The 288,358-nt window shown below is 32.9% G+C and overlaps 2 protein-coding genes across 10 annotated transcripts; one reads left to right on the forward strand and one right to left on the reverse strand.

Moving 5' to 3' along the window:
- The first annotated feature begins 58,815 nt into the window (after nt 1-58,815).
- Nucleotides 58,816-63,225, forward strand: LOC128237965 (uncharacterized). Of its 3 annotated transcripts, none has more exons than XM_052953548.1 (7): nt 58,816-58,905; nt 59,688-59,776; nt 60,720-60,795; nt 61,079-61,147; nt 61,454-61,530; nt 61,735-61,849; nt 63,053-63,225. In XM_052953548.1, the coding sequence occupies exons 4-7, from the start codon at nt 61,084-61,086 to the stop codon at nt 63,166-63,168; spliced, it is 372 nt and encodes a 123-aa protein (XP_052809508.1). In that variant the 5' UTR covers nt 58,816-58,905; nt 59,688-59,776; nt 60,720-60,795; nt 61,079-61,083; the 3' UTR covers nt 63,169-63,225. The 3 variants fall into 3 exon arrangements, with proteins under 3 accessions (XP_052809508.1, XP_052809502.1, XP_052809515.1); XM_052953542.1 differs by having other exon boundaries at nt 61,067-61,147; nt 63,053-63,219; XM_052953555.1 differs by lacking the exons at nt 58,816-58,905; nt 59,688-59,776; nt 60,720-60,795 and having other exon boundaries at nt 60,808-61,147; nt 63,053-63,222.
- An 11,536-nt stretch (nt 63,226-74,761) lies between these two features.
- Nucleotides 74,762-184,159, reverse strand: LOC128244897 (ligand-gated ion channel 4-like). Of its 7 annotated transcripts, none has more exons than XM_052963217.1 (9): nt 184,068-184,159; nt 93,292-93,407; nt 92,848-92,993; nt 89,623-89,777; nt 88,308-88,717; nt 87,690-87,818; nt 77,267-77,457; nt 76,689-76,946; nt 74,762-76,349 (listed from the first exon to the last, which is right to left on the reverse strand). In XM_052963217.1, exons 2-9 carry the CDS (start codon nt 93,326-93,328, stop codon nt 76,212-76,214), a joined length of 1,464 nt encoding a protein of 487 aa, XP_052819177.1. In that variant the 5' UTR covers nt 93,329-93,407; nt 184,068-184,159; the 3' UTR covers nt 74,762-76,211. The 7 variants fall into 7 exon arrangements, with proteins under 7 accessions (XP_052819177.1, XP_052819250.1, XP_052819379.1 ...); XM_052963290.1 differs by lacking the exon at nt 184,068-184,159 and adding an exon at nt 164,231-164,358; XM_052963419.1 differs by lacking the exon at nt 184,068-184,159 and adding an exon at nt 155,849-156,016.
- Between the last annotated feature and the right edge of the window lie 104,199 nt (nt 184,160-288,358).

Consider the following 288,358-nt stretch of genomic DNA (forward strand, 5'->3'; position numbering starts at 1 on the left):
AACCTTCATGATTTGTTATTCCAAAAAAAAGGTTCGCTAAAATAAGATTAAACCATAACACAGAGAACTAACACGACGCATGGTATTTAGACAGTAGATTCAACAAACCTTTGAATAATTTTCAGAATTGTTTATTGCCGTGCAATATAGAGCTTTTGGAAAACAAAATAACAAGAAAGGTCTGACGAGAAGCAGGCTAATTAGTTTATTTGAAGTCCGTCATAGTTAAATGCTTTAACCACATCTGAATAAACAACCATGGTCTGTCTAATACATCAGGCCCGTCTGCATAAACATTGACTTTAAACTCATGATTCTCATTGCGTAAGTGCAACTTTGACGTTAACGTGACCACGTTTTACAGATCTGGATAAAGCGAACCAGTAGAGAAATGCTAATACAATAGTACTAGTTGTAACAACAATATAAAATACATGTATTTTTAAACTTTTATGGATTTTCAAATATTCCACCTGTTATAAAGCTAACAATCTCATCGCGTCGTTATGTTGTTTATTCATATCTGATGACTATCTAACTATTTGAACGGTAAATTAGGAAAAGATGTCGAATTCTAAGGTAAAATTCTTTGTTCGAATTTTTCCTATTTTATTATTTCTTAATAATATTTTAACACATTTTTGACTTAATATGATATATGAAACTAAATCAAGTCAGCCAAGACGTACATTATGCTTATTGTGTAGTGTTCGGGAACATCAATCAGTTACATTACTTTTTCTAGATAAGGGAGTACTTAAATTACCAATTCTAAATTAAGCAGAACTCAAAGTACCATTTATAGATTAGGCAGTAGTTATACTACAATTTCTAGATAAGGCAGTACTTAATTGACCAATTCTAGATTAAGCAAAACTTATACTACCATTTATAAATTAGGCAGTAGTTATACTACAATTTCTAGAGTACTTCAATTACCAATTCTAGATTAAGCAGAACTCAAAGTAACATTTATAGCTTAGGCAGTAGTTATACTACAATTTCTAGATAAGGGAGTACTTCAATTACCAATTCTAGATTAAGCAGAACTCAAAGTAATTTATAGATTAGGCAGTAGTTATACTACTATTTCTAGATAAGGGAATACTTCAATTACCAATTCTAGACAAGCAGAACTCAAAGTAATGTATAGATTAGGCAGTAGTTATACTACTATTTCTAGATAAGGGAATACTTCAATTACCAATTCTAGACAAGCAGAACTCAAAGTAATTTATAGATTAGGCAGTAGTTATACTACTATTTCTAGATAAGGGAATACTTCAATTACCAATTCTAGATTAAGCTGAACTCAAAGTAACATTTATAGATTAGGCAGTAGTTATACTACAATTTCTAGATAAGGGAGTACTTCAATTACCAATTCTGGATTAAGCAGAACTCAAAGTAATTTATAGTTTAGGCAGTAGTTATACTACAATTTCTAGATAAGGGAGTACTTCAATTACCAATTCTAGATTAAGCAGAACTCAAAGTAATTTATAGATTAGGCAGTAGTTATACTACTATTTCTAGATAAGGGAGTACTTCAATTACCAATTCTAGATTAAGCAGAACTCAAAGTAATTTATAGATTAGGCAGTAGTTATACTACAATTTCTAGATATGGGAATACTTCAATTACCAATTCTAGATTAAGCAGAACTCAAAGTAATTTATAGACTAGGCAGTAGTTATACTACAATTTCTAGATAAGGGAGTACTTCAATTACCAATTCTAGATTAAGCTGAACTCAAAGTAATTTATAGATTAGGCAGTAGTTATACTACTATTTCTAGATAAGGGAATACTTCAATTACCAATTCTAGATTAAGCTGAACTCAAAGTAATTTATAGATTAGGCAGTAGTTATACTACAATTTCTAGATAAGGCAGAACTTCAATTACCAATTCTAGATTAAGCAGAACTCAAAGTACTTTATAGACTAGGCAGTAGTTATACTACAATTTCTAGATAAGGGTGTACTTCAATTACCAATTCTGTATTAAGCAGAACACAAAGTAATTTATAGATTAGGCAGTAGTTATACTACAATTTCTAGATAAGGGTGTACTTCAATTACCAATTCTATATTAAGCAGAACACAAAGTAATTTATAGATTAGGCAGTAGTTATACTACAATTTCTAGATAAGGCAGTACTTATATTACCATTTCGAGAAATGGCAGTATTATTGATACTTATTTTAGATATGGTAGTTTTATCTTACTAATATCAGATAAAGCAGGTCTTATATCACAAATTCTAAATAAGGCAACGAGTGATCAAGGTACGATGTTATTTAATGACGACTTCGCAGGTCATCTTAAATCTTTCCGTGAAACATTTAAGAAGCTGATTTTATCGGTCTGAGAAAATTATACAATCATATTGTATTAACGTAGTTGATATGCAGAATAAGACATACCTTCTTTGCTGATGTGAGGCAAATTTTTTCAACCATAACTCGTATCTGCCGATAGATAGGTGTATGACAATATAATGAATTCAGCAGTAAGAAAATAGCCAATGTCAGTGGGAAAGCATTCATCTTCGATATTTGAGGATTGGCAAGAATAATGAGAAATTTTATCGAAAGATTTATTGTCAGCAGGGACGCCTTTTGAAAAGAATTTATCGTTGCATTTACGTCGTCATTGGTTATGACAAGACAAAATGCCCAGAATGGTTTGCGATATTGTCAAATACATTTTGCGCAATTCATGTACATGTAGCGGATTTCATAATAGCAAATGTTATGTTGGTATATGTTTTATGTTTCGATTTGTATTATTGTTTGTTTGATGCATATAGATGTATGTCATGTTTACACATATCTATTCAGTAAAATAAGGTACGTAATAAATGCATTGTACAAAATAAATGTAAATATGTGTGTCTGACAAGCATTCTAAATGTTTTTATGAGCTTATATGCATGTTCAGTTGACTGTTCTGTGTGTGTCTTGGTAATTGTGTTTTGATCGTCGTGTTAGACAGTATAAAACAATTACAGGGTACGACACACTTGCCAAAACCTAGCATGTTACAAGGGTGGAAAATCACGTAATTGCATAGGGGGCCTCACATTGGTCACCACGGGTCACATCCGATGAAAACAAACAAGTTAGTGACGTCAATTTCTACATAACTGATCTGACAGATAAGATATTTCTAATGCTGTAAGAGACTATGCTTTTTTTGGCTTTTATACTTATGAAATTTTATAGATTTGCTTGTGTTTTGATGATGCTATCCCTGGCTAAAATTTTAGCGTTGCATCAATTATCAAAATCCGTCAAGTTATAATTTTGGCGAAAAATTGCATCATTAAAATTCATGGTTAAGCATTGCAAGCACGAAATAATGTCAGCGATGCGGCATGACCGGAAAAATATGCCGATTGCAAGTCAAACATATAAGATATACAGTTGCTTTGCAACTGACGCATTCCATTGGATAAAACGTGTATTAGGTATCCATAAACATATTCATCATCTATCTTAAGTATTCCACACAGGACCTGTTAGGTATTTATTAAGTTAGTCCTTTCAGTATTCTTTCAATACCCTTGCATATTTAGAATTTAAATTCCCAATTTGCTAAAAACCTTTAGATAGTATAAAAATAGGCACATTCTAGAACACAAATCTGCAAAAATAGTTGAATAAATCCTGCTTTTTTACAAGTTATTCTGATTATATTACATTTCAAGCTCTATGATATTCTAAAATGTGTTTGTGACAACAAAAGTCAAAATTATAACATGAATAAACTGCATAGTTCAGTATGTTTTCACAAACAATTTAACTAGCTGTGTTTTAAATGTATCCTTCATGAAATCTGTATTTCTACCAACACATTGATAGAACATAGGGTTGGTTAATTGAAAAAGTATATTAATAAGATTCGAAGGAGTGATCCTTTGAAGCAAATATATAAGTATGAAGTATCACGTGGCGGTTTGATAGGGACTGATATCACTTACAGTTTAGGTAAAAGTACAATACTTTTAACGCCCCTAACGTTAATAAACGGTTTTCTTTTTTAAACAATCACTGTGTTATTTATAAACATTTCGAATAACTAAAAGCAACATATGCAAAACGATTTTGCAACATTTACCGCATATGTATTGACTTACAAAGTAAGAAAATAGAAAAGAAAATACGAGATGCTAATTGACCAGTTGACTGGATGTCAAATAAATAAAATGCTCATATTAATATATCCATAGTTTATCCGATATAAAACCAGGTTTATAGTTCAAATTGTTAATGAACTGTGCATGTTTTCTCTTTGTCTGATGCTGATATCATAGTGATTACATGCAATGATCTTGAAAGCACACACTAATTATTAGATATGTTTCATAACAAAACGTATCATAGTATCGTTGTTTACAGCGCATTGAATCTTACTTACTGATGCTTCACATTACTTACGACACATTAATATTCGCAGTCATAGCGTATTTCTCCAATCTGAAATGAAATGGGTATGTATACCAAATGTACACAGTATAAAATATCTTTAAACGGATCAACTCAGTTGAGACAGCGACAAAATGTTATATTAATTATGTAAAGTGGTGTATAATCGGCCTCATACTAGCTCGTATGTACAGTAATGACAATTTCAGCCATGTTTTGTGGAAATAATGTATTTACCGATTTTGGGACCATCTGGTTCCTTGCCCCTTTAATAAGAATAATATAATAAACACAGTCCTTGCTCATTCAATTATTCAACAGCACTAACGTATGTGTTGCTATTCTCTGACAATTATTAGAGACATAATATAATCACTATGATAGTTTTGAGCTCAAAAGGACGATGCATTACGATAAAAGTAATAGCATGTCTAGACACTGAATGAGAAATGCTATACAAAAGTTCGAATTGCATTAATGAATTTAGCACATTAGTTTAAAACATGTGATAGTAAATAGAAGAAAAAACAATTATTTGCTCGATTGAGTAAAAAAATTATGAAATGTTTGATTGATTGTGAATGTTCATTGATAGCAATATTAAGTCCAACACTGTCAGCATCCAAGGCCCATCTAGCGTCTAAAGCGATAATCGTGTCAAATCCCACCTGCACCTACCTTGCTTTTTAATCGATGATGGTCTTCCAGCTACTCTGTCATTTCAAATGAATTACTTCTACAATCAAAATACAAATGCATGAAGGAGTCATATGAACTACAGTATTTCAAGTTTCACAAACTGTTTTCTTTTACAGTCTTAATGCAATCATTTTGATGCCATTGAATAAATTATTCCTTACAATGACATATCATAACGTTATGTCTGCAGAAAGACGTTTATATCAAAATGAAGCTATTCTATCGGTATGTAAAGCTCATATCCAGATATCGGCGGGAAAGCATCTGAACGAAATAAACATTTCTGTAAGTTGTATTCCAATTAAGACGTTATACCACATATATGCAATGAAAACATAAGTGTATTGTATTAATCTTAATCAAGAAATGGAGTCCTAATCAAAAATGAAGAATACTTACAACTGAAATACTGACAAGTGATTTTACAAAAGGGGCCTTTACGCAGACGTCTCAGGCAAAAGCATGAACGTGTTTCAGTAGCCAACTTAACGATCACGAACTTAAATACCAGAATCATCAAACATAGGTCTTTCACAATATTATCATAAACAATGAGGGTCTGCCCAAGAACTACCACTGATTTGCGAGGTTATGAAATATACATGCATTCTTTTTCGCAACACGGATATTTAGCCAACACTGTTTTCTTAAGAATTTGCTAAATGTCATTCCAAACAGTAAATATTGACAGGTAGCTAGTCGGAAACAATGCCGATTTGGGTAACTGTCACACTTTGTGAGATAAAACATAGACTTGGTATTGTATCAATATACACCACGTGTCATCTACCCACAACATCTCCAAAGCCTTCGTACAGTAAATATGTATGTTTGTGCATGGTAAGTGAGTGAAATAGATGTTTCTAGCAACGATTTACCTTCATGAGAAGACCTAAAAGTATATTATGCACTTTAATTGTATAGTACAGAAAGGTAAATAAAGGTCTGCATTCATCTGTCAAGGCTGGCTCGGGTGTAAAATGGAAATTCCCAACACCCTAAGTAAAGTACCTGTTATATAGTGGATGTATACTATTAAGAGACTGATTTCCAGTCCTTGAACTATGCCATTACAACGATTGAAAACATTGACTGGAGATGTCATAATTATCTTCAACTAATATCTTAGGTATTCCAATGGTTGGTAAAAAGAAATCACTGTTATAAACATTATAAAACACTGTTTTCCCTTTTTGAGACAAAAGCAAATTGCGGATCGATTCTCAAGGTACCATTTTTCTCCCTCAGACAAGTAGATCCAAAAAACTGGCCATGCTGAAAATTCTTAACTTGCCCACGGGCAAAGATATAATAAGTACCGTATGGAACTTCTTTTAATTGTCTTGTGGCAATATTTTAAATTCAAACTAATTATGTCTCGCTTCAAATGGCATTATGAAAACGATTTTTTGCTGCATTCAAGAAATAATGCTGCACTTTCCTCAGAACTATTTAAAGGATTTAACAAGTTACATAATCTGAATCACTGCGCGCATTTCCACTACAACCACGAATAATAACATATCTATACGCCAATTATTTTCACTTCTCACAAAATAGTTCCAGCAAAAAAACAAAACTTTTTTACTTTATTTAGTTTAAATGAGGTGGGAGAAAATTCACCTACCATTGCCGCTCGTGTTTCCGTGGAAACACGGTAAACCGCGTTTCCAAAAAACACCCTACGATTCGGTTGCGATGAACTATCAGCCATGGAAGAGACATAAAATATTACAGCGCAATTATCCTGAGTTTTAAAGTTTGTAATAAGCAATGGAACAGCCCTGAAAACCCGTAGCCTTACGCATTGAATACATCAATACATTCCGATCACTTAATAATAGCAGCATGTTATTCTTCTGTGGATATTTTTTTTCCTTTACACAGCGAATAAAAACAAGATGCCTGTGGTACATGTTCCATTTAACTAGTTTTCTTCCCAGAAGATATAGATTATTATTATCGCATTGATAATAAAATGATGACTGAAACAACGGTTGACTGATGGACCATTGCTCATGCACAAAACAATGATTTTAACAGCATGTACAAGAGCAAATTTTAATATGACAACACGAAATTGTGTATGAAAATTACTCCTTTAGCGTCATCGAATGTTACTGTACTAATTGAATGATATGCGATATCTTACATAAATGAATGTAGTCACATTCTGGTATTCTGGTGGATCTTCTTTACACTTACAATAAACGTTATACATCAGCAGTGTATCTTTGATAAAAAGGGACAGACTTTAAGGGTGTTTTTTATGTTTGACGCTTAAACGTAAGCGAGTACTAGACAGTTCATTAAAATAGCAACTGCAACACAGTACCACAAAGAAACGTCTTGTCAAGAGATATTTCGTTTTTCAATTATCATTGTCAATTTCGATGATTCTGACGGACCAGACAATACATCAATCAATAATCCATGAATGTGCAACTTTTTCTCTTTTGCAATCTTCATTTCGAATAAATCATTCATTTTTGCTGGCATGAAAATCTTCATTGCCATCAATCAAAAATCATATCGCTCTGTCTGCCTATAGATATTGGGATCAAAATGGAATTATTTTAAAGGCGAGAAAATCTCCTGTCAGCTTGAAAGCATTTTGCTTCGACACTGGATGATTTATAAACATTAAGAACAATTGTATGAAAAGATGGAGTATCAGCAGGGATTTCGATTGCTTTTAAAGATTTATATATTATAACTTTATATTTCTATCCTCGATTTCGTAGGGAAATGATCGTGTGGCAATTATGGTCTCATATCGAGTTAAGAATACTTTAGCCATTTTAACATTCATAAATGCGTTTATTACAATATAAGCTATGACGCAGGATATCATTTAAATCTAAAGCTATCTCACGGGCACCATATATGTTATGTTTTGCCTAATGATATAGGCATAGTTACATTTTGCTATCGATATTACGACAGAAATTAGGCAATGTAATTTATGATGAAAGTAATATCTGCAAGTTGCCTATCCCAACGGAGCTTCCTTTATGCAGACTTGCTGCTAATGACATACATTGGTACGTTGTATATGATTTGATTTGTTCATCTTACGAACATATCTTCACAAGCATTTTAACAAAACGTTCGAAACAATTATGCAATTAGCCCTGTCAATCTTCTAGGAAAATATAAATGCATTTTAGTTACCAAAACGTTTTTGTAATAATATCAATACAATCATGGAAACAGTATGTATAAAATAGCAGTCTCGGTTAGATTTAAACAGTTCAAAACATATCTTTGTTATAAAAGAAAATAATGAATCGAGTTGTTGTTATCCTTATAATTAATCTGGAAGCTGATTTGAAATACTCTCGAGTCTGTTATCTGGGAAGAAGACAATGCTTAAGTCCTTCACGAGAGATCATGAGAACGGATCTTCTGGTGGGGACCAAACCCACAACCTCGTCGAAGAGAAACGCACATCTATGCAACTAGAATACTCTAACCCGCCAATACTAATTACGCTTATGAAATAATTGATAAATTTATTTTTAAAATGGAATTACAGCCTTTATTGAATTTCGTCACAAAAAAAGTTCAATATAGTTACAAAATATCAATTGCCAGCCAAAGTTAAGCATGAGTTCATAATACGTTTGGCAGACAATATTATTTTTTATAAATCAATCGTTTTGTTCAAAAAATATTTTATTCTAATGCATGAGGAAACAAAAGGTTGAAAGCATGACACGCAACATAATCATGCAATAAGCTGACAGACACCGATTAAGTTTTTCAAAAACTCGATTTAAATGACAAAATTATTTTCTGTCCGAAGCTTAACGAATTATTGCTTTACAATTTTGCTATGACAATGAAAAATTGACATAATTTGTCTCTTACTAGAGATGCCAGTTTATGTAAACTTATGCAACTTTTCCCCTATTGCAATCTTATTCATAATAAGACATAAATTATTGCAGGCGTGAACATATTCAATGTCATGCTTCCAAATACCGAGGATAACACAGTAATGAATCAACTCTGTAAATTTGGTTGATTATTTAAATGATTTTAAAACGTTATGAAATCTCATTTACCCGATCAGTCAAATAAGAATTCATCGTGACATAAAAGCGCTTGGATAAACAAGCATAGAGAAAGACAGATTTATACTCATATAATGTTGTTATGAATTGTGCTAATGTACTTGAATTATCTCAAGTACTCTCCACACTTATCCATCACGACAAAACTTCTTGCCTTGTCAATTAGCTTCAAGTTTAGAACAGTTGTGAATGCTGAAAAAAAAAAACGTCAGTCAGACCATCCACCGTTTTGACATAGCATAGCACTTGGATCAACGAACATCCCCTCACATTGGCATTCATTCCCGCAGTAAAAACCGACGATCTTTTTAATTTACAGTTGTGATTTTCCCGTCACAGCGGAGAACAACATAATTACAAGGAACAAATCGTACGTCAATACAGCCTGTCTCCATAATATATTAGCAGTAAACTATTTATCATTTGTCTGTTCACAAAACAATTTCAATTAAAACTGATGAAACGAAGAGAAAATAGTAGATGTCTACCGCAAAGAGATTAACATTTACACCAAAAAAGCTGGATTAGTGCGGAAAGCTCAATATAAACAAAACAAAAGAATTCGAAAGGACACGACAAGACGAGCGTTAATAAGTTAAATAGCTTTCGAATAATTTATTTATTTCATTATCATATTTAAATTATTATTTAGTACGTCCTATCAATTATTCCTGTTTAAAAAAAATCAATTTTAAAAGATTAATAGTTTTTAATCACAAATGTGTTTATGTTTGCTTTAAAAAGACCTACAAAAAGGCATGCTTACGATAAGTTGAATAATCAGTATCTTTCTGTTCTGTGTTTTCTTAAGTAACATGATTGATTAATTAACCACTGTTTTGTTCTGGTTTTGGTTTCACGACTTAAAAAACAAATTTAATAACGTTATATAAATTGATTGTCAGGCCAAAGCACGTTCATATACTTCATATGTTATTTCTATTTTAAGAAATAGATAATTCATTCTCATCACTAAAAAAAATAATAATGTTAACAGCGGGGTTATAAGCTCTAATTCATTCACAAAACTGATGATATTTGCAGCATTAACACAGCATTGTTGATTGCCGTTAAATGTCTTCTACTTATCAAAGAAAACACCAGATAGTTGGCTGGCTAATTTGATTTCTAGATTTTTGACATAGAAAATTAATGTTTATAATCCTTCTACATTTAATGCTTTAACCATCTCCTAATTAACATTCATCAGACCATTTTTGTAATGGATTAAGCATGTTTTCTCCACTTTCACGTTATTGATCCGAAAATAATTTAATGCCGAACTGTATGAAAGGAAAACAAAGATTAGTAGCTGTTACTTGAAATGTCCGTAAAGGAAATCAGCATTTACATTACCTTAGACTTTTCAGGAGAAGAACATTGACTTTCACACGCTGATTGATCAAACACGGCGTCATTTACCCAGTGGTAAGCTACGTTTCAAATATCTGCCTCTCTTTTTCACATACGCTTAATGCTGATACCAAATGACACTGCTTATTTGACCTAAAATGCGTTTGAAAACAATTAGACATAGACAAATGTTAATAAACGAGAGCGATTCCTATTTTTATGCATTCCTGCAGTTTGAAATACCAAACTTCCGAAGTATTTATAGCGTGTTTCACTTCCAAGCAAGATCTCGCATGAGCTTATATACATACTGTATAGCTTACGAAAGAGCATAAGTAATTATACTACAAAACGAAACAAGTAGAGGTTATTGCCTGAATTCTCGTAAAATGACAGGAAAGATCATAACCTAAACAATATCCGATCACATTTATATGCATGTCATGTCATTGTCGATAATCAAATAATTCATTGCTAGCATGTAGTAACAAATTTGATTCGCAGAGAGAGAGAGAGAGAGAGAGAGAGAGAGAGAGAGAGAGAGAGAGAGGGAAAAAAAGAACAACACTCTGATCAATACGTTTTTTTCTGGACATTCAATTAAACTGTTTACCGCCAATGACGTATTAGACATTATTGCATTCCATTTGATACGTATTAGACATGATTGCATTGCATTTTTTATTGCTCTACAGGTTGTCTGAGCTATATAACAAGAGAAGTAATAAACGGAGTCTGCCTCCGGGTGTTTTTATATAAGGAGGCTCCATTCAGAGCAAGAAAAATAATTTGAGACATATCCCTCGGTCGAATGACTGAGGATATTTAGTTGGTCTACACAGAACGATTACAATGCGAATCACATGTCACAGTAATGAACGGCAGAGGTATCTGACGGCAATCGGGCAAAAAAGTATAGATGGTCAGAAAATAGTTTTTGTTCGATTTTCTAAATCATAAATATTTCAATCGATACCAGTGACAGTGGCAGTTTAAGTAGTAGTAACAGCAAATGGCAGTAGCGTAAAATCTTGCTGGCATGAAATAAGTCAATATAGTCTACCACCAATTGTAGAGTTATATATTTTGGCAACTTTACAGCTGCAATGACGAATTTACGATGCATTCAAATCCTCGAATATACAGCCACAGTTTGGGGCATGTTGGAACTTGCAAGTGAAGTGTGGTATAGTTTATCAAAGGACATTATTATACAAAAACATAGTCAAATCCATGCTTAAAACCTTTACTGGCCGCCATCAGAGACAGGGACACATCTATGCTTCACACAACTACATAAATACAAACATTTATATTGAATTCAGAACATTTAATGTAAACTAGCTTGCTCCTGCGCACCATTTCTAACTGGAGTGCCCTCCTACCAAATGTGATGGATATAACGTATTTTGGCGACTCTAGCCATCGTCTGCAGTATAATAATACAGTATAAGCTCACATCGAGGTTTATACGTTTTCCACTGTATATATCATTCCGAAAATACGATTTAATATTTCATGATAACGTACTGTTTTTCGTTATTACAATTGTTATAACTTCAGATCATTTTGTAATTAAGAAATATCCTTATACTTTTTTTAACTCCTATAGACTAGATATTAGACTTTGTTAGCACCTTGGTCATGATCAGTAAATGACAGTCATTGATTTTGGGGTCTATAGGGTTTGCCATTAAACCGGGTTTATGTTTAAACATTTTGCTACTGAGCATGTTTCTGTAGCTTTTCGCATAAATATTGGGGCAATGTCATGCTGATATGCACCTCGTGCTTCTTGTTTGATACATGTGATTTTCTAACACAACGTCTCTCGGAAGCAAATTCAAATAAAAAAGATAGCTTTGGTATTGCTAGACATGTTGAAGTACATACAAAAATAATGTCGATGAAACAATCCACCTGTTATACGTTGAAACCGGAAACTAATAATCCATTAAATGCCGGATGTCTATTTACTTCCGTTTTAAAATATAAATGCCGGATAATGATAAACTTAAACAGTTTTCGGCCTGGGATTTTCCTGACACTGACACGTATTTACCAATTTTCAGTCGATTCACAGTCAAATTGAGATTGCTGTTTTTATGAATGAGTATATATTGAGCACCCCAATTATGACTTTACTAAGGGACCATATTATATTTAGCTTACGTATATAGAGACCTGGTATTGTCTGGTACCTCATTTTAGAGCATTACGTATGCCTTAATCCACAGTCCTCTCTTGTTTCGATAACCGTTATTTATTCAGAGATATATTTCCGTGTTTGTATGACCTGTCTGGGTTGTTTTGTGTAGTGTTCATCCTCTGTGTAGGGCCTTTACATTGTGCCTTGAACAAGGGCCTTTGTAAACTTTGGCTACTGGGAATGTCCATGTAGTTTTCATTGTATTATTTATAAAATAAGGTTGAGTGGTTGCTAGTCTTTAAACCCTAATATTTTCTTACTTATTTTACACTCTCCGTGTCAAAGCGTTAACCGCAACATTTTTTGATAAGTTTATGGCGATATTTTGATATTTATGTAATGTGTGTCGTTTTGTGACTTTGTAATTTGCCATTTTAATGCATGTTACACTCCTTGTTCTTTTAATCATGATAGTGTATTTTTAAGGCTGCTGGTGCTAGGGATCATTGAAATTGTTAGACATAACGTTACTTTGGATTGAATCGAACCATGGCCATTTTCAATACTTCTTTGACGCAATAATGTGACATCGACGATTTCACAAGCTTTCGTATATGTATATTATATGCATTCTGTGCTTCAGAAGGATTTCCCGTAACCTGTTGGGCGCCAAAGGACCACAATGAGAAAAAGAGTTGGGTCTTTCTTGTGTTATCCTAGGTATTTGAAAGCATGTCATAGAAGTTCATGCATTCAATGAGTAATGCCTTATTCTGTATTAGATGACGATAAAATAATAGTTGCTTAAGTGTATATAGACTGACGCCCTCAGAGAGAGACAAATGTTGTCAGTTTTCCGTTGTCATATCAAGAATTGGAACGCATTAATTCGCTAAGCTTCAGACAGAAAACGTTTAGTTATATAAATCGAGTTTTGAAAAACTTAATCGGTGTCTGTCAACTTATTGTATGTTTATGTTGCGTGTTATGCTTGCCAGTGTAACTATAAATAATTACTTCATATAATTATGAACTAAGTAAAAATTTTAACACGCACACAATTCTGGCCAAAAACAATGGTTTGGTTAGGATTACATCCTTTTCAAAAATAGGTAGCGTAATCACTCTTTTTATCAGGCTTTATGTTAGAACGTTATTGTCATTATTGGAGAATTATGGGAAAGTAGTATTCTGTAAAAAAGCTTTAAAGGTTTTAAACTATATATTACACACAATTAGAAATACAAAAATGAAACAAACGTATTTTAGGCCCTATATAGGAAGGTTGCACACAGACATATCACATATGAGCTTTCCTTCCTATTCGCAGTGACATGTTTTATGCTGTCATTCAACACCATTAATCATAACGTAAATGCTGAAATATTCATCATGGGTGTTTGTGAAAAGCTTAGTTCTTAATAAACAAATATCTACCAATGCATTTTATATTCTCAATAAAAGATATGTTCGTTTTTGACTTTTTATATTGTTTGAAAGCTATACTGATTCTGTCGAAAATATATTAGAAAAACTGCTGTTATAATATTTAAAAGTACAAATTATCCAACGGTTGTACTTGAACTCCTTTTGCATGCAATAAATTATCCAACGTTGAAACATTTTGTGCCGTTTATTAATTCATCAAAGTCATTTCAATTTTTTTTTTTAGAATTCAGACAGGGGTATTAAAATGACCGAATTACCCGGCTACGAAGGCAATAATATCCGGCTTCTTTTCCAATTACCAATTTCTATTCCCGATAAACAAATGCAATTGCATTCAGGTATTTATGTTTACAATGTATAAAATGGACAACATTTTAATTCAAATCAGCTTTTAGCTGAATTAACAAACGAACCAAAATAAATCAGTAAATATCTGTTTCTATTAAAATTATTCTATTTAATCATGCCTTTTTTCAATCAATACATATGTTTGAACTGTATAAATCTAACTGACACTTCTGTGTCAAACATAATGCTGCCTAGAATGTATTGGTATTAAGCAAATAATGTAGCTTGAGTAAATGATTTCCGTAAAGATTGACGGAACTTATTGAATATATATCTGAATGGTTTGTATGAGATATCTAAATACGTGTTAGGATAAAAATAATAAAACGTAAGCAAGACAAATCTTATACAATATAACAACGTGTGTCATAAGCAGCATAACTGCATATAAAAATGTGAAAGTGTCGAAAGAATATTAACACATGTATGGGATAAAAGTAAATAATTTGCCCACGATATTCATTTTCCAATGATATCCAGGACAGACATGTATATATAATAAAAGAAAAAAACATTTCTACAAAAGATAAATCGAAATCACTCTAACAGTAGTCAAAATAGTATCATTCTCTAATTCTAAATTTTTAACAACACTTTTCTGTGCATACACTTACAATCGAAAGGCTAAAATCAATCAATTCCGTCTCCAGTACGATCTCATAAACCAATCACTAAAATAGCTTAAAAATCTTGAAATGCAATCGAAATCCCTGCTGACACAACATATTTCTATATATAGTTTTTCCTATTTTTGGTAAATCATATATGTCGAAGCAAAATTCTTACCCGCTGTCAAGAGATTTCCTCACTTTTGAAATATGAGGTAATTCTATTTTGATACCAATTAATAAGCAGACAGAGAGATATGATTTGTGATTGATGGCAATGAATAATTTCACGCAAGCAAAAAGTGGATATACATCCAATATAAAGATTGTGGAAGAGAAAATGGTACTGCAACGTCAATTGATGTATTTTCGCTTCCGTTGTAAACAAACCCGCTTTTTTGCACCTGAGAAAAAATATGTAAAACATCTATCTACACTGTGTTCCCGAGAAAATTTTAAAGCAGCGTTTATCAATTGGGTAAGAGCGTCAAAGCCAACCACAAATCCCAACCGAACTCTGACTTAGAAAGTACCCAAAGGCCTACGAGGAGAAATAGAAGTCAAAAGAGAAAAGTTATCTCCCCTGTTGTCGAATCCAAAGACAAGAAATCTAGACACTCCTCGGGTTCTGACATTGAAAGTGTCTACAATCGATGCAGTAATTGGGTTGAAAAAAGTATGAATCCCGATCCATTAAAAGACATGTCAAATACAAACGAGTACAGGAATGGTTCAATGGAAAACGAAGCATTCTTTAGCTCAAATACCACCCCAGTCAATACAAGAAATGTATCTGGCAACTGTACACCTCAGTAACAACAGCAGTATGTATATACCCCTACACAAATGCCCCATGTTCCAGTTTTCATGCAATCTCCAATTCAAATGGGCTCTCAGATGCAACCCCAAGGCCCCACCCACATTCAGCAACCCTCCATGCTATCAGATAATGACATTCAAAGAATAGCCTCTTCTTTGAGGGTGGCTTTAAGAGAGGACATGGCTGCCATGGTGAACTCTGCCATCCATGAGCAGATAAAACCCCTTCAAGAAGAGGTGTCACAGCTCAAGACCCAGGTCAATAACCTCAAAATTGAAATGGATGCTGCTAATCAATATAGTAAGAGGAACTGTGTTCTCATTAGCAACATCAAGGAGGAGCCTGGTGAGAACACTGACAACATTGCCCTGCAGGTGGCAAAAGAAGGTGGCCTGGAAATATCATCCACTGACATTGACAAGTCCCACAGGAATGGCAGGCCAAAGGACAAACCTATGGACATCATTGTCAAGTTTGTGTCATATAAGACAAAAAGTGCTTTCATGAAAATTAGAAAGGAGCTGAGACAAAAGAAAAGCAAGGTATTTATAAATGAACACAGTACAGAAGTAAACTTGCCTACCAGTGTAGGCAGTTAAAAAAGAACCCACACTCCCCGGTTACTGACAGCTGGTCATTTGATGGCAACATTTTCATAAAAACAGATGGCAACAGTCCCATAATCAAGATAAACAGTCACATGGACCTTGTACGGTTTGGATTTAAATCTCCTTCTTCATGATCTATGAACTTTCAGTGATGTGGAGCAAGCCTAATACTTACTCACTTATAACTCTTTAAATTCTCTTACCAGTGAATACATTATTGGATGTTTAAATTATTGTACATGTATTGTTGCCTAAGTATCTCACCAATTGCTACTTATAATGTTGACACAATGAACTTAACTGAAATATGGTTAATATCATGTTGTTTTTTTCTTACCTATCTTTCTTTTATTTTATGTTTTGATTTTTTTTGTGCAGTCTCCAAGCAATGTTCCAAAGTTGTCAAAATATGTATTTCTGACATTTGTTCTCATGTATGTATGGTTTAAGACAAGTTTCATAGTTGTGCCCTGTATGGAATTATTATTCACATTGATGGTAAGCTAGTAAATGCAATTTAAACTGTTTGATCTTGTTGCTTACCCTAATATTTTTTCAAACACATATTTCTATATGTGTTTGTACGTGTATATGTGTGTGTGTATGCATGAACGTGTATGTATATGTATGTCTATGTATATATGTGTATGCATGTGTTTTTTTTTTCTTGTACTGCACCAGCTTAATCCTGTCAAAAAATGCAATCTTACTGATGGCAAGCCTATGTACCATGCATGTTATGGAATCATAATTAACCACTGTTTGTGTGTGTTTTTTATTATCAACATATATAAATACTTTCTCTATATTTTAATATATACATATATTTACTGGATTAATTTCAACTATTTTCTTAATTGTGAATTTATCTAGTCCAAAACTTCAAATATAGCTGAATAATAGTTTAATCTCAAATACCAACTAATAAGATGAACACATAACTAATTACTTCATACACTCAGCTATAAATTATCTGGGGTTGATGTTGTTGTTTTCTACATGCTAAATATTTTAAGTCTGTCTGAACGTATGCCTTGTTACGTTTTAACCTCATATATGTGCTTTAGTCTGTTCAGGTACTTAATGTCACCTGTTAAAGATAGCTAAGAATTTTATTTTATAGCCAGTGTTTATTGGACAAATTTCTTCCTTACATTGAGATGAAAATGCTTTTTTTAATCTGAAATCAACTTAACACCATAATGTTCCATGATCCTGTCAAACTAATTATCTTGGGTTTCTCATATGTCTTTGATCGTTCTGTCATGGTATTATTGACATAATATGTTAATAACATCATGACAGAATAATCAAATATTATAATTAAATATTATGTTAATAGGATTAATCATGCCGTGAAATTAAAACTTAGTATTATAAATACCTGATTTAGCTAACACTGTCATTATACTGCTATGCTTCCAAACTGCTGCTATATCATGTTCATACCACCAAATCATTGTTTGTTCTCTCCATGAATGAACGTACTATCACTTTGACACTCATTCATTCATACGATAAATAACTATACAAATAAATCCGCATAGTTGCCACATTAGCACCAATATCCGCTTACAGGAATGAAGTACATCCTTACTTTATCGTTTGCCACTGGACATAATAAATATTTCTTACAAACTTACATATTTAAAAAATCAAATCACTTATATTCCATAATTGATCACATATTCCACATTAATAATAGATTTATATAATCGTAGTGTCACACTAAGAATTAAATCCCATAAATTAATCCGTATACACTGCCAGCGAACACCTTCATTGATAAAATGAGATGTAGGCCGATCTGACGTAATTTTAATCCTCGTCTGTCTGGAGAAAAGCGTGCGCACCTATTGACACATTAAAGGCACATACTCAGTCGAACTTAAATTCAGTAATATTCGGTTAAAATATTTCTTTACATATTTCGTTATCACGCGGCACTAGTTTTCACAAAGTTTCGAGTATCTGTCAAAGTATATCCTTTCCCATATGCTGCACGAGCAACTTTTAAAATTATTTGCATAATTTTTATGTTCTCACATAAGATCTGAAACACAACAATCTCAGATTTCTGCGGTAGCTGCCTTTTAAAAAATATAACGTATACACTGGTAGGAAAAGTCGTTTCATTGCTATCATGTCCGCAAGCACATTACATACATGAGATATACTTATGAAGAAGTCGTTTCTCTAACACTACTGTGTATATAGCTTTTCAAACGCTACTCGCATTTTATAATAACACATCCTGTAACAATTTCTGCACAAAAGTGCGTAATATGATTTTCCCACTCGCGCAATTTATTGACAAAATGTACCCAAACCCTACTTATTTAAGGGAACTACCTACTTACAAGTACTTGTTATGTTACTCAGGTACTTCCTCCATACATTCTTTCCTCTTACTTTCTCTCCCCTTTCCCTTTATCTCCATAGTACAGGTCAGTCAGTTGGTAGATATCCCTCATTCATACAGCTTTATGACCCCGGTTAACACTATTATAAATGTCTATTGAAATAGGCACATATCGAATGAGGGTCGGTTTGTTCTGCTATTTTCAAGCTCAATGCAAAGGTTTTAAACATTTAACACATTTTGAATTAATTTGTTGGTTGTCTATGCTTCTAATTCTTTCTGGTGATGTTCATGAAAATCCTGGTCCTTCATCATCACGGTCTACCTCCTCTTCTGAAGCTTTTACTGACATTAATGGTAGCTTAAGTATAGTTCATTACAATGTGCAGAGCTTTTAAGGTAAAAATGACATTTTATATGCTGACCTACGTAACTTTGATATCCTAGCCTTTACTGAAACATGGTTCACGCCTAACATTGAAACATCTGAGATCATATTTGCTGCCTTCCATACTCCTTTTAGAAGAGATAGATCAACTGACCCCCATGGAGGTGTCTTAGTTTATATTAGATCCGACATATTTGTGTTAGAGCGACGTGATCTAGAAGTAAACGATTTTGAGTGTCTTTGGCTTGAATTACGCATAAAAACAAAGCGTCTCTTGCTTGGTACTTTTCATAGACCTCCTAATTCCACTTCATATGTTCTGGAATCCATTACCAACTCAATGTCAATGGCGGTTGATACTGGTATAAAAGATATAGTCATTACGGGAGATTTTAACTTTGATATGAATAAATCAGTATCTGGACAAAAGATTGAGTCATTATGTCAGCAATTGAATCTGTCACAAGTCATCCGCGACGCTACTCATTTTACTGAAACGTCGGAATCCCTTCTCGACTTATTCTTAATTTCATCACCAGATATTGTACTAAAATGTGGTGTAGGTGAACCTTTTTTGGACCAGCTAGTTCGTTACCACTGTCCTATTTTTTGCATATTAAAATTAACCCCCCCCCCCGGTCGGATCAACATTTAAACGAAAAGTATGGAAATTTTCACAAGGGGACTACGCAAAACTCAGAACGCTTGTGTCATCTTTTGACTGGAATACATGTTTTCACACGAATATTGATATTTACGCAAACAAATTTACCAATCAACTTATGGTATTTTGTGAACTATGTATACCGTCAAAGTCTATAACGATCCGCACTCAGGACCCCCCGTGGATTCATAATGAAATTCGTAAATTACTCCGCCAGAGACGAAGAGCATACAAAAGGGCCAGACGCTCAAACTATGAAAACCACTGGCAAGCTTACAGGACTATTCGCAATCACGCTAACCATATCATAAAAACTGCCAAACAATCACATTATGAAAAGCTTGCCTCAAAACTTCCTCGTCAGATTTTTGGAAAACTATCAAACATTTTACTAGTGCTACGCCCGCTTCTAAACACATCCCCCCTCTCATCCACGACGGCATCGTATACGAATCTAACATTGACAAGGCAAATCTTTTGAATAACTTTTTCCAATCTCAGAGCCTTCTGAATGTTTCTAACAGACCTCTTCCTATTGTCTCTGATGTCCCATTCTTGCAAGATTTTGATATTTCCCATCAAGATGTTATAGATTCAATTAAGGTACTAAAAACTGGAAAGGCAACAGGACCTGACTCTGTTTATAGCTTTGTACTAAGGGAAATAGCCACCGAAATTTCACAGCCCCTTCGAGATCTTTTTAATTACTCTCTTCGTTCTGGTAAAGTACCCAACTAGTGGAAACTGGCTCATGTCTGTGCGATTTTTAAGAAATCAGAACCCCAAGCTGTTGGTAAGTATCGTCCAATATCCCTCTTGAGTGTTATTAGTAAGGTCCTAGAAAGGATTTTGCATAAATACATGTTTAACTTCTTCCGTCAAAATGACTTCTTAACCCCATTTCAGTCAGGGTTTGTTCCAAATGACTCCACTGTAAATCAGCTTGTATCTATCTATCACTCCTTCTGTCTTGCACTAGACGAGGGTAAAGAAGTAAGGGCAGTTTTCTGTGATATCTCAAAAGCCTTTGATCGTGTATTTCATGAAGGTCTACTTTTCAAGTTTCGTGAAAGTGGTATTTCCGGTTCCCTCTTATTATGGCTTACTGATTATCTCAGTGAAGGAAAACAGAGGGTTGTCCTATCTGGTACTATGTCAGATACGGTTTCAACATCTGCTGGAGTACCACAGGGTTCAATTCTTGGACCCCTACTTTTTATTGTCTTTATAAATGATATCGTACGGGAAATAAAATCACCCATACGTCTTTTCGCAGATGATACTACCTTGTATATTATTGTCGATGACCCTTTGTCTGCAGCTCAGCAAATAATGATGACACGAACAAAATCCATTTGTGGGCAGAAAGGTGGCTTGTAAACCGAATCATTTTTAATATCTCGAAAGACAAACAGAAAAGCACATCCACCTATTTATATGGATAATGTTCAAATAGCGGAAGTTACTACTCATAAACATCTCGGCGTGACACTCGCCAATAACTGCTCATGGCATGGGCATATCAACTCCGTCAAAACCAAGGCATGGCAACGGATTTACATCATGCGATCATTTAAATTCGTCCTTCATCGCAAATCGCTAGAAGTCCTACCTATACAAAACATTTCTTCGGCCACTGTTGGAATACGCAGACGTAGTTTGGGATAATTTAACGCAAGCTGAAGCAGAGGACCTAGAAAAGGTTCAGCATGAGGCAGGGCGAATAATTTCCGGAGCAACGCGACTTGTCTCCATTTCAAATCTTTATATAGAAACAGGACTGGAATCTCTGAAGGAGAGAAGACGTAAACACAAAATCACTCTTTTTCACAAGATGTTTCATTCTCTTACTCCAGCCTATCTCACTACACTTATTCCATCACGAGTTGGTGATACAAGCTCGTACAATCTTCGGAATTCTGTGAACCTTCGTAATATTCCTTGTAAAACTCAGGTGTTATTCAATTCGTTTCTTCCAACCACAATATCCTTATGGAATGCACTTCCGGAAACTGTTCGTTCTTCGACATCCCTGCCCTCCTTTAAATACAATCTTAACAAGAATAAAAAACTGTTCCAAATTTCTATTATGAAGGCGATCGCTAATGGAGTGTCATACATGCAAGGCTGCGGATGCATTGTAGTAATCTTAATGAACATTTGTTCTCAAAAACATTATCAATAGTCCAAATTGTCAATGTGGTGAAATCGAGGACACCTATCATTTCTTTCTCACCTGTCCCCTTTATCGTGCACAAAGGCATCATCTACTCGAACATTTGTTTACTATTGTGCCTATGTCACTTCAAGTACTACTGTTCGGTTCAAAAATGCCACAGACTTGAACAACTCAACAATATTCAATCACGTTCAACACTACATTCGCCAAACTAAACGCTTTTGATCTACTTAGGATAATAAGAACAAACTAGATTCTACAACTGAACTGACCTGTACATGCCCTGTCCCGTCTTCCCGCTTCTTGACGCTTCTCTCTCTCTTTCTTCTATCCAACTACCAACGCATTTTCCTAATTCCTTCATTTGTCATTCACCTTTCATCTTATTTAATAAATTATAACGGTACCGAAAATATTAACATCATAACAACATTTACACCATAACAAGCAGCTTTAAAGTGTGACAGAAACGAGTCACAGTATAAGCTTATAAGCTTCCTTCTCAATTCTGTCGTGAATATTTTGTTATGTGCATATATCACTTGCTCACTTTGCCTGTATTACTATGTTAGAAAACCTTTTATTATTGATTATGCTCTAACCTTGTGTATTCCTCAAAATGTACTTTATGAAATAAATATTGTTTAAACCAATTGATGTATTTTATTCTCAGGTCCGTTTAGTTCATCGGAAATGGCAATGGCATTTGAATTTTTTTTATATACAAGACGGTGCTATGTAGTAATTACTGTGTTACAATTACCATGAACGGTTTTAATTGTATTACCTTAAAAACGGACAAACATTGGAAACAGTCTTTTTGCATGTAAGGTGAACAAAATGCACCATACAAGAGATCTAAATTGTTTAATACAATGACAAAAAATGTTCTATTTTACTAATAGGTTTCCCTTTAGCATATATTTTTAGAAACTGGCTTTACATGTGTTAATCGTTTAAACATTCTATCTATTTTCGTACTGCAATGTATAAAAGACACCTTTCGAAAGCTGAAATCTTTCGGTATATTCACTTAAAAAACGCTCGTTAGGTTTTTTTTCAGAGCTTTCCAAAATGCGCTATTCTAAATAGCAAAAGCACTCTAGATTTTGAATCAAACTATGTTCATGCATTTGGTAAAGGAGACCAAATTCATTTTATTTACTGTATTGAGCCGAACAAAGCAGGCTAGCGAGCGTATCAGAACTAATTGTTTTTTCAACTTCGCTTCGAACAGGAGCAGGCAAAGACGAAACATGTCTTTGTACATAATTATTCATTCACAATGATCATCCTGAATAATTATAACATTGTTTTTCTTTCTATATTTTAAGCAAATACACATTGTATATAAAGGTTCTTTCGGGTGTTGTCAGAGACACATACTAGCATGTTTGTGCGTTGTTTGGTGCGACATTGCGATATACATGTTTGTTGTTTTTCGTAAAAGACAACTGTGAAAAAAGGAGCATTCTTTCCCTTTTCTGAAAAAGATGCCTTAAATTCGTCGACAGAAACGTCATCTAAATGAAAACTAATGAAGATCGAATCAATATAATGCGAGTTATTCAAAAGCCCTGAGCAGTGAACCCTATCGCAGCAGACAATCACCGTGTTAAATCTAACGAAGTGCATTTTTTTTTATAATTCGTTGAATAAAAATGGTCTTAATTAATGTCTGAACAGAATGTATTCCTGCTTGTATGTGCTTTGCATGCAATTTGCATACGAACTTCTATTAGTTCACAAAATAGTGGTACGTTATAAGAATTTAATTCCAGCGGGAATGAATTCTGTCTTATTAATGTTTATGTATAATAAGTTATTATACATAAATATTGCAATGGAACAAATGTTTTGCACAAATCAGTTTGGGAGTAATAAAACATAAAAATACCATACCTTCACAGACACTTAGGTATGTGTTATCTAAAATGCGGTTGCCCCTTGTCAGGTTCTTTGGTACATGCATCATACACTACACGTTGATCAAACTTCAATTAGGAAACAAGCGCAATACAGATAAAACAGATTTTTATAAATATATATTAGCCGGAACAATTAGGAACAAAAACATAACATAAATTATCAAATCGGCTCATGATTTAATTGCATTAAATGTATCGACATGACGAGCGTTTCAATGCAGATTATATAAAGATAGGTACGCACATATATGTATTAGTGATGTTATTACAACTATTACATTCATTATCCTCCCCTAATTCTTTTCCCCAAGGTCTGTACTACGCGTCCTTAAAGTCTTGTTTCTCTGAAAGTCAGAATATGATGTCACAAACCACGTGGTACTGCCAGTCTGTTGAAACATGAGCCACAAAATGATTACCAGCATTGATTTATTATGACAGAATTCAACTTAACAACTCAACAAACTATTCCTGGTGCCTTTATAATGTTTTCTTTTTCCAGACGTTTGACATTGCACAGCCATTAATAAGTCTCTAGATGCTTTAAGAATGTGGCTAAGCTACTTCCTTGGAGCCAAGCGTCGTGTATATTATCGGTGGCTTTTTCTAACTGTAGGAAACACATCTTTCTGGAATGACAAATTAATTATATGTGTTTGTTAATATTTCGTTAGAACATGTTTTTTAGATTTAATATATACCTTAAAATGTCTTAATAATCGAACAGTATAGATCTATCTAATAGTATGTTGATGCGCGTGTAGATTGTCTGTGTAAGTACCTTATCTCATTATGTGTCAAGAGGGGCCTAATATATCCCTCTAAGCATTTTTATATTTCGAATGTTGACTTCTGGTTTTGTCCGTATAAGGTGCATTGTATTGTTTGTAGTATTTTGGGACAAATATATATACCATTGTTAAATGGGTCATTCAGAGACCAAACATTGGAATTTTACTCATAGTACTTCCTTCCAAACGTAATTGTTATTTGGACTATATGTCTTAAACCATGTGAATTTATTATATTTGTAAGACACCTGGTTGAAGCCAAACCAAGGCCACTCAAACTTAATTTATGTTTCATATACGAATTTAAACGCTTGTATTGTTTCACTATTTCCCAAAAGGTTAGGTACATCTGTCGAACTAATCATCATTTTTGTAAACTCAGAGCAATCCGAGAGAGTAAATGTCAAACCGTGAGCAAAGTTCGTCTTCGTCGCAAACAATCACTGTAATAAAGAGACAAAAATATTGTTTCATTTTAGAAAATGCACTCAATCCTTGTCAATGAATCTATGCATTATGTGGGTTTTTTTTCGGGGGGGGGGGGGGGAAATCATCACTTATTAAAGTGACACTCTTATTCAAAATCAATACATACACATGAATAACAAACATCAATATTTCACTACTTACTGAATAATGCATTTATGGAAAGTATGAATTTCTGCTAACAGGAGGGTAACTGTGTATTAAATAGCCGAATGCGCAAAAATACTAAATGATTGGTGAATGCTAAAAAAGTTTTATCTGCTATCGTCTCATAAGGTAGAAATACCGTTTTTTATGCTGATTTCTTTCAAATTAAACTCGGTACCCTTCATACAAACCATTGTTTTCGACATGCATTCATCCTTTTTGGAATATTAAAACAATACTATTATTAATTGTGGTAAATCTTACTTGGGAGTGAGAGTGCATCTTTAACAAAGTAAAACCGAAATGATTTTCCACTGACATTAGCTTTCTAGATGTTAACTTCCATTCTATATGAACATCTTTTGAAAGACAAAACATTCATGATAATTTATTGACAGCAAATCAGTGGAAATAAATTGATGTATTGTTTTGAATAAATGTCATTAAAGAAAAAAAATCATTATGTACAAATGTCCTCGATTTCGGAGGACCAATTTATAAAAGCTGTGTACCTTCACAGTTTTGTAGACAATTCACAATGTTTTCGTAAATTTCTTTAATAAGTTCGCACTCTTAGTTACCTATTTACTTATCTTAATTTGTTAATTTGCATCCATCATGCACTGGAACACGAATCGTCAATACTAGTATTACCATAATAAATGTCTAGAATAACTTTGAAAAGTCCATTGTAAGCAGTAAGACTCGTGCAAATGTATTTTCTTAGACTTCTTTTAATTCTTTGTCTTTTTTATATACTTGGATACCTTTTACATTGGAAATACCATAAATATTAAGAAACTTTATTTTCTCTAAGTAGTCAAGAATGTGATAAGTATTACTTCCGCGACGGTATAACACGGGTCACGTTCTTGCAACTTGAAAAAGTGAGTAGGAATCTTGTGTTACTAGTCACTTGTAATAACACGGTTTTTACCTTAATCATGGCAACAATCTGTATCCTTGGTCTTTGCCGGCTTTTGACTGAAGCAAAAACTTTATTAATCTTTGATCTTTTTCAACAAAATCCTAGTACAATGAAATTTTAATTTAAGGCTGTGACACACGGACACTCGGATAAGTTATCTGGTCTTAAAAGAGAAACAGCGGAGAAAAAATACATACGCAATGAAGACATTTGAAATTGTCTTGGCATATTAGAGCTTGGAGTTTACCTATACCTTTATTATTATTTGGTGTATTGATAAGTTTCCTCAAGTTAATGCATACTTTGATAAGATTTACCTTTTGCGTTTTATCTTTATTAAGGATTGTTGGGATAAGATTGAGGTTTGTGCACATAAACTGGTTTAAACCCCCAGTAAATTTACATTTTACTGACCGTTCCAAGGCGGTACCTAACAATTGTTGATAAACATACCTATTTTTATATATAATATGTATGCACTGTGCTGTTTGTGGAGTTTGGTGCTGTTCTTCTATGTTTCTTATTTGTGATTTTGTGTTCTATGTCTTTGGCGTTTGCCCAGTGCCACTAAACCGGGTTTATGTTTAAACTTTTTGCTACTGAGCTTGTTTCTGTAGCTTTTTTTTTTATAAATATTGGTTTCTTAAAATAGGACGGTGCTTTTGAAACAAATATGACAATGTAGTCTGATTTGGAAATGTTTGTGTTTTAACATGCCTAGTAGTTTGACATTATTTGGGCACAGAAAATACCGGTGATGCATCAACCTGGAAAAAGAGGGGATAATTTTTATGTCCAGTTTGATCGCATGGTGCTTTTATGGTGCTTTGTGAAAGAAGACAGTATTGCAGCTTTGACGGATATGTCGCTTGTGCATTATTTAGTGAGGCAGATTAAACTCAAAATGCTGAATATGAAAATGTCACCGCTAATAAAAATCTATGGTGTTTATCATTTGCCGAAAGAGATAAAAATTCTGATTCACGCCATTTTAAATTCACAGTGCCTCTTATGACTAAATAATTAAATAAAAAAAATAGAAGTGCGTTTAAAACTATTCTAAAGTCTCAGATAATGTTTAATTAAAGGTTTACACGACGCTCTACTGAACAAAAAATGATGGAAAATACCAAGGAAATCCCTAACTCAATCATCACCTTACTATATGCTTATGAGATATATAATGAACAGAGCATAGCGCTTTGCAAAAAGTACCTAAGTTGTTTCCGGATTCTTTTAGACTAGAGAAATACTGAACAATTTAATAAAAGTCACTTAAAGAAAACAAAGCTTCTTTTTATATAAAACATATCGATGCTGTTAAGTGAAAAACCGTATGTGTCAATACTTGTTGTCTTATTTACCTCATGTTTTTCAGTTGAATATAATTTAGCCTACAATCAAAATATTTAATGAAATAAACAGTGTAAGTATGGTTACTTTGTTAAAAAATAACTTCTTAGTTACAAAATGGAAATTATTAGTATATTAAGCAACGTAGAATTATTGGCATAAAGAAAGTCACGTGATATGCGAATTTCGTAATGCCATTGTGTGCGCTCAATTTAGATTATACTTTTTTGCATTTGGTAATTGCCATAAATGTATTGTTTTTATACTCCAAAAATGTCAAAAAAGGTTAAGAGAAGTCATTTCGATTGAGTAATACATACCAAAAATGTTTACTTTACTAAAACATGCTGGAACTTTAATAATTTCATATCTTCTTTTATAAAACAACAGTATTTTATCCGTTTATTGTTATTTATATGTATTTGTGTCAGAACGACAGACTGCGACTCAATTATAAAATGCATAATAATATTCTAATTGTAAATTTTTCACCAGTTTCTTGTTGTTATTATTTTTATCATAATACTATGGTGAGTCACCTATTTCATTTTTGTTTATCATTTTAAAATATGAATACATGTTGCTATACGTTTCTTTTGTATTGCTTTCGAAAGAATATCAATGAGCCATCAAAGTTTCAGACAACGATAGTTAGAAAAATTACTTCACGGAAAATCTCAAGCTTTATCAATTAAGTTGGAAAACGGTAATAACTGATTTGGAATGTGTGTTGGCATTTAAATATTATGGAGAAAAGTCTTGAAATACTTAAAATACAGATTAATTTCGCTACCACATTCAAGTAGCCTAAACTGATTTATTTTCCTAATCCGCCTTCCTTGCTCTGTTAAAGGAATTAAGCTATCTAAGAATAACTCATGACAAATAGGTTTACCAAGTCTTAACATTCTTCACCAAGTTGTTCAAAAAGTGAAATATTTGATACGAACGTAGTTTCAGTAGGAAATATCATCATATTAACCTTAAACGTTGACCTATTGACCAGACATTAATAAGGGGCCATCTATTTAACGTTTCCAAAATCTTCCAATTTTGAAGACTTGACGCTTAGGTGTTCAAAAGTCATTGATCGGAAACGAAAGTGTGACGCCGACCACGACGGCGGACAAAGTAATTCATACGTCTCAGATATTCGTCGCACATACACTCTTTCACGTGTATTTATGCTACTCTCAGATGCGTTTTTTTCAGATGATATCAAGGTAGCATATTCTTTTTTTACTGTAATATTAGGATCGTTTTTGATTTCACAAAGACATGGAAATAGAATCATTTGAAAGAAAGGTAAACGTTAAAGCAGTTAAAATAGAATTGTTAATATTTATTATATACATACGTATTTTATTTCAATATCAGTTTTTAAAAAGATGTTGTTCTTTTGAAAATAGGCATTGTACATCATCTAAGCGAAAAAGTGAATAATCTTGAAAACTGGGCACATTTAAAAAAACGTATCAACCGTTGTTAAATATAGGAAAAGAAAAAAAATGTTGTCATTATTTTCCTATAACTAGCTTCATTTATATTGAGAATTGGAAATCATTGATACATGACGCTCTGCACAAAAAAAAAACTTTAGTCATATAAATCGAGTTTTGAAAAACATGGTCGGTGTCTGTTCTGTCAACTTCAAGCCTGTTTTGGTTGCGTATTCATTTCTTAGTTGCCGGTTTAACTTAATGCTTAATACACATGTTACTATTAATAGTATCATTTTAGTTAAGACATTCGTTCCCGCAATAATAATAATTGTCTCCGCCCGTGAGACGTCAGGACGATTATGGAACAACTGCCTGCCGAAGAAGAGAGAAATGTTGATTATTCCAGCGAAATGGCAAGGGTTCTTTAAGCCGAGATTCTTATGAAACTGCTTAGGCTTGATCGACCCTAGCTGTGCTCACCTGAAATGAACATCACCATCAACCGATGTAAAACAGGAAATATTCGAAGAATGGAAAAATTGTAGGCTTATTCTGAAAACGCGTACGAAAATGTTTGATTTCCAGTCACTCGTTATTTTTTGCAGCTAATGTCATTTAAAACGATTTTGTTATATCTCATTTTAAGACATTTTCGAATTCATGCTAATTATATTGCATATCGTTCATTAATCATGTTTTTAAAACAATTTGAAATCATTGACAAATGACAAAAATATGTATTATGCAGGATAAAACATGGTTGACCGTGGCTTTTGGTTGATAATTGCCCAAGTGAAAATAAAAGCCATTTAAACATGCTGACTTATAAGCACCCTGTTATCAGTTTTAGGCAGATCGCAAGCATGCAAAGCACATTACAAAAAAGGTTGATCTGAAGCTTGTTCATATTTTCAGCTGGGTTAACAATATACAAACATGGTTAGCATTTACTAACTATGCAAAAAATCTCGTAAACTTATTAATGACCTTCTTCCTTTTCTCTTTCATGTTTTCGTCCAAACAGCGTTTATCATTGAACGACAATTAACAAAAATGCAAATGCTTTAGTAAAATTATTTAGTGCATGATAGTCTCTATGGGCAAACCGTTGTGTAACTTGTCGTCTTGACATTCTATTATTGTTTTTCAACGAATTATATATTATGGAAAGAATCATTTATAGTTCAAATCTTAAATTAAAATCCGGCTGGGATTATTGATACACGTGCGTAGTGGCTTCTTTTCCAAACTTCCGATATATATTTTGAACGTTGATAACTTATTCTTAAAGAATTTGTGAGGATCCTTTTTTAAGATGAACAAATCAAATCTAATACAACGTACCAATGTGAGTCATTAGCCAGTCATTAGCAGAATATCTGCATAAAGACAGCACCTTTGGGATAGGCAGATTGCAGACATTACTTTCATCCCATTAGAAAATATATTGCCTAATTTCTGTCGGAATGTCCTTATCAAAATGTAACTGTACCGATACCATCAGGCAAAACATCATATATATGGTGCCCAAGAGAAAGCTTTAGATTTAAATGATATCCTGCGCCATAGCTTGGTTTATTGTAAAAAGGGAATATCTTAATGTCAAAATGCCTAAAGTATTCCTAATTCGAAATGAGATATACGTAATTTGCTCAGAATAATTATTTTCCCAGGTTATTGGGGAAAGAAATGTAAAGTAAAACTAAAAATCTTTAATGGAATCGAAATCCCTGCTGACACTCCTTTCAGACAAAACATCTTAATGTTTGTTAATCATCACGTGTCGAAGAAAGCAGATTTTCTGGCTTTTGAAATAATTCCATTATGATACCAATACTTATAGGCCGACGAGCGATATGATTTATGATTGATGCAATGAATAATTTCACGCCAACAAAATGCATGATTTATTCGATATGAAGATTGTAAAAGGGAACGTGTTGCACATGTATGGATTATTTATTTTTGTTTGTTTGGTCCGCTGTATTATCGAAATTGTTGACGATGACATTTGTAAAAAGAAGTATCTCTTGACCAGACGGTTCTTTGTGGTATGGACTGTTTGTGACGTAATACCGTAATACGTTAATTTACGTTATATTTAAGATATAATTAAGATTTAATTGAATGTATATGTGTTTACATATTGTATGTTTAGTAATGTAGGGCATATTTGATTGTCATTTGAATATGGAGGTGGTTGACAGCCGACCTGGTACAAATATACAAAATGGTCATGTTAATTACAAAAACGTGTATTCCTTGGGTTGTAAAGCTGTCATATTTATAAAACAAAGTAGTATAAGAGAGATGATTTTGGATGTAAAAACAGAAGGGTTATACCTTAAATATCATGCTGTATTTAGAACTTATTATTATACTTAGAAAGAAAGTGGAACAATAAAGAACTGACATTTGAACGGTTGTTGTTTAATAGCTTAAAGACTTCCAACAAGTTAAGTGAACAGTAGCATTACGTGACATGTTGCAGTTACTATTGATAATGAACAGTCTGGTACTTGCTTAAGTTCATTTGCGCAAAACATCGAACACAGTTCTCTCTCGTAAAATAAAATGCTTCACAGTTTGTGGTTAATAGTTACTCAAAATGTGACAATAAATGCTCTATTTTAACAAAAGGGTACTATGGGGAACCGGTACCAAAGTAAAGTATACGGAAGATAAGGTATATATAGATGTCAGAGTGCCGAAAGCATTTAATCTCTAAATAGTACTCTTAATTCGATATGAGACCATAATTTATCCAAAACGATCATATCTCCAGGAAATCGAGAATAAAAATGTATAAAATATATACATTTATAAAAGCATGATGAATCTCAAATGACACTACATCATTCCATATAATTGTTCTTGTTTGTTTAATAATCATCCCTATTTTCAAAACAATTTCTTTCCCTCTGTCATGAGATTTTATCGCCGTTAATATAATTGCATTTTGATACCAATACCTAGAGGAAGACGGATTTGTGATTGATAGCTATATAAAAATGATGATATGATGATATGAAGGTAAAAATTATAAAGGAAAACAATTTGCACCAACGTCAATGGGTGTTTTTATTTATTTCCTGGCTCTTCTAGAGCATCGGAAATGAAAATTGCATTCATTAAAAAAGAAATAAATACAGTTATCGTGACGATGCTATGTAGTAGTGAATGGGTTTAAGTAACCATTGCGTATGATTCACTTGGGACTTGTTTACGTTTCATAGAGACAAACATCATAAACATAAAAAGAAGGAGTAATTTGAAGTCTTTAAAGATGCAGGTCAAATTGGAACCACTATAATGCCTGTTCAGTGTAATTGATTGAGGTTTGTATTTGTATTTGGTGAAACAATGAAAACATATTGTATGGTAGTACTTTACTTATCGCAAGTACTGTATAACACATATTCGACACGAAACATCCAAAACCAACAATATGTCAATTTGGTTGCACGTTTAGAAGTGTCGAGAATGCCGTCTTGACATAGCATAGCACTTGGATCAACAAACATGTCATCAATATGATATTCACAAAGTCTATAACAAAAACCGAAGCTCTTTTTATTTTCAGGTGCTATTTAAGACACCACAGCGGCGAACAAACTAATTACAAGGTAACATATTTATGTTCAGATGCATGTTTTATAATATATGAGAAATACATACTTATTCAATTGTCTTTCCAGAAAACCCTTTCCCTATAAATACATACAACAAAGAAAATACACAAGATGTATATCTCAGAAAAATATCACTTATACGTAAAAACTGCTGTTGTTTAAGGTTGCGGAATGGCAAACATTAAAAAAGCGCTCGAATTTACCTTATGGAAGCTGTTAAATAAGGCTATTGGATTTCTATATAAACCATTTATCGCATAATCCTTTTTTGACCCATCGTCCTAACCCACAGTCCGCATTCCGTTAACAAAACACACTCGTCTGAGGTCAATCTAATACCGGTGTATCTGACGAAGTCATCAGCATACAAATGACCAAATCTGGTCCGCAAGTCCAACGATTGTGGTAAAATATTGTGATTGTTTGTTCTTTGCAAAAAGCACATTTGGAATTAATTTTTAGACAAATGGTTTGAACAGAAAGCCCGAATGTCCGATGTTCAATATTATAGATTGTTTTATTTGCCTTAGGTACAAATCAGTACAATCCAAGCATCGATTTGATGCCAACGATGCGGACACATCCGGGTTAAACTTTATATACCAAGTTGCATGACCAAATGTGTTTTGAAAATGACGATGTAACCGTGCTTCAATGGATGCGTTTTGTAAGTAACAGTGAGGATATTCATTGGCGAGAATGTACTCATCTCAAGTACTGTATGTACGCTCTCAACACGCAACATCCCAACACTCTAACAATCCCTATCAATAACCTTCAAGTTTCGAGAATAGTTGTAGATGCCGAAATTAACAACCAGTCAAACCTTAATATAAAATATCGCTGAGTAAACAAAAAACAATGATTTTCATTTTCGTGTTTTCTTAACAAATGTGCAGGACACTATTTAAAGTGACACTCTTATTCAAAATCAATACATATATATATGTATAACAAACTTTAATTTTGAGAGATAAACCTTAAACTATTTACTAAATAATGCATTTATGGAAAATATTAAATACTGATAACAAGTTTGTAGCCTTGTATTTAATAGATGAAAACGCAAAAATATTAAATGAATGGTGCATGCTAAAATATTTACTTTGATCTTCTATCGCCTCATATGGTAGAAATATAGTGTTTTCTGCACCTTTCTGTAATTTAATGCAGTATCCTTCATGAGAACCATTGTTTTCGACATTTATTAACACCTTTTTTGGTAAATTAAATCAATTGTGTTAAATATGGTAAATCTTTTTCTTTTTGGAACTGCTAAAGTATAACAATCCGTTTATTAGATCATAAAAGCAACAATGCCACAGGTAGTAAAGTAATACATAGACAAAGATTTAAAAAATATATATACACTCAAAGTATCTATTGAATGTACTTAAGGTTTTTTATAAAGTCATTCAGGAATCGATAATTGACATTTTTTTATTCGTAGGTATGTTTCTAAAGCAATCAGATCGTAATATAAATAAGCCAATATGTTTATGGACTTCATTCTCCGGTCGCATATGAAGTATGTTTTATAAATACAGTAACATATTTGACTTAAAACAATATTAACACAGTTGTATTCTTTTTGGTGTATCTTATGTCCTATTACAATATATTTGATGTCATTAAATATTTTCTTTATACAACATTTTTTAAATAAGGCATTTATCGTCGACCAAAAATTGGATAATGAAGAACAATGGATAAAAAAATGTTGATAATCTTCAACTTCCTTGCAACACATACACAGGAGACTGTCTCTCAATTTCCATGTAAATAAATTTAAGTTAGTCGCCACTAAATTATTTAACAATTTAATTTTAAATTGTTTAACTTTGTTGTCAACGATAGATTCATCAACTATATAATACCATGATTTCCACTCGATACTTTCTTGTACACGTTTATTCCAGTATCTATGGATATACGGTTTTTCGAAAATTTGCCGGACAAAGAGCTGATATATTTCCTTGTTTGTCATTCCGTTAATTAGTTTGTTCCCAAACCTTATTAAAAGTTTTGAATTGACATTAGTATTTATTGATTCGTTTGATATCACAGATAGTTTCCTTTGGATCGGAATGGCTTTTTTAACTATATTTTTTCCGCTATCCAATTAGTTTTGTTTTTAAGTTTATTTAGAATCAGATTGGTGTCTATAGTGCCAGTATTTGAAAGTATGTCGTTTACGAATATTATGGTAAATATGGTAAATCTTATTTGGGAGTAATAGTGCATCTTATTTGTCTATGTAGAAAATCAGTTCACTAAATATTGAACAGGGTATACAATATATAAACGCAGAGATACGCACATTGACACACACAAATGCTGTTATTAGTTGTTGCGGAACGTCAAACATTACAAAACAAAAGTACTAGGACACGAAAAGAGGTGCGTAAATTAGTCAAATTAGCTTTCAAAATAAGCTTTTTATTTCATTATTCTTCTTTGATATATCAGAAGGTAATTGAGTACTCGAGATATCAAACAATGTTTTTAAACATGCAAATAGCAAAGTCTGTTTCGCTAATCCAACGTGACGTGGCATGTTCTTTCTTTGAAAATGACACATTTTAAGGTGTAGTTTAGACACTAAGTTTAAAGAATTTCGGAGCGCATTTTTGTATTTCTTTTGGTCTCTTAGAGTGATATCAAGACTGGAAATATCTGCAATATGCATGTCCAAATGTCAATTGAACATGCCTCTGTAATCCTGCTGCAACTGAAACATTTAATACCATTTCACAAAAGCAATCGACTCACGCAGGCTTAATATTTCTATTTCTATTCCAATAAAATATCGATTGATGTATTTAATACGTCTTGTCAATTGTCCTTATAATTAGAATATGCAGTCTTTATGCGTAATGAATAAGCTAAACGGATTCAATCATGAATGTGTTAATTTTTGTTCTAAAAAGGCACAAACAAACCCATATAAATACGATGAGATGAATATTCAGTATATTCTGTTTTTAGTTTCGACATTCAAAAACGCAAATGGATTATGTTGTATGAAAATATTATAAAGCCAAAGAACGATTTGAAATTTCTTTATAAATATTTCATTTTCTGTTTTTGTCTAAATAAATATATATTTCATTCTTCTCCGCATTCATGATAAAAACAATGTCATATAAACAGCGGTAATAAGCAATAGGTCATGCGCAAACTAATTGTTTTGCAACATTAACACAGCATAAGTGATTGCCGTTAAATGTCAAATACTGATAAAAGAAAACACCAGAGAGTATAACGAGAAGATGCTGATTGGTTTACTAGATTAATGACCTAGAAAATTAATGTGCATAATCGATCTACCTTTTATGCTTTAGCCATCTGCAAATGGTGTATTCATTAAACCAATTTCCCTATAATGGAATATGCATATTTTCTCGTCGTTCGTGTTATTGATTCGTAAAAAAAGAGATTAATATTCCAACTGGTATGAAAAGAAAACAAAGATAAATAGATGTTTCTTTCAACGTGCCGTATAAGAAACCAAAAAATACATTAAACCTGACTTTAAATAGTCTAATTATTGACGTTCATAGACAGTTTAGTTTACTTCTGCTGTCTAATGCATTTAAACTAATATTGAAAAATAGACGTAGACAAAAAGTATAGATTCCCAATTTGCATGCGTTCATGCAGTTTGAAAGCCCCGAAATTCCCAATGAAATGCTAGCGTGCTTAACAAATATGCAACATTTCGCTAGAGCTTACATAAAGCAGGGGATGCGAAATATCGGAATTAATTTTACAATGAAACGAAGCAGGGAGAGGTCATTGCCTGAATTCTCTTTAAATTGCAAGAATGGTTAGGACAAGACACTTTCACAGCTTTTCGATCATATCATACGCATGTCATGTCACTGTTGATCATTTGGTCATTTATTACCAGCATCACTAAAGTAATAAATATGATGCAATTCAAAAAGAAGAAGAACATAGGCGAAACTCATATAATCACTGATTAATACAAATACTTGGACATGCAGTAATTATTTGACCGGCAACAAAGCGGCAAGTAAACAGCTGCTCAGTTTTTTTTTATATATATTAAACCACGGGTTCTTAGAGTGACTACATTCACTGACGCAATAATATAATATAAGTACGAAACTGCCAAAAAATATGTATATACTTATTGTACTTTTTATTAAATTTTAAACAACAAGAACAGTTCCAAAGTTAAAACACTTCCAGCACGTACCTAGTTGTTATCTCAAAATTTCATGTTGTTATTTATAACTGATCAATAGTGTGAATGATTTCAATGATGTTTGACCCTAATATTAACTTAAGTTGCATATTGAATGCCTTCCCAGATTTTGAATTAAAAATGTTCAAGTTTTAAAAAATAAGTGGACGTATAAGAAAAAAGTAATATAGCAAGAAACAGATGACAAAGAATACACGCCATATGTTATTATTTGCGGTATCACTTTCAATCATGTTAAGAATGAGATATAAAGCATGAGCGATCTATCTGTCAAAGGATCACTTTAATAATGTCTTCAAATTGTAAAGCACCATACATGCAAATTGTACACTTTATACATATTTATGCACCCTTTACCTGTATGTTATTTGTACATAAATATATCTGAGATGTATATGAATCACCGGTTTTCCGCGTTGCCATATATGCTTAAATACCATAGAAATTATGATCAGTTATCAATGTTAAAACATAAACCACTTTCAAATCAAATTGTTTGTAAACTTCATATTTTTGTATGTCCACGTACTAGGGAGTTTAAAGAAACCTGAAATGATCTTATTAATCAATTCCATTGTTGCTAGAAATATGTTCCCGATTCATTCGAGAGTCAAAACAAAACAAACAACAGAACATTCAATGCTTGGGCCAAGGACCGAGTTAGTGACAAGTAAACCCATATTCCTACACCACTTTACAAATGATTTTTTCCCAGGGGCCAAGACTGTGCCCGCTAAGCCTGGTGTCCCGTGAGGATAAATCCATTGCAGTATTTATATTATTTCCATGCATCAGACACAAAATATCCTAAAGCTGAAAATCTAAATCCAACGAATCCGTGATACGTTTGGTAACGAGATCCAGAATAAGAACCCATAATTCCTGGGTCTGTGAAAAATCACGCATTTGCTCGTTATAATTACCCACCGAGCTAGTGGTCAGTTTTTGTACTTTATCGCTGAGGGACGAATACAAATATCGTGTAGGTAACATTGCGACAATTAGAGCGAGCGGTCGACTTAGAAAGGTCAATATGCTCGAGGTTAAGGTCTCATCTTGCACAGGGGTCAGGTGTCCGTACGTTAGGTAAAACCTAGCCGTGGGTGGTAGGGCTTGTTGTATTCCTGCGAAACGAGAAGTACGACAGTTACAGTGACGGTGACGGCAATGAAGCCCAGCAGCAGGAGTTGGTCAATAACAAGGGCCAGCTGTTGCCATTCCTGGCGTAACAGATCCCGCCGGTCCTGGAAAAATGAAAAATGGAAATGGTACAAACCTGAATATGAGGCTTACGGAATTGGATCCGTCTCATCCCCGATTTTCAGCGAATACACTGGACTAAATATCATTTCATTAACCAGCGTACCAATTTTCAGAACGTGGGAAGTCGGAATACCGAATACTGCGAAATCTTTTCGAACAAAGTTGTAATTCGGAAGTCATATTTCGTTATTTTGGTAAGTTTGCAAATTAAACACATGCATACATGCTTGAGTCTTTATTATTTGGTTGCTGTTTGCCATTTTACAATAATCCGCTTGAGCACAAGCTTCTACTGTCCCTACCCCAATACTCACTAGGGCGGGTCCCGGTGGCTTCCCCTCGGGCAATAATTCCTTCCATTGGGGGCAATTATCAACCAAAACATGGTCAACCATGTTTTATTCTATAAGTAATAAATTTAGCGCAATATCAACGTGTTCCATTCTGCTAGCATCATCTGATATCTCCATATTTTCATTAACTGTAATGTAATACTTTATCAACTGTATCCAATCAATTTTCTTGTAATAATTTCAGGAAAAGAAAACATAAAAGTACAATGTATATTAAACAAAGTCTTGACTAAGAATAAAAAGAAGTCTAATGGAAATACATCCGCACAAATCCGAGTCCAAATGCTTTCAGTGGACATAAGTTATTACAGACTTTCATCATGGGTATAACGGTATTTAATGTTTCGTGTTCCAAAACATGAATTATTCAAATAAACAAATTTCGAATAAGTTTATATTACATTTAAAGTACGAGATTATAAACGACTACTTAAAATAACGCGAATCCATCAACCTGATAAGGTGCACAGCTGTCTGAAGAAATATTTCCCCCAAAATGCGAAGATTTGTGCAACACGTTTTATCCTTTACATTTTCTATGAACAATAATACATCGATCTAATTCCGCTGATAAAAGATTAATTATTTATCCTTTAACGTTTTGTTTATCAGTAGATTACTCGTATAAAAATTGAATTGAACATATTGTAACCTCATGCTAGTGGGAAATCATTTTGTATCGACATGCTTTTTATTTTGAAGATTTGCCAAGACAAAGAACTAATGTATCGATAAAATAACAATGTTTCAAGCGCTTTTTTGAAAACAGATCGATCTTTTGCATTTATCTCAGCAAGTGCTTCCTCTTTAATAAGCTAAAAATAAAACAAAGTTACTGTCGTTCCAGAAATATGTGTTTCTTAACACACGGAAATGCCAAAGATAATTTAAACGACGCATTGTTTTTATAAACTAGCTTAGACTCATTAATGAAGCATCTACATATTCTTTTTATGTTTGTGAAACTGCTTGGATTGTGCTGTCATATTTGTGCTTTTCCCATAAGCATAGGAATTAAGACCTTTAAAGCAATTTATTTTCTATCTTTTCAACGAACTGTCTGATGGGACGAGTAACAACAATGAATTATCACCACGGATTTGAAACGACTTTCCAGACTGAATTATTGTTGCCATTCCGACTGCAAAAGTGCAATTTCAGTGAATACTTCTCTCAATATAAGCTGCATGCTACTGCTCGTTATGACGATACTTTTTTCATAAAGTTCGTATAAATTAAGGGGATTTGATAATGAATGTTTCGGCCTATTATTGGTTTGTTTAGCACGTGTCTTGTTGGTTAATAATCGATCGACGTGTAATTTGTCTCGTTTAATATTTAGCTAGAATGTCATTTCAAAATAATAAAATATCCATAAAATGAGGCAATCTATGGTGCTGTCTCATCGTAAATGTAAGAGAAATACTACTATTCATGTTTCAAAAGAACTTGCGATTGGCAAACGTTTTGTTAGTTTAACACATCTAAGTGAGTATTTAACAATTACTTTTTTATGAAAAATGGCTAAAACTCGTGTAGTGCGATGGTGCACTCCGTTCGAAACGAAACGGAAAAACATAAATATTTTATACGCTCGCTCGCTCGTTCCATTAAATCGGCCGAAGTGTGGCTGAGTCAATTCTCTTAACTAATCTCAACTCACTTACCAAATATATAAGCGTAGTTTGATTCAAAGTCCCATGTGTTTTTACTCGTTTTAACACACTTATATGGAATATATTCTAAGGTAAAAAGTGTACAGCATTTTATAAACTGAACATGAAGAAAACAATAAGCGTTGAGACTTTGCCTTAGATACTTTGCAATACGAAAAAAAGATTACTGTTCACACAATTCACGCGTATGGCAAGCATGTTCATCCAAATTGTGATACAAATGGTAGAATATTGCATTTTGGTCATTTTTTTAAAAATATTTGTTAATGAATTGAAGCACTTTTTTCACATTTCACACACGAGAATTGTTTTTAAACTTTTGGCGCTATTAAACGTAAACAGTTCCCCGACAATTCATTAGCAATTGTACATGTAGCTTCAGTATTTCTTACTTTCAAATGACGTTGCCCTTTGTGATGCTCTCGACGGACCGGGAAATAATTGAATACACTTTACGTTGGTGCAAAATTTTCTCTTCCACAATCTTTATACTTAATGTATCATCACTTTTTTCTGGAGTGAAATGATTCATTACCATCAATCACAAATCCAATCTCTTTGTTTGCCTTTAGGTATTGGTATAAAAATTGAATTATTTTAACAGTCAGAAACCTCCTGTCAGCAGGAAGGTATTTGCTTCAACACGGGATGGCCTACAATCAATACGATCTATTGTATGGAAAGATGTAGTGTCAACAGGGCTTTTCGTTTCAAGATTTATATATTTATACATTTCTATGAAAAATGAACAGTGTGTTCTGGGAACATTATGGTCAAATATTCAGAATAAGTGGTTGCACGCTTTCGGCACTTTAACATTTATATTTGCATTTTCATCAATTTACCTATGTTCGCCAGAGGATGTCATTTAAATCTGCTGCCTTGGCACAGAATAGTTAATGTTTTGCTTCAAGATATAGTTTAAGTTACATTTTGACTACGACGTAGTGACTGAAATGAGGCATTTTTCTGATTAGGATGCTTAGACCCAAATATCTACCTGACCCGGCATTCTCGTTATCAAAAAATGCTGCTAATAACACAAAGTGCTACAGCTGTCCAAGATTTGTTTTATCTTTTTTTAAGATACTCATACTAACACGTTCTCAAGTATTCAAGATGTTTATCCAATAAGATTTGTCTATCATTTCGGAAAACATTTACAGCTTCAGTCACATAAACTTCCAATTATCCATACAATTGGGTAATAGTATATATGAATTGAAGAATGTTACTGCTAATTAGTTAATAACTTTATTTTATCTCGATTGTGAAGACAGTTGCAATATGACAAGAATAACGCTCTAGATCGTTTCCTAGTTGCAAATCAGCACTGGCGTCCTTCTTAAGAGGCGACAAAAGGAAACCTTGTTGGGTACAAACACACAATCTCATTGGTGAGATTCGGTGGACACCTATACCTATAGCACACTATTTAATAAATTTATTATAAGTGCAACCTTTATAACATGTACAGTATAATTTCGTCAAAACGAAGTACATCATAAATACAAAATATAAATGGCCTGTCAAAGCTAAGCATGTGTCCTAAATTTATTTGGCAGTGAAAACTATATTTTATTAATAACTTTCTGTGCAAAAAATAGTTTTCGTAGACCTTGAGGAAACAGATTGTAAAAAGCCCTTGTAGTTGTTTAAATGAGTTAACGATTGCTGTTTTTTATTTTGTATATCATTGAAATGTTACTGTCATCCAATATCAGATGTTCGGAATAAAAGCCACTTAACACGTATTAAGCATCCTAGCACGGTCTTCCTTTTAGTGTTAGATTATGAATACTTTTTTTAATTTATGCATTTCTAAGGAATCATTTTGGACTAGGATTTTTTATGCTTGATTTATGCCGTGAATGTAATCATGATGACCACAATGATATTTAGATTTTAACGACCTTTTTTATCCTGAAGATAACATTGTAATTATAGGATCTTATTTTCAACTTTCGTCCAGCGAAACAAAGACGTGCTTAAATAACAAATAATTTATGAGCTGATTTTCATATTCATCAATTTTTATAATCTGCCGACCTTAATTTCTTTACAATGAAATAACATCTAACAGGTTGTATTTATAGTTTATTCGCCGACCTGGAATTTTATGAAAATAAAACAGAAAGTCGACATCCCTAATAAAGATCGCATTTTGTAAGTTTTTTCCCCTGCAATACGCCGGTGAATTGAAAATGTTTTTGCCATATTGGAAATGGTATCCCGGAAAACGTTTTATAATCATGAACTGTAGGGTTAATTGAGAATAATGGAACGAGGTGCAATCCCGTTGCGACTGCGCAACATTTGGATAGAAATTGACCGGTTCGAAGGCGCGAAAATGAGCGTGGGCTTTCTCTGATTGAGGTCGAACATTATATCTAAATAACTTATCATTTCATTATATTTGATCATACAATCGTATGAAAATCGTCGTCACCCGTCGAGTCTATTTGAAATGAAAATGTATGTAGTCGGAAATCAGGAAAAGATCTATACTAACCGGAGGGAAAGACATTTCAGTGGATTACGCAAAACGAGAAAATAACATTTCGTAAAAAAACGTAGCCGCGCATAGGTGCCGTCGTAGCCGTGTAACTGTTCACTTGTTTGACTTATAAATATTGATTAAAATGACCATGCTTGAAAAATGTACAAACATGGAAAGGGCCATGGGCGGCTGTTTTCTATATATGTTTTTTTCCGCATTTTTATAAAGGTGATTTTTACTGTGCTTATAAATATAATAATTACAACGATTTATGAAAAAAAAATGTTATACATATTATGTCGACTGAATTCGTATTCAAAGGTAAAATATTAAACAGCTATAATATAGCATTTTGCGGTAGTTTTTTTTTCATGATAATGATAAAACAGGAAATGTCTAAAATCTGAAAATCTTATCGGATATTTAAAGCATGCGGACTTGCTGTAACTGGCGCATACTGTTAGATAAACAGAGATTGAGTTAATGAATGTTTACGAATATCTCACGCGTTCCACACTCATCAGCCAAATCAATATTGAATTAAAAAAATATAAATAATTTACACTTTTACTTTTGCAAATACAAAAAGATAAATAAAAAGCACAGAACGTTTGAGTCCTTGAAACAAATTTGACTGTCAAAGAATTGACGAACAGGCTTGTTCAATTTGTGCATTGTTTTTATAATATATTACAGCCGATTTTCTAATACATTTTGGGCGGAATTCATATAACTTGACTACCATATAAAAGCCTGTTAAAACAGACCGTTGTTGGGAATTTTTTATACATCATTAATTTTCTAAACATTTATTTTCACTAAAAGATTTCCTAAAGTCATTTATAATTAATTTGTGTGTCAATATCAGAGAAGGAAGTAATATTAAATGCTTAAAATACATCATTTTGGACTTGTCCCCCCTGCCAACAATTTAGACCATTTAAATTTCGGGCCTAAGGAATAGGCAAACGTCAAAAGGTTGTACCTCTGACTTACGCCCTCTCTAACGTCAAATTCTGGATCTGCCTCTTGTTTTTAATTGGCAAGAAAATAATATGTTACTTTTCATGGTTATATGTTACAAGAGCCTGAATAATTCATGCGTTTACCTATTTTTCATTACTGTTCTACGTCAACTTTTGATAAAGACAAAATGGCACTTCTAAATGACAAGTAAGGTAAGACTTGCTGTAACTGACACATACTGTTAAATAAGTAAATGACAAGTAAGGTCATATTTCATATATCTAGGTGTCATTTTTCTAAATAGAATTATCCTCGAGTAAAAATTCAATAGGGATCATTATTTTTGAAAAAGTGGTTTTATTTTGTGTGCGGGATAAATATCTTTACAAGGATCATAATTCCACAGAGTCATTATTGTTTTACACAAAGTGACACGCAATATACACATGGTTGAAGTTGGCAGACACCGCAAATAAGCTTTTCAAAACTATATGCATATGACTAAACGTTTTCTGCCCAAAATAATATGTTTATGCGTTCCAATTCTAGATATGTCAATAAAAAATTGGCAACATTTCTTTCTAAACGTGCTTGAATACACTAATGCAACTTTTCCCCTATTTCAATCTTATGCAATATAAGAAATAAATTCTTGCTGGCGTTAAATTATTCCATTTAATCAATCACGCGCCGTATTGTTATAATGATTAGCTCATTTATTTGTATCAATATTAAAAAAAAAATCAAGCGCAAAAACTCTTGCGTATTCGGGAGGTTTACCCTGCGATTACTTGAAGGAATATGATAATTAAATATTCATATCTTTATTGTCAGTGGTGATTTTAGATTAAAAAATCAAATATACTGGAGAGCGATGATACATCTTTGTTTGTTTTTCAATATCGAATTATTCTTTAGACCTTACGGCACCAACAAGATAATTTTAAGTCTATACTATTTTATCCGAAGTTGTGACAATACGACATCGAGGGTTAAAACATATTACATGCTCAGGAATAAGGAATCTGAAAATAAATAACGTTTCTCTACAAAGCGGCTCAATAAATTATGCTTCCGTGTACAATTCATTATTGGGGTATTCAATGTACGCTTATTTATAAACACTGTTTAGACAATTTGAAAAGTATTCTTGAATATCCGATGTGCAATAAATTTAATATTTCCCTGAGTTAAAATCAAAATAACAATTTAAACATCGCAATAAGACAAAGATGCGGAGACATCTGGGCTATGATTGAGCTTTCACGCTGCATGTTCAGAATCTCTCTTCAAATGGCTGTGTAATCGTGCTGCAATTAAAGCATTGTGTTAGACAAAGCAAAGCTATTTATATGTGCGAATCAAGTACTTTATCAGTATATTCACATATTCATCACAAAAACATCCAAAGATTGTAACAAGCCCTGCCAGTTAGCTGCAAGTTTAGAATAGTTGTGAATGCCGAAATAAACGATCAGTCAGACCAACACCCGTCTTGACATAACATAGCGCTTGGATCAACAAATATTCCGTCAAGATGGCATTCAATAATCCCATATAAACAAAAACCTTGGCTCTTTTTATTTTCAAAATTTGTTTTCCCGTCATAGCTTAAAACAAAATAATTACATGGTAGAAATGGTATGCCAAAAGAGATTGTTTTTAAAATATATTAGCAGTGGAAAAAACATATACATTCAAAATGATAACACCTAGAGGATAAAGAATATTTTGATCGATGTCTGTTTAGAGAGAGTAACTGCTGTTCTTTATTGTTGCGGAATGGCAAATCTTGAGAAAAAAAACAAAAGCACTAGAAGGACACGAACAGAAGCTCGTTAATTAGTGAACTTGATTTCTGAATAAATAATTAATTTCATAATCCTTTTCTTACTGATCGTCGGCATCCGCAGTACTCATTCCGCTTACAAGAAACACAGGGGGTAATCTTGTATCGGGTGTATGTGACCATGCACGTCTGATATGTTTATCCAACGTGGTGGTAATAAATTGTGCAAGTTCTGTTCTTGCAAAACACACTTAAAGGTGCATTTTTGAATTAGACATATGGTTTAAATAGTAATCTCGGATGTCCAAAGTGCAATGTATTTGATATTTCCTTAAATGTTAGCCAAAAGTACATTCCAAACATCATAAAATTGCCATCGATGCGTAAACATTTTATCTCGATTGTGATATTAAGACAGGAATTATCTGCAAAACACTTATCCAAATGTGCATTGAAATGCGTAAACTTTTTGCAATTAAAGCATTTTGTCAGATACAAATAAGAACATTTCTTACGCAGTCTTATGTATTTTACACAAAACTTCGCGATGTTATTTGGTACCCAGTTTTAGTACAATGATGCTTTTTATTATGAAACTCTATAATCACACAGTTTTAAACCTTTTATTTTATAAGGCAGACTGTGTGTGATGTTTTTGGTTTCTAACGATGACTGCATTTACCTTTTGCGTTTTATCTTTATTAAGAATTGTTGGGATAAGAGTGAGGTTTGTGCACATAAACTGGTTTAAACCCCGAGTAAATTTACATTTTACTGACTGTTCCAAGGCGGTACCTAACAGTTCTTGATAAACATACCAATTATTTATATATATATATATATATATATATATATATATATATATATATATATATATATATATATATATATATATATATATATATATATAGAGAGAGAGAGAGAGAGAGAGAGAGAGAGAGAGAGAGAGAGAGAGAGAGAGAGAGAGAGAGAGAGAGAGAATTTATGCACTGTGCTGTTTGTAGAGTTTTGTGCTGTTCTATGTTTCTTGTTTGTGAATTTGTGTTCTATATCTTTGGCGTTTGCCCATTGCCACTAAACCGGGTTTATGTTTAAACTTTCTGCAGTGCATTGTACTTCATACTCATATTCAGAAATATGTAATTCATTCCCATTATCATAAAATATAGGAATATCATAATGATGAGCACTAACTCAACCGCAAGCTGATGATTTTTACAGCATTAACAAAGTATTATTGATTGCCGTTAAATGTCAAACACATACAAAAGAAAACACTAGAGAGTATAAAGAGAAGACGCTAATTGGTTTATTAGATTTATGACCTAGAAAATTAATGTTCATAATCGATCTACGTCTAATGCTTTCACCATCAGCAAATAAACAATCATTGTCTGTGAATTAGACCAGTTTTCTTGTAATGAATTATGCATGTGTTCACCTTGTGCACGTTATTGGTTCAATAATGAATTTTATGTCAACACATAGTTTAGTTTAAGCTTATTATTTTAAAACGATAGTGAAATAAGCTACTGCAACTTATAATAATCACTCTTGTTGGCGCGATGTTGCGCGGGTGTGTGGTCTTGTGTTGTGAGGGGAACCGGAGTACCCGGATGGAACCCGATTGTCCGACTTGATAACCATAAATCAAACTCAGTTGCGCTCAGGTTGGTAATTGAACACAGGTCGACTAGGTCAGAAGCGAGTGCAATAACCGTTTTCTAACCGGACAACACATATAAAAGGAAAAACCAAAAGAGGAATAGAATTACATTGAAACAAATTTTTACATTACTCTTGTCACATAACTGGCATTCAGCTGAAATTCTGAATACCAACTTTAAAAATCAATCTTTATTAGATGATACCGGCCACATTGTTCCGCCAGCTAGTAATCATAACAGTAACCGCAAAATTGACAATATCAGTGCTACCAAATGAGATAACAGACATTATACCATCATTGTCTGTAAATAAAGTTTCAGGACCAGATGGCATAAGCAATCGAATCCTAAAAGAATGTTCTCACTCGTTAGCTCGCCCGTTGTGCTCCCTATTTAATATGTCTCTCTCAATCGATAGATTTCCAAAACCGTGGAAATATGCTTATGTGTGTGTAGTTTTCAAAAAGGGTGATTTCGTACTTCCTGTTTACTATCGTCCTATCCCCCTACTTAATACAATGGAAAAGGTGTTTGAAAGGGCAATATATAAACACTTCTTTAACCACCTTTGTGACATAAACTTTTTTACCCCATTCCAGCCAGGCTTTCGACCAGGCGATTTTACTGTTAATCAGCTTGCATACCTTTACAACACATTTTGTAAGGCCTTAGATGATGACCTTGAGGTAAGAGCAGTATTCTTTGATATCAGTAAGGCATTTGATAAAGTTTGGCACAAGGGCTTGATTGTGAAGCTACAAGAAACTGGTGTCGATTGCAACTTACTTTCGTGGTTTAGTGACTATCTTAGCAAACGTAGGCAACGTGTAGTTCTCCCTGGCTCCATATCTAGTTGGGTCTTTCTTAAGGCTGGTGTACCCCAAGGTTCTATTCTAGGTCCCCTCTTATTTTTGATATTTATAAAGGACATTGTTGTCAACATTGGAAGTAATGTTAGGCTATTTGCCGACGATACTAGTCTTTATATTCTCGTTGACGAGCCCTTAAGGGTCACTGAAATAATCCAGAGAGATATTGATAGCATCAGTACATGGGCTGATAAATGGCTAGTCACCTTTAATCCTGCAAAAACTAAGTCAATCCTGTTCACCAGAAAACGCCTACCGAGTATTTATCCAGATTTGTCTATGTATGGTCAACAATTCTCAGAAATCAATTCGCATAAACATCTTGGTTTGGTTTTTTCCAGTGACTGTACATGGCATGACGACTTTGAGTACACCAGAAGTAAAGCCCTTAAAAGAATATACATCATGCGAAGGCTTAAGTTCCGTCTGGACAGAAAATGTCTAGACACTATTTATGTTTCGTACATCCGTCCGATTCTTGAATATGCGGATATTGTATGGGATATTTGTACGGACTACGAAAAAAACGAAGTGCAAAAGATACAAAATGAAGCCGGTAGAATAGTTTGTGGGTCAACTAAGTTAATTTCGATTGATGTAATCAATCATACGGAGCTATGTTGGCCTACTCTATCAGAAAGACGCATTAATCACAAACTATGTCTCTTCTATAAAATGAAAAACGGCCTTGCCCCAGAATATCTATCATCCCTTGCACCTTTAAATGTCAGTACACAGAATTATCCACTACGGAATGCATCTAACACAAGAACGGTTATGTCACGCACAGACTCTTACTTTTCTTCATTCTTACCTTCATCTATACTTGCATGGAATGAACTTCCACAGAATATGCGGGATTGTCGTTCAATTGCATCCTTTAAATATGCACTTTGTAGTCGATTGCCAGTCTGCCCGCCTTACTATTATAACGGTAACCGCCGATTACAAGATTTCACACTCGACTGCGTACTAGTTGCAGTGGTCTTAACTTTCACCTTTATTGTAAAAATATTATCAGCACTCCTCTTTGCGAGTGTGGTAAAGTTGAAAGTAGTACTCACTATTTTATGCATTGTCCTTTATATACCGACTCTAAACAAACTTTCTTTCGTGATATGTCAATTATCACAGAAATTAACATTGGTTTCATTCTCTATGGCAATCCAACCCTAAACAACGAGAACAACTCCAAAATATTTGATACTGTTCATAAATTCATACAAGACTTAAAACGTTTCTGATCATTACCTGACTTACAGTGTTTCCCCAATATGGTATGTACCCAACTTCTATTCTTCCTTCATATCTGTCCACATCCTACTTATATATCCTTTATACTGTCACTTGTGCTTATTTTGTATCTATTATGTATTGTGTTTGAACTATTGAACACATATCTAAACTAACAAAAACCTTTTTCCTATTTTTTTAGCACTAGAAACAACTTTTCCCGCATAAGAGAATTTTTCTGGTAAATGAGTAATTTAGTTCCCATGGAGAAGAACTCTATAAGCTATGCTTTCGTTCCAATCCATTTCAATATTATAGACAACTTGTATGTGTGTATATTCTGTGTAGTTTGTTTGGATATGTTGAATAAAATATGTTTAAATCAACTGACATTCACGTTCATTCACGGTTTGTTATACTTCTGCACTCTGGTTGTACTAGCAAGGGCGTCATTTACTCAATATCAAACGACGTTCCAAACATATGCCGTAAAATGCCGATGACAAATTCATATTATTATAAAATTGTACGTCAAATACCTTTAAACTTACATTTAATGGCCCGGAATTCTACAATAAGTAATAGCGTGCTTCACGAAAATGCAAGATCTCGCAATAGCTTTCATACTGCAGAGACTAAGAAAAATCGGAAACACGGAACAAGAAGAGGTCATTGCCCGACTTCTCTTTTATGAGAAGAATGGTTAAGACAAAACATTCCTAACAAGTTTTCTATCATATCCGTATCCATGTCATGTCAGTTTTGATCGTCTGCTTATTTATTACCAGCAACCCTGAAGTAATAATTTTTACGCGAAGAAATTAAAAAGAAGGATTTCTCAGGCGAAACTCATATAATCTCTGATTAACACATATTTTCGGACATGCATTAGATTGCCGACCAGTATTAGAGTGGTGAAAAACATTCCAGGTTTATTTCATTTTTATTAAACTACGGGTGCTCTGAGAGTTGATAACGCTTTATTACAATAGAAGACAAGAACAATATGTTTATTATGATAATTTACTATTAGATTTTGAACAACAAAACAACGATTTGCAAGGTTACACCATTTTGGGAACTTAGAAGCAAATCTAATCGTTGAATATATATTTTATATAAACTATATATTTAGTTTAATTTCACAACTCTACAAAAGTAACAAATTGACACTTTATTGGACGTTCCTGATTTCTTACTGTGTTATCAGCTCTAATGGTTGAACGAAAATCGAATAACACATAAGGTGTACAAATATGAAAAACAGGGAAATGGTAAACAGCGTTCAGAAAGGGACAAACTTTAAGGCTTGCCCTTTTATTCAGAATTGAATAGCTGCATTTTATTTTACAAAGTATGAGCGGGGCACAACTTGTCGATATTGTAGCAATGACGGTGTATATGTACGTATAATTCTTGCAGGCAGACAAAGAACAAAATAAAAGCGCCGAAGGACAAACGCCAACGTTACGGATAATTGTTTTGTCAAACAATTAGCCTCACACAATATGTATAAAAATCAGGGTTTAGGGCCATGCTACACATGAGCGTATTGTCTCTGGCAATGAAAATCTCGTTTGAATGTCTTTCAAAGTATAGCAAAGGTTGAAGTTTTTACACAACGAAGACACCGACACCAGAAACGAAACTAAGGCTATCACAATATCTCGTGTGTTTTTCTTCAAGAAACAAACGATCTGAAAATGAACATGAACTGGAACTTCTTGTGAAACTTACTTGCATGGGTGTTTTCCAATGCATCGCAGAATCTTAAACGAGGTACATAAAACAGTAAATTATGTATTTGAAAGGTATATAAAACGCATTTGAGGTAACATGAAACGCAACTTCAGGTGACATAAAATCGCTTGAAACAGTTTACGGGTCGCCTGTAAGGAATGGCTGACATAAAGGTATGACGTCGTCCGTCGTTATGATCGTCGTCATCGTTTGCAATAAAAATCTTTGGAGCGACTTAGTGTCAAGTATTCAAACTTGGTAGACACATGAGCCATGGTAAATAAATGACCTCTAATTGTTTTGGTCGATATGCAAATGTTGCACGTTATTGTTTTCTTTACTTAATAAAATAAGGGGGTTTCGGATACGTCTTGGTGTAGATTATTCAAACTTGGTTTATGTTGAAACTTTTGGCTACATAGCTTGTTTCTGTAGTTTCCACATTAAGTATTGGTCATTTGTAAATATCCCATGATGATTGTGAGGTCAATATATTGAAATGTCATGGTGACTTTTACAATAAACATTATGAGTGCTCCGAACAGACGAAACATCCGATTCGGTGAATTCTATTTTTTCTTTAATCGGAAATTGTCGTCCATTTTTCATCGAAAACAACACAGAACGTATATGGACGGTTAACACTGTTAGAACTCTTTACATTTAACTACACTGAAAGTAGTTTGCGTAGTAAGTTCAAATTATCCGTTAAACTGTATGACTTTACTCTTGGGAATCTTAATCATTTATGCAATAGTTTACTTCACTGCCAATTAATTTAAGCATTCTTATACAGCATACTCGAAACAAACACCACAAATAATAAATACTAGTATTTAAATTTTACAAACTACTTTTTCTAATGTACCGACATTCTTTAGAGGTTGTTTTCAATGGGGAATGGCCGAGGTGTTCCCAATGAAAAAAGCTTAATTCCTTTCGCAGAGCAATGGGGTTGGGTACTTTGAGCCTATAAAGATTTTCTTTTATAGTGTTTAAATGCACAAATACTTCAAGAAAATTGCAAATCAGTTTTTGCCATGTTATTACCTAATGACTATAATTGAGACTTTCTGATTATTATCTTAATATTAATAACTATTATCTGAAACCTTGATGGCACAATGATATTGTTTCGAAAAAAAAATAGACAAGAAAGAACATTAGTAAGCGTATGGTAAATGTTATTCACATTTCAAGAATTAGTGTAGTATTTGTACCTATATACATTATACGAGGTATGTTCGGAAAGTTCCCGGATTGAACGCATTCCTTTTGAAAGGCTCATTGTATTATAATGAAATTAAGTACGGATTTACTACATCTTTTATTCCATTTCACTCTAAAATTTCTATTCCATACATATAACAGTAAAAAGGTTACAATAAATTTAAAACATGTACCAACGATATGGCGGAGCAACCCGACGTTAAAATTTATAACGTCAACGTCAATTCAGTTTACTCTTTCTCGTAATAGCGGCCATGTGCTTGCACGCAACGTTCATGTCTCCTGACCCATGATGTGTAAACAGTTTGAAACCATCGTTTATCAAATTAAGACATAATTGTCTGCACGTGACAACGTAGGCTCTCGAGATCGTCGAATCGGATTCCGCGAAGCTGGGCTTTGACGGCCGGGAAAAGCGCAAAATCAAGTGGCGCAAGGTCTGGGCTGTAGGGGGCGTGCTCCAACCTGCCGATCCCGAGAACATCCAGCTCCAACTCTGTGTACCGGGCCCTGTGCGCTGGGGCATTGTCCTGAAACCACGTTTCATCCGTTGTGATTATTTTTTGAAGAAATCTGTCCCCTTCACGTCGATAGGACCTCAAAATGTTCAATGATTTATTCACCCTATCAATCACCTGATTGTCATCAAACAACCTTGGTATCCAACGTGCGCACACATTTGTCATCTTAAACTCTTCAGTAATTAACTTATACGCTGTTGCTAACCCAATGTCACATTCCTCGGCCACTTCCCGTGTAGACACTCGACGGTCCCTATCAAGCATGGACTTTACCATTTCGCGCTTTTTCGCCACAAGTGCCGGCCTCCCACATCTCTCGTCGTCGGATGTTGACTCGCGCCCCTCCTTAAAGCGCCTGTGCCACTCAAAAACAGCTGTGCGACTCAAAGTTTGGTCTCCAAACGATTTCTTTAACGATTTATCAATGTTTTCGACGGTGAAACATCTAAACTCTGGAGAAACTGTATCACGACACGCTGTTTTTCAATAATTTCGCGTTGCATGTTTGCTTTGAGCACCTGTTTTAGAGTTTGTTTTGCGAGGCGGTGTCTGTTCAAATGACGTCATGCGTATTTTACTAATGACGTCATGTTGTGGTTCGACGTCAAGATGACGTTTCCCGCGTTTTTTAACGTTACAAAATGCGGTTAATGTAAACAATATAGGAAAATATATGGCTTGCTCCACAACAGCAAATATTATGTTGCTATGGATACAATATTTTAAGAATGTATTGACTTAGGCGAATGTCCGCTTATTATCAAAATGAATATATATGTGTCTCAACTTGGCCGAAGTTTCAAAGCTCTACGTTGAAAAATAACAAAGTTATTAGTACAGTCCGGGAACTGTCCGAACATATCTCGTATATACAAATTTGCATGCACATTGATGAGAAATTTGACGCACCCAATTACAATTGAAAACAATAATATTAGAATAAAAGTGGTGAAAAACTGTAACCGTATAGATAATTATTTTATGTGAAATTATATAGCATACCGTTTTTCATTTTATGATTGAGTTGCAATATTCCGTACATTAACACATAAATAACAGAAAACTAAATGAGATAAAATACTGAAATTTATGAAAATGATATGAAATGAAAATAGAAGGAGAAACAATTACATTTACATTTGAAATAATAAATTGCTTTATGTTTTAAGGTATACTATTTATCATAAACACGTAAGCGTCTTTATATGGTCCCATTAGCTGTAATCACCGAGTGTGTTGCAAGTAATAGTCTTGGGGTAATCATGCAATAATTATGTGAAAAACGTCACATAATCTTTATGAAAACAGACTAATAAATGCTCCAAAACATGAATAATTAAAATAAACAAATTTCGATTTAGTAGATGTTATTGTTACATTAAGAGTACGAAATTATTAACGACTTCGTAAAATAACATGAATCTATCAAACTGTAATGGTGCACAGCTGTCTGATGAATTATTTGTGCAACACATATTTCCTTTTACATTTTTTATGCACACTACTACATCAATTCAAGTCCGCTGATATTAGATCAATGATTTATCTTATAACCTTTTGTCTATCAGTAGATTGCTCGCATAACAATGGAATGAATTGAATATCTTGTAACCTCATGTCAGTGAGAAATCATTCTGTGTCGACATGCTTTTTTACTTTTGAAGATTTGCCAAGACAAAAAACAATTTAATGCAACGATTCATTGACAAAGTTTCAAGTGATTTTTGTTATGATAAACTCGATCTATTACATTTATCTCAGCAAGTATTTCCTTTTTAACAAGCTATAGATAAAAAAGTAGTCATTTGTCGTTCCAGAAAAATATGTTTTTTAAGACACGAAAACGCCAAAGATAATTTAAACGACGCATTGTTTGTATAAACTAGCTTAGAAACATTAATGAAACATCTACATACATTTTTTATGTTTGTGCTAAGTCAACTGCTTAGTATGTGACGTCATATATTTGCTTTTCCCATAAGCATTGAATTTAAGTCCCTTAATTTTTTTTTATTTTCAACGAAAAGTCTGATGGGAAGGGTAACAATGATGAATTATCACCAGGGATTTGAAAAGACTTTCTATCTGAATTATCATTGCCATTCAGTCGGCAAAAGTGCAATTTAAGTAAATACTTCTCTCAATATAAGCTGCATGTTACTGCTCGTTATAACGACACTTTTTATAAAGTTCACATAAATTCAGGGGATTTGATCCTAAATATTATGATATCATTCATACTGTTTCGGCTTTATTATTGGTTTGTTTAGCATGTGTATTTCTCTGACTTGCACGTGTCTTTTTGATTAACGTTTGGTCGACGTGTGATTTGTCTCGTTTAATATTTGGTCAGAATGTCATTATAAAAGATAAAATATCCTTAAAATGAGGCATTTTATAGTGCTGTTTCATCCTGATTATTAGACAGAAAACTTTTCATGGTTCAAAGGAACTGGCTATTGCCAAACGTTGTGCTAGATAAACACCTGTAAAAACTCGTAAAAGGCGATGGTGTACTACGTTCGAAACAAAATGGAAAAAAATAATAATTTACATTTGATAGGCTCTCTCACTCTATTTTCTCGGCCGAAGTGTTGCTTAGTCAAGTCTGAATCCCAATCTCAACTCATTTACCAAATATACGAGCGTAGTTTGATTCAAAATCTATTGTGTTTTCACTCCTTTTAACACACTTATAATGGAATATATTCTAAAGAAAAAAGATTCAGCTTTTTTAAGACTGAACATGAAGAAAACAATTAGCGTTCATACTTTGCCTTTGATTCTTTGCAATACGAAAGAAAGAATAACTGTTCACACAATTCATACGTATGGTAAACAAGTTCATCCAAATTGTGAAACAAATGGTAGAATATTGCAATTTGGTCATTTTTAAATATTTGTTAATGAATTGAAGCCATTTCTACGCATTACACACAATATTATTATTTTCGAACTTTTGGTGCTATAAAACATAAACAGTTCCCAGACAACTCATTAGCAATTGAACATGTAACTTCAGTATTTCTTATTTTCAAATGACTTTGCCCTTTGCGATGCTCTAGACGGACAGGAAAATAACTGAATACACCACATTACGTTGGTGCAAATTTTTCTCTTTCACAATCTTTATACTAAATGTATCATCACTTTTGCTGGAGTGAAATGATTCATTACCATCAATCACAAATCCAATTTCTTTGTCTGCCTTTAGGTATTGGTATCAAAATGGAATTATTTTAACAGCCAAAACATCTCCTATCAGCAGGAAGTATTTGCATCGACACGGGATGGCCTACAAAAAACAAGAACTATTGTATGGAAAGATGTAGTGTCAGCAGTGATTTTCGTTTCAAGATTGATATAATTTTAACTTTATACATTTCTATGTAAAATGATCAGTGTGTTTTGAGAACATTATGTTCAAATATTCAGAATAAGTGGTTGCACACTTTCGTCACTTTGACATTTATATTTACATTTTCTTCAATATACCTATGTTCGCCAGAGGATATCATTTAAATCTAACGCTATCTCCTTGGCACCGCATATTTGATATTTGCATCAAGATATAGTTTAAGTTACATTTTGATTACGACGTAGGGACAGAAATGAGACAATTTTCTGATTAGGATACTTAGACACAAATATCTACCTGACCCAGTTTTATTTTCGTTATGCAGAAATGCTGCTTATGACACAAATTGTTACAGCTGTCTTAGATTTGTTTTATCTATTTTAAGAAATAAATACACGGTCTCAAGTATTTAAGATGTTTATTCAAAAAGTGTTGTCGATCATTTTGGAAAACATTTACACCTAGTCGCATAAACTTCCAATTATCCAAACAATTGAATAAAAGTATGGACAGTATTTTCAGTGTAAGAACGGTCAACCCAAACCTAGTACGATCATGGCAAAGCAAATTTGAAATTACAGTGATGTGAACATAATTCTGACTTCTGACAATATAAATTAAACATACAAACGAATGCTTTGAACTTGCGTTTTATTGTACGTCGTAATATTAACTTGTAAGCGGCAAAGTAAAGTCATTATCATGAAAAATCTTGAGTGTTTTCGTTGAATAGTTCCATACAGGCAGCTTCGTCTTAGGATTGCTGGTTGTCTATTTGAGATTTCAAGTGCAAAACTTCGTCTTCCAATGCCGTGTTATTTTTCTTAAGCTGATTGTTTTCCGCAGTCAGCTGTGATAGATTCAATGTCAAGCGTGTTACTTCTTCCTGCAATAGTTGACTATCGTCCGTATTTAAGTTGTGCAAATGAGTTTGCTTATGCCGATAGTTCTCTCTGGTCAAACTAAATACCTTTTGTTGTAGTGCGCCACATTTCTTACGATACTCGGTCGTTGCTAGTTTGTTTTGCAGATTTTTTTTCGATATTGTCAAGTATCGAGACGATGTCTTTGAACGTAGACTCGTGCTTGTTATCACCCATACATAGTCTCGCTACGAAGCCGGTTATTTGTAAATTGTGAGCGAGTTCACTGTCAGTTTTTTCCGATTTATATTATGGAATGCGATTTACTAGTGAATTATTTTTTTCATATTATAAGGGCTGAAAATTTGGTACTTTTCATCCACAATCACAAACAATTATGTCCAGTCAAGCATCGACACAGCAAACAACGCCTTGTGAAAACACCAGTGAAAACGAGCAAAAAAGCGAATCTTGTTCTCAGCAACCCATGGATGATATCAATGAAAATGAAAAAAATGATAGAAATGGCAGAAGATTATTTGCGAGATGTTGAAATCGAGTCAATGCAAGATGATAACCCAGACAACGCAGTTTGTAATATGAGAAATTGCTACGTTTGTGACGGTTACTGTTATGATAGCGATAATTTTGAAGACATTGAGACCGTAGACGAGACAGTTAAAATTGACGAATTTGAACCAAGCATTTTTGTGAACGAAAAAAAGAATTGACATTAGTTTTCAATTCGCTCAAACATTTATGATGTATGAAAGTCCTTTCCGAATGACAAGTTTCATACAATTGTTTTGATGTTTTAACTTTGAATAAATGAATTGAAATGTAATTTGATTGTTTATTAAATCTCGATTGAAAAATAGTAGCATAGTAACATAGTAGCAAGCACAGCAGTACCTAGCACTGTAGATTCCATGGTTCATGGCTTAAAACAATGCAATGAGTTGAACGAATATAGTTCATATAAAAAGCTTATCTTTTATTCTCATGTCATACTTGTCAAAATCTTCTGACCAAGTAATTACATTACACATTATGGGATTAGAGAGAATCATCAGATGTTTGAGGAAGCTACGCAAAAGGTCTTTGCGTGACAGAACACCGAAAGAACTTGACAGTGTGGAAAGTCACACGTGTCCGAGACTGTATCCGTGTCCAATATGTTTCAACAAGGGGGAGGCTGAGAAAGCAGAACAGAAAGCTCCAAGTCATTTGTGTCCCGAACTGTACCCCTGTTTGGTGTGTTTGTTACAAGACTCAAGTGATGACAAAACGTGCTGTAACAGACTTAGCAAAGACCAGGCACTTCGCCAGTTCTTCGCCAGGCGTGGGAGACAATTTGTGCCAAAACAGTGTTAACAATAAATTGAGTGATGAATAGACAATGAATAGTAACAAAATAAAATGTATGAACTGTTCGTGTTTTATTGTGTTTATCTATAGTAATCTATTTGGAATCACTTAAGCTTTAAGAACAACTATGCTTGTTCATAGTTATCAAACGAGTAATGGTCATATAGTCATATATATGTGCAAATCGCTATGCATAACTCCTACACAGAATGTATCGTAAAATGCTACAAAGTACGATACTTAAGCAAAATAAAATATGAAATAAAGTAAAACAATCGCAGACTAATGTTACGATTTTCGGTACAAGCTATACTGAGCTGATTATTATTAGGGAAAGTGTTGTCTGCCGTATTCACTTTGATACGGTTGAACCCATGTAAACAATACTCCTTGTGTGTAAAATTTTCGGATATTTTCTGTGTTTGAAGGTACGACTTTGGTAGTTATAGTTTCTATAATGTTTTCGCGATTGAATCAAGCCGGGTTTATGCATATACAAGAGATATAAATGATTTTACGAGGTTTTAAACATTTCCAATTTCAGAAAATATTTCTACTTTCGATTTCGTTTTTCTGAAAATGAACAAACATTTTATTTTTTCGTAATGTTTAATTTCATAAAACGATACATAATACATAATTAAGATAATTTCAATTATTTTTAATGAGTGTATTTTCTTTATGTTCGTAAAAGTTAAAAAAATAAATAAATAATGCAATTCATGGAATGATATGACGTGATATGTATGGCGTCATATTGCAGAGTTCAGAGACTGTGCGCTGGTCGGCCATCTTGATTTTTTTTTGTTAAGGTCGTATTTCCAGCTTTCCTGCGGTAATTATGACATGCATGTTTAAAAGTTTTATGCGAAATTGTGTCTAAATATATGATGTATCATATTACCAGCAAGTTTTGTCGATGTATCTATTAAATTACATAAAAACTTCTGTCAAAAGAAATGGTCCCAGCTCGTTTTAGAATGTTTCGAACATTCTCGAAGCCGATTTTAAAAACTTTAATTTTCGGCTTGATATGTTGAAAAACAAAGTAAGCAGTGTTAATTCATATCTTTTGTCTTGTTTATGTCACATTTTGAGAGATTTTAACCAAACTGGCAGAAATAAGAATTGGCAAATCATGCAAGATTGATAAATATCTTCTTCTATTTCTTTGTTTGAAAAATATGTTGAAAATTATTTTTTAAACCAGAGACGGCAGTTCAGATGCAGTCGTCCTGTGTGTAAGAAACCTGGTGATCAAAATGGTTGAAGGCAGTACCCAAGAAAGTACATTTACAAGTAAGTAAAAAACACTCAAAGTTCATTCCATGAATTGAACTTTCATATCATAATTTATCGATGTAATCCGAAACATGCCGAATAACGATCACGTGAACGGGTACCTGCACTTCGGATTGTTATATTCATTCGAGAGAACTGTCAACTACAAACATTTGAAGACCATGTCGTTTCTACGCGTAAGAATTCCCCAGAAATTAAAACATATACGTAATTACATTTTTTTCTTTATTCTAATTCAACTTTCTAAATGTAAGCCATTGCTATTGCTAGAATCTCGCAAAACCCATATCGGATTTTCCCGATTTCATCTATTTATATAGCTGATGACGTCACTGAAAGGTACTTCTTAACAATGTGCATATTCGCGGTCACGTTACCTCCATGTTTGGTATTGTTATCTACTGAAAATGTCATATACACCGATTGAATGTACATACGTCACAAAACAAAATGGCCGACACCTATGTCAACAAATAGGTCAGGTGTCGGACATATACTATAGAAATACTTTTTATGGCCACATAATTTGAAAGATAATTAAATCCCCAACATATATGTATTAAAAATTATACTTTTATATGAACTTCGATTTAACAGTAAGCAACGGAAGCCTTAGTACACCGATAGATGATACACACAGGCAACATTGAACTGCTATTAGATAAATTTTCAATTTGTGTTTGACATCTACCAATGCCATAAATGCACAATTTCGTTCCTGTTGTGTATGATTATTGATAAGAAAAATGTTGGAAACATTATACCCCCGCATGTAAACAGTTTATCTGTTTCTGTTTGTATGTACGAAGTACTTTGTTTTTAGGATTATTTCAACATAGATGATGTGAATGAAATGCACTTGGCAATGCTTTTAAGAGAATGATTTTTTTAAACTAACAAGCAATATGTGCAGTTTTGTTGATAAAATGTTTTGTTTCAGAATTATGAGGAGTAACCTAGCCTATATTACCTGAAGCTCACTCAATATGCAGTGTGTTCTGCTCTGTCAATAGCAAGTAAGTAATTTCACCAAATTTCACCAGGAACAAATCTCAAAGTTGCAATGAATAGTAAAGTTAACTCAGCTTGGTACTTTGATATATTTTAACACTGAACCAACATGATTTGATTTTGCTCTTTACATGAGTACTCATTTCACATTATGGTATCAAAATTACAGATTTGTAACATTCAAATTGTGCTTCCTTATGTGTTGCTAGAATGCTGTTTTTCAGATTGTGGATAAATCGCATTTGCTTTGTTTTGTTGTTGTTGATGCTTTTTCAGAGCTGTCTGCAGTAACCATGGCCAAGCTCAAGCTGCATGCAGTGTTATTTTCTCTGGTGGTCAAAGAAAATGGAAAGTATTGTAAGATTTCTAGTTTTTTAACTCTGTTAATATTCTCAAGTTTCTTATAAGATGTTACTACCATCAAAAATAAACTGTTCATTCTAAATGTTTATCATCTTGAAATTTTGTTTAACATATTTTGTAAAAGAGAATTAGTGAGGTGAAGCTTATATTGTTAAGTTTTATTGTATCTCATCTGGCAGGGAAAACAAGACCAGTAACTGTTAAGATTCATGTTTTTGGTGGTAAACAAATTGAACAAGTATTGTTCTTATTTTACTCATTGAGGTGTTCATTTTTCAACAGAAATGTTTTGTTTTTTAGCTCTGTATGGCTGGTCTGACCTCAGTGGAAGTTGTTCGTTTAAATGGTTTCGGGACATTGAAGTAAAACAATACAAGGTAAAATACAAAGTGCTTATTTATTTTTGAACTTGTTCATCCAGTATTATATGGTAAAAAGTTTTTGAACTTGTTATAATGATGTACAATAATCACTGAGTTGCGGCTTCTTTGAACAAACATCTGTTCACTTTATGTCCACAGTTTTTTGAGAAACAAACAGGGCATCTGTTTTCCCAGTTTGTAGATTTTCTCGTTTTGCAGAATGTCCCACCAAGAGTGAAGGGCTGCCTGTTTGCTTCAGATTCCCAGTCCTCCTCGCTGATGATTTCTGAAGTCCTTATGCAGTCACCCCAGTCTTCAACCTCGGTTTGTTCAGGTGATGCTGTTTTTGAACTACAGTTCATAGTCATGTCATTGAAATTGTTCAGCTGCTCAAGTTCTGACTGCAACTCCGTTTTGAGAACAGCAAGTCTAGCCTCAAGAATGGCAATTCTTTTAATTTTGCAGTTAATTCTCTCCATTTTGCTGAACATAAATTGCTGTAGGTTTACAAGTTTTTTAATGATATTAAATATGCATTACTATATATATGCACAAATATAATGCATTCTCTTAATATTCAGATCTTGATTTCACAGGTGTTAAACATCACAAATGAATGGTATTTCAATCTACTTTTTTGTCAAAGCATATGACATTATTTGTTCATGACATTTAAAAATAGTCATAATTCTTCTAGTACACAATCGCAAATAAATAATTCTTTCAGTTGTCAAACCAAATGCTAAGTGTCAAATCGATTCATGACATTTGTCATTTGTCATACATTTCACTCTATTATTTGTCAAACCAAAAGACGAATGTCAAATTATTTACACGTGCTAAGCAGTTTATCATAAATTTTACTCATTTTATTTGTCAGACCAAAAGATGAATGTCAAATTATTGGAAGATGCTAAGCATTTATCATACATTTTACTCTTTAATTTGTTAAACCAAATGATAAATGACAAATCGACTCACAAATTTAAGCAAACAAAGTGACGATGTACAAATATTTTAGGGTGACAAGCTTTTTGGTTACCTCGCCCAAACAAAAAATTTATAGACTAACCTTCAAATTTTCAATTTGGCTGGGCGAGCTAGCCAAAACCTCGTCACCCCGAAATATTTGTACATCGTCACTTTGTGGTGCTTAATTTTGTGATTCAACTAAATCGTTCTAAAATCAAAATAAAAAAAAGTTTCATAAGGGTATTCAGCGTGAAAAAACTACATCGCTTAAACGCAAATGCGCTTTGGTAGGTATATAGCCAAAAAAGCGAATGCGCTATGGTATAAATCCAAAGTCAAAAATTTTGAAAATTTTGAAAAGTTGTCACACAAATCATGATTTTAAGCAATTTTTTAGTGTACTGTTCTGTCATTTGTAAATCAAAACTGAGAGATTGCTAAATCTGTTCTGAAATTAAGCATTTATCATTTTTGTAAAAAAATCCAATGTTATTAATGACACCAAAACTTACCAGAGTAAACACATAGATTTGCTATGAAACACTGTTCCATTTCATTTTTTCAGATGAGATGCCAAACATAGGGGATCCGACAGAAGACAGCAGACAGAATTCGTCGATCTATTTGAAATGTCATTGTTTATTTGAAAAAAAGTTACCTGTCCACACCTGTTCGTTTTAAAAACTGTTTGTATTATATGTTCTTTGTACCGTTGCTTTTTGTTTTATCGGTAAATCTCCAACACTTGTATTTCGTGTCTAACATGATCATTGAAATTTTAACATACAGTAAATAATTTCAAAAAAATCAAAATCAAATGGAGAAATACTGATTTATCTGTTTGCTTTTATGTTTGTGCTGTCTTGCTTACCCCAGTAACGCGGGTCTTGTTTGCAATTGTGAGTACTGTTGTTTGTTTTTTTGGCCATTCAAAGTATTGTTCACTAAAGATAAACCATTTTTTTCATAAAATTGGTTACATTTTGGTCTTGATTTTTTTAACTGAAACCACAGTCAAACGGTTTTTCACCATATTTTTTATGAGAAACAGCCAGACTTGGTCATGGCTGAGACCGAGGAACTTTTGTGATTGAACAAAATATTAGCAGTGATGCTGCTTGTAATTCATAAATTTATTAAGCTTTGGTCTTGTCATATTGATTACGATATTGGTTGGAGCATAACTTGGTAAATGGTAAACATTTTGATAAGTGTGCACATGTTACAAAACGAGCCGAGAAGTTTGATCTTCGACGGAGCTTGTTCTCCCGGCTTGGTAACAAGAGCAAAATGTGCACTGCATTTTAAAATGTTAATTTTTGCGAAAAGTTTAACTTGAATGAAAATTGAAATCAATATTGCAAGATCAAGCACTTTTTAAAAAACCTGTTAGTCAAAAGTGTTAGAATGTAGATACGTAGTGAAATACCAGTGAAATGTACTAGGTTCATTGCATTCTTAGTTTGGTTTCGAAGTGCAAAACTTCATTCATCACAAACATTCCTCTTGAACGACCGAACATTGATATGTGGCAATGTTTTCGATCAGCAAAATGATTTGGCAAAAGTAATTTAAAGGCTAGCATGAGTATGGAGGTGTTGTTAGATCAGCTTTATAGTATTGGTGTAAGGTGGTGTACAGTGCCAATACTAGGAACCGCTCATGTTCACCATGTCACGCTACAGGCAATAAAAGATAGGGAGTGGCAACCTCTTTGTATCGCCGTGGTCCGACACTCCACACAGTCTTTACAATGAGAGGGGAAACATGGGCAATCGGATGCTTCTTCCTAAGTGTGCCTTGTCCAGTAACTGCCTTTGGCGTTGCCTCAGTTTTTCAAAATTTGTGAACAAATAAAACTAGGTTAGGACCACATAATAGGGTTACGATGAAAATTAGGTTTCCCTTTTATTGTTTGAAGATAACAGCCACTGGCGTTATACTTCAAAAAATGGCTCGCAATACATCACACGAACATTCAACATTTTGTCAGCAGCATTTTTCATTTTTAAAAAAAATACTCAGATGTACAAAAATAATGCCAAAACATGAACAGCAAATTCACAAATTCTGCTGTGTTGAAATTTAAAAATCAAACATGAGATTGTATGAAAAGCCTGTCAAACATGTTAAATCTGACGATCATAAGCCATATGTACAAAAATAATGCAACTCTGAATTGTAATTTCATGCTCTCAACAAAAAATATGCATCGAAAAATGTGAAAATCTAGAAGTTGACGAGGGATCTCAAGATTTCAAAAAACGAACTATAGACTTTATTTCACACAATATTTCATGAAAAAAAAAAATAATGTTCAAAATCTAGAAGTTAACGAGGGATCTCAAGATTTCATAAAAAATTATAGGCTCCATTTATTCAAAATTATAGGCTTAAAACTCCTTCAAAAAATAACATATTTTAATAATGCGGACTCACGTCCATGTAGCACGAAGATAATGTTCTTGCTTCAAAATACTGAAACTAGCTCCGACATGAAATTTTCATATTCAATCTTTTTTTCCAAACAATTGAGATATCACAATCATAAGCCATATGTACAAAAATAATGCGGCACAAAGTCCATGAAACCTGAAAAATTGATAATTTACTGAAACTGGCGTTCACACAAGATTTCACAAAAAAGTTAAAATCTTCATGATGTCAACAATCATACATCACAAGAGCTCTGAATGACAATTTTATGGAATGAACATTCGAATATTTTGAAAATCTAGAAATTAACGTGGGATCTCAAGATTTCAAAAAAAAAAACTTTAGGCTTCATTCTTCAAAAATTATAGGCTTCATAAAACTCACTCAAACACTCAGATTTCAAAACCTTCAACATTTGTACTCTGAAACTAGTGTTCAAACCAGTTTTCATGAAAAAAATATATCATATCTTCCTAATGTTGAAAAACTAGAAGTTAACGAGGGATCTCAAGATTTCATAAAAAAATTATAGGCACAATTTATCAAAAAATTATAAGCTCATGCAAATCTCTCAAAAAATTACAAATTTCACAATCATAAGCAATATGTACAAAAAAATGCAGCTAAGTCCATGAAACATGAAAAATTGATATCTTACTGAAACTGGCGTTCACACAAGATCTCATGAAAAAATATAATCTTCATAATGTTGAAAATCTAGAAGTTAACGAGAGATCTCAAGATTTAAAAAAAAAATATAGGCTATATTTATTCAAAAAATTATAGGCTCATGCAAATCTCTCAAAAAATACAGATCTCACAATCATAAGCCATATGCACAAAAAAGCGGCATCAAGTCTATGAGACTTGAAAAATTGATATCTTACTTAAACTGGCGTTCACACAAGATTTCATGAAAAAAAATAAGATCTTCATAATGTTCAAATTAAACAAATCGACATTTTCAGCAAATCTCACAGATCTCACAATCTTAAGCCATATGCACAAAAAAATGCACCAAGTCCATGAAACATGAAAACTTGATATCTTTACTGAAACTGGCGTTCACACAAGATTTCATGAAAAAAATAATATCTTCAAAATGTTCAAATTCAACAAATCAACATTTGCAGCACATCTCACAGATCTCACAATCATAAGCTATATGCACAAAAAACACCAAGTCCAAGAAACATGAAAAATTGATAACTTACTGAAACTGGCGTTCACATAAGATTTCATGAAAAAATTAATATCTTCAAAATGTTCAAATTCCACCAAGTCCATGAAACTGAAAATGATATTTTGCTGAAACTGATTTCACATTATCTTCATAGAAAAACTACTTCATTCACAGATTTCAAAATCTCGAGCCATTTGTACAAAAATAATGCGGAATCAAGTGATAATTCTGGAACTACTTCATATGAGCGTATAAATAAAAGGGGTTAAAAATAGTCCTAACAATTTATGCACACTTATAATGCGATGTTACATTATAGGTGTAACAAATTGTAGAAGGTCGCCTGGGAGGCCTCTAATGGGTGCTGATTTTGCGTAGTGTATAACACTAGGTAAATAGGTTTCTGGCTCAGAGTTACCGTTTTCCGATCTCGCTCTTACTAAAACAATCGCTTCTTTGCTCATAAGGTGCGATACAAAAATGGAAATGCTTTCTGAGATCATAGTCAGCATTTCCTACCTGCAAGTAAAGCAAGCAAACTTGCCTCTATGTGATTAAGAGGTGTGTTTGAAAGTGAACTCTGTAGCCTTCTCTTAGCTTAAAAGAGAAATAAGTCTACAGAGTTTTCAAGCCTTACTTATGTTTGAGAGTACTTGAAGTTGATCGCAGAAATCCCTTCTTTGATCGGACTATGCGGCTGAGGCACTCGATTCTTGCCCCAGTACAGGCCTTCTTGTATCTGAGATCACTAGTTCGGCGTTTTGCCTACAACGAGTCAGCAGTACCACGTTTGTTACACCCGAGTAGCCCAGCACTCTACATTATAGGTGTAACAAATTGTAGAATGTCGCCTCGGCGGCCTCTAATGGGTGCTGATTTTGCGTAGTGAATGACACTAGGAAAATAGGTTTCTGGCTCAGAGTTACCATTTTCCGATCTTGCTGGTGCGGTGGGTAACCTGACCAATGCCAGTCACAAGTCTGGATGAAAAACAGGGAATGACCACATTACATAACAAAAATACTTCTCACATTGAATGTTTGACATTATAACAATTGTAAACTTTGCTTGTGTTTGATTTCATGAAAACAATTGTGTATAATTATGTATATTGATATGGTATGTACGCTATGCATGCTTGTACTTTGTTATCTGCTTACATTTTGAATAAAACTTAAACTGAAATTAAAAGCATTAGTTGCGTTATTTGTCACTTCTTATATCTTGAGAAATGATCAGTTGTTATTCAAACGGGAGTGATCACTTCACGTTAACGAAAAAGCAATTTTTGATTTCATCTCATGTTCTCAAAAATAAATAAATTTAAAAAATGGTATGATTTTTTTTTTCAAAATTGTAATCCTTTGCATATTGGTAGAAACAAAATAGTTCAGTGTTATTATTGCATTATAATTGTAAGCTGTTATAACTCGAGTATCATTCATTTATTCATTTATTCAGTTGATGTCAACCATGTCAGACGCAACTTTTAACTTGGGAAAACAGTTGGCAGATCGTATGCAACACAGTGAAACTCAATTGTTGCACATGAAGACTATCGTAATTAACAACAGCAGACACGTATCTGGCGTCTTGAGAAAACTTTCGCCACTAATTCGTAAAATTGTAAAATCACTTCACAAAATAGTTTCATAAAAAAAAACTCCTAGCAAGATGAGCCAACCAGACATTAGATCTGGAGATGTGTTACAACTGGCAAGGAAAATGAAACGTGACTTAAAAAACTACAGAATTGAGTTGAACACAATATCAGAACGTTGTGACAGGGAGAAGGCTATTGACATTTTATCCGAAATCCAATCGGTATCCAAGATATTTCGAAAAGTATCAACGCTCGGAGATCTTCTTTGCAATCATCTTAGCAGAGAGACAAACATCCAAAAGGAGTTGCAACTACAAAACGATGAAAAAAAACATTTGTCAATTTTGAGTTATGGACAAAAAGTGTATTGTGTTTACGCCTTGTGGCCATTTGACTTGTCATGCATGTTCAACCAAAACTAGTAAATGCTATTTTTGCTGAACTGTTGTTATTGGAAAATATCAAATTTATGAATAAATCGTAAACAATTATTTGTATTTTTGCTTTCTAAATATTTCATTTTCCGGTAAGGTGAGCTGTGCTAATCACTCATAGCAATTAAGTGATTTTTACGTATACACAAACAAACACACATTATGAATATTTATTATTTATTTTTCATGTCTGTGATATCAGCACGGACCTCAAAGAAGAAGATATGTGTCTAGTATATAAAGCAAATAGCTCATTTATTCATCATTCACTGTATGTTGAAGATAAAGTATACATACCTCGAAGCTCTAAAAATATCAAATGAAAGCGTCAAACTGTTGTTATTGGAAAATATCAAATTTATGAATAAATCGTAAACAATTATTTGTATTTTTGCTTCCTGTTTATTTCATTTACATGGAAATGTGAACTGTGTTAATCACTCAAACACTACCCTTTTTGATTCACACAGTTATGCTGTAGACAACCGCAATACGCTAGTAAGCTCAAATTTCTAACATTGGTTAGCAAAGTTGACGAATGCAAGATCGAGAAATAATGTATACGCTTTTTTGAGCACTGCAAACTATATACAGTGGTGACTGTACTATTCACATTTCACTTACTATTGCAAAACGATATACTGACATCGTTGGGTTTGCTGGACTACAGTACAATGATTATTTCAAAAGGTTCTGTTGGGAATGTCAATTGTGTTGTGCTGGAGTCTTTACCGTAGAACCTTGTGAACGACATGAGCTTTTGGACGTTTTCCCTCCACCTGGCTACTGCCAAAACTGTTTTAAATATGTGTGGTACTGTAATGATTGTAAGGCGGATGGAACGCCACCAAAAATGCGAATGAGAAACTATTGTTTGTCATGCTTCTTCCACCGATATGACAATCTTGCAATCTTGGCCGGCTAACCAAACGTGGTTGAAATCAGCAAGATATTTCAATTTCGTTCAAACTTGTCATGATCAACGAATTTGTTTCATTTCATTTCGACTGAAGCAAATAATGCACGAATTAGTATTTTCTTTATAAATGACAAATTGACATTTACACGCTACAACATACATGCGAGAAATGTCAAATCAAAAGCATGATGTTGATGGATTTGCTGGTTTATCGCACAATTATTATGAAAAACATTCTGTTGGGAATGTCAACTATGCTGTACTGCATGCAAACGTATTTCTACTCCGCCTGAATTCCTGATGAAAAACAATTTCTTTGAAATGTTACTTCAACAATACAAATCTTGGCCTGCTCACCTGACGTGGATGAAGAAAGTTTTCGATTGATTGTATACACATGACAATTATCTTGTTTCACAAAATAAAAAATAAAAACTTGAAATAAATTACTTTGTTTTTGTATCTGACACCAAGACGCTCATTTTTTTCTGATGATTTGTGATGTTGTTTTGACCTTGTGTACGAGCTAGGGTTAGCGATTTTAATTTTCATTTTCAATTTTCATTTTCAATTTCAAATTTACAATACCCTCGTGGGACTAAACACACTCACCGCCAATATCGGGTTGCAATTTTTACACAGAGTGGCACGCAACATACACATGCTAGAAATTGTCAGACACCGCAATTTAGTTTTTTAAAACTAGATGTATATGTCTTAACGTTTTCTGCCCCAAATGTTATTTATTAATACGTTCCAATTTTTGATAATAAAAATTATGACAATTGAAAATTGGCAACATTATTCTCACTCTGAACGTGCTTGAACACACTACTGCAACTTTTCCCTTTCCCCATCTTATGCAAAATAAGACACAAATTCTTGCTGGCATGAACTAATTTAATTTAATTTATCACGCGCCGTACAGTTTTAATGATTAGCAATACACTCGTACACAAAATTATAAAATTAAAGCGCGAGTTGCGTTATCGGGAGGTTTTCCATTCGAATACTTGAAAGAATCGTCGTGGATGGGGCCGGAGAACAATAATATATCTTTGTTTGCTTTTCAATATCAAATTATTTTTTAAACCTTATGACACCACAAAAAATATTTGTACTTTAATAGTATTTTATCCAAAGTTGAAATAATACGACATCGAAGGTTAAGACATATTAATGCTCCTGAATGAGGAACTACAAAATAAATATTTTTTCTGTACAAAGAAGCTCAATAAGTTATGCTTCCAAATATAATTCATAATTGGAGTGTTCAAGGTACGCTTATTCATGAACACAACGTGCAATAAATTTGATATTTCCCTAAGATATAAAAAAACAACAATTTAAACATCATAACTATTACAAAGACGAGAAGACATCTGGGCTATGATTGAGCTTTCACGCTGCATGTTCAGAATCTTTCTTCAAATGGCGGTGTAATCATGCTGCAATTGAATCATTGTGTCAGACAAAGCAAAGCTATTTATATGAGCGAATCAAGAACTATATCAGTTTATTCAAATGTTCATCACGAAAACATCCAAAGATTGTAACATGCCCTGTCAATTAGCTGCCAGTTCAGAATAGTTAAAAATGCAGAAATAAACGATCAGTTAGACCATCCACCAGCTTAATATAACATAACGTTTGGATCAACAAACATTTCGTCAAAAATGGCATTCAAATATCCCATCACAAAAACCGTGGCTCTTTTTTATTTTCAGATTTTTTTCCCATCATAGCTTTAAACAAAATAATAACATGGTAGAAATGATATGCCAAAAGAGCTTGTTTTCAGAATAAAATGGCAGTAGAAACAATATTTACATTCATTCAAATTGTTAAGTCGTAGAGGATAAAGATTATGTTAATCGATGTCTGTTCAGGGAGACTAACTGCTGTTATTTATTGCGAAATGGCAAATCTTGAGAAAAAAAAACAAAAGCACTAGAATGACACGAAAAGAAGCTCGTTAAATAGTTTACTTGATTTCTGAATAGATAATGAGTTTCATAATCCTTGTCTGACCAATCGACGGCATCCGCAACAAGAGACAAAGAGGGTAAACCATGAACGTCTGGTCCGTTAATCCAACGTGGTGGTAATAGGTAGTGCATGTTCTGTCATTACAAAATACATATTTGAAGGTGCATTTGTAAATTAATGTAAACATATAGTTTCAATAGTAATCTCATTCTAATAAAATCTAATATTCCAAACATAAAATGCCATCGATGCATAAACAGTTGGTGTCTGATTGTGATATAAAGACGGAAAACATCTGTAAGATGCATGTCCAAATGTGCATTGAAAATGACTTTGTAATCTTGCTGCAACTGAATTATTTTTTAAGATAATAACAAGAGAATATTTTACGCAGTCTCAAGTATTTCACAAAAAAAACATTCGCGATTTTTATTTGGTACGTCCTATCAGGTGTCCATATAATTTAAAATTCCAGTTTTAAAACTTTCGAATGTCACATATTGAATTATCTATACGGATGCCTCGAATGTTTGTTGTTGTTCTGGAAAGACCCATGGAAAGCCATACGTTATAAGTTAATAAATAACATTTTCTTTTTTGTTCATCGTTTCGCCACTTACATAACAAGTTAATGCAAATGTTCTGTCCTGTTTATGCTTTCGTCACACAAATAACAAGGTGTATACGTTGTACAATTTTTTTTTCAAGCCAATGCACGTTCGCATTTTCATACTTGAAATACTTCATACTCTATTTGTATTTTCAGAAATGTGAACTTCATTCCTATCCACAAAAATATAGGAAGATTATAATGTAAACAGCGGTGATAAGCTCAAATGCATGCTCAAACTGGTAGCTTTTGCAGCATTAACATAACATGCTATTGATTGCCGTAAAATGTTAAATACTGACAAAAGAAAACACTAGAGAGTATAAAAAGAAGCCGCTAATTAGTTAACTAGATTTATAACATAGCAAATTAATGTTCATAATCGATCTACGTTTTATGCTTTAACCATCTGAAAATAAACAATTATGGTATGTCAGTGAGACCAATTTTCTTGTAATGAATTATGCATGTTTTTTCCCTGTGCACGTTATTGGTTCGAAAATGAGTTTTAAGCCAACACATATGTTAGAAAAACAAAGATGAATAGAGGTTTCTTTAAGTGTAAGAAAGAAAATTGTACATAACCCAAGACTTGCACAAAGGTAATAGTGACGTTCATGAATGGTTCATTTTACTTTTGCACTCTGATTGTACTAGCACGTGCGTCATTTACTCAATGACAAACGACGTTCCAAGCATCTGCCGTTGATTTTCACAAACGCAATATGCCGGTAACAAATTAATACCCTTAATTATACGTCAAAAGCGTTTTAACTCACTTTAAATATCTCGTGATTCGAAGAGGTTGTGTTAGCGTGTCTCTAGAATATGAAAGATCTCGCAATAGCTTTCATATTGCAAAGCCTATTACAAATTGGAAACACGGAACAAGGAGAGGTCATTGCCCGATTTCTCTTTAAATGACAATAACATCAAGAGACAAAACATCACAAACTAGTTTTCGATCATATTCATATCCATGTCTTGTCATTATTGATCCTCTGTTCATTTATTACCAGCATATCCGAAGTAATAATTTTTACGCGAAGAAATTAAAAAGAAGAATTACTCAGGCGAAACTTAGATAATCTCTGATTAACACATATTTTCGGACATGCATTTGATTGCTGACCGATAATGGAGTTGTGAAGAACCTACCAGGTTTACTACGGGTGCTCTGAGAGACCATAGGCAATGAAGAATCATTACGATAAAATACCAGAACCATGTGTTTGTAATGATCATGTACTATTAGATTTTGACCAAAAAAGATTTACAAGGTTACTACATTTTGGGAACATAAACGCAAATTTCATAGTTGAATATATATTTATTATATAAACACTATATTTAGTTTAATTTTCAACACAATAAAGGTGAAAATATGATAAGAGATGAAAGTGACTATTCAATACTTCATGTGAAGTTTTGGAGATCTTACTGTCTCATTAGCTTCATTGGTTAAAATGATAATCGAGAGAAAGTAAAAGGTGTCCGAATATGAAGCAGTATAACAGTGAAATGGTGAACAACGTTCAGAATGGGATAAACTTTTAAGCTTGTTCATTTATTTAGAATTGAATACTGCATTTTACTTTACAAAGTATGAGCGGGCACGGATTTGTCGATAGTTTATTTATGTCGGTGTATATGTACGTATAGTTCTCTCGAGCAGACATAGAACAAAACAATAGCGCCGCAGAACAAACGCAAAAAGTTAACGAATATTTTTCAAACCAGGAGCCTCACTTAACAAGTATAAGCCTCAGGGTCAAGTGCCATGTAACACATGCGTGCATTGTATCTGGCAATTGACATACCCTTTGAATGTCCTACAAAGGTTAAAGAAACAAAACTAAACTATCACAATATTTCGTTTGTGTTTCTCTTCATAAAACAGACAATCTAAAAAATGAACGTGAACTGAAATGTCACTGGTGAAACTTACTTTTATTTTTCTTCCTCCAATTCATCGCATAATCTTAAACAATATACATGTACCAGTTAATCATGCATTTGAAAGTTATATAAATCGCATTTGGGTTACATGAAATGCATCTTCAGGTGACATAAAATCGCTTGAAACCGTTTATGGGTTGCCTGTAAGGAATGGCGACTTGTAAAGTATTCACACTTAGTAGACACATTAGCCATGATAAGTGGATACCCCTAAATGTTTTTGTCTCACGTTATCATTATCTTTACTTCATAAAATAAGGGCGTTTCGGATTCGTCTTGGTGTAGATTATTTAGACTTGGTTTATGTTGAAACTTTTGGCTACTGAGCTTGTTTGTGTAGTTTTCACATCAGTATTGGACATAGTCAGTTAATCACCCATGATGATTGTGAGGTCAATATATTGAAATGTAATGGTGACTTTTACAATAAACATTATGAGTGCTCCGAACAGGCGAAACATCCGATTCGGTGAATTCTAGTATTTCTTCAATCGGAAATCGTCGTCATTATTTCATCGAAACAACTTCGGATGTACATGGACGGTTAACACTGTCAGAAATCTTTACATTTTACTACACTGAAAGTATATCGCGTAGTAATTTCAATTTATCAGTTAAACTTCATGACTTCACACTTGGGAATCTTAATCATATGCGATAGTTTACTTCACTGCCATTTAATTTAATTTAAACATTATAATACAGCATACTCGAAAAAACACACTACAATTAATAAAAACTATTATTTTAAATTTTACAAACTACTTCTTCTGATGTACCGACATTCTTTAGGGGTTGTTTTCAATGGGGAATGGCCGAGGTGTTCCCAATGAAAAAGCTTAATTCCTTTAGCAGAGCAATGAAGGCGGGTTCTAAAAAATAATCTGTTTAAATAACTTGAACATTGTAAAACTGTAGGCTAACTCATTTGTACTTTAAGCATATAAAGATTTCCGTTCATAGTGTTGAAATACACAAATACTTCAAGAAAATTTCAAATCTGTTTCTGCCATTTTCTTACCTAATGATTATAATTGAGACTTTCTGCTTATTATCTTAATATTAAATAACTATCATTGTCTGAAACCTTGATGGCACAATGATATTGTTTCGAAAGAACTACACAAGAAAAAAACAATAGTAAGCGTATGGTAAATTTTAATCACATTTCAAAACTTATTGTAGTTTTTGTACCTATATACATTATATATACAAATGTGCATGCAAATTGATGAAAAAATGATGCACCCAATTACAGATAAAAACAATGATATTAGGAAAAAAAACGGTGAAAACCGATAACCGTATAGATAATTAGTATATGAAAAATTATATAGCATACCGTTTTTCATTTTATAATTGAGTTGGAGTATAACATCCCTCAGCACGCACACTTAAAATAACATTAAATGTGATAAAATACTGTTAATTTATGAAAATGATATGAAAATAAAATAGCAAGAAACATATGACAAAAGATACTAGCCATATATTATTATCTGTGGTGACATTTTTATCCATGTTTAGAATGAGAACTTTAACTACCAGACTCATTAACTAATGCACGAGGGATCTATCTGTCGCAGAAACACTTTAATACTTTCTTCAGCTTGAAAAGCAGCATGCATGGAACACGAACAACACACCACCTATCCGAACATATTTATGCACCTTATACATGTATGTAGTGTGTAGTGGGATGTGTATGTATCACCGGTTTTCCGCGTTGCCATCTATGTCTAAAACTTTAAATAATGTAAATCAGGTATCAAAAAAACGTAAACACTTTCAAATCAAATTGCAGCTTCATTTTAGTTTCAACACGGCTGTCTTCTTTGCAGACTTGCAGACAAGAAAACGTAACGACAAACGATATGTATGCATAAGGTTCTCCGATATTTCTCTAGTTATGTCAGACAGCTTATCCGTGTTCAACATTCAAGTATTTGAAAGTCCACGTACTAAGGAGATATTAAAAGAAACCTATGATTTCATTATTTAATTCCATTGTTGCTGGAGTGGTGTTCCCGGTTCATTCGAAAGTCACACAACGACAAAGAGCAAAATACAACTATTTAATGCTTGGGCTCGGGACTGAGAATCCGACCAGTTAACCAAACTTTCTACACCATATTTTAGTTGAAAAAATATTTTGCCAGGGACCAAGGCTGTGCTTACAAAGCCTTGTTTCCCATGGGTATAAAATAATTGCAATATTTATATAAATTCCGTGTATCATACACAATTTATATACTCAAGCAGAAACCATAAATCCAACGAATCTGTGACGCGTTTGGTTACGAGATCCAGAATAAGAATCCGTTATACCTGTGAAAAAGCCCGCCTTTGCACATGCTTTATTTCTGGGTCTGTAAAACATCCCGCATTAGCTAGTTATAATGACCGACCAAGTATTTAGTTTTTGTACCATATCGCTGATCGACAAGGACATCTATCGTGTAGGGAACAGTGCAAAAATAAGAATGAGCGATCGACTACGTAAAGTCAACATGCTCGAGGATTAGGTCCCATCTTGCACAGGGGTCAGGTTTCAAATAACCCGGGTGTTCGGTCCAACCTAGTCGCAGGTGTCAGGGCTTGTTGTACTCCTGCGGAACGAGAACTACGAGCGTAACAGTGACGGTAACGGCAATGAATCCCAGCAGCAGGAGCCGGTCAATAACGAGGGCCAGCTGCTGCCATTCCTGACGTAACAGATCCCGCCGGTCCTGGAAAATGAACGGTGGGTATTGTAAAAACCTGCATATGAGGCGAAACGGATTGGACCCGTCTCATATCACATTTTACCTGAATACACACTATAAATTATGTCATAAACCAGCGTACCAATTTTCCGAACGTATTGGAGAGTCTGAATACTGCGAAGTATTTAGAACAATGTTGCGATTCGAAAGTTACATCTTTCGTTATTTTTAGGAAGTTTTAGTAAAGGAATGTATTGATGCTTAAGGCTTTATTATGTTTTGATGCTTGCTATAATACAATATTTAATTGCGATGTGGGAACAACACATATTTTTTATTTTACTGGCAAAGTTAAATGAGTACCTGTTCTGCTAATCTAATCTCATTTTTTTCAATCGTCTGATAAACCTTCCTGAGCACACGAACTAGCTGCTCTTCATAACCACCCGATGGCGCACCGATCCCACTCTCCCCCATTCCCATTCCCATAGTAACGCCCCCAGGCATGAAGCGACCGGAAATGCCGCCATTTTGGGAGGGTTTCTCTTGTTCAAGGTCCGGAGGACGCTCGTAAGAGGAACGCTCGTTGTATAGACAGTGCTCGTGTGAGGGGATCCGGGTCTGCAAGAGGATTTAATAAATACAAATTCATTAGTGTAACTAATAGACTTCTATTGTTTGAGTACATGCTTTCGTTTGAGTACAAATTATCATCGTAGAAAACATTTTTGTACATATTTATTATCTCGGATTTTTATCGCTAGAACACCAGAGACAGCAAGCGGTAGTATTGCTAATCACTTGAATGTCCATTTAAAGAGCGAGCAAGTTTTACAAACTAAAGAGCATTCCAGAACTGGTCCAGGAGGCTCCGGATGGTCAAGCTTGATACACTGACTTCGAGCTACATAACATAATATTGTTCCTACCCCAATACTCACCAAGCCGGGTCCCGGTGGCTCTGGAAGGTCTAGTTTGATACATAAAAGCCGAGCAACTATCCCAAAGAACACCCGTTTCACCGTTGGTGGTATCTCGATACCCCGGGCGCCCTTGTGGTGAATGTTGAGCGTCAACACCGTCATCGCCGTAGCCGAGGAAACGATCGCGATAGTTATCCCGTAGTATAGACCTGATGAAAGAGAAACAGTTATATTAACCTTTGAAATAATAAAAGATGAACTGTTTAAATCGTATGGTAGTCCATGCATCATAATAATCAAGTAAGCACTTTTCCGTTTGCTTTAATCGGTGATTGTGTTGTCTTGTGACCCTATAAATGTATCACAAAGTACAAGTATGGGGTGAAGAAGTCATGCTTGATCGAAGAATCCTTCTTGAAGCAAAGTAATGAATATGGCGTAATATAAAGGTATTCCATTCTGCAAGCATCGTCTGGCATCTCCATATTTTCATTAACTGTAATTTAATATTTTATAATCTGTATCCCATTTTTTTGTTATTATTTCGGGAAAATGAGAAAAGACCGACATAAAAGTTAAATGTATTTAAACAAAGTTTTGGCTAAGAATAAAAAGAAGTCTAAGAAAAAAACATTCGCACACAGAGAGTCAAATTGCTTTCAGAGGACTAAAGTTATTGCAGACTTGCATAATGGGTATAATGGTATTTAATGTGTCGTGTTACAGAACATAATCAAATACACAAAGTTTGATAAGTTAATGGCAATTTAGGAGCGCGAAATTATTAACGACTTTGTAAAATAACGCGAATTATTATCCATATATATGTAAAAGAACACAGCTGTCTGATGAATTATTTCCCCCAAAACGCAAAGATTTGTGCAACATGTTTTTTACTTTTTACATTTTTTGTATGCAAAATTATGCATCAATTCATTTTAGCTGATATAAAATCAATTATTCATCCACTCGCTTTTTCGTAGATCGCTCATATAAAAATGAAATGATTTGAACCTCTTGTAACCTCACGTCTGTGGGAAATCAGTTTGTTTCGACATGCTTTTTTATTTTTGAAGATTTGCCAAGACAAAAAAGCATTTTATGCAACGATTAATTGACAAGGATTCAAGTGTGTTTTTGTAATGAAAATACATAGTTCTATTGCATTTATCTTAGCAATTATTTCCTCTTTTACAAGCTAGAAACAAAAGAATATATATTCGTCGTTCCAGAACTATATGTTTTCTAACACAAGAAAACGCCATAGATAATTTACACGACGCCTGGTTTGTAGAAACTAGCTTAGACACATTATTATCTTTTGGCGCTATCAAACGCAAACTGGTCACAGACTGTTAATTAACTATTGTATCAGTATTTCAAATTTCAATTTTCAAATGCCATATATAGAATGACCAGTAAATAAATAAATACACCAATTCAGGTTGGTACAACATTTTCTCTTGCACAATATTTATACTTAATTTATCATCATTTTCGCTGGAGTGATGTGAATCATCACAATCAATTACAAATCCAATCTCTTTGTCTGCCTTTAGGTATTGATATCAAAATGGAATAATTTTAACATTCAGAAAATCTCCTGTCAGTAGGAAGGTATTTGCTTCGATACGGGATGGTTTACAAAAAAGAAAGATTTATTGTATTGAAAGATGTAGTGTCAGCAGGGATTTACGTTTCAAGATTGATATATTTTAACTTTTATATTATACATTTCTATGGAAAATGATAAGCGAGTTCTGGGAAAAATATGGTCTCATATTGAATTCAGAATAAGTGGTTGCACACTAACCTTAACATTTATATATATACATTTCCTTCAATTTACCTATGTTCGCCAGAGGATTTCATTTAAATCTGCTTGGCACAGCATGTTTGATGTTTTGCATAAACATATAGTTTAAGTTGCATTTTGATTACGACGAAGTGACAGAAATAAGGCATATTCTTTTGTTTCTAATTGAGATGCTTGGACAGAAATTTCTACCTGTCCCAGCATAATATTCCGTATGCATATTTGCTAGGTTACCATATTAGCGCAGTGGTTAGTGCACTCGCTTCTCACCTAGGCAACCAGGGTTTGAATCCCGGCCTGTGCGAATGAAAGTTTGGTTTGTGTTTACCAAGCCGGGCAAGAGGGCATTCTCCGGGTACTCTGGTTTCTCCCACAACACAAGACCACAATCTCATCTTATAAAACGCAAATGATTTATATAATGTTGTATTAACTCGTTTCACAATCGTTGTAAAATAAATAAGTTTTAATTAATCAATATACAGATATGCTGCTTATGACACAATATGTTACAGCTGTCTAAGATTTGTCTTGTTTATTTTTAGAAAAAAATACTCATACGTTCTCAAGTATTCGAGCTTTTCATTTGAAACGTTTCGTCGATTATTTCGGAAAACATTTACGCCTCAGTCACATAAACTACCATTTATCCATACATTCTATGACAAAGAATGTATAACACAGCAGTCTCGGTTGGATATATAATGACTGAAATGACTTTGCTTGTAACTTGTGCAAACATGTAAAGGGCCATGAGGAGCTGTTTCCCATGTATGTTTTCCCCACAAATTTTGATTTGTTTTATCGAAGTGATACTAATTGCTTTAACTATAATGATAACTTTTTGTAAAAAATGAATATACACACGAGTTTTCTATCGACAAAATTCATTTCTATAGGTTGGATATTAAACACCGATAGGCATTTCGGGGTAGTTTTTTCATAAAATTTATAAGACAAGAATTGTCTAAAATCTAAAAAATCTAAGCGGATATTTAAACTATGTGGACTTGCTGAAACTACCGCATACTGTTGGATAAACAGACATTGATTTACTTTATATCTACGAATATCTCACGCGTTCGACACTTATCAGCCAAATTAATGTTTAGTTATTTAAAAAAAAAAATAGTTTGCACTTTTTAGTTCGCAGATAAAAACAAAAAATAAAAAGCACAAAATGTTTGAGTAATGAAACAATTTGTACATGTCCAAGAATTGACGAACATACATTGTACAATTTGTTCATGTTTTATGTTAAATAACAGGAAATTTTCCAGTATATTTAGGGCGGAATCTTAATAGCTTGAGTACCATATAAGCGCCTGTAAAAACAGAACATGTTATTATACAATGATGAAAATAATTTATATATCATTGATTTTCTAAACATATATATTCAATAGTCAATTCCATAAAGTTGTCGAAAATTAATTTTTATGTCAATATCGGAGAAAAAAGTAATAATAAATGCTCATATTGCACCATTTCGGACTTGAAATTACACCCCTGCCAACAATTTAAACCATTTGAATGTCGGGTCAAAGAGATGGGCGAATGTCAAAAGGTTATGCCTCTAACTTACGCCCCTTTTTAAGTAAATTATTTAATCTTCCCCTGTTATTCACACACACACACACTCACACACACACACACGCCCACATGTACGCACGCACGCACACACACACACTCCCTCATGAAGAGTATTTCAGCATTAACAGTATTCGTAATTGCTGTTGAATGTCATTGAGTAAAGACAACATGGCACTGCAAAAAGAAAGGTGAGTTCATATTTCATATGTCTAGAGCCATGTTCTTTTTTAAATAGAATTATGATCCCTGAGACAAAATTCAACATATCATGGAGTCATTAATCATTTTACACCATGACGCATAGAGTAGACACGCAAGATAAACATGCTAGAAGTTGACAGACACCGACTTTAATATATTAATGCGTTCCAATTCTGGATATAACAATAAGAGATTGAAAACATATTTCTTTCTCTAAAAGTGCTTGTACACACATATGCAACTTTTCCTCTATTGACATCTTATGCAAAATAAGAAATTGTTGCTTGCGTAAAATTATTCCATTAAATCAATCACGCGTCGAACCGTTATAATTATCAGCAATACTCGTATATCTGTATCAGTTTTAATTAAATTCAAGAGCGAGAAAAGCTTGCATTATTGGGAGGTTTTCCGCGCGATTACTTGAAGGAAAATAATAATATGGTGATTTCAGATTAAAAAATCAAATATACCGGAGAAAGATGATATATCTTTGTTTGTTCTTCAAAATTAAATACATGTACTTCTTTACACCTAACGGCAAGAAAAAATAGTTAACAGTATATAAGTAATAATACGACATAGCAGGTTAAGCTCCAGAATGAGGAACCAAAATATAAAGAACTTCTTTGTACATAGAAGCTCAATAAATTATGCTTCCATATTTCATTCATAATTTGAGTGATCAAGGTACACAAATTCATGCACCCAGCAATATTTCATTTTCATCATACGTTGTAGACAAATAGTGGTTCGGAGAGCATTCTTGAATGTCCGACGTGCAATAAATTTAATATTTCCTCAAGATATAAGCAAAATAACAATTTAAACATCATAATAATATCAGAGATGCGAATACATCTGGGCTTTGATTGAGCTTTCAAGCTGCATGTCCAGAATCTCTCTTAAAATGGCGGTGTAATCATGCTGCAATTGAAGCATTGTGTAAAACGAAACAAAATAATATATATGTGCCAATTAAACACTATATCAGGATATTCACATATTCATCACGAAAACATCCAAAAATCGTTACAAGGCCTGTCAATTAGCTGCAAGTTTAGAAGAGTTGTGAATGCCTATAAAAACGTTCTGTAAAACCACCTGCCGTCTTGATATAGCATAGCACTTGGATGAACAAATATTTCGACACTAAGGCATTCAAATGTCCCATAACAAAAACCGTGGCTCTCTTTTTATTTTATTTTTTATCAGAGCTGAAAACAGAATAATGACATGATAGGAATTGTGTGCCAAAGCAGCTTGTTTTCGTAATATATTAGCAGTAGAAATTCATTCAAATTGATAACACGTAGAGGATACAGAATATGTTGATCGATGTTTATCTGAGAGTGACTAACTGCTGTTTTTTTGTTGCTGAATTGCAAACCTCAAAACCCAAAAGCACTAGAAAGACACAAAAAAGCACCTTTATTAGGTTACTTGATTTCTGAATAAACTATGCATTTCATAATTCCTTCTTTGACCAATCGTCGGCATCTGCACTACTCTTTCCGTTTACCAGAGACAGAGGGAAATTGAGTATCGGGTGTATCGGGCAATGTCTTTAAACATGCAAGTACGAAAGTCTGGTTCGTTAATCCAATATGGTGGTGCTTGTTCATTCCTTGCAAAATACGCATTCGAAGTTGCTTTTGAGACATAGAGTTAAAATAGTGATCCTGAATGTCCAAAATGCAAACTATATCCTTAAGGTTAAGCCCAAAGTGCATTCCAAAATCATTATAATGCCATCGATCCGTTAACAGTTGATCTCTAATTGTTATATCAAGACAGGAAATATCTGCACGATTCTAGTCCAAATGTGAATTAAAAGTGATTGTGTAATTGTGATGCAAGAGAAGCATTTTGAAAGATAATAATAAAAAATATCAAAAGCAGTCTAAAGTATTTCACACAAAATATTCGCGATATTTATTTTGTATGTCCTTTCAAGTATCCATATAATTTGGAATTCCAGTTCAACAAACTTTTGAATTTCACATTTTAAATTATCTATTTGGGTCCAATCTCGAAGGTATTTTTCCAATAAAAAGCCTCATGCTTCTTAGAAGTATAATAAATAGCATCTTCTCTTCAGTTCATCCTTTCGTCACGCACATTACAAATCAAAACAAATGTTCTGTTCTGTTTTTCCTTTCGTCACACATATAAGAAAGTGAATACGCTGTATTAATTGATTGTCAAGCAAAATTAGCACGTTCTAATTTAATATTTGAAATACATTGTTCTTCACACTCAGTCTCATATTCTATTTTCATATATATGTGATTAATTTCCATCCTCGTAAATATAGGAAAATCATACTGGGGAGCACTAATTCAATCTCAAACTAATGATTTTTACAGCATAAACACAGTATTATTGATTGCTGTTAAATGTCAAACACATACAAAAGAAAACACGAGAGAGTTTCAAGAGATACTTTCGGCTAATTGGTTTACTAGATTTATGACATAGAGAATTAATGTTCATAATCGATCTACGTTTAATGCTTAAACCATCTGCAAATAAACAATTATGGTCTGCATGTTTTCTCCTTGAGCAAGTTATTGGTTCAATAATGAGTTTTATGCTAACACATATGAAAGCAAAGCAGAGATAAATATAAGTTACATGACATGTACCGTACGAGAAACACTTTTCGCAGTAACTTATCATTTAACATAATTGATATTCACGATCAAACACGTTTATTATACTTTTGCACCCTGATTGTACAAGCCCAATGGCAAATGACGTTCCAAATATCTGCCGTTGATTTTGCACAAAGAGAAAATGCCGAAAACAAATTAATATTCTTATTTTTACGTCAGGTACGTTTGAACTCACATTTTATGGCCCGGAATTCTAAAAAAGTGCTAGCGTGTTACACGAATATGCAAGAGCACGCAAGCGCTGACATGCATTCTGTAGATTGTACTAAAAATCGGAATTAATTATACTTCAAATCGGAACAAGGAGAGGTCATTGCCCGACTTCTCTTTAATGACAAGAATAATAATATCTGTCATGTGTTTCCGTTCCGGATAAAAGATCCGACCCGAAGGCACCTTCGTTACAAGGTAACGCGACTTGCCGAGTTACCGACAACGCAGCGTGCCCGAGGGTCGATTTATTCTATCCGGAATGGACACACATGAAAGATATTTTTCTAGCGTACCTTAAATCAATTTGTTTTGTGAATGAAATACATAAAAAGCGCATTTTTGTTCATTTCACCAAAAAGCGCGTGCGATGATGTTTACTGACGTCATTGCGCGTTGTAATTTGTATTCACTGCATACGTCAATAAGTTCCTACGACATCACGTTTTTAAGGGTTATTTTGTTTTGTTTTGAAGATATATTTTTGTCAAGTTAATGTTTATGGAACTTATCTATTGAAATCGCACATTTATGGTTACATAAAGTGTATAATAAAATAAATAAAAAGTATTACGTCACAGCGCGTGACTCATCTGGCATAGGGGGTGCCAGATGGAATTTTCCAGCACGGCTGAATTCACCGGATATGCCTTTCCGGTGAGCTAAAATGAATAAGATGAGACAACCTCAACAGTTTTTCGATCATATCCTTATCCATGTCTTGTCACTATTGATACTCTGTTCATTTATTACCAGCATCCCGGAAGTAATAATTTTACACGAAGAAATTAAAAAGAAGGATTACTCAGGCGAAACTCATATAATCTCTGATTAACACATATTTTCGGACATGCATTTGATTGTCGGCCGGTAATTGAGTGGTGAAGATCATTCAAGGTTTATTTTGTTTTTATTGAACTACGGCCGCCCTGAGAGTTGATAACGTATTATTACAATTGCAGACCAGAACGATATGTTTATAATGATCATGTACTTTTAGATTTTGATCAAAATAAGATTTGCAAGGTAACACAAATTTGGGAACTTAAAAACAAATGTTAGCGTTGAATATATATATTATTTAACCTATAAATATAGCTTAATCTACAACACTATGAAGGTGAAAATATAATAAGAGATAAATGTAACAAATCGACACTTCCGGGTTTCCTACTGTCTCATCAGCTCTGCGGCCAATTGTATAAACATATTTACCCAGGGTAATATTTAACCGGCGGTTTTTTTTCTGGTAAATTGGCGGTAAGCACTTGTATAATCATAGGTTAAGATTTTACCGCGGTAATATCTACCCTCCTCCAAGAGATGGGTAAGTTGATTTACCCTCTCAGTTACCGGAATCAAGATGACCGACTAGACATAAACAAACGCTCGATTCACACCTCATTTTGTCGATTTTAAAGAAAAATTGAAACTTCATGAATAGAAAACTGTTCCATTACATCCATATCAATAAAAGACAGGAATACAGAGGAAAGAAATCACCAATAACCAATGTGTGAAGAAATGTATGCTTTAAAAATATTCCAAGGAACCAATTTCATAAACATAAACAGTGACACAAGAAATCTCAGTTTAAGAATGTATTTACCTTGTTTCGCGTTAAAATAATTCCAACATCTTTCTAAATTCAATGCAATGGTTGGAGACCAACACTTGAATGCAGGTCTCGACCTTATTGTGAACAAATGCATCCCACTTCGGACATATTTTGAGTATTTTGCACATAAATATTTAAAATTAATTTTAACCGCCTGTAATCATTGAACAACAAATGACAGCTATGACGTCATTTTCTATAAAGGAGCCTCAGTCTATTTCTACAGTTTTCTTTTGTATAGAGGCACCCAATGGGGTGATTGCTAACCAAATACTGTACAGAGCCTTGATAATATAAAAGTATACTGAATATTTGATAAAAACAACAGCTGTGGTAAGACCTAAGGACTCAAACAAAAACAACATACCCAAGTATGATCTTTTGTGTTCGTTAAAATTTATATATACTGTTACATATACAGAACAGTTCTGTGTTTAACATGTCACGTTTAGGTTCAATTGTACACAACCATTTCATAATTGTGATAACGAATATAAATAATCATTTCAGGCTTTTTATCAGCGAAAGCCACCGGAGCTAGTGTGATGTTAGAACATATTACAGGCACCAGATTAAAGACACCAAGAGCAGTGAGGAAATAATAAGGTGTTGCTTTTTCTTCTGTAAATTATCAGTAAACAAAGTAGTATACTGGCATTTGAGCGAAAGCAAAATATTTATAACTGGTGTGTTTATTGTGAAAGCCATCATCTCTTACCGACGCTCTTGTTAACTTACCTTTCAAATTTATAGAATTACTATGGCCCTTAGGGAACGCTCCCCCCCAAAGAAAATGATTCAATATCATTTGGTCATTATTAATAAACTTAACTGATATATATTCAATGTCTCATGTAGATTAAACATCTGATGAATTTGTTAAATGGTTGGATGCAGCATCTTATAAATGGAATTCTTGGAACAAATATATGAAATACTGAAACAATGGTACATATTATATTAAAGATATAAATCTATTGATCACTTAAAGGGAATCAGTGCATCATTTCTATGACAAGTGGAAACTGACTATAAATTCCTTAAGTGTCAGCGTGAGAAAAACGGACGATGCCATTATATTTTTTTCAAAGATATTGTTTTTTTTGGAATTTCGTTTAAGCAAGTATGTTTTCTTGTCAGTTTATTTTTGTTTTTAAATTATTCAGATATATTGTGCCATCATTACTTGCATCTCATTGCAATAATGTTCGCATTTTCCTGCGGTATGCGTTGACCGTTTTGTATGAAGTAAAGAGTAACACCTCAAGAATGAACCTACCCCTTGAAGGTTTGCATGATTTTATTGATCAGCCACAGAAGTGGCTTATAAATATTCTGTACTATATTGTTTGGTAACTTGTTTGACCGATTTAATTAAGTTTGTCATTAAATCTGCCTTTTAAAAGAAATACAAAGAATTTTATAAAAATGAAATGTGGAAGATTTTATTATAAAAATGATACCTCCAAGCTGTTAAGAAAATGACGTCACTCTATAGCATTATGGGACAGTTTGGTAAAATTTACCTGGTTAAACTTTCACCCTAACCTGGTAAATTTACCGCCTTTGTAATCACTTTTATACAAACGCATTTACCGGCTTTGTAATATTACCACGGAATTTACCGGTGGTTTTACTTACCGAGGTAATTATTTACCATTGTTTATACAATTGGCTGGTTAAAATGAAAACCGAGAAAAGTATAAAGTGTCCGAATATGAAACAGTTTAACAGAGAAACGGTGAACAGCGATGAAAACGGGATTAACTGGAAGGCCTGTCCTTTTTTCAATATTGAATAGCTGCATTTTACTTAACATGAGTATGAGAGGGACAAGATTCGTCGAAGTGTCCGAATATGAAACATATTGACTGGGAAATGGTGAACAGCGTTTAGAACGGGATACGCAAACAGGCTTGTTCTTAAATTAAATATTGAGAATATGCAGTTTTCTTTACAAGGTTTGAGCGGGGCGCGGATTTGTCGATATTTTATTAATGACGGTGTTTATGTTAGTATAATTCTCGTGTTCAGACATATAATAAAATAAGAGGGCCGCAGAGCGAACGCCAAAACTCATGAAATATTTGTTTTGTCAAACAAGGAACCTCACTTAACACTTAAAAGGTCAGGTTTAAGGCCAATGTTACACATGTCTCGCGTAGATTATCTGGCAACATGTTCACCGTTTTAAAACCTTGCAAATGTTGAAGATTTAGCACAACTATGCCGGCGACGACACTTAGGCTTTCACAATAGCTCGTGTTTCGTCTTCAAGAAACAGAAAACCCAAAGAATAAATGTATCAACCGGAAATGGACTCACCTATGAGCGGTACGACGTCCGATGTCGGCGGGAGACTCTCTGAGACTATCATGAGGAAGACGACGATGGACAGGAGTGTTGTAATTCCCATTGAAACCTTCTCACCACTCTCTGGGGGCATGTAGAAACCTACATGGTTACAGAACGAATTAGAAGACATTTATTATTATTATTATTATTATTATTATTATTATTATTATTATTATTATCATTATTATTATTATTATTATTATTATTATTATTATTATTATTATTATTTTCATCATTATTATAATAATAACAATAATTGACATAAAGATTTTGATTTAAAGATAACGTTTATTTGCGAGTTTTCTTAACCTTTACTCACTGTCCTCATTAAAACATATACACGTGCAATATACCTTAAAAGTAAAACGGTATTACAAACTTCATAATATCATACATTAAAACTTTTACCAAATGTGGATATCCTAGGCTTTATTGACAATTAAAAAAGCGAGCGTCTCAAAAGACAATCCAGCAACATTCATATTACAACTATACGTATAACAGCATAATGCAACAGCAAAAATAATGGCACAACTAACGTTTTATCGTTTAACTAAACTTTAAGAAAATTAATGTCATCATCATTACCCAACAACGCCACCAGGGTGATCAGGATACACGGCATAACCATGTTAAACAGGTAGAAAAGCGGTCGCCGCTTTATCACAATGTCATACTTCATAAAAGGCACATCATCCGGGCAACACGAGAATTTCTCCAGCTGCCTCCGGGGTGTATACTCAAGGAGACTCCATTCAGAGCTATGAACGTAGTTTGAGACATCACCCTCAGTGGAATGACTGAGAATGTTCAGTTGGTCTATCCCGAACGACCACGACGCGAATGACATTGTACAGTTTTGAACGTCGTATGGGAAATATTTGACGTCAATTGAGCAAGAACTACGGAAGATTGACATGGAAAGCCACGTCACGTTACCGGAGTAGTGAATTATCACGTTGGAGCTTATAGATGTCACGGTAGAACTGGAATCGGCGCTGAAATCGTAAATGGTGAGAAAAAAATCATTTGATTGTTTTAATTTAACAATTGATAACCTGTTTAAACCCCAACTGAACATTTGTTTTAATGTGGCAGTTTAAATGAGATCATCCTACTGAATACCGACTCATCACCGAATCCCTCAGTGATTGAGACGTATTTCTCACTGATCAGGCCAAGTACTGCTGTGTACTCTGTTCAAATGAATTTAGTTATGAATACACAATGCCCTTCGATAAGAGGCATGCATTTTAACAAAGTGTGATATGTCAGGGTTTAATGGCAAAGAAGTACTGGGGACCGCTTCTCACGCGACAGGTCAACGATTCATTCTTACAGAAATGCCCTTTTCAACGCCTTTCATATCGGAGATAGACTAGTTATATAATGAAAACTAAACGGACAAGCCCATAAGTCAAATATTAAATATTCACTCTTACTCCCAAATAAGATTTACCACATTTAATACAATTGTTTTAATTTACCAAAAGGATTAATAAATGTCGAAAACAATGATTCTTATAAAGGATACTGCGTTTAATTTGAAAGAAAGGTGCAGAAACCACGGTATTTCTACCTTATGAGACGATAGTAGATCACAGTAAATCTTTTAGCATTCACCAATCATTTATTTTTTTGCATTTTGAGCTACTAAATACACGGTTATAAACTTGTTATCAGTAATTAATATTTTCCTTAAAAACATTATTTAGTAAGTAGTTAAATGTTTATCACTCAAAATTTATGTTTGTTATACATGTGTATGTATTCATTTGAATAACAGTGTCACTTTAAAAAAGACAGTGCTTTGAGCCACAAGGCATAATGTTATAATCATTGTCTTATATAGATCACCTGTTAAGCTTAACACTGCCATTCACAGTCTGTGTAATCTACTTACTTGTTATATAAAACAACATCTGGTTTCCAAATATCCGTGTAAGGTACCCCTATGACTGTAATGTTGCCGTATTTTTGTGGTTCCCAGCGTAGTTTCGGATCCAGCCAGTTTTGATTGAGCCAGCAGTTTGTTGTGATGATCTGATTCTTCTCGTCCTGACATAGAGAAAGCAACCCCTTTAACTACCAAGTGCAAAGAATGGAATACGTTAGCGTCATTTAAGTTCGTGTAAGAAAATTAAAATCTGGTGTACTGTATTTTAAAGGGAAGCGTTCAGAAAACAGTTGTCAAGAAGTACTTTTTTCCATTTTTCAATTTCAAAATCAAGTATCTTAAGTCGTTTAAAGTGTTAAAACTAAGTAATTGAAAATGGAGTTCGCCTGTTCAACACACAATACGTATATTTCAATATCGGCCTACACTAACAACCACGCTTTATTTTTGAAAAAGGATGCGTTGCCACCGCGGGAGCCAACGCGGTGGTGCGCGTCATAGCCGCCTCCATCTGTGGCTATCGGGTAGGACTTCCGAAAAACATGCACGCGGCGTATTGCCGCGATGCGGCTAACCGCTATATGCAGGTATTTTAACAGGTAAAGGTGGTACAAGTAGTAGATTGTACATGTAAATTGAACGATTGCGAGGGTGAACAAATTCATCCCCCAAACTTGAAAATTATGTCGCTGGAATATTGAGTGTTTCCTAAAGTACTTTCAATAAGTTAATTGACTCAATATAGTATTTATTATTCACAATCACACGTTAAACGAGGGCATTTGAACTTTATAATTTTTCGAACAAGGCGGCATTAGCGTCTGGATACTTACACAGTTGCAAAGCATAATTTTCAGTGATCAAACTACGTTTTGAGTACGAACCAAGATTTGTAGATTACGGGTCGAGTTTGTATGAGTTTAATAAAACTTACTAGAATTATATGTATAGGACGGGAACAAAGAATTTTTCAAAAGCCTTCAGTCTGCCAGTAATTTCCATTTGTTAATAATTTTGACTACCATTTCAACGATTTATTTAAAACAGAAACCAATGTATTTCTGAGTCGGATGCAATCATGACGTTAATTCGCCGAACAATGTAAAACTCAACTAATAAAACCAGGAGACTGAAAACCGAAACCTTTTAAGGATTTGACAGATTTCGATCTTGAACATGAGAAATACGCAACATATGGTAAGAGCATTTGCTCATTTACAGGATACTGAACTATTATTCTTATCAATGTTAATCTGCGCAAAACTTTTTCCTTTATAGCATCGCGGAAATGTATTTGATATTTATTGTTTTTCAATGATATTACGAGTAAGACAAAACGTCATAGATAGAAAAAGAATGACATCTGTTTCCTCAGGCGTAATCTCTTCATCTGAAGCCCACGACGCCGACAATGAGTGACAATTGACAGCCGACGTCCACGGCTCTACAGCTGGGACGGCTTTTGTCCGTGTGTCATGGGGGCCAATAGAGGCGGACTGATACTATCAGTTAACAAGAGTTATTAAAATCTTAAATAAAAAAAGGTCGGTCAGGCGCTGTGTCCTGCAACTCCTGGCTACAATATCACGATCAAACTTAAGTCAAATCTCAATATTAGTCTCAATTCATTTTATCATAAAGCATCAAAAGTTATTAAAGACAACTTATGTATTAACACATTTTAAAAGCATATTTCACCAACGAATATGTTGATAAAAGCCTTTGGTCACGATTTGAAGGAAACGTATTCTACAGCCAATAATGTATTTGAGTAAAATTAAATGTTTTTTAATAATTGCTCAAGTAAACATTTTTGCTCTAGAATAGGGTTTTCTTTGAAATTTTGACAACATCTTTTTATTAACACGCTCTATGATAAAATACGTTTTCAACAAGTATAAAAAGCATAAAAAGCATGCAATATGTTAAGTCATATTACGAAAAGAGCATAACAGAATAGAACGGACAGTTAATACGACTTATACAAGTGAACATCGTCGTAATACATATAGTTATATATACACATGTCACGAATCTAAACTTAGATATACTATATAATAGAATTAAGTGGGGGGAAAATAGTTTATGTAAATTGAATACAAGACGAGTGTTAGATTAACACTGGCAGTGAGGGAAATTAACATACTTTGTTTTTATGTCAGTTTATCATGCTTGCTCAATTCACCAATAAACTCATAGTGATGTACCTGTTTACACATTGAATTAAAGAGACTGTACACCAGATTGGCACCAAAAAAGTTTTTTTCTGTTACGAATCTCAAGACAATTATCTAATAGAATGTGTTACGCTTTGATATCATAATTGTAAAAAAGTACCTGCTTGCTCGTTTAGTGCGCTTATGACCATTCCAATCTAGGATCAGATGTTAGACGTTAGCATCCAATCTAGAAAACTCCAGACGCTACTGATGTGACCCAACGAGGATTAAGTCAGAGATCCTATTCATTTATCTTACAATGCAAAACTTGTTGCCAATAACAAGCCTTATTCCTAGTATTGTCTTGTTGTGTAATGCTTGTGTCTTAAGCAATTTTAATGAGTGAATAATTGCTTTACTCACGAGAACAACCTGAGTACAGTTTGTGTTATTTATACCGATTCCACGCTGTTCACTTGTGCAAAGAAATTCTCACACCTGTACAAGTAGTGCTCGGCTCCCTCTCCATTATCAAACATCATACACAATTAACGACCAAGGATAAGCCGAGGATATAACTTAAAACTGAGTTGATTTTTTGGCAAAGGATTCCATCTTTAAAATACAAGCAAATCCAAAATAATTCAACTGGTAAAAGTAGAAAACAGCATAATCTTTTACAGGCTAAGAAATATTTTCTTATCTTTTCTCTCATAAAGTTATTTAGAAATTACTGTCAGTTTCTTGTTTGTTTACATCAGTTTCTTGACAAACGTGAGAACCCCGCTGAAGTCACGTGATTCCTCACCCTGTTTACGTTCGACGCTAAAAAATGCGAAGTGTATTTTCAGCCGGAACGAACACGTATTTGCGTGGTGAATGTGCGATTTGCAGAATCATATTCCTGTTAATTAAGAATTACTACTGGTCGTTTTTCTTCGATTTATCTTCACAAAAAAGTATCTCAAAACACTTTTGTTTCACATACAAAATGAATTTGGTAAACGCAACTATGACATGAAATATGTAATAAAGTTACGTAAAGAGCATACGTAAACCCTCGTATACGTACGACGTCGATGATCTGTGCAAGGGCTACGCCGTAGGTAGTATTGACCGGCTTGCTCCAGTGTGTTGCGGGTCGTACCCGCTTGTCGTATGCCACAAATAGGTCCCGGACCAGCCGGTATTCGTTCTCATCTGCCATCACCAACATCGCTACAACAACAACAACAACAACATCATTAACCATTATATAAGTATATAGAATTTAAATACATATATTTTTAAGTTTATATTTTCACCAAATTATTTTGTATTATTTTACAGTATACAGAGAGTTCCCAACAACTAGATGTGAATGCCCAAGCCTCCTCAACGTTAAACCCCCCAACGATCAATCCACTTGTCATGCGAAATTTAACCAGTAAATAGGATCTATTTAATACGGCGCTTAATTGATGGGTTAAATCCAGTTTTTGGGGAGAACTCAATTTATTTCTGCGAATTTTATTACCTTTTATTGCAAGGCAGGCCATTAGCAACCAGTCCATTTCTCCGCCGCGTTAAACCAGTCTGCTAATTTCCTCGGTAGACATGTCATTTACGTCTCATGTCACGCATGCTTGCATTCTGAAATGACACACGGGTAATTTTGCAATTCAACACTAAAAGTACTTTCACGCATCGTTCTATAACAGAATACCAACGCTGATGTAATAAAAATACTAACACTTCTTTTATATTTTAAGAAGTCTAAAAGCTTTTTGACGGTGCCGCGCTTCTCAATTCCTTCGTGATATTTTTTGCAGCACAACTTAACATTTGCTGTTTTTCTCCATGCTCCTTTTTGGGGTTGACGCTAACAGTTTAATTGCACAAGGGATTTTTTTATCTAAGGAGTAAATATTCTCACCATTTACGAAAAACATTATTAAATGCGCAACATTCTACAAGTCTTCGTAAAACCCGTCACAAAGAAACACCTCCATAACACGCTTTTTTAAAAAAAAGTTCACACCATAATATCTAAATTAAATGTCAGACGTCTTCACGGTCTTTTAACTAGAAACCGTTCGAATCTTTTTCACACAATACAGTAATATGGGAACATCGAAAAACCTAGAGATTGCTTTTACACAATTATTTACTCCGTTGTCCAAACACGATTCTTTAAATAACATGGCTTAAAACAATACAAAACACCTAAAGTTAGCTTTTACACAATTATTTAGTCCGTTGTCCAAACACGATTCTTTAAATAACTTGGCTTAAAACAATACAAAACACTTAAGTTGGCTTTTACACAATTATTTAGTCCGTTGTCCAAACAAGATTCTTTAAATAGCATGGCTTAAAACAATACAAAACACCTAAAGTTGGCTTTTACACATTTATTTAGTCCGTTTGACCAAACAAGAATCGTTCATGTCCATCTGAATGTACACTTTATTTTGAAGACCATGTTTACACTGTAAACTCTTGCAAATAGTTATAGAATGTTAGCTAATGGAATCTCTAAGCCCAAGACCGCAAGTATATCGGAAAACGGAAAAGGACTTAAGTCGACATTGTATCCAGTCTGTCGAACATATAATAAGTATCAGTTCTGGAAATCGCATTATTTACTTAAAAGAAGCTTTATAATTATAATAAGCATTATACGAAGGGGATACGTAGGTGTTGGTGTTTCTACGGACTACTTGTGCCGCCCGCGCCTATTAGAACCATTATGGCATAATCCCAACGCACGCCTCGTGCAGTTTATTAGGAATTTAAAAGCATCAAAGGGAAAATGAATCCCACCATTTAATGAGTTTAAAAGAAAAGCCAATAATTTATTCAGCACAAAGTGGTTTTAAAACAACGATGAATGTCATCTTAACGTTACATAACCGAGAGACGAGAAGACAGATGGGTCAGCCACTACGACTAAACTACGGTTACATGGAGAGCGACAACTATAGTAACATGGGGGCCGACAAAACTACGGTAACATGAGGCCGACATAACTACGGTAACATAGGGGTCGACTAAACTACGGTAACATGGAGTCGACTAAACTACGATTACATGGGTTCTGACTAAACAACGGTAACATTGGGGCCGACATAACTACGGTAACATTTGGGCCGACTTAACTATGGTAACATGGGGCCGACTTAACTATGGTAACATGGGCCGACCTAACTACGGTAACATGGGGGCCGACATAACTACGGTAACATGGGGCCGACTTAACTAAGGTAACATGGGGCCGACTTAACTACGGTAACATGGGGGCCGACCAAACTACGATAACATGGGGCCGACTTAACCACGGTAACATTTGGGCCGACATAACTATGGTAACATGGGGCCGACTTAACTATGGTAACATGGGGCCGACATAACTAAGGTAACATGGGGCCGACATAACTAAGGTAACATGGGGCCGACTTAACTAAGGTAACATGGGGCCGACATAACTACGGTAACATGGGGGCCGACTTAACTACGATAACATGGGGCCGACTTAACTACGGTAACATGAGGGCCGACCAAGCTCTGCGGGTCACCTTGGTGCGGTTGCAATAAATCACGTCCAAGGAAGGCTTAATAGCCAGCTTAAAACTATAATCCTATCCGCTAATAATCGCTGCCTTTTGGTCACAAGCGCTATATGAGATTACACCTACACATGGCTCTATTACAGCTCATATTCCATGGCAGAAAATGTTATAAGACAACGGCTTTAATGCAAAAATAGTTACGGTTACTCGATGTTTATTATCATGTTTCTCGGAAGAAACATAAATATAGACTTAAATCATTATTTAATTAGATATTGTGTGAAAACAGAGGACAATTTATGTTTTTACGAAGAAAATACTTACTTTAATGAAAACAACACACCATTTAATAGAGACTTTTAGAATTATACATTTCTCTTTCGTGCACTGAATAATCATTTGTTTTCTAATTTACTGTCAATACATCTAGACATTTTGAAAGAATTAAAATTTAGTACTTCCTTTTTATTCCATTTAAAAGGAGGTCATGTTATTAAAGTCAACTTTGACCACCATCATGGACATCTTACACAGTTTTTTTGTTTTTCTTTATTTGTGTTTTTTTGCACACAAAAGGCTCTAGCAAATCAGAAACAAGGATATGATCGTTATATTATTATAGGTTAACTAATCAATCTATTGACTGATTATTGTTGGAATTTCTCTTGAGTGAAACGGGGGTTGCTACCCGGCTATTCACAACAGGCAGCTGGCAAAGTTTTTTGCGAAAAAGAGGGAATAACCTCTCAGATAATTTAATTCGAAAAAGGGATCGTACCATACTTGCGTTAAAAATATGTCCTAATATCCCTAACTTAAGCCACGTTATTTATGACAAAGAAAGACAATAACACCATCTACCACAACTGAAAGCATGGCCAATATGAAATGTCTGCGACAACCCGTAATTGTCCACGAAATGGCAATTATCTGATCCCAGAGATTGTAATTGTTTCGGTGCCCTTGTGTCCACAAAATAGAGACAAAACAAGAACACTCAATACTGTTCCAGATAGGGTCATGGCAATTTATATTCAATGTGTATTTAAATGAATGCAATGTCCTTCAATGCAGGAAAAATAAGCCGAGAAAACAAAGCAAACAGAAAACATATTTACAATGGAAACGCCTTGTATCATTTCTAAAAAAAGCACAATTACGTTAGAAAAATTAGGTATTAGGTCAAACAATATTCTACTAGAAATATATTGAATACTAAACTGCATTGATATAATGTTATAGTCAACACGCTACAAGTTTATTTTTTGAAATATTTAATTATTTCTATATATACAATATAAGATCAGACTAATGACAATGCTGGTATATGCGACGGATTGAGATGTCATTCAGTGCTATTTTCACACAAATAAGGTAATTTGCCTCCATGCGTACACAAACAGTAAAGCATGAATGCTATATTTCGCAGTCAATGGTCATCCACACTTCAAATGATACAATAAATATACAAAAAGAAAGCATGAGGAGGGTACATCTATGTTTCCGTAACAATCTTAATGTTTTCTTCAATTTAATTAATGCTTTCAATTTATACATCGATATGTTTTTATTTACAAAGATATTTTGAGAGGAGATAATTCTACAAACTGCACGTACTAAATAGAGATAAACTGAAAGTAAGATTTTATGGTGTGGCATCAGGAATCATGGAGAATAAGGAGGAACTAAATACATTAAAAAAGTACATAGGGCTAACGTAAACCGACAAATAGCAGGCCTTAATGTAAATAGCACATTTTCATCTGACAGAAGTGTCGGTGATCTTGGAGTTTGGCTTTATGGCGAATTGTCAGGCAATGCATTCGTTTGTCATAGCTATATGCGAGCTCGAAAGAAAAATCACAACACATTTTTTAACTGTTAGTTAAATTAGAAAAAAATGTATTGAAGCTACATCTAAATCATTTTGCTATATCGAAGTGTATGTTGCATAATCCGTTACCAAACGTACGATTGAGAGTCATACAGAATGCGGGTCAAAAAGGCCCACTTCCAGAAAGGCCCAGTAACAAAAAGGACCAGTACCAGAAAGGCCCAGTTTGATGTCTTATCTTTGATAACTTTCGTTCTCTTTGATAACTGTCGTTCTCTTAGATATATAGAAGTTAATATTTATAAAAATAGCATAATGTCTTAAATAATCTTTTAAATCATTTCAGGAATTCGGAATTGCACCATTTACAGTGGTGACAGAAAAAATCAAAAGGCGTTTCATTAACATTTTTTATTGACAGGCATAATAATACATTTTTCTCAAGGTTAATTTTAAAAGTAGGCCTCTCTGGACCGGGTCTTTCTGGTACTGGGCCTTTTTGACCCGACTCCGTCATACACCTATTTATTTAACAATATATTCGATAGTATATGAAGAAGCCAAAACATGATTCATACAATGAAAATCACTAAGACAATATTTAAAGACATAAAATACATAAATATCATTTTTATAAAGAGGTATTTAATGCAATTATTTCAATAAACTATAAATTTGCGAATATATTTCAATCAAGGCATACGACAGGCACTCTGAATAAACATCTTGTATGATAATGAACATTTAGACATAGTCTCCTTAAATCCTTCCATGGAAGCGATGTTTCTGACATAAAGAGCGATAATTTCGATTGCAACATATGAGAGAGCTTTAGTACCATATTTTGTATTCGACTGCACTTGAGACTTAGCCTTATTCAGTTTGTGTATACCACGTGATAAATTGCGTCACATAATGCTAAGTCGGAAGGCAATACTTTGCTCTGAATGAAGACTTTAAACATAGATAACTTTACTACGTCTTCACCCTTTTAGATAAAAAATAGCGCAGTCTACGCCGCTTACGCAGCCCCGCCTTCGGTCTTTTACCAGAATTTGATTGAGAATTTAGTTTCTTAAAACACTTCGACAAACCTTTTTACAATATGGCCGTCTGACGGAGCACCGTAAAATAATTATTTTGGAAACAGGTTTGTCGAAGCGCTTTTTTGAAATTAATTACCTTTTCAAACTCCGGTAATAAAAGGAAGGTGTGGCTCTTAAAGCGGCATAGACTTTGTTTTATTTAAAATGGTGTAGTAAAAGGAAAGTTATCTTTGATTTAAGTCTCCAATTAAAGCAAAATGTTGCCTTCCGACGTAGCATATATGACGTAATTTATCACGTGGTATATACACACACTGCTTATTGGTTGTTGATATCAATGTGTTTTCAACGAAGTGCAAACTATTTTGTGTTTGTGAATCAGAATGACTGTGCTCCTGTTAGCACTTGTCAACACCGATTATAGCCAAGCTGATATCGATTTTCAAATGACATTCCAACTCCAGGAAAAGTGCAGAGGAAGGTATCCGAATCAGGTTGTAACACAACACTAGTCATTTGCTGATACTATTTTTGAAATTGAGAGTTGCTTCATATCACGTAATAAAATGGTGGCCGAAATCAGTATTGCTCTGCTAGTAGTTATTAGGTGAGAATATAATGATATTTTTTCTGGTACTGGGCAATGTATATAAAATTATCAACGTATTTAACACTGGTCTTAATCCACCTTTAGCTTTACTCTCGAATGGTCTTAAGTTCCTTATTAAATGATTAAGCAAAGCGCTCTGTTGTTTTCATTAAATAATTCATGTAATATTTACTTCCATAAGACTATTTATACTTTAAGTTGAAAGTATCTCTATGATAATCAGAAACAAACATTGTTCTTTTATCAAATTTAAGTACGTATTTTGGCTAATTTATTAAGCCTTCTGAGCAGAAGAAGTTTCGAGAAATTTATGTCAGGAAAAGATTACTTCAATGTTGTTTATTAACACAAAGCAAGTATCGCTTTACAAAAGTACAGTAGTACTGTTTTAATAGTGGATAAATACGCAACTAATGATCGTAAATAAACAAGTGCAGTAGTACTGTTTTAATAGTGGATAAATACGCAACTAATGATCGTAAATAAACAAGTGCAGTAGTACTGTTTTAATAGTGGATAAATACGCAACTAATGATCGTAAATAAACAAGTGCAGTAGTACTGTTTTAATAGTGGATAAATACGCAACTAATGATCGTAAATAAACAAGTGCAGTAGTACTGTTTTAATAGTGGATAAATACGCAACTAATGATCGTAAATAAACAAGTGCAGTAGTACTGTTTTAATAGTGGATAAATACGCAACTAATGATCGTAAATAAACAAGTGCAGTAGTACTGTTTTAATAGTGGATAAATACGCAACTAATGATCGTAAATAAACAAGTGCAGTAGTACTGTTTTAATAGTGGATAAATACGCAACTAATGATCGTAAATAAACAAGTGCAGTAGTACTGTTTTAATAGTGGATAAATACGCAACTAATGATCGTAAATAAGCCAGAGAGTTGTCGGAGCTCAGCAGATATATATAACAACGCAGATTTTGTCGTGAAACTTATAGCAGATCTATACAGCAGAAGTATAAAGCCACTTGCAGACTTTTATATAAGTATGTATATCATTTGTCCATAAACATATACTACAGAAGCAATGTTGCGAAGACGCCATACAATTACCCTTATGACTTCAAGAAATGTTATATAAAATAATAATTTTATCAAGATTGATCCTGGTATGAATAATGTGTGCATTTGTTATGTTTAAAATGTTTTGATGTGACCGCGAATGATCATAATGACTTACTAATGTCCATTAGAACGTACAACATCTATCGATGTCCACTTTAACACTGTAAATACTCAGATGTTCAGTGCAAATAGTTATCCAAATGTCAGCTAATGGCATCCATAAGCGCAATACCACAGTTCTATTTGCGAAGCGGAAACACGAGTTCACGCGATCAGTATATCTGGTTCTTGAACATATATCAGTTCTGGATATCGTATTATTTACTTAGTAGAAGGCAATATTTATTTCCTTACAAAGTCTCTTGTGTATAGATCTATCACGTTCAAACATTCGTGTAGACTGTAATAGTAATAATGCAGCTTCCTCCAGTGTATGGTATATTCCTACTTTTTGTGCATCTGCGTAATCTAATTATCTTATATCTATATTTATGCCCCCCCCCCCCCCCCCCAAAAAAAAAAAGAAAAGAAAAAAAAGAAGAAATTCGTCCAAAAACGTTAATTTCAGTCTGGTGTATAATATTCATACTTTTTCTTTGGTATTGACATAAATAAGAACATAAAAGCCATTTTACGGGGGCGGGCACTTGGTGCGCCCCCTTTACACAAATTCGTAAATTAGCTAATGAAATATGAAACCGACCTTTTCATAGTTTTTTTATGTTGAAAAGGTATACTAGTATATGGAATATGGATAATCTGATGCTGATATTTTATGGCGTAATATCAGGAAGCAGATTTGTGCCTAGGCCTAAAATATACTTTAGAAAGAGCAGGTAGTACGTTTTATACTCACATTCACTATGGTTAGAAACTGCCGAATTATTAAAGGATTGACATTCATTTCTTTTATATTGCCATTAGGAAACTAGCTATCTACCCATGAAACGATCTTTGGACTCAAAAGGAGGCACTAATGTCTGTCTGAGTTTCAATATCTGCTGGAGTCCATGTTTTCACTACAATTACTCGGACATGAACTGCAAATACTCGAAGATCAAAAATAAGCTTTTATTGTTTTTGGAAATATATGATCGCGATCGTCCGATACTAATAGCGACCCAGAGTTAAGGAATCGTATGAGTATGGTACTGGTCTTTGTGTAAATAACATTATTTTCTTAACAGGAGGCTGTATTTTGCCATAATTGACCTAAATTGACCTTCACATAGTCTCTCTCTCTCTCTCTCTCTCTCTCTCTCTCTCTCTCTCTCTCTCTCTCTATATATATATATATATATATATATATATAAATGTAAATTCGACTATCGCAGTGGTAAATATTCAGATTTGTTGACCTTAAGTTGCATTCGCCTGTAGTCTATGTACTTTATCACACACAGACGCTGTTGACGTCATAACTTTTTTGCAGTGTACGGCACTGTTTTTGCTATAACTTACGTTATAAACAACGTAAAACGTTAAAACTCAACGGAAACGACGTAATGACATCGTGCGTGAGCGTGATATTTTAGCACAATTCTACTATTACAGAATATATACATAACATTTAATACTGGTAAACATTTTTAAAAATTGGCGTGCTCCGGATGGTTGTTTCCATGGCTGCAATAGAAGCCTCGTGTATGCGTGTATGCTTATAAACGACGCTTTATCCTAAGTGTTTTTTATAATATTACTTGGAACATTTATATTTGTAATGTGTAGCATTTTCATAACTAAACGATTGAAACCAAGAATATCGCACTACTTGTCCGCGAACTCTTCATACAGCCCTCGTATATGGAACGTACTTTTAAAATCAAAATACAGTAACCACGAAGAAAGAAATTCTGAAAGGGTAAAGGCTTAGCTTTAAAAATGGATTGATATAGAATCACCTTGTTCGGTCTATGCTGTGGTAATTCTAATGAAACTAAATGCCCATAAAATATCGAGTTTTGCGAAACATATGTTATTTATGGATAACACACATTACAAACTCATCATAAGTTGTAAGACTGTATACTGCAGAAAATAATGAGTTTCCATGAAATCTATTTTCGTATGTAAACATTGATCTTCGTCATTCAACATATGTCTTATTCAAGACAGATATCCTTTGAGCCATGTTATTTAAGACAAAACAAGACAATAAAACCATTTCCCGCAAAGTAATCCAAGCCAATAGGAAATGCCAACGACAACTAATGATAATTATCCAAGAAATATGGCAAATGGTTGATCCGAGCGATATCCATTGCTCTAGTCGTGTCCGGCAAATGAAGAACAAATAATGATTATATTTTTTTTCACTCGCACGAAGTGCATAACTCCATTATTATAGCAACCAGGCATTTGGGCCTTGTAATAAATTTTCATCTGTAGAATATCTGGTAACATGTTTAGAACGCTACAAACCTTTAACAAATTCTGAGTTATAGCCAAGGTCATAGTTTATTGTTTTGGCACAACGAAGCCGACGACGCTGCCGCCACGTAAAAAGACAAAAAGGCTGATTAAACAGCGGATTTTTTTTTAAATAAAATGATGCGAGCTAAAAAGAAAGCAGGATATCTAAAATATATTCGGACTCACCAAAAGCGGTTTATTTTATGCCACAAATGGTACGAAACACAGAGTGTGATTGTATGACGTGATAGAATGAATCAGTTGTGCGGATATATTTCCGTTCCGTTCCTTTACAATATCTGCGCCAAACTTATGTTTTCTCCAATCCGGTGGCCAATTTTATAATATGATTGTCTATAATAATAATAATAATAATAATAATAATAATAATAATAATAATAATAATAATTATAATACTAATAATAATGATAATAATAATAATAATAATAATAATAATAATAATAATAATAATAATAATAATAATAATGATGATGATGATGATAATAATAATAATAATAATAATAATAATAATAATAATAATAATAATTATAATAATAATAATAATAATAATAATAATAATAATAATAATAATAATAATAATAATAATGATAATAATAATAATAATAATAATAATAATAATAATAATAATAATAATAACATCTTTATTTAACAAAGGTTATATACTAAGTGTACAATCATTACAGACATACTACTTATTTCCAGCATGGCCTTCACACAAAAAGTATTACAAAAACACATGTATTAAGTTACATATTAAGCAACATACAAAATATACAATTACACTATCACTATCGTACATTTCTTCGACAAACACAACTCAGTTTAATATGATGATTATAAATTACAATAATTTCATACTGTAAATAATGTAGATATATTCAGTATGTCTACGATATACAGAGAACAGATTGTGTTCATCCAGGGGTATGTTTCAAAATGCCAGAAAATGTCAACTCTAAATGGTTGTGTTTGTTGGGCGATAAGAATTATTTGTCAGAAAAACGATGTCATATTAAGTTATTATATTACCATAAATATTCACAACAAATTACACTTTGTAAAGCACCGAACAAGGCATTATTCTAATTTAAGTCTAGACAATAGTAATAAATGAATGACTTACATCAAGCAAGCCATTAATAACAATCACATCAATTTGCAATTGATCCTATTACACTATTTCGTCATATATGGGTTGGCAAAAGTATACTTCAACGTTCTTATCTGGTGTAAGCCATCGTTTAAATTCTAATATTTCAGTGCCAATAGACTACAAAACGCCTATATATAAAGATAGATTGTTGACGTGGTAAACTATTTGCGATATGTTTTGAATTTATGATCTAACCTATGTGCATGCGATAACTTCAAGAGGTGTATAATCACTACAGAAAACCCAATTGCTAGAACCATTGTCAGTTTAGATATTAAGTAAGTATGCCATGATATACCGGGTTATCATCAGATGAAACTAAACACGGGTTGCGGTCGCCCACAGCTTAAAGGGGCTAGACACCAGATGGTCATTAAATCGGATCATTTTCACAAAACAAGCCTAGAATTGTCAACGCGAGCTAATATGAGGCCGGTAATACATAATTTTACATGATTTAAATACTAAAATTTGACGCTGTATCACCTGAATTTTCACGTTGAAAATAGCAAAATATTTCTTAGTTCAAGCACGGCAAACGTGATCAGTACAGATAATTCACCAGTCAATTGTAACCAGGGCCCACCCAGGTCCGAAATATAGCGGGGAATGGGCCTTACCTAGGGTCCCTGGGGTGCGGGGGCATTTGACGGGGATTTGACCATCAATTCGTTCCCGCAGGGCGGGGATTTTACCCGGGGTTGGCTGGACCGAAATTCAACCTCCCCGCTATTCCCCGGACCTGTGGTGGGGGGGGGGGGGGGCGTGGTTACAATTGACTGGTGCATAAATATATACCGACGCTATTTTTAAATTAACCGGGAGTAACATGGAACAGACAACCCCAGTAAATTTCAAATTGGATAAATACGCAAAAAAAAGCAAAAGGTGCATGTGTAGTAAGCATTATAATAAATCAATTCAATGCGCTGCACACAACGATATCAATTCTATGTAAGACAAATCATTTTGAATTTTGTTTTTGTTTATTGCTATGTATCATCTGACGTCTATTCCATTTCAATGATAAACAAGGATTACGATTGTTTAATGTAAAAAGGAACATGTAATACAGTCTACGCTATTGACGTGTTGCTGTCATTTGATATAAAGAAACGATTTCAATACATATTCTAATTCAGTGAACATTGGTGTTTTATGACAAGAGCGCTATACAATAGCTGCTAGATCGTATGTCTTTTGATATTTCCTTGTAGCTTAGCTTTTTGTAAGACGAATATTCCTTAAGACATTTTATTCATGAATTAGCTAGAAAAACTTTAAGATAAGTAAATTTCATTTTTTTTTTTCAATATTAAAATACGAACATGCTGATTTTCAATATTGAAATAAAAACGCTGGAAGGCATGGGAGTAATTCAGTGCCTACCATTCAAACAAGATCAAGGGGAATCATAACAAAAACAAAACATGATACAAATCCCAAAAATAGAACAAACAATACAAAAGTATCAAACTATTTTCATTGGTGAATGTTTGAGTAACGGGTTGTAGTGCGACACCTGGTTGTGAGGGCCCAACCTCACACTTAAAAATAATTGTCGATGGAGGCATGTGCCTGATCAAGACATATGCATAGTTTCAATGGAGCAAACTAAGCGCGATATTTATGCAAGCCTGTTTACTAAAGAATTAGGGTTTATTTGGTGTAAAAGATAACATGTCACGTCAATATATTATGAGTACCGAGAATTAACGTTACTGTAAACGCATAATAACTCATAACCGACAAAATGTATTTTATAATGTTAATAACTTATATTTAAAGCATTGTTTTCGTATAAGATGCTACAATATACTATCCTAAGGGCGGAGCCAGAATACACATTACTGATTAAGAACCCCAAAAATGGTGATATTTCTTGAACAGCTCGAGTAATACTGGATAGTTTTGAAGGACATTTTACAGTGAAAATGTTAAGTTCCAGATCCCTTAATCAGTGGGTTAATTAAGCTTAACATATGCTTAGTTTAAAAACAAATTCACGTACCAAACATACCCCTTTAAATCCACCAAAACGAAAGTGTACTGTTCCAATAAATCGCCCATTTTAGATATCTCGACTAACAAAAATGTTCCATATCATTCTAAATTCTATCAATCAAAGCAAGTTTAAAGTCGTATTTTGGGATGAAATAATTTCCATTTTGTTGAGAGGTAAAACATCGATAGTCCCCCGCTGGTAGAAATAGGGCGAAACCTGGTTTAATTTCAATATAAAAGATAATTATAATAATAATTTGTCAAAGCGAAAAAGTGGTTCCTTACCTGTAGCGAATATACATGAATATTGATAAACGACACAATATATTATATAATGTTAACACCTTATATATATATAGCATGGATTTAATATTTATAATACGCTACACTATTCGATTCTTACTGCGAACTACACATTAGCATTAATTTATTAACACAACTATTCGATACCGACCCAGTTCCTTTTTTCATATCTACCAGGGGACGATACTCCTTAGTGTCAATTAGAAGTTTCAGAAATCGTGTAGTAGTGTACATGTAAACAGTTATATTATTTTAGACCTTTCATAGCTACACAATTCCTTTCTGCATATCTACCAGGGGACGTTAGTCCTTAGTGTCAATAAGAAGATTCAGATAGCGTGTAGCAATGTACATGTTCAGGGTGATACGGTTTTAGACCTATCATAGATAAATTGTTATTAACCACACTATTACAGTGAAAGTTAACGGCCAAAGGCTATTAATATTTGGAAACCGCCTCACTCCGCCGCTGATTAAGAGGATTTATCCTACAGACGAAAGTCTGGTGGGCATTTTTTTGCAGTTTTAAAATGTGTGCGAATTTCAAGACAATGGACAAATAATACTGCCAATAAATTGCATTAGATTTTGAACTTGAAGAAAAAACCTGATATTTGCATACCATACAGGATTAGTACCCATAGATATTGTGGACATTTCGTAACAATCATTTCAAAATATGTTGGACATTTCGTACCCGTTGCGTTTATGTTTTACCTTAACCACTGTGATATTGTTCTTAACAAAAACTTCCCAACTGCTCTTAAATACATTGTGGTTGCATTTTCACTGAGCGTGTTGAATGTTTAAGCAATATTTTCGATCTTTGCATATGTTGACAAGATAATTCAATGGAACTTGGTACACCTTTTGCCAGAGACAAACTCACATAAAGAGCAATTACTCTGGAATAGATAATTATTGCAAATGCCTCGACCGACTGAAAACCCCCCACACAACGCAACAACAGCAGGCGAGCGTTTGCATTCGCTCTGTGGCATTTTTAATAGCTTAGTATGTTACTGGGTAAATGTAGTCCATGTTCTGCAATTATCCTTATTGTAATCATAATAATAATAATTGTTTCCGTCGAAACTGATGTAGAGAGCGTTTGTGCATTTTTCTTATTTGGTCGTTTTGTGCCAGACTCCTGGATATTCATATTATATCTTAAGTACCTGCTTACATCATCTAACATGGCCATAAAGCAAATCATTATCGCGAAATAATAACGAAGGCTTTGTTGTTATGTAGGCAATATTTCATTAAGTTAACCATTACCGTGTCTGTTCTGAAATATGTTTTTCTGTTCCAATACGTTGTCCTACAGTATCAAATGTTCTGTTTACGATAAATAATAGGACATTCTTTAGGTTAAAAGAACGTTTTTATCTCGGGTACTGTTTTACATAAATGACATTCTAAACGATTGTAGAATATGGTTATAAATCCTTTTATAAAAAGGCCATGGATTTTTATCATTTTTGGCGGCCATGTTGGACGCAATTTTGAATTTTCGTAGACTCCAGTACTTACATCTAAAATGACAGCTCCATATACTACAGAACCTTACGAAATGTTTAATATATAAAACTCTTTGTTATTTTACGTAGATCGGGTGAGTTCCCCAATCCGCACTCGACCCGTTTGCCCCACTGTGAGACCTAACACTAATGTTCGTCTTGAAAACGCTAAAGACTGATTAGATCTGAAAAAATATATTCTATTCATCGTTTACATTTTAAGGAATGAATTTTGATTTCCCAGTTAAAGCACTGCCTGATTAATCCATTTACAATATCTGATATTTGAAGCTCATTTATAGTTTGATGAGATTAAAGTGATATTTGATAACATTTCTTGATGCCTGCTCTGACGAAGCTTTTATCTTTAGTCTTGATCATATTGAAGACTTTAGAGAAACGCATGAGGTTCTAAGCTTATGGACCTATCTGAAGCAGTCATCAGTCTATTGTTAATGTTCTGTTCTGTTATGTAAGCTTGTTTAAATATCAGAGTTTAGCTCACTGAGCTAATGATTCTTGATATCATACACACGATAATATATAAAGTTTCTTGTGTCTCGTTGTGTGTCTCGTTGAGTGTCTAGTTGGATGTCTCGTTGTATGTCTCGTTTTGTGTCTCGTTCTGAGTCTCGTTGTGTATCTCGTTGTTTGTCTCGTGGTTTTACTCGTTATGTATCTGTGTATGTTTTGTTGAGTGTCTCGTCGTTTGTCTCTTTGTGTGTCTCTTTGTGTGTCTAGTTGAGTGTTCAAAGTCATGGTTTTGTCTATTAGCCCACCCTTTGTTTAAATCATCATATATCTCTTATTCAATAAATAACGGCTGAATGCTGATTTTCCAAACTAAATGTATAGCGTCCACTGGACAACCATCGTCGAATAGCCCCGATTTACTACTACACTATGCTTCCTTCTATTCCATGGGCGATTTGGCTAGAAACATCTCGTAATCACGATTAATCAATGACGCAGTTTCATTGATTCCGCTAGGTAACAGATGCTTTCCCGTTAAAAGATACTCTTGATACTCGGATTTGAACCGAGTCTGCCTTTTTAATACAATTATATTTAACAGCCATGGGAGCTACTGAAACTACAGGGTTATTAAATAATATCTTATTTTTACTTGCAATTTAGTTGGAATAATAATAATGATTCTTACATAATGGTATGTGATTATGGTGTTGCTCATTATTCAAGCATTATGTAACCATTGTTTATTTTAAAATCATTGATTACGTAGTTTGAGGTACCTTAAAGCTGCACTCCCACAAGTATACCATATTTAAACTTTTTTATTTTTTGTCTTGGAAAGAGCAAGTTTTTGCGTAAATATCTGTAAACCAATGATAAAAGATTGCTGACAAAAGATTTGATCGCAGATTTTCATGTTTCCGTTCGAAAATTAATGTTTTATGGCTAACGGTTTAAAGAAAATCCATAAAACATCAATTTTTGAACTTAAATATAAAAATCTGCTACCATATTTTTTGTCAGCAGTCTTATAGAACTGGTTTCCATGGAGTCGCAAAAATTGACTCGTTCTAGGACAATATTCAGTGAATATAATAAGAATCGATTATTATTCCACAGAACCACTATAAAACTGTGTTATACACATTAAACATGATGCTTTTCGGTATTGAATTATTCATTCCGTATAAGTACTTATGATATAATGAGGTCATTTAAGGTTACGTGATGCTAATAACATATGTGACCAAGAAGCAAAATTGCTTCCTGATACCACGCATCAAAATCTCACTTTCAGTTTATCCACATTAAGTACGTATCACAAATGACATTAAACCGCCATGAAATTGTCCACAAATACATTATCGGTATCCAGTTTTCTTGTTTGTTCTTCATTTATGGGACACTGTGGCACCAAAACAAGGATATCTCAGTGATCAGAAAATTGCCATTACGTGGGCAACTACGGGTTGTCATAGACGTTTCATATTGGCCGGGAATAATTTGGCAGAAGATTATTTTATTGCTCTCTCCTTCATATATAACATTCATGTTTAAGATAAGATATAGGAGTTTCCCTGGGAGAAGTCATATGGAAGTTCTAAAGATGCACTATTACTCCCAGATAAGGTTTGCCACAACTAATGCGCTTGTGTTAATATATAAAAAGAATTAATAGACGTCGAAAACAATGGTTCTTATGAAGGATACCGAGATAGTTTGAAAGAAAGGTGCAGAAAACATAGTAGTTTTACCTCATCAGACGATAGCAGATCACAGTACATATTTAAGCACTCACATTTCTTTTTGCGTTTTCAGCCGTTAAATACACGGTAACAATTCTGTTATCAGTGATTATTATTTTCCATTATTGCACTATTAAGTTGGTAAAGGATTATTGATAAAAAAATATGTATGTTATACATGTGTATGTATTGATGTTAAATGTAAGTGTCACTTAATTAGTATTCTGAAAACAGTTCATCTTTAAAATATTTATATAAGCTATATCGATACCACTATTTTAAAACTTAAACAATTTCTTAAATCTTCGGACATTCCGTAATCATCAAAGAATAGGTGCATGTCAGTGATGCATAATCCAGCCTTTATTATAGCATCTACGAACCGCTTCACTTTTATATTCATAAGTCGTTAAATGATGACCGATCCAAGCCGCGGTACTCCCACAACATATTGAATAAACTATTGGGATGCATGTTTAGTATGCTTGTATTGTTTGCACGTTTTTGCGTTTCTCGTTCCATGGCATTTTGGGCTTATGTCTCTAAACCGGGTGTATGCTTAAATATTTGAATAGTCTGTACTGGGATATGGATTATACAAAATACTATATCCTAATTAACAGTCAATTTGGAAACGTTTATTTTAATACGTCAATGCATCGATAATTTGCCGTAGTTTTTTTTACCGAATGGTATTTGGTCTCAAAATGCAAGAATTAACATTAATGACATAATTATTCATCAGCGACATGTGCCATGTTATTATGTTTATAACTCATTTTCATGGGATCACGTTGGCATAACATGACATGCTTTTCACATTTTCATCGCAGTGTTTTAGAATAAGATGCCATACTATTCTGTTTATATAATATTTACTTTAGCAATTTTTGGCATTAGACGACAAGTTATAATGTTTATTGGATGGTAGTATTTCAACATAAAATGCTTAAGGAGGCTTTTAATTTTCATATGAACCAGTCAGTAATTATGCATAATTACTGCAGACAAGTTGTATTGGTATGCAGCATGCTGTGATATGTGTTCAAATTTGTTGATGAAATATTTGTACATGTTCTGTGGAGAAGCTGAATTATTTTGATACACAAGTATTTGTCAAAACATATTTAACGTCTCAACCAGAGTACACTTATATAACTTTTAAAGTCAATCTTTCTGTCATCAAAAGCACAATTATTATATAATTTTCCACTTTTTTTAAAGTTTTTCGGACTAATTGACATTAAAATATCTTTCATCCAATAATACATCGACGACCCTAAAACTATAACCATTTCGAAACAATGAAATAAAATGCATTTATGGAATTTATTTTAGTTACTGCTAACAAACTGAAATTTCATTTTCATATTTAATCAACGATTTTTAATGTCAACGAAACCATATGTACAGTTGAATTTGTGCAAGTTCTTCCAGAGTTTGAACTATGCTTTGTCTGTTATTAAGCACGTATCTGATGTTTTATTCAACTTTTTCGTATGATATATACGGATAAGGGATTTGAGGCAATGCTATTTGTTGGAGCGGTATCATATTATTTTCCTAACATAATGTACGCAATTGATCGAGGCATAGACTATTACAAAAAGTATATAATATAGTGTCAATGCATTATCTATACCAACTTAGCGTCAGGTTTAAATAACCTATACGGCAGGAAAAAGGACTGTAGAAAAAATTGCATTATTTTTATAACAGTCAATGTCCTTGATTATTTTCACCAAATAAAATGATTTAAATGACATTGATTTTTTTTTTCATTGTGAGATCGTATTTTAATTGGCAAGTGTCGTTGAAATACAATTTTTCACGAGCCGCAAACTTCTAAGCTTGTTACTATAGTTTCCATTGCCAATTTGTTTTTTGGCTCTATAACATCACAAATGTTTGCTAAATTTGTTTCATTTAGATTTTCGTAAATGTTAATTTTTCATAAATAATGAGATATGATTAAGCTCACCATGAACTCAATTTCTCTACCCTAGCCAACAGCGATATCCTCCTTTGTATAGGAAAAACAACAACAAGTGATATGTTATCGGAAACATGCACGTGTCAGACAGTATTTGTCTTAATTGTCCCATGTATGCCAAGTTTTAGACGCATTATTTTTGGACAAAACTCTTAATGATATTTCCTAATATCTGGTCCTATCGAAATATCTGCTAGCATTAGTCACAGACAAAAGGCAGGCATAATGTAAAACGTTATCGCAAAATATAGACGAACGCTTTATTGTTTTGTAGTCAGGAATTCATTAAATTAGCCATTACAGTGTCTGTTTGGAAATCTGTTTCTTGTTCCGATCTTTTATCATACAATACCAATTGCTTTGTTTACGATAAAGATGCTAGTATGTGATGAAAACGAAATAATTGTCTGGGGACATATTTTACGTAAATGTCGTAATCAAGACTTTAGGGTCGGGTAATAAATCATTTTGTCAGAAAACATTTTGTCGTGTATGAGGAAATATCTTAAAACGCCATAGTTTAATGATCTTTGCATTGTATTGTCGTAAAATTTCATAGTTTGTTAAGTGCATTTAATCCCGAAACAATTGATGTATTCATCGTGTGACATGTACATTAATCTACCTACATGTGGGATCGTGCCTGCCTAAGTATATGTTAAAACTATTCAGTAATAGGCGCAATGGTTATTAAAAAGTATTGAGGCGTGATAAAAGTGACGACAGTTTAGATGTTCTCTGATACCATACCGTTAAATCTCATTTTAAAAAGAATATATTTTACATTTGCAAAAGCATTTACCCATTTTGCAATAACACCACTTAAATGAGTTACATTACCAGTTACACTTGTAAGTTATCGGTAATACACACTCTTTACGATATAGTCTAGTTAAGTTGTATTCCTTGGACAAATAATCTAAACATAAAAATGCTTTCTCAGTACCAAGCCATAAAATCTCGCTTCCAGTTTATCCATATTAAGTACGTATCATTTAGGATATAAAGCTGCTATAAAACTGTCCGAAATACATTTACATCATCCAGTGTTCTTGTTTGCTCATCATTAACGGGACGCTGTGGCACCAAAAGAATATATCTCTTAGATCTGGTAATTGCCATATCGTGGGTAATTATGGGTTGTCGCAGATATTTCATATAGGCCGGGTAAAAGTATGTAGAATATGGTTTTAATGCTTTGACTCCTCATAAATAACATGGTTTAAGGAAATGGCGAGTGGAGCAAATTTTACGCTAAATCATTTACTAAATATACACAATACTGAAGTAGGGACAACAATCTGATTAAATACTGAACTTTTTGCATATATAAAATATGTATGTACTTGTGTACAATCATGTACTATTTACTTTATAAATGCCAAAAGTATGTCAACAATAAGAATTTTATAATTTGCTTGTCCAGAGATTCACCTTAGTTCTTCTATTCATGAAACATGCGTGTACCTGTCGTCTCCATTGTATTATCAATAGAATGATCATATTTTACCTTCAAGGCACGTGTACAATTATTTTTCTCTGAAACGTTAAGTCAATCGGAGTGTTAATACAGATGACTATTAAATCTAGTTAGTGTTATGAACTTTGTAGTTTGTTTGAAAGTTTATACTTAAAGTTTACAAACATGTTGATTCAGAATAAATTGAATTTCGCTATTCACCATCCCTATTGAACTTTACATGTTGGTAGAATGACCCCTTCATTTCGACTCAGAGTATTTCGAATATGTTGTATAATACATTAAAATAATGTTATACTTTTAGGTAAAGCAATTTTCTTCGATCATCAATAAATATCGTTGAAATGAAACTTGCTAGTAAGAGACTGTTCGGATATAACAATAAACGATGACGTTACCGCATTTGAACGGTAAAATTTCGACCAGTTTTTTTTAAAATAAATATGGACTTTGTACTTATGTCAAAAGAATACGAAATATGTATGAACGAATTTAAAAATAATTAAAAATTATTTAGCTTCAACAAAGCGCCATAACTAATTTTGAAATTACTGGAAAAAATATTACTCACCCTCTTCCCTCCCAATTTTCAGCATTATGATAATAACCACTTTTAAAAGTATTTGACATGCTGCAGACTAAAATGAAATATATTTTCTTAATCATACCTCCTTTTAAATTTAGTCGAATCAGCTAGCATTCGAATATATGGGTATCCTAAACTGTCAAATCCGCTTACCTCGCTCAATAAAATTATTGAGAATGCCAACCTTTGTTGAAAACAGTATATGACGAAAGACGGAAAAAGACTCGTAAATTAAATCGATATATACATTATCCTAAGAGTTTGAAACAACTTCACCACTTTAACTGTTCTTGAAATTAACAAAACACTGTAACAGATAAAATATATGATAGTTTACTATGTTATCCTGTTACACCATCCTTTGTTCGCTCTTTTTATGTTAGTTAAATTTGTTGGTTGACTTCTGCTTTCCCATGACCACCAGCGGTTATAGAGTAAGAGAATAAAGCCGATACCATGGGTGTTGACAGTGTTAGCTGAAACAGTATTTATAAAACAACGATTTAGAAGAATGTTATATAACGTATGTTAATTGACACTCATTGACACAATATTTTGGGAGATAATGGTTCCCTGTTCATGTGGGAACCGGAATAGCCATATTTGATAAAACATGTGTAACCTGATTTCAATGAAACAATACAAAAGTATAGGGAAAAGACCAGTAACCTGAAATATAACAAAGCTACTGTTGGAAGGAAAAAGGATGAAGGCCAAATAACGGTAAAAACAATAAATATTTATCCGGAAAAGGACACTAAATATAAAAACATATTTAAAACATAACCTCTACTGGTAGTTGTGGGGTCAGGGACTAAATTAGAACTCACTTTAGATGGAAATCTATTGCTATTCTCACGACATCTAGACTATCATTGTATTGTTATGTTGCCAAGTTTCCATTACACATATAGGACTGATAATGTTCCAAATTTTGTAGATCTTTTCATTTTATGTCTTCCTTAGCTAAATTGCTCTGTCTGAGAGGGGGCTTAAATGTTTTGAGAAAATGTTGAGAAACAAATTTTGGTATCGACAAATCTTAGAAATACTATCTGTAAATGTCGTTATAAAACAGTTTATGACATAAACCGATTGTTCATAACAGAAAATTATCCCCCAAATGATACACAAATATAAGACATCGGCTCGCTGCGTTGGTTTCAAATAAATGATCATGCAAAGTAAATTGCGCATTTAAATGAACAAGAACGTATATAATTTTTCATAAAATACATTTAACCTCCTGACTTGAACTTGAGCATTTAAAGGGACACAACCTCTAACTATCTTACTACCACCATGTAACCTGATATATTTTTATATTTAGAAAACCTTAAGAACGGTTTTAAGATTTTAGAACGCATACCACGATAAAATTCGGCAAAGTTGGCTGACAATTTTGTGTACAAAAATGTTTAAAAATAGATTAATGATAATAGGTCTTACACAATATGACATGGATCTACGACTTTTCATTTATCTATTTATAACACATGTTTGTTCAAAAAATTGCAAGCGAATTTCGATCTCTTTTATTTATCAATAAAAATCTAATTTGTCTTTAAAACATAATACATTAACTTGCACATAAACAAGAAATCTATCAAATGTATTGGCTCCTTTACTTTGTTTTATTTGTTTTTCTTTCGATCGTTTCGCACATTGAAAGGGAGTCTATGAAACATGCAAAAACATTAGATAGAAGACGTTATTTCTAGACAGTTATATTTTTACTCAGTGTATTTTTAAAATAATCATTCATCATTAACTATTGTTAATACAAAGTTGCATCAGACTTCTTAGAATTTGGATATAATCAAAACCAAAGTTCAAATATAAAATAGCATAAGGTAATGGTAATAAACAAACAATATATAGATATATATATATATATATATAAGGTTAAATATTTGCTATCCTTGTAACTATTACCATAAATATTTAAATATCGATTGGAAGAGTAACTGAAATATAACAGAAAACTTCACCATTTAAGTATCGAGCTAAATTATATCACAGCAATGAAGTAAAGTAAAGCAATGCGAAACAAAGTTAACTTACCACATTGAACCATACACCTAGCTGAGCAATTCATACATTTAAAACTTCAAGACTCATTTCCTGATAAACTGTACATCTAAATAAATGGCACATTGTTAATAACAAATATTGCATAATGCTAGTTCCACATTGAACTCTGTGTCAGTACTACGCAACGAATAAGCACACTTATATAAACACGTTTAATGGAAGACCAAATGTAGAAATATCTAAACATTACTACCTTCATTAGCTTCACTTCATCTGTAATGAAAATTGTAGTGTGTGCAAGTAAATTATATTTGGCATTTACTGGATTTGTTGGTCGAGGTAAAATTGTTTCTGCCGTCTGGCCGACAAACATGTCACTCATGTTGCTCCGGAAAAAGCCGACATGCTGAAGGCTTATGTTAATGCTAGGCGGTACTGACAGTATATAACTTTTCTATGATGTACAAATTGGTTCGCTCAGCGCTCGCTCAGTTAATTTAAACAGTGACTTGTCCCATATAGCTTAACTTGTTTTGTAATACTATAGTTTATATTTAGTATTAAGGATACAGCTAAAACATACTATAGCTCTACCGCTAACACATAGCGAAAACTATTTTTAAAGTTCGTCACAGGTTTTCACAGGTAAGTCAATAGTAACATCAAGAGCCATAGCTGATGGTTGATGAATTGAATATTTTTAGTGAAAAATACAATAATAATAACAATACTTATATGAAGAACAACAGAAACAAGTCCCGAATACCAACCACTTCAATGGCACAGTGCCAAAACCCAAATTACAGACCAACAACACAAATATATCATCCAGGTCAAACTAATCATACTATTTGGTTTGTACACGTTTTTTTATTCGGATTCAATTGAATGCAATTCAAGTAAATACAATAATATAATGAAAACTACAGGGACAACCCAACTAATCGAAAATTCAAAAAAATACCTATAAAAGATGGGATTACTGCATTGGAGCCAGTGAAACACGAGTTCACACAAACATGAGTCTACTGAGGCTCAAACTAGTTCACAATGGGAATACGAGGTAGATAGTTAAATGTATGCAGTAGTAAGTATCAACAATGAGTTATTCTAAGATGAATGTATCAGAAACAAACTTAGTTTTACAAAACCAAATGTGGTCCAGGCTAATGCCAGAAACATTTGTGTTTGTTCTCGAACAAATGAAGCATGTGAGATAGGAGAGCCGATTTTCAATCAAGATATTACCGCACCTGTAAAGCCTAGATCTGCCTATCAAATATTGCGTCGTTTGTTGAGAACTTTGTTAAAGATAACAACGTGATTTACGACATCGTTGTTAACATTTGAGCGTTAACTATTTGATCATGTGCTCACATGCTTGAATGTAAACAAGTGCAGCTTAAGAACTTGTGAAAATTCGTGATTGAAATACAGCAGATCACTAGTGTATCCTTTAACTTTCCAGAGTAAAAACTTCTTGAAAGCTAACAGCCATTACGTAAACAAGGTGGTCACAAAACGAAAACTCTAAACCGAAATTGTTACATGATATGGCAATGGACGTAAACAGCCGCACATTGGTGTCCATTTCGATGCAAATTCTCCCTTGATGGTATGGTTCCGTTTTACACCGACTTATTCAACTAGAAACGTTACACTACGATGATTCATGTTTTCAAATAAATGTTCGGACATCTACATACACAATGCGATTTATTTAACTTTACACTGATCTTACCAAATCAAAAAGCAATCAGATACAAAATTCACATTTTTTTTATATTATTAATATTAAGGATATAATCCTATAATTTTATATTTAACAATTATTCAACACAGATGTCAAGCAAAAAAATATTTTCGCGAAATCTGTATTGACAATTTATTGTTATCCTGCCAAATTTCCATTAAAACAACAATTATAGAGTCTGTTCTGAATCACAGTTTTCTTTAACTTCGTACAGTATTTCTTTTGCGAAATTGCTCTGTCTGAAAGGATCAAACATAATTTGCTGAACACAAACCTTTTTCTCTGTACGACTATTAGATATTCTGTAAATTTCGTACGTTTTAGCCGCGAATGTAGGAAATTATTTTTCCAGATCACCTTTTGTCTGAAGATTTTCCCCCGAATGCCATGCAAGACATTTTTCTAAAATTAATTATTTGTCTCATGATAATAGAGATCAAACGATGTGCTTCTAATTCAAACAGGAATGCCGTCTTCAATATTTTCCGTTCTTCACGATAAATTGAAAACTCTCATGAAAACGGGAAAAATCACTTCAGAAAAATATTTTGTTTTTGCTTTTAAATTTAAAATATAAAAAAATGTAACATACTGATGTTAAAACTATTTCAAATCTATCGATGTACAATCAAATCTGTCTATGTAGTTTATACATCATAATAAAATGTCATTAACTTACAGTACAAAGTATAACTGATTCAATTACATAACGGCTGTAGTAATTGTATTCCAATGTTGTCTTCCTTATGGGCGTTATGTTGTTTAAAAGACACTATTCATTTAATCAGGAAAATTACAAAAAACGGCATTTTCTCGAATTTAAGAGAATTTAGTGTTGATCAAACATAAGGAAATTATATAGTCGTAATACACCTTCTTAAAGCACGGCCCAAATTTGAGACTTATACTCAAAATTGCGAATATTTACATGTGAGAACATATTTTTAATGTACAAAAGATGGGAAAATAAATGTAGAAAAAGTATTTGTAACACCTACAGTCATTTTCAACACGTATATTCCTTTTATAAGAGTTTTGCAATGAGTGATTTTTTTCCATTTTGTCTTAAGTCTCAAACACAATCCCAAAACGTTTGTAATTATAATCCCAAGGGTCCTGGTTTGATTAGCATTCGTCTGTTGATCGATAATCATCAAAGTTGATAGCAAAGCTGTCTACGCCCTTCTTCCAAAACTGGCTTTAGTGGTATTTTATTTTAAATCTAACATTTTGTAAGAGTTTTCTCTATTTAATGGTAGTCTGGTTGTCAATCTTATAGTATAGTGCTGAAAATGGCTGAAAATCATATTTGAGACAACAATTGTTCGAAAAAAAACCTTCGGCGTTGTTCTTTGCATTTCGTCAAAGAGAGTCTTCAAGATCTTCTGTCATATGCAGTCAGAATACTTGTTCTTTACCTGCACAAACAAGCTGATTTTATCGTTATAAAACCATTAAGACATGTTATCGACTAAATGTAAAATGCAAAGTGCAACGTTGTCATGAAGACTTTTGTACTTTCGGTCTTATCTTTTAAACCGATTTATTATTTTCAAAGCGCTGTGTGCAGCTGTCGTTGAATTCAGAATTTCACGTTCTTTATTGAGTGTTAACTGATGATGCTCGTAAGACTTCAATTGCTCATGTGAATGGCTGAAAATGTTTATATGACCGACCCGTTTGAAATATTTATTGCTTCTTTGCTAGTACTTTTGTACGTATGTATATACCGAGGAATCCAAATTGTATCCAGTTGATATTGATGGTCACTTTATACCAATCAGACGATTAATATCGTTGTTACGCTATATTGATTGATAACTTTACACCAATAAGACGATTTATATCGTTGTTACGCTATATTGATTGATCACTTTACACCAATAAGACGATTTATTTCGTTGTTACGCTATATTGATTGATCACTTTACACCAATAAGACGATTTATTTCGTTGTTACGCTATATTGATTGATCACTTTACACCAATAAGACGATTTATTTCGTTGTTACGCTATATTGATTGATCACTTTACACCAATAAGACGATTTATATCGTTGCTATGCTATATTGATTGATCACTTTACACCAATAAGACGATTTATATCGTTGTTACGCTATATTGATTGATCACTTTATACCAATAAGACGATTTATATCGTTGCTATGCTATATTGATTGGTCACGTTACACAAATAAGACGATTTATATCGTTGCTATTCTAAATAAGAAAATATTTTCTTACCTGGAATATATGTGACGCATTCTTTATTGAAGCAATAGACAGCATAAAAGGCAATGATATAGATAATATACCGAAAAATTATAGTAACACGATACCATGATAATTCCCTTTATATTTCTGTGTAAAATAGTTCAGTTTGTCCAACAAAAGAGTGACCTAATGGTGAAAATCTTTCCAAAATATTACAAAAACCGATAACAAAACTATACTTAAGTTCGAATCAATTTGGACGTATCTTGTGTAATAGCTAATGGAAGTATGTAAAATTATGCCTGTTCCTTGATCTTCCTATCTGTGATCATATTGAAGATATACACACTACACGCTGCTATCCTGGAGAAGAAATATCTTGACATTTGAATTACCGTTAATGCGTTAGAATCGTGTAAAACAGACACCGTTATCATACGGCGCTTTTCTGATAATTTGCCCTAGCACACGATGCCAATTGGTGAGGAACTTACTAAGAAACAATGATTCACCAGGTTTATATTACGTTGGATTTATATGCTTTCGTGCAAAGCGGAAACATATGCCACAGAGTCACAAAAATACTTTAAGTAATTTATCACTCTCAACCTTAGTTAAATCATTTTAAAACCGGATATATTTATGATCCAGGGGCATGATCAGACACAACTGCATAGCGCGGGTTAACATAAAGTTGATTTTTTGTCTTCTTTAGAGGAAATCTTGTTATCGTAAGTGAATATGAGAATAACGATAAAACAAATATAACCATGATACAAGCAAAGATATCGACGTCGCAACGTTATTATACGAGTGTTTATTTAAGCTTTCTCCTGTAATAAGTATTACCAACATTCTGTTCGACCCGTCAATGTTGGGATAAACCTTTTGAATGAGGTTATGTCTCTTATATAAGAGCTCATTTTTCTGAGACTGACAATTGACATTTGACGTTAATTAATTATATTTTACACAAGATTAGTGCAGCAAAAGTGGTAACATAAAAACTTGATTTTTCCGATAATTTCGAAAATTGGTAAAAGCATACAAATAAAGAATAAACTTGTGCATTTTGGATGAGACTTTAGTTATAGTAACTTAAGCATGATAAAACATGCTCAAATAAGGAACTGATACGTCAAATGTTATTAATAATTTATGTTCGTCAATTTAGTTTGAAAATTAGTATTCAGAAATCAATAGCCTTTCAAATGATTCCAAAATTATCTGTTGTCAGAAGGCAACAAAATTTATCATCAGATACCCTAAAAATGCAATAAAACTAAACAAAATTTTGATCAAATCCCTTGTTTAGAGGCAATAGGCTAGGGGTTCATACAAGACTTGAAACGTTTCTGATCATAACCTGACTGGCAAAGTTTTCTCAATATGGTATGCACCCAACTTTTATTCTTCCTAAATATCTTTCCACATATTTATATATCCTTTATACACTTATTTGTGCTTATTTTGTATCTAACCGTCAATCATACGCATTTATTGGTAAATGAGTTATTTAATTCCTACGGAGAACTCTATAAGCTTTGCTTTCGTTCCAATCCATTTCAATACTATATACAATTTGTTTATGTGCATATTTTGTGTAGTTTGTGTTTGTATATATGTTGAATAAAATATGTTAGGTTATGGCCCAACAGACATTGAACAAGAGACAACAATCATTCATACACCACGTTTCTCTCTGTTCCGTCTTCTTTCTATATATCTTATCTCATATTGTTCTCTATATTTCTTTTTCTTCATGTCCTTTTATAACAATACAAATTTATATTGATATAAAAACTAACTTTGTTAATACAACACCTTTGCTTGGTATTTAATTTGACTTTTTGGGAAAGGGCCGTAACTGATGTTGGTATAACTCGTGGCCCGATCCCTTTGCATGTCAGATGATCACTCATTTGCTTTAAATAAGGTATATGTATATGATATATTTGTATTGATTTATTGTCAACATACATGCAATAAACTATTATTAAACAATACACCACGGTTTATTTTTGGTTTAAACTAGCCCACAACCACACACTTGCCACTGATAACTACCATCTTATACGTCTTTTGGTATATAGGGCCGAAAATTAAACCCGGGATTTTCCGCATCATGGACCATTTAGATCAATTTATTATAGGTTAAAAAATATAAATACTCAGCCATACATGTTTTTATATTTTACTATGTCGGTGCAAAAGTCATCTACGGAAACATATCCGTTCAATACTTGTTTGACTACGTGTATTTCAATCGTTGCGTCCCAGAAACATATAACAGAAGTTGCTAACTAAAAAACTTATCTCTCTTTGTTTGCAATGTAATCAGGAGACAAAACACATTTTCATTAAATTGCCTCTTTAATATCTGTTCTTCTTCTCAAAATATCATGTTCTGTTTTATTCACGATTGACTCGCCATTCGAATCTGTCCTGATTATTAATCAGACAATTTTCTTCTGTTTTCTTTTCCATACAAATCGTGTGCATGGTTTGTCGGAGTTGTTAGCCAATTCAAGGGACTCTATCAGAACAAAGTCTGGAAATACACCATCAGAATTTCATCTGTTTAGGACAGAAAGTAAGGATTCACTCTAAGGGACTTGCATCAATAGCAGCGATGAAACAATGATCAAATAGTGTCGAAAACTGATCGTTTACGATTGAGGTCGCCGATAATCGATTGCATAATCTCAGAAGCGACAATCGCTTAATGGCTTATTAGCTTAAGAGAAAAAAATATAAGAGAAGTACTTGGTAAATGATTTGAATGAATAAAATGCAATATAAGAGCCAGCCAAACACATAAATCTTTGTGATTGAAAATACAGCTAACAAGGATACATAATTAGAGTTGGCTTTCGTTTTCATTCATTGTATACGTTTTTAAACCATTAAATACAGATGATCAATTGCGCTTTTGAAAATATGTTTTTATTCACGTTTATAATATAATGCAAGTAACAAGAACAGGCCAAGCAGTCAAACGTTCTAAACAGGCAGAAGAACGGGCCAAAACGGCAATGGTCTAGAGACACAAACGTATATATACCAAGTACTTAAATTTAAACACCACAAACTGACCATACTCGCATCAAAATTTAATCGATAAACAATGGGTTTAAGGTTTGAATATGATCAATGTAACACAATATAAGCCAAGGAAAGGGTGTGTCGTAGTCAATGAATGCTAAATGAGAAATAAAAAAACCCATATATATTCCAAATAAGTATACGTTTCTGTTATTTAAAATGTGAATATAAATTGTTAAGAAATTCCTTTTAATCTTCCTTTTTCTGTTGGGTATTGGTACGTACCATCTTATCGATATAAAACATTTCCAAATGTTTCATAAGTTATACTTGAAGTTATAATGAAGTTCAAGACACCGCAAACTAATAATGTTTGTTTCCATAAATGTCCTTACTGACTTTATTCTAAGTTTCATTTGTCCACTGACAGTGACTGTGTCATATTTTGTATTGTAAATGCATTGCCTTTTGAGGTGTGTTTTAGTGTATCGATATTTATCATTTGAAATCATTGTTGAGTAAAGGCATTAGTTTCATTAATACAGATGTTATTACAAAACAACGGAATGTCTAGTGTATATGCATACAAATTAACAATAAGAAAATCTTTTCTTTTGTAAATCAGTCGTATTCCGTATTACTGGTATTTAAACTTTCGTCTTTCATTTATATTTCAGTAAATTATTTTCTCCAATGGTTACATTTGTTTGGATTCATATAATACAAACATGTTCTTGAAACCTTTTTAGAATTGTGACAGTTCTAAATTAAAGATTTGAGTTTCCTTAAAAGGAGTTAAAATTTCATAGGAAAGAATTGCTCAATATGTCTTAATGGACAAATCCTGGTCGAAGTAGGCCGGAAAGCGATATGTTTGTACATTAGTTAAACAAACATATCGAAAACCAAGCAAACATTGTAAATATAGACCAAGTCTAGATTCTTTAAATGTTATTGTTAATTAGAAGTGTGACAAAGTAAGTCCTGTTATCTAGTCAGTATATCATCCGCGTTACCCATCAAAGCAAAAAGTAAGACTTGAATATAATTTGATTGTACTAATTATTCGTTGCTTCATAATTCATTATTATAATTTTACTCTTTAGTTATTACAAGAATCAGAATCAACACAGATATGCCCATCGGCCGTAATTAAACAGTATGATCTTATCATCCTGTAAATATGAAATAAATATCCAGTATTTTACAACCTATATTAATAATTTAGTTATGTCTTTAAGGACCGTGTTAACAGTTTATTTCCCAAATTACACGAGACAAATATCTAAATAGTACAATTGTCTGTATATATCTAAAGCATTCTAGTCTAAATAAGCTGTTCTCTACAAAAAATAGTTGTTTTATTGTATACTTGCACTAGGAATTGCCTGGTCGAAATAACTAAACATTATGTATACATGCACGACTTTTATGTGCACAACGGGTGAATAAAAAACAAAAGGTTAAAGCGCATTGTGCACTGACTAAATGAAGTAGAAAATATTCAAAGGCACTTTTAAGATCTCAGATTAAACAAGCCATTTACCTCAACAGTCACAAAACGTAAAGTGTTTACTTACTTAATTATGTGTCATCAACAACATTGAACACCCATTGAGAATAAATCGTTGCTCAATTAAATTCCAAGAAAATGTTCAAATATCACGTACACATACAATACTCCTATAAGAACAAGGTGTAATTGTGATGAAAAGCTCGAATGTCCCTAGCGTACGAACTCGTTTTGTGCGCCGAACGCGGTATTGAAGCAAATGCGATGGTCCAAGGGATTTGAGGCAACAAGTCTGCTATATAGTTATATTGCCTATCTAGTATTTAGGTAGGGTCTTAAATAAAAAGTATTCAAAATGGTATGTTTTTAAGGATAATTGGTCATTTGGGAACTTTGATTAATGGCGTTGTTACATTGTCTGCATAACATAACATAACATAACATATAGTTTATTGTAATCTTAGGCCTCCGGCCCGTAATACAGTTATTCATACATATACTTTTAACAACATAGATATAATACAATAATGAACAAGACATATTTTAAAGCAATGATATATCAATTATATTCTTGAAAACTGTTTTAAACAAATGTTTCAAAGTGCAAAGAATCAACATGCTTGTACATCAATATTGCATTCATGAGCTTCCGGTATAAGAATAAGATGCATATATTATAATAAGGCGTAGGTGAATAACACTATAACGAGTTATCATTACGTTTAAGAAATGTTTCTCTTGTAATAAATGCATACATTGTTTATATTAATAAAAATATTTCTCATTCGTCAGAGGTTTGGTAACGATAAAATGTGGTATGCATAGCATCATCACTCCGGTGAACGAAAATGATAAGAATAAATGCTTATAAAATCATAATTTTAAACAGTAAATGCTTTGTTATATTAAAATATGTGTTCAAATATGTGCTTTCGATAACGAAAGTATTATCTTTCATAGTAATTGTTTTTCTATAGATATTCTAGCACACTCGAGAAACTGCGATGGCAAAATCATCTGATTCTGAATGATTCCAAACATTCGAACTGTTATGAAAATCAATCTGAAAACATCATATTTTGTTAAGTACTATGGTGTAAGAATACCTTTTCAGAGTTTAAATTAAATTTTGAAAAGTTGGGAGTAACCGCCATGAAATGACCAGACTGATCTAAGAACCATTAGACGAATGTTATGCAATATGCATATACTTTTTACTTCTACTATTTATAATGTTGAACATTTCACACCAAATAAAACAACATAAACACTATTATTAACACTTTTCTCCAAATGTTATATATAAAGTTGTACATGGTATGATATGGGTATTTCACAATTCCGTGAATATTATTCAATGGAGAAAACACTTACGCTTGTCATATTATTGTTGAAAATAGTATATTCCGTTGAGAGACTGTGTCACAAATTGGCACCAAAATAAGTTGTTTTTTTCTGTAACGAATCTCAGGACAATTATCTAATAGAATATGTTACGCTTTTATATCATAATTGTAAATAAAAGTACCAGAATGTAATAAAAATGTGTCGGTGACCGGGTTCGAACCCGCGTCGCCAAAATTGAAGTCCAACGTCTTACTAACTGAGGCTTACCCTAATAGGGTGACATAATTAAGCTATACACATACCAAGGTAATATCACGTGATAACACCGACTAGCCAATCATGCACAAGGAATGAATTCTACCTGGTAGACATACCCAGTAATATTTTTTTTAATGGAAAAATACGAAATAACTGCTGAACTTAAATAAATTGTAAACTATGTGGTACTTCAGTTAGTAAGTTTCAATGCATTGCACACATCGATGACAAGTTTATGTCATTTTTCGACAATTTTCTTATTTTCTCGCTAGTTTATCATCTGTTTGACAGCCCTTTAATGATCATGGGGGCAATCCTATATTGTTGGAAAGTAACGCATCAGATTATTCACATGTAGATATAAATCAACTCATTAAAATGACGCATTGAACTTAAACATTAATAATGCATGCAAATCAGAATAAATAAAAAAAAATACTAAAACGAATTAAATACATTCTATTAACAGAGCAAAAGAAAAATAATAAATAAAATATAAAACCCCTAAAATCAATCATGTTTATGGATTGCAATAACGGTCAAACGGCGACAAAAAGTATAACATATAGAGCGAAAATAAGCCAAGCAGTCCCTGTTATTATTATGATAACACAACACGCGCTTGGACTAGGGGGACTTGAGGAAGCAAAAAAAAAAAAAACATTATTTTTTACTGCATGTAGAACTAACCTTCTCGACACCAGAAATCAACAGCAGGTGCAATAAACAAAGTAGGAGGTATACTTTTAATACCTCTTTGATATGTTTTTTTTTTAAATAGTAATCCCCAAACAGGGCTTTAGCTATGACCGACAGATTAACTTATGGTCGACAACACAACATGAGTAAGAACTAAATGTTTCCTTTTTCATTCATTGAAGTAGCATCTCAGTTTAAAGGTGAAACGATGACGTGGTGATAATTTTCCAATGAGTGTTATATTATCACAAAAACAAACATTCTACATGTTACCTCAGATAGAAAACGTGTTTAGATACTTCTATCAGATGGGGTAATTATGTTAATCATGTTGATTCACCAAATGGGAGTTCATGCGGTGTAATCTGACTATTTCACTAGGCAGTTCAGAACATTTTTCGCAGAGTTATTTCAAACGATATATTATAATTCCATGTATATCCTAAAGTTACATTATTAAAATGTAAGTAAGGTTAACTTTTTTCTGACCTTTTTCATTTAGTTGTGCCGTGCTTTTCATGTTGCCATATTTTCACCTAAATTCCATTGAAAAGTAAATATTCATATATCAAGACTATCTGCAGGTGAAGTAAAACATTTGAATGAAAGGAGTTTGAAGCTATTCACATTAAGACGATTTGCCAACTGATTAATATGTAAAACACAACAACAAATTCTTTGACTGAATTACTTTGAGTTTATTTGTATGTTTCTCTTACCCTTTAAATTTAATATTTGTTTTCTTATCTCTTCAATTCCCACTGTGCCTTGAGCACATTTTCTGTATATATATATGCAGATAGTCTTGATATATGAATATTTACTTTTCATATATATATATATATATATATGTTTCATGCTTTATTCCATCTTAAACAGTTAATGCAAATTGATTCTTTAAATGTCAATGACATTGCAGTACAATGGTCCATGAACTACATCCATGAAATACATACGGAAATTGGACTGATCGGTCGTTAGGTCATGAATATGTTTCCAAAGGAGGGGATTATTCACTTTTACTTGAGCGACACTTCCATGGTGTCCGATTTGAATAGCGGTAAGTGATTTAACTGATCGTATTGGATGAACACATTATTTTGCAGGTCCATATTCCAAGGAACATTTGCTCACGATAATACTTTTTAGACTCTTGTCATTCTCAAACTACTCGCGAGCCTTACATTTTTGTTTTAAAAAGGCAGTTATTCATTTGTTACTATTGAATTGAAGGCGTAATCATACTGGTTGTTTAATATTTTGCTCAATTGAACTATTTTTTGTTGATTATGAACAATCTGTGAAATGGTTATATCTGGTCGTTGAAAACAAGGCAATTTTTTTTTGTATTAAGGCTGCACTTTGTGTCCATTCATCGTATGTCAAATGCGGAGGAGGAAGCATTATTATCGATATTAACTTTATGTATTTACAATCTGGAGTGTTGATTAAGAATAATTCTTAATGAAGAGTGTCAGAAAAAGAGAAATACACCTTTTTTCAAGAAACTGTTTAAGCGTTTTGTATTGATTAACGGACTTGAGCATGCAATTTCCAAATTTATGCATTTCTTCAATATGTTTACAAGATCAAACTTATTGCGTCGAAACAAACTACTTTAAGGTTAAAATATTTACTGATAAAAAACCTCTACCGAAGTACGCCGGAAATGCGCATATTGCCATATTAGTTTTACAAATTAATCATTTTCTGTAACAACAAAACAATGGAATGTAACAAATGTTATTTTCATGAAGAAGCTAAGAACGATTTTAAAATAGTAAATCAAAAATGGACAATCACATTTTGAAGATCAGGCAAACGTTGTTTCGACAGAATCTGTTAGATCACTACATTTGATTGATTTCCAAACTCACTTCCCTGATCTTGGGTTGCTGTCATTAGTTTAAGTAAAAAGAAATAGTGTAATTTGTTTTTTGTATATTGGATTATCAATTCATTTATTTCTCATGAAGTGTACATAAATGATGTCATAATTTCGAATGTTATATATTTGTGTTGCACAAACATCATACGTAAACTTAATAACTAATGTATAGTGTATGGTATCAGGTCAGTATTAATAAAAAAAAGATCTTAATATTATTATAAATTATTTTTAACATTTAGTCATTAAAATTGTCATAACCAGATTTAATACCAATCAGTGTAGTATTTACATCCAGAAGTTAGCCAATGAATAGCGCATTTTTCGCTGTTTATTTAGAAAGTTAAACACACAATCCATGCACTTATAATCAAGTCCTATCAATTGAATTCAAAATAAGGGGTATGATGCAAATCGATTGATCGTATGCGTTTGCAAAACAAGGGGTTGTATTACTTCAAGTTTCTTGCATAAAATCCATCTCTCACAAGACGAAACGTTTTTATCTGACAGCAACAAGAATGAATACAATATAGCACAGATGAACTGACAACATAATAGAAATTATGTTAATTTATTCATTGAGGTTATTGTTTATTTGTTTTAAAAAATAATGTCATTTAAAAACATGTTCTTTTGCATAATTAGTTTGCGCATATATGTTTAAATTAATTTAAGTTTTAGAAGGAAGCTTAACAGGTATAGCCTTTCAGTATATTTGGCGATAGGTACTTCCGTCAGTTCTGTTCATTAGGAATAATTGATTTTAAAATTTTGATTCTTGAGGGAACTATTAAATCATGTGCGGCCCCAAACAAAACAAACCTACTAAGGTTATCATTCCGAGAGCTCTCTTGCGGGAAAATATCGTCTCGTTACTTGATTTTGTCAACGGAAACCTCACCGTATAGAAATAGAGTAACGGCATAATCCGTTCTTAGAACGAAGGTTAATAAAACAGGTCCTAAGCCCTAATAACTTGAATAATTTGCATTGTTCGATGGCGTCTCTATTACGGATATACTGATCGAATTGCCAAAACTTCTACCGAAGTAGTTCTTTATTGTAGGCAAAACCGGTATGGAAATGATTAGTTATTTAAGTAAATGTGCACTTTCAAAAACATGAACATTACGACGTAGTTATAACTAAAACCCATGGCAGATGGTATTCTTTGATAAATAACACTTGATAAAATAATCACACCTGCCACAAACTGTAAAACCCTATATTTGAGCAGAATATGATTATAAACTTATACAAGAAATGGGTCCCATATTACACGTTAAAACTTGCATTCTGTTAAAAAACGTTGCGCTTGCATTAAACTATGGTATGGTTATTCATTAAGTTAAATAGATAAAGAATGAAATTACGTGTGGTGACGATAAATAATTTGTTCGTAGTTGATATTGCGTTCATGTGGTTATTCTAAATATGAATGCTCAGGCGCGATTTTGCAAGTCCTCTTGGATCCCAACCAAATCGCACTCGAGCGTTTAATTTGTATGAAAGAATAGTTCACTATAAATAAATCCTTATATTTTCACTTTCGAGTGTTTGCTTTAATATAATATGTAAACAATATCAGGCAAAATCATGATGATCCATCTATCATTGACTTAATACGTCTGCGAAAAGGAACAGCAGATATTCGGAACGTCGTTTTACATTGGAAGCCGACCTTATCCAATCAGAGTGCAGCAATGAAAAAAATAATGACGTCATGACGTCGATCGGTTCATGCAAACGACATTCTATTCTTTCTCCAGATAAATAGCTAGAACAATGTAAATAGAACGCTATGTACACGCATATGCATACACGGTAATTGTCTCAAATCCTAGTCGTATTTGTCTTATTTTATATCTCAAATTGTTCAAAAAAAAATATTGTTCAATGCGATATTTCCTGTTCTTAAAAACATAAACAAACATATCACAATTTTACTTATATGAATGTTTGTAAAGATATATTAAATATAATCCACAATATACATGTTAGATCAATCATCAGTACCGTATTAACTTACTCAATTAAGTGACATCAACGACATTGAGAATCCGATGAAGTAAATTCCAAGATAATATCGTCAGTTCACGCACACATAAAACATTCTTCTAGCATCAGGAAAAGCCGATAGTGAAAATAACAAACTAATTTCAAACGTTTAAACTTATTCGATGCAAGGCAAGCGGTATCGGGGACAAGACTGTGATCCCATGGATATAGGCCTTAACGTTTGCCTGGTTTGATAGTTCAGCTGTATTGGCTTTACGTCTCAGGGAGTAAGCACGTCCAATAGTTTGCCTACAAAGTGTGTTATTGCGTGTTTAAACGCCAATTTCGAGTGTATAGCAAAATTAAATAATCCTGTTTCATCTATTTTAGTGTAACATAAAGTACCTATTGTGTATAACTCATATTTGCCATTTAAAAAAAGTATTTTTGAATGATACACGGAGTACAAATCCGCGTAATAAATCTTACTTTTTATTGTTTTGATCACTTCATTCACATTCACATAACATAAATATTATATATTTAACTTAGTGAGTTTGTGTTAAACATCTGCGCTCGTTCTAGCACACAGAATAATGCACTCTTGACGTCGCAACAGTATCACATAACTACTGCATATTTTTGTCATATTAATTCAATGACCTATTCATATATTATAGCAGTAACATTGCGACCCGTCTTTGCAGCCAAAATTAGAACGTCTGTTGTATTAAATTTTCGCAAACAATTTCAACTGTTTGAGTTGATATAAGTTTTATTATCAAGCAAACATCTCTGTTACATTAAACAAAAATTAAGTACGTCCACAAGTTGAGAATAGTTATTACTTGTTATATTTAGTTGGCCTCTTATACATATTAAATAACGCTTGTCGTACATTTACAGTAAATTTTACTTACGTATACTGTTTTTATTCATGAATTTATATATGTATATTTCACCAAATTGATGTTTGTTTGTAGATCGGCGTAACAAGTCTACAGAGAAAGTTACTTTTCCTGATCTTTTGAGATTCTTGCATGTGACAAAGTGATTCTTGAAAATGAAATATCGCTTAACACGCTGTTGTCAATTGGCAATCTGAATGGTAACGAGACTGCGTTTCTAATAATGTGGGCAAGTTTGTCCTTTCGAAAGATCTTTCCTTCAAGATATATGGCCCCATATATTTGAATTGTTGTTGGCAAGATTGCCTTATTTGATGGAGAATGAATTACGGCTATCTGGATTAATCCTGCATTGTTGAAGAAACCAGCAAGTTAATTAAGATTTAATAAAGTAGGCGTGCAATTTCAAATTCAGGGAATATATGCAGGAAAACAACGCCTTGGTAACAACTACAACCATTAGTATTTGAAGAGTTCTTTTTGAACGATAACTTAATGAATAATTAACTGTCATTATATTTCTCTACCGCTAATGCATTTGATTTATGCTATTTCTTGACTCCGTATGTTTACCCTATACTCATAACTGTTAGCAATAACATATTCCATATCTTTGGAACTATCGCAAATATAATCTGCTTGCTTAATACTTTTGCAATCACCTTTTTGCATGTTTAAGTTTCATTTGGAAACATTTTGCTATAGCGATACTGCTGGTACCAATGGTACACAAATGGTCCTGACAGATTTGTTTATTGTCAACAAATCATCAAGGTAAGGAACAAAACGTTCCCATACAACAAGACAGTTTTTCAGTTTAAAGGTTGTGTGATGCCACGGTGTTAATTTACCTTAATTCCATTGAATAATATATGTCCATACATACATGCATACACTACAGGTTACATAAAAAGAACATAATGTTTCAAACACTTCTACGAGACAGATATCAAGATTGATATTATTTTCTAAATCCTCAAATATTATTTCGGAGGTTGTGATCTGACTGAGACTATTTTAAAGCATAATGTTATTCGCAGAGTTATTTCCAACTATAAATAATTTCTGGTATAACTATGATATACAGTGATGAAATGGTCCGTTCAATGGAACATATGATAAGGCTAATACGACGAAACACTTGTCTGCATGCTATTGCGTCTACTATGTTATATATCCAAATTATGTAGGTTTGATTTAGGCTAACATTCTTTAGTGATCAGTGCCCGCTTAAACGCGCATTAGAGGACAGTATTAGCTTGCAAAATAAATAGTAATAGTGGCAACAACTTTAATTTACGAACAATTAATGAAATAATGCATAAATATTTCTTAATGGCGCACACCTTGCGGTGGATGATACTTTTAAGTTTATCTTTGTTCGAGTTAAACGTTTTCTACGAGTATCTGTAATTTTTTAAAACATGTGAGACTATTTTTTTGCACGCAAATACTATGGTGTTGATTTATAATGTCATTGTTTTAATACGTAAAATAGGGTCCATCTAATCTCCCATATTTTTTATTTTATTTTTTTATTGTCGAACAATACGCAATTAACACAAAAGCGTTCAATTATGTACTTTACACGAACAAGAATTCTGTCAACGTCCCTTCCTAGCACAGACGTAAGTGGTTTCCTAGTTTTAAACTAACAGTTTGTGAGAACTTTTTATATTCAATTGTAGTTTGGTTATCAATTTGATAGTATAGCGCTGCGATTTGCCGAAACACATAATATAGACAACAATTGTTGATAAAAATTATTGCAGTGTGTCTTTGAAATCAGCGTTGTACTCTACTCTCCATAGCTGTAAATGAAAGTCATAAATATGCCGGTTTGCAAAAAGAATACCTGTTCATAACATGAACAAACAAGCTGATTTTATCATTGTATTATTAGCCATGAGGATATGCTATCGACAAGATGCAGAATACAGAGTACAACGAACTCGAGAGTACCTCAACGACCTTTGAAATTTGTACCTTCAGTTTAATCTTTTAAGTTGTTTTGCTATTTTCAAACCGATATGTGCAGTTGTCGTTTAAATTAGATTTTAATGTTTTTATGTTGAGTGATTACATATAAGGCTCGTAAGCCTTCAATTGATGTTGTGAATAGTTGGAAATGTTTATTTGAATTACCGTTAATCCGTTATAATCGTGTAAAACAGACACCATAATCATACAGTACTTTTCTGATAATTTGCCTCAGCACACGATGCCAATTGGGGAGGAACTTACTACGAAACAATGATTTACCAGGTTTATATTTCGTTGGAATAATAAGCTTTCGTGCAAAGCAAAAACACAAGCCACAGTGTCACAAAAGGTAATTTATCTCTCTAAATTTCAATTCATTTTTCCACGGGATATATTTATGATTCTGTGGCAGGATCAGACACAACTTCATACTGCGGGTTTCATGAAGTTTGATTTTTTTCTTTATAGTTAAATAATGCACTGATACCTCAACTGTTTGGATTTTTATCGTTCACCGAGAAAAACAGCTATTCTCAAAATTCAACCGAGCAAATTGAACATACATTTTGCTGTATGTCAAGCCTAGGCCCTTTTCATTATCTAAATGACATAATGCCCATTCTGAACTTTTTGACCGCTATCTGAATGTGGAACAACTATGTTTATTAGACTCCATTGGCAAGGTAAAAAATAAGAACACAGCGTAAGTTCCCGCCTCAAATAACATTATCTGAAAAAACGGTGTAAATAATAATTTCGATTAGAATATTGCAAACACGTTGATTTTAGCTTCAATTATTGAATAATCGATCATTTCAATATCGATTTAATTTGAAAAAATACATATTGCCCTACCGTGATAAATTATGTATGATCGTACATTTATTTTAAATATTAGTATTCAGTAATCAATAGCCTTTCAAATGATTTTGTTGTCAACAGGCATAAAAAATACCATCAGATACCTTAATAATGTAATAAAACAAAACTAAATTTGATCAAATCCGCTGTTAAGAGGCAAAAAGCTAAGGCCCAACGGTCATTGAACAAGAGACAAAATTTCAAACAGCACGGTTTATTTGCGGTTTAAACTAGCCCACAGCCACACACTTTCCCAAATATTTAATTCGTAACTACAAATGTACGGGTATTGTGGTACAACACGGCCGGGAATTGAACTCGAGACTTGGTCACCGATGGAAATATATTCGTTGTATACTCGTTTGACTAGACTCTACTTGGATTGCAAATGTTGCATCCCGGAATTATATCATTTTAACAAATGTTACTAACTGAAAAACATCTTCCTTCTTTATCTACAGTGAAATCAAAAGACAAAACACAGTTTTTATTACTTTAAAATGCCTCATTATTACCTGATCTGCATCTCACAATATAATGATCTGATTTATTCACGATTGACTTGCCATTGGAATCTGTCCTGGTTATCAATCAGACATTTTACTTCTGGAATTTCATAAATAGCGTATGCAACGATTGTCGGAGTTGTAGGCCGTCTCAAGGGACACTATCAGAAAAAGTCTGAAAATGCTCTATCGGAATTTCATCTGTTTAGAACAGTAAGTAAGGTTTTAGTGTTGGAAAATCTCATCCGTAAAAAGCGATGAAACAATGATCGAATAATGTCGAAAATAGATCGTTACGATTGAAGTCGCTGATAATCGATTGCATTGTCTCAGAAGCGACTATCACTTTATGTATATTCTAAGATCAAAAATATAAAAGAAGAACAGAATGAATAATGTCAATAAAACACAATCAATATACAATCGTAACATCTCAAGGTTTTTGATTGAAAATACAAATGACAAGGAAACATAATTACAGTTTGCTTTCGTGCTCATTTATTGTGTACGTTTATGCAACATTAAATGAAGATTTTATTATACTCTACGACTTACATTTTAATAGTTTCTTGAACCTTTGATTTCGATTAGTTGCGATGAACAACATCTTCAGATTTTAATGTAGTATTTTTTATTCGTCCTACATCTGTAGGATAATGGTGTGTTTCATCTATTGACTATAAAACGTCTCCAAATATTTCATAATTGTGCGTCAATATTAAGTTCGAGACATCACAAAAAAATTGGGTTTGTAAATAATGTTGTTTGTTTCCAAACTATTCTTAATTACTTTGTTATTGCATTTCCTTTTGAAGTGTGTTTTTATTTTACGATGTTTATTATTAGAAATCAGTGTTGAGTATAGGCATTAGTTTCATATACGCATATATTATAAGAAACCTGTAACAACGGAATGGCCAATGTATATGCATAACAGTTAGCATTAAGAAGATCATTTAAATCATTGTATTTCGTATTTCGTAATGTTACTAGTATTTAAAAGATAATCTTTCATTTATATTTCAGTAAATTATACTCTCTAATGCCTACATTTGGTTGGATTTATATGATAAAAATGTTCTTAAAACTTTTTAAGAAATGTGACAGTTCTACATTAAAGAGTTGAATCTCCTAAAAAGGAGTTAAAATTTCACAGGAAACAATACCTCATCATGTCTTAATGGACAAATCCCGGTCGAAGTAGGCCGGAACGCACTTATATGTACATTAGTTATACAAACATATCGAGCACCAGGCAAACAATGTAAATAAAGATCATTTCAAGATTATTAAACGTTATTGTAAATCAGAAGTTTGAAATAAGCCCTGTAATCTAGACATTCTATCAACAGCGTTGCTCATCAAAGTCAAGAATAAGTTATGTTTTTTTCCTGATTTAAATCGGTGCTACAATGTTTTCTTCTTTTTTTATATCGACTTTTGCATTTAATATTTTAACACATTAAGTAATAAATACAAATACATCAAAATCATCACAGATATGCCCAACGGCTGCTATTAAACAGTATGATCTTAATTGAAGAGACAGATATCATCCAGTAGGTATGATAATCTCCATAATTCTTTCTCTACACTATATTAAGGTCGTTGTTAACAGATTATTTCCAAATTTCACGAGATTTATATCTAAATAGAACCATTGTCTGGATGATTCCAGCATTGTAATCAAAATTATTTCATCTCCACCGAACATAGTTGTTCTATTGTATTATTTATCTAGGAATTGCCTGGTTCAAATAATAAGACATTATATGTACACGCACGCATTTTATGTGCACGACGAAAGATCCATACATAAATTTATACAGTGCATTGTATTTTGACTAAATGAGGTAAAAAAATCAAAGGAGACTCTATGGACATTTTAGGTATCGTATATAGCCATTAACGTCAACAGTAACAACACGTAATGTTTTACTTACTTGTCTTCAACAGCATTGAAAATCCACTGAGATTAAATCGTTGCTCAATTGAAATCCAAGAAACCAAATTCCAAATTCACGAACACAGACAATATTCCTATAAGACCTAAGTGTAATGTTGATAAAAATCACGAAAGTCCCCAGCGTATAAGCTCGTTCGGTGCACGGAACGTGGTCTTGAAGTAAATGCGATGGTTCAAGGGATTTGAGACAACAAGTTTCCTATATTGGTTGTATTGGCGTTGAATACGTAGTTATTATTTCTGCCAATAATGTAAAATGCAAAAAAAAAATGAGTTACGGAATCCATTTATGTTGTTTATATTGCTTATCTAATTATGGTTAAAAAGGTATTTTTTGACTGATAATTTTGTAATTGGGTACTTTATTAATGGCGTTCTTACAATTGCCTGCAAATAAACAATTAAGTGATAAGACATTGCTTATGCTAAAAAGAATAACTGCGTACGAATCATATTTTTGAACAGTAAAGTGCTTTCTGTTGTGAAATGAAATTATGTGCTTTCGATAACGAAAGTATTTATCTAGTAGATGCAGTTACGTTTTGAACACCATGGTAGTAAACACCATGGTATTACCAAAATGATCTTAATACCATTTAGACGAACGTTGTGCCATATGCAGTTACTTTTTACCCCTAATTTATATATTCTGTCATTTAATAACACTTTTCTCAAAATATGACATGAAACGTTAAGCTAATATGATATGGATATTTTAAAAGTTCTTGAATAAGGCAATTTTAAATACATCTAGAGTTAATCTTCTCGACATGAATAATCAACAGCAGGCACAATAAACAAGGAATAAGGTATACTCCCTGCTAAGTTTTTTATAATAATTAAGCCCCAATCAAGACTAAAGCCTTGACTGATTAATTTACTAAGCGTTTCTTTTCCATTCAAACTTTGAAACAATAATTGAAAGTATGTATCGCACTTAGCATATAGGAACCAGAACACACTTTCTTCATAACTAAAAGTTCTTGCATACATTGATACACAAGTCTCCAAATCCCGACAAACAATTCTTTCGGAATCGTATCAACATATCCACGGCACTGTAGTAGCACCTCAGTTTAAAGGTGAAAGGATGACAAAGTAATAGTTTCCTAAATTCCTCTGAGTGTTACATTTTCACGAATACAACACTATATAGGTTACATTTGAAAGGAAGCACGTTTTGGATACTTCTATCAGATGGAGTGTCAAGGATTACGTTTAAAATGTTGATCTGCAAAATTATAGTGCATGCGATTTAATCTGACTAAGACTTAACCACTGTTTGGAACATTATTAGCAGAATTGTTTCAAACGATATATCGTTCAAGATATTTTTGAATTATAATGAAAAATGTATATAAGGTTAGCAAAGTGGAAACAAACGTTAAAATAATGGTTCTGCATAATTGTATTTCTTTAACCTCGTCAAGTTGTGCTTCGTTTTTTATATTAGCATACCTGAATTCCCTTAACTTATAGACAATCATATATCAAGACAATCTGCAGGAGAAATAAAACAATTTGAAGAGAAAGAGCTGAATATAACTCACCTTAAGGCGATTTGCGAACTGATCAATATGTAAAAAACAACAACAAACAAACAAACTCTAGGACTAAATAACTTTGAGTTCTTTTATATCTTCCTTAAACACTCAATCTGTTTTCTCATCTCTAGTGTGCGAATAGTGCCTTGAATTTTATTCCTATAAATGTGTGTTCCATGCTTAATTCTGCCTTTAACATTCAATGTAAATAGATTCAGTAAGTGTCACTGAAATTGCAGTACAATTTTCAAGGAACGACATCCATAAAATACATCTGGAAATTGAACTGATCTGTCATTAGTTCGTGAATATGTTTTCCAAAGGAGGAGATTATTCACTTCTACTTGAGCGACACTTCCATGCTGTCCAATTTGCATAACGGTAAGTGATTTTACTGATCGTATTGGATGAACAAATTACATCCAAGGTCAATATGAAACATTTGTTAAAGCTTATACCTTTTAGATTATTGTCATTCTCAAACTATTCGCGAACCTCACATGTATTTATTCTTTTCCTAAGTATTAAATTTAAGGCGTACTCATACTGGTTGTTTGATAATTTTGCTCAATTGAACTATTTTTGTTGATTCTGAACAATCTGTCGAAAGATTATACTATCTGATCGCTGAAAACAAGTTGGAAAAAATCAACAAGTCTGCACGTTGTGTCCATCTATCGTATGTCAAAAGCGGAGGAGGAAGCATTATTATCAATATTGACTTTATATGATTACAATCTGGAGTTTTGACTAAGAATAATTCTTACTGAAGAGTGCCAGAAACAGAGCAATACACGTTTTTTAAGATTTTTGGGTTTTACAAATTTGTCATTTTCTGCAACAACAAAACAATGGAATGTAACAAATTTTATTTTCAAGAAGAAGCTAAGAACATTATTAAAATGGTAAATCAAAAATTGACAATTACATTATGAAGATTAGACAAACTTTGGTTCGACAGGACCTGTTATCTACAGATATCTACATTTGATTGATTTCTGAATTCACTTCCCTGCTCTTGGGTTGAAGTCATTAGTATCAGTGAAAAGAAAATAGTGAGAAAGTCCATTTTTGCTTTTATTTAAAATTCATTTATTTACCATGAAATGTACGTATATGATGTCATAATTAAGAAAGTTATATAATTGTGTTGCGCAAACATCGTAAATGTTAATTCAGATTAGAAAACGGCAAGTCTCTAAACAGTTGAAATACAATCTAAGTTGGATGATGAATGTGGTGTCAGACCAGTATCTATAAAAGATCTCAATATTTTTTTTTTCAATATTGAGTCATATTCTTAAAATTGTCATAGTCAAATTAAATACCAATTATCGTGATAGTTAAATACATGTACATCTACTTGTCAGCAAAGGTATAACGCTTTTTGTTGTTTATTCTGGAAAGGTAAACACACAATCCATGAAGTTATATTCAAGTTCAATCAACTGAATTCAAAATAAAGGTTTGATGTAAAACGATTGATTTTAGGGGTTTGTTGATCTAGGGGTTGTATTACGTCAAGTGGCTTGCATGAAGTCCATTTCGCATGAGACGCAACGTTTTTACCTTCCATCATCGAGAAGTAATACAATAGTTCAGAACAACTGACACTCATAGAAATTCTGTTCATTTATTCCATGAATTTGTTTTAAATTTGTTTTAAACAATAATGTTCCTTAAAAATGACAAACAAACGTCCATATTCTTTCGCGAAAGAAGTTTGCGCGTATATGTTTAAATCCTACACAGTTTTAGAAGTAAGCTTATGAGGTATAACCTTTTAGTATAATTGGCGATAGGAATACTTGACTTTAACATTCCGGTAAAATATTATCTAGTCATTTTGTTTTGTTAACACCCCACCCCAGTCGTTTAGGAAAAGAGTTACGAATACTTGACTTTAATTCTGATTCTTAAGAGTACCATTGAATCATGTGCGGCCCCAAACAAATCAAACCTACCAATGTTATCATTCCGAAAGCTCTCTTGCGCGAAAATATCGTCTCGTTACTTATTTTAGTCAACGTAAACCTCCCAATATAGTAATAGAGTAATGGCATACTCCGCTCTTAGGACGAAGGTTAATAAAACGGGTCCTAAGCCCTAATAGAATGTATGATGGCGTCTCTATTACGGACATATTGATCGAATTGCCAAAACTTCTACCGAAAGTTGCTTATTATTGTTGGCTAAACCGGTATAGAAATATCTGAGTAAATGTGCACTTTCAAAAACATGTTTGTAAAGATGTATTTAATATAATTAACATGATATATGTTAGATCAATCATAAAAACAGTACCGTATTTACTTACTTATCAACGAGATAGGGAATCCGATGTAGTAAATTCCAAGATATTATCGTCAATTCACGCACAAATTCAACACTCCTCTAGAATCAGAAAAAAATGATAATGAAGATAACAAACTTATTTCAAACGTTTGAACTAGTTCGATGCAAGGCAAACGGAATCGGGGACAAGACTGTGATCACAGGGATATAGGCCTTAACGTTTGCCTTGGTTGATTGTTCAGCTGTATTGGTTTTACGTCTGAGCAAGTAAGCTCGTCCAATAGTTTGCCTACAAGCTGTTTTATTGCGTGTTTAAGCGCCAATATCGTGTGTAAAAAAAGCAATATTAGATAATCCTGTTTTATCTATTTTAATGAAACATAAAGTCTTTGTTGTGTATTACTCATATTTGCCATTTAAAAGTGTATTTTTGAATGATATATGGAGTACGAATCCACATAATAGATCTTTTTTTATTGTTCTGATCACTTCATTCACACTCGCATAACTAAAATATTATATATTAAACTTAGTGAGTTTATGTTGAGCATCTGCTCTCGTTCCGGTATAGAAAATAATGCTCTTTTAACGTCGCCCAATATCACTGCTGGATATTTTTGTTTATACATTTGTATTAGTAAAATGACCTATTCATATATTATAGCAGTAAGACTGCGACATGTATTTGCCGCTTAAACTAGAACGTTTAGTGTATTAAATTTTCGCAAACAATTTTAGCTGGTTTGAGTTGATATATTTTTTATTATTAAGCAAACATCTCGGTTACATTAAATAAAAAAAAAATACGTATGTCTCAAGGAGTATGCGAGTGTTCATGCAATCGTGTTAATGTTATCATTATAACTAACATTGATTTCGCCCTGTCAAATATGAATATATCCACAGATTCAATAAAATAATGAGATGCCCCTGTTATCAGCGTCCATCTCTACTATGACTGTCTTACGAATTCGGTGGTTAATATTTGATTTATGGTTTACTTACAGTAGTGAGACACGCATTACAGATTATTTCGGTCAAAAAGAGAGCGAATGGATACATTCGGATTTTTCTTGTAAATGAAAGGTTAAAAAGATCAAGTTTAATTATATCACTTATCATTAAATGAACAAAAATTAGACATGTGCGTTTCGACCCCAGGAGTCAGTAATTCATACAACAAAAGTACTGATTTTAAATAAAGTATTATCAAATTGTTGTTAAAATTATATTCAGAAAGAAAAGAAAGTTCGACAATATCAGCAATACATTATACTATGCGAAAAGAAATGATAAACTTCAAATAAAACATATAATACAAGTTTAGCAGTCATTTTCCCTTGAGCCAGAGCAAACCAAGTCATCATATTATAATCCTTGCACCAGAGTAAACCAGGTCATCTTATTATAAAACCACTATTGTCTTAAATAACCATCATGTTTCATATTATTAAATATGTGATGTAGTAGTTACCTATCCGTGCACCTTCGGAAATATAATCTTACAAGAGCACAAAATGCATTTCGGAAAGCGTTTCAGATGGTGTTCGCGTTCTTCCACTGGTTATTAGCTGTCTGGTCGAAAAATAGCTGTTACCTATGAAATATTATGCTATACGAAAATAGTTTATACAGAAATATCCCTATGCTGTCGGAAGTCCTGTTGGTTAAATTAATCGCATGTCAGATATGAAGGAAACAGTAAATCAACGGTACCGTTCTGTTAACATCGACTGAACGTGATGATAATACTACAATGGAACATAATGGCGAGGCCCTCATCCATAACATTGACTATAAACTTGTTTGAAGGCACATATATGCAAACTTAACCGAAGCACAGCAAACCACATCGCTACAAAACAACAAGAACAGAGTTTAATTATTAAAACAAAAACAATCAATCAATTAATTATTGTTTAAGTCACACGCAGTGAATGGGGGTGACCCGTTTGCGTCATCACAATATCACCTTTAGTTCATACATTTATCAAGAAGCATAAGACAGGGTATAATTAATTCTATCAAACACTACAAGATAATTATCAGTACAAATTTGATGTACAAAACGCGAAAGAATGAAGGCAACTGCATTTAATGCCCATTCAGATGTTTGTTCTGATCTTAAACATTGGACAAAGAGGTCCACAAGTTGAGGATAGTTATTACTTGATACATTTAGTATTCAAAGAAAAACTTTGGCCTCTAGGCATTCATTCATATTGAAAAACGCTTGTTGCACATTTACAGTAAATTTAACATACTGTTTTTATTCATTAAGTTATTTATGTATATTTCACCAAGCTGATGTTTATTGTAGATCGGCGCAACTGATCCACAGTGAAATTTTCCTTTCCTGATCTTTTGAGATTATTGCATGTTATAAAGTGATTCTTGAAAATGAAATATCGCTTAACACGCTGTTGTCAATGGGCAATCTGAATGGTACCGATACTGCATTTCTAATAATGTGGGCAATTTTGTCCTTTCGAAAGATCTTGCCTTCAGAATATATTGCCCCGTATATTTAAATTGTTGTTGGCAAGATTGCCTTATTCGATGGAAAATGAATTACGGCTATCTTGATTAATCTGTCCTTCATTGTTGAAGAAACCAGCAAGATAATTAAGAGTTAATCAAGCAATTTCTAATGCAGGGAATATATGCAGGAAAACAACGGCTTGGTGACAACTACAAAAATTGACAAACTAGTATTGTATAGGCCTTTTTTAACGATCACTTAATGAATAATTAATTGTCATTATATTTCTCGACCCCGAACGCATTTGTTTTTTAAACTTTTGTAGAGTCCGTGTGTATACCGTATACTCAGAAATGTGAGCAATAAAATATTCTATATATTTGGAACTATCGCAAATATAACCTGCTTGCTTAAAACTTTCGCAAGCACCTTTTGGCATGTTAATGTTTGATTCGGAAATTTTGCTATAGCGCTACCATTGGTACCAATGTTACACATAACAATATCTATATGAAAAAAATGCAGATCAAGCAGAGTAGTCGGAAGTTTGTCTATTTCTTCTTAACAATCGACACTTGACAGGTTGTTAGTACAGAAAGTCGATGTATGTTGAAGTACTTTTGCAATTAAATTAAAATATTAATACGTAAGGACAGGATTGTTTTGATTTTGTTTCCGAGCTCCTGAAAACAAAAGCCTTCTTTAACCTTTGAAATTGCATGAATTCACACATCTACTATTCACCACTTATCAACAACAGGCACAATATATAAGATATCGGCTGGGTTAAAAAGAAAAGCACTCCTTGTTATTTTCTCAATACATTGAGCCCCAATCATGATTAAAGTTCTGTCAGGTTTGCTTATTGTCAATTACTTAACAAGGTAAGGAACAAACCGTTCCACAGTTTCTCAGTTTAAAGGTGGTGTGATGCCACGGTGATCATTTATCTTAATTCCATTGAGTAATTCATTTCCATACATACATCAATTACATGTCACATAAAAAGAACAATATTTCTTAGATACCTCTGTCAGATAGATATTAAGATTAATATTACTGTTTTAAATAATCAAATATTATTTCAGATGATCTGAATATTTTAAAGAATAATGTTATTCGCAGAGATGTTTCCACGTTATATAATTTCAGGTATATCTTTGAGATACATCAATGAAATGTTCAATTAAATGTGAAAATGTCATGAGGCTAATTCAATCGAAACTTTCTGCATTTCATTGCGTCTGCTATAATATTTAAAGAAAGCAGTAAAATAATTAATAACAAGCAAATTCAAAACAACAAATAAATACTAAACTTATATAAAAACCAAGAAAAGAACAAAATTGATGGCTTCCTAAAGCCGTTCAAAACAGCACTTGCTAAGAACGATTATATTATTTATCCAGAATATGCAGGCTAGGTTTAAGCAGTCTGTAGCGTTCAGTGTCCGCTAAAAACTCGCAATTGGGGACATGATTAGCTTGCAAAATATATATAAATAGTGGCAACGACTTAATTTTACGAACAATTAATGAATTAATGCATAAATATTTTTAAAGTGCACAATATGCGAAGGATGATACTTTTAAGTTTATCTTTGTTCAAGTTGAAACGTTTTCTACTTGTATTTGAAATTTGAAAACCATTTGCAACTATTCTTTTTGCGGAAATGATAAATACTATGGTGGCGAATTATAGTGCCATTGTTTAAATAAGAAAACTAGAGGTCCATTTAGTCTGCCATGTTTTTAAAATAAACAATCCGCAATTAACCCAAGAGTGTTCAGGTTTGTCTTATACTCTAACAAGAATTTTGTCAACGTCCCCTCCTAGGCCTGGCTTAAATGTTTTTCTATTTTTAACTTACAGTATGTAAGATTTTGTATGGTAGTTTGGTTAACAATATTAAAGTATAGCGCTGCGATTGGCCAACACACATAATAAAGACAACAATTGTTGAAGACACCTTAATCAAGTGCTACTTTTGAAATCAGCGTTGTACTCTCCATTATTGTTAAAGAAAATCATAAATATACTGGTATGCAAAAAGAATACCTATTTACTACCTGTTCATTCAAGCTGAATTTGACGTTATATAACCATAAGGTCATGTTATCGACTAAATGCAAAATGCAGAGTGCAACGTAGTGGTGAATAACTTTGTACTTTCAGTTTTATCTTTTGATTTGATTTATTATATTCAAACCGCTGTGTGAAGATGTCGTTTAATCAGATTATAACGTGTTTTTTTAGTTATAACTGATAACGCTTATAAGCGTTCAATTGCTCTTGTTCTGAAAATACTTCAATGAATAACACGTTAAAACAGTTTGCTCCTGGTAGTAATTATGCATTTAGCTTTATATTGAGATAATTTTAGTGAACGCAATTTGAATAATTTTAATTGATTGGTCACTTTAAGCCATTGCGGCGATTTATACCGTTGCTTTGCTTGGAAAAAATATATATTTAATTGGAATGTATTGGATGCTTCTGAATTGAAGCAATAGACAGCCCACGAAGAAATGATATATAAATTAACAAATATATACCCAAAAAAATCATGGTTACGCGATACGATAATCATTCCCTGAAATATTTCTGTTATCTTCCAAAAGAGATTGACATAATGGTGAAGTCATTCCAAAACATTACAAAACCGGATAACAAAACTATACTTGAGTTCGAATCAATTTGGAGGTATATTTGTGTAATAGCTAATGGAAGTATGTAAAATTATGTCTGTTCCATGAACTTCCTATCTGTGATCATATTGATGATATACACACTACACGCTGTTATCCTGGAGAAGAAATATCTTGACATTTGGATTAACGTTAATGCGGTAAGATCGTGTAACACAGACACCGTTATCATACAGCGTTGTTCTAATAAATTGATTCAGCAAATGATGCCATTTTGAGATAAATTTATAAACAAACAATGATAAACCTCGTATATACTTCGTAGGAATAATATGCAAAACGGACACACACGCCACAGTGTCACAAACTAATTTAATAATCAATCACTCACAATCTAAAATCATTTTACCACCGGATATGTTTATGATACTTGGGCAGGATCAGACACAACTGCAATGCGTGGGTGTTTATAAAGATTTAGTTTTTCTTCTTTAGAAGACATAGTGATAGCATTGGTTAATATGAGCACACTTGACGACAAAAACAAATATAACCAAGATACAAGCAAAGATATCGACGTCGCTACGTTATTATGCGAGTGTTTATTTAAGCTTGCTCCTGTAATCAGTATTGCCAACATTTTTTTCGACCTGTCAATGTTGGAATTGATCTATGGAATGAGGTTATGTCCCTGATTTCAGCGTTCATCTTTTCTGAGACTGAACATCGACGTATGATGTCAGTAGATAGTTTTTTGCACATGATGAGTGCAATAAAGCAGTATACTTAAACATAAACAAAATCTGTTGTTTTTTTTAAGTTGTTAAACAAATAAAAACAGAATAAACGTGTGAATTTTGGATGAGACTTTAGTGATAGTACCTTAAGCATAATAAAACATGCTCAAGTAAAGGCACTGATACGTCAAGTATTTTGATCTTTATCGTTTACAAAGAAATAAAGAATTTCTCGAAATTTAAACTACCCCTCATGTACAACAACACACTTGCCCAAAAGATCATTACTACCATCTTATACGTCTTTTGGCATGACACGGCTGGGAATTGAATCCGGGACTTTCCGCATCATGGCCCCTTTAAATTAATTTATCATAGCGGAAGGAAACAATAATACTCAGCAACAGTGAATTTATATTTTACGGATAGAGTTCGACCAGACACTAAGTGTATTGCAATCGTAACATATCACTTTAACAAAAGTTGCTAAATGAGAACTATCTTTCTTTTTAAACTACAGTGTAATCAAAAGACAAAACACATTTTCATTCTTTAAAAATTTCCCCTTTAATACATTATCTGCTTCTCACAATATCGTGTACTGATTAATTCATGATTGACTTACCATTGGAGTCTGTCCTGGTTATCAATCAGACATTTTACTTCTTGAGTTTCATAAATAGCGTATGCATGGTTTGCCGGAATTGGCAGCCATCTCAAGGGACAGTGTCAGAAAAAGTCTGGAAATAATCCGTCAGAACTTCATCTGTTTAGGGCAGCAAGTACGGAATCACTCGAATAGACTCGCATCACGTAACAGCGATGAAGGGATGATCGAATAATAACAGATAGTTTACAATTGTAGTCGCCGATTATCGATTGCATAACAATCGCTGTATAGTTGTATTTTCCTCAATTAAAAATATAAGAGAAGAACATGATAATTGATATAAATCAATAACAATAAATATTTGGGCCTAAAACCTGAAGCTTTGTGATTGAAAAATACAAATATTCATCATTATAGTTTGCTTTTGTGTCCTTTCATTGTATACGTATATTAACCATTACATGCAGTTTTTCATTATATTCTTCGACTTAAATTTTAACAGTTTCATGAACTTATGATTTCGATCAGTTCCGATGATCAATTACGATTTTAAACTACGTATATTTTTTTATTAACGTTTATTATACGTATACAGTGTTAAGTACGGGAACAATCCAAGCCGTCGAAAATTCTAAATAAGCCCTGCTAAGAGGCACAAGGCAGGGGCCGAAACGTCAATGAACTAGAGACACAAACGTGTTATCATCACGTACTTAAATTCAAACATCACAAACTGACCACACTCGCATTGAAATAGTTTAACAGATTAAAACGGTAGAACGGTCAGTGTACGCGATAAAGCCAAGGACAAAGACCATCATAGTCCATAAAAGTTTTTAGTCGAGTTTCTTATTCTTTGACTTCAAATGTTTATTAGTGGTATGTACCATCTAATGACAATTAAACTTACAAAATCGTTCATCAATTGTGCTTAGATATTCAATGTGTTACGATGTTTATTATTTGAGCATCAGATATGAGTTAAGGCATTAGTTTCATATGTTTTTTACAAAACTGTAGCAGCTAAATGTCTAGTATATATGCATAACAGTAAGGAATAAGATTTATTTTTAAATTTCAACCTCTCATTCCGTCTTCCGAAATTTTTCTTATATTCAAAAGTTCATCTTTCATTTATTTTTTAGTAAATTATGTTTTCAGATAGCTACATTTGTTTGGATTCATTTAATAAAAATGCTCTTAAAGCCTTTTAAGAACTATGACAGTTGTACATTAAAGAGTGGAATCTTCTTAAAAGAGTTAAAATTTTATAAGAAACAATACATCAACATGTCTTAATGGATAAATCCCGGACGACTCGACCCCGGAACACTCTTATTTGTACATTAGTTATACAAACATCAAGCAAATAATGTTTAATAAAGATCATTTAGGGAATCTTTGAACGTTATTGTTAATCAGAAACGTAAAACACAAGCCCTGTTATCTAGGTTGTCAGTATTCCATCCGGATTGCTTATCAAAGCAAGTGATAATTTATTGAATATATTTTGATTTTAATATTTCTACGGTGCTAAAAAAATCAATATAATATTGTTATCAATTTATTTTATCTTTATTCGTGAAACGAATTAGTAATTATACAAGAATCAGAATCAACACAGATATGCCAAACGGCCGTAAAGAAACAGTATGATCTGAAGTAGAGATACAAAAATCATCCAGTAAGTATAAAAATATTCATTACTTCGCAGTACATATTAAATATTTGGTTATGTTTTTAAGGACGATGTTAACATTTTATTTCCAAATTACACAATATTTATATCCTAATAGTATCATTGTCTGTATCCTTCGAAAGCATTGAAGTCAAAATTAGCTGTTTTTCACAGAAAAAAGTTGTTCCATGGTATAATTTCCTTTAGAGTTGCCTTGTTGAAGTACACACACGCATTTTATGTGCACGACGGACGATCCATAAGTAAATTGATACAGCACATTGTGTTCTGACTACATGAAGTAAGAAATATTTGAAGGAGAATCTTTGAACTTTTTGGGTCTTGTATATAACATAATATACAAGCGATTCAGGTCAGATTTAACACAACGTAAAGTGATTACTTACTTAATTATTTGTCTTCAACAACATTGATATCCACTGATATTTAATCGTTGCTAGTAAATAAAATTCCAAGAAGATGTTCAAAAATAACACATTCCTATAAGAACAAGGTGTAATTGTGATGAAAATTACGAATGTCTCCAGCGTGTGAACTCGTTCAGTGCACGGAACGCGGTATTGAAGCAAATGTGATGGTCCAAGAGATTTGAGACAAGTATATGGGTGGTATTGGCGTCAAGTACGCAGATGTTTTTCTTTCTATAATGATACGTACATAGTCTTTGAAATACGGAATCCATTACTGTTGTTTAAAATGCAAAAAAATTAAGGGTTGAAAATAAAACACGATGCTAAGGGTATGTTTTGAAAGATAATTGGCAATTAAGTATTTAATAAATGTCTTTGTTGCAATTGTTTGCAAACATACAATTAAGTGGTTAAGTGGGTAGACATTGTTTATGTTAATAAGAATCATTCTCATTTATCAGAGGTTTGATAACGATAGATTGTGGTAAGCATAGCATCATCACTGTGGTGAACGAAAATGATAAGAATAAATGCGTATACAATCATAAAAAGTCATAATTTTAAACAGTAAATGCTTCCTGTTGAATTAAACTATGTGTTCAAATATGTGTTTTCGATAACGAAAGTATTATCTTTCAAAGTAATTGGTTTTCTTTAGATATTCTAGGGGAATCGAGAAACTGCGATGGCAAATTCATTTGATTCTGAATGATTTTAAAATACGAACCTTTAAAGATATTTAATCTGGAAACCATCATTTGTTGTTAAGTAGTATGATAGTAAAGATCTGATTCAGATTTGCAATTACATTTTGAAATGTTGGGAGTGAGCACCATGTATTTATCGAAATGATCAAACGTTGTCACATATGCAGTTACTTTTTACCCCTATATTATATAATGTTGCACGTTCTTACCAAATCAAACAACATAAGTATATACTTGTATTAACACCTTTCTCCTTAAATGACATGAAAAGTTATAGATGATATGATATGAATATTTAAAAATGTATTGAATAAGACAGTTCTATAATAAATTGTTATTCAAATGAATAAACTTTTTCGCTTGTCATTTAATTGTTGGAAATATTATATTCCGTTAGTAATTGTATTGGATTGCATCTTCTCACATTAAAATCATAATCGTTTAACAATATATTTGTCTGATCAATGAAATATTAAGGGGACATGAGGAAGCAAAGCAACAACATTTTATTTTTTTCTAAATACATCTAGAGATATTTTTCACGACATAAGTAATCGACAGCAGGCACAATAATCAACGTATGTGGTATACTCAACATAGCTCCTTGATTTGTTTTTAAAACAATTAAGCCCCAATCAGTACTAAAGCCTTTAATGACTAATTTACTTATAGAAGACCACACCACATGGTTAAAAACAAAACGTTTCTTGTTCGTTCAAACTTGGAAACAACAATTGAAAGTATAATTTATGTTTATCACATGCTTACCCTTGTTTTCCGTGTAATATACCCATTACGAATATTTTTATCTTACACATGTGTAAGATAACATATCAGACATTTCTATTGGCTAGACTAATCACACGCGACCTAGATATCCCTCCGCATTGTTTGTAAACAAAATGGTTTAAACGCCAACAAGTACTTACCCCAATAATGGGTCCAACAGCTGTAGGACTTCGGGAGGCAAATGTCTAACGAATCATATTGTTAGAAAGCATCTTGTTCAAAAACTGTCTGATAACAATGTTCCGCCAACCAGATAATGCCGATCACTAGTCACGGAAATATCCAGTCAGTCAACAAATACAGCCACATTAGTGACAAACAACACGAGAACATTTCAAACATCTCCATCTTGACAAACACAGTCAATATACAATCAATTCCATTTGTTTGCCATTTTAATCAGCTGTCGGTTACCAAAAACACAAATAAGAATTCCGCAGCACAGGATTCTCCGTATTATACATGTATACCAAGACGGCTAGAACATCATGTTCTCTGGAAACATTCTTGGTGGAACTTTTTCAACATCAACATCCGTGCAGTACAGAGTAAGGCTTCGCCGTAATCATCTGCATGTTGTGAAACTCCATGTACACTCCATGAAAACGCTGCAAAATCATCGTAGAAAGCGACAGCGAATAACTTTTAAAACCATGCACACAGTAAAACTTGACAGACCAATGTAGGTCACATAAACCTCGTAGATGCTCTCAGTGTGACGTCATCAATTTGTGTACTTATTGGGGTTTTTTGGTTAAAATTGTTCGTTATTCATGTTGTTGAACATTTTACTACACATTGTTATATTTGTGACTTGTTAAGCGCTTTATCAGAAATAAAACTTGATAACTGATAGCTATTTGTGTCATTTTTATTTGGAATTTATATGGCGCATCGTTGACATTACACTCTGAGTACTTTGGCTGTCAAACAATGGGTTCAGATATTGGAACTAAATTGGTAATAAAAACACCGTTTTAAGCATGTGATAAAAAAAGATCTGACACGAGTTGTCATTTTATACAAGACTTGTATTAAACTCTTCCATGAAAGTTGTTAGTAGGCTCGCCAGAGGCTCGCTTACTAACAAATTTCATGAACTCGTTTAATAACATTTTGTATTAAATGACAACTCGTATCAGATCCTATATATCCCACTTTGTATTAAGAAACCAGAACACACTTTCTTCAAAACTAAGGGTTCCAAATACAGCACCTGCGTACAATTGCAAATCCAGTATGATGTCTCCAAATCCCATTGCTGACCATAACTGATGGATTTCTGATGGAATGTTTTCAAACGTTCATGGATACCATCCCTCAGATGGTTGAAACAGTCAGCACTGCATGCATGTCTATTAATCAAACTGTAGCGCTTAACATACCTAGTCAACACTGAATTAATCACAACATAAGGCGCAAACAAATAGCTTTGCTAATTTTCACATTCAACAGTCAAAATAATGTCACTTGTTCTATTTTCAACTTGTTTTTGCTTGTTTAATATTTTCTGATAAACTTCCTTTTTTAGTGTCTCAAAATTTACTGCTTTGAACGCATTTTTCAGAGTTGAATCTTTACTCTATGAGGACCGAAATCAATAACAAGTGCTGAAACGCTTGTTTTCATGGTAATTCTGAAATGTATACTAAATGATTGCTTACAAATATAACACCTGTACTTCCATGTTTTATGTCGCAAAAGTTAAACGTCGTTAATGCTTCAAGTGTAAAATATTTTCGACAGGATGATGTGAGAATGTTGTATTATGTTTAAAGTAAGCAACATAGGAGAAACATGGAAATGATCGTCATGTTAGCGTTGTATAAAAAAATGTTTTCATTTCTTATTAACATTTTACTATCGTACAGTAATGGTATGCAAATGAAAAAAGGACATGTTAAGATAATTATGCCATCCCTATCATCAATTTCTCTTGTGTTTTCACCCTCCCGACTGACCCTTCTTTCGGAATCGTATTAACATATCTACAACTAATCACCACGAAATTGCAATAGTATTTCAGTTTAAAGGTGAAACGATGCCATGGTGATAGTTTTCCTAAATTCCTATGAGTGTTATATTTTCACAAATACAAACACTCTACAGGTTACATTGGAAAGTAAACACCTTTCAGATACTTCCATCAGATGGAGTGTCTAGGATTATGTCTAAAATGTTCAATCACCTGGTTTCAGTTCATGAATCGGACTAAAACTATTTCAATGCTAAAACATATTCACAGAGTAAGTTCATTCAATATATTGTTAGATGTTTTTCTTCGAATAATAATTATGAATTGTATGTAAGTTAACATAAGTTAACGTGTCTATTAAAACTACCATTCTGCATCAATACTTATGTGAAAAAGTACAGGAACAAGCTCAGTTGCCAAAAGTTTAAACATAAACCCCGTTTAACGGCACAGAGAAAAACAATAAAGACATAGAACACAAAAACTAAAAAATCACAAACAAGAATTTTGTAACAACAGCACAAAACTCCACAAACAGCACAGTGCATATATACTATGTACATAAACTAGGTATGTTTATCAAGGATTGTTAGGTACTACCTTGGAAAGGTAATCAAAATGTAAATTTAGTGGGGGTTTAAACCAGTTTACGTGCACAAATTCACTCTTATCAGTCAATTTCTCTGCCCTCGTCATGCTGTGCCGTGCTTTTCATGTTGCCATATTTTCACCTTGATTTCCTTGAAAAGTATACATTCATATATCAAGACAATCTACAGGTGTGATAAAACGTTTGAATAAAAAGAGCTTGATATTATTCACATTAAGACGATTTGCCAACTGATTAATATGAAAAAACACAACACACAATCTCTTGGACTGAATCCCTAAATTTGATACTTGTTTTCTTATCTCTTCAATTTCCATTGAGCCTTTAAAACATGTTTGTATATATGTGTTTCATGCTTTTTCCGCCTTTAACAGTTAATGCAAATTGATTCATTAAATGTTAATGACATTGCATACGGAAATTGGACTGATCGGTCTTCCACTCGTGAATATGTCTTTCAAAGGAGGAGATTATTCACTTCTAATTGAGCGCCACTTCCATGATCAGCCTGGTAATTTTGCATAGCAGTAAGTGATTTGACTGGTCATATTGGATGAACAAATAACATCCAGATCCATCAAACATTTGTTAACGATAATACATTCTGTATTTGTGACACTATCTCAAAAAATGCTTGAGCCTAATATTTGTTTGCAGTTTTATATTCGTTTCAATTGGATTAAAGGCGTTATCATACTAGTTATTTGATTATGTGATAATTAGAACTCCTTCTGTTGATTATGAACAATCTGGCGAAAGATTATACTATTGCAAATTGGAAAAGAATGGTATCAAGGCTGTTGAAAAAAGTAAAATTGTGTCCCACCACCGTATGTCAAAAGCGGAGAATGAAGCAATTTTATCGATATTGACGTTATGTGATAACAATAATAATTCTTACAGAAGAGTTCCGGAATTAGAGAAAACACAATATTTTCACCGAAACTGTTCAGGTTTTTTGTATTGTTTCACGCACTTTGACCATGCGATATTGCAAATTTTTGCATGTCTTCCATGTCTTTACGAGCTAAACATTATTGCTTCGAAACATAGTTTAACGTCATTTACTAATTTGAAACCTCTACCGAAATACGCCGGAAACGCGCATATTGCCATATTAAAAACACACAATAGAATGTAACAAATTATATTTTCAAAACGAAGCTGAAAGCGTTATTAAAATGGTTAATCAGAAATTAAACATTATAAAAAAGAGAGTATATATACCTCCAGTAAAGTCAACCAAGGAATAGCGCGTCTTTCTCTCTTTGTTTAGAAAGTTAGACACACAATCCATGCAGTTATATTCAAGTTCCATAAGTAAAAATAAAAATAGGGGGTATGATGATATTTAATAAATCTTACTGGGTTATACTTCCTGAGGTTGTAAAACTTCAAGTTGCTTGAATACATTCTATCCGCCAGTAACAAGATTAAGTACAATAAAAGATATCCACCGACTATCATAGACATTCTTTAATTTTCTACCTTTCATTTAGTTTTGATCTTTTTTAACGATGTTTGTCTTCATTTTGTTTTAATTTGACAAACATACGTCAGTACCCTTTTGCTTTCTGTGTAATACAAACCAGTAAAATACATTATTTTATTCGGAAATTATGTCCTTGTGTTTATATTTGTTTTTATCAGTAAACCTGGCGAAAGGTACTTGTGTCTGCTCAATAAATACAATCTGCTCTTATTACGAAAGAATATAAACGGTAACAAACCCTCATAGACTGAGCATTGTTTATTCATACTTAATGCCATGCAGTTAGAATAACGGATGTCTTGATCAGTTCTCAATTATTTTATCGAAAGTAGTCCTTTCTTGTTGGCTGATCCGGCACTGATGATACATGAACACATCGACATGGTTAAACCTAAACCTAATGGCAGATGGCTTTTATAGGGTTCTTTGAGAAAGAACTTACAACTATCGCATTTGCTGCATATTGTTAAACTCGGTGTTTATACCGAATATACACTTATACAAGACAAATGTCTCATATTACTTGTTAAGACTTGCATACTGTTAAAATACGTTGTCCTGCATTAAACTACGTTTTTTTTTCATGTCGTTACTCTAAATATAAATGTTCAGGTGTGAGTTTGGAAGTCCTCTGGGATCCTAGCCAAATCGCACTCGAGCGTTCATTTTGAATGAAAGAATAGTAAACTATGAATAAATTCTTAAATTTGTTCTTTTGCCTGTTTGTTTTTAATCGTTTCAATATCAAATGTAAACACAATTAGGGATAATCAGGCTTACCCATCTATTATCGGCAATATTCGTCTGCGAAAAGGAACGGCAGATATTCGAAACGTCGTTTACCATTGATTAAATGACGCCAACATTGCAGCAATGAATAAGTTAGTGAAATCATAACGACGATCGTTTCATGCAAAACGAATTTCAATTATTTCTCCAGAGAAAATAAAAAAATAAATATAACGCCATATACACGCATATGCATACAATTTTATTTTCTCAAATCTAATTCGTACATGCTTGATTCCATATCTACAATAAAATAAGAAATATTAATTGAATGGCTGTGTTAGAAGGGACTTTGTAGTTCCTTGTTCAAAGTTTAGATCCATAAATTCAAAAATTAAAACAATGAAATGGTTCCATGCAATATTTTCTTATCTTAAAATATTGAATTTACATAAAGCATTTTATGCATGTTCCAAAAGTGATAATATATAAATTCACAAGCCATCCATGTAAGATCAATTATAAAAACAGTACAATACTTACTTACTGAAGTGACATCAACGACATAGCGAAGTAAAATCCAAGATAATATTGTCAGTTCACGCACACATACAACATTCCTCTAGCATCAGGAAAACATGTTAATGAAAATAACAAACTAATTTCAAAAGTTTGAACTAGTTCGGTGCTAGGCAAACTTTATCGGCGACAAGACTGTGATCCGAGGGATATACAGGCATTAATATTTGCCTTGGTTGAAGTTCAGCTGTATTGGTTTTGCATCTGAGGGAGTAAGCACGTCCAATAGTTTGCATACAAAGTGTTTTATTGCGTGTCTAAACGCCAATATCGTGTGTAAAGAAGCAATATTAAATAATCATGTTATCTATTTGAAGAAATATAAAGTATTTATTGTGAATTACTCATATTTGCCATTTAAAAGATACACGGAGTACAACTCCACGTACTATATCGTTCAGTTTATTGTTTTTATTACTTCATTCCCACTCGCATAACAAAATGATTATATTAAACAATATTAAACGTTTTGAGTTAATGTTGAACATCTGCGCTCGTTCCGGCACTGAAAATAATGCTCTCTTGACGTCGCACAATGTCACTCCATTGCTGCATATTTTTATACTAGTTCAATGACCTATTCAATATATTATGGCAGTAACACTGCGATACGTTTTTGTAGCATAATCTAGAACGTTAGGTTTTTCTATCTTGTCGCAAACATTTTGAGCCGGCTTGAGTAGGATATTTTATCTAAAAATTATCTCTGTAAAAGACTCTGATGATATTGGAAAATAGAAGGGGCACCTTAACGCATTTAATAAACTAGAAATAGAAAAGGACGTCACAAGAGAATTACGCGATTGTTAACTAAATCTAGTTCATGTAAGCATCATTGCTTATATTCATTTTATCCTGTCAAAATAGGGATAGATCTATAGAATTAGATGATGCTCTCGATTTAAGCATCCATCTTTTCTGAGATTTCTATCGAGTTTTGCGGTCAATATTTGATTTCTGGTTTACTAACAACAGTCAGACACTGATTGCAAAATACTTATGTCAAAAGCGTGTGAAATGCTAATAAATGTATGTTTTAGAGAACCAGTGTGAAATTACACCTTATCATTAAATGAACAAAACCGAGACGAGATGCGTTTCGAACACAAGGGTCAGTAACTCACTTAACAAAGTACTGATGTCAAATGAATGTATATAAAACTATTGTTTATATAATATTCCAAAAGAAAGTCCGACAATGTCGAAAATAAACAATTGTTTGCGAATGCATATAATAAACTTCAATTATAACATCTGGTTCATATTCAGAAGTCGTTTTCTCTTGGGACAAGGACAACACATGCCATTAATAACCACGACAGCATGTTCTAAAACATTGATATAAATATGTATGTAGAAGTTACATATTTATGCAATTTCGAAAATAAAATCCAACCAGAGCACAAGATACATTTCGGAAAGCGATGTTACTGACGAGGTTCACGTTCCTCCCCTCGTTATTAGCTGTCTTGTCGAAAGATAGCTGTTATCTATGAACTATTGTGCTATACGAAAATAGTTGAATACAGAAAGAAACAAATGCCGTTGAAAAGAAGTCCCGTTGGTTAAATAAATTGTCCGTCAATGGTAAAGAATGCAGCAGTAAATGAACAGTACTATTCAGTTTAATATCGACTCAACGTGATGAAAATACTACAATGGAACTACAATGACGAGTCCCGCATCCACAACATTGACATTGAACTTGTTTGAAGGCACAACTATACAAACTTAACCGACACATAGCGAGCTTACGTGATCCCATTCTCACCTTTATTCATACATTGATCAATAAGAAAAATAAATGATATATAATGAACCTAATTAATTCAATGATACACTGAAACCTAATAATCAATACAACTTTACTGTACACATTTTTATGCGAAAGAATTAAGGCAACAACATTTAATGCACATCCACATGTTTGTTATTATCATATACATTGGACAAAGAGGTCAACATGTTGAGGCATGTTATTCCTGTTGCATACATTTAGTATTTAAAGATATAATTTGCCCTAACTGAAATTTATTAAAAAATGATTATCGAATAAGGCATTGTCGCACATTTAAAATAAATTTAACTTAATACGTATGCTGTTTTATTCATTAAGTTATATAATTATGTATATTTCAACGAGCTGATGTTGATTGTAGTTCGACGTAACAAGTCCCCAGTGAAATATTCTTATCCTACTATTTTGAGATGTTTGCAAGTAGCAAAGTGATTCTTGAAAATGAAATATAGTTTAACACGTTGTTGCCAATGGACACTCTCAATTGTACAGCGACATCTAATAAGGAAGGCCATTTTGTCCTTTCGAAAGATAATTTCTTCAGAATATATTGCCCCATATATTTGAATTGTTGTTGGCAAGATTGCCTTATTTGATGGAGAATCAATTACGGCTATCTTGATTAATCTGTTTCGGCTTCAACCAAAACTTGTTCTGCATTGTTGAAGAAACCAGCAAGATAATTAAAAGTTAATAGAGAAGGCGTGCAATTTCTAATGCAAGGACAATTTGCAGGAAATAAACGCCTTGGTAACAACTACACTTGACAAATTAGTATTATACAGTTCGATTTGAACGATCACTTAATGAATAATCAACTCACATTATTTTTCTCTACCGCTAACACATTTGTTTTATGCTATATCTAGACCCCTTATACATACTCATAACTGTTAGAAGCAGCATATTCCATGTCCTACGTACTATCGTAAATATGAACCGGTTCTTAAATCTTTTGCAAGCACCTTCTACGTGTTCTTGTTTAATTCGGAAATATCTTGCTATTGTGATACAATTGATACCAATGGTACACAAAGCTAGTTTGCCTGTCGTTGAGATCATGTCGTCACATGATTACACGATTTTTTTTTAAACCTTACTAGTATAAACACCATTGTTTTTACCTGTCCATATTGAAAAGGTATATGGAAAGAGGTTAAACCCTCGATATCAGTGTCCACCCCTTCTTAACTTTCGAAACTTGGCGTCAGTAAACAGTTTGTTAGTACAGGAAGTCGATGTATGTTGAGGTACTGGTGCAATTGATAAAACTATCAAGACGAATTTTAAGGACATGATGTTTACGTTTTGTGTAGATATCGGCTGGCACGGTTTAAAGTGACACTCTTATTCAGAATCAATGCATACACATGTATAACAAACATAAATTGTTAGCGTTAAACTTTTAACTTCTTACTAAATAATGTATTTATGGAATAAATGAAATATTAATTACTGATAACACGATTGTAACCGTATGTTTAATAGCTGAGAACACAAAAATATTAAATGATTGGTGAGTGCTAAAAGATTTACTGTGATCTTCTATCGTTGCATAAAGTAGAAATACAGTGTTTTCTGCACATTTCTTTCAAATGAAACTCGGTATCATTCATAAGATCCATTGTTTTCGACATTTATTCATCCTTTTCAGTTTATTAAAACAATTGCATTAATTGTGGTAAATGTTAATTGGGAGTAAGAGTGCACCTTTAAAATGTAAAACACATCTTGTTATTTTCTCAACACAGAGCCCAAATCATGATTAGAGGCTTGACAGCTTTGCTTATTAACAACACCTCAACGAGATAAGGACAAACAAAACGTTCCCCTACACACGTTAATAGTTGTCGTGATGCAACGGTGATCATTTACCTAAATTCCATTGAGTAATATATTTCCATATATACATGCATACACTGCAGGTTATGTAAACAGAGCATCAAGTTTTAGATACTTCTACAAGACAGATATCACGAATTATTTTTGTTTTAAATCATCAAATATTATTTTAGAGGTTGTAATCTGACTGGACTTATCAACTGTTATAAAAAAGTACTGTTATTCGCAGTATCATTTTAGGTATATCTTTGAGATGCATTAATAAAATCTTCCGTTCAATGTTAAAATGACTTAAGGCTAAGAAAATCGAAACGCCCTCTAGAAGTACAGTTTATGTTTAGCACCATAATATACCTCTGACCTTGAGTTCCATGTGCCCTTCCATTTAAACTCATATATCAGGACATTTACATATCCAATATAACTTTAAAAGAAAAAATATGATGTCAAATGTACTTATCAATACATAATTTAAGTGACCTAAATGGAATAAAAAACACGTCTAAGATTCAAAAAGGTATTCGCGAGTCATATATTTCAAAGAAAGGCAGTTATTAATTTGTTCCCAGTGATTTACAGGCGTATTAATTGTGGTTGACTTATCATGCGATAATTCGAACTCTCCGCGTTGATAATGAATGATCTGTCTGTCGAATTATCATTATTTATGATAGCTAGGAACAATTTGAAAATGATATCATCAAGGCTGCTGAAAAGAAAGTCCCGTTATTTCTATCCATCGAATGCCAAGAGACGACAGCATTTTTATGGATACCGTATTTATGTGATTCCAATTTAATGTTTGCCTTACATGTCAGCCAATCAGGGGCGCTAGATTTTAAAATGGTTCGTTTCTTATTCTGAAGAATCGTTACTTATTTCTGAATACGACTCTTCATGATTAAGTAAATTACTATAACTGCACTGCAAAGGTGCAATTTCAGTGTCAACGCTGATTTAAATGCCGTCACATTATACTGAATTGATTGACAATACTTTTTGACAGGCGCACGGCTTAATACTAAAGCTGTTGCAGTTTTGGAGGGGCTAACACTTCTTTAGGTTCCTTATTTACGAAAAAACTACTTAATAAGCCCTAACCTATACTTAGAGTATTGACTAATAATATTTTCAATAAAAAGGTTCGTTTAAAGTTGATAAAAGTTTTGAACGTTATCATATAAAAGTAAATCAGTGATGAATCAAATAAATTATCGTTTTTCGACAGCAACTGCTAAACCGGTACAATTGGTTGATTTCAAATTTCAAATATATGTGTATTCATTTTATACTTAAGATCATTATTCTGGATATGTTTGATGAAAACAACTTCATTTCGTTTCCACTAAGTACAAATTCTACCTAAGATGCATGATAAGAACAGAAACTAGCCGCAATATCTCAGCTTAAGTAATTTATTTGGCAAAATTGCAATCTTCATCTTGATTTTACTAAAACATAGATACGAATGATTATTATAAAGACAATTGTACAAGATTTACCAAAACAAAATGAGTGAGCTAATCTCAGTCATGCTATAAGGAAAATAATTAATTTGTTTCGTTTTGTTTCCAGTAAAGCAGATGTCTTCAGATTATGCATGTTTTGCTTGTTGAACATTTCGGGTAAGGCCAAAATGAAATACCATCCCCATTATACCCAGTATCGGGTTATTTAAGTGTTTGCACGTCCATTAAAGTCAAACATGGACTAAAGCATGATATCGTTGTTTTGTGAAAAAAAGTCAAACAAGCAGTATATGTCGGATAAATTCTAGTTCAATCAATTTAATTGAGCCTACAACACTACTAAACTTACTTACTTAATAATGTGACGTTAACAATAAAGGCAAACAGAAGCAATTGAATATTTCTTAAATTAAATTCCAAGATATTTTCGTAGAATCGTGTTCTAACATATGAACTCATTCAATGCAAGGCAAACGGTATTGGTCTCAGGCGTATGAGCAAACACGATGGCCTTGTTTGATAATTGAGCTATACGTCTGAGGGAAAACGCACGTCCAATAGATAACCTTTTAACTGCGAGTTTTAACGCCCATTTCATGTAGATATTTGCCATTCAGTAAATATTTGTTTTTATATATAATTAGATTCTTTACATATTACCAACAAAGCTATCAGCAATAGCCATTCATATGATATAGAAGTATTTGCAATCGTTCAAGTACTAAAAGTAATACGCTCTTAACGTTACCCAAAATAACGCCAACCCTAAACTCGTGTATATATTTTCAATAATACTCAATATCCTTACGGCGGTCAATCAGCGTGTCAACCGGGCAATAATATTGCATAAATCTTATTTTATATTTATTTTATTTTATCTGGAAGATGCGTCTATTTACCAATATCGCTTGATTCGGTTAGCACAGTTATGTTTCAAATAAGAAAATATATCATGCTTAGACATGCTAAATGATGTTTGCGTGAAATGAAACACAGCAACTGTTTTTTGCCTAAGCTGGGTTAGTTTTATTTATTTGAGTTTGTCTAGGTCTGCATGCACCCATTGGCTGCATTATGGCTCGATCCCGCCGTGGCGCCATCACGACTGAACTTGTGTTTAAATGCCATAAGTGACATAAGACAGAAGTGACAGCAATTCGCAGTCAAATCCAGACATTGTAATACTTGAATACTACAGAGTGAGATACAAGAGATCCGAGTGCAAAAACCCTAGCTCTTTGCGAAGAGACCTCTTGGTTCTTAAAGTTCTCGGTGGCAAGCATCGATACACAATGTACAGTTTTCCTTGGCTGGACCAGTACTGAGTACACCAATATCCCAGTACTACCCTTTAAATGCCAAGCGTAGGCAAAGGAGCTATTGGTTCAATATTTTAATGTCTTTCGGTTAGCTAAACGCGACCGGAGCTTCAACCCCCGACCTTCCGAACCCGAAGCGAACGTTTTGCACTGAGCTATCGGGGCGGTAAAAGAGCTCAAGTAAAGATTTCTTTAAATATTTCAGTTACCATGAAAGGGGGTTTGAGCAAAAATCACCAACTCTTGGCCGTCGTGGAATATAGATGTATCATTCCTGTTTGTTTTGGATATTTTGCCTAAATTTTACTTCCGTTAAATACTCAGCGCATCTGTCTCCCAATCGAACCTATGGAGCACTTAATAATGATGACAGTGTGTGTCCCATCCGTAGACAGTGAATGTTTATATTTTCAAAGCTTAAAAAGCTTAAAAATGGCAACAGCAAATTCAATTCAAACTGAATATAATAAAGTTTGAAGGGAAATAGGGTAAGGCAATGCTATTTTATCTATATATTTGTAATGGTTGCATTTGCTACTGTTTAAAATCATAAAGTTAATGGACATATATTTTTTATATTGTAATGTGAAAATAAACCCTGAGCAACAAAAATAAAAATGAAAAAAAAAGATATTCAATGCAAACATATAAATATGTTTATTAACCACCAGGTAGACCAATATTTCTTATTTACTTTTCATAATTTAACATAATGCTTTTCGTGAATATGTTCTGTAAGTTAAGGAATTCAATGTTTGAGACGGATGTATTTCCAACCGATCGTAACATATCAGTTGCTACGGATGGCCATTCCCGTTCTTCCACTAAATGTTAGCTGTCTTTCTATCTATGAACCAATGTGCTTTTCTAGAATATGTTTTGTACTGAAGAAATCCAATGTTCTTGCAAAGCGGTCCCATTGATTCTTGTTATTGTATGTCAAAGTTGAAAACGGAAGCAGTAAATCAACAGCACTGTTCAGTAAATATCGACTGAATGAGATGGTAATGCCACAATGAAAACTAGAGTGACAAAGTCAACATCCGAAACTTTTACCTTAAGCTTGTCAAAAGAATCAAGGCTCAATCGACACTTAACAAAACATAAAACGTCACGCGACAGCAAAACCGAATTCCACAATATTTTAATTATTGATATCATTAAATATTGGGGTACTGGCTTAGAACGAACGATGAAAAAATATTATATCGGCAGGTGATGGAACTGGAGTGATAATTGGTTAAAAGATCGCAAATCCCACCTTTGTCCAACCAGTTATTGATGAGAACACCAATCCATGCACTTAATCACATATTCATACTTTATAAACAGTAGCACTACTTCCATTGCCAACTGAACTCAACATGGCGTTGCAGCAGAAGCCATATTGACTGAGGCGCAGCGAAATATTTTGAAATTCATTTTAAATAATTTAAAATGCGTTTTAATCGTAAACGAATCAAACTATTTTGAGAAAACTTAGAGCCACAACGACAAAAACATTAAATATATTAATATAATGCCATTCTATATTTAGATTAGGATTACGAAAAAAATATTAATGAATATGATAAACATTTTGCTTTGTCGATGGTTGCCTGGACCAATGCGAGACTGCCTATTACTAGGTAATAAAATACCATTGTTTATGTATTGTATTGCCCTATGTGGAACAAAAACCCAAACAGGTATGTATTGTGAAAAAACCCTTCAAATGCATTATACTACAACTATATATGTATTAATTGTATTGTAGTGTGTGTGAAGTTTATATTGTGTGTAATGTGACGATGGGATATAAATGCTTAAGACAAAATTAAATTATGTTCTCTTCTGTTTTGTCTTGTTATGATAAATTGACTACAATGAATAAAACATTCACGTTAAAATAATAACCAACAGTATAATATACACTTACCTAATGTTTTGTCTTAATTAAGATTGTGTATCCAACGAGGCAAATTAAATCGTTTCACAAATAAATTCCAAGTAAACTGTACGCGCACACACAGTACTGCTATATATTAAAGATGAACTCGCTCGTCGCATTGCCAACGTTATGGAAAATAAGGCGATGGTTAAAGGGATATGAGCCAAACGCACTTTCCTTGCTTAATTTATGTGCTGTATTGGCTTCACGTCTGAGGAAATTATTATATATTGGAACGGCCCAAAGCTGAAATAAATTAGGTACATTGAGTTAAATACGTATCTGTCGACTAAACGGGAAATTGTGGGTAGATATGGTTTCTTGCAGCAATATATTTTCTTACATTTAAAACCATGTTGTTTTTGATTTCAAAAAATACTGAATAGTATTTTATTAAAAAATTAATGGCGAATAACAGTATTGCTAATATCATGATATATATCAAACTTGAAATGAGTTCAGCTGTCTCTGTAACCAATATTGCTATAAAGAAAAGCTTGAACTGTGCTTATATTAGAATGATAAACAATTACATTGCCAAGCTGCATCCAGACACTGATTATATCCGCATCGTCTGAATTAACTTTATTTCTTGGCAGTTATAGTAATTGCTGAGAAAGAACACCTCTAGCGACGATTTAAGTAGTATGCCTTATTAAATATTGTCAAAATTGTGCTAGTCATGGTAGAACTAGAAAGCATCGCGTTGGATTAATGGAGGGAATTAAACGAACATTTTTATCGAATGATAATTGATCGATTAGTCTGATGTAAAACGACATCCCCATGAAACACATTCGGAAATTTAGCTGATCGGTCTTTAAAACCTAAATATATTTTGCAAAAGAATAGATTATTTACTTTAACTTGAGCGTCACTTCTATGCTGTCAACTAGGCATTTGATTAAAGTGACCTCATTGGAAGCACAGAATACATCAAGGTTCAACAAATATTCGCAAGACTTAAGTTCAACAGAAAGGCAAATATTCATTTATTCCAAGTGAATTACAGGCGTAGTAGTCATGGTTGTCTTATTATGCTAGAATTACAACTCTCCGCCAATATACCTGTAACCACCTTGATAATGAATACTCTGTCTGTCGACTGATAATAATATCTGATAGCTGGTAACTAGTCTGTAATGATATCTTCAAGGCTGCTTAAACCAAGTCCCGTTTTGTCTATATATCATATGTCAAAACTTAAGAACGGAGCATTTTTATTCATTACAAATTAATGTGATAACTTAAGTTTAAGCCCGGAAGCCCGTATTTGGATCTTTTCACTATTGACGTTACGTGACAACGATACAAACAAAATCAATCGATACCGCCACATTTGTTATAAGGCTGTGTTCATGAAAATCAATCAGTGTTTAGTGTAATCAGTAATCAAGATGGTTACAAAACGCAGCAGTTGAGGACCTGAAAAAAGTGACAGTCGATAAAAAGGCAGGTTGCATTTGGAAGACGTTTATTTTAAGCCAATTCTGAAACCAGCAACGAACCTCGATCGTAGTTCACAGCACAGGGGTTTCCCTCGAAAAACAAATGCTTATAAATATTATATAGACAAGGGGTTGAACTCAAATTTTGCAATCCTGACACAGGTTCGCAAACGGAAACAACGTAGGTAAATGTACCTTTTTCTACGAAATGACGAATATTAAACGCTATAATTCATTTTTTACCGATGCATCCGAAGAAGAGCACAAAACACCGAAAATTCCCTCAGCATAGTTAATCTGTCAAACTCGCCATTTTCTGCGCGTGCGTTAAACTTTGTTACGAATTAATTTATTGGCTATTGTAAAAACCACTGCCGTGACGGAGCCAGTCATCAGCCAATGAAATCGCTGGATACATTTGGAGTGTTGGAAATCAAAATGGCCGAGGAAAGACAAAAATAAACTCGATGATTGTTTTTCGCCAATTATAGTGGTGTAAATCATTCAATTACAACGAACAAAGTGGTTGGTGTTCAAATTTATGATACTTCATCGAACTGGATACATGTAATCGTACAACATTACACGCATCGTGATATTTACTGAGGTAATTTCATATACTGGATTTTTGCGAACGTGTGTCCAAATGCGATGATATATGGATTTTTATGGATAATTTAATACTCTGTTGATTTCGGTCTTTTAAAGGTCATTTATATACTGACATTAGTCACTTTATTTATAACAAAAACATTAAATTAACTGTAATACATTGTTTACTTCATTTTTTGGAGGATTGCAAAATTTGAGTTCAACCCCTTGTCTATATAATCACAGTGGATTAGGAATTGTCGGGCAACATCAGGATCTATCGGTAGACAAAATTAGAAAACACCATTTTGTATGATAGAAGGTTTGTTTATAGGTTTATTAATAAGTAAACTGACTGAAACATGGATAAAATGAACATTTTTTTTAATCGGAATGATGCCTATATTTTTGACTTTCTGCAATGCATGACTCGTCGATTTTGTTCAAATCATATCAGATATGTCTAAGACACTGCCACATATATATTACGTCATACACGAATTCATTTATCTATTTTCAGCACTTTCCCGAGGGAGCCATTGATCTAATCTATGTTATCTACCCCACCAACACATCAACACTTATTGCCACTTTAAGTTGTAGACGCCCTGCAGTAAGAACATCTCAACAGGAGTCTAAAATATTAAATAATCATATTCGCACAGTGATAGTAACATCAGTGAAGATATTACTCTTGAAAAAAAAAGCTTTGAACTAACTTTAACCTATCTGTGTTTCAGTGTTTCATTCTGTGTGAGAATTATTCAGATTTTTAACAGAGAGTATTAATAAGAAAACAGACTTTGGGACACAGAAATGCAAATATACTGGTTTTCCAACAGTTGCAATTTTACAATAGCTTTTTGATTGTGTTTGCCTGCAGCTCAAAATATAAAGCTCTGCGATGGTAGTTATACCAATAAACTACGTTGGGGCAGAAATCGAGGGAGAAAGAGATTATCAAAATCACTATTCATAAAAAATGGTACTCTGTGTAGTCAACATTAGAATTGGAATTGGAAACAGACAGTTGCCATACCTTTGTTTGTGTATGTAGTAGTCATATAGTAGTATAATATCATTGACAACTTTGCTGCATCACCGTTAGAAGGCTTAAAAAATCTTTGAAAGAAAAAGTCGAAGTTTACACTTACAAAATTACTTTTTAGACATTTTCGAGATATCCAAGAACACGGTCAATTATTAATTGAACTGTACAAACGGATTGGAGACCAGCAGCTTAAAAGACAACACGGCCAAATCACGAACATGTGAATACATTCAAGCAATTAAATAGAATATCTTCAGCTGGTGGTTTGATATTTATATCTAACATTCAGCCAGGTTCTACTAGTGATGCAAAAATTGTACAAGTTATAGGATTTTTTAGGATAATATTAAAAACATGGATGATATAATGGCAGATCGTAATTTAAATATAAGGCACCTTTTATTTCCAATGAAAGCTTCTCTTTATAAACCTGCATTTTAAGTGTTTTCTTCCGTATCCTTGCCGTTTTCAAGTTAAAAATAAACGAGTCCTTGAATTCAGTTTCTGAATTCTACAACGATGGAGAACAAAAACTGACCGTTCATTACCCAATGCTCCGCATGCACTGCAGTTACCTCACCGAACACCAATTCTCAAACAAAAATAGTCAACAGCCCTAATTGTCAATGCGGGGATATTGAGGACACCTTGCATTACTTTATAACTTTCCCACTCTATCACATAAAGAGAAGGTATTTCTTCGACAAATTACACTTAAGAACTTGTTTTTCAACAGCTTATCTTCGGTATAAAGAATGCGACATTCATTCGAACGTAACGAGACACCTTTTTGACACGTGCAGCATTACATTCGTCAAACCAAACGTTTCTAAACATAACAAGTCTATCTTCTTACCCCAACTAGGCAATTTCGATCTTTCCTCTTCTAACTTTATTTTATAACGTTCTTTCTACTCATATTTAATTTTTTTTTCATAACGTTTCACTAAAATATATTCATTACCAACATATATTAGACAAGATTACTTTGAAATCATACATACAACCTACCAATTACCATATAGAAGCAATTTTATGGTTTGACAGAAACGATACATTGAATATTCCTCAGCTTTCTTCTTAATTATGTCAATATAATTTGTTTTGTGCATGGCCATTATTTTACTTTTGTGTAATATATGAATTTTTAATTTACTTGGATTTTTGACAAAATATGTTCATATGAAATCTTGTAAGATTATGATGAAATGAACATTGATTAAACCAACTGCTAAATCGCTAAACTTTATTCATTATCAAACTTAAATACATATACATCATTTCATAATTCAGAGTAGTATAAAAGTAAGAGGAGCAAAAAGTTACCCTATTGGTTTTGCATAAGTAAGAGGAGCAAAAAGTTACCCTATTGGTTTTGCATAAGTAAGAGGAGCAAAAAGTTACCCTATTGGTTTTGCATAAGTAAGAGGAGCAAAAAGTTACCCTATTGGTTTTGCATAAGTAAGAGGAGCAAAAAGTTACCCTATTGGTTTTGCATAAGTAAGAGGAGCAAAGTTACCCTATTGGTTTTGCATAAGTAAGAGGAGCAAAGTTTCCCTATTGGTTTTGCATTAGTAAGAGGAGCAAAGTTACCCTATTGGAATTGTATTAGTAAGAGGAGCAAAGTTACCCTAGGGTAACCTTTTGCTCCAAAGTCTATAAGAGGAGCAATGTTACGTTTTTTCAAAGAACACATTGTGTATGGGAAACAACTCGTACCCACGAGGATAAGCTTTGGGAAACAACTCGTACTCGCGAGGATAAGCGTAAGTACAAAAGTTGCCTCTCGATTTTCATATATGAATTAAGTCATAGTTTTTTCTTAAGAGTACAAATGTAAACACGATATATCATCAATTAACATGACACAGTTTTAAAAGTTTATTTCACCTGCTGTGAAAAAAAAAAACGTTCCCACGGTGTAAATAATGATTTTATTATGAAATAAAATTATGAAAAAGTGACACTGGCATTTAAAATATTTGGCACTCTTTTCATACAAATAAGATTTATAGGTTAATTACATCGCTGTTTATGAAAAAAGACGTTATTATATCTTTAAATGAGTTGTATAATGTTGTATTTAAACATTACATTACCATAAATTTGTTTATCTTCAATACAGACGAAAAATGATTTATTTAAAACCCCGTTTTTGAATGTCACTGTGGTAACCCATTTTTTAATTAAAAATAATTTATTTTGGGTTACGATATGTTTTGCATTTATCTAAAACATGTCACAAGACTATCAAGTGTCACAAGACTATCAAGTGTTGATTTCGCAATTATTAAAAACTCAAGTGGAAGTAACCATGTTACTTCAAAAGGTATGGTATTGTTTCACTATTATACGGGAGATTTAAAATATGATTTTATTTAACATGAACAGTCTTTAAAAACTTTAATTTTACTTTCTATGTTATATGAATTCCATTTTCAGTTACAACCTTGTTTTAGAGTACATCCATACTTTAAATGCTTGTAGATTGAATCAGTGCCTATTTCTTTATTGTAACTTTTTTTCAGACTACCGCCTTGGAGAAGGGTTAAATGTGTGTTAAACATCAGTCACAATGACACAGTTTTAAAAGTCTATCCCACCTACTGTGAAAAAGAACGTTCTCACATTTTTAATAATGACTTTTATTATGAAATGAAATTATAAAATAGTGACACTGACATTCAAATAATTGGATGGTGGTGTCGATAAGACGTCCTATTCTAACAAATAAGATATATAGGTTAATAACATCACAGTTTGTGAAAAAAGCGTTATTATATCATCAAATAAAATTGTATAACGTAGTATAATTTAAACATTACATTACCATAAGTTTGTTTATTTTCAATAGAGACGAAATTGATTTATTTTAACAACCCACATTTTTTGAAAAGTCACTGTTGCAATAATTTTTTTAATTAAAAAATAATTTTGTTATGGTTATGGTATGTTTTGCATTTATGAGTTAGCATTCTGTTTAACAATCACTTCTTTAAAAAAACTCCAGTGGAGAAAGATGTCTCGCAACACGGAGTTCAATGTTGTGATTTCACAGTTATTGAGAACGCAAGTGGATAATTCCATTTTAATTCAAAAGGTATGTTATTGTTTCACTATAATACGAGAGAGTTGAAATATGCTGTTGAAACATTATATGAACACCCTTTAAAAAGCTTATTATATTTTACTTTCTATGTTACATGAAGTCCATCTTGATGTACAACCTTGTTTTAGAGTCCACCCATATATTAAATGCTAGTTTATTGAACTAGTGTCTATTTATTTCATTCATTATTAAGTTGTTAGCTTTTATTGTAACTTTTTCAGAACGTCGTTTTGGAGAATAATCTCCAAGCACTAAAATCCGACATAGCTGTTTTAAAACAGCAACTGAGTAGTGCTCAGCAACAACTGAATGTCGCTGAGCAAGTAAGTAGTTTTCACTGTTATTTAACGGACTTTGTGATTATAATTTGGTTTACTGAATTATTAAACAATTACAAAGTCATTTCCATTTCGCTGTAAGAGTGACATTGGATACATATTATGCCACAATCCAGTTAAATACATGCATACATTGACTTATTTTCTTAATTTTAATTAAATAACAACTTGTTTGACATACCAACCACTTTTTAAAAAATGTTTTTTTTTTACTTTAGCGTGACGATGAGATATTTGGGAGACACCCGCTTCTACCATTAACACTCTATCTGTGTGTCGTTTTTATTTCAGTTACAATGTGTCAGTTCACAAATGACAGACGTTCACAAAGAACTAAAAGTAATAAAAGAGAGGTGTTTTTTTTGTTAATTTTTATTAAGTAAGGATTACACTAATTAGAAAATAGAACATTTTTTAAAAAATGCAACAACTTATCAAAACTAATTAACAGTGAACAAACATTAACATGATACTAAACTTTCAACTTAAAAATACCCTTTTATACCAAATAATACTGTTATTGGTAGTAAATTGACACAATGATTGTAGAATAAATTTAATAGTAAAGAATGTAAAATGAATATGACAATGCTATGAGGAAAAGACATGTTGACATGCAAAAAAACTATATGGACATAGTATATGAGCTAACATTATATGGCATGCAAAAATATATGAGGTAGTATACGAGGTTATTATATTAGGAAGAATACATGAAGCAAAATATAGAAGTGAAACATATGAGGTAACATATGACATGAAAAATATATGAGGTAGTATATGAGGTTATTATATGAAGCAGAATACATGAAGCAGAATATATGAGTGAAAAAAAAATATCCACCAAAGATGAAATAAATGAAAATTTGATTTTATTGCAGTTTGAAGAAGAACAACAAAGTATGCAGACTGTCTCCAGTATGTACAAAAAATAATATATTTTCCATTATTATAATGCATGTTCCAAGTTTTATTCAAACTATCTTAAACTGTTCTTTTGAGTTTTGGTTTTTCAATACTTTGTTTAAAAACAATAACAATATTTTTTAAATTTAAACTTGAATTTTCATTTTTGTAGCACATTAATTGTCTACATGTATAACAATAGAAATAACATACATCACAATATGATAATAAAAAATGCTGTCATTTTAAACATTATGCATATGAGAAAAAAGTATATTATTAAGGTGCACATTTACACATGCTTGTGGGTTTTTTGCAGATGTCGAGGCTTGAGCCAACAGTAGTCCTCCAAAGGCTGGATGACTTTACTTCCACCCTATCAATATGTACCTCAAATACAACAGGAGACAGGAGGGATTGACGAGGACACAGGAGGCTGGGAGGAGTGCTGAGGAGGCTTAAATGAGTGTCTAGTAGTGTTTTCCCAGCATTTGAGAAACGTGAGGGTTGCTATGTGCGCATGCCTTTAACAAATATACTTGTGTCGAATCAAAGTCCGGCGCCATACCGTTGACAGATCTGCGTTTATAATGGAACGAAACGAGAATGAAATTCGTCTATATTCGTGCGACAAATGAAGGTACTTTTTTCTTTTCCTGGAGAAATCTGTTGCACCATTTACGAGTATGGCATACCTGCGCGTATTATTCCTACACATGTATATGCTGCGAGCAAACGTTTCAGGATCGGAAAACATTTTTGCTGCATTTGAAGAAAAAACTTGGTACAAACCCGCGCGGTTAATGATGCTACTATAAAATCAATTGTCATGAAGTTTTCAACCTCAGTGAATGTTTGGATGACAAGTAGTCAAGTCGTACATTAGTGGGAAAAAATGGATCTATTGGATACACGAAAATATAAGATGAGGAGAAAAAGTAGTGCCTCTCGAAACAGACATGAGCCTCTCTCCAAAATGTATATACGGATGGTTCTCCCGGCTGAACAGATGACAGCTATCGCCAAAAGCATGCTTGACCGTCAGTCGAAACCTAAAGGGACTTGGATTGACTTGGAATTACAAAGAATGAAAGAAGCCAGCAAAAAACGAAAAGGCAAAGTGCTCAGTGCGGGTGTTATCGGTAATAAGGGCAACAAGAAACCTAGAAAGGTGGCACCATCTGGACAGAAAACGCCGAGACAAACTTCAGAAAAGTCCGAAAACATCGTTACCATCGGGCAGGTATAAAGCTGAAGGTTTCACTCACTCCTCCTCATTAGCGCTTAAGGATTTTGTTGCGATGCACCAGTGTGATATTTGTTTGAAAAGTTTCGGAAGACGCGATAATATGTTGCGACATAAAAGGTCTGCGCATTCAAACGAAGATTCGGATGAAGACGCTATGTCTGACGTTACTGACCAAGAGGATATTTTTGGATCTGTTGATGAAAACGAGTCTGATAACAGCGACGACGACATGTCTGTAACCTCGGAGAACTCTTCGGGTATTGATCCTTGGCAAGAGGTTGTCGATGAGGCTTTTCAAGAGTGTCAATCGCAGTATGAGGACGAAGTGCGTGAACTTATGCAGGATAATACCGACCTTAGTGAAAGCGAAGCCAAGAAGGATGTCTTTGAGGATATGCGAGGTACTTACAGAAAGGCCCTGATGAATAGTTTTGGGGCAAAGCTGATGTGGTTTGACTCTATCAAGCGAGATACCATCTATAAGACCATAAAGAAAACAGTTAATCAACTTAAAGAAACAGAGGACTACGACGAACAGGAAGCCGTAAAGTACGCCATCCTTAAGCGGAGATTTCTGTTCGATAAGTTATTGGACAGTTACGACGTTCCTCAGTTGGATGCAGAGCAAGAGGAAGAAACAAAACAGTGAAAATCATTCAAAGATACTTTAATTCGTTCGGACTAGAGTGCTTTGGGAAATTATTTGTTTTCAATCCTCACACAATGCAGAATACAGACGCCATTTAATTCCATAACACAACTGTATCTGATAGTTTTGCAACGCGTACTTGTTTTTAAGTAAAATAAATGTCTTTAATGATGTAAAATAAAATGTCTAATAATACGAAACGGAGTTGTTCTTCCATATATAAACAAGACAAATGTTGATGCTGGGTATCAAAGACGCCGCCAGATCAGTTAAAAATAATAATGAATGCATTAAAATATTATGTTAATATTGTATTCAGTCATACCTCTTAGTTTGTAAAAAGGTGTGCTAAAAATTAAACATCTCAACTGTCCAAATAATAAACTCATTTCATTGTACTGAGCATTAGGTTTAAAGCTACAATTACTACAAAATTAAATCAAGTAAGTTTTATATCTGGTTACAATTCATACATACTACTTAAGTAATATTCTCGATGACATTTTATTACCCAGCTTGTATGTCTACAGGTTTTGTTCTATTTTTATATCTCTATGTTATATGCGTTTACTAACACATTAATTGTGTATGTCATCTGCAAGAGTGCAAATCCTTCTTCGCCTTTGATATCTGCAACACTATATCTATAATATGCGTTTAAATCTGCGCCCGTAACCAGACTGCTGTAAATGTGCCTTTTCGACTAGTGCTTCGAGTTTTTTTTTCAATCCTAGTTTGACTATTGTTATCAATTTTAAAATAAAGCGAACTTTGCTGATTATATCCTTGTACAACATTGCTTGCCATTTCTTGGTGAAAAATATAGGGAACCAATAGCGAGAAATGTCTATAATACTTCCGACCATCGTGAATTAAAACTCTGCTAGCAATCACGCGATCTCCGTCGGATTGTTTCAATCGAACACATCCATGATATTTGATAAACCCAACGCTCATATTTTTTTTGTTGTATTTTATACCTGTTCTTATAATACTGATAGTGCATATTATCTTAGCTCTTACTTGAAGATAAAAAAAAATATCAATTTACCTTCTGTTTGGTTTTCTGATTTTCCTAAAGCTATAGAATGGACACGTCTAAAGAAAAGGGTAAACCAATCAGGTCTCTCTTACAGATCACATAACCCTACATGGGGAAAGGGGGGTGGGGTAGCTAAATGTATATAATGGAGAAGTCTAAAAAAGAGGTCAACCAATCAGGTCTCGCTTACAGTTAACATGATCCTACATGTTCCCATATGAAATTTTCGTCGGCCCGGAACTACGTTGACTAATTACATGTAAATTGAATCCAATGAATAATTAAGAAAATCGAATGTATGCAATTTAAGTTAAATATGTTGTGCTGCTCTAACGAGGTCATCCTAACAGACATATTGATATAAATATATATTGCTTAAAGGTAGATCTAGGGTTCTTCAATACATGTTTCGTGGAATGCATACGTGTGACAATACGAAACATCAAGTCTGTTACACGCTTCACGTTTTATATAATTCAATATAGCGTATTATAGTCAGGTGTGGCTATACAGAAAAGATGCGCTCTGTTGAACCCTTCTATATCTTTATAAGTCCGCCGTCTTTACTAATTACTTTCCAACGGGAAACGAGGCCCAAGGAAGGGTAAGACGGTCATCGGAGTGACTCCGGAGGTTTGAGGAGGGTATTTTGAGGCCCTCGGAGTGACTCCGGAGGTATGAGGAGGGTATGGGGAGGCCCTCGGAGTGACTAAGGAAGTTTGTGGAGGGGTCAGGAGGCCCTCTGAGTGACGGAGGAAGGAGTCAGGATCTTGTTTAAGTGTTCGGGGAGAGCCTCGTTTCCCGTTGGAAAGTAAAAGTCTTTTCTGTATAGCCACACCTGACTATAATACGCTATATTGAATTATATAAAACGTGAAGCGTGTAACAGACTTGATGTTTCGTATTGTCACACGTATGCATTCCACGAAACATGTATTGAAGAACCCTAGATCTACCTTTAAGCAATATATATTTATATCAATATGTCTGTTAGGATGACCTCGTTAGAGCAGCACAACATATTTAACTTAAATTGCATACATTCGATTTTCTTAATTATTCATTGGATTCAATTTACATGTAATTAGTCAACGTAGTTCCGGGCCGACGAAAATTTCATATGGGAACATGTAGGATCATGTTAACTGTAAGCGAGACCTGATTGGTTGACCTCTTTTTTAGACTTCTCCATTATATACATTTAGCTACCCCACCCCCCTTTCCCCATGTAGGGTTATGTGATCTGTAAGAGAGACCTGATTGGTTTACCCTTTTCTTTAGACGTGTCCATTCTATAGCTTTAGGAAAATCAGAAAACCAAACAGAAGGTAAATTGATATTTTTTTTATCTTCAAGTAAGAGCTAAGATAATATGCACTATCAGTATTATAAGAACAGGTATAAAATACAACAAAAAAAATATGAGCGTTGGGTTTATCAAATATCATGGATGTGTTCGATTGAAACAATCCGACGGAGATCGCGTGATTGCTAGCAGAGTTTTAATTCACGATGGTCGGAAGTATTATAGACATTTCTCGCTATTGGTTCCCTATATTTTTCACCAAGAAATGGCAAGCAATGTTGTACAAGGATATAATCAGCAAAGTTCGCTTTATTTTAAAATTGATAACAATAGTCAAACTAGGATTGAAAAAAGAACTCGAAGCACTAGTCGAAAAGGCACATTTACAGCAGTCTGGTTACGGGCGCAGATTTAAACGCATATTATAGATATAGTGTTGCAGATATCAAAGGCGAAGAAGGATTTGCACTCTTGCAGATGACATACACAATTAATGTGTTAGTAAACGCATATAACATAGAGATATAAAAATAGAACATAACCTGTAGACATACAAGCTGGGTAATAAAATGTCATCGAGAATATTACTTAAGTAGTATGTATGAATTGTAACCAGATATAAAACTTACTTGATTTAATTTTGTAGTAATTGTAGCTTTAAACCTAATGCTCAGGACAATGAAATGAGTTTATTATTTGGACAGTTGAGATGTTTAATTTTTAGCACACCTTTTTACAAACTAAGAGGTATGACTGAATACAATATTAACATAATATTTTAATGCATTCATTATTATTTTTAACTGATCTGGCGGCGTCTTTGATACCCAGCATCAACATTTGTCTTGTTTATATATGGAAGAACAACTCCGTTTCGTATTATTAGACATTTTATTTTACATCATTAAAGACATTTATTTTACTTAAAAACAAGTACGCGTTGCAAAACTATCAGATACAGTTGTGTTATGGAATTAAATGGCGTCTGTATTCTGCATTGTGTGAGGATTGAAAACAAATAATTTCCCAAAGCACTCTAGTCCGAACGAATTAAAGTATCTTTGAATGATTTTCACTGTTTTGTTTCTTCCTCTTGCTCTGCATCCAACTGAGGAACGTCGTAACTGTCCAATAACTTATCGAACAGAAATCTCCGCTTAAGGATGGCGTACTTTACGGCTTCCTGTTCGTCGTAGTCCTCTGTTTCTTTAAGTTGATTAACTGTTTTCTTTATGGTCTTATAGATGGTATCTCGCTTGATAGAGTCAAACCACATCAGCTTTGCCCCAAAACTATTCATCAGGGCCTTTCTGTAAGTACCTCGCATATCCTCAAAGACATCCTTCTTGGCTTCGCTTTCACTAAGGTCGGTATTATCCTGCATAAGTTCACGCACTTCGTCCTCATACTGCGATTGACACTCTTGAAAAGCCTCATCGACAACCTCTTGCCAAGGATCAATACCCGAAGAGTTCTCCGAGGTTACAGACATGTCGTCGTCGCTGTTATCAGACTCGTTTTCATCAACAGATCCAAAAATATCCTCTTGGTCAGTAACGTCAGACATAGCGTCTTCATCCGAATCTTCGTTTGAATGCGCAGACCTTTTATGTCGCAACATATTATCGCGTCTTCCGAAACTTTTCAAACAAATATCACACTGGTGCATCGCAACAAAATCCTTAAGCGCTAATGAGGAGGAGTGAGTGAAACCTTCAGCTTTATACCTGCCCGATGGTAACGATGTTTTCGGACTTTTCTGAAGTTTGTCTCGGCGTTTTCTGTCCAGATGGTGCCACCTTTCTAGGTTTCTTGTTGCCCTTATTACCGATAACACCCGCACTGAGCACTTTGCCTTTTCGTTTTTTGCTGGCTTCTTTCATTCTTTGTAATTCCAAGTCAATCCAAGTCCCTTTAGGTTTCGACTGACGGTCAAACATGCTTTTGGCGATAGCTGTCATCTGTTCAGCCGGGAGAACCATCCGTATATACATTTTGGAGAGAGGCTCATGTCTGTTTCGAGAGGCACTACTTTTTCTCCTCATCTTATATTTTCGTGTATCCAATAGATCCATTTTTTCCCACTAATGTACGACTTGACTACTTGTCATCCAAACACTCACTGAGGTTGAAAACTTCATGACACTTGATTTTATAGTAGCATCATTAACCGCGCGGGTTTGTACCAAGTTTTTTCTTCAAATGCAGCAAAAATGTTTTCCGATCCTGAAACGTTTGCTCGCAGCATATACATGTGTAGGAATAATACGCGCAGGTATGCCATACTCGTAAATGGTGCAACAGATTTCTCCAGGAAAAGAAAAAAGTACCTTCATTTGTCGCACGAATATAGACGAATTTCATTCTCGTTTCGTTCCATTATAAACGCAGATCTGTCAACGGTATGGCGCCGGACTTTGATTCGACACAAGTATATTTGTTAAAGGCATGCGCACATAGCAACCCTCACGTTTCTCAAATGCTGGGAAAACACTACTAGACACTCATTTAAGCCTCCTCAGCACTCCTCCCAGCCTCCTGTGTCCTCGTCAATCCCTCCTGTCTCCTGTTGTATTTGAGGTACATATTGATAGGGTGGAAGTAAAGTCATCCAGCCTTTGGAGGACTACTGTTGGCTCAAGCCTCGACATCTGCAAAAAACCCACAAGCATGTGTAAATGTGCACCTTAATAATATACTTTTTTCTCATATGCATAATGTTTAAAATGACAGCATTTTTTATTATCATATTGTGATGTATGTTATGTCTATTGTTATACATGTAGACAATTAATGTGCTACAAAAATGAAAATTCAAGTTTAAATTTAAAAAATATTGTTATTGTTTTTAAACAAAGTATTGAAAAACCAAAACTCAAAAGAACAGTTTAAGATAGTTTGAATAAAACTTGGAACATGCATTATAATAATGGAAAATATATTATTTTTTGTACATACTGGAGACAGTCTGCATACTTTGTTGTTCTTCTTCAAACTGCAATAAAATCAAATTTTCATTTATTTCATCTTTGGTGGATATTTTTTTTTCACTCATATATTCTGCTTCATGTATTCTGCTTCATATAATAACCTCATATACTACCTCATATATTTTTCATGTCATATGTTACCTCATATGTTTCACTTCTATATTTTGCTTCATGTATTCTTCCTAATATAATAACCTCGTATACTACCTCATATATTTTTGCATGCCATATAATGTTAGCTCATATACTATGTCCATATAGTTTTTTTGCATGTCAACATGTCTTTTCCTCATAGCATTGTCATATTCATTTTACATTCTTTACTATTAAATTTATTCTACAATCATTGTGTCAATTTACTACCAATAACAGTATTATTTGGTATAAAAGGGTATTTTTAAGTTGAAAGTTTAGTATCATGTTAATGTTTGTTCACTGTTAATTAGTTTTGATAAGTTGTTGCATTTTTTAAAAAATGTTCTATTTTCTAATTAGTGTAATCCTTACTTAATAAAAATTAACAAAAAAACACCTCTCTTTTATTACTTTTAGTTCTTTGTGAACGTCTGTCATTTGTGAACTGACACATTGTAACTGAAATAAAAACGACACACAGATAGAGTGTTAATGGTAGAAGCGGGTGTCTCCCAAATATCTCATCGTCACGCTAAAGTAAAAAAAAAAACATTTTTTAAAAAGTGGTTGGTATGTCAAACAAGTTGTTATTTAATTAAAATTAAGAAAATAAGTCAATGTATGCATGTATTTAACTGGATTGTGGCATAATATGTATCCAATGTCACTCTTACAGCGAAATGGAAATGACTTTGAAATTGTTTAATAATTCAGTAAACCAAATTATAATCACAAAGTCCGTTAAATAACAGTGAAAACTACTTACTTGCTCAGCGACATTCAGTTGTTGCTGAGCACTACTCAGTTGCTGTTTTAAAACAGCTATGTCGGATTTTAGTGCTTGGAGATTATTCTCCAAAACGACGTTCTGAAAAAGTTACAATAAAAGCTAACAACTTAATAATGAATGAAATAAATATACACTAGTTCAATAAACTAGCATTTAATATATGGGTGGACTCTAAAACAAGGTTGTACATCAAGATGGACTTCATGTAACATAGAAAGTAAAATATAATAAGCTTTTTAAAGGGTGTTCATATAATGTTTCAACAGCATATTTCAACTCTCTCGTATTATAGTGAAACAATAACATACCTTTTGAATTAAAATGGAATTATCCACTTGCGTTCTCAATAACTGTGAAATCACAACATTGAACTCCGTGTTGCGAGACATCTTTCTCCACTGGAGTTTTTTTAAAGAAGTGATTGTTAAACAGAATGCTAACTCATAAATGCAAAACATACCATAACCATAACAAAATTATTTTTTAATTAAAAAAATTATTGCAACAGTGACTTTTCAAAAAATGTGGGTTGTTAAAATAAATCAATTTCGTCTCTATTGAAAATAAACAAACTTATGGTAATGTAATGTTTAAATTATACTACGTTATACAATTTTATTTGATGATATAATAACGCTTTTTTCACAAACTGTGATGTTATTAACCTATATATCTTATTTGTTAGAATAGGACGTCTTATCGACACCACCATCCAATTATTTGAATGTCAGTGTCACTATTTTATAATTTCATTTCATAATAAAAGTCATTATTAAAAACGTGAGAACGTTCTTTTTCACAGTAGGTGGGATAGACTTTTAAAACTGTGTCATTGTGACTGATGTTTAACACACATTTAACCCTTCTCCAAGGCGGTAGTCTGAAAAAAAGTTACAATAAAGAAATAGGCACTGATTCAATCTACAAGCATTTAAAGTATGGATGTACTCTAAAACAAGGTTGTAACTGAAAATGGAATTCATATAACATAGAAAGTAAAATTAAAGTTTTTAAAGACTGTTCATGTTAAATAAAATCATATTTTAAATCTCCCGTATAATAGTGAAACAATACCATACCTTTTGAAGTAACATGGTTACTTCCACTTGAGTTTTTAATAATTGCGAAATCAACACTTGATAGTCTTGTGACACTTGATAGTCTTGTGACATGTTTTAGATAAATGCAAAACATATCGTAACCCAAAATAAATTATTTTTAATTAAAAAATGGGTTACCACAGTGACATTCAAAAACGGGGTTTTAAATAAATCATTTTTCGTCTGTATTGAAGATAAACAAATTTATGGTAATGTAATGTTTAAATACAACATTATACAACTCATTTAAAGATATAATAACGTCTTTTTTCATAAACAGCGATGTAATTAACCTATAAATCTTATTTGTATGAAAAGAGTGCCAAATATTTTAAATGCCAGTGTCACTTTTTCATAATTTTATTTCATAATAAAATCATTATTTACACCGTGGGAACGTTTTTTTTTTCACAGCAGGTGAAATAAACTTTTAAAACTGTGTCATGTTAATTGATGATATATCGTGTTTACATTTGTACTCTTAAGAAAAAACTATGACTTAATTCATATATGAAAATCGAGAGGCAACTTTTGTACTTACGCTTATCCTCGCGAGTACGAGTTGTTTCCCAAAGCTTATCCTCGTGGGTACGAGTTGTTTCCCATACACAATGTGTTCTTTGAAAAAACGTAACATTGCTCCTCTTATAGACTTTGGAGCAAAAAGTTACCCTAGGGTAACTTTGCTCCTCTTACTAATACAATTCCAATAGGGTAACTTTGCTCCTCTTACTAATGCAAAACCAATAGGGTAACTTTGCTCCTCTTACTTATGCAAAACCAATAGGGTAACTTTGCTCCTCTTACTTATGCAAAACCAATAGGGTAACTTTTTGCTCCTCTTACTTATGCAAAACCAATAGGGTAACTTTTTGCTCCTCTTACTTATGCAAAACCAATAGGGTAACTTTTTGCTCCTCTTACTTATGCAAAACCAATAGGGTAACTTTTTGCTCCTCTTACTTTTATACTACTATTCAGATAATTCTTTTGTATATGTTTTTTTTCTGTTTTTGTTAAACAAGCATCGTAAACTTTCTACCAAGTTTAATTTTACCTAAGTCGCTTGATAAAAACGGCTCTTGGTCGCAATATCTCGAAAGTCCTTATGCATAAACAGCTTTTAGTATCTAATTCTATTTAGCTAAATTGCTAAATTCATTTTGAATTCACTACAGCCAAAAACAACACTTATTATTATCAGATCAACTCTTAAAAATGTAAAGAAAGCACGAGTTTTACCGAAACAAAAACAAAAAATTTAGCCAGCTTTATCCTGCTAGGGATGTTGTTTTTTTAAATTAGGTACTCATTATCTCACTGTTTCGCTTAGGTTCTAGTAAAACAGTTTTCTTCAGACAATAAATGTTTTGGCTTGTTGAATATTACTTTATTTTCATTAGTTGTCCTGTTATCGCAGTAGTTAGCAAACTTGCTTAGCAAACTCGCTTTTCACCAAGACGATTGGGGTTCGATTCCCGTCTTTGGTGCATATGAGTTTGGTTAGTGGCCACCAAAACAGGCAAGTGGGTTTTCTGCGCGTACTCCAGTTTTCCCCCCGAAAAAAACCCCCACCACATTCGCGCAACATCGTGCTAATGAGGGCGACTTAGTGTTCATTATTTTTCTTCACAGTCGTTGTAAATATATATTTATGTAAACTATCCCTCCTTATTATTCCCTTACTCGTAACATTTAAGTATACGTTTCTCCTCTAAATACAACGGAATAAGCTTTATGTCAGTTTTCCTTAGATAATAATACCGGAAATCATGCTATATTAAATTCAAGTTCCATCAAGTTAGCCAAAAAGGGATATGATGTTAACTGATTGATCATTTAAACCATTTTGCAAGATAGTTATACTCCATACCTGTAATGTAAATTTAAAATAAAAGATCTATAATTATTGGTTAAAAAGCAACTAAATTTACCAACACGTTAATTGTCGTTTGCGTAGAAATTTTGAGGTTTTTTTGCGCGTTCGTAATAGACCTACTGGTTGATACAAAAAATGAAAACACATGCTGTCATATGGATGCTATGTACGGGTTACAAAACTTTATGTTCAAATCAAAGATTTGGTGGGCCAAATTTATTCCTTTCAGAAAAGCTGGCTTTTGACGTCTATTTATGAAGAACTGTTCATTAGGAATGCTTAACTTTAACATTCTGATTCTTGAAGACAGAAATCATGTCATGTGCGGACCCAATCAAATCGAAGAATCTTATGTAGTCTCTGGTTCAGTAGGACATCTTGCCGGATAATCTTATCTCGTAGTTTGATATCTGTCATTGAAGAGTCCTCGCATAGTAATACAGATAATGCATATTGTCCTGTATGCCCAATGGTGTGGCGCGAAAATCTCTATTGTGTGTGAATGCATTTTTCAGTTGACACTTCATTACGGCTATCTTGATTAATCTGTACCGGCTTCTACGACCACTAACGAAGACATAAACATAACGACATGGTCCTAACTCAAGCAAGTGGCAGACACCTTTTATAGCCCTCTCTTTCAAGAACAATTGGCTCATAATCAGTTTGATTTTTGTTTTGCCGCAAACAATCAGTATAAATAAAATACAACTAATTTATTAACTTGTTCAGGTTAAATATAGGAGCTCGATCGGTTATTGGCATTTTGACACAAGACTGTGATAGGTACTGCGGATATTCGAAACGTCGTTTCCTATTGGTCAAATGACGTCGTGTCTGTGCAATTTAAGTGCTGCAATGTAATAATCACGTGAATACGCTGATGGTTCTTACGAGATGAACTTCAGATGTTTCTCTTAACACAATAATAAGGCAATGTAAATACAGTTTATGAAACTGCAAATGTAAAGCATTTCATAGTTACATATCAAACACGCATTTATGTGATTCTAAATCTACAATATAACTATAAATAGTGAAATAATATTTAATGTCAGGGTTCAAAGTTACTATTTTTAAGTCAAAGGTGGAAAACATTAGTTCTATAACATAAGCAATATAGTTGATCAATTACATTATCATGACCAAACCTGACACGGACATACATACTTTATGTGTTAAATTTAATACACAAGACTTTTATGCAATTTTTTAAAGAAAAACAGTACCACGTCTACTTACTTTATTATTGACGTCAACAGCTATGGGAATCCAAAGCATTAAAATATTTGTTTAAATTTAATTTCAAGACAATATCGTCAGTTCACGCAAACCCACAATACTCCTCGAACAGCAAGAACTTATGTTAAGAAATATCAAAAGCCGTTTTCTAGCGTTCGATGCAGGGCAAACGGTATTGGTCCAGGGATATGAGCAAACACGTTTGCTGTTATTGATATTGGGGATGTATTGGCTTTATGTCGGAGGAAAAATCACATCAAACAGATTTCCTTCAAACTGTTTAATCGCATGTCACAACGCCCAATTATTATGTACAGTTGCAGTTTTAAATAAACTTGTTTCAGTTTTTTAAATAAATCATAAGTATTCAAAGCGAAAAGGCGAAACGAACGCTTAAATACTTAAGTTAAATTCATATAAAAATAGTAATATTATATTTATAAGTGTGAATGCGTTTGCAAAACATGAAATGGAAAAATTGGAATACCTTCAACAACCATTCTCCCTTGAGGCCGACACATTAATTCAGATTATACAACCAGTGGTGTCATTGATAACCATGGGAACATGCCTATACAACTGATATTAATATCGAATACATTTCTGAGGAAGAAGAATTCCGCAAATGCGATCCCACACGAGAATAAAATGCATTTAGGGATGTTGAAGAAGAACTTATTGTTCTGCACTTGTATTCGTTATATATTGTAATGGCATTTGTCACTTTGAAATATTTGAATGTCGAGTATCGTACCCAAGGCGTCCAAATGATAAATTATTGGAACAAATTCGATGTATTTTTTAAAGCAAAAATCGCATTGAACACACTATAACGACACTTTAATAATTGCTTCTGTTACAGGCCTCTGTTTTTGTGTTATATATCAAATGAAATTCAGTTTTTTGGATAATACCTGTGGAATAAGATATCTTTCGACATATGTGTCGTTCGTCATGCTGTCTTGTTAACATATAAATGTTTTACAAATAAAATATCCCAGAAATGGCAAAAAACGTGTCGTTAATTAATTTGCTGTTTTTTTTAATTACACACTATTCATATATATATTCAGGAAAATAATAAAATGTATTTAACTTTTATTCAACTTATTTAAGCTTATTTGATTCAAATTGCTTGAAATTAACAGCTTGTCAGAGTTTCTGCAGCTTCTACATCATTTTGTTTTTCACATTTTGTATTAAAGCTTTATTCTGAAACGTATTTAACCTTTTGTCTTATATATAAATAATATTTCTAAAATGTATTTCAGGCTTTACTTCTTTATACGAGATAAGGATTGTTTTCCCGAAAAGGTTAGAGTTTCTCTTTGCTATCCGTTACACATAACTTTCATTTTTCTCCCGTTAACACTGTTTTTTTTCTTTATGCTATAATGAACAGAACGAGTTGATACGTCTTGGTGAGATGGTTCATTCGTGAACACATACAACACAATATTAATGTTTTTGGTAATCATGGTAGACATAATATCCGTAAAATACCCATCATTCAGTTATGTATGCATTTGCAATAGCAAATGATTATAGTGAGTGTCCGAACATAGACATATGATGTTGATATAACAACGACAGACTATTGTATTTCAATGATACAACTTTCTACCAATTGAACTAACAAACCGAAACAATGCTATGCAATGACTTTAATATACGAAATCAATTAATTTACTTTTACATGTAACAGTAATGACATTTTTGCAATCAAATTGCAATTGAAAAAAATATCATGTAATAATGGAAATATTGTATGTGTTAGTAATACTATTTCGCTGCACCATCATCATATCAAAGTTGGTTTAAATTTTTTAAAATGCTGTTATTTTTTAAAGGAACATTCTTAAATGACTTCAACACAAAGATAGATTATCATCCATTGTATAAAATAACGTTCATCTTTTTTTTTAAAAGTTGAATACTTTTTATCATATATTTGTGTTCAAAGCTTTCAAAATTCGGGGCCGATGAATAGATCATCAATTGAATTTTCATTGAATTATCATTGGTATAAATGTTCCCTGCAGTTTTCGCTGCAGTAAAAACTGTTAGATATATAAACACTGTTAGTTTAAAAGTGTGAGAATAAACGCCCTTTGAATTTGAAGACTTAGTAATATGTCTTATTACTGCCCAGGTGATATTGTTTTCCTTTTTGTATTAGTTCCGTCAGCAGTATGAGGAAATAAAGGAAGGATTGAAATATTATATTTAAACACTTCTACCTACCATTTCGTAGTAATAGATTCGCATCATGTACCAAAATGAATCATATGTGTTTGTTAGTTCATCGTAAGAATCCAAATGTGATAAGTGTGTTTCAAACAGAGCGTTGATGTTATATATTAACATTGCCAGGGAAGGTCGTTCAATTTCACGGATCTCAAAGTCACGTTTTGTCAGAACAGTAATTCATTCATTATATATTCCAATGACTTATTTGCTTTTTCATACACTATAAATAGTATAATTTATTTGCATTTCAACCAATTTGTAAATTTATTTGATGCAAAACCCTTTATCATATGCATCCGATACAGGGATTCGCAAATTGAGAATAATAAGCCTAAATGCAAGCAAGTATTTCCTGGTCTTTTGGGATAACTGAATGTAACCAATAGATTCGAAAAAATGAAATAATATATGTTTTCAATGAGCAGTCTGGATGGTTACACGACTGCTGTTCTAAGAACGTGTGCTAGTTTGTCATTTCGAAAGATCATTCTCTCAGAATGTATAGCCCCGTATATTTGAATTGTTGTTTATTTTGTGAAGAATCTTGATTGATCTGTCCCGGCTTCTGTCGAAAGTAGTCCTTCATTGTTTACAAAACTAGCAAGGTAATTACGAGGTTACGGTACGACGTGCAATTTATTTTTGATGGACTTTTCTAAATGAGTAATCGACAGTCTATCTTTTTTCTCATTTAACATTGAATTTGTCATGAAGAAAATTTTGAATCCTTATTTATACTTACTATTTTAATTATCAGTGATATATGCTCACATTTAAACGTACTATAGATGAAGATTTTCCTTACTTAAAACCATGGCTTGGTAATCTAAGTTAATCGGAACTGATTGAAATGAATAAAGTGAAATTGCGTTCCGTCAATACATTTTAACCTTAAGCTTCATAATATCATATCTTTTGATTTCTAAACCAATTTAATATGGTATTATCATTGCCGTCTGATGGTGTAAACAAATATTGCAAATAAATGCATCATAGTTGAGGACTAAAATGAGTCCAGATGTCTCTGCACCAAAGAAAACTGGAAATGTTTGGAAACGAGGAAAATAAACAACAACATAAACAAACTACATCAAGACTATTCAGATATCCTCTGCATATGAATAAAGAATATTCTTGGCAGTAATGGTATTTGCACAGACAGCAACGGCTCTAACCGCGATTTAAGTGGTATTCTTTATTCAATATTCTCAAATTCTGAGCTAGTTGTAGTAGTAATACTCCGCCACTAAATAGCATCGCGTGGGGTTAATGGGGTGAACAAAAATGTACATTAAATTCGATCGATCGTACCTAATCGATTTGCTGTCTAAAACCAAACACTCACTGTGTATCACTTTTCGCAAGCAACTTTTCAAGTTTTATTCGGAAAATATCTTGGAGTATCTCTAATATTGGTACAAATGGAACCAAACACAAGTTTGCCTATCGGAAAGATCATGAAGTCACAACATTATAACATAAGTATTCATTTAAACGTCATCAGTGTTAACAGCATTACGACCTGTCCATGTTGGGATATATCAAACGGAAAGCGGTAATACATTGGTATCAGTGTCCGTACTGTCTGAACCATCGCATTTTGACGTCAGTAAATTAGTTGTGTTGGACGGAGTATTTAATGTTGAAGTGCTCGTGAAATTATTGTAATACCAAGACATGTTAAAAAGACAAAACACTTGAATCTCTATAAATGCATGAAGACTCAATGAATCTTCTCGACACCACTAACCAACAGAAAGGAACATTAAACAAGTAATTGGCTGTTTTGAATACAAAAACACAAAGGTTTTTTTTCAACAGATTGCAGATATTCATTAAAACCTTGAAATATTTCGTAATGTTCAAAAACGTTCCCAAAATGCGAAACATTTTCTTAGTTTAAGGTCGGCACGACTCAGTGCTAATCATTCACCTGAATTCCATTGAGGGTAACATTTCCACACATTCAGATACTCTAACGATTACACCATATGAAAAACCCCACATAACTGTTCAGATACTTCTATCTGATTTATATCACAAATTCTGTTAAAAACGTTAAACCATCAAATTTTGTTTCATGCGATGTAATCTGACTGAGACGATTTCTCTGTTTTGCAAAAATCTGCTAATCGCATAGTTGATTTTACCGTTATGCGATTTGTAGGTACATCTAAGGTACATAAATAAAATGTACTGCTCAATATGAAAATGTCACAAGGCTAACTAATCGAAACATGTGCCGGTTAAAACTGCTGGTTTGTATCATTCTATATCTCTAACCTAGATTTTGTTGTGCCCTGTTTTTCATGTTGTCATATTTCCATCTAAATTATATTGAAAACTATATGGTCAAATACTATCAAGACAGTATACATAAAAAAAATATTCATTTAAATAGAAAGCATAACTTTATGTAAATGTTATTGACCTTAAGACAACTCGCCAACTGATCAATATGTAAAGCAAAACAAAAGTATTGGATTTAATTCCGAATAGTTACTATGTATGTTATTCGTAATGCCTGATTTAGCTGTTAGTATTTTTATTGCTTAAATACCAATTGTGACTGCTGTGTGACCTGTTTGATTCCGCCTAAAACAATTAATGCAAATCTATTCAGTAACCGTCAATAACATTATAGTACTCCTGTTTATGAACGACAGAAATTCAGCAGATTCGGTCTTGATAATGTTAACATGTTTTCTGTGATTATACACTTCTACTTGAGCGCGACTTTCATGCTGTAAAAGGTATCGATATCGGTAAGTCATTTACGTATCGTTTGGGAACACAAAATATATCCAACGTATAAATGAAAGCATTGTTCACGTAAATCAACTGCTAACTGTAGTAAGAAAACATAAATATTCGCGAATCTATCAGCTTTAAATAAGGCAGTCTTTCATTCGTTTCCGATGAATTACAGGCTTGATAATTCTGGTTGTTTTATGATGCGAGAATTTGGAATATCTGTGTGATTATCAAATAATCAGTCTGTCTAATGATCATTGTATATGATAGCTGGAAAGAAGTAAGAAAATGATATAAACGAGGCTGCATTTTTTATCGATATCGATTGATGTTATTTAGCTATGGTTATATTTACTTTTTATTATTCTTGCATATTAGTAGAACGAACAGAGAAACATATTCATTAAATCGCCGAAAATGTTTTATATTGTTTTCGCACATTGACAATACAATTTCCCAAGTTAACTTGTGCATGTTTTATATATATTAACGTGACGAAACCTTATTGATTTAAAATAAAGCTAAACATTATTAACTAAATGAAGGTATGCATTACCTTGAGGAAACTTAACAATAAAACAAATTATAATGAATTTATAGGTAAACCCCAAGTACTTCTATGATAAGAGATCCCAACTTTCTCTGCAGACGGAGGAATACAATTCAGAGCACCTAAGGCAAAAGCCTACAATTGAATGTAACAATTGATCATTTTAAGAAAAAAATGAGATCGTCATGAACATACAACATAAATAAGATATGTTGTGTTCATATTTGTAACAGAAACTGTTACAATATTATTTAAAAAAAGAATTTCATTGTATATGTTTAAGGGGCTGTACATCGTATGATAAAATAGAGAAAAAAAAGAAAATTGTCGAAAACTGACATAAACTTGGCATCGATGTGTACAATGCATTGAAACTTACTAACTGAAGTATCACATAGTTTGCAATTTATTTAAGTTTAGCAGTTATTTCGTATTTTTCCATTAAACATGATTACTGGGCAGGTCTACCAGGAGGAATTCATTCCTTATGCGTGATTGGCTAGTCGGTGTTATTACGTGATATTACCGAGGTAGGTATATAGCTTAATTATGTCACCAAATTTAAGTAAGCCGTCGTAGCTCAGTGGATACGACGCTGGACTGCAATTTTGGCGACCCGGGTTCGAACAAATTTTTTTTACATTTTTTTTTTTACAATTATGATATCAAAGGGTAATATATGCTATTAGATAATAGACCTGAGATTCGTTACAGAAAAAAACATTTTGGTGCCAATCTGGTGTACCTTTAAAAGCATCGCCAACAAAAATAAGTTTAAATCAACAATCTAAAAAATATAACAGTTTAATATTAATATTGCTTTAAGTGGAAAAAATAAAACAAATTATTATTGAACATCAAACGGCGCATTAATCATTGCACAATTTAATTCCAAAATCGATGTCAGTTCACGCGCACATACACTATTTGTATATACAAGATATGAACTAGTTTGACGCACTGTAAATGGTTTTACAAAAAAGGTGTTGGTCCCATTGATATGAGCGGAATTGATATATGAGCTTTATTGGCTTCACTTCTGATGGGATAATTAGATATAGGAACCATTTATTAGCTACACCGGGCGAAAAGTAACTATTTCACTACAAGTGTAGTAAACGTTGGTAAATGTGTATTTGTAAAGCAATATAATTTCGTACATGTAGCAAATGTATCTCTAGCGTATCTAAATTCAAAGTTTATGGTTTGAGTTTACATCAGATAGATGTCGTCAGTTTCGGAACCAATTTGATTGAAAAATCGTCAAAAATGATCGATACCAAAGTATAGCAGCCTATTATTTAATCTTTAAAGATAATCATGGAAACATCAACATTAAGGACACAATGACAACACCCTTTAATAAAATATGACAGCATTCAACAACAACCAAAACAGTTACAACGCACATGACTGTGATGCTATATTGACGTCAGAATTCTAAATCTGTTGAAATGGGTTACAGGCTAATTAACTTTGGGGAGGCCCAAAGTTCGGAAGTCGTAATTCAAAATAAAGTGATACTACTAAGTTAGTACCAGGACTGATTCGATAGAAACAAAAGATCAAGACGTATCTCTTTTCACGAATATGTGTATTTTCATTGCAATAATAGTGGCAAGCAACGTTTTAATCAACTAATTAAATTAATTGATTAATTAACATTTTTTTTCTATTATATGCACATATCACGCATACATTGTGAATTTTCAAAGAATCGACCAACAACATAATCACGAAGTTGCCACTTTATTATTTCCGTTATTGGAATAGATTTATTGACTAAGGTGATGCCCATTCAAGATATCAACGTCCATCTTCTATGAGACTAACCATCGTCTGTAAACGTCAAGAAGTGGTTTTGGCATAGAAATTTGGTAAAGGTTCAAGTTCTTGTAAAGTTAATGGAATATATCGAGACAGATAAATGACTGTCTGTTTCTGAGCACAATAGCAACACGTCTAATAAAGCACCTACACAAACATCAATGTGCATGTGTACTTGTCGTTAAATAAGCGGTCTACTGTGTTTGAATGAACTGTTATGGGAGTCTTGTTCTGAAGTAGCAATTATATTCCGAAATATCCTGATGCTCATCTACAAAGCTTATACATGATATGATTACTGATGTTACTTGTTGGGATTCTTCATGTAAGTTTATAATCAAGCTAAATCCAGGTGGCATGATAATGTAACCTTGTGTTCTACGTTTTGGACTGTTTAGACTTCATCATTTAATAAAAAGACAACGCGTTTTCACCACGGGAGTCAGAAATTGACATTACAAATATTTGTTAAATGGATATCAATCAAATAACTGTGTCCATAAAATACAAAAATAAAGTTTTATAATGCAATTATATATATTTAGTTTGAAGTTGCATATGAACATTAAATGAATCATTTCGTACACCTTCAACAGGCATTCTGAAGAGGAAAGCAAAAGCATGCCACAAGAATATCAAATAAAATAATAAGTTTTTAATAAGTATGAAGTCATGCATATTAAATTTATATACATATTTATGTGAACTCAATCATACAACAGAACAAAATGATTTAAGGAAAGCTTTGTAAAAGATGGACTTTTCATTCCGCTCTTGTTATATCTTATTAGATTATTTTAACATTTGATACCTGGAAACACTTAGCTGTTTAGTCCCAATAGCGTACATATAATCATCTAATTTTATCTATTGGATTTATTTTTAAAACATGTTTTCGTCTTGGACAGAATAAAAGAATTTTTTATATTTGCTTTTAAAAATATGTATAATGCTTGCATGTATTGCTGTGTGAAATCATAATCAAGGGTTAATGACATTTATTTTTTGATATTGTAATGTGAAAATAAACCCTGACAAACAAATCTAGTTTTGTAAAAATCTCTGATATTTAATGAACACATACAACTGTGTTAATTTACCGCCAGGTAGACCAATTGTTCTAATCTTCGGTTCATAACTTATCATATGGGTGATCATAATTTAACATGTGAGTGTTGTGTAGATAAAGGATTTCAATGATTTGTCAAACACTATGTATTAATTTTGTGGTAAAAAAATTCGCATCATGTACGCACATGAAGCATGTCGGATTTAGTAGTCAATATTTAGAACTTTCACTTTTATTCAAACGATTTGAGTGAGACGAATCTATTTCAAACCGATCGTTGACGTTACATATCAGTTGCTAGAGAGGGCAATTCCTGTTCTTTCACTGATTGTTAGCTGTCTTTCTATTTATGCACTATGAGCTTTTCTGGAATATGTTTGGAACGGAAGTAATCCAATGTTGATGCAAAGCGATCCCATTGATTCTTGTTATTGTATGTCAAAGTTGAAAACGAAAGTAGTAAATCAAAAGCACTGTTCATTAAATATCGACTGAATGAGATGGTAATGCCAAAATGAAAACAAAAGTGACGAAGTCAACATCCGAAACATTTACTTTAAGCTTGTTTAAAGAATCAAGGCTCAAACGACACTTAACAAAAACACAAAACGTTACTGACAGCAAAACCGAATTTTAGAATTATATTTAAAATATTAACATCATTAAATATGGGGGTACTGGCTTAGAAATGACGATGAAAAAATATTATATCAGCGGGTGTTTGAACAGGACTGTTAATTGGTTAAAAGATCGCAATATCCACCTTTGTCCAATCACTTATTGATGAGAACACCAATCCATGCACTAAATCACATATTCATACTTTATAAACAGTAGCATCACTTCCATTGTCAACTGAACTCAACATGGCTTTGCAGCAGAAGTCATAATGACTGAGGCGCAGCGAAATATTTTGAAATTCATGTTCATTAATTTAAGATGCGTTTTAATCGCAAACGAATAAAATATTTAGAGAAAACATAGAGCCACAACGGAAAAAAAACCCATTAATTATATTAGTATAATGTCATTCTATATTTTGATTAGGATTACGAAAAAATATTAACAAATATGATAAACATTTTGCTTCGTCGATGGCTGCCTGGACCAATGCGAGACTGCCTATTACTAAGTAATAAAATACGATTGTTTATGTATTGTATTGCCCTATGTAAAACAAAAACCCAAACAAGTTTGTATTGTGAAGAAACATTTCAAATGAATTATACTACAACTATGTATGTATTAATTGTATTGTAGTGTGTGTGTGAAGTTTATATTGTGTGTAATGTGACGATGGGATATAAATGCTTAAGAGAAAATTTAACCATGTTCTCTTCTGTTTTGTCCTGTTATGATAAATTGACTGCAATTAATAAAACATTCACGTTAAAATAATAACAAACAGTATAATATATACTTACTTTATGTTTTGTCTTAATTAAGATTGTGTATCAAACGAGGCAAATTAAATCGTTTCACAAATAAATTCCAAGTAAACTCTACGCGCACACACAAAACTGCTATATATTAAAGATGAACCCGCTCGTCGCATTGCCAACGTTATGGAAAATAAGGCGATGGTTAAAGGGATATGAGCCAAACGCACTTTCTTTGCTTAATTTATGTGCTGTATTGGCTTCACGTCTGAGGAAATTTATATATTGGAACGGCCCAAAGCTGAAATAAATTAGGTACATCGAGTATAAGACGTATCTGTCGACTTAACGGGAATTTAAAGTGGGTAAATATGTTTTCTTGCAGCAATATATTTTCTTACATTAAACACCATGTTGTTTTTTATTTCAAAAAATACTGAATTGTACTTTAGTAAAAAATTAATGGCGAATAACAGTCTTGCTAATATAATGATATATATCAAACTTGAAATGAGTTCAGCTGTCTCTGTAACAAATATTGCTAAAAAGAAAAACTTGAACAGTGCTGATATTAGAATGATAAACAACTATATGGCCAGGCTGCATCCAGACACTGATTATATCCGTATCGTCTGAATTAAGTTTATTTCTTGGCAGTTAAAGTAATTGCTGAGACAGGAACACCTCTAGCGACGATTTAAGTAGTATGCCTTATTAAATATTGTCAAATATGGTGCTAGTTATGGTAGAACTAGAAAGCATCGCGTTGGGTTAATGGAGGGAATTAAACGAACACTTTTATTTCGAATGATACTTAATCGAGTAGTTTAATGTAAAACACTGAGCATTATTGCGTGTGTGTTCTTCGCCGACCACTTGAATCGAGAAACATCGTGCAATACTATTGATACAAATGGTAAAAGAGAAAAGGAATTATTATCTTATTACCGTTAATATCATTACGTCAAAACATTATTACTCCAGTGTATATTTAAGTATTTCCAGTATTAACAACACTGACTTTGACCTGGCAATGTTGGGACATATTTATATTTTAAAAACAATACAGCTCCTTGGTATGCTCTCCAAACATTAGGCCAACTAATGGTTAAACCTTGACAGATTTGCTGATGGTCAACAACTCAACATGTTTGAGAACTAAACGTTTTCCAAGCAAACCAGTTTCCCAATAAAAGGTCGGAATTATGCTAGGGTGATAACTTACCTAACCTAAATGTCATTGAGGAATCTATTTCCGTGCATTCAGAAGCTCTACAGGGTACACCAAAAAGAATATTATGTTTTAGATACTTCTATCAGATGGGTATCGTGATCTATGTTACAAGTGTTATATCGTCAAATTTATTTCATGCGGTGTTATCTGACTGAAACGATTTCAATGGTTAGAGCAGGCGTTATATTGAGAGATATTTCCAACGGTATTTGTTGAAGGGATACCTGAATACCTAGATATCAATAATACATTAAGATAATGTTCCGATCAATAAGAAGATTTCTTAAAATTATCTTTATTGAAACACGTGTCTTGTAAAACTATAGTTGTGCATCATCTGGTTTTTTTTTACTTTGGTTAGTGTCGTGCCGTGCTTTTCGTGTTGCCAGGTCTTACCTTAATACCATTAAATAGTATGTTTGTATATGAAAACAATCTACATGTGCAATAAAACATTAGGAGAAATATCATTAATGCTACATTTTGTTTACCTTAAGAGCAAAATACAACTGACAATTATATTCAACACGAAAACTCTTTAATAACAAAACAAATAGTGTATTGTTCTTTTGTATGTTCGTTTTAACCTATTGATTTTATTAAAAGTCTGTTGTTCCTAAAATCCTCATTGTGCATTCAAGATAATTTCGGTGTTTTTGTATTTTATGTTTAATAAAACAGCTTATTCAGTTACTGTCAATAACATTCAAGTGCAATTGCAAACCAACGACATCCCCATGAAACACATTCGGAAATTTAGCTGGTCGGTCTTTAAAACCTAAATATATTTTGCAAAAGAAGATATTATTTACTTTAACTTGAGCGTCACTTCTATGCTGTCAACTAAGTATTTGATTAAAGTGACCTCATTGGAAGCACAGAATACATCAAGGTTCAACAAATATTCGCAAGACTTAAGTTCAACAGAAAGGCAAATATTCATTTATTCCAAGTGAATTACAGGCGTAGTAGTTATGGTTGTCTTATTATGCTAGAATTACACCTCTCCGCCAATATCCATGTAACCACCTTGATAATGAATATTCTGTCTGTCGACTGATAATAATATCTGATAGCTGGTAACTAGTCTGTAATGATATCTTCAAGGTTGCTTAAACCAAGTCCCGTTTGTCTATATATCGTATGCCAAAACATAAGAAGGGAGCATTTTTATTGATTACAAATTAATGTGATAACTTAAGTTTAAGCCCGGAAGCCCGTATTTGGATCTTTTCACTATTGACGTTACGTGACAACGATACAAACAAAATCAATCGACACCGCCACATTTGTTATAAGGCTGTGTTCATGAAAATCAATCAGTGTTTAGTGTAATCAATAATCAAGATGGTTACAAAACGCAGCAGTTGAGGACCTGACAAAAGTGACAGTCGATAAAAAGGCAGGTTGCATTTGGAAGACGTTTATTTTAAGCCAATTCTGAAACCAGCAACGAACCTCGATCGTAGTTCACAGTGGATTAAGAATTGTCAGGTAACATCAGGATCTATCGGTTGACAAAATCAGGAAACACCATTTTGTATGATCGAAGGTTTGTTTATAGGTTTATTAATAACTTAACTGACTGAAACATGGATAAAATAAACAAATTTTTATCAGAATGATGCCTATATTCTTGACTTTCTCCAATGCATGACTCAGTGTTTTTGTTCAAATCATATCAAATATGTCTAAGACACTACCACATATATATTACGTGATACACGAATTCATTTATCTATTTTCAGCACTTTCCCGAGGAGCCATTGATCTAATCTCTGCTATCTACCCCACAAACACATCAACACTTATTGCCACTTTAAGTTGTAGACGTCCTGCAATAAGAACATCTCAACATCAGTCTAAAAGATTAAATAATCATATTCTCACAGTGATAGTAACATCAGTGATGATATTACTCTTGAAAAAAAACTTTAAACGTAACTTGAATCCGTCTGTGTTTTAGGGTTTCATTCTGTGTGATAATTGTTCAGATTTTTAAACAGAGAGTATTAATAAGAAAACAGACTTTGTGACACAGAAATGCAAATATACTGGTTTTCCAACAGTTGCACTTTTACAATAGCTTCTTGATTGTTGATTGCCTGCAGCTCAAAATACAAAGCTCTGCGATGGTAGTTATAAGAATAAACTTCGTTGGGGCAGAAATCGAGGGAGAAAGAGATTATCAAAATCACTATTCATAACACTGGTACTCTGTGTAGTCAACATTAGAATTGGAATTGGAAACAGACAATTGTCATACCTTTGTTTGTGTATGTAGTAGTCATATAGTAGTTTAATATCATTGACAACTTTGCTGCATCACCGTTAGAAGGCTTAAAAAAATCTTTGAAAGAAAAATTCGAAGTTTACACTTACAAAATTACTTTTTAGACATTTTCTAGATATCCAAGAACACGATCAGTTATTAATTGTACAGGATCACCAGAGCAAAGGGCAGCATGGCAAAATCACGAACATGTAAATATATTCTAACATTTAATTAGAATATCTTTATCTGGTGTATTGATATTTATATCTAACATTCAGCCAGGTTCTACTAGTGATGCCAAAATTGTACAAGTTTTAGGATTTTTAGACCATATTGAAGAAGGTGTAGATAAACTGGCTGATCGTAGTTTAATTAAAGGCACCTTACATCCAATGAAAGCTTCTCTTAATAAACCTGCATTTTAAAGTGTTTTCTTCCATATTCTGGCGTTTTTCAAGATCAAAATAAACGAGACCATCAATTCCTTTTATGAAATGCTACTAAGATGGAGAACACAAACTTACCGTTCATTATGCAATGCTCAGCATGCACTGCAGTTACCTAAACGAACACCTATTCTCAAACAAAAATAGTCAATAGCCCTAATTGCCAATGCGGGGATATTGAGGACACCTTGCATTACTTTCCAACTTTCCCGCTTTATCACATAAAGAGACGGTATTTCTTCGACCAATGGCCTACACTTGAAAACTTGTTTTTCAACAGCTACAATTGGGTATAAAGAATGAGACATCACTACATTCGTCAAACCAAACGTTTCTAAACAGAACTAGTCCAACTTCATACCCCAACTAGGCAATTTCGATCTTTCCTCTTAGACTTCATTTTTATATCGTTCTTTCTACTCATATCTCATTTCTTTCACTTAAATATATTCATTACCGACATAAATTCAACTAAATTACTTTATAATCATGCATACAACCTACCAATTATCATATAAAAGCAAGTTCATGGTTTGACAGAAACGATACATTGAATAGGTCTCAGCTTTCTTCTTTATTATATCAGTATAATTTGTTTTGTGCATAGTCATCATTTTACATTTGTATAATATATGATTTTTAATTTAACGGGATTTTGTCAAAAATATGTTCATATGATATCTTGTTAATATTATGATGAAATATATATTGATTAAACCAACTGCTAAATCGATACACTTATTTCATTTCCAAACTCAAATACATGTACATAATTTCATAATTCAGATAGTTCTTTTGAATAAGATTTTTTTTTTCTGTTTTTGTTAAACAAGCATCGTAAACTTTCTACCAATTATAATTTAATCTAAGATGCTTGATAAGAACGGCTCTTGGCCGCAATATCTCGAATGTTCTTACGCATAAACAGCTTTTGTATATAATTTCATTTAGCCAAATTGCTTACTTCATTTTGAATTTACTACAACCAAATAGAACCCTTATAATTATAAGATCAACTCTTAAAAATGTAAAGAATGCAAAACTTTTACCTAAACAAAAAAAATAGCTTAGCTTTATCCTGCTAGGGGTGTTTTCAGAAATTAGGCACTCATTATCTCACTGTTTCGTATAGGTTCTAGTAAAACATTTTTTTCTTGTTGAATATTACTGAGTTTCATTAGTTTTCCTGTTAACGAAGTAGTTAGCACACTCGCTTTACACCAAGACGACTCGGTTTCGATTCCCGTCCTTGGTGCATGTGAGTTTGGTCACCAAGCCAGACAAGTGGGTTTTCTGCGGGTACTACAGTTTCCCCCACAAAACACCACATTCGCGAAACATCGTGCCAACGAGAGCGACTAAGTATAAGTTATCATAATTTGTCTTCACAATCATTGTAAATATATATTGTTTAAACTATTTTCCCTCCTCATTATTCCCTTAATCGTAACATTTAAAGTATACGTTTCTCCACTAAATACAACGAAATAAGCTTTCTGTCTGTTTTTCCTTAGATAACCAAACCAGAAATCATGTTGTATTAAATGCAAAATGAAGTTAACCAAAAAGGGATATGATGCTAACTGATTAATCGTTTAATCCATTTTGCAAGATAGTTATATTTTATACCTGTAATGTAAATTAAAAATAAAAAAAATCTAAATTTACAATTAAATTTACCGACACGTTTACTGCTGTTTGCGCAGTATTGTTGAAGTATTTTGCGCGTTCGTTGATTCAAATCAAAGATTTGGTTGGCAGAATTTATTCCTTTTAGAAAAGCTGGCTCTTGACGTATTTGTCAACAGTTTTGTGATTTATGTACTGTTCATTAGGAATGCTTGACTTTAACATTCTGTATCATGAAGACAGAAATCTTTTCATGTGTGGACCCAATCAAAACGAAGCAACTTATGTAGACTCTGGTTCAGTAGGACGTCTTGACGGGTAATCTTATCTCGTAATTTGATATTGTCATTGAATTGTCCTCGCATAGTAATACAGATAATGCATTTTGTCCTGTATGCCCAATGGTGTGGCGCGAAAATCTCTATTGTGTGTGAAAGCGTTCTTCAGTTGACACTGCATTACGGCTATCTTGATTAATCTGGACCGGCCTATACGACCACTAACGAAGACATAAACATAACGTCATAGTCCTAACTCAAGCAAGTGGCAGACACCTTTTATAGCCCTATCTCAAGAACAATTGGCTAATAATCACAGTCTGATTTTTTGCCGCAAACAATTAACATACATAAAGTATAACCTATTTATGAACTTGTTCAGGTTAAATGCAGGTGCTCAATCGGTTATTGGCATTCTGTCACAAGTCTGTGAAAGGAACGGCAAATATTCGAAACGTCGTTTCCTATTGGTCAAATGACGTCGTGTCTGCAATTAAAGTGCTGCAATGTATTAACCACGCGAATACGCTGATGGTTCTTACGAGATGAACTTCAGATTTTTCTCTTTACACTATAATAAGGCAATGTAAATATAGTTTATAAAAATGCAGATGTAAAACATTTCATAGTTACATATCAAACCCGCATTTATGTGATTTTAATCTACAATATAACTATACATAGTGAAGTAATAGTTAATGTCAGGGTTCAAAGTTACTATTTTTAAGTCAAAGGTGAAAACCATTAGTTCTAAAACATAAGCAATATAATTGATCAATTGCATTATCTAATGTATTTGAAAACATGACACAATATAACGGACATGCATACTTGTATTTATGTGTTAAATATAATACACAAACCTTTTATGCATTTTTATAAGAAAAACAGTACCACATCTATTATTTTATTATTGACGTCAACAACAATGGGAATCCAAAGCATTAAAATATTTGTTAAAATCTAATTCCAAGACAATGTCGTCAGTTCACGCAAACACACAATACTCCTCGAACAGCAAGAACTAATGATAAGAAAAATCATAAGCCGTTTTCTAGCGTTCGATGCAGGGCAAACGGTATTGGTCCCAAGGATATGAGCACACACGTTTGCTGTTATTGATATTGGGGATGTATTGGCATATTAATGTTTTTGGTAATCATGGTAGGTATGATATCCGTAAATACCCAACATTCTGTTTTGTATGCATCTACCATATCAAACACTTGATGATGATTACAGTCAGTGTCCGAACGTAGACAGATAATGTTGATATAACAACGACAGAATATTGTTTTTCAATGATACAAGACAACTTTCTATTAAGTGTGCTAACAAACCGAAACTAGCTATGCAATGACTTTATTATACGAAATCAATGCATTCACTGTCACATGTTACAGCAATGATATTTTTGCCAGCAATTCCATACTCAAATACAGATTAGATTGAAGAAAATATCATGTAATTATGGAAATATTGTATGTGTTAGTAATACTTTTTTGCTGCAACATCATCATATCAAAGTAAATTTAAATTTTAAAGATACTGTAATTATTTAATTATTTAAAGGAGCTTTACCATTCTAAAACACCAAGATAGATTATAAACCAATGCATCAAATAACTTTCATCTTTTTTTAAAAGTTGAATGCTTTTTATCATCTGATTGTGTTCAAAGCTTTCACAATTCGGGGTTAATGCATTGATCATGTATGGAAACATTTTCATTTAATTATCATTGGAAAATCTTGTCTCTGCAAAAACTGTTATGTATATAAACACTGTTTACAGCTCATAAGTGTGAGAATAAACGCCCTTTGAATTTGAAGAGTTAGTAATATGTTTTTTTACTTCCCAGGTTATCATTAGTTTTCCTTTTAATATTAGCTTTGTCAGCGGTTTGATTAAATAAGGGAAAGATAGTTGCGCTATGTATTTAAACATTTCTACGTACCATTTTGTAGTATTAGATTCGCATCATGTACGAAAATGAATCATGTGTGTTTGGTAGTTCATCGTTAGAATCGCAATGTAATGAATGTATTTCAAAAAGAGCGTCAATGTAATATATTAGTTGCCAGGGAAGGCCGTTCATTTGTCATGGATCTCAAACTCACGTTTTGTCAAAACAGTCATTAATACATGTATTTCAATGACTTATTTACTAATTCATACACTATAAATAGAACAATCAATTTGAATTTCAAAAAATTTGTAAATTGATTTGATGCAAAACCCTTCAATGCGAAATCAGGGCTTTGGTTCTTATCATATGCATCCGATAAAGGGATGTGCAAATTGAGAATAATAAGCCTTAATGCAAACACGTATTTCAAATATACGTTCGGTATTTTGGCTGAGATATCTTTGCATCATATAAGCCATTGAATTTCTTCTTTACCGTAATTAAAATATAACCGACGTAAGCTATTTGTATTTATGATGAAATATATATATAGATTTCAATACAGCTGACGTTGATTGGTTTGTGGCGTTACATGTCTTCAAATATTGTTTATTTTCCTGGTCCTTTGACGTAACCAACAGATTCGAAAAGAACGTGTGATTCGCATCATGTACGAAAATGAATCTTGTGTGTTTGGTAGTTCATCGTTAGAATCGCAATATGATAAATGTATTTCAAACAAAGCGTCGATGTTATTTATTAGTTGCCAGGGAAGGCCGTTCATTTTTCACGGATCTCAAAGTCACATTTTGTCAAAACAGTCATTCATTCATTATATATTTCTATGACTTATTTACTTTTTCATACACTATAAATAGTACAATCAATTTGAATTTCAACCCATTTGTAAATTAATTTGATGCAAAACCATTAAATGAGATTTTAGATTAGTTCAATACAACTGGCGTTGATTGGTTTGTGGTGTAACTAGTCTTCTAAGATAATTTCTTTTTCCGGTCCTTTGAGAAAACTCAGTATAACCAATTGATTCTAGAAAATGAAATAATAAATGTTTTCAATGTGCAACACGACTGCTATTCTAAAAAACGTGAGCTAGTTTGTCATTTTGAAGGATCATTCTCTCAGAATGTACAGCCCCGTATATTTGAACTATTGTTTATTTTGTAAAGAATCTTGATTGATCTGTCCCGGCTTCCGTCGAAAGTAGTCCTTCATTGTTTACAACGCTAGCAAGGTATTTAAGAAATTACAATACGACGTGTCAATTCTTTTGCAGGGAAAAAATAACGTTTTGAACGCAATTGAGACAACAATTACTGTAATTAACCGGATCTTTTTGATGGACCGCTAAATGAGTAATCCAGCGTCAATCTTTTTCTCATTTTCCATTGAATTTATCATGAAGTAAATTTGACTCCTTATTTATACCTACTATTTAATTTTTCAGCGATGTATGTTCACATTTAAACGTACTATAGAAAAAAAGTATTTCCTTCCTTAAAATCATGGCTTGGTAATGTAAGTGAATCGGAACTAATGGAATCGAAATAAATGAAATAAAATTGCGTTCCATTACAATATTATAACCTTAAGCTTCATAAAATCAATCTTTTGAATTCGAAAACTATGTATTATGGTAATGTTATTGCCAACAGTCTGATGGCATAAACAAGTACCGCAAATAGAAGTATAATATTAGAGGACTAAAACGAGTCCAGATGTCTCTGCACCAAAGAAAAGCTGGAAATGTTTGAACAATTGAAAAATAAACAACAACATAAACAAACAACATCCAGACTATTCAAATATCATCAGCATATGAATTAAGAATGTTCTCTGGCAGTAATGGTAATTGCATGGACAGCAACGGCTCTAACCGCGATTTAAATGGTATTCTTTATTCGATATTCTCAAATTCTGAGCTAGTTGTAGTAGTAATACTCCGCCACTGCATAGCATCGCCTAGGGTTAATGGGGTCAGCAAAAACTGTTTATTAAATTCGATTGATACCTTATCGATTTGCTGTCTTAAACCGAACACTCACTGTGTATCACTTTTTGCAAGCAACTTTATAAGTTTGATTAGGAAAACATATTGGAGTAACTTTAATATTGGTACTAATGGAACCAAACACACGTTTGCCTATCGGAAAGATCATGACGTCACAACATTATAACATAAGTATAGATAACAGCATTGATTACGACCTGTTCATATTTGAATAGATCTATGAAAAGAGTTTATACATTCGATATAAGCGTCCATATTGTCTTAGTCATCTTATTTTGACGTCAGTAAACGTGTTGTTGGGCGGAAAGTGGTATGTGTTACCGTGCTCGTGAAAGTAATGTAATACCAAAACATACGTGTTTAAAAGACATAATTCTTTAAACTTTATAAATGCAAGTAAAGTTAATGAATCTCCTCAACACCACTAAAGAGCAGAAGAGAACATTAATTAAGTTGATGATTGTTTTGAATACAACAAAACAACGTTTTTCTCAACACGTTGCAAATTTCTTTAAAGCCCTGAAAGATTTCGTTATTTTTTACCACCATAACCTGGTTAAGAAACAAACGTTCCCGAAATACGAAACATTTTCTCAGTTTAAGGTCGGCGCTAATCATTCACCTGAATTCCATTGAGGAAAACATTTCCACACATTCAGATACTCTTACGCCAGAAAAAACCCACATAACTGTTCAGATACTTCTATCTGATTGATATCACAAATTCTGTTAAAAACGTTAAACGATCAAATTTTGTTTCATGCGATGTAATCTGACTGAGACGATTTCTCTGTTTTGCAAAAATCTGCTAATCGCTTAGTTGATTTCACCGATATGCGATTTGTAGGTACATCTTAGGTACATAAATAAAATGTTCTGCTCAATATGAAAATGTCACAAGGCTAAATAATCGAAACATGTGCCGGTTAAAACTGCCGGTTTGTATCATTCTATATCTCTAACCTAGATTTTGTTGTGCCCTGTTTTTCATGTTGTCATATTTCCATCTAAATTATATTGAATAGTATGCTCAAATACTATCAAGACAGTCTACATGAAAGAGTATTCATTTAAAGGGAAAACATAAATTTATGTAAATGTCAATGACTCTAAGACAACTCACTAACTGATCAATATGTAAAGTAAGACAAAAGTATTGGACATAATTTCGAGTATTTACTCTGTATATTATTCGTAATGCCTAATTTAGCTGTCAGTATATTTAATGCTTGAATACCTATTGCGACTGCTGTGTGTTTGTGTATGACCTGTTTTGATTCCGCCTAAAATAGTTAATGCAAATCTATTCAGTTACCGTCAATTACATCATAGTGTTCCTGTTTATGAACGACACTCCCATGAAATACCTTCGCAAATTCAGCTGATTCGGTCTTGATAATGTTAACATGTTTTCTGTGATTATACACTTCTACTTGAGCGCGACTTTCATTCTGTAAAATGTATCGATATCGTTACATACGTATCATTTACGTATCTTTTGGGAACACAACATATATCCAACGTATAAATGAAATCATTGTTCACGTAAATCAACTGCTAATTGTAGTTAAGAAAACATTAGTATTCGCGAATCTATCAGCTTTAAATAAGGCAGTCTTTCATTCGTTTCCGATCAATTACAGGTTTGATAATTCTGGTTGTTTTATGATGCAAGAATTTGGAATATCTGCGTGATTATCAAATAATCAGTCTGTCGAATGATCATTGTATATGATAGCTGGAAAGAAGTAAGAAAATGATATAAACGAGGCTGCATTTTTTATCGATATCGATTGATGTTATTTAGCTATGGTTATGTTTACTTTTTATTATTCTTATATAATAGTAGAACGAACAGAGAAACATATTCATTAAATCGCCGAAAATGTTTTATATTGTTGTCGCACAATACAATTTGCCAAGTTAACCTATGCATGTGTTATATATATTAACGTGACGAAAGCTTATTGATTTAAAATAAAGCTAAACATTATTAACTTAATCAAGGTATGCATTACCTTGAGGAAACTTAACAATAAAATGAGATTGTCATTAACATACAACATAAATAAGATATATTGTGTTCATATTTGTAACAGAAACTGTTACAATATTATTTCAAAAAAGAATTTCATTGTATATGTTTAAGGGGCTGTACTCCGTATGATAAAATAGAGAAAAAAAGAAGAAAATTGTCGAAAATTGACATAAACTTGGCATCGATGTGTACAATGCATTGAAACTTACTAACTGAAGTACCACATAGTTTACAATTTATTTTAGTTTAGCAGTTATTTCGTATTTTTCCATTAAAAATGATTACTGGGTAGGTCTACCAGGAAGAATTCATTCTTTATGCGTGATTGGCTAATCGGTGTTATCACCTGATATTACCCAGGTAGGTATATAGCTTAATTATGTCACCCAATTTGAGTAAGCCGTCGTAGCTCAGTGGATACGACGCTGGACTACAATTTTGGCGACCCGGGTTCGAACATTTTTTTTTACATTTTGTTAATTTTTTTTTACAATAGTGATATCAAAGGGTAATATATTCTATTAGATAATTTTCCTGAGATTCGTTACAGAAAAAAAACTTTTTTGTTGCCAGTCTGGTGTATAGTCCCTTTAAAAGCATCGCCAACACAAATAAGTTTAAATCAACAATCTAATATAAACGTTTAATATTAATATTGCTTTAAGTGGAAAAAATAAAACCAATATTGAATTAATTTCTGCTGTATCATCATTATTATTATACATCAAACGGCGCATTAATCGTTGCACAATTAAATTCCAAAATCGATGCCAGTTCACGCGCACATACACTATTTCTATATACAAGCTATGAACTAGTTTGACGCACTGTAAATTGTTTTACAAAAAAAGGCGTTGGTCCCAGTGATATGAGCGGAATTGATATATGAGCTTTATTGGCTTCACTTCTGAGGGGATAATTAGATACAGGAACCATTTATTAACTACACCGGGCGAAAAGTATAACTATTTCACTACAAAGGTAGTAAACGTTGGTAAATGTGTATTTGTAAAGCAATATAATTTCGTACATGTAGCAAATGTTTCTCTTGCGTGTCTAAATTCAAAGTTTATGGTTTGAGTTTACATCAGATAGATGTCGTCAGTTTCGGAACCAATTTGATTAAAAAAACGTCGAAAATGATCGATACCAAAGTATAGCAGCCTATTATTTAATCTTTAAAGATAATCATGGAAACATCAACATTAAGGACACAATGACAACACCCTTTAATAAAATATGACAGCATTCAACAACAACCAAAACAGTTACAACGCACATGACTGTCATGCTATGTTGACGTCAGAATTCTAAATCTGTTGTAATGGGTTACAGGCTAATTTCCTTTGGGAACGCCCCAAAGTTTGGAATTCCTTATTCAAATAAACTGGTACTACTGAGGTAGTATTAGGACTGATCGGATATATTTTCACGAATATATGTCTTTTCATTGCTATAATAGTGGCAAGCAACGTTTTAATAATTTAATAAAATAAGTGAAGTATTAACAAAATAGAGTTTTAATAAATGCACATATCAGGCATACATTGGGAATCTTCAAAGAAACGTTCAATAACATAAACACAAAGTTGCCACTTTATTACGCAGCTGTCAATATTGGAATAGATTTATTGACTTGGGTGATGCGAATTCAAGATATCAAAGTCCCTCTTCTCTGAGACTGACCATCGTCTGTAAACGTCAAGAAGTGGTTTGTGGTATAGACATTTGGTAAAGGTTCAAGATCTTGTAAAGTTAATGGAATATATCGAGACTGATAAATTGCTGTCTGTATCTGAGCACAATAGAAACACTTTTGATAATGCACCTACGCAAACATCAATGTGCACGTGTACTTGTCGATATATAAGCGGTCGACTGGGTTTCAATGAACTGTAGCTGAATGATTTTTAAAGCATCATTCTTTGAACAAAGGCCTCGTTCCGACATATCCTGAGGGTCTGCCTCCTTTGTCAAATACATGGTCAACTTGTAAATATATTGATTATCATATTTGAAGAAATACTTTTTTAAAGTATTTAAGTGTCGGTCAGTATCGACGATGCAAGATGGCTTCTAAATCCGTGCTATTCAGACATTGACGATATTTATGTTGATCGTATCAGGCGGGACGAACTTGGCATTCTCCGATACTCACTGGGTTTGAGACGTTTCCTATTCGTAGTAAATGACATAACCGCTATAATTGGAATGAAGAGATAATGGCAGAGTCTTAATAATACAATCCCTTGAGACGGCCGAAACGACGCCCATACATGTAACAATCAGAAATGTTACCATCGGATTTTTATGTAACATAACGACAAGATACGATGGTATTTCGAACAGTTCTGTTATAATTGATATGACCTGTTGTTTTGCAATTTTATTGAGAACCTCTAATGAGGTATAATGGACTAGCATTATTTAAAAAAACAACATAAAAAGGCTTTACATAGTATTTGAAAAAATCTTTTTTTTTAAGTAATATACCTTATACACACTTGCCAATAATTTGACCGTGTAATGAAATAAGAACTTTAGTCATTTAATTTAAAAAAAATATAATGTCAATGTGAACTTATTCAACACACGTGTAAGAAGTTTAGACTGATTTTCAATGTATGACGAAAAATTGATATATATTAAAATATTTAAGCCGGTCAATGGTGGCAAACATACCATTGACTGTAAGATATTTTGTTTCTGTAAAGGAGAGGTTATTATTTTAGAAAGGAGTCAATGGATTATACTGACAAAGATTTCGAGCTTCGAAAGGGCATCTTGTAATATGGCAATCCTCCAAATAATACTTACTTTTAAAATATGTACTTGTTGTAACATATGTGGCCTTTACAGACCACTGACATTTCAGGCATACCATGATATCTATTTATGAAACTGTAGTATTGACGTCTGACTGATTGCAAACACATACTCAAATGGCACGTCAACCATATGCGAAGCACTTAACATTAATATTGACAAGTGTACCGATTTGTTGTTGAGAAATACGATATTTAGTCAACATTTAAGGATTAAATTAAGCTTAAACTGTTATGCTCTTGCTGGAAAGCAATGCATAGTAAGTTGCTACTTTAAAGGTCTTTCAGAGAAAGCTCTGCTTCCCTGTTTCACATAGTTATAGCGTAAAGCTAGAGCGCTTGAGCACCTTTCTATATAATAATATCTGTCATGTGTTCCCGTTCCGGATAGAAACATCCGACCCGAGGGCATCTGCGTTGCCAGGTAACGAGGCTTGCCGAGTTACCGGCTGCGCAGCGTGCCCGAGGGTCGGATTTTTCTATCCGGAACGGATACACATGATAGATATTTTTTTCTAGCATACCTTAGTTATTTTTTTTGTGAAGAAAGTGCATAAAAAGCTCATTTTTGTACATTTCACCAAAAAGCGCGTGCGATAATGTTAACTGACGTCATGACGCGCAGTAATTTTTATTCACTGTCAACGTCAATAAGTTCCTTCGATATCAAGTCTTTGACGGGTTATTTCGATTTGTTGTGAAGATATATTTTTGCAAAGTTAATGTTTATGAAACTCATCTATTGAAATCTCATAATTATGGTTACTTAAAGTATATAATAAAAGAAATAAAAAGTATTACGTCACAGCGCGTGACTCATCTGGCATTGGGAGATGCCAGATGGGATTTTCCAGCACGGCTGACGTCACCGGAAATGCCTATCCGGTGTGCTAGAAATGTTTAGCCGAAAAGACGAGCTATCTGAATTTGCATAACTGTTAAGTGTAATACAGAATAAAGGGCCGTAAATAATTAATGGTCTGATATGAGTTAGAACACTGATTCAACAACAATCGAACATTAATTCATTTAATTTTTTTTAATTAAAAGCACCATAAATCTCCTTTGTTTACAATCTTCAAAGTGGCATTGAAGAAAAGCATTATATGGTTTCATCTTTTGTTATTCATATATTAGCTTTGCCATCACTATAATAAAGGAGGTTACAGTTGCATACGTTGCAATAGCAGTAAATACTTAATGAATAAAACCCTTCACATTTTTCTAAGTGTATTTGGTGCTCCAAAGGATCGAACTACAACTATTATTTACTCAATATATCAGTTTTAGTTTCTTGTACATGCACGTTATAAAACGTAGAATATGAGCATTGATTCGAATTCGAGAGCTTCATTATGTCATTGTGATCAATAGCATTAATGACGTTGAAATCTGATAGTATTACTAAGCTTAAGCGAGAATGTGACCAATCCTGTCAACGGCATAATGACACAATATCAGACCGGTAGTTTAATAGTTTGTTTGGGTTAACAATTTAAATGAACATTTTAATTCCCAAATCATATGAATAATGTTGGCCTTACTAATAAAATAACTGGTAAATTCAAAAATACTCCTTCGAAAAAGCGTTCGTATGATACGCACGTTGATATAATAATATAGCTTTGTTTGGAATCGCTCATATCAACGTTATTCTTTACCGCATTTTAATACATTTTTCTGCAGTGCAGACGCATCTTAATTAGAGCACAAATGAAACTCTGAACCTAACAGTCATGCACTAGGTGTTGTATGTGATATATCACACAAATTCCACTGGTGGCCCATGAAAAAAATCTATGTCATACTAAGACATTTTATCACAAATAAAGGTATCAGGTTTAATACCTATCCGCAAATTTATTCATCGAGTATTATTTAAGATGAAGTCATTTGTCTGAGATGATTTTACTCTTCCGAAATAAAATGTTAATCGCATTTTTGTATGGATATTTAATTTGTTGAAAGTATGCGTTTGAATTCCTGAATACAATTGAAGAATAACAAGGACAAACTCATTAGTTAAATTTATATTACCTTTTAACTGTCTTCATCTGTTTCTTTGGCCTAGTATTGGTTGTGTCGTAATTTTTAGTTTTGCTATATTGCCTTGATACACTATAGAAGCGAAATGTATACATGATGAATGTAATTAACAAATCTACGGAACGTTATCTCCCCGTCAAACAAAGTCAAATGGCATTCAATTTATATGCATTCTGAGTGTGGAAATTTTGGATTTCGCTTTTGTTTTATCGCTACGATTCCTATTTTGTTGAAATAATGAAATGTTTTGTATGTGGAAATTTCGTCTGAAACAGTAAACGCAACTCAATTCCGTTTCAGTTATAGTCAACGGAATTTAAATGCTGTTAAAATGGACATCATCCCCATGAAAAACACCAGGATGTAAATTATCGGTGTTTAAAATTGTTAATTGTAAATTGTAAATTATTCAATTTTACTTGTCAACCACATTTGAGGTATTACATAAGCATCTCGTTTAAGAAGTTTCAGGAATGGTTATCATTTTGAACCAGACAGTCCTTTCAATGTACAGATAATTTTAAATCATGCCCTATGTTTGTTATAGTATATATGTACTGTGCTGTTTGTGGAGTCTTGTGCTGTTGTTCCATGTTTCTTGTTTGAGATTTGTTTGTTTTTGTGTTCTATGTCTTTTGCATTTACACAGTGCAATTAAACGGCGTTTATGTTTAAATTTTTGGCTACTGAGCTTTTTTCTGTAGTTTATCACATTAGTAATAGTAATTAGCCTTAATAATTTGTTAGTAATCTACATAATATTTAATTTAAGCGTGAACAAAAAGTAAACGATCTTTTTGATACTTATATCTGGATTTACAGGCTGGATCACACTTTTTGGCTACACATGCATCTGACGCATTGATTACAAACTGTCTTGTCGGTATTTATGAGCACGTATAAAGGGATGTTTTAGATAATTGAATCCTGCGAGCGGGAATTATTCACCATTTGATAAAACCACGTAAAATAAATCTTAACTATTTTTTTAACATTTGTATAAGGAAGCATTAAATCAACAGTTTCCGGTAGAGACTGACAACCGACACAAAGCTATACTCGATGATCGAAATACAATCGATTTCAAAATCGAAACGGAAACTACTCATGAGAAGGATCGGTTGCTGAAATTTGATTCCAACCGGAAGTCAGGCATAGAAGAATATACATTTTTTTTCAAAAATATCATTCTTTCTTTGAAAATAACATAAACTGTAAATGCTGTCATTTTACTTTCTAGATAAAGTTGTTTTTTATAAACCATAATCGATTATAGCCGACTTCAAGAGAAAGTGATTTATTTCAAAATTACGTTAGCATCGTTGTATTGTCAGTAGCCAGGTCGTATCATTACCAACTACATGCAATGATAATTCAGTGCATGATCATATGTGTATACCAAATTAAGAAAATGAACTTCAGTTGAACTCCACAATGTTTTCGTCAAGCAAACGATGCTAGTAGAAACTAGCCCTATATACCTGTTTAAAAAAGGTTTGTCTTTATTCATACACGAGGGCTGCTCTTCAAGATATTGGAAAGGACTTAATTTAATCAACCAATTATGCAAGTAAACAATATAACATGTACAATATATCATATATCGTGCAGACAAATTTAACATTTAATTCAAATATTTATATTAGGATGATGTGTTGTTTCTGATTTTGAGCTTTCGTTCCTCATATGAGTTGAAAATTTAAAATTTTCGAACTTAAAAAAAAACTATTGATATAATTAGATCTGAACGCGCTTGTTTCCACATTTGATAAACAACTGCTTCCAGTAAAAAGCAAACAAGGCGATCAATTGTCACTCCAAGATTTAATTAGAAATGAAATAATCAGATAATGTAGATCAAATATATCCCACTTTAAAAGTAATTGTGAGATTGTTACAAATGCGACTGATTAACACATTTGTCCCGCTATTTGCCATCGTTCATAGGTAAGTTAAAGAATACGTTTGGCAACGTTTTAAGTAATGATAAATCTAGCAAATTGAATAATGAATACATCACTTTTGGGGGTATTTGTTTCCCTTGATAATAAACAAATTATGGAGCGCGTGTGAATTGATGTTTATCCTTGTACCTTCACGTCAATGTGAAAGTGAATTAATTTCAAGACCTTCAGGATAACCCTTTTTTCTGTTTTTATCATGCTGAATCGTGGAAATAAAATACAATTAAACCGATAAATTTATAACTCCAACAAACAAACCAATATATTATTTCTAAGGATAACTCTTCTGGATGTAATGTCTCGTATGCTGCTGTCTAGAGGGACTTCCCGGTATAGAGTTACTGTAATAGAGCTAAGACATATTCCGTCTCATTGAACTTTTCGGAATAGTCTCCATTGTGTAGAAATGCCTTTGTCGTGAAGAATGTATTATGGACACGTTGATTAATCTGTCCATTTTGTTATAGAATTAGTCCTTTATTGTTGACTGAACAATACGGCGCGGCAATAAAGAGTTAATAAAGAAGACGTGGTAATTGCGAAGCAGGGAATATGTGGAGGAAAATATCGGAATGATTTAACTTAAAAATGACAAATAAAATAATAAATTATTAAAGAATGACATATCTTTTGAAAATAAAACAAAACAACTCCACCATTACCGTAAACATTTAATTGAATGATGTATTATATTTAGTTTTTTTCTTCTCCTGATTTAAAGCTTATACAAACGTATTTTTTATGCTATATTTATGAATATGCATTATGTAGAATAACAATAGTGCTTGCTTAAAACTATGGTTTTAACATTAGTTTTTACATAGGTTAACAATGAAAATCTTGGTCTCTACAGTGTTTGATGATTCTGCACCTTAATAACTGTTTCTTACAAATTGCTATTCAGTAGGACAATTATATATCTACATTATTAAAAAGAATAAGTGCCTTAGTTGTAATGTTTCTATTAAATTATGTACGAAAAGGTACTGTAATACGTTGAACTCAATCAAATATAATGGTATTAACATGTTTTAACCATTGCCCTACATCGAAATTTAAAGAATAATTATATTAATTACATGTATGTAATGATGCATCTATTTAAAATGCAAGTTAATCACATCAAAATGTCAAAAATGTATACTATGTACTTACTTAATTCGGTGTTTTTAACAACAATGGAAATCCTATTCAATCGAATCGTTGCAAAATATTCATTCCAAAATTGGTAGATATCACACGCCGCTCTTTAGCGTATGCACTCGTTTGCTGCACACCAAGCGTTGTATAAGACAAGGCGATAATCCCCGAAATATTAGCCAATACGTTATATAAGCTATATTGGCTTTACGTCTACGGAAATACAGTGTTATTGGTAAGCCCCATAATTATAACATGCAACGTGTTTGGCAATTTAATTAGGTTTAAAATTGATCCTTAATGAAAAATTCAAGACATATTACATTATAATGGATGTTGGAGTTACCGCCTTTGAAAAAGGTCAGCAAGTAAACATTAAAAGCAGTGGGTAAAATCTGAAAATGAAACATGAGTTATTCAGTTGTTGTTGCTGTTTTATAAATTGAGCTGTATAAAACATATGAATACACTGAAAGAAGCGGTCAGACATGATTAGTTTTCTGATGGATCAAAGGGCTGTCTTAGATTGTTGGTTTTAGGGTTTGATCCTGTGATGTACATTGTCTCTTTATGATTAGTAGGAAATTTGTGTGAAATTCATGATTGAAAATTAGATATGACATCTCCTGTGATTTGGTCTGCTTATTAAACATGTAGTTTCGGTAACTTGCTCAACATTGTTTAAAGTAATTTGGTTTGCATATGCAAGCTCCGTTTCAAAAAAGAACATACAACGGATATATGAAATTACTTATCTCAGAATGTGATTAAAATGGTGTTTTTTATAGAAAGCAACAACATAAAGGCAAACTATAGTCTCGAACATTGAATAATATATGAAGAGTGAAATGAGGCCAGCTGTCCCTGGAATAACCAATGTCACCCAAGAGGCTATGGACGTTAGGAAGGTGAACCAAATATGGTCAAACAACACCCAAAATACGACAATATATATCATGGTTGAAATTAGTCTGTTGCTTAACGGTAAGGATTGGCGCGACAATCCTGATATTACTTTTGTGTTCTTTCTGTTCAAAGGTAATACATATTGAATCGATTTTTTTGAGTGGCACCAAACTGTTACCGATGGCTGCGCGTCATTTCCTTAAAATAGGGTATGTAAAATGATGAATTTTAAAAAACAAACACTATGCTAACTTCATAACAGTAACTGATAAACCTATATGTACTAGGATTTAGGAACATTGCTTTTATCTCGCAAATGTATTGCTTGTGTAAATGTAATTAAATGAAACACGATATTGGCTAAGGCATTTTGACAGCTCGTTGTAGTGGTAGATAAAGGTAGACAGGATCTTTAAGTCAGCTCATTTCCGCTTTATTCTTTATGATCTATAATTGTAAATTCTCCTCCGTCGTTCATTAAAATTTATTTAAGATTCATTCTTGCCTCAAGTCTCAATGTTTCTGTCTAATGAACGTATTTAGATACAGTGGTCTTTTAAATCACACTATTTTAACCAAATAATACATACACTGCGCATCAATTATTTTAACATGTCTTGTCAAAAGGTAGATCTTACGATACTCGATTATGATTTACGATATCAAAGTCAAATTTCCTATCACTTTATCTTAGATCTAATAGACAAAACCGAACAATATTTCAATTTCGCTTGTTACCCCATTGCTAAAAAATATCGATATATGTGTGTTGTATCGAAGTGAACCCTACTCGCCAGTATATTTTAGCATACTTAAATTTGATTCGGAGAACAAACATCTTGCAAACGGATCCAGATAGAATATCTTCTATACATCAAAATATTTCGAATTGTGTAGAGATCAGTATGTCGAAACATAATAACAAGAGAATATTCAAGGTTTGCACTTTTCGCATGTATAAACAATACAGACTTTGACCTGGAAACAATGGGATTATATATTAAAGGCGGTGATGCCCTCAACATCAGTGTCCGTCGAGTACTTGTTCTTAAAAAATATCGAACACAAAGGGGATGATATATGAAAGACAACATATCACGTACCATGGAAAAAAACATAATTCTCCTGATGAGTAACACTTCATAATTTTGTTAACATGTGTGTACCTCATTTAAGTATTTTATATGTATGTTTTTAGAGGGATGCAGTTATAATAAACAATTGCATATTGGAAGTTGTAATCTGATAATATGACTTGGTTATGACCCCGAGGAAGATATTTACACTGTACATTGACTGCCTGTGTGTTTGATTAAGTTGTCATCCCCCTTTCGGTACTCTGGATTCCACTCGTTGATGTTATTTTATTATTCTGGATGATGCGACTAGGTACGTTGAATTCCACTGCAATAGCAAATTGGATTCTGAATCTGAAAACAAGCAAACAAGCAAACACAATTGACAGTAATAAACTGTCTTTCATCTGAATATTGATTTTCAATCGGGGAAAATTTATATACATACAGAATTGTACACGAGGCAGATCCCAGAACCCCGCCCCCTCCTTAAGCAATAGTTATGCGCCAAAGATATAGAGCATACAATCACAAACAAGACACGTGGAAGAACAGCACAAAACTCCACATGAGCACAGTGCATACATACTATATATAAACAACTAGGTATGTTTATCAAAGATTGTAAGGTACCGCCTGGGAACGGTCAGTTAAATGTAAATTTACGATTACGATATTTTACTTGCACCAGAACTAGTTTTTTTGGCACCACACCAAATATAGGGAAAATATGACAAATAAATTTTTGATCAGACAGCTATGCAAATTTAAAGTACTTATTTTATCAATTATGGCAGACGTCATAATCTGATTAGCCAAATAATCCTGTTAATAACAAATAGCTGTTCATTAATAAAACGATATACAATATTGTTTTCTTCTAAATGTATTTTTGTCTAAATGTATTTATTATACATACGACGATATGTGTCCCATATTTAAATACATCTGTTTACGCCATTGTATGTTAAGAATAGCATTTGGGTTTTCTAGAGAGGTGAAGAGAGGTCTTTATCTTTGCTGATATTGTTAATGCAAATATATTCAGTGCCATCCTATAAATGTTAACAATAAAATGTTATTATTAAACCGCTACAGATATTCTAATGAGCTTATTCGTTTGTTTAAAGGATCTTTCTTCCAGAATAGAATGCATGCTTCAGATATTGAAATTTATGTCACTAGGACGTTCACCGTGAAGAAATAGTTTAGGCAAACAAACTTCATTGTATAATAATTTTTATTTTAAAATCGACAGATTCAAGTCCAGTAGTCGAATGATAAAACATATGCCTCGTCCAATGGCATAGGGTAAATGGCAATGATCCTTTTGTGGAAGAGAATGTATTACAGATATCTTCATTCACCTGTAGACGATTCTGCCTTATCCTTGTTCATCATATCAGTAGGTTAATGAATGGTGAACATAGTTCCAGTTGTGAAAAGTAAGCAAGTGATACATTACTGTTAAAGTCTTCTTTAGTCTTCTAAATACCTTTACTGCCATAAATATTATTTATATTTATAAGGTGAAAGTTACTTGTCTGAGGTCAGCAGCATTGTAGATACTGCAAATAGAACACAACAAACTCGGCCAACATCAAATCACATCAATAATTATTATAGTAATTAATTAACTTTTTTATTAATCTTATGTAGCAATTCCTAGTAAAGAAATATAAAGGATTTTCGCGATTACTTGCATGACGATATAAAATGCAGACAAATGTGAACACAGTTTATATAATTAACACAGCAATTATGAATCGCGTTGATAAACAGAGAGAGAGGTGCATTTATAGGCGACGACATTGACAAACAACAAAGCAATATCTTATGCATATGCCATGCCTTGGAACAAATTAAAGTTCAAAGTAAATTGAATCATGTTTTTTTCGAATTATGTGCACTAAAGAATTTTAGGTGTTTGATTAGTTTCGACAACAAAAAACAAAAAAGTTGCTCTATTTTCTGCGAGTTCATGTTTTCATTGCGATTGTGAAAATCTTAACGTGAGCAGGTATGGTACAAATAAATCAATATATATATATATATATATATATATGCAAAAAGCTACAGAAACATGCTCAGTAGCAAAAAGTTTAAACATAAACCCGGTTTAGTGGCAATGGGCAACCATAGGAAATATATTTATTGTAAGGAAATGTATGTCAATTCTATAAAACAATGATAATATTATGAATTTGCAGCATACACTTTGTTTCTTTCAAAAAACAACAACATTAACTAATTAATTTAAATATACTTGACTCTTTCTTATTAAATAAAGCATTTGACATGTAAAGACATTTCTAACATGATTACCTAAAACACTATCAAAATAGTATTTTAATAAAAATACTTTTGGTATTCTTTGAAAGCAACACCAACGAAAACTAACTCCGATGTATGCATATAAGAATAACAGAAAATTATTACGTTTAAGTGAATTATTGCCGTACATATACTAATATATATTGATATATCCGTTGGCGAATTCCAAAGGTCCATAAACGCAGACCATTTTGTTCTGACTCAGTGAAGTAGATAAATAAATGGAATGTCTCAATTTAAACCTATATTTTGCATATCTCTTTAAGAATATAAAAATACCAATAAAAAACTGCGTTATTTTCTTCATTTTTTGTGACTTAAATAACAGTTGACACACAATAACAACATTCCGCTAGTAGCACGACATACTGATGAATGTTATGATTTTAAACAAGTTTAGTGCAAAGCAAGTGGCTTGAGAACAAGGCAATGATCTGAGGGTTATTAGCCAAAAATTCGTGCTTTCGAAAATATCAGCTATATCGGGTTTACGTCAGAGGGAATTCTTTGCTTTATGATAATTTTCAAAGTGTTTATGCACATGATTCAAAGAAAATATGAGTGTATATGATTATAGGACATTTAATGTGATATGAATGTTAACATACATAAGGTGTCAATGATAGAAAACTGTTTATAAGGCAGTTTGATAAATAGCATTGAATAAATCAGTGGCATACGTGACTAACAAAGCGGCTAGACATGGATTATAAAAACTACATTAACTGAGTTTAAGCAATAACTTTGAACATGAAATACTGTCTTTTAAAATTTTATTTTTTTCAATGCATTTTATATTCCATATATATCATACTGCTCTTGTTTTTTTTCAAATATTAAAAAAAAACTTTTTCTCATGAAACTACACAACTCAAAGTTCATTTCAATTAAGTAACTTACTTCCAGAGAAAAAAGATCTCATTAATTATCATATAAGGTCATTGACAATACAACGACGTATGTTTATTTCCCACTTGTGCTAGTATTCAGCTATACTTTCGGTCTGTCGATACTGGGATATATGTTTGGAAACAAGTTACGTCCTTGACCAAATAGTATGGACAAGTATTTAGGCAACGTTGAACAATTACAATAATGTTGTCTTAGGTTTTGGTTATATTTATTTGTACTTAAACAGAACAGACGGTTGATGTTCTTAATGTACATAAATCTTCAGTCACTAATGCTAAATTCGCCAACGACAAGCACAGTGTAGATCCTGATACCAAATGTCATTGATATCAACGTCAAACATTTCTATGACTGACCATCGAGTTTTGACATCAATCAAATGAATTAGGAACATTCATTTCGTATAAGAGTACGGACTTGTCAAGTAAATCAACCTCCCCACCAAGTTGATGGCTGAGATCATAGGACGCTAAGAACGAGGATATTTTCCATGAATGAATACAAGATGATCACTTTTTCATGTTTTGTTAGTGCTCATTTGCAATACCAAAAAAATGATATGATTGTATTTTTATTTAATTCATTTCCTGAATGCAATTCTGCAACACCAAATGATAAACTTATAGTATTCTAATAATACATATGTACATCTTGCTATAAAACAAGAACCAACAATGAGATGCAATACTTTTGTATGACAACATATTCATATGAGCAAACATTTATATGTTTGTCATGGAATAAATATATCGTCTCAATTATCGAAAAAGAACCGCACAATTAATAAAATAATGAGTGTTTTCACTTGTGGAGCAAGAAATTGATTTAAGAGTGATTATTTTGTTTTGTGCCTATATAACATGTCACTCTAATTGTGTCTTGTTTATATTCAGATCAGATTGTAATTTCAATTTAGTGTGTACCACAACTCAACAGTATTCAACTAGCGGATATCACCCCTAATATTAAGGCGCGTGCTCTTTATAATTCAATTCAAAAACCCTACTCACTGTAGAGACCAAGTCTATTGACATGTTCTATAAATCGCAATAAGCATTCATGACACGATGCATTTGGTCCTCAGTATTCCAAAATGCGTACTCGGATGCAAATCTGATTGAATGTCTCCAATCCTCTATTGCTTTCGTAAACAGATGAACCTCTGATGGAGTGTTTCCAGAGTTTCGCTGATTCCATCCCTCGAGACTTTGAATATCAAGACAGCATATAAAATGAGACGTCATCTGTGAATACATATCCGTTAGGATTGCAATGCACGATAAATCCAGCCAAACAGTCGTCGACAAATATATATGTTTGTCATTGCAACATGCATTGACCTTAAAAATAGAAAAGATGGTACTTCGATCAATTGTTAGTTTATTTTTTACTCCAAGAAATATAGTGTTGTATACCTATCGTCGAAACAAACACATACACACAAGAAAATAGAGTTCTCGAAACGACAATAGATAATAAATGTTAACTCCATCCCTACCATAGTGTTCCTAATTAGATGTACCCCGTAGGACTTCAGGTCTTAATTCTAATCTAAATCTTAAACAACTGTGCACCACATTTATGTATTAACTATGCATTTCAGGTTTTATAGGCATGCCTTTTTTGTTGATCAATTGGATCTTTGATGTAATAATCTGCTCATATTGCTTGTTTTTTCTCTCAAATGAGATAAGGCCGTTTTATGGGTAGTTTTAGGCTCACTCTGGAGTGAAAACCCTATCTGATTATGCCAGAATAACAGCGAGTCCCCGTAATTTGATAGATCATATATTCGGTTATGAGACTGGCTTTCATGGATTGAGCAACTAAGTGAGATGAATGTTAAGTATGGCATCTGAACTATATTTGAGTGCTTCATTTGCTCACACCAGGAATTCTGCCAGGTGACATCTGATTAAGAATACTTATGTTTAGATGTTTTTATCAGATATATGTCAGGATTAGGTACTACATCAGATGTCTTAATCTGATTAAGACAGTTGAATTGTTTATGGAAATAACGCTTAATCGGTATCGTATATTTCATTCAGTACAATGTTTTTATCAGAATGCTAATGTTTCGGTTACGAAGAACAAAATAGGATATAATTTGGAAACAATTTGTTAAAAGCATAAGTGTGTATAATTTATAGGTGTCTTTGACCTTTTAAATTGTGTTAAGTGGACGTTTGGGTCGAGTAAAATGTCAGTGTATTCAGGCACTGCCAATGGCATCGCATTGCAAATTTCAATTACCGATATTCTCAAGAAAATAAATGATGGCACAGTTTTCCAGAGGAAATAATTGACTCCCACGTATGTTATTTTAATATGTGCTACTTTTGTGGTTATATTTGTACATGAAATATCTGTTATTTAACCGTTAGTTGTGTGTGTGCGCGCGAGTGTGTATGTGTGTGTGTGTGTGTGTGTGTGTGTGTGCGTGCGTGCGTGCGTGCGTGCGTGTGTGTGTGTGTTTATTCCACTAAGACCGTTTGCATATTTCCTCAGGTCCTGGAAAGGATCGTTTCAGGTTTATAGTATTGATATATCGCTTTGTTGTTGTTTCGTTTTATTTAATGAAATCGAATCAACGTGTTTTACTTTGATTACCAAGCTGACCATAAAATATTTTAAACATATTTGTATAATATAAGAGAGAACAAGCCTTTAAACTGGTGAAAAGAATCATGCTATGCGGTTATGTGGTAAAATTATTTTGATATTGAAAACCGGCTTTAGTAATTTTGTGATATCGGGGTCAGTTATTAATGATATAACATACGTAAACCAAAATCACAATGGGGAGTTAAATTCAAAATATACTAGACCTGTTTATTTCATCTAACGACATCCATGTTTATAGGCAAATGTTCAAGGTCTATCTCAGATTTAAATGAACTATAAACAAAGCACCGATGATTGGACGAAAAGTCATTCTCGAACACTAAATAAAATGCCATATTGACCTGTCTTTATAGATCGGAAACGCTTTATCATATGACGCCATAATAATGCCTGAAACACTACTTCATAGACGTTTTAATAACCTATTTATTTATAAACCAGAAACAGTTAATCACATGAAGCCATAATAATGCGGAAATTACCATAATTGCAAACGTAACGTGTGAAAACAATATTTGTTCTGTACGATAAAAAAAATGATATCCCTTGGTAGAGGTGATAGAGTGTAATTTGAACGCATAAAAATCAATGGTGATTATTTCATTTGATAAATAAGTTAAAACAACGTTGAATTTATGGAATAAATGATCAAATAAGTAAGAAACACATAGATCATACGAAATCAGTTAACAGTTATTTACTAATGATCTGTGATAACCGCAAAATCATCATTGACCTTGACTATTGCCTCGTTCAATAATGTGCTGTTGATTTTTGAAGAATCTAAACAAATAAGTCATCGACAATTATGTTTTCATCAATGAACTACGCCTCTACTTGGCATGTACATGTCAAAAACTAGTACGTCGAGTGATTGATCATTGATTCCCTCTGAAAGCTAAAAATTAGTTTTTTAAATATTCCAAAAACACCGACAAAAATGACATTATGAATGAAAAACAAAAACAAAACGTACTCTTCATCCATAACGTCCTTTCTCTAATTGTTTATTGTGCTCCCGTAGGATTGCATTCCTGTAGTTCATCCTCATTAAGGAATTAAATATGCATTCCAGTGTTATAGTCCTTACATTATGATGCATCAACTGGGTCATTGGTGTTTTAATCTGATATGGTTTTTTTTTTAAACTTTAATTTCAAGAGAAAATGAATTATTTTAGGGTTACAAAATGTTTCACTATGTTATGCATTTAAGTATACATATATTCCTAATAAAAGCATATGTAAGTATAACATGGAATACCCGGGGTTTAGTTTATTATATTATAATTAGATCGGCTTCCCCAAAGATAGAACTACTTAGTGGAGGAATAATAAGTTAAGGGGCACTGCCGAAGTAATTGCAACACGCGTTTTCATTCAAATAATAATTAATGCAATTAAAGTGGGCAAAATGATACAAACAAACTCACGGTCAGTTTAAGCCGAAAGTTTTTGAAATGATTATGCAATTCAACCACACACTTTCATTACGGTTAAGTATACTCCTTAACTAGCATTATATGGCCATTGAACCCCATAAGTAATAATACAAAGGAAATGACACGGATAAACTCTGTACAAGCTTACTGTTACCGTTTTTGAAAGCGGACTTGTTCTTTATGCATTAAAGAATGCATACTTTGATAAGATTTACCTTTTGCTTTTTATCTTTATTAAGAATTGTTGAGATAAGAGTGAGGTTTGTGCACATAAACTGGTTTAAACCCCCAGTAAATTTACATTTTACTGACCGTTCCAAGGCGGCACCTAACAATTCTTGATAAACATACCAATTATTTATATATAAATATATATATATATAGTATTTATGCACTGTGCTGATTGTAGAGTTTTGTGCTGTTCTATGTTTCTTGTTTGTGAATTTGTGTTCTATGTCTTTGGCGTTTGCCTATTGCCACTAGACCGGGTTTATGTTTAAACTTTTTGCTACTGAGCATGTTTCTGTAGCTTTTTGCATATATATTGGAATAAAAAACAGTTGATTTTTTTGGAAATCTGAACTGCATCAAAGGGTTAGAGAAGAAGGAAGAAATACATATACAAACAACATGTTTATTGACAAGTAACATAAGAAAGAAATTGTTTATAAGATTCTGCTATCAGATATGCATCAGGATTTATGTTATAACCTCAATATTAAAGTACGACTTAAGTTATCAATCTCCTATTGTTAATGGAAATAGCTGTTTTATGATATCATTTATATTTGTTTTGTGAACCATTGTTATTAGGACGTAAGTATTTGAGAGAGTTACGATGAAAAACATCGGGGTGCTGTCATAAGGCTATTTAATTTAAGAACAGTATACTAAAATGTATGTGCAAAACCACAGAAACAAGCTCAGTAGCCGAAGTTTAAGCATAAACCCCGTTTAATGGCACGGGGTAAACGCCAAAGACATAGAACACAAAGATCTTATGTTGTATATGTGTCTATTACGTAATTGCGATTTGTAAGTGTTAACTTTCGTTTGAATCTGGCACAGTAAATATGTATTCAGTGACTGTGTATGTTTTTAAGAACGGTCTATCTCGTGAAACATATATGCAAATGAAACAATTTGGTCGTTAAAATGCTAATATATCATTCATATTTTTTTATACTTTCACATGCGCAATGTGCTACGTTTGTGGTATTGAATTTAACAGATAAACTTCAAAGCCTGAACGAAAGTTTTGTTATCCAACAATAAGCTTTGTTGCAAATTAAAAAATATATTAATTTATTGACATAAAACCGTTTGTTTTCTTTCACAGTGAAGGATCGCTCCAGGTTTACATGCATTTTCTCTTGACCTGTTTTGTTATGCATGGAATCGAATCAATGCATTACAAGCTGTCATGTCGAACGATATTTGTTAAGACCTTTAAAAACTTTCATCTTTAAATAATCAATGCTTTTGAAAAGAATTCCGTCATGTCTTTCCATCATATGTCAACCTTGAAGTTATAAACATACAATTAACAGTTCATTATCGACTAAACTAATTGCTATCCATGAAATAGACTCCTGGTTACACGAAATCATCATTAACAGTACCACGACTTTCAATTTTAACTGATATTTATTTCACTTAACGACAACCTTTGAGGCAATTAAAGGGGTTATTTGCGTGTAAGTGCGATTGCTGAAAATGGGAAATTGATCTTAAAATGTTTAAATTCATGGCATGTAATGGGGTGAAAACGAAATATTATGACTTCTAATGAGCTTACTGCAAAAAGCGTCGATCGTGTTAGGAATTAGGAAGCGCATGCACAATAATTTACAAACAAGAAGGTTGGACTTAAATGAATAAAAAACAATTGTAGTTTGCGAATGTTTTTTCGCCTCAGTTATACAGTAAAGGACATTGCACGTTTCTGAAATTTTATTAGACTATTATTCTGCAATAGCGCGTTGATGCACGTGCGTCCTCTTGACCGTGGTTGACATGACAAAAATTTCCAGGCCAGTTAAAAACACTGTTTACGCATATCCATTATGCCAGAATGCTATTTGAACCACGTGTCTGCTATGTCATTTAAAGAAAACAGTCGATACAACAATAACAAGCAAACACAAAACAACAAATAGCATACTATCGTGTCCGCTAAAACGCACAATAGAGGACAGGATTGCCTTCTTAATGTATTAAAAAATAGTGGCAACAACTGAATTCTACAAACAGTTAATGAAATTATGCAAAATATGAAATAGTTATTGATAAAGCACAACATGCGGAGGATGGTACTTATAAGCTTATCTTTAATAAAGTTGAACATTTTGAACCTGCCTATGTTGACGCGAAAAAAACAAACAATTTGACTTTTCATTTTGCGGGCAAAAACACTATGGTGTCGATTTATAATGACATAGTTTTGATAAATTAAGTAGTGGTCAGTGTAGTCTGCCATATTTTTCCCAAAAAGTTTGATTGTCGAAAGATTCGCAAATAACCCAATTTGTGTTTAATTTTGTCATTTACTAAATAAGGATTAAGAGGCGCGGAAACCTCCATTTTGTAATATCCCTTTATGTTGTGAGAATGTACCAATGATATCAGAATAGGCCATTTGTTTTTGACTTAAACATAAACAGCTCATTGCAACATTACACAAGTACAACATACCCACACATATTTTATAAATACGTACATAGTTACATTAACATGCGTTTTTGATGATTTTCTATAGTATAAATTATATCTTTTTTTTAGAAATTACATAAGAAATGTCTCTTGCTCGGGCAAATTTTACAAATAATGTATGGTCGAGCATCGGAAAACCGAAAGTATTTAATTTGGAAAGTTTTCTTCTTTGAGTTACAAGAAAATAAGGTTTACCAAAGTGTAATATCCATATCTTAATCTCTAAAGATAAGAAGAAGAAGACTTTATTATGCAAACAAATCTGACAAGATCTATAGCATAGCAGAATTAACAACAAAGTATAATAATAATATACTGGTACAGCAAGATGTCATCTGGCATAGTAAGTTTACATAATATATTAAAAATAGCAATATGAAACTTATATACTTGAAGGAAAAAAATTCATGTCGGGAGAGACAACATGTATTCGATTCAATTTGTATTAGGTAAAAGCACGTCAGTCATATACTAAGTGGCGTCTTATTTCAAAAGCCTTAAAAGTAAATGTGGCAAGATTTTTTAATTTGACTGAACTTTCACTATTTATCAATTGCATAAACTTGAAGAAACTTGGATTACGCCAAAAGTAGTTGTTTATATATATTTTTTCTGATATCTTTATAACTATCGCATTGCAGAACAAAATGAAATTGATAAGCAAATTAGCAACAAAAATTTATAATAAATAATTATCCAGAATCATTGACAGTACAATGACGATGTCCACTTGTGTTTTACCAACAATTCTTTTGTTCTGTCTATGTTGGGTTTTGTCTTAGGAAAGAGGTTATATCTTTAAACAAACATATATTGAAATATTGAAATAATGGATTTTTTTTTGTTTAAATAAACAATACAAAAATTGCGTTTCTTGATGTACTTGTAGCTTCAATCGCCAACGCTCTTTTTGCCAACGACGATCACAGCGTATGTTCTGATACCAAATGTCCTTGATATCAACGTCAATTGACCAGCGAGCTTTGGCGTCAATAACATAAATTTAGAACAGACATTTAGTTTCAATTAATGGTTGAGATCAAAAGAAGCTCAGATTGAGGCTAATTGCTATCGCAGAATACAAGATGATGACTTTCTAATGTTTTTATGCACATCTCTTACATCAAATAATGAATTGATTGTATTTTTATTATATATAATTTTGTCAATCCACGTTTGCAAAACCAAATGGTGAAACAATAGTTTTCTTAATTAATTATTTTTGATATGTTATTCTGCAACACCAAATTATCAAAAATAGTATTACGATTATAAATTGTGCTATAAAACAGTAAGCACACATAGGATGCAATACTAATGTGACTAATTATTCCTTTATCAACAAAGAATCATATCGTTTTAGCCATCGGAAAAAACTTACAATGAATCAAATATGGAGTCTTGTTTGTAACTTGAGGATCAAACAATAGTTTTAAGTCAATGAATTATGTCGTGATTATCTTGTTTTGTGCGAGTTGCATAACTTGTCACTTTATTATTGTGCTCATCATTGACACGTGAAATCTTGTTAATTTGTAAAGACTTTGTTTATATTTAATTGTAATACATATTGTATGAATCAAATTTTAAGTGGGATTAAGTAGATTTCGAAACATATTCCATGATGTGTACCACAACTCAACAGTATTCAACTAGCGGATGTTACCCCTAATTTTAAGGTATGTTCTCTTTTTTAATTAAACTTACCGTAAGACCATAGAGACCAAGTATTTTGACAACTTATATTAATCGCATTTAGCAGTCTTGACTCATATAACGTTTCGTCCTCAGTACTCCAAAATATGGACGCGTATGCAAATCCGATTGAATGTCTCTAATCTTCCATTGCTTTCCTAAACAGATGAACTTCTGATGGAGTGTTTCCAGATCTTCGCTGATACCATCCCTTGAGACTTTCGGTTGAGTATCTAGACAGCATATAAAATTGGACGTCAAGTGTAAATACATATCCGCAAGGATTGCAATGCACGTTAAATCCAGCCAAATAATCGTTGGCCAATCTATATGTTTGTCAATGAAACATTCATTGACATTAAAATTTAAAAATATCGTAGTTCCATTGATTGTTAATTTATTTTCTCCTCTAACTGTGCTTTGTAACCTTGTCGAAGCAAACACATAAACTCAAATCAAGAGTACTCGAAAAGCGAGATAATATATGTTAACTTCATTCCCACCATACCGTTCCTAAATGTATCCCGTAGGACTACAGGTATTGAATCTAATAAATAATTGTGCAACACATTGAGTTATTTAATTTGCATCTCACGTTTTATAGTCATGCGGATTATGAAGACCAATTGGATCTTTGGTGTTATCACCTGATCATATTACTTGGTTTTTCTCTCAATGGAGATTAGGTCGTTTCATGTTAACGTAAAGTCTCACTCTGGAGTGAAAACCCTATCAGATGGTGACAGTATAACAGCGAGTCCCCGGAATTTTATAGATTATATATTCGTTTATGAGATTGGCTTCCATGGATTGAACAACTAAGTGAGTTTAATGTTAGGTATGGTTTCGTAGTCATGGCATCTGAACTATATTTGAATGCTTCATTTACTCTCACCCGGAATTCTGCTAGGTAACATCTGATAAAAAATACTTAAGTTTAGATGTTTCTATCAGATATGTGTCAGGATTTAGTACTTCCTCAGTTGTCTTAGTCCGATTGAGACAGTTGAATTGTTTATGGAAATAACGCTTAATAGAAATCGTATATTTTATTGCTTAATTTCTCCATGTTATGTACCATGTAATTCTTGTAGTAAAAAGGCTCAACTTATATTGTTATTTAAGCGTTTATATACGAACCAAAAACCGTCGGTCTACAAGAAATCCACGATGCCTAAGAACCAGGGTATATCTTAGGTCGTTTAAGGTTTACAGGCTTTATATATTTGGTTGTTTTATGGGTAAAACCTAAGTCATGTTTTGAAATGAGTTTAATCTGCTTGTCGAACTGTATTTTTTCATACCAATGTTATAAGCTTTTTATCAATAATCTTTACGTGGCTAAATAGATTTATTTATCTCACGCAGAAAGTAAATACTTGAATAACATTTTACATATGCTGTTGATACCGACTTTATGTATCGTGAGGAGTCAGGTAGCTCACTGCGAATATTATGAAATAAATATCGTTGTCCTTCGGGATCGTTTAAGATATTTTCAGTTAGTTCTGAAAACAGGATACAACATCGTATATGAATACTGACGCTGCTGACCCCATAAGGCGTTGACATTTTTACACTTACCAGGACAATACGAGGTCAATATATCACACAGTTACACTTTGTTATTCGTTTTGGACGGCTGTGATTAATTGTGTGCTATTCCCAAAGGGAACGAATACTAGAATCCTCCGTTTCCGAGCTTTACAATGATATCATTATTGATAATTGAAAGTCCCGGTCATCGTTTGTACCGAGCGCGCTTATTTACACATTATTTTTAAAATATTTCTCTAGCAATAAGTCAATAATTTACATAATGTACATACTGTTTATTCAGTTTGTGAACATTATTATAATAAAAACACTATTTTATATAAATCAACCGGATCGTGTCTGTAACTGCAAGCTTTCCGTGATTGCAAGATTGTGGCATATATTGGCGTTTATAATCAAAATAAAGAATATATTCCTTGTTTTTACATATTTTTCAAAGCAAGAACATCTTTGAATGTTGTTTCTTTTGATAATTAAACCACTCATACTGATACTGTTGATTTTGTTATATTTAACTTCTTTTTTCTGTTAATATTCCTTGCCATTGGTTTATAGTCGCAGATTTGGGTTGAAACTGAACGCAGATGGGCACGTGTGAAAATTGCATAAAAAACTTGAAAATTTTCAAGTTCCTCATTTGTATATAAAATATTTAATAAATGTATCGTCGTTTATCATATCGACGGTGCAAACATGATTTTTTTTTCTGATATCAGTGATTCACAACTAAAATATCCGTTCTGGAACAAAATAATTATTAAAAGAACGGCAAAACAAATAATCATACATCATGCTTAGATGAGGAGTTTAATTTATTTTAGATTTATTGTGCTGCAAAAATAGTCAAAACTGAAATTCAAACAACAACATTTTTTTTCGACCAGGTTTTAATAATTAAATCAGGAACACATATTTTGGCTTAATTGTTGTCCTGAGTATTTATTGCTAGTTCAGAATTTAAATATCGATAACCATTGAACTGCAGACCTTTTGATAATTTGCAATTCACATGCTCAACTATACTAACATCAATCACTTGTTTCAACTAGTATATTTTTAATCACTGGGTTATATTCGAGCTGTAGTTTAATCATCGATTATAAATTGTTAAAGATGTATCAGAAACATGGAAAAATGGAGATAAAAATCATTTTATTTTAGATAAGCTCTCACAAATCAAGCTTTCGTATGTGTTTCTTCATAAAAGTATTTTTTTTTTATATTTCAAGTGTTTATGCATTGGTTCGATTCTTATAACAGCTCATATTTTCTCATTAAAGTTGATCTCAAAATGCGCCTGGTGTAGAACTCGAACCTCTCAGCGCTGATATATAGGTAGCGGCGTTAACAATTGAGATAAATATTATCACAGATTATAAAGCTCACCATAAAATGTTTGAGATTTTTAAAACTTTAAAAAATTTCTAGCGATTTCTGGCATGCATATAACCTAATCATAACAGTGTTTTTCGTCAAGAAGATAATTGATACAAACTGGCAGCACAATGTGATTTACTGATCTGGCGTATCTTCAAAACAAAAACAATAACAATAGTTAAGTGAGTCCATGTCGCTAAAACGACCACTAAAAATAGCATAAAAGTAATCTTATTACATGTGTATTTAATGCACAACAAAATCTTAAATATAAGTACACTGATTGTACATTTAATTTTGCGATAAAACGTTTAACCAGATATAATATGCAAATATTGAGTATGAAATTATATCAACACTTACAATATATTCATTTTGATTTGTGGAGTAAATCAATCGTTAGAATCATTGGAACAAAACGGACAATGAATCGAATAATATGTTTGATGTAACTTGTATGCGGAGTAAGAAATAGTATAAGCTCAAAAGCTTCTTTCTCAATTATATCTCGATTTTTGTGTTATTGTATTTGGAACAAATAGTTATATACCTTTTCAATATTTTCATTTTCATTGCCACATTAAATCCTTTGATCACGCTTTGATTTTATTTGGTTGAAATAAATATCGTTTAAAGGGACTATACACCGGATTAGCACGCCGTATTTCTGTAATGAATCTCAGGGCATTTATTTAATAAAATGTTGTACTGTTTTATACTATAATTGTAAACAAAAGTATCAAAATGTACAAAAATCGAGTCGGAGACCGGTTTCAAACCGGTGTCGCCAAAATTGGGCTTAAGTTTTGTATCTGCTGTGCTACGAAGGCTTAACCTAAACAGTTGAAATATTTAAGCTATATACCTAACTTGGTAATATCAAGTGAAACATTGACTAGCTAATCATGCATAAGAGTTAAGTATGTGGTACTTCAGTTAGTTAGTGTCAATGCACTGTACTCATCGATACCAAGTTAATGTCAGTTTTAGACAAAAAATGTTTCGCTATTTCATCAAACGGTGTATAACCCCTTTAAATCCATTTGTGGGATTAACTCGTTTCAGAGTACTCGTGTTTCTCTACCAGTTCCAAGGCGGTAACTCCATCATGTTTTCACCACTTTATCATTGTATCATTCTATTTAGTGAAATAATGTAGCTTTCAGAACTCTTCTTACTTTTTATCATTTGTACCATAATTTTAAATTACAAAGCAAAAGACCTGTATCCCAGCCATTAGGGAAGCTTTACTTCAGATCTCAATACTATGAAAGCTTTTTTTACAATAAAGACCTTCTTTGTATTACATTGGGCATTCCTGACTCACAATGTTGTGAATCCTCAATATTCCATAACATGTATACGGATGCAAATCTGACGGAATATCTTCAATCTTCTATTGCTTTCTTAATCAGATGAACTTCTGATAGAACGTTTCACAATGGAGCTGGTTGAATTCCAAGAAAGCATAAAAAGAGGGGCGTGAAAACATATCCAAATGAGATCAGATAATTGAATGTAATGATAATAATTCATTTTATTCTCATTGAAAGAACAAATGTTTTGTCACTTGAAAATGAGCTTTCCAAAGAAGGATGTGTTTGCGTATTTATTGTAAATGCAACGAATGCAATGCACATAGACTCCATCCAAACAAATTGTCGACAAATATATGTTTCTCAACGTAATATGCGTAAGATTGGATTAGAAATATAATACTTCGATTGACTGATTATAATTTTCTCCTGCATGTTAAGAAAATATGTGCTGATAAACTATTGTCGACACAAATGATACTTTATATATAAAAAAAACACGCTGGGACAGGAAAACAAGAGTACTCGGTACGATGGTAGATGTAAACTTTCTTCCTACTGTAGTGTTCCTAAAATTATCCCATAGGAAAACAGGTATGCAATCTTATAAACATCTGTGCACCACAGTGAGGTATTAACTATGCACCACAGGTTTTATAGGCATGCAGTTTTGGACATCAATTGGATCTTTGGTATTTTCATCTGATCAAATCACTTGACTTTTATCTCAAAGGAGAGTGGGTCGTTTACATAACGTCTCATGCATTTGCAAAATTGTTATATCATATTTTTTAGTGTTAGTCAGCTATTTGACAGTCTTGATTAGAGCATTTCGCATATCACTGTTTAACAAATTTAGTCTTCGCAGCAATGCAAGATGATTGTATTCAAACCCTATCACTTGATGCCAATATAACAGAAAGTCCCCGGAGTTTAATATAATATAATATATGATCGCTAATGAGATCTGATTTTTTCAAGGATGGAAAAGCTACGTGAGTTGAATTCTTGGTATGGTTCCGTGGCATGGCATCTAAAATATGCTTAAGTACGTCATTTACTCAAATTAAGAACCCCGCAAGGTAACATCTGGAAAAAGATATTTAAGTTTAGATATTTTTACCAGATATTTGTCAGGATAAAGAATTACCTGAGTTGTTGAATTTTGATTGAGTCAATTATATATTTTTGTAAAAAGCCGTTTATTGATACCGTATATTTTGTTCAGTTCGATGTTTTCGGGGTTACCAACAACAAATTACTCGATGTTCCATTCTGAGGTATATAAACAACTGACTGTTAAAAACAAAAGCTGATATAATATGTATGTATCTGTGACCTTATTCTTGTTTTTGTCAACGTTTTGTTTAAATCTGAAATATAATATGCAAGTGTATGCAGTGACTTCGAATGGAAAGCATTGTAATTTTCGATGAAAGATCTTTCTCCAACAAATATATATGGAAATGAAGTTGCCCGGTTTTCCAAAGAAAAAGTATTGATCCAACGTGTTTTTATGTGCTACTTTGGTTAAGTTTGTATATACTTTTTCATTCATATTTCAAGCCTTTTAAACGAAACGTATTTGTTAATAAAAATCTAAGCATCCTACGTATTTGAAAATATTTATTCCACTAAGGCAATATTTGCATATTCTTCTCAGGAAAGAATCGGTTCTGGTTTATAAGAATTATCATTTTGACGTTATTGTTCTAAATGAAATCGAATCAGTTTGCATTGCATTGATAACAAGCTGTGTGTCGGAGCAAGTTTGTGAAGTGTCCTGAACAAGGTATGATCCAATATAATCAATGTTCCTGATTTTGTCTGTACCTTTAAATCGAATATCAAAGTTGGAGACAGAAGCATTTCATCGAAGGTACCGTTCCATTCTGATTGAGTATTGTCAGACCATTTACTGATATCGTATTTCAAGACTGCTCACAACTCTGGCAATCGATGATGAACCTCGAGCAGGACTAACGAATCAATGAATACCAAGACAGGACATCAAATGGCACGTCAACCGTGAGTGCATTCCGAAATGAGAGTAAGTATTTGAGAGTTCGGATGAAACATACGCATTTTTAAAACAAAACACGTTTGTGTCTGGTGATGAGCTTTACTTAAAAGTATTAATTTCTAAAGAAACAAATGCAGTGCACTCAGAATCAAGCCAAACAAGTCATAAACAATTTTATTTTCATCAATGATTTCTACATCTTCCTAGTATGCAATTGAAAAACTAGTTAGTTCTTTGATTGATTATTTACTTTTTTCGGTAAGTTGAGAAAATTTGTGTTTTCAAACATATTGTCAAACACATGAAATCGGATGACATTATGAATAAAAACACTCACAAATATACTTAGTTATATTGGAAATGTCAATGATGACGTCATCCATTACATATTGTGTCTCTTTTTACATTACGCTCTCGTAGGAATATCCTCTGGAGTCTTTCATCATTAATGTATTAAATATGCATCTCAGTTTTATAGGCATGCCTTTATTGTGATGAATTAGATCGTTGGTGTCATAATCCGATGTAATTTTTAAAAAAAGGAGTGTAAAGGGAGAATGAGTTGTTTCAGTTTTTAAGAGTGTTACTTTATGCATTTGAGTTCCTACAATATGCATTTGAGCTCCTAATCAGAGATGTAGTTTATATAGTCTGAAAAATGTTGTACATACTTTATAAAAGGTTACCAAACTGCTCGTATGATGCCAGTCCATGGGGTTAAATGCATTACATTACGGTTGTGGAGTAAAAGGGAAAATGAGAACCTACTGCAACATTTTTATGTTAACAAACAATGACACATTGTAAATAACTCTGTTAAAGTTAAAACGGTGTTAAGTGTTGTCCATTAAACGTATGCTCTTTGTCCATGTTGTCTCATATATGGAAATAAACCAGTACAGCTGAAACAGTTGTTATTTTTTCAAATAATGTTAGGAGTACACCAGATCCCAAGTATGTTCATGAAACGTTCAGAGAAGGAACGGTAATTTGTGATGGATAAAGAGTTGACATACTGATATATATTGGGTTTACACACTCGCAGTCAGAAAAATGATAGATGTTTAAACTGGTTTTGCACTTGCATCGCACAGTTTAGATAATGTGTCTCATACTCTTGAACAAGTATTATATATACATGTACACTTATCTCCAATTAATTATATACAATTGAAACTACACGGAGAACTTCTGTACTCCAAACACTTCCTGTTATCGTTTTGGAAGCAGAATGAAAAATGGCTGACTTAAATACAATCTCAACAGTAAAGTAATCTAAACTTTATCACAATGTTACATAATAAGGAACCTGAATTATATTTGAGAAAGTTATTTACACACAACACGATAATCGAACGGAAACATCAGAAAGGAATTGATGTGTTGATGCTGCTATCAGATAGATATGTATCAAGATTTATGTTTGTACTCAAATATTCAAGTATAATTTTAGTTATCGTGGTGTTTTCCACATGGAAATAAAAGTTATTAATATCGTTATTGTTTTCAGTGAAATGTTGATTTCAGAAGGTTAGCGATTGGGATATGAGAAACAAAATACTTCGAGTCCCATGCGGTAGTAGGGCTATGTATGTTTAAAATCAGTTTTATTTTTAATAATGTTTTCTTTATTTGTTCCCAATTTTAGTATAATAATGCTTTGTGATATGAAATTCTATGATCACACAGTTTTAAACCTTTTGTTTTATAAGCCAGACTGTGTGTGATATTTATAGTTTCAAACAATGACTGCATCGTAAAAGTTTTTGCATTAGGTGCTCTGACTTGTATTCCTCCGTCTGCAGATAGCTTTGGGATCTGTAATCATAGAAGTACTCGGGGTTTACCTATAAGTTTATTATTATTTGTCTTTTTGTTAAGTTTCCTCAAGTTATTGCATATTTTCATAAGATTTACCTTTTGCGTTTTATCTTTATTTAGGATTGTTGGGATAAGAGTGAGGTTTGTGCTCTTAAACCGGTTTAAACTCCCAGTAAATTTCCATTTTCCTGACCGTTCCAAGACGGTACCTAGCTATCCTAGATAAACATACCTAGTTTTTTATATATAGTATGTATGCACTAAGCTGCTTGTGGAGTTTTGTGCTGTTCTTCCATGTTTCTTGTTTGTGATTTTATGTCTTTTGCGTTTACCCATTGGCATGAAACCGGGTTTATGTTTAAACTGTTTGCTACTGAGCTTGTTTCTGTAGCTTTTCGCATAAATATTGTATTTGTATCTCTGTGTCTCTAACCTTATTGCCATTTGTAATTAGTCGTTTTTGTTTAAAAATGATATATTGAATGTGTGTTAAGTAATTGTCAGTTAATGTACTACGTTTGTGGCATTTAAGTGTCACAGGCATTTTCATTTTACCTGTGGTATGTATGGACTTAAATCCATATTTATTGCATTTCTTACTGTTATGTCGGAAAATTTCTGTATAATACCTGCAAATAAGTGTGAGTCTGTCATAATCAGTGCTTTTTTTAGATATGTTGCGTTACATCTTTCCATTATATGTCAACGTTTGCGATAAAAGCATAACATTAACAGTGTATTATATATTTAAACACGTGCTGTTTATGAAATATTTACACCTCAACTTACATTTCTGAAATGAACTGCCTTGCGGCAATTGCGAATATTTTCCGATGAAAGCAACAACCTCGGATATGTTTGGATCGCCAATCATAGCATAACAAAATACATGTACATGTAAATTGAAATTGTTAATCTGGTTAATGGTTGAATTGTGTCAGCATAAAAAAATATATATCAAAATATTATAGTGTGTTAATTTCAGGTATGATAAATATATTGTTATCATAAGTGTTTCAATTTTACCTTTTAAGTGATTTGAAGCGATTGATTTTCCCGCGTTATTGTGACCTTAATTTGACAAACTGTTTCCGGTTACGGTTGGGTCCTTCTGTTTACAAAACTGGTGAGAAAGAATACCTGTAAGGTGTTCTTAAATGAAATGAATAATTTTTAACGATTATTTTATGAATAATGGGTCATTGGTGTATATTAAAGTAAGGAACTGCGTAACTGATGTCACTATCGGGGATATGAACGAAGTTGGGTGAGTTAAAGTGAGCGTGGAGTCTTACTCCAAATACTCAAACGATACATTCCTTAAATAAATTTATATACTATACAAAAACCTGTAACACGACTTTCAAGTTCAACTTAACTTTAAATTTATTTTTAGAATCAAAATATGCATCCAAATATGAACATTTATTAAGATGATTAATCCATGCGCATGCTACATAGAAACGTAATCGCTAAAATCGCGAAAACACAGTTCCTTTAATCGGATCACTTTATGAAATATCAAAATGTTCCTTTGCTTTTACCACCAATAACTCATTATAATTTTTTATATTCAACTATAGATGATGTTTCGTCTTTACGTATGAATTGAACACTTACGCTCAAAGACTAATTCAACATGTGATATTGATTAGATAAATAACTTGGTATACTTATTGGCATAACAAAAAAACTGCAGGGACAAACCCGGTAGTCATTACCGAAGACTAATGAGGTAAAAGGTTAACCCCTGCCATTTACTTACGAGGAACGCCAGTCCCAAGCACAATACAAGCGGATAACACAAGCATCAAACATCTATATTAGTTTAATAAATGTTACCGACCTAGAATGGTCAGTGAAAAAAGCTCTAACAGGGATTTAAACTAGCTTTGGAATACTAAACACCTCGCGAGTAAATTCCCTAAATGAATCAACAAGCTCAAATGACATACGGCACAAACAATGGTCCAATAAAAAAAACCATTTTGAATCCTTTGTAAACAATCCTTTTTCTAATTTTATGAAGTATATGGTTGTCGCACTGGATGTTGGTTTAAGAGACAACACTGCATTCACAAGAATAGTATGAACTTTAAACCAACATTGAATGGTGTTCTTATCTAACGGCAGTTTTTTTGTACTTTAAATTATGTTTAAATGCCATGATTAAGCATTCGGAAGATTTCTCGAATTGACACTTGGCAACTGAAACTTTCAATAAGAAGTACAATAAGAATATTGACTTGTATATGCTAATGGTTTAATGAATAATAATTAAGCTGTTATACTTTATCACGGATGCATATCCGATGGTATATCTCCAAACTGCAAACGATGATTGTTTCATGAAATGTTAATGGTAACAACCTACGAGACGGATGACATTTCAAGAGAATCATGCATCATTCGTATATTTATAAAACTAATACGGTAAAAATGTCCCTATGACAGTTTCAAGTCTTACGACAACCGGAAATAAAACACAACATAAGAGTTCAGTGAGCGCTGAACGTGACGATATCATGTTTTGTAGCAATTCCATCCTTTACAATCCTTTGAATTAAAACAACTTTGTTTATGACAGTGTTTATCTTCCATGAAAAGTCCATCAGTTTGCTAGTTTGTTTAGTAATTGGTACCAAAAGTAATTACCGAGACATCCATTTTTTAACCTTTAAAAACAATATATCTAGTATACTATTCTTCGTCATTAAACAAAACAACATGTATTGAAATGCATTATAATTAAAATGGAAGCTTTAAGTGTTGAATCCGATTCATTTTATTTCTGCCAAATTAATAAAAAAAATCAACCCTTTTCCTAGGGAAACATTTGTATAAGTATTTCCTGTGTAATTAATGTAGTTAATGATTTGCACCGTAAGTATTTACATTCGTGTCTATGGCTGAACACTTTTGTCAAAACGGGCATGTATGTAATGAAAAAATATATTTAATTTTAACGTATGCGTATCAGTTTCCTTTCCCTTATACAACAAGGAAAAAAAGCACGCCGAATTGAATAATCCGAAGCACCATACTTTTATTTTTCTGATTCCGTGCCAGCTAGTACCGTGAGTAGTCTAGGAACGTATTTTGCGTCGCTTAAAATAGCGTGACGAATAAATGTGGTAAATCGCCACCAGTAGCGTGTAAATATTCAGGAATATGGTATTTAAAGAAACATCAGGGTAAGCACGAAGCAGAGAACATTTCCGATCCATCTAGACAACTAGTTGTTTGCCAATTCGAAGATCGTAAAGTGTAACATTATCATAAACATTAGCAGCTCGCAAATACAATAAATAAGGCAAATTCTCGTCATCGATAGTAATAGCGATGGACTCACGAACATCCATCAGTTCTACATATAACAATCGTCAAAGCATCCTACGAATATTCACTTTCATTAATGGCCGCGTTACCTCTTCTGAAAATGACCATTTATTTATACTCGTAAAATTAATACCGTTTACGTTCGTTATTGTTTGTGCTGCGACATTTATTAAGTGTTTTCGTATAAGCAATATGTTTATTTTGCGTTTAGATATAAATCAGTGTCCTCTTATTTTGATCAATAAAGTAAAATATGTAACTTCTGACATGCTTTGCTGGAGTTCCCTCCCTGGACTTTAATTAAAAAAAGTACGTAACATATTCAAACGCGTAAGCCATTCGATATTTGGATATTTGACAGACAGCGTTTAAATTGAGTCAAATTGAAACCGGAAAAAAAAAAAAATTATAGTAGGTTATATAAAAATATGAATGAAAATAGAATGCACAAATTTATAGAGTTAATTATCACTTACAATTAAGGAACATTGAAGAATTTGAATGTATTTGTTTACAAAGCTTTTCACATTATAGCAAATAGACATTTTGTAACAGTCTAGTACAATAGGCATTGTCATAAAATGTATTAGTTTATTAGTTGTTACCGCACAAGTACATTATTTGTTTTGTCACCATTGTGCACTTTATGCCTCATGGGTCTACGATCTTCTGGTTTATTATAAATAAAACTTGAAACTTGAAACTAAAATAAATGGACTATGACGATAGGATGCACTTTTCTGGTGACGTGTAACGCGTCGATTTCGGTTTGTACACAAGTGTATGCCAAGACCGCAGGTCATAATATCCACTATATAATTATTCTGCTATAGTTGTTTTTATTACAGTAGAATGGTTCAATGAAAAGAATACTGGAACTTACTCAAAGACCGTAGTTTCAACATCAGGTGGTTCTTTTCTGCCAGCAACAACAACACTCGCTGGACAAGGATGAAAAGCAATATCCGTTTGAAAATGTATTTAAATAAACTTACAAATATTACACCTGGTCATAACTAAGAGTTCCTTATCAAACCTATATGATAATAAATAAAAATCATGCCTAAGTCTGAATTCTGGGTTACCTCCAATAACTGGCCATCGAAAGCATCCAAACACTTTATGTAAAATATGTGACTGGCATCAACACAACAACAAAAAATGACTTATTTATGCCAAGACTAGAAGACTTGATTTTTATTCATATAAAATATTTAATTTTATACGGTTTTCGTTGAAGTAACGCACAAGCACCCAAATATCTTAACATGGTTTATGAAATAATGCTGTTATATATTGAAACATGTCCATGAAGTGAAAAATGGGCATTGTGTATCAGGAAGAATCTAAAAATTTAGGATTTTACCATGCTAAACCAGGTTGTCAGTGATATTCCAGTATTTATGTCTCTTTCAATACCACATGTCAGAATAATCTTTATTAAAACCTCAAAAGTAGGAATAAGGGCTCTTCAAAGGCAATTAATTACAGTACGTTTGAATATTTAAATTTCAAACCTTACTTGAACTGCGTGAATATTCCAAAATATAAAATTGCATTGAGTAAATAAAGAATGAGCGCTTATAAATTGAACGAAAAGGTCGGTAGATCGAGTGGAAACTCATTTGAATGAAAGAGAGTGTCCTATACAATATGTACTTGTAGACGAATTCAATTTTACTTCTGAATGGCGAATGTAGATTGAGATTAAATATAATAACATACTTAGATATTATCGCCAACAATGCTGAAAGCTATAAAACTTTTCAGTCAGACAAAAACGTATACCTAATTACGTACGCAACTTTGTGTACAATATTGTTGAATGAAGAAATAGAAATGCTCAACTTTTTAACTAGTTGTTGTTCTTATACCTGTCAACAATTAGTTACACCGACTTGCATATTTAAATGTTCCCATTTAGATTATAATCTGATATAGTTCGTAAATGACCTGTCAATAAATTGATTCACACATTTGTGTTAACATTTTACGCACCTTAACATATATAAGGTATCTAAAACGAAAGATAGTTATAACAATCGTTTGCAGTGTGTATATGCAAATTAAACATGTAATTAATGATCAAGGATCAGTTTTGACTTATATCATTGTGTATAATTTTTGTACTGATTAATTAGATTTAAACTTCTGTTCTGTTTATGATTCATTACTGTCCAGAAAATCCACACCCGTCTTTAAGCTGCCAATGTTGCCGTTTTCCTTGGGTGGCTGATTAACAAAGGTTCGACTTTAACCCAAACTGCACTTGTTCCGTTTTTATAAATTTAGTTCATTAAACTCGAAATGCATGTCAAGTAATATTGCGAACGGCGAAGAAGTGTTTCATAAAAAAACAGATGGGCAGATCAATCCATTGCTAAAATCAGGTTTGCCCTTTTTTATCTTAAAGCATAAGAACAGAAGCATTTCATTCGGCGACTGTTCTGTTGAACATGGGTGAATATCGTTTTAATAATATGGTTTCTTGTTATCCAAACAGCAGTACCTGGGGAAATAAAGGCCTGTTTGCAGACAAATTGTTAAAGAGATAATTCATTTAAGCAATATATAATAGAAAGATGAAGATGAACTGTTTGTATTTTGGATAAACATACCTAGTTTTTTATATATAGTATGTATGCACTGTGATGTTTGTCTGTTCTTCCATGTTTCTTGTTTGTGATTTTTTGCTTTTGTGTTCTATGTCTTTAACGTTTACCCAGTGCAATTAAACGGGGTTTATGTTTAAACTTAGCTACTGAGCTTGTTTCTGTAGTTTTTCACATAAGTATTCTAAATTTCTCCGCATTGGAAATTGCTGTTACATTACTTTTAGAGAGCAAATGTTCATTAAGATTACTACGGTACCTTGCATAAGTGAATCTCATGAAAGGTAGGCAAAAATTAGAAAAGATGAACTAATATTTAAGATGGCAGGAAGGAATTCGACAACAATTGGGTTTAGTTATGAGAATAAGGCCGGATAGAAAGTGTTTTAGAGCACGATGTGACGGAAGAAGTTTAACATCTATTAAAATTATGCGAAATTATTTTAAGCAACCCACTTATCTATTAATCTCAACATTGATATAGACAATAACTAACGACTTCTTGAGAATCGTCTCATAAACTGGACAGGCAAGCCAGTTTACACTGGTTTGATACTTAACCGGAGCAAAGAGACTTAAGGGCCATTTGAAAATTCAATTTACAGTCCGGTCGGCATGTTTTGCTGGTGTTCAGAACCTTAATTTAATTAAATTCTGACAGAAAATATCGAAGTCCTTCAGATCAAAAAATAAGAGGTATGTAAGATTCATTCTGAGATTGAAAGAAGTAATTCAGAAAATATGCCTTATCAATGTTCGATTCGAAAACAGTGCAATCATTAATGAGAAAAGGAAGGTACTTAGATACCGACGTAATTGGACTAGCAGTTTTCCAAAAGCCTGTCGAAGAGAAGGTACTTTCTTAAAGTTTCTAAGCATTTGTTTAATGATTGGTTTGCTTGGCAGTTCAATCAAGATGTGTGGCTTAACTATGACGTACAATGCGCGTGAATAATTTAGCACGCTAAATTAGAATCATTTTCCTTCAATGAAAACATCTTGCTGAATAATTACGAGGACATTGGTGATGAATAGCTTCATTTTTGACATAGTATAAAATCGACACTAAAATATCAGGACACCGCAACGTTATTGCCTGAGTGTTTTCTTTTAAATTTGTTCCTGTTACCTAACTGATTAAGATGCGTCAATGTAGGGATAATTTAATCTATGTTATTAGGTGATTGCCTTGATACACCATCAACCTTTTTTACATCCGTCAATACATGAATACGGTTTCTTAAAGACATGTCACGTCACCTATAAGCTGTCCGTTACAGAAACAAAAACTTTACCGATGGACTTTTTAAAGTACTGACACAAATCGAGACTTATATAAAGAAAATGTTTTGTTTAATTGTCTACACAAGAACAATGAACAAATCATAGCATACTATATATACATATACTTTTGGTACAAAAAATAAGCAATATTTGTTTTAGACAGCAAGTTAAAATAAGAGTGTGCAGAAAAATAATCGTCACAGGCATTGGATAAAACATACATCTAACTTAATAAGGAATGTGTGTTGCTAATGCAAATAGATTCGCTTTTGGAGAATTTCTTGCATTTTGTACCACTTCAAAAAAAATAAACAGTACTTGACCAAGACTAATAAGAAAATGTTCTTCGGAATCCAATACTAAAATCATATTTTCTATCGGGAACAAATTGATTGAAAAATGGTGCCTATCATGAACTTATGCATTTAGCATTCATGAATTCATGGCGCTCTTTTCCTCAGTTTTGCAAAGCTTTGTACGCATGAACATCCAATTGAATGTCTCCTAATGCCATAGTCCTGAACAGATGAACTTTTGATGGAATGTTTCCAGGCAGTTAATGATATCATCCCTCGAGATTTCGATCACGCTTCTAGGAATACTTGCTTTCTCAATTTAAGAAATTCTAGCAGAGTCGATGTCTGGTTGAATATCACGATAGAACATCAAATGGTTCATCAACCGTGAATACAATTCAATATGAGCATGAGTATTTCAGAAACAGTATGCTATTTTATATTATAAATGACGGCACGGACATAAAATAACGCCATTATGTGTTTTGTTTTATACAAGTAACTAGTGTTACTTTTTAAGTGACATGATAGATGCTTAGCGTTGACAATGTGTGCGCTAAATAGCGGGGTTTAATGTGTCTATCCAGTAATAACGGTGCAGTAATAGAACTTCATATTTCATTTATTAAAATGGACCACTCACGCAATATCCCTAGATATAAGTTTTTAACGATAACTCGTTTGAGCATGTTGCAGACAGTGGCGTCCTATTCTAAAGTAGGATGATTTAAAACCTATATTGTTATTAAGAATAAATAAAACATATTAGTTACGATGGGAAATTAAACACTTCACCTTTAACATTTTGTTAATGTAATGTTTGCTTCAGTAGGATTATATTTCAGGATATTAATAAATATTACTAAACGACACATATTGGAGCATTAACTATGTATCTCACTTTTATAGGCATGCCGTTATGGTGATCATATAGATCATTGGTGTTGAAATCCGACTTGAGACTTGAGAGAATTGGAAGTTTTAGCACATTTCAACTTAAATACATCTCTTTGCATTTACTAAGTAGATTTGTTTTATAGTTGTCGACAGTTATGTGATTTGACTATACTTATTCTTAATCAGATTTTTAAGGCCCCTTAAAAATGCTACTATTACATTGGTTCACTGGGCATCAATATCACATCATCCCTGCCTCGCTGATAGCGCTGCTAGAAACTTCTTTAAAGAAATACCTAAGTGCTTGCTAGGTGAAGTGAAATGGCACAAAAATAACGAACCATGCATGACAACACTTTTAAGTCACACACAAACTGCTAAATAATATTTAAGTGGGTATAAAATGTGAGATTATCATTTCACACTTAGTAAAGCTCATTTTAGAATACCTTTACTCAAAATTAAATTAACATTATTTAATAACGTAGGACAGAACTAGTTACGCCTAACATTATTAACTATTTATATCTGATGTGAAGTATGTGTTAAACTGTTGAAGATCGGTACAAAGTAATGCAATGGTAACGTATTATTGTTCGGTCGAGATGTGTTTCTTTTATTCGGACTAAAAGTATCTTCCATGGCCGAGAGTGTAAGATAAGTTCATCCCCACCAGGGCGAGGTTTACCGAGTTTCCGCAGAACACCCAGCGCGAGGGTTGGGATGATCCTATCTTACACGAGCGGCTCTGGTAGACGCTTTTACTCCCAGCTCAGTTAATAAAAGTAAAGTTAATTCGTTGCTAATTCGAAATAATTCTTTATCTCTTGAATGGAGCGTGAAAACTTTTTAAATATGCGAGAAAAACACCAATTAGGATTCTAAATATTGCCACAAGACAAGGTTTCCATGATGCTACAGACGATGGCTTTCAACAAGGAAGGTAATTGTGCGATGACAATTAAAAGAGTTCCATACGGTTTTTATCTTTGCCCGTGGGCAAGATAAGAATTTTTAGAATGGTCAAATTTTGTGGATAAAATTATCTGAGGTGGGAGAAAAAATTCCTAGTAATTTTAACATAAACGTTACCTAACCCTAGCTTAAGTTTGTTCATAGATAAAGAGAAACTGGCCTGAATTAGAGAACTAATTTCGCTGACTTTTGTACAAATTCGTCTTATTTATGATATACCTCTTCTCTTTTATAATTGTATGTATTTAGAAAAAGATTCAACAAATATCTATTATGCCCATCAAACCATATATGTCTATATATAAGGGATGTAACTACTGAAAATTGGCGCGTGTGAATTTGGTTAGTGGTGACCAAGCCGGACCAGTGAAAGAAGGAATGTTACTACTGGAATCTCGTTTTTACTGTTTGGTATTTTGGTGTTCTTTTACTTTTTCCGGTCTGTTACGCGCAAAATTTAATTTGTAATTGCAAATGAATGTATTCTATTTAATAAAACAATTCGCCCTTTGACTCGTTACCATTTGCTAAATGTAAGTGGAATTGTATTTTCGATGTCTTTGTTTTGAAGTTACGTCAATAAATACGACTACGAACAGTATATCTTATTTGCGAACCAAACTTATTCGATTTATAACTTAAATCTATTTGAGTAAAATCAAAATGCAGATTAAAAAACGAATTTTAATTAAGGTCTAATGGTTTACCTAATTTATATTAATTAACTGTAGAACTGAGCGAAATATGTTAAGTTCCAATATGTTCAATTGTATTTCTTTCTTCCACGAATGTCTAGACAAAATATTCATATCGTTTTAAAGACTGTATTTTCCAATTAAACGGATATCAATTATTTATTTTTATTTGACATTATATAACTGCTCCTGTTAAAAACCTTAAATTAGTTTACGTCCATTCATGATCAATGACTGGGGTCGTCTTTGGGCGCTTCGTTCTTCTTGTTCTTCTGTGTCCGATACTAGATACAATCGCCCTACCGATACGAACAAGGTCCAAGAACATTCTCGAAGAATGTTCCCGGGTCAAAATTCCACACTACCTACAAACCGGGAGGACCAAGAACTACACGAGAACAAAATGGCGGAAAGTAAAGGTAAGAACGATGCCTGTATGTTTTATAGCGAACAACTCTACTACCGGTTCCCGTTGTTAGGGCGTTTTACGCGAGTTACACGTTCCGAATCGACTCGATTCTATCCTGGAAACAAGCGCCCCAAAGACGCCCAAGGCGTCATTTACTACGAACCTAGGTGCAAGATTTTGAATATTATTCACCAAATGATTAAAGGATACATTTTCCATGAAATTTTGAAATAATCAAGCCGCATGAATTCGATCTGTGTTATATGTTTACACGCATTAATACTACCGTTACTTACATCAGATGATATCAGACACAGTAAGAATAAATATAATATATGTTACTCAAACAGCAAGCATTACTTTTTATGGCATAATCTCATCGCACTAATTTTATCGTTGAGAAACAAAATGGTTAATTATAAAATTATAAACGAATATTTTGCACAGCGGTATTCTGTAAAGTATTATGGCTATACATTATAAGATACAATAATTTTGGAGGGGGTAAGTTTATTTCGCCAAATACTCATTCGACGAGCACGAATATACAATAATACGTGTATCTTGCTTTAATAAGCGTGTTTTAAAAACACTGTTTGTTAAAATGATTTTGTCTAAGATATTGCTTTTTGATTTACAAATCGTCAGTATCAAAAATTAATATAAACATTAATATACAACATTCTGCTGGCATCCATAGACATTGTTACAATATATTAATATTTTTTAAACAAATTATCACACCAAAATATTTACACAGACTATAAATATGTTTGTTATAGAGACGAATTCCAGAATTCGCATTATTTTACTGCTTTCATGATTTACAGGCCACATTTCCCAACCCCTTCCCGGAATATCGTTTTTTTGTCAGCTGGCTGTTGGCGACATTGGACTTATTACACTCTATCAAAATATCAAATGACCTAAGAAAACCCGAAACAAATTGTATATTTATTAATTTCTTGGAAAACATATCCTGTTGGACGATTGATTTTATTAATAATTACAATTAGGATACGAAAATCAGACTTTGCGTATCCGAGCTTCCTTCATCCGAAACTCCCGGTCGCCGTAGGCCGTAAAGCGTTTATTTACACATTATTTATACAAATAATTTCAGCAACAAGCAAACATGGTAAATAATGATATATTCAAGACGCTGATCATGTAATTGTTAATCAGAAATAAAATGGATCTTGTTTCGACAGTAACTTCAAGGTTGTGACAAATGATTGATTTACAGAATTAGCTCTCCGCACTCTCTAACCAGTTGAAGAACGCATGCTTGTGTTTTATACTTTTATAGTTCTATAAAACTCAGAGGTAAAATAATCTAGAAATGTATCAATTGGAATAAATAACAAAAAAAGGTTTTGTGATTTTATTTTTCATTGTGTTAACATGTCTGAAAAGATGTCTTATTGTTTAAACAAATGCAAAATAATGTTACAAAAGCATTTTAAAATCACTTATGTATTCAAGTGGTCATATTAAATATCATTGATTTCACTAAAAAAATTTAGTAAGGGGTGATTACAAACCAAGACATAAATGACCGAAAAGTATGCTCCGTATAAGCCAAATGAATCTAGAACATAGGAACTGGAAAACTTTCAAACCAACATACCCATCAATCTCTTCAACTTTTCTTAAGCATTTAAAAGTTTTTAAACAATTACCCACGAATATATTAAGTAGGTGGTTATTTGTTATTCAAATAGGTATCTATGGTTCTTTAAAGAATTGAATGTTTTAAAGTACTCGAAATATTATTTTGTCCAAGGAGATTGCAGTATTTGTTCAGTACATCTATTTATGTGTTGTACCAGGCTTTGGCAGACCATTAAATTCTAAACGACTACAAGGCTTTACGATGAAAATTATATCCCAAGCTTGCAAGTAATCAAAACAAGACCAAATATGTTTGTAACTGGGCAATTAATTGAAATTACCATAAAATATATCTATACATCAGTTGTATGAACAATATTGTATACATTGATTACTTAACTGGCGGCAAAAAACCGCCAGCCAGATACATAAACAGCATAAAATAAGTATGTAAACGGAGGCATTAGACTAAAACAAAACCACGACGTTAAAGTCGAGAAAAAAATATTATTCAAAACAAGCATGTAGGGCAAATGCAAACGGGCTACGAATACAGTAAAAGTTAGAGGATCTCCATACGAAATTCATGCTAAATTTTGTTGGAAGGGAGGCGGTTGATTTTTTTTATTGGGTTCATGCGATGTTCATTCGCGGATTACAAAGAAACAATGGAGAATGATATTGGGTATAGCACGTGATGATTGTCAGGTAATTGATTGGCTAGCGCTGTCTGATAAATATAGACAGATACTTACAGCCCGACGACACGACAAATAACAAAATCAATTAGATCGTACAACTAGCAAACTACATAAATACATTTATGTACCATACAATTTTGATTATGTTTATCACCAGTCAGCCGTTATCATTTAAATCGGGTGAATCGGTAAATTTAAACAGAGCTAAGGCCAGTAGACGAAACACAAGCTTAAACTTTCCACTGGTATTTAAGTGTTATTATTGACAAAAATGATCATGAAACTACGTGGCATTAGATTATTGATTGCATCACATGCATACTTTTCCCCTTTTATACATGAACCATATCTAGACTGGTGTTAGTAAATGCGACATCTATTCATATACATTAACCATCGCTTGAATGGTACTATTAACTGAGAAAGCTATTCTATATATATACACCATCGCTAGAATGATGTAAAAACAGCGACAGCTACTTTAATATATGAACAGTCGCTGGAAAGGTGCTTTCAACTGCGACAGCTACTCAAATATATGAACCATCGTTGGAATAGTGCCATCAACTGCGACATATATTCTGATTTATGAACAATCGCTGGAATCGTGTTATCAGCTTGCACCTGAACCATTGATGTAATAGGGTTGTCAACGGCGAAAACTACTCTTATACCTGAAGCATTGCTGGAATGTCGCTATCAATTGCAACTGATCTTTTTTAACATTTGACGTAATTGGTGATTCTCTTCAAGCATATATTGCCACTTTAAGGGACTTATTGTGAATAGTTGTCACCAGGATTTTCACTGTAACGAATAAGTGTAAAGACTTATTGCGATTCATTCGTCTGGGGCTAATAAATCCCATTGTGAAAGGAGGCCTTATTCGGTGAAGAATATGTAACGGTTATATTGGCAACATTAGTTTTTTTCGGTTGAGGGATACACTATTGGTTGATGCAGAAAGTAAGTATATAGTGCATGGTTATGTTTAGAATATCTGACTTGATATATATTAAAACACATGTTACTTGGGCACGGATAAAAATCATTCACATTTAAAACGGCCCGATATGTTAGCTAATATTCATTGTGTTATTTTATCTATTCGTTTATCTTTTAACCTGAATTGTGTCCCATTAAACTTTCCCCTATTCATATAAAATGTTTTAGAAAGTAATGTCTACATTTCATAAGAACGGTTGATTTGTAGAAACACTCCTAATATTTGCATTTTAACTTTTGCTCAATATAAATTTAAATGGTTCATTTTTCATATATCGACATTTCTACTCGTCTCCGTTCAATGCTTGCTATTAAAGAGAATTTTCCGGAGTAGTAATATAATTAAGGAATATTCAGCTTTATAAGGGTGACGTGAATAATCTCATTAGAATGAATTATTCGGTGGAAAATATATTACGGATAACTTGATTGACGCTTTATTGGCTTCGACTGATTGTTTCAACAATAGATAACGAAACCAGTAAGGAAATTAAAACTTAATAGAGTGGGTGCAATAGTTCGAATGCAAGTTGTAAACGCAGGAAATTGCTATTTGAAATAACATCTATATGATAATGTCATCATCATTGCCACCTTATCATTTCATTATAATTTTTGCTGACAATGTTCTACAATTGAACGTAAGAATTTCCTTTTATTTCTAAGGAAGCTTAAAGCCGTCTTAGGATTTGATAGGAGCCCAAAAAATGATAGCATATTATTTGACAGAGGGAGCAATTGGAAGCCATGTTCAAAGCTAAGTGATGTTGCTAAGATATCGTAAACCTTGTTTTCGTTTTGAATCACATAAAAGGTTGTTTTATATGTTAAACTGGCAGTTTTGGAATATAGACAAAGGGGAGATTCTCATCGATATAATTGTTTATATTGTTCAAGGTACTCTTCATCGTGTACAACTGTACATCGCAATATGTAATATGCAAGTTTTTTTTTATTAAAATATGCCCAAAACATTATTAGTATCAAAGGTGTAAATTTGTACTTTTGGTACAAACCACGACAGAAGAATGCTTCTTAAAATGAGAACAATCGACACATTTAATAATTTTCCTAAAAATATCTATCAAGAATTATTTCCAAGCCGATCTTTAGATCGTTTGTAAATACTCAATAGACACCCATACATAATAGTTCATAATAGTTAATAATACTCGAACTGTGACAAAGTTGTGTAAAAAATTCCGTATGTTAAAAGATGTACACTAATAACCCTTCTTAGAATAACATATAAGACATTGTCTGATAAATACAAATACGGAATGAGACGCATGCATATGTATGCATATGTATATTGACCCGCTGAGATTTTGTTTTTTTTGTGTTTGATCACTCAGAAATATGCTTCATTTGCATGAAACCTTCGTTATTGATTTGTTTTATTTTTCAACCTGTAAACTGTGATTTATATTTTGTATATTACATAACCAATGCTTGGAAATGAACACTACTATGTCTGTATCTTTAATTTCATCATAAAAATTGCAATCTCCCAAAATCTTTACGTCACGTGATCATGATCAGTTTCATTCACGGTTTACTAACGCGGTACGTTTGCAGCTGTCAATGCAATTAATCAGATGTGTTCACTGCACGAGTTTCGTTAATAGAGAATTCTTGATTTGGTGGATGTGTCGGCAGTCTCAATGGATAGTATCAGTCAGGATGCATTCAATCACCGGTTCAACTGCTTAGGACATCTAAAGTTTGAAGGCATTGAATTGGATTTGTAACTGTACCCTATTGTTATCTTATATGAATTGGAACTCTAAGAATATATAGGATAAATTATGGTTCAGATATGCTCTGTCAATTAGATTCTTAAGAAAAGTTTTTTTTTTAACCGTAGTGCTCCAAAAACAAACTTCCTTTTTTGAATATTATATGAATATCAAATGTATGATGGAAAACTGTCCAGTTCTTAACATTCAAGCATAATATTTTGAACATTGGTGTCAAGTACATAAATAAATTACATATTTAATAAAATGCTATAATCGACACTTTTGGAGAGATGTGCAAAAAAAACCCGTACATATAATATTGATATCAGGTACTCGCCTAATGTCTGCCATTCAGTAATATGAGCATGACGCTAAGCGCTATACTTGTACACTTCCGCTCTAACGTTAAGATTTACGACCGAAACGTGCTTCAATATGAAGCGCTTTCCCTTGACAAAGGGAAATAACCGCTGCGTCTGACGGTCGACCATTCAAAATAAAAAGCGAATAGTTTGGTTGCTTTTTCTGGAAACATTTCATTATCAAACATATTTTTCACATCAGTGAATTATTTATTCACGGCTATCAAAAGCTCACTTACAACATAGTTTAAAGAAAGTTTAAAGTAATATGTTACTGAAGTATTCTTTTTATTACAAGGTAAAAGGTTATCCACCATCGTTTGTCCATTACAAATTTAAAATATGTATCCCTATAGCGTCTTATAATACCATAATGGAACTACTTTTATTTTATGACTTTTTGATCTATCAAAGAATAAAGATTAAACAAACTTTGTTATAATTGAGTAACAACTATTTGTTTCTTAAATATCATAATGCATGTATAAGAAAGCTTTTTGTGAAATCTTTAAAAGTATGCAAATTGTGCATTTGTAATTTTGAAATGAAAATATATGCAAAAAGCTACAGAAAATGCTCCGTAGCAAAAAGTTTAAACATAAACCCGGTTTAGTGGCAATGGGCAAACGCCAAAGACATAGAACACAAATTCACAAACAAGAAACATAGAACAGCACAAAACTCTATATATATATATATAAATAATTGGTATGTTTATCAAGAATTGTTAGGTACCGCCTTGGAATGGTCAGTAAAATGTAAATTTACTGTGGGTTTAAACCAGTGTATGTGCACAAACCTCACTCTTACCCCAACAATTCTTAATAAAGATAAAACGCAAAAGGTAAATCTTATCAAAGTATGAAAACCTGACCATTATCATTTTGTTTTAATGATTGACGGCTTGCCTTTAAATGTTGTTGGTACAAACCGATTGGTGTATTAATAAATTCTTTAATTGCTTTTTCAATATAATCATATAGAAATTTGACAGTTGTATCGGTAACAAGCAAATTGAATGCTATTAAATGCATTCGAGTTTAAGCAATCTCTTTCAACTCCTCATATGAATTACATTCCTAGTTAGATTTACAATGAAGGACTAATGCCAGTTGAAGCCGGGATAGACCAATGATGATGTTCGTACATTATTCGTCACCGAACAAGACATTCATAGTCAATACTGTGTACTCACACAGACTAATAATGCACATAACGACTTAGCCGGACTCTGTTACGGTGAATTAAAATGTAAGAGGCACAATATTATGTAAAGAGATAAAAAAAAGCTCCCAAAAATATCTCAGGCACATCATTTACTCTGTTGATAACACCAGTCATTGTTCAGTTTAAAGAAACTTTCAGTCACATCCAGTAATCTTAAAGGACATACATAGATAACCTTGATCGACGTACACCAACACCAGGGTGCAATAAATGTCAACTGTATTGAGATTTTTTTTATATTGTTCAAATGCTTACGCCTACCGTCTTTTGGGAGTCTGGATGATATCGATGCGTTATTTTGGCCTAGATGTCGCAATTCTTCATCTTTGCAGTTGTGTTTTCAAGCTGGTATATATTATACCATGGCGTATGTTACGATAATGTTAATATGATATTTTCATATGATATTCGAGCTGGATAGCAAATGGCTTTTGAATAAGCTCCAGTTAAATCAATGTTGTTTGATGAATTCCAATGTACATATAAATAACCTTGAACATTTGGTATTTGAAAATTAAAATTGATATTAATACAGTTATACATCATTATAAGGAAGGGTAATAAGACGCACAGCAAAATAAAACGTCTGCTAAAAGAGGATTCACGGCATTTTACATTTCATACATTCTCACTTGCCCAACGTTCTACTTGATCTACATTATTAAGAAGAGACGGAGAAGGGAAACTTATACTTTTAAAGAATAAATTGTTCAACTGAATTCTGATTGACGGTAGATTAAAGAACAGAGCGGAGGTCTGAATCTGGAAATCAATCACTTGTCACAATATTAAAGCTACTAGCGAAACAAGATAAAAAAACATTCTGATTTACAGTTATATTTTCAGCGTCTGTAAATGAACAATATTTATCTTGTTTGCTTGTTGCTCAAAGTATGGGTATACAAATCATGTCGATAAACGCTTTCTCCCGTACTGCGATCAATATTTTTAAATGAAGAAAGCACTGTTAAGCTCGAATTCTAAGAGTCTGGTCTTCTTTCCTAAAAACGTCTTATGAATAATAAATATCAGCCATCGGATATGTCTACCAAACTATCGTTTTGGCGATATTCATAAGTTAGGCATGAGCTCTAATGAATTAAATAAAACAAAACATTATCATTGGAGTCAATGAAAACTGCTTCTTTACTTATTGTCTTCTATAAGTTGGTAAGAACCTAAATACAGAATGTAATGAAAGTAGTTCACTACTGTACATTGCAAAGGCCTGCAAAACTATACTAAATACTGAAGACTAAGTTTAGACATTAATTGACGATTTGTATTGACTTTAAGATAATGTTCCTTATTATTTGTCATTAATCAATTCGCATAGTAGTAAGAGGAAAAATGCTTTATTATGCTAAACACATTTTAGCTCCGTTACGTTACAACAGTGGAAAATCATAAATTTTAGCTTAGCTATCAACATATTTCTTACTTAAGGATTAAAATGCGACATGTTGCATTTTATTGGGGTATGGTATGCAATGGGGCTGTTCAAAATGTTGAACAGCCCCATTGCATACCATACCCCAATAAAATGCAACATGTCGAATTTTAATACTTATATTTACATTCATTTAAATCTACATTTCTGCTCAAATAAATTGATTATTCAAAAGCATTTTCTATTTTCTTTCTCTCGTTGTTCTCAACGGTGGGTAAATTAGAACAGATATCGTAACCTAATTTTATACGACAATGAATGCACAGATAAAATAGTTCCTTTTTTATATGTTATTTTCTATCTTTTCAAGGTCAATAATATTATGAATACGTATTATTGCATACAATGTGTGTTTTCGGTGGTCCGTTATCGTGGTGTATTAAAACGCAAAAACCCGGGCGTTATCGGTAGAAAACGTGTATTATTCAGTAAATTCACGTGCCGTTAATGCCCGGTTTGTTTTACATATGCGCTTTCAGGGCCCGCATCATAACAATTAAGGCTGAGCGACCTGGTTTTTGACCGAAAGTTGGTCAACGATGCAAACTTTTGCACACAAACATATTTTAGAATATATAATGTAGCTGCAAACAAATATTAAAACAAGAAATAAACCACAAGTCATATAACTTACATATTTTCAGCTGAGTTGTCTTTCCTGGCAAGCTGATGTGTTTACCAAATAGTTTTTTCTGCAGTTGTTTTGACTATTAAAAGCACTAAATTATGTCTAAAACGACTAACTCCTCCGAACTTTTAGATATTTCTGTCGATTTTATTCAGAACATACGACTTATATTGACATGATTCCATTATGTCGTATGCAATGAACAAAGAAATTTCAAATATTTTTTTTTTCTCTGATGCTGAAGATGCTGTACATTTTAATAAGAACATGTTTACAAAATTTTCAGGCTTAAATTAGTTATCAAAACAAATAATGGTTAAAGTAGGACTGAATAGGTAATTAATTGATTACCCAATAGGTATTGTGTGTAAATAATCCCAGTAATCCAGTCAATTTTTGAAAAAAAAAACACTTTCAAAACGAATGAACACTGCAAAAAATGGCGTCGAAACAAAATGCAGCTGCCGAGCTATGTTACGGCCCGAATCGAGCTTAATGAAAAACTTTTTCAATGACATCACTCATGACGTCATATCAGCACCCGTTATAGAGGTTACTTTGAAACAACTGTTTTTGCATTTTCGTGACATTTAACAGCATTTTTTAACACAATTCTTCAACTGTTCCATTCATCATGAAATTATCTACATTAAAATCAATCAAATTATCGTTGCTTATTTTGATTTAACTGCTTTACTGCAGATAACAGTTTCGCATGTTGCCAATAATTGTACTACGATTTCATTATAAAAATAGTTTCGTAGTAAATATGCCCCGCCCCTTGGTATTATTGCGCCCAATGACAGGACAGACGTATCGAACAAACGCACGCGATATCGTTGGGAAATGCCATTGCACTTTATTCAGAAATAAAGTGCAATAGATAAACAACAACCATCGTTTAGGAATGAAGTGTGAATGTAAATATAAAGTTATAGTAATTTGTTTTCCAATAAGTGATAGAAATATGCGACACAATATGAGATATGTAAACATATTTTATACACATAAGGTTGATATAAGGTACTCGCATAGTGTATTTTACCATCAAATTAAATTTTAAAATAAAATATATAACAATAACAATATAAGCAGCACAATACTGTTATGATATGGATCACTATTGTCCAATGATTCAGAAAAAGACATATATATTTCGGCTCTACAATGCTATATATGCGAGAATAAAAAACATAAACTAATAAAAGCATAAAACTGTATAACACTTGTTTTTATATCTATTTGCAAGAGTACGATACAATCATTTTATATGTTTAGTTCTTTATTTGCATTTTTGTTTTTAGGTTGAATTAAAAAAAAGTATGAAATGCATTTTCTAATACCGAACAATCTTGGCAATGCTTAAAGCTGTTCTTCTTTATAATATTAACAACATCAAATACTTGTTAAATAATACTTTTTCACTCTGGTAGAGTAATGGACTGTATCAAACTATGTATTTATTCATACATGACATATTTGTGGTTTTACTTAAAAAAATGATTTATTTTCCTTTTCCTTCCCTTGTTTAATGTAATTTGCTTTTGCATTAAACATGTTTTGCCAATCTGTTGCACTACTATTGGAATACATTTTTTTTAAATTTATGAACAGACATAATCAGTTACAAAATGTTATTACATTGCTGACATGTTGTTTCTGTAATTAAATAACCTAACAAAGGTAACTTTGTATTGTTGAGATGGGAAAGCCACCTGACCATCACTTCTTTTCACATCGGATAGTGTCTGGTTGTTAAGTACTTACTATATTAGTTATCTATCAAAATGTCTGCATAACGGCAGCAATGGTTCATAATGCTATCAAGTTTGAAATGATCATGAACCATGCCTTTAATTTATATTCATCTTTGTATATTTATTTGAATACACCGTTTTACATTAACAAGGGGAAGGACGTAGTTTCGTTTCTGGCAAACATTAAGTGAGAAAAATGTTTCATTACAAACAAAATGGCGTATTTGGATTGATAAATACCGATTCTGGGGCCTTTTTTGCCTGGTAAGTTGACTTTTATTTACAATTTTGAAAAATGAATGCGTCAAGTGTGTGGGGAAAACATATACTTCAATCGACATCTTAGTTTGGTATCATAACTTTAAAGATAAAAAAGTTATTGCTCGGGAGGCAATGTTTACAAATAAATGTGTTGAAATTATCCTCATTTGTTCGTATTTTCTCGGCAAATATGGCATATCTCTGCATGTTGCAACCGTGATTTCATGTATATATTCCTATCTTCCAAACGTCATGGTTATTACTCGACTGTACACGTTTCCTGGCTGATTCTTTGTACCTTAACCCCCCCCCCCCTATTGTGTTTAGTGCAAGCACATTAAACACATATTGGTGACGATGCAAACAACCTTCTGCATCATTTCAGTGTGTCCAACTGTTCATAATTTACTGTAAAATTAACTTCATACCTCTGACTAACTTCAATTGTATGTGTTTACGTTTATACCATGGTTAAAAAGTAATTCAACAGAAATTATTCTAGAATAACGTACCTCGATTATTATTCAAAACATCGTTATGAGGATAAATTCAACACATTTATTTGTAAACATTGCCTCCCGAGCCACAATCTGTTCAATAACTTTTTATCTTTACAGCAATGATACCAAACTAAGATGTCGATGGAAGAATATGATTTTCCTCACACTCTGGACGCATTCATTTTTCAAAATTATAAATAAAAGTCAACTTACCAAGCAAAAATTGGTCCCAGAATCAGTATTTATCAATCTAAATACGCCATTCTGTTTGCAATGAAACATTTTTCTCAATTTATGTTTGCCAGAAACGAAATTACTTCCTCCCCCTTGATTAAGAGAGATCATTCAAACATGTTTGTAAAAATTGTTCATACCTTCTAAAAAAACGTAAATAAATGTTAGCATAGAGATATGCTTCAAATTTCACTCAAATCCTGCCATTTGTTTCAAGTTGTAAAGAAAATGTAATTGATTTAAAACATATGCTAAATTTGAGCTGAATTGGTTAAAAATAACCAATTGTCACAGTACTGTCGTATTTAAGATCAATACATACGCAAGTACTACAAACGTAGAGATTGAGTGATAAGCCTTTAACTACATACTAAACAATGCATTTATGGAAAAGACTAACTAATGATAAGAATATTGTAATCTGCATTTAATAGCTGAAAACGCATTGATGATTGGTGAGTGCTAAACTATTTACAATGATAAACTTTTATCTCATAATGTACAAATAATGTGTTTTCTGCACCTTTCTTTCAAATTAAACACAGTGTCCTTCATTAGGACAATCTTTCCGATATATGGTCATCCTTTTCAGTAAATTTAAACATTTGTATACAATTGTATCAATTGTTGTACATCATATATGGGAGTAAGAGTGCATCTTTAAATATTCAATTAATTTAGATTATTGCGATAAAACAAAGAACCCTTATCTTTTGCATTTGGAGTAGGATTAGGGAATTCAATAACATCTCGACAAGGGAACTACAATATTATATTAAGTGATAAAGGACAGTCAGTAGATTACATTATGTTGTCCAGGGTGTAACAAGCAATGTCTAAAGGCAAAATTGGTCGTTCCGTTTCCCAAGAAAATACATGAATTATTTAAAGATTACGTATGCAATGTCTAGCCATCGTTGTGGTGTAAAAATTATATAAAACAACGTTTTTTTCAGTTGTTTTGACTAGCCCTAGAGAAACATACGATGAATATTTATATCATAACAGAATGGACCTTAATATAACATAACGTTTATTTAACCTTTGCATATTTAGCTCATCGTTTTGAAATAAAACGCAAATATTAGATACATGGTATGATTACAATTGATAATTATAAACGTCGTACAATCATTCGTCAGGAGTGATGTTTCTTTATCCTAGTTTGCAAATATGAATGATATGTTTCGAGTAAAAACGGATAATAATTGACAAATCAAGAAACGTATTGTCTAGTATTCATTATTTCTGTAGGTTGATAAAGATTTATAAGTCTTAAAGTGAAATAATTTGATATTTCTCTGTTTGAAATTCTTCACTGTCTTGAAATTTTGGACCGTTTTTCGTCTGAATCATACTTTAACGCGTATTTGCATTGGAATTAGCTGGAAGGCCGTGTAAAACTGTGTCATTAGAGTGTATCTTACATATTAAAGTTATTTTACTATAGTTATATTTAATCATTTTGTTAATATACGTACCATCAAGTAACCTGTACAGACTTTATAAATAAACAGTTTGACTTGATAAACAATGATGTTGTGGTTAGGTTTGAACCAAATAAGTTTAAATACATTTGCTACTGAGTTTTAAATCAAACTATGTGAAAACAATAACAATAACATACCGTTCAATCTTTATCTGATAATGCAATGAACACAAACCACTATCAAGCTTAATCTAGTTTTTCAAGATCGTTCAGAATATATTTACAAATCTACAAATTCGCCTTAGAATAATAATAATAACAAACATATTTCCTATGATGAACACTAAGTTGATAATGATGTACCTATGACGTTATTACAACGCGCATCGACGCATGCCATCACCCTATAATACAAACACAAAGTCCAAATATTCAGGTTGACCTTGCTTTTGAATAATACATGTAAACTTCTTTTTAATATTTGAGAAATATAAGAGATAATAAGGCAATGATACATCTGAAAGTGTATATTTACCAGCAAAATATCAAACTCATCATTGTGTTGTATTCTAAGATTTCGTCTTTAATGCAAAATTTTGCTATCACGATGTGTCTTATGTACGTTTTTTGTTGCAGTAATTTCCGTCAGCAGATTTCTTTTCCACGATGAAATACCAATCATGGTGAGCCAAGGACAGAATAATAAATCAATCAGACAAATCAAGGTTGCTCACTGAAAATAAATGATGTTAATAACATATGACTTTCCTGACAGATTCTGCGACCAATCTGTCCACCTCGGCTAGAGCACTCTCATTGAAGAAAGCGACTGTCCTATCGCGCATATCGCGTCCTGCTTGGTCGATTGAAGACAAGCATGCGCTTGGTAACTTGTCATAAAACAACAACTAACAACATATATTATAAGTATTATTGGCATACATATGTTTATCAAGAAAAACAAAGCGTTATACCGAATCACATCAATGTCAACAAATTCATATTGATCTAACTCGTTGTCAAATCCGATTAGCATTTGGCACCTACTGACTACAAAAACAAAGCACACACGGTGACAAAAAAGGGAGAGATTGTGTGTATTTGTTGTTTTGAAAATAATGTTTCTAACATAAACGTTAAAATTAAAAGGGGAAAAATAATAGATCGGATTAAATACAGTACTTTGTGAAATTTCATTTAAATATACCAGTCATTAAACAAATTACTTAATACTAGAGCCTTTGACTAAAATAATACGTTTTTCTTATTGTTGTCATCGCCTATCGTGGGTGTTGATTTTATTCTTCATTGTTGTTGTTTTTTTCTCTTTTTTCGTTTACTAATATTTGGCAAACATTGCACGACTTGGTACCTCCCTTCACATTTTTTATTTAAAAGTAAAATATTTTCCTTAACGTGTCATGAAATTTATTTCATAACCATTTTTTTCTTTGTTTGGCATGACGTCAAAAAGGGTTTTGTTTACTATTATCGTTCTCTTTGGCTTACTACATTAAACGAATTTGTTATGAATATTCCAAATTCAACGCTAAACATCTGCGAACTTTTGCATTCCTAATGCATATGGATGTATTAGTTCGATGTTCTTTTGACATATTTTACACCCATATCATTCCATTCTAGATGGAAAAATGTTTTATTATTAAGTACTATTATTTTCCATATTTGTTTATTTTGCTTCCATCACAGCATCCGTCTTATATTAAAACGATGCCCATGATAACTGCTAGAAGAAAAAAAACAGATTTTTATTGAAGATTTTGAACGGATTTCTGATCTAAAAAGCTTTTAAAAAAGATCTTCTCCAAATTGTTTTCACATAAAGTTTGACCCATTTGGACTGCTTGTCAATAGTATTCTTTTTACTCAACTTGCTTTAATTGCTTTCACAACAAGAGATATATTTTGCATTACCAATTTCATATTCTTATTTGATTTTTTAATATCTGATCCGGTTTTCCGCCTATAAGACTTTGCACATTTTGTTTTGTATCATTTGTAGACATGGCTCAGATGATTATTCAGTTAATGAAATGTAAAGACAAACCTATTTTACAATTTCTCAGTGCAATTAACATTTTTCTTCCCGACTGTGCCGTATTAAATATAATGACTAGCTCAATTGTTTGGTGATTTGCCAGTTTAATTTCCTATAAAACGGTATGTCTGCATATTTGAATGGATCTAATCTTAAAAGGTGCACATTTAGCTTTATTTGATTGATATTGTTGCTAAGCAAACACAGTTGTTGAAGGCTCATTAGCTGCAGTTTTGATGTAACCAAACATATAAACATTCTCAAATACTCTTTTTTTTGCTTCAAATATGCAGATATCGTTCTCAAACTAGTCGCAATCATCATTCTTAAGCATTGTTGTTTGGAGGTCTTCAAACATTAGTGCATGCACATCTGTTTATCTTTTTTTTAGAAATTGTGCGTTTAAATGAAATTTGCGTTTGAGCTACACTATGTTGAAACCTTATTGTGTGCAATTTGTTAGAATCTATTTAACAATTGAGCATGAAGGCAACAGTGTATGCTTACTAAACATTGACCCTTACAATACAAAAGAATAATGTGATTTTTTGTTCCCACTTTTGTATTGTTTTTTTAAGCAGGCATTGCGTTAAGTCCTCACTGTCAGATAAAGTGTGGTGTAGTTCTCAAGGCAATTGTGAAATGTTCTATTACATGCACGATGTTAACACACGTTTTTAAACCCATAACATTCTTTACAATCATAAAGTCATTAAGCATGGCTGTGCATGTTACTATACGGTGCTTTTGCCGTTTTATAATGATATACATTATAGTGAGGTGTAATTTTACATTCTCCATCCTCTTCCCAATTACCTTACTTCAAACAGCAGTTTGTTTGGACAATAGATTTAAATCCAATGCATCTACTTTATTAATTTGGAACATTAATTAAGGTTTGTTGTTTTTAATGAAGGATACATGTTTCATTTACTCGTTTACATTTGCTTTGTTGAATTTCATTTGGTTTCGCTTAGTTATTTCATTACGTTCTGGTAGGTCGGTTTCCTCCATTCTTGTCTTTTGATCCTTCTTTACTAAATTTTGGCTGTCAAGTGTTTACTATGTTTCTTTCACATTTTCTAATTTTGCCTGATATTTTACACAGAAAATACCCCTGTTACTCACCCCTAACAAGGAAGACGAGAGTGAATGAAGGTTTGTCAAATACACCTCATTTAATGTAAGTATTTATTGGTAATTCTTATTTTTCTATAAAGAACAGTATATTAATTATAAAAAAAAGTAAATGGAACCGCAGGAACCAAAGATTTTATTATTTCAATTATAATTATTTTATTAATTTATGTGTAATTTTGTAAAAACGCACTTATGATTCAATACTATGTGTAATCATATGCTATTATTATTCGTTTGTTAATTTCAGGACGTTATTCCTCATATAAACTTCCTATTGAACATTTTGAAAATTTGTGAGTAACTTGCAACTTATAAACGAACTCAAACCAGCTTGTGTATATGTGTACCATACCGGCATTGATTGTATTTTAAATACTTTTAATATCAATATTGCAGTCAATTTAAAACCGTTTTGTTCCAAATATGTTGCTTGAAATTGGGAATTGTGTTACAATTTAAATACACCTTTACACAGAACAATTACAATAGCAGCTCACGTGAGGACCCCTTTGAATTTTCACTCCGCACTCTCTATCAAATATCGGAAACCACTCACATGTATAGGTATAAAATTGATTTGAATGCTACCCTTTAATATCTCTTGGAATATTATGACATATTGAATTCCCTAATATAAATATATACTGTTACTCCTCTCAGTTCAAGGAGTACTGTCACAAAAAAAAATCCCGTTTAGTAATAGGGCTAAGGAATATTTCATGTTATTAGACAACCGTGAATACTCAATTGTATTAAGATTGCCTTATTCGGTAAAGAATAAATTACAAATTTCCATATTCCAGTTTTCAAATAATTGTTATCGAAACCAGTAAAGCAAAGTAAGTTACTATAGTGGACGTGAAAGTTCGAGTCCAAGTCGTATAGGCCGAAATACGCGTTTTGAAATAATCTATATATGACGGGCACTTTGATAAAGTAATCATCAATCATCAATGTCACTATATCGTTTTCGCTTACAATGTCCTATTATTCGTTTGTTAAAACCTAAATTTGTCAAGAAAAATATGAGGTTTCACTTGATATGATAAGAGCCCATAATTATAGCATAGTACTTTGACAGAGTGAGCAATTTGAATGCATGTTCAAATAAACCTATACAATTATAGGACAATTCGTGAAAATATTGCTTAAATACACCATTTACCTTTTTGATGAAAAAATCATTTTTTTAAATAGAATGATTTTAAAAGTAAGCACACATATTAACCAAACCAGATGCGGATACTTACCGATGGGATAGTGGCATCAACATAATTGCATATGTTTTAGACCGTGAAGTGGTTTAGATATCCATCTATTCCAAGCATAATTATACCAGTATGGCCCGTACATCACGTAAAGTTTCTTCCGGGATTTAACGAGATTTCACGGGTAAAAACAAAATCAATGGCGGTTTCAATTCTGTACAGGTCGAAAATTTTTGACTGTCATTAAAGCTTAGTCGAAAAGGTGGAGTTTTTTTGCATTTTTTCATCGATTATATGTTTAGTAATTATGGCAATTATCTAATATGAGTCTATTATGGAAAAATCGAACAGTCAGACGTCAACAAAGTGAATCACTGTCACTGAATGTTCATCGATTCATTCCGGTTTATAGTAAGCCTGATATTTGTGAAACTGTTACTTGTCAATGACAATATTTGTGGATTTGAGAGACTATTTATGACTATTGTACATCAAACATATTTTCACGATATCTCTAACTTTGGGTAATGAGTAGTGACATGGGTAATGCGAATTGTTCATAGACTTTTGAGTGATAATTAAACAATGACTTTGCTTCGTTTAAATTATAAAAAAAAACTAATTAAAGATAAACGGCACATTAGGCAGTTAAATTGTAGAATTATTTCCATTAACACAAATCACAATAAAGTTTGTCAAAAGCATAGAGTAATACTACATAATTGCTTCACAACACTTTTTATACCAATTTACAAATAAGCAAGAAATAAATCAACCATGAATAAAAATAATATACACTTACCAGCAAAATATCAAAATCACCATTGTGTTATCTCTTAAGAGTTCTTTTGTATGCATGATTATGCAATCATGTTGTCTCTTATTCCATAGAGTAATTGAAATTTTTGTTGCAGTCATTTGCGTCACCAGGTTCTCTTTCTACGATAAAATACCAATCATGCGGAGCCTGAGACAGAATAATAAATCAATCACACGAACGGACCACGGAACTAAGTATTCCAGGCCATTTCTAGTACAATTGATACATTTTTGCAAAGTGTCCACAATAAGGGTGCTCACAGAAAAAGATGTGCTGAATAATTTTGATGTCATCAGCATCCATGTGTTTTCATGGGCTTAGCATGTAAATAAACGTTTGGCAAAAGTGTCACTTATGAAGCAAGTGTTCGGTCATATGTAATTTGCTTTAATTTTAATAGCATTATATGTTCAGAATTTTCTATTTCTTTTTTCCAGAGACTGAATTTTTTGATGGACATACCCAATAATTCTGAATAATTATTTGAAGTAGTACAAGTAGAAGTAGTAGAAAGAGAAGTATTAATAGTAGTAGGAGTTGTAGAAGTAGCAGTAGCTGTAGCAGTAGTAAAAGTAGTAGTAGTAGTAGTAGTAGTAGAAGTAGTAGTAGTAGTATTAGTAGTAGTAGTAGTAGAAGTGGTATTGGTAAAAGTAGTCGTAGTAGTAGTAGTAGTAGTAGTAGTAGTAGTAGTAGTAGTAGAAGTGGTATTGGTAGCGGTAAAAGTAGTCGTAGTAGTAGTAGTAGTAGTAGTAGTAGTAGTAGTAGTAGTAGTAGTAGTAGTAGTAGTAGTAGTAGTAGTAGTAGAAGTGGTATTGGTAGCGGTAGTAGTAATAGTTGTAGTTGTAGTAGTAGTAGTAGTAGTAGAAGTAGTAGTAGTAGTAGTAGTAGTAGTAGTAGTAGTAGTAGTAGTAGTAGTAGTAGTAGTAGTAGTAGTAGTAGTAGTAGTAGTAGTAGTAGTAGTAGTAGTAGTAATAGTAGTAGCAGCAGGAGCAGCAGCAGCAGCAACAGCAGCAGCAGCAGCAGCAGTAGAAGTAGTAGGAGTAGTAGTAGTAGTAGTAGTAGTAGTAGTAGTAGTAGTAGTAGTAGTAGTAGTAGTAGTAGTAGTAGTAGTAGTAGTAGTAGTAGTAGTAGTAGTAGTTATAGTTGTTGTAGTAGTTTTAAGAGTAGAAGTAGGAGTAGGAGAGGGAGTAGGAGTAGTATAAAGGGGGAGATTTATTGAAACTTAAAAACGTTAAATGTCCGACGCTTTGTTGTTCAAGTACTTTTTCAAACGTTCTAAATATATGCAATAAAATCAAATGTTAATGTTTAGAGTTCATTTAGATGCTCTTTTGTTTTTCTTTGAGGAAAGTTGAAGCTCATTATAGTTTTGGAGAGCAGAATCGGTGTAATAACACATAATTTAGTAGTTACGGCAACAGCTACAAACGAAATGTATGAAATTAAAGCTACATGTGTACAATGATTGATATGTAACTAGCTCTGACAATTACAATGTATAGGTATTATGAGTTGCACTCATGAGTCTTCTTATGGCGGTCCCTATCTACTAAAATAATCTATCCGAACATGCGATTTCTACAACTATTTGCTACTGAGCTTGTTTCTGTAGTTTTACACATAAGTATAGTCTAGCATCCTATATATAACAAAATGTCAATTCAGGTGATAGGTGTCATCTCCGGAACTGATGCGCAGGGCTTTTGGCGGGCGCAACGCTTATAATTCCTGACAGATTTGGCTTAGAACTTATTCATTTCGGACCAGTTCTCTCTAAGTGCAGAAAGCGACTCTCCAATCGCGCCCAGTGCGTCCTACTTGGTCGTTCCAGGCCCTGAGTACATTCATGTACTTATTTACGTGTATTTAACACACTGACAACAGGGAACTTTGTACTTCTGAGCTGGAAAAAACACCTGCGCAACACTTCGGGCAGTTTCTGGTTGCTTAGTGCTCAAACTCCTGGTAATCACAAGGTGGCTTTCTGAAAACAAAGGGTCACATGCTAATACATTTTGAAATGATCATTAGTCATGCGTACGATGCATTCATCATCTTTTCAATTTGCATTCATCTTTGAATATATTTTGTTTTCAATTTTTGCAACACTTGGGAGATCATTTGGTAAAAAAGATCATACATTAGGATTCATATAATATACACAAGTAAGCATTGGCGTATAGTAATACTTCAAGTTTCACTCAAATTCTGCCATTTGTTTCAAGTTGTGATGGCAATTTAATTCATTTGTAAACGTATGCCAAATTTGAGCTTAATTGGTATACGTATGTGAAGCATAAGTGTATCACTTCAAAGAGTTAAACATCTCTATAATATCATTTCATTTGTTTGCCTTTGAAAATATCACATAAATGCATTTAGCTGCTTTATAAGTTGCTTTTCGTGTTACAAGATTATTGATGTCTATCAAAGAACCATTTTTAGGTAAAGGAAATTCAATGTTATAACGTGATAAAGAACAGTCCGTGGATAACATTAAAGAAATAGAGAACATAGCAGAGTTCTGGTTCTGGAAATCACTTGTCACAATATTCTTCTATTTAACAAGATCAATTTTCTTTTCTGATTTACAGTTACAATCTCAGCGTCTGTAAATGAACATTATTTGTCTTGTTTGATTGTTGCTAGAAGTATTTGTATGAATAAAGTGTCAATAAACGTTTTCCCACTTACAGCAATCGATAAATTTCAATGAAGAAAACACATTTAAGCTCGAAAACTAAGGAATCAGGGTATTTTCTTAAATACAAATTATGCTTTATACATATCAGCCATCTGATATGTCTACAAAAACATCCTTTAGCGATATTTAAAAGTGGGGTATGACATATAATAACTGTAATTAAAAAGCCTTATCATTTGGAGTCTTTAAAATCGCTTATTAGCTAATTTCGTTTCATGAAATATATCTTAAATAAAAGCTTTATACCGAAGGCAAATTTAACAGATCACTACTGTCCATTGCAAAGGAAATCCAGTGAGATGTGAATTGTTCATATCATTTGCTATTGATCAACTCGCATAGTAGTAAGAGCAAAATTGCTTTATATTGCTGAAAACAATTAAGCTCATTAATGCTACAATAGTTGACAACCATTAATCTTTGTCGTTTGAGGCAAAAACACACTAATGCAATTGATAACATGCAATTCAACAGAAAACAAAAGGGGAATTTTAAATTTGACGAATATACAATTGATATGCAAACATATGCCAAATTTGAGTTTAATTGGTATCAGTTAGTGAAGCAAATAAGAAATTTTCAATTCAAACATATATGCAAAAAGCTACAGATACATGCTCAGTAGCAAAAAGTTTAAACATAAACCCGGTTTTGTGGCAAACGCCAAAGACATAGAACACAAATTCACAAACAAGAAACATAGAACAGCATAAAACTCTACAAACAGCACAGTGCATAAATACTATATATATATATATATATATATATATATATATATATATAAATGATTTATCAATAATTGTTAGGTACCGCCTTAGAATTTTGCCTTTATAAATATCACATTTGGTTTTTAGCTGTTGGCCGTGTCGCTTTAGATTTCCCAAGATTATCGACGTTAATCAAACAAAAATATTTTGAGGTAAAGAAAAATTCAATGTCCTAATGTAATAAAGAACAATCAGTAGATTGCATTATCTTGTCCAGAGTGTGACAATCAGTGTCTTAGGACAAAATTGCTCATTTCCGTCTCCCATGAAATGACATGAATGAAGTCAAAGATTAGGTATGTAATGTCTAGGCGTCTTTGTAATGTAATAATTATAAGAATGGTGAGTTGTTATAAGTCTCGGTAGAGACAAATACGATAAACATTTATATCGGAACAGAATGGAACTGAATATTATATTTATTTAATTTAAGAAAATTTACCTCATCGTTATAAACATAAAAATAAAACATACATTATATGAATAATGTTGCAATTTATCAATTCGCCCAGGTCTTTAATAATGATAATATACTTCGTACAGTCGGTCGTCGAGAATGATGATAAGCCGTCCACAGGTATTTTTTAGGCTGGTTTGCAAATATAAATGGTTTGGTAACGGTGTAATTGGATAACTACTGACCAGTCAATTTACATTTTGTCTGACGTTGTCAACAAAATCATTAATCATGTGTTTACAATCGGATACAGCTAAAGCACATACAAATACATTTAAGTCCATCATATTTTAGTGATGTTTACCTTTTTTGGCATGTTTATCTAAAATAAATTCACTAAACCTTTTTGGCATTTGTTAACTCACAGAATGGTAAAACAAGAACAAAAAAATATCAATTACAAAATGCAACAATACCGAAAGTGTAACTTACAATTAGCGCGCACAACGTCATTTCAAAATTTGCATATCACGTGAGTTTCTTAATCCAAAAAAATAAATTCTATGTTGCTTATAAACTGATGATTTCCATTTTTTAACTCAGAAGGTTTTGGTTTAAACATGTTTAAATAAAAAATAATCATACTTACACTGTTACTTCATAAGTTATATAACCTGAAAGCTAAATTTTATTCAATTGAATAAAGAGAAATTAGAGTAATAAGACAAGCAGTATTGACACATTAAATCTGCGATTTTTCACTTAACAACTTTGATAAATTTTCAATTGAAATATATTGCACACATATTGTTTTAAAACAGGAGCTTAATTTTCTTCATGTGAAATTTCGTTTGAAAAGGTTCAGTATATCCCTAGCTGGTTATACAGTCTAATGCTGAGGTACATTTTGTAGAGCGCTATGTGATAAAGCATCGTGTCGTCCTCGGGATTTTATCAGAAAAATATAAGACTTAGTTATAATTATATACTCACTTTTACATTGTTTTCTTTTTATTTAATCCTAAGTGACATTTGTCCTTTAACATAGTTGAGAAGAAAGAGAGCTTAAAGATTAAGCTGTATTAAAAATTACGTTTTCATTCTTCAAGGATACATTACATTAGCTTAAAGGCTGTGTACAAATGTGATGTACGAGTTAACATTAAACATGATATTTAACTGCGTTCGGATTCTATCATATTAAGTAGCCTAGACAAAGTAAATGGCTTATTATCTGAACTAAAAATGACGGCGAGGTTAGGTCTAATCCAAATAAGTTTAAAGAGCTTTGAAGTTTAGATATAGGTTTTGGATGAAGTACGTTCTTGAAAATGCCAAGCATTAGTTATCAGGCTAGAACTAGTTTTCCAGATCGTTTAACATATATTGCCGAATCGGAATTCTGCATTTAGACTTACAAACTTCAAACTATGGCCAAGACAAACATATTTATATATCGACTGCAAATATTACGGCCATTCGACACTGCTAAGAAAACAACCCAAGTTAATAAAATAGACGAATGGCTATATCAGTATCACGGAGCCATCTTTTTTGCTTTATAAAACATAGGTAGTTCTGAGTTTCAAATTTCAACATATAGTTTTTGAGATATGATATAAAATAGTATTATCTTCTTTCATTTAACTTAAGGCAGCTGTTCTCTAACGCAAATGTATCAATATCAGAATTTATTAATAAAATTTCAATCCTGCCACAAAACATCATTATGCTGTTAAATTCGTTTCGGCTAAATAAGCCTTGATATTGTTGCTAATCAAACACAGTGGTCGAAGGCTCATTAGCTGTAGTTGTAATGAAATCAAATATAAAAATATTCTTAAATACACTTGATCGCTACGAATATGCCGATATCGTTCTCAAATTAGCAGGAATCATGTCCAACTGACTATGTTTTTGTAGGACTTTTCCGATTAAATGCAGATTAATCTGAGCTAAATGATGTTGAAAATGTATTTGGTACAATTTCAAAAAAGCTATTGAGCACCTGAGTATGTAGGCAATAATGTTTGCTTAAGGTTGAACCTTACAATACAACGCTATGAGCAAAGGAGTGCTGTATTTCTCAAGGCGATGTTAACACATGCATTTAAAAAGACAACAGACTTTACAATCATACAGTCATAATAAAATACCGTTAACATACATTGATTAGTTTTTATTGCATTTTAAATACTTCTATTATCAACATTGTATTGCAGTGAATATAAAACATTTTTGTTCCAAAATACTTTCTTTGAGTTGCGATTTTTTACAATTTAAATTCACCTTGACAAGCGGCGACCAAGTTTTTCATCGAAGAAGCAAATCTGTTAAAATGTGACAAGTTGATAATAAAAATCAACTCATCAATTGGACTATTATTAACAATAACTAACAATTCCACGACGATGAACGGTGGTCTGATACGACGGAGATCAGTCAAAGAAACAGAACAAATACAAAAGATTACTTGACCACTTCCTGGAAGTCTCGGTTCGTACACTCTATCATTTGTATCCAAGCACATGTATGGGTATAAAACATGCTTAGAATGTTACACCTACTTATATCTGGAATATCGTGCCATATTGATTTTCCCATAAATGAATCTACATTGCAGCTCTTTTCAGTTCAAGGACTCGTGTCACAGGACATTTTCCCGTATGGTATAATGGGAATATTTCGTTTTAATAGACTACCGTTAATAATTCCAATTGTATAAAGATTGCCTTATTCCGTAAAAATGTAATGCGAGTATCTTCAGTAAGTCTGTCCCGGCTTCGCCAGAGATTTCCATTATTGTTGACGATCAAAGGAAAGCAATGGAAAGAGAAGACGTAGGAGTTTCAATGCACGTCGAATAAGCAGGAAACGGTGTTTTAAAAAAACTTTTATATGACGGCCGCTTTGATAAAGTAAATCGCAAAGCCGCTGTACCGTTATCCCCGACAATGTTCTCTGTTCTAATCTTATGCGTATGTTTGAAGATATACTTATAACGTGCTCTGGTTATTAACATGTTCAAGTATACCAGTAGGTCCCATATGTCACGTCAAGTGACCCCTGAGATACGACGAGATTTCACGCTTCCGGGTACATACCAAAGAAGATTGGCGGTGAGAATGATTTTGTACTGGTCAAACTACTTTGACTGGCTTTAAAGCCTTCTAGAAAAGGTAAAAAGGTTTTGTATTTTGTCATCGATGAAATAAAAGTAATTAGGGCGACTGATCATGTGCCTCTAAGCGAACAGTCAATCACTGTCGATTCATTCCGATTGAAAGTAAGCCTGACTATCGTCATACCGTTACTTGTCAATGACAATATATGGAATTCAAAATGTAATTGATGACGAACAGTTACAGCTTACTTTTGAGCTGTAAGTATTTATTCTATGATTGATGTTTGCATACAACATTTTACCATATCTTAAATAAAATATAGATAAGGTCGCATATACTTTGTTATATTATAACTCTTGTAATCACCGACATTGAAAATTGTAATATGATTCTGCCTTACTAATAAAAGTTTAGTAATATGGCACCAAGACTAAGTCATATAAGATCCGTACACGCGAGTTAATGCAGCAAAACCAGTACAAGTGACTCAAAATGATACTTGTATTGAAAATCAATATAAAAAAACATTCATTTTGAGTGATAATTCTTCAACTACTTACTAAATAATGTATATACGAAAAACATTAATTACTTATGTAAGATTGTAACCGTGTATAAAATAGCTGAAACCCAAAAGGTATTAAATGATTGGTGGGTCCTAAAAGATTTACAGTGATCTTACTCTCTTTAGGTAGAAATACTGTTCTCTGCAACTTTCTTTCAAATTAAATACGGTATCCTTCATGAGAACATTGTTTTGATATTTATCCATCATTTACTGTAAATTAAAACAGTTGCATTACTTGTGGTACTGCTTGTTTAGGACTAGCTGTGCATCTTTAACACATATTGATCATTGCTGATTATTATATTTCGTCACCCTCTTACTGATAAATTAAACGTTCAAATAATATTCTTTGTAATCCGAAAGTTGTGGAGAGTTGGTCGGAAAGTGCAAAGGGCCACAACTCTCTAGTAATACGGCAATAAAAAAGTCTCACCGCATGTACATAAGTCTTATATATTTTCTTTATATATCATAATTAAAATTGAATAAGGGTTGCGCTTGATTGCAGACTTTGAGTATAATAATGATTAAGTTGGATTAAATGTGAAGCAAACGTTCCTTTCAGTTGTGAAATATTGATATCCACGAAAAAAATATCATGTTTGACCGCAATTACCTTCAGAAAGTGGCCTTTATGTTTTCAAAACACCACAAGAGCTAAACAACTTTGGTTGTCCAATGCCGGTACTGAACAAGTACATGGTTTAAAATATCATAGCCTTTTATTCTTGTGTTTGCTCGCTTTACATGAATTTTGCTCCTACATATTAAAAGGCAGATTTCAGTCTCCACCTTTTTGTAGTTCACTTTTCTTGACACAAATGGTGGACTATTTAAAGAAGTACCATAAGGAAGTTTATTGAAAATCATCAGCTTTTAGAGACATATACGATGTTAATTTATAATATACTTATAATTGCCACAGCTAATAAGTAAATTATAATAAATAACACAGCCAAAGGTTGCACAATATTAACGCTTATATCATTTGGAATACCGTGACATATTGCACTCCCCAAAATAAATCTACATTGTAACTCGTCTCAGTTCAAGGACTCGTGTCACAGGACATTTTCCCCGTATGGTAATATAGCTAAGGAAGATTCCGTTTTATTAGACTAGCGTGAATAATCTCCATTGTATAAAGATTGCCTTATTCCGTAAAAATGTAATACGAGTATCTTGATTAAGTCTGTCCCGGCTTCTGTAGATTTTCCATTATTGTTGACAAAACCAGAAAAGAAATGGTAAAAAAGAAGAGTGGATGTTGGAGTTCGAAAGCAAGTCGTATAAGCAGGAAGCGGCGTTTTGAAATAACTTTTATATGACGGGCACTTTGTCAAAGTGATCATCAATGCCACTATATTGTTTTTGTTCAAACAATTTGTCAAGGAAAGATCGAACCGTCTCTTGATGTAATAAAAACCCATAATTATATCTTAGTACTTTGACAGAGGGAGCAATTTGAAGAGATGTTTAAAGTGATGCATACAATAATTGGGAAGGTAGTTAAACTGTTCCTTAAATACACCATCAGCTTTTGATCTGAACTATTTAAAAAAAAGGATTTAATTTTTTTGTAACATATTTAAAACTTACCATATGCGGATTTGAACAAGCGGGATATAATTGTCACATAATTAATTAAATGCACATGTTATGTTTAAAGGTATTATTATACCGTTAGTGATATACATTTCCATCTATTCAAAGCAAAGGTATAACAGTAGGGCCCGTATGTCACTTCAAATGTCCTCCGAGAATAAACGATATTTCACGCTTCCGGGTACAACTCGAAAAAGGGTAGAGCGGTTTTGCATTTTGTCATCGTTAAGTTTAGTAAGTAGTGCGACTGTTCATGTGTCTATAAGGGAAACAGTTAGAAATCAACAAAGTGAATGACTGTCACTGAATAACGATTCATTTTGATAAATTGTCAGACAGACTATCGCGATACTATTACTTGTCAATGACAATATGTGGACTTGAAAAATAATTTATGACTATGTTTGTACATAATAGAGTTTATTTCCGACCTGTTTATCGTGGGTTACAAACAGTGACATGCCTGATGTGTATCGTTCATAAACTATTTGGTGATTCAATATGAAATGTACATAAGGCAGTTAAATTGAATCTTCTATAAACACACATCGTAATAGTTTTGTCAAAGGCATAGAGCTGTATTTTCTACGTAATAACTTATCATCACTGAAAATACCAATCTAGTGTTTGTATTGATGAATTTAACTGCCGGTTAGGTCAGTCAGAAGATTATCTTGCTTTTATTCCAGCGGTGGCTGATGCGAACCCAACACCAGGCAGCATTTCTCTTTCTTGTATTTTTCTGGCTAACATTCTTTTTGCAGTTTAACTTACATATGTATGATACTTCATTGCCTTGTTGCACCAGGTTGATAACATGCCAAACATGCACAATGATTTAAGTGAAACGTTCACATATATAACTGATGTTGATCATTACTGTAAATTATATTTGATCACCCTTTTATTGGTGAATTTCACGTGTTGATACCATTCATTGTAATCTGAGTTGTGTAGATTTGGTTGAAAAGATTTCAATGGAAACCTATTCTTACCCAAATATATAGGGAAACTGCTCATGTTAAAATACAGACCAAATGTAGAAATATCGGAGTTAGTGCTGCTGAGCACGGTACCTATTAAGTACAAAAAAATTCATAATAATTTCATTTAATTGTGCCAAAGGCCACAACTCTCTAGTGATACGGCAATAAGTGTGTCTCACCGCATGTACAAAAACTTGATATATTTTGATATATAATAATTAAAATTAAATAAGTGTTGCGCTTGATTGTAGACTTTGATTATGGTAATTGTTTATTAGATCAAGTTAGAGTTAATGTGAAGCTATATTTCCTTTCGGTTTTGTTATAATGATATCCATAAAAATATCATAATTTTCCGCAATTTACTTCAAAAAGTGGCCTTACTGTTTTCCAAACAATACCTAAGGTAAACAGTTGGGTTGACCAATGTCGGTACTCAACCAGTACAGGGTCTAAAATATCATAGCTTTTCATTCTTGCGTTTGCTCGCATCACATGTATTCTGCTTCTGCATATTTACAAGCATAATTCAGTCTCCGCCTTTTTGAAGTGCCCTTTACTTGGCAAAAATGGTGGACTATTTTTAGAAATACGATCAGGAAGTTTATACAAAATAAAGCCCTTTGCCAGCTAGGAAAAACTTTCCAGGCTGAAGTTTGTCCTGTACTTAACATTCTTAAACGATGACAACATAGGATGTTGAGCCTCGAACGAGACACATACAATGAGAATTTATAATTTACGTATAATTGCCACAGCTTAAAGGTAGATAAATATACATTACACAGCCAATTTTCGAACATTTTGAAAAGCTGTCTACAGATATCCTCACTTCAGGTTGCATTTTAAAGTAATAGTTATTGTAACAACCGTGATTATTATAATCCTAATCTAAAAACGATGGTGATGTAACTGTTTTGTACAATGGTGTCAAGGGCACCATTCAATAAGCATCGCGCGGTACGTAAGAGCGAAGCGTTGTAATAGTTCTCCATGAAATTTACAGAAATGTTAAGGGGTGTAACACTGTCCCATTAGAACGTATCTTATGTAACAGTACAGATTAAAGCTTTTTATTTCTTAAAGGTAACTGAATTTCAAATTGAAAGGATTCCATAAGATATTCAGTTTTACTATGAACGACCCTAGACAGGGTTAATGAGTATTGGACTTGTCTAGAATGACGCTTGATATAAATGAATTTGCCTTTGAAAAATACGAGCGATTTTTGCCTTTTCGTAACATGCAAATGATTAACGTATCAGACTGTCATAAAAATTATTAAAACAACGTATCCCGTACCCATTTTATTTTCAATGAATGCATCTAAATGGCATCTTTAGTTGTATCTATGGACGTACCTTTTCTTTGGCGACATTGCTCTCATATTTTTCAATACAAAATGTTTACATACGGAGCAAAGCAATTCTTTTGCATAAATTCCAGGGAAATCGCACTTTGACGGACAAAGGAAGACTGACCGCAATAATACTTTCAACCAAGAAGCTTCAAGAAAATATCAAATCAGCATTACGGAATAATAATGAGTAGGTGGTGCGTTCAAATAACTGACGTATGTTTAGAAATTTTGTATTGTCTATGTATCAATTGTCATCGAATGAATCGCTCACATCCATTAATTTACGAATTTGGTCCAGTCGACTATGTTATTAAAGTGAGAATTTTGATGCACATTCTACACAATTGTTCCAAATAGGCACCTAAATGGACAAAACAAAAAAGAAATATTTCGAATAAAAAATCCACATTGTTTTGAATCAGAAAATTAAATAAGTTATTTTGTTTCGTTCCTCATTACTTTTATCACCATACTCAAATCGATATCACTTGCAACTGTCTAAATTACGTAAAGTAGCCGCACCAGCAATTCAATATTATGTCAACTAAAATGTATCGGCATGTAATTGTATGGATACAGTCCGTTTAAATTAAGTAGATTATGAATAGCATATCATTTCAATTGAACATTGAATACGCAGATGACATATTGAAGATATCTATTTGAATGCTTCATTATCAAAATGTATTCTCGGTTATAAATGATTAACAGTTGAATTTATTGATCCACTTTATATTGGTCCCTGATCTAATTATGGCGTCAAATCTCTACAACAAATAAGTATAAAAGCCAATCAATGGATAATTAAAAAGGTGCAGTGCAATGAATCTTTGGTATCCTGTTGATACTTTTTATATTGTAAGATTAATGCCTAAATGGGAAGTAAACCATTTGATACAACAATTTACTGATGTTTCACATATGTTGCAATATATAAACCAATACTACATATATTACAATTGTTCAACAACATAGGAGGTTATTGCGTTCGTTGGTTCCCTGTATCGCTTGTTTCCATTGTTGCGTTGTAATTCTATATATCAGACAACAAGTCTTATTCAACAAAAAATATATAAAGCCTTGTGACTCTCTGTCGTTTTGAATAAGAAATCAGATAGGAAACTTACATGTTATTGTTATAAGTTGGAATTGAAAAGTTATTCATTATCGCACACATCCACATACTCACGCACACATATTATACTCACACATTAATACACACGAAACAACAAATACAGTCTAAATGAAAATCAGAACGAGAAATATCGTCTTTAAAATGTTTTTTTTACATCAAACATGTCGTTGAATAACACAAATATCGGTATTGAACAAAGCATGGGTTAAACTGTCTTATGTTCATATTTGAAAACCATATCCATATAAAAAGTGATAGTTACTTAACAATATTAAATGCAAACTAGTATTTAAAGTTTGAAGCATAATACATAAATAGACGATTCTAAATATTTAAACTCAATATTGGGCTGTCTCTGAACGCTTTCTCCTTTTATGCCTGAAAATATAATTATACAAAGTATTTTGGTGCGTATGAGTGCTATTTTTAACCATTATTCTTGTGTCCATGAATCATTGCTAATCATGCGAAGCCCGTGAGAGAATACTAAATCACTCAAAACATCGCACCAAATTAAGTAGTCTTGGTTAGGTCTAATTCTATCCATTCAATCAAGTCACATCTTGTAAATTACAATTTGATTATTTGACGTTCGCGTTACTATGAAACCGAGCTATTGCGATGAGTATGACTTAAGTATTAATAAGTTTTAATTGCAGAGAATATTAGAATTGTTAATGTTCAAGTTCTCTTGTCAACAACTATTTGTTTTGACTAGTTAAAATTTTGTCTGCAATTCTACTACAGTAGAAGTAGCATAGATCATGTATTATCATAAACTTCAAGAATCTCACATGTTAGCCTTGTGATCATGGTATGGTCACAGTACTATTTTATTCTCCAAGAACAACAAACACTAGTGTGTTTTGTATTAACTTTTCCTTTGAATCGACAATTTTAACAATGAATTACAACACTGCTATTAAAATGCCTTTTTGTCGATGCCCCTCTTATCACCTTACTATTTGTGTATACGAAAAACGTTAAAATTTGTATGAGCCTACTACTGTTGACAATATATTCAATCAAATATCTAAGTACAAAAGTTGTCGATGCGTCCTAACGTTACATAACAGAAAAAGGTTTACCGTTTTGTATAACCACCTGCATAATTTATGATGAATTTGTCGTTTCAATGCACATAAGAGAATTTCAGTTTTTTCAGAAACGATTCTTCGACTGACAACTCGTTAGACTTTATATACATGTTTTGTAGCTTATAAACGTTTATTCGCGTATTATTATTTAACTTGCATAATTATGGGGCAATTATTCATTATGGCTTGATATTTCTTTTGCAACGCAATTTTACTCCACTTTTTCATATAAAATAATTTATGCTTTGCGCATAGTTTCCGATTGTCCATATGTTGCACTACTTTTGAAATTGCATTAAGTTTTGAAAGGCTAGTTTGCATACCGTTTCCCTTCATCTCCCACACCAAGAAATATGAGTCACGTGCAAAAATGAAAAATTTGAAAAAAAGTAATATAATGTTGTTTGATTTGATGACGTTTTAAAATAAATTCTTAAATAACAAAAAAATAACATCAACTGTGCGTTTAAATTACAGCGCCCCATGACATTATTTCGCAAAGCAGCACGCGTCTTTTGTTAAAAATGTACAAATATGTGTACCGTTGTCAAATTTGACAATATTTATAAGAACAAACCATGTGTGTCCCGTACGAATGGTAAAATCTTCGCGGTTTCAGAAACAGACATTATCTAACCGACATACGAATTGTCATTGCATTGCTGTTGCCGTTTTTGTTATTGAACAAATTAACATCATGGGGCTTGGTATTTTTATGGTAAGCCACCTGCGTATACATACTTCAAACAGTTTCTGGTTCCTAAGTTCTCAATCTCTGGTATGTTTTTTAGCTTACTTTCTCCTTTATTCCACAAAATTGCAACTGAAACATAACCCCCCTCAGACTTTAATTTACAATGATTTTAAGTGTTTTAAATTTAAAAGCCAGAGTCAAACATTCAACAAGAGATATAGAAGCCAACAGGTTTTTTTTGAGCACTAGTAACATTAACGATATAATGATAATTTACTAAAAATCAAGTCCCTTCAATACACGATGAAAACAGTTCTAATAACACAAATTGCTACCTGCTTTATGCTTATTGGTAATGTTTTAAACTTGCTAAACGATATAATAATGCTGGTAGCTTCAGGTACGATTCGATGATATAAGCTTTGATATTCAGCGAAGTTACTACAGAGTTTATTGTAAAATCATTTTAATAGATGCACTTTTACTGTGTGTATGCATGTGTTATGAGGAATTAAGTTATATAACATCTGTCGAATACATACAACTACTTGTGTTTTTCTTTCGGCAAATATTTTGTTTAGGTGTTACGACTTTACTTTTTCATTTAACATTCTTTTACAGTGATATCAAAATAACATGATACATATCATACCTCCTCTAAGCAATACATTCAAAGTATTATTCCTATCATGCTAGATTAATTATAAGGTTTTTTTTACAAACTACACGTCGATGTACAAAGCTGTTATTCCCTTGTATATTTTGCTACTTACAATTTTGCTACTTCAATGTATATGATTAACCTTTAAGTTAAACATTTGAAACAACTAACCATTTTACAGTGGAAATTCAACTAGTGGAACCATGCGCGTGTGGTCTGGCCATACAACCGGGAAAATTTGTTGGTGTTATCACTGTTTTCGATGCTCTAATCTTATTTTCCTATTTGTATTTGTATGCATGCTCCAATATATGTTCATTATAACATATCTACTTTTATTTCAAGGTCACAAGCTCATTGGTTTTTGATATGTTATGTATGTCTTTTATGCATGTCTGAAAATGGCTCATTGAGCTAATGTTTCTTGTTATCACATACCCGACTTTAAAGAAAGATTCTTGTATATTGTATCTTGTAACATATGTAATACTATCCATGCATATACCTTATTTAGCGTTGGTTTTTCTTTACTCTAATATTGCAGAAAAAGTATGGTATTTCTACGTGGCAGGGATATTCATTGGTATCAAACATAAACGAAAACCCATATCGCCTGACGGAGAAAGGGTGACCACAAAGATATCAAAGCGTCAGATTTTTTAATAAGAACCTTTGTTCGATTCACTATTTAAGAATATTAACTTTTACTGCCATATTTCAAAGCTAAATAAGACATGCAATGCAGATTATTAAATAACCATTCAGATGTATGAGAAGCAATGGAGTTAGGTTGCCATAACACAATTTGTACTTCAGTCTGCAATTCAATTACTTGTCTGGAGATCCTATCATACGTTAATAAAATACGCTCGTACGAGAAATACTTGTGACTGGTTCACGTGAACACAAGACAGATAAAGTACAATTGATTTACACCAAGGGAATCTTAATCTTATCACTTTTACCATGACGCAATAAATATGTAGCTTTAACATTTAAGATATAATAGTGTATGCATATTCACTATGGTATTCTATAATCACCATTGCACGGTTGAATGGATTTATATACAGAAAGGGAAAGGTTGTTGATACAATTTGACTATCTCTCATACAATTCACACAATTTTAAGTGCTCATAACACGAGGAAGCGTCGAACACAAACTATTCATTCGAATTAAATGCAAACGTACGCAAGGTATTACACTCATTTTAAATAAAACTAGATGACTTTAACACAGACAAGAAACTTTGATCGATAGACAGGTAATAAATGGGTGAGAAGACGAAATAATCAATAAGAATACACATAAGTAATAATGGCATCAATTTTAAGCGTATTAAAATAAATTAAAAAAACAGTATTGGCATCGAATGGCATCATGACGTATATATCTTTTGTGCTTAAACAGATCAAAAGGCCAAGGTGTGTGACTGATTTGTACACTATACTGTACCTTATTAAACTGGTATTTCGTATTGGTTGAAACACCCAGTATGAAGATCATATTACTAGAACTGCAACTTCCCTTAAGCGGTCAGTGGTTATTTATAGGTGCCTCCGTCAAACTTTACACTTAACACGTCCCTGTTCCCTAGTTTCTTATTGCCATTACAAGCAATTACGGTCTAAAACTGTATTATCATTACATTGGATTTATATTATGATCTTGGATAATCAGTCACCAGATACATGACATGTTTAAACCTTTTGTTCTCCAAATGTTTTAACTCGCAGAAATTTTATGTCAAAATAATACAAAGACAAATTAATTGTACGTTAAACATTTATTTTGATTTATTAGTGGTGTTACTGCCTTTGATTTGTGAACGAAACAAGAGCTACAATTTCAAAGAATGTCCAAAAAACAATCAATTATAACAAACAGTTGAGCCCTTATTCGAGTTGAGAAGAAAATGAAATATGCTGAACTAAAGTATCATAAATCATAAAAATGTTATTGATTAAATGATAGTGTGATTGAGAAATGTATTACCAAATGTGACACATACTATTCAGATAATGAAATGACCGCGCACAATCCTTCAGTGCAATTGCGTTTTGAATCGATGATTTATTTTATTCGTCGGTTCAGTAAATTATTCGTCTGGAGCAACCATTCCAAGGAATGCATTTTGCTTTGATAAAGTGCGTTTGAACGAGAATAAATTGGTTTCTTATGCCAGCCAGACGCATGAAAAACTTGTTCCGTATGAATCCATATATTTTTTACATGTTTGCCTTGCCCATAAAAGGCCACACTCTTGGTCAGTATATTTGTTAATATTCACACATAAACCAAGAGTATTGCTTTAATAATACAAGTAAGCCTCTTTAACTCTCCTATTAACCTGCAACCTGAGTGTAAAGGCAAAAAGTAAAGACATCTTCTGAAACATATGTTTTTATTTCGCCTCTAATACTAAAAGTTCAGAGTTTTCCCCCACATGGCTATGAGATGTAACGATAACGGCTCTGTAACTTAGTGATAACGGCTCTTCCAGCGTTGTCATTTCATTTTAATTTCTAATGTCACTTTTGTTAGTAGTGACGGCTATTGGTTTTTAGCCGTTTACCAGTGGTAACGTCCCCATATTCAGGGATCAAATCTTGTTACAGACATTTTCTGCAATCTTTTCTATTTCAGTTTATTTTTATAGAATAAATTGAGCAATGTTGTTGAACATTCATCGCGGCGAGTCAGCATGCTAAAGGTCAGTGTTGTCCAAAACAATAACATAACAAACATTGCAAATCCTAAAATATCGTTTAGTCCCTCTTAAAGCAAAACGTATCATATGAAACTAGAACGACTCATTTGGGTAAATATAATATTTTGTGATAGAACAAGCCTCCAGACTAATTTGGTGAGCTGTGTTTTGTTATTTATTTAGTAATCTGTCCTCGATTTATTTATCGCGCAGACGGACACACGTTTGACAGAACCAGCAAAGAAAAGGATTAGTAAGCACAAATTAATAAAACGTTCCAGCTGATTTTGCTCACTAATTCAATTTTCAATTGATCACTAGTGTTAGTCTTGTTTTGTCTTTAGGTACACCATTGGAGCATTCCACTTGCACGGTAGAACAGTGACCGTATTTCAAAGCAGTCTAAAACCATGCCAGCAAGCTCTAAATTAAGAAATGATAAAATAATAAAATGACGTATACAATGTTGTCTTTGCTCGATGCTTGTGAACAACCGTCATTGATATTCAACCTATCTGAGTAACATTTATATAGATCGATTATCTTCGACGAAAACAACAACACACATTGCCTTTATTCAGGGTCTTTCACATCTAACCGTGGGTAAGCATGGAGATACTAAGTCAAGGTACTTTATCTCTGGATAAAGCTCATTAATTAGCTTAAAACAGGATCTTAGTGAATATTTGACTGTTGGGGTACATTCCCTTTGTTGTATTGTATTATATTGTAAATGATCAACAATGTATATCAAATATACAGTTCACAATATTTATATGAACAACTACAGAAACAAGATCAGTAGCCAAAACTTTAAACATAAACCTTGTTTAATGGCAATGCCAAAGACATAGAATATATAAACAAAAACATCACAAACAAGAAATATGGAACAACAGCACAAAACTCCACAAACAACATACTGTGTATACACTATATAAAAAAACTAGGTGAGTTTATCAATGATTGTTAGGTACCGCCTTGGAACGGTCAGTAAAATGTAAATTTACTGGGGGATTTTACCAGTTTGCTTGTATAACCTCACTCATATCCCAAATATCCAGAATACAATAAGAGCCTAAAAGGTGATTCTTATCAGAGTTTTATATGCAAATAATTTTAAACACAATGAGTCCATTGCCAATACAGTTTGTGTTACAGGAGCATATACATAAATCTTACATATTAAAAATATTTCAAAACCACCTATCTATACAGAATACAAAAAAAGCATTGAAAAGAAGGCTTGAGTCAAGACAAGCGACTTTCGAAACAAATTCGAATCCAAAAATATATATGGTGGCCTCAAACTGTAACTGATAAGTGCTTGTCATTACTAAATAATTGGTTATGTAATTGCTTGATTTTTATTACAATATGATAGTTTCATAACATATAATGCTAAACCTATGTGAGCCAGGATAGGACGCAAGTTTGTTGCTAGTGGGACTATGTTGTAGGTAAAATAAAACATGGTGTTTTTGACAACACATTGTACATTCTCTGCGTAATTATCTGTTATTATCTAATCACCTCGGTTCCTCACTATATGTGTCCTTGTCGCCTTATATCTGTTTCGTTAGAATTATTAGGGATCTAGATTAGAAATAATAATACAGGAGATTAATAGTTAGGACCTTGATATACTGAAGACGAAAGAAACAACAGAAAATAAATGTAATGGTAAAACATCGTAGTACAAAGATGCAACGAAACTTTATGACTAAAAATATTATTATATTATAATTCAAATTACTTATAAATCAACGAATGTGTACATACAATTGAAAATAAAGAAGATGACACCACTGCCAAAGAACTTTGGTTATTTAAGACATATAGGTCAAAAGGTACCAGACAATATAGAACAACTCATGCATAGTAATGACACCAAATTGTATTAGGATATTGAACTGATTTTTCATACAACAATCTGGACGTTGGCTAGGAATCACTACCACATCGTGAAATAATCTATTAAGCTAGATTTAGCCAAGAAGACTTGATCAGACTTAATTTGGTAAGCTGACATGTGTAATTTATCAAGCATTCCGTCTAGGGCTCCACATAACTAGTATATAAATCGTGCTAGAGAACAGAAAAAGAAGAGACAAGGGCTCATAGACGCATTGCTTTTATGTTTTATCTAGCACTAAGAAAGGCGGTTATGTCTGTATTGTGCATCGTAATATATTTTATTTTCAGAAACAATGATGAATTGAATGTTCAGTTATTATGATCTCATGTTTAATTTATGGAAACTGTTATATTTACATATACTTCTTATATATATGCCAATCCACAATTCCATACTTTCTTTAAACACTGACCAGTGGAGTTGATCATCAACGATTTAAATATCTCTTGCAACTGAACTTAAGACCAAACATATATGGCCAACGTCGTTTTTTTTAAAAAATAGCTTTAAAGATAGGCCCACGACTACACTGTCTTACATATGACGTTGAAATGATTAAGCACATATTTATTTCTGCAAACTACCTCGACGTGGAATCTTTGAGTGAACATATATATATATATATATATATTCTGAAGAAAATGTTCATACACTACCAACAACGCGTATTTTTTGCACATTTCGCACATCGCCTCGGGTTTTCCTTACCGCGAATGTTATATTTTTTATATAATTTTTACTATACTTCGCGATCAAAGCAAAATGCCCACCGCGTTATATTATGAGTTGTTTGATTGGTCAGTTAGTGCATAGTCCAGCAAGCCTCGTTACCAGCCTCGGTAACGCTCTCACGTAGGAATTTCCCGTCCTCACCAGAAACACATCAATGATACATATGTTCTTCTTTGTATTGCCGAACATCTAATCTGTTTGACGAACGAACTGTAATTACATTGCTGTTCTCCATTTTGTTATTGAACAAATTCACAGCAGGGGACTTGATGGTTAAGCCACCTGTGAATAAATTCTTCACACACTGAAAATGTATTTTCGTTACTAAGTACTCAATCACTGAGCTATGTTTATTAGCTTATGTTCTCGTACGACCAAAAAAGCAAATGCAATTTCAACCACATCAGCCTACAATTTACAGTATTTTTAGGGCCCTTAATTCAAAAGCCAGAGTAAAACAATCAACAGTAGAAACAGAAGACTACAACGCTGTTATAAAGCAAACATAAACTACCTGCTAGAAGCTTATTGATAATGCTTCAAACTTGATAAACCATATAATAATGTTGCTAGCCTAAGGGACGTTTCGAGTACACTGCCTTTGATACTGCTGTAAAGCTACTACAGGGATTATAGTTAAATATTTTAAATAGGTACTCTCTCATTGATGTGCATGCATGGGTCATGGTGATAAGGGGGTGGAAGAGTAAAATATATAAATATTGCACCGTTTTTGGTGTTGAACAGTATAGCAACTGAGTGCAGATATATATTATCAAACGCAAAAATACTCATGCATGTTCTAGACTATTAAAACAGCAAATCATTGCGAGTTTCATGTTTATGCTTATCTCCTCTAAAATAAACATATTCAACAACAAGGTGGATACAATTTAACCTCGGTATTCTGTTAAAATATAATTTCGTAAAATTTGCAATGCTTCTTTTAAAACTTAACCTCCATGGGAACGGGTCATGCTTGCTTAAATTTGACAAAAACAAATCTATTTTTGGAAGAGTGTGTGTTTTGGTCTAAACAAAGAAAGTAACATGAATATTATAATTATGTTATTTGCTAGAACTTTTGAGGTTTACTTTTAGGGTTTTCTTTAAAATTTCAACGTATACTTTTCTCACACGATTTTTTCAACAGTGACTGTTATTTTCATATGTTTGGTATATACCGCAAACAGGTTTGTAATAATGAAATATTTACATTAAAAACATTGTAAACTGAAATCATTAAAATAAAAGTCCGAAAACAAATTCGCACAGTCTTAGAGAAGGTCGACTTATCAATACGTTTTCCATACCTCAGCATTTGTATCAACTGAAACAACTCGTACCTACCTGTAAATGCCTCAATTTCTTAAAGTATTAGGAACATTCAATACTATGATTAATTCCATCGTGACGGCATATACAAGGGTACAGTCCGTTTAAAATAGTAACAACATAGAAGGGTCATACCAGTTCAATAAAACAGTGAAATAAACACAGCTTCAACATGCAGTTGTTAAATTTAATGTGTTATTTTCATGAATCATTATGAAATTATAATCTCTGTTAATAGCATTTGACAGTTGATATTGCTCCACATTACAATTGTCCCTGAGCTTGTTATGGCGTTAAATCTTAAATACAAGTTTGTATATTATCCATGTATATTTGAAAATAAGTTCGATGGTTCTTTTCATTATTTTTGTCCATGTTATATTGTTTGAATTATGCCTTTAGAAGGTAAACAACATTTTCGTAGAGGTTTTCGTGTTCGTTCAACAATTAATATATGTTTCACATATATCGAAGTATATAGTCAAATGCTACAAATCGATTCAAATTTCGTTTTTCAACATCTTACATCGTAAATTATTTTGTTCATTGGTGCCCGATCTCGTTTATAACACTGTCGCAATCTATGACTTGTACAAGCATTACATTTCAACAATGCATACATAAACCCTTGACTCTTTAGTATCCATACAAGATATACAGTCTAAAGGAAAATCTCTTGGTTGTTTATTCGTAACTGTTGATCACATTCAAAGGGTTATCGATACCTTGTAGTGGGGTTAAACCGTGCCTAGGTTATTTAGAAATATCACATAGAAACTGAAAGGTACCAACAGCCTCCAACATTTATCTTCTAGTCGGATTGTATTTTGCTGCTAAGGGCAGGTCTTATACATCAGAAATAGCATTGCGTAAGGTGAACATCAGTCTTCAAACTGTTCTTCGATATCAGAAATACCATTGCATAAGGCAATGATCGGTATTCAAACTATTTACTTTTCAGTTATGATACATGTCAGAAATGTCATTGCATAAGCCAATTCGGTTTTCAAACTGTTTTTACACATTAGAAATGTCATGGTATAAGTCAAAATTGGTCATTAAATTGTTCTTCTACATCCGAAATGGTATTACAGAAGGCAACAAATTTGCCTTCGAACGTTTCTTTTACACTGGATAAGTCATTGCATACGCCAAACATAATCGGTTTTCAAAATGTTCGTCTGCATCAGAAATGTCATTTTCAGTTCCGATATATATATGACATGGAGCCCAAATCTACTTTAATGGCACCGATACCAGAATGTTGTTATGGGCAAACACTTAAACTTATGAAGGGTTCAAACTGTTTTACGTTTATTTATGAAACTAAGATAAGATAAAATATTCAGGCACATGTTGCTTGAACGATATCTAAAGCAAACCATTGTTTAAATATTACATTTGTAGAAATACATTTATAATTAACTTCACTAGTATAGCTTCGAATTCATTATTGCGCTGTTTCTCCTTTGATGCACAAAAGGGTAATTACACGCGCCTTTTATTCCATTCAGTAAGTGCTAGATACAGTATTTGTTGGTGCGTATGAGTTTTTTCTTCACCGTTTTCTTTTGTTCCATGATAAGTTGCTAAATATGCAAAGCCCGGGTCAGAATGACGCAAAACGTCTGACCAAATTAAGTATTCTTGACTAGGTCTAGCAATATATATCATTGTTTATACGTTTATACACTTTGCTTCCCCTTCTAGGCTTATCTAATATTACCACTTGACTGACATTTGCGTCCTTATTAAACCAAGTTGTTTGGCATATGTGTTTGACTTCAGTTTCAATTACAGGACATATTATAATCGTTGAAGTTCAACTTCTCTTGTTAGCCGTTTGATACTATGTTGTCATAGTAGTTTAAGAAACGTTCAGAATGTACCTAAATACAGGAAACTATAATCATCTAAAAAGAAATTAAAGTCCATACACCTCCTGCATTGTGTTTACGAGGAGTGATGATGTTCGTGAAAGTCTTCTGCAAGAAGAAACACTTTAATGAAACTGGTGTAAAGAAAATTTTGTCATCTTAACAGACTGCACTTTACTTGAGCGTTTCAATAGCATAACAACATGTTCACCGCAAATGAATGTGAAAATGCGAAATGTCTAACGTTGATTCTCGTCTATAACAGTACTTTATTGGTGTATTTGGTGTAAAACACGTAACCGTATGTACGAACCTAGTGTATATATGTTAATATATTTTCAGGAAAATGGTTCTGAGATGATTCCAAAGTAAAACAATTGTCTCAACGCAATTTGCTCGAATATATGGGTACCGTTAGCTCACCATCTGCATAATTTATGCAAAATGTGTCTTTCCAATGCGCATTAGAATTGTTCAGTTGTCTATGAAATAATGTTTTGACCGACGATTCGTCAGATTGCACATTACATGC

Source organism: Mya arenaria, chromosome 1 (genome assembly GCF_026914265.1).
Source record: "Mya arenaria isolate MELC-2E11 chromosome 1, ASM2691426v1".
In the NCBI taxonomy this organism is placed as follows: Eukaryota; Metazoa; Mollusca; class Bivalvia; order Myida; family Myidae; genus Mya; species Mya arenaria.

Bases quoted from the DNA above. Each gene is read 5' to 3' on its own strand.
- LOC128237965 (XM_052953548.1), top strand. From the start codon at position 61,084: ATGGCCAAGCTCAAGCTGCATGCAGTGTTATTTTCTCTGGTGGTCAAA. The intron at 61,148-61,453 runs GTAAGATTTCTA...TTTGTTTTTTAG, and splicing joins CAAAGAAAATGGAAAGTATT to CTCTGTATGGCTGGTCTGAC. The intron at 61,531-61,734 runs GTAAAATACAAA...CTCGTTTTGCAG, and splicing joins TTGAAGTAAAACAATACAAG to AATGTCCCACCAAGAGTGAA.
- LOC128244897 (XM_052963217.1), bottom strand. From the start codon at position 93,328: ATGGACTGGTTGCTAATGGCCTGCCTTGCAATAAAAG. The intron at 88,718-89,622 runs GTAAGTAGATTA...TTACGATTTCAG, and splicing joins GATGTTGTTTTATATAACAA to CGCCGATTCCAGTTCTACCG. The intron at 77,458-87,689 runs GTGAGTCCATTT...CTCTTTCATCAG, and splicing joins GGACGTCGTACCGCTCATAG to GTCTATACTACGGGATAACT.